This window comes from Ranitomeya imitator, chromosome 3 (genome assembly GCF_032444005.1).
Source record: "Ranitomeya imitator isolate aRanImi1 chromosome 3, aRanImi1.pri, whole genome shotgun sequence".
Lineage (NCBI taxonomy): Eukaryota > Metazoa > Chordata > Amphibia > Anura > Dendrobatidae > Ranitomeya > Ranitomeya imitator.
Genome location: NC_091284.1, coordinates 547,457,983 through 547,722,934, shown reverse-complemented (window position 1 = coordinate 547,722,934; position 264,952 = coordinate 547,457,983). Strand labels below are relative to the sequence as shown.

The 264,952-nt window shown below is 44.3% G+C and overlaps 1 protein-coding gene across 2 annotated transcripts; it reads left to right on the top strand.

The window, feature by feature from the left end:
* The first annotated feature begins 22,301 nt into the window (after positions 1–22,301).
* Positions 22,302–170,399, top strand: LOC138672203 (cytokine receptor-like factor 2). Of its 2 annotated transcripts, XM_069760203.1 has the most exons (7): positions 22,302–22,399; positions 45,951–46,093; positions 117,840–118,029; positions 118,112–118,229; positions 126,120–126,204; positions 146,649–146,796; positions 169,537–170,399. In XM_069760203.1, exons 1-6 carry the CDS (start codon positions 22,336–22,338, stop codon positions 146,793–146,795), a joined length of 747 nt encoding a protein of 248 aa, XP_069616304.1. In that variant the 5' UTR covers positions 22,302–22,335; the 3' UTR covers position 146,796; positions 169,537–170,399. The 2 variants fall into 2 exon arrangements, with proteins under 2 accessions (XP_069616304.1, XP_069616305.1); XM_069760204.1 differs by lacking the exon at positions 146,649–146,796 and having other exon boundaries at positions 169,537–169,920.
* The last annotated feature ends 94,553 nt before the right edge of the window (positions 170,400–264,952 follow it).

Below are 264,952 nucleotides of genomic sequence, written 5' to 3'. Positions count from 1 at the left end.
CTCTATGGCTACAATATACAAGCATCGCCGACCCCCGATCATGTGACGGGGGTCGGCGATGACGTCATTTCCGGCCGCCCGGCCGGAAGCGGTAGTTAAATGCCGCTGTCTGCGTTTGACAGCGGCATTTAACTAGTTAATAGGTGCGGGCAGATCGCGATTCTGCCCGCACCTATTGCGGGCACATGTCAGCTGTTCAAAACAGCTGACATGTCCCGGCTTTGATGCGGGCTCACCGCGGAGCCCTGCATCAAAGCAGGGGAGCCGGCATCGGACGGTATAGTACGTCCGATGCCGGTAAGGGGTTAAAGTCAAGTCCCCTATTGTATGACGTTTATCAACAGAATTTGTTTTGGTTATGTGCGTGAGGTCTGCAGACAGCATAATTTCAACCCAACAAAATGACAGAGCTTAATATGGTGGGCTTTCTAACTTTTTGCAACTGAAAAAAAAAAAAAAAAAATTATATATATATATATATATATATATATATATATATATATATATATATATACTAGATGGTGGCCCGATTCTATCGCATCGCGTATTCTAGAATGTGCATGTCCACGTAGTATATTGCACAGCCCACGTAGTATATTGCCCAGTCACGTAGTATATTGCCCAGCCACGTAGTATATTGCCCAGCCACGTAGTATATTGCCCAGCCACGTAGTATATTGCCCAGTCACGTAGTATATTGTCCAGTCATGTAGTATATTGCCCAGACACGTAGTATACAGCACAGAGCCACGTAGTATATTGCCCAGCCACGTAGTATATTGCCCAGTCACGTAGTATATTGCCCAGTCACGTAGTGTATAACACTGCCCACGCAGTATACTACAGTGGCCATGTTATATATATATATATATATATATATATATATATATATATATATATAGCACAGCCCACATGCCGGGAACGGAAGATGGCGGCAGGCGCGAGCGGATCGTCGGACAATGGAGGGTGAGTATAGCAGGTTTTTTTTTTTTTAATTATTTTTAACATTACATTTTTTTTACTATTGATGCCGCATAAGCAGCATCAATAGTAAAAAGTTGGGGACGCACAGGGTTAATAGCAGCGGTAACGGAGTGCATTACCCGCGGCATAACGTGGTCCATTACCGCAGGCATTAACCCTGTGTGAGCGGTGACTGGAGGGGAGTATACGAGCGCCGGGCACTGACTGCGTGGAGTAAGGAGCGGCCATTTTCTTCTGGACTGTGCCCGTCACTGATTGGTTGTGGCTGTTTTGCCGCGACCAATCAGCGACTTGGATTTCCATGACAGAGAGAGGCCGCGACCAATGAATATCCATGACAGACAGACAGACAGACAGACATACTGAAGTGACCCTTAGACAATTATATAGTAGATATATATATATATATTTTAATGTGCGTTAGGTATGCAGAAAGTTTCATATTACCACAGCACTAAATGTCAAGGTGGGATAAGCAGGCTGTTTCACATTTAGCTAATGAAAAAATATTATTTAGAATGCTATAATCATGCATGGAGCACAAGTTGTAAATTTGGCTATCATGAGCATCGAGTCAGATATACTGTGTGAATTGGACTTCAGTGACATCATTAGTGATTTTGCAGCACGAAAATCAGGGAAAGTGCCTGGATTGTAAAAAATGAATGATTTTACCTGAATTACTCTGCGTAAATAATTTCTGTAAATAAACTTACGTTTGTTTCATTTTGTGTTTTTGCATTACATATTGCAACACCTTGAAAAATGGGCCTCCCTCCAAAATGGGCCCCGGGCCACCCACCTCTTAAATCCGGCCCTGCTCCTGCGCCCTGATTGGCTAGCCGCAATGTGCACATATACTGTAAAGTTAGGAAAAAAACAAACAAACAAAAAAGTTTACAAGAACGCCATGCCTCTGAGCTCTGCAAACCCCCTCCCCTCATCAAACACATGCAAAACACTCATAATACACCATTATCGTTGCAAAAGTGCTGAAAATACTTTTGTGGCAACGCTAATATTTTGCTGCACTTTTTACCGAATGTTATTGTTTTTATAAAATTTTGCTTGTTTTTCTGGTCACGATTCCGTAAGTGCCACATTTGTGCCGAATTTATGTTCGGCGATCATTTTCTGAACAAATTCGCTCATCACTACTTGTGATGAGACGTAAATTCCATAGGCCAAGTATCATACACTATTATCTGAATTATTGACTCCTCTTGAAGGTTGAATTGATATTTGTAAATTGATGAATGGTTGTTATTTACCTCTTATATCAGCTCCTAAAGTTTATTATACTGTTATCTCTGCAAAACAGAGATGCAAGGTCACTGAACAATGACTTGCAAAGATTGAAGGATAAGTTATAAATAATCAAACAATGTAAGTTAACCTCATCATCCTTTCACCTGTGAATAATGGGTTCAAGAACAGTTGTGAACTATAAAAAGGATATGCCTCTGTAACAAGGTAACCAAGAGATCCAAAGAGCCAGAGAACCATATACACTTTACAAAACCACAGCCGGGAACACTTTACAGGATAGCTGCCAAATCACGGCTCCATCAACAAGGACACAGATTTGACATTCTGCAGGATGCCAGCTTACGGGACCACAGCCCCAGCTGAAGGAATACAGATCTGCTCCATTGACCATCACTGCGTCGCATGGATACGTTTGAGAGCCTGGCTCAATAGAGATGTTCAAGAAAGCCAGGTTGTGACCCTCTGATCACAGGTCTTGTATCTCAATGAACTGTCAACTTCCTAAGCTTGTCATTACCTTCCCTCTGTGTGTGCCAGTGGTGGGGGTAGTCAGCCTGGAAGCTCTGAAATCACAGGTGATCTTATCCCGGCGTGTCAGTAGAAGAGTAAGACTCTGCAATTTTACGCTATCTTGGGTATTTTGCTGGCACTGTTTTATATGTTATTTGACTGTGTTGTGGTTCAATAAAGTACTGCCACACTGTTTTACCCTCACACTGTGTTTTCTGAGTAGCATTACACCCATGTTAAAAGTAGAGTGAGCATTCTATGGGATGAACTCTGGTCCATTCAGTTTCAGCTAGTGGACTAGAGCACCCACTGACACCCCGTGTCTCCACTCTTATTTGCAATTCTTCTATGGTGGGGTGTGGCAGTAGGAATAGTCTATGACAGGCATCAAAAAAGGGCTTACTGTTTTTTAAATTCTGAGCCTTGCTGCAGTTTTTTTCCATGCACTTATTGACCTATTCATGTTTTATACAGTGTTCTGTGCTAAGAAATTAATCAAAGCAGGCAAAATTAACTGATTTGATGTCACAGTTTCTCTCTAGCATCTGTATGTAAGAAGTAGAGGTGAGAGATTATGCACTACTGGAGCTGAAATTACCACTTCTTAACTCTCCAGTGCTTTGTTTACATCTATTTCTGGGTGCTTCTTGAAGTATGTTTGGGGTAATTGTCCTGCTGGAAAACCCATGATCTGCTATGATGCAAACCCAGCTTTCTGACCAAGAGCACTACAGGGCCAGAGGCAGTGAAACAACCCCAAAATATCTTTGAATCTCCCCCGTATTTGACTGTAATTACTGTGTATTTTTATTTGTAGGCCTCATTCAATTTACAGTAAACATTAGAATTATGTGCTTTACCAAACACTCTATCTTGGTCTCATCTGTTCACAATGAAAATTGGTGAAATATTACAATCCAGCCATGGCCGACGCTGCAATATCATCGGCCATGGTTGGAAGCCCTGATTTGCCCCCGAAACCGCCACCGATCCACCGCCCCGTCCTCCGTCCTGTTCTCTGCTCCCCTCTGTCCTCCTGTCCGTTCCCCCCGTGCTCCAATCCCACCCCCCAAACTTACCGAACTCCGGTGTCCCTGCCGGTGTCCGTCCATCTTCTGCATGGGCGCTGCCATCTTCCAAAACGGCCAGCAGATTCGTTCATTCATTTTGATCAGTGTGATAGATCATATCACAGTGATCAAAATAAAAAAAAATTAAATAAACCCCAACTTTATCACCCCCATAGGTAGGGAACATAATAAAATAAAGAAAATATATTTATTTTTATTTTTCCACTGGGGTTAGGGTTAGAACTAGGGTTAGGGTTGGGGTTAGAACTAGGATTAGAACTAGAGTTAGGGTTGCAATTAGGGTTAGGGTTGCAATTAGGCTTAAGGTTACGGTTAGAATTAGGGCTAGGGTTAGAATTAGGCTATGTACATATGGTGCGGATTTGGCTGCGGATCCGCAGCGGAATGGCCGCTGCGGATTCGTAGCAGTTTTCCATCACGTTTACAGTACCATGTAAACCTATGGAACACCAAATCCACTGTGCCCATGGTGCGGAAAATACCGCGCAGAAACGCTGCATTGTATTTTCCGCAGCATGTCAATTCTTTGTGCGGATTCCGCAGTGTTTTACACCTGTTCCTGTATAGGAATCCACTGGTGAAATCCACACAAAAAATACTGTAAATCCGCGGTAAATCCGCAGGTAAAACGCAGTGCATTTTACCTCCGGATTTTTCAAAAGCAGTGCGGAAAAATCTGCACACTAATCCGCAACGTGGGCACATAGCTTTATAGTTGGAATTAGAGTTGGGTTGGAATTAGGGTTAGGGTTGGAATTAGGGATAAGATTAGGGTTTGGGGTGTGTTGGGGTTAGGGTTAGGCTTGTGGTTAGGGTTATGGTTGGGATTAGGGTTAGGGGTGTGTTGGGGTTAGGGTTGTGGTTAGGGGTGTATTGGGGTTAGGGTTGTGATTAGGGTCATGGTTAGAGTTGGGATTAGTGTTAGGGATGTGTTGGAGTTAGTGTTGTAGTTAGAATTGAGGGGTTTCCACTGTTTAGGCACATCAGGGGTCTCCAAACGCGACATGGCGCCACTATTGATTCCAGCCAATCTTGCGCTCAAAAAGTCAATTGGTGCTCTCTCCCTTCCGAACCCCGACGTGTGCCCAAATAGTGGTTTACCTCCACACATGGGGTATCGGCGTACTCAGGACAAACTGGAAAACAACTTTTGGGGTCCAATTTCTCCTGTTACCCTTGTGAAAATAAAAAATTGCGGGCTAAAAAAATCATTTTTGAGGAAAGAAAAATTATTTTTTTATTTTCACGGCTCTGCGTTATAAACCTCTGTGAAGCACTTGGGGGTTGAAAGTGCTCACCACACATCTAGATAAGTTCCTTGGGGGGTCTAGTTTCCAAAATGGGGTCACTTGTGGGGGAGCTCTAATGTTTACGCAGACACGGGCTCTCCAAACGCGACATGGTGTCCGCTAATGATTGGAGCTAATTTTCTATTCAAAAAGTCAAATGGCGCTCCTTCCGTTCAGAGCCCTGCCGTGCGCCCAAACAGTGGTTTACCCCATATATGAGGTATTGGTGTACTCAGGAGAAATTGCCCAACAAATTTTAGGATCCATTTTATCCTGTTGCCCATGTGAAAATTAAAAAATTGAACCTAAAATAACATTTTTGTGAAAAAAAAGTACTTTTGCATTTTTACGGAACAATTTGTGAAGCATCTCTGGGTTTAAATTGCTCACTATGCATCTAGAAAAGTTCCTTGGGGGGTTTAGTTTCCAAAATGGGGTCACTTGTGGGGGATCTCCATTGTTTAGGCACACAGAGGCTCTCCAAGTGCGACATGGTGTCCGCTAACGATTGGAGCTAATTTTTCATTAAAAAAGTCAAATGGCGCTCCTTCACTTCTGAGCCTTGCCATGTGCCCAAACAGTGGTTTACCCCCACATGTGAGGTATTGGTGTACTCAGGAGAAATTGCCCAACAAATTTTAGGATCCATTTTATCCTGTTGCCCATGTGAAAATGAAAAAATTGAGGCTAAAAGAACTTTTTTGTGAAAAAAGTACTTTTTCATTTTTACGGATCAATTTGTGAAGCACCTGGGGGTTTAAAGTGCTCACTATGCATCTAGATAAGTTCCTTGCGGGGGTCTAGTTTCCAAAATGGGGTCACTTGTGGGGGAGCTTTAATATTTAGGCACACAGGGGCTCTCCAAACGCGACATGGTGTCCGCTAAAAATTGGAGCCAATTTTTCATTCAAAAAGTCAAATGGCGCTCCTTCCCTTCCGAGTCCTGTCGTGCACCCAAACAATGGTTCCCCCCACATATGGGGAATCGCCATACTCAGGACATTGTCCAGTTTCTCCTTTTACCCTTGGTAAAAAAAAATTGTGCTAAAAGATCATTTTTGTGACTAAAAAGTTAAATGTTAATTTTTTCCTCCCATGTTGCTTCCGCTGCTGTGAAACACCTGAAGGGTTAATAAACTTCTTGAATGTGGTTTTGGGCACCTTCAGGGGTGCAGTTTTTAGAATAGTGTCACTTTTGGGTATTTTCAGCCATATAGACCCCTCAAACTGACTTCAAATGTGAGGTGTTCTCTAAAAAGAAATGGTTTTGTAAATTTTGCTGTAAAAATGAGAAATGGCTGGCCAAATTTTAACCCTTATATCTTCCTAGCAAAAAAAATGTTGCTTCCAAAATTGTGCTGATATAAAGTAGACATGTGGGTAATTAATTATTTTGTGTCACATAACTCTCTGGTTTAACAGAATAAAAATTCAAAATTTGAAAATTGTGAAATTTTCTAAATTTTTGCCAAATTTCCATTTTTTTCACAAATAAATGCAAAAATTATCAACCTAAATTTATCACTAACAGCCCAATATGTCACGAAAAAACATTCTCAGAATCGCTACGATCCGTTGAATCGTTCCTGAGTTATTACCTTATAAAGGGACACTGCTCAGAATTGCAAAAAATGGCCAGGTCATTAAGGTCAAAATAGGCTGGGTCATGAAGGGGTTAAAAATACAATACAGTTGCTACAGAACTGGCACATCACATTTGATGCACCAATTTTGTCACCCGGTCTCAGTTCTTCCCAATTGTCCTTGTGAGGAGGCAATGGGGGTAATGAGATTAGGGATTGATGTCAGCAGCTGGCGCTGACACCAAACTCTGGAGTTAGTAATGTAAATGTGTCAGTCAGACACCTCTATTACTAACCATGTAAGTAAAAATCAATAAACGCACACACAAAAGTACTTTATCTTACCAAAAAAACACAGACTCCAATCTATTTCCCCAAAAAAATCTCATGCCGGTTCGTCGTAGTCCAGTGGATCCGCCGTAATCCACATCGATGTCCCATGACAAACACCTTCCAAAATTCCCTCATACGGCGTCCTGTTCAGAGAACGGGCTTCATAGGCTATCACACTATCACACACTGTAGTATCTCGCAGCGCTCGATTACAGCCGGCAGTGTCTGTGACCGGCAGACATTGTTTCATCACAGACATTGTTTCACACACTTTCACACAGTGTCTGTGACCGATGGTAACCTTTCTGATGTCACAGCTCCGGCTCTCGCACTACCCTCAGCATGAGAACCAGCAACGGCTGCTACAGCATATCAAGCTTTGTTCTGTGAATGTGGCTTCATATGCTGTGGACATCGGAGTGGTGATTGTGGTGCTGTGGACTACATCAGACCTGTGCAGAACCTTTACTTTCTAATAAATGGTAAATGAGGGGAATTCTTGAGGGAGTGTTGTTTTAAATAAAGAACTTTTGTGTATGAGTATTTGTTTTTAAATAACTCTAAAAAAATCACGCAATAAATTGTGGGGTCCAGTTTCAACTATTAATCCTTGTGTAACTGTCAAATTTGCAGCAAGTAAAATAATTACATTTTTACCACTAAAATATTATGTTTCCACGTACCAATGCTATAAAATTCTGTATGGTACCTCTGAGGTAAAAATACTCACTACCCACCTTTTATCCTAAGTCATATTGCACGACTCGTTAAAGGGTTGATTGTGACTTGCAGGATCGCTACTTCCAACAGGTTGGGCTATAGAGTTTAAGTCCTCTTTTTCTCAGAAGAGGCAATTTGCATACACACCTATAGGAATTTTTCAAGAGAAGTTTCCAATATGGGGTTACGTCTGAGGGTTTCTACTCATCTGGCACTTGAGGGGCTCGGCTAATTAATCCCACAATCTATTCAAGTGCATTCTAAAAATCAAGTAGCACTCTTTCCCATCCGATCTCTGCCGTGTGCTCAAGCAGTAGTGTGCAACCACATATGGGGTACTTTCATGTTCGATTAAATCAGCATAATAAATTACGGAGTCCATTTTCTCCTACTACCCCTGCTGTAAATGATAAATTTAGTGCTAAAGCAGTATTGTGGAAAAGAAAGTGTTTTTTGGTTTTCACATGTGAATGCTATAAAGTTACATGATTCACCTACAGGTTAAAAATGTACAGTTCACCAATAAATTAAAGGTACCGTCACACTAAGCGACGCTGCAGCGATACCGACAACGATCCGGATCGCTGCAGCGTCGCTGTTTGGTCGCTGGAGAGCTGTCACACAGACCGCTCTCCAGCGACCAACGATGCCGGTAACCAGGGTAAACATCGGGTAACTAAGCGCAGGGCCGCGCTTAGTAACCCGATGTTTACCCTGGTTACCATCCTAAAAGTAAAAAAAACAAACAGTACATACTTACCTACAGCCGTCTGTCCTCCAGCGCTGTGCTCTGCACTCCTCCTGTACTGTCTGTGTGAGCACAGCGGCCGGAAAGCAGAGCGGTGACGTCACCGCTCTGCTTTCCGGCTGACCGACGCTCACAGTCAGTGCAGGAGGAGAGCAGAGCACAGCACTGGAGGACAGACGGCTGTAGGTAAGTATGTAGTGTTTGTTTTTTTTACTTTTAGGATGGTAACCAGGGTAAACATCGGGTTACTAAGAGCGGCCCTGCGCTTAGTTACCCGATGTTTACCCTGGTTACCAGTGAAGACATCGCTGAATCGGTGTCACACACGCCGATTCAGCGATGTCTGCGGGGAGTCCAGCGACCAAATAAAGTTCTGGACTTTCTTCCCCGACCAGCGACAGCACAGCAGGGGCCTGATCGCTGCTGCCTGTCACACTGGACGATATCGCTAGCGAGGACGCTGCAACGTCAAGGATCGCTAGCGATATCGTCTAGTGTGACGGTACCTTTATTCCTTAAGGCATCCGGTTTCCAAAATGGGGTCACTTGTTGGGAGTTTCTGCTGGTTTTGGCATGTTGGGGGCTCTGAAAATGCAACATGGCATTCACAATGTATTCCAGACGTTTTTATGCTTCAAAAATCAAATAGCTCTTTCTTTTCCAAGCCCTGCCATTTGCCCAAACAGCAGTTTTTGAACATATATGGAGAATACTGACGTTCGGGAGAAATTGCATAACAAACTATTATCCATTGTGAAAATTACAAATTTGGGGCTAAAACAACATTGTAGAGAAAAACAAAATGTTAGTTTTGTTTTCACATTCACATTTTAAAAATGTCTGTGAATTACCTAAAAATTAACCTGAACACACCCCTAGATTCATTCCTTGATAGCTCTACTTTCCAAAATGGGGTTTCTGCTGGTTTGGTACCTCAGGGACTCCATAATCTATTCCAGCCAAATTTACATTCCAAATAGCAAATTACGCCTCTTCCCTTCAGAGCCCTGCCGTGTGTCCAAACAGAACTTTTGACTACATGTGCAAAGAAAAGTGGCTAACAATTTGTTTGGTCCACTTTTTTCTGTTACCTCTTGAAAAAGTGAAACATTTGGGCTAAAGCAACAGCTTTGTGAAAATTATTAAAACTTTCAATTTGACGACTTAATGTTAATAAATACTGTGTAGTACGTGTGGGTTCAAAATGCTCACAATACCCCTGGATAAAATCCTTTAGTGGTGTAGTTTCCAAACTTGGATCATTTGTTGAGTGTTTCTGCTATTTAGTTGGGCTAAAGCAACATTTTGGATGAAAAATTATAATTTTTTTTTTAATTTCACTTTGCATTAATTCCTGTGTAGCACCTGAGCGGTTAAAAAGTTCCCGACAGCAGTGTTGAAGTATTTGAGGGGTGCAGTTTTTACAATGGTATTACTTTGGGGGAGTTTCCAATATACTGGACCTGCAAAGTCTATTAAAATCTGAATAGGTACTTAAAGAAACCTAAATTTCTTGAAAAATGAGAAATTGCTGATAAACTTTTTACTGTTCTAACATCCTAACAAAATAAAATGATGTTTGAAACATAATGCAGTGAAATAGACATATGGTAAGTGTTAATTATTAATTATTTTGCACAGCATGATTAACTGGTTCAAGTATATAGCAATTGCACATTTTTCAAAATTTTAGCTAAAAATCTGATATTTTCTGAAATAAACTTAAATGATATCGACCTAAATAACCACTAACATATAGTACAATGCGTAACTAAAACAATCTCAGAATCACTGGGATACGTTGAAGCATTCCAAAGTTATTATTACATAAAGTAACACTGGTCAGATTTAAATAATTTGGCCTGGTCATTAAGGTTAAACTTAGCTCAGGGGGTTACAACTGGTGTGTACTGTATATTGCCAGTATTTATAAATCGGTCCCCTACTATGTTAAGGTGACTTAACCCCTTTACCCCCAAGGGTGGTTTGCACGTTAATGACCAGGCCAATTTTTACAATTCTGACCACTGTCCCTTTATGAGGTTATAACTCTGGAACGCTTCAACAGATCCCAGTGATTCTGACATTGTTTTCTCATGACATATTGTACTTCATGATAGTGGTAAAATTTCTTTGATATTACCTGCGTTTATTTTCGCAATTTTCCAACTTTTAATTTTTATGCAATTAAATCACAGAGATATGTCATACAGAATACTTAATAAGTAACATTTCCCACATGTCTACTTTACATCAGCACAATTTTGGAACCAAACTTTTTTTGGTTAGGGGGTTATAAGGGTTAAAAGTTGACCAGCAATTTCTCATTTTTACAACACCATTTTATTTTAGGGACCACATCTCATTTGAAGTCATTTAGAGGGGTCTATATGATAGAAAATACCCAAGTTTCACACCATTCTAAAAACTACACCCCTCAAGGTGCTCAAAACCAGATTCAAGAAGTTTATTAACCCTTCAGGTGTTTCACAGGAATTTTTGGAATGTTTAAATAAAAATGAACATTTAACTTTTTTTCACAAAAAAATTTACTTCAGCTCCAATTTGTTTTATTTTACCAAGGGTAACAGGAGAAAATGGATGCCAAAAGTTGTTGTACAATTTGTCCTGAGTACACCGATACACCATATGTGGGGGTAAACCACTGTTTGGGCGCATGACAGAGCTCGGAAGCGAAGGAGCACCATTTGACTTTTCAATGACAGGAATTGAGATGGGACGCCATGTTGCGTTTGGAGAGCCACTGATGTGCGTAAACATTGAAACCCCCCACAAGTGACACCATTTTGGAAAGTAGACCCCCTAAGCAACTTATCTAGAGGTGTGGTGAGCACTTTGACCCACCAAATGCTTCACAGAAGTTTAGAATGCAGAACCGTAAAAATAAAAAATCATATTTTTTCACAAAAATTATCTTTTCGCCCCCAATATTTTATTTTGCCAAGGGTAAGAGAAGAAATTGGACCCCAAAAGTTGTTGTACAATTTGTCCTGAGTACGTTGATACCCCATATGTGGGGATAAAGCACTGTTTGGGCGCATGGGAGAGCTCGGAAGGGAAGGATCGCCGTTTGACTTTTCAATGCAAAATTGACAGAAATTGAAATGGGACGCTGTGCTGCTCAGTTTATTATGATAGACTTTCAGCCATACATGGACCTTTTTGTAGTGCTAATAAGCCTGGTTCTATCATTTGTTATACTTTGCTGCCATCTACTGGCCGTTTGCTATATCACTGTAATATTTGTTATGAAATTTTCCCACAACACCTTTCTGTCTTTAGCTCCTCCTATCTTTTTCCTTCTCTTCCTGTTTTGTACTCCGTGCCATCTTGGATCCCACATGTGCTGCAGAGCTGGAGAAAGGATTCTCTTGTTACCTCTAACCTGAAGCTTCTATTATCTCTATCTGGTGATTCTGTAACAGCTCTAACCTACAGTCCTCACTCTCACCAAGGTACTGTAAATAAACCTGTTGAACATATCACTGCATCATCCTTCCGGATCACCACGCGCGGCTGATAGAGACTGGTGGCACAGGTTGGCGAGTAACGCTACCTGCCATTGTTTATATAGTGATTTGTGATCACATCCCTCAGACACATCTCATCCACATATATCGGTGGCAGAATAGTAACAAGAGACCTAAGTCAACAGTGTCTGTGTGCATATGCATTGTCTGCTAGCAAGTCTTAACCGTCCGCCATCTTATCTAAAACATGTCCACAAAGGGCACCATGGACCCATCTGCAAGTGAAGCACATCATGTTCCCGACACCATAGATGCTGCAGGAGCAGAGTCCACACTTACTGCAGAGCAGGACGTACGACCCAAACGTGTAACCAAGCCGACACAAAGGGCCAGAGAGAACTTTGAGACTACTAGAGACGAGTTCCATGATAACCTAGAACATTTATGGGGCAGAGTTGATCACTATTTAGCAGCTCTTCCACGCTATCACAGTGACGCTGCAGGTTTAACCGCCACATTAAAGAGTTTATCTGCCGCCTATGATCGCTACCAGAGACTGTCTGCAAAGTTCATCACATTCCTGAGTAACTGTGACATGGAAGATGCCCATGCAGAAGTAACTGAAAGGGAAACTCTTCTCCAAGAAAAGACCTCATTAGTATGAGATGCCCAGGATAAAGCAGAACTCCGCATCGCTCACCTCCAAGAGGTTAGGTCACATCGCACAACATCGACCAAAATCACAGCTCGGTCTTCCAGATCATCTCACTCCAGGAAATCAACATTGTCTGACAAGCTACTGGAGATCCGTGCAGCTGCAGAGGAAGCTAGGGTAAAAAGCTCCTTTGCTAAAAGGGAGGCTGAAGTGGAAGTGGAAGCTCAAAGAAATGAGATGGAAGCTCAAAGGAAATTAAAAATACTCCAAGCAGAAAAGGAAGAAGCAACAGCCCTTGCTAAACTGAAGGTCCTTGAACAAGCACTGGGACAAGATGATAATCCGGACTGTCTTATTCCAGAAGAAATGGAAGACGCAGCTGATCGAACTTCAGACTACGTGCTAAGACATGCAACATCTGCACCAGCACCACCTCCAGTTTCTAACACGGATGCGCCCGCAAGTCAAGAAATGTCGCCACCTACTGCGGACAAGGTAACTTCCAGCCAAGACTCACAATTTAGGCCACAGCCAGCAGAACCTATAGAGACTAAACCGCAGTTTAACCCTTATGCCGCATCATTTCGTCCTGATTTGTCGCAGTCATATAAGCCAGAGAACTTACATTCCCTATGGATACCACAAGTTCATCCTGCAACAATGACCGAGAGATCGGACATGTCTGACTTCGCCAGATACATGATTCGCCGGGAGTTAATAAACATTAGTCTCTCAAAGTTTGATGATCGTGCTGAGAATTATAGAGCCTGGAAATCCACCTTTCAAGCTGTGATCCAAGACCTTAATCTCACCGGCAAGGAACAACTGGATTTGCTTGTTAACTGGCTAGGCCCTGAATCAGCAGAGCGCATAAAGACAATAAGGGCAGTTCATGTGGACTATTCAGATGCAGGTCTTATTGCAGCCTGGGAGAGACTGGAACAAACCTATGGCAGCTCAGAAGCTATAGAATGTGCCTTATTTAAAAGACTGCAAACCTTCCCAAAGATAACTAACAAGGACAATAGAAAACTTCAAGATCTGAGCGACCTGCTAAAGGAAATAGAATTGGCAAAATTAGACCCACGTCTCTCAGGACTGAGCTACCTAGATATTGCTCATGGCGTTAATCCAATAGTGTCCAAGTTGCCACACGGCATGCAGGATAAATGGGCAGACCACGGCTCACGGTATAAAAGGCAGTATAATGTGTCCTTTCCCCCCTTTTCATATTTTTCCAGGTTCATCAGTGACCAAGCTCGAAAGAAGAATGATCCCAGCTTCGACTTCACTGAGCCTACTCCACCAGCATCATCATCATCTACAAGGTATGATAACATTGCCAAACGTAGAGATTCAAGGAACACAGTATCTGTGAGAAAGACTGACGTTCCACTTACTACACCTGCCTTCACTAAGACAAATAATGTTGCTCCTAAAGTCATGGACAGTAACCGTATGTGCCCTATCCACAAAAGGCCTCACCCACTTAAAGAATGCCGTGGATTCAGAGCAAGGACTTTGCAGGAGCGTAAAGATACCCTCAAGGAGCTTGGGATATGTTATAAGTGTTGCACCTCCTCAGACCACCTCGCTAAGGAGTGTAAGGCCGCCATTAAGTGCACTGAATGCAGCAGTGATAAACACGTCACAGCCATGCATCCCACGCCAGCTCCATACAACTCACAACCTTCTGCAGCATCTAACCCTGCTCAAAAGCATGGCGGGTAGCCACAGGTCCCTGACCCAACTGCAACCGCTGTTTCCTCCTCATGTACTGAGGTATGTGGAGAAGGGACTGATCCTAAATGCTGTGCCAAGGTATGTCTGATAAAGGTCTATCCAGAAGGACAACCCGACAAGGCCTCCAAAATGTATGCCATAATAGATGAGCAAAGTAACCGATCTCTAGCAAGGCCCAAATTCTTTGAGATCTTCAACATAAAGGGACAAATGACTCCATACACCCTCAACACCTGCTCTGGTCGTATTGAGACTTCTGGCAGGAGAGCCTCTGGGTACATAGTCTCTTCAATCAAGGGAAACGTGCATATACCTTTGCCAACCCTAATTGAATGTGACCAGATACCTGATAACAGGGAGGAGATTCCCACTCCGGAAGCCGCACTTTATCATCGCCACTTGAGGCACCTGACTAATGAAATTCCTCCTCTGGACATGAATGCTGATATTCTAATCCTACTCGGAAGGGACATTCTGAAGGTCCACAAGGTACGCCAACAATGCAACGGCCCAGATGATGCTCCATACGCCCAAAGACTCGACCTAGGCTGGGTAATCGTGGGCGATGTATGTCTGGATAGGAGTCACAAGGCATCCGAAGTCAACGCCTGTAAAACGTATGTGCTCCAAAATGGTCGCGCAACTCACTTTAAGCCATGCCTTCATCACTACGAAGTGAAAGAGAGGTTCTCTGATTCCGTCCAGGAGCCTGACATCATTCCCACTCCCTACGGTGATGACTTAGGGAGAACAGTGTTTCACACAACAAAAGATGACAGCAAAGTTGCCTTATCCATAGAAGACAAGGAGTTTCTTAAAATCATGGACAGTGGATTCTTCAAAAATGAATCTGACCGCTGGGTTGCTCCCTTACCCTTCAAGGCTTCAAGGACCAGGCTTCCTAACAACAGAGAACAGGCCTTATCTAGATTCATCTCACTGCAGAGAACATTAAGGAACAAGCCTGAAATGAAGGAACATTTCATAGCTTTTATGGACAAGATATTTCGCAATGATCACGCAGAGCCAGCTCCACCATTGCAAGCTGATGAAGAATGCTGGTATCTACCTTCCTTTGGAGTGTATCATCCAAGAAAGCCGAAACAAATCAGGGTGGTGTTCGATTCAAGCGCCAAACATGACGGCGTATCTCTGAATGACGTTCTCCTCACTGGTCCGAACCTGACTAATAACCTGGTGGGAGTGCTCATGAGATTCAGAAAGGAACCGGTCGCCATTACCGCCGACATCGAACAAATGTTCCATTGTTTCATCGTGCAACAAGATCACAGAAATTATCTCCGTTTTCTATGGCACCGAGACAACGACACCAACAAGGAAACGATCGAATACCACATGAAGGTGCACGTTTTCGGAAACAGTCCTTCTCCTGCAGTCGCCACCTACGGCCTACGTAGGACCGCCTCCGATGGTGCAGCAGAGTTCAGGAAGGATGCTCAACAGTTCATTGAAAAGGACTTCTACGTGGACGACGGTCTTAAATCCCTTCCTACAGTGGAGGAAGCCATAGATCTGCTCCAACGGACACAAGGTATGCTTTCTAAAGCTCATTTAAGATTGCATAAAATTGCCTCCAATAGTGCTGTTGTCATGAAGGCCTTTCACCCTAATGATCATGCCGCAGAATTTAGGGACTTGAACCTAGGCTCAGACAATCCACCAGTACAGAGAAGTCTAGGCCTGAGGTGGAACTTGCTAAATGGCTCCTTCAGCTTTCAGGTTAGTGGTGCAGAAAAACCATTTACTAAGCGTGGGGTTCTGTCAGTGGTGAACAGTCTATATGATCCACTTGGGTTTGTCGCACCCCTGACTATACAAGGCAAGCTCCTGCTGAGACAACTCTCAGAGTACATTAAGGACTGGGATATACCACTCCCTGCAGACAAACAACTAAAGTGGAAGTCATGGAGAGAATCTCTTTGCGCCTTGGATAAGATCCACATACCACGTTGTTACACTCCAGCATCCCTAACTACAAGTCAAAGGAAGGAGATTCATGTATTCGCTGATGCCTCCACTGAAGCTATTGCCGCTGTCGCTTACTTGAAGGTTGTAGACTCTAACAATGAAGCCCATGTTGGATTTCTGTTTGGAAAGGCTAAACTGGCTCCTAAACCCGAGCACACCATACCCAGACTCGAGCTCTGTGGGGCTGTACTAGCCATAGAGATTGCAGACTTCATACAGAGCGAACTAGCTATTCACGTGGATGACATAAGATTCTACACAGACAGTAAGGTAGTTCTGGGCTACATATACAACCAGACGAAACGCTTCTACGTCTATGTCAGTAACCGAGTGGAAAGGATCAGGAAATCCTCCAAACCCCAGCAATGGCAGCACGTCCCATCCCATCTTAACCCTGCGGACCTTGCTACTAGACCAGTGTCTATTGGTGCCTTCGCAAGCTCTTCTTGGTTGACAGGACCGGAGTTCCTTCACGAACAGTGAAAAGAGACTGCCGTTGAAGACAGCTTCAGCCTTGAGGATCCAGATGTCGACCCAGAGATCCGTCCTGATGTCAGCACCTTCATCACCAAACTCAAGGAGGAGGTTGGCTTGGACTGTCGGCGTTTTGATCGCTTCTCAAGATGGACGAGGCTGGTTCGTGCCATTGCAAGGTTAGTACACATTGTACAATGCTATCGCAATAAGGACAGTAACACTGATTGTCACGGTTGGCATATCTGCCATAAGCCTCTCTCTGCAGAAGACATTGCTCTGAGTGAACTCATTGTGATATGCAATGTGCAGCAGAATGTTTTTCACAAGGAACTGGAATCTATGCTGATGGACTCAAATCTTTCAAGACTCACTCACGAGACCTTGACCACTTTCTTAGCAGAAGTCTCTGCTATAGTAAACTCAAGACCTCTTGTACCCATATCTACGGATCCAGAATCTCCTACAATTCTCACTCCGGCAACTCTCCTCACCCAGAAACTTGGAACTGTTCTTAACCCGCCTGAAGACTCTGTGTCCGGTAACAAATATCAGAGACGGTGGAAATATGTGCAACATCTGGCTAATTGTTTCTGGAATAGATGGAAGAAGGAGTACCTGACACTTCTCCAAAAACGAAGAAAATGGCAACACGTAAAGCCAAATTTACAAGTAGGAGATATTATCCTCATGAAAGACCAGAAGGAGGAAAGAAGCACATGGCCTATGGGACTTATCTCTAAAACCTTTCCAAGTGACGATGGCAAGGTACGCAAGGTAGAAGTGACAGTTACTAAGCAAGGTGACCCCAAAACTTTCATTAGGCCTATATCAGAGATTATCTTACTCATACCGGTTGAGGATTGATTATCCATCCAATCAGTAGGAACTCTTTCAAGGAACTTCAACCTTTGGATTACAAATGGGTTGGAGACAGTTTGGCCTAGCGCGGCTTCTCCAATCCGAAGATGGGTTATCCTTTGGATTACTTCAAGAAATCGTTCTAGACTTGTTATTCAATATGTTATTGTTGCATTGCATGCGTTGTTTTTATCTTACAGGTTGAGGTATCCCTCCATGCACTTCTGGTGAACACTCCCAATTCGAGACTTATGGTATAGTGAAATCCAAGGATTTCAGACGGGGAGTGTGCTGCTCACTTTATTATGATAGACTTTCAGCCATACATGGACCTTTTTGTAGTGCTGATAAGCCTGGTTCTATCATTTGTTATACTTTGCTGCCATCTACTGGCCGTTTGCTATATCACTGTAATATTTGTTATGGAATTTTCCCACAACATCTTTCTGTCTTTAGCTCCTCCTATCTTTTTCCTTCTCTTCCTGTTTTGTACTCCGTGCCATCTTGGATCCCACATGTGCTGCAGAGCTGGAGAAAGGATTCTCTTGTTACCTCTAACCTGAAGCTTCTATTATCTCTATCTGGTGATTCTGTAACAGCTCTAACCTACAGTCCTCACTCTCACCAAGGTACTGTAAATAAACCTGTTGAACATATCACTGCATCATCCTTCCGGATCACCACACGCGGCTGATAGAGACTGGTGGCACAGGTTGGCGAGTAACGCTACCTGCCATTGTTTATATAGCGATTTGTGATCACATCCCTCAGACACATCTCATCCACATATATCGGTGGCAGAATAGACGCCATGTTGCATTTGGAGAGCCACTGATGTGCCTAAACATTGAAACCCCCCACAATTGACACCATTTTGGAAAGCAGACCCCTTAAGGAACTTATCTAGATGTGTGGTGAGCACTTTGACCCACCAAGGGCTTCACAGAAGTTTATAATGCAGAGCCGTAAAAATAAAACAAACAATATTTCCCACAAAAATTTTTTTTTAGCCCTCAGTTTTGTATTTTCCTGAGGGTAACAGGAAAAATTGGACCCCAAAAGTTGTTGTCCAATTTGTCCTGAGTAGGCTGATACCCCACTTGTGGGGGGGACTACCGTTTGGGTGCATGGGAGGGCTCAGAAGGGAAGGAGCGCCATTTGGAATGCAGACTTAGATGGAATGGCCTGCAGGCATCACATTGCGTTTGCAGAGCCCCTAATGTACCTAAACAGTAGAAACCCCCCAAAAGTGACACCATTTTGGAAACTAGACCCCCTAAGGAACTCATCAAGATGTGTTGTGAGAGCTTTGAACCCCGAAGTGTTTCACTACAGTTTATAACGCAGAGCCGTGCAAATAAAAAATACTTTTTTTTCCACAAAAATTATTTTTTAGCCAACAGTTTTGTATTTTCCAAGGGTAACAGGAGAAATTGAACCCTAAATGTTGTTGTCCAATTTGTCCTGAGTACGTTGATACCCGATATGTGGGGGGAAACCACTGTTTGAGCGCATGGCAGAGCTCAGAAGGGAAGGAGCATCATTTGGAACGCAGACTTGGATTGGTCTGCAGGCGTCACGTTGCATTTGCAGAGCCCCTGATGTACCTAAACAGTAGAAACCCCCCACAAGTGACCCCATATTGGAAATTAGACCCCCCGAGGAACTTATCTAGATGTGTTGTGAGAACTTTGAACCCCCAAGTGCTTTTTTTTCCCACAAAAATTATTTTTTAGCCCCCAGTTTTGTATTTTTCCAAGGGTAACAGGAGAAATTGGACCCCAAAAGTTGTTGTCCAATTTGTCCTGAGTACGCTGATACCCCATATATTGGGGTAAACCCCTGTTTGGGCACACAGGAGAGCTCAGAAGGGAAGGAGCACTGTTTTACTTTTTCAATGCAGAATTGGCTGGAATTGAGATCGGACACCATGTCGCGTTTGGAGAGCCCCTGATGTGCCTAAACAGTGGAACCCCCCCAATTATAACTGAAACCCTAATCCAAACACACCCCTAACCCTAATCCCAATGGTAACCCTAACCACACCTCTAACCCAGACACACCCTTAACCCTAATCCCAACCCTATTCCCAACCGTAAATGTAATCCAAACCCTAACCCTAACTTTAGCCCCAACCCTAACTGTAGCCTTAACCCTAGCCCCAACCGTAACCCTAGCCCTAACCCTAACCCTAGCCTTAACCCTAGCCCTAACCCTAACCCTAACTGTAGCCCTAACCCTAACGGGAAAATGGAAATAAATACATTTTTTTAATTTTTTAATTTTTCCTTAACTAAGGGGGTGATGAAGGGGGGTTTGATTTACTTTTCTAGTGTGTTATTTAGCAGATTTTTATGATTGGCAGCCCTCACACCCTCAAAGACGCTTTTTATTGCAAAAAATATTTTTTGAGTTACCACATTTTGAGAGCTATAATTTTTCCATATTTGAGTGAGTAATAATTATTATTATTTATTATTATAGCGCCATTTATTCCATGGCGCTTTACATGTGAGGAGGGGTATACATAATAAAACAAGTACAATAATCTTGAACAATACAAGTCACAACTGGTACAGGAGGAGAGAGGACCCTGCCCGCGAGGGCTCACAATCTACAAGTAATGTTAGGTCTTGTTTTTTGCGGGACAAGTTGATATTTTTATTGGTAACATTTTCGGGCACGTAACATTTTTGATCGCTTTTTATTCTGATTTTTGTGAGGCAGAATGACCAAAAACCAGCTATTCGTGAATTTCTTTTTGGGGAGGCGTTTACACCGTTCCACGTTTGGTAAAATTGATAAAGCAGTTTTATTCTTCGGGTCAGTACGATTACAGCGATATCTCATTTATATAATTTTTTTATGTTTTGGCGCGTTTATACGATAAAAACTATTTTATAGAAAAAATAATTATTTTGGCATCGCTTTTTTCTGAGGACTATAACTTTTATTTTTTCACTGATGATGCTGTATGGCAGCTCGTTTTTTGTGGGACAAGATGACGCTTTCAGCGGTACCATGGTTATTTATATTTGTCTTTTTGATTGCGTGTTATTCCACTTTTTGTCCGGCAGTATGATAATAAAGCGTTGTTTTTTGCCTCGTTTTTTTTTTTCCTTACGGTGTTTACTGAAGGGGTTAACAGTGGGACAGTTTTATAGGTTGGGTCGGTACGGACATGGTGATACTAAATATGTGTACTTTTATTGTTTTTTTTTTTATTTAGATAAAGAAATCTATGGGAATAATATTTTTTTTTCTTTATTTAGGAATCTTTTTTTTTTTTTTTTTACACACATGTGGAATTTTTTTTTCTTACTTTTTTACTTTGTCCCAGGGGGGACATCACAGATCGCTGATCTGACAGTTTGCACAGCACTCTGTCAGATCAGCGATCTGACTTACAGCACTGCAGGCTTACCAAGCGCTTCCTCTGAGCAGGCACTTGGTAAGCCACCTCCCTCCCTGCAGGACCCGGATGCCGCAGCCATCTTGGATCCGGGCCTGCTGCAAGGAGGAGAGGTAAGAGACCCTCACATCGCGTTGCTGCAGGGGTCTCAAGGAAGCCGTCAGGGAGCCCCCTCCATGCGCGATGCTTCCCTATACCGCCGGCACACCGCAATCATGTTTGATCGTGGTGTGCCGGGGGTTAATGTGCGGGGGGCGGTCCGTGACCGCTTCTGGCACATAGTGCCGGATGTCAGCTGCAATAGGCAGCTGACATCCGGCGGCGATCGGCTGCGCTTCCCCCGTGAGCGCGGCCGATCGCGTATGACGTACTATCCCGTCGGTGGTCATACGGGCCCACCCCACCTCGACGGGATAGTACATCATATGTCAAAAAGGGGTATTCCCAATCCAAGATCATATCCCAATACTACTACTACTACTATAGGTGTAGTAATAATAATAGCACATACCTCGAATCAGAAATGTAGTATACATTGTTTTGATTCGCTGTTAATTTCCTCATGTGCAGGCATTGCAGGACCTTAGGTATCCATGTTACCACCACTTATATAGTGATAGTTACCTAGCTGCTAGTGGTCATAACCATGGATACCTAAGGTCCTACAGTGCCTGCACATGAGGCAAAAGACATAGAGAATCAGAAAAACTACTACATTTCTAATTAGAGGTATTTGCTGATATTATTATTACAGCTTCTACATATTGGGATATAATCTTGGAGCTTAGAATACTCCTTTAACTACTTGAGGTCCCCGATGTACCATTAGGTCAGTTTGTGGGAAAGGATTCACTAAAACACTAATTCACTATAGGATATGGTCTAAATGAAATATTTATTCATAGTAATCAACACCAAGACAAAGTAAATGCTGGTAAAATATAGTTTTGTGATTTTTTTTAATCTTTATCTCTGCACTGTTACAAGTTTGAAACCTTTTAACTTTACAAAAAATTTAGATTACAATTTGATCCAGAGCTTTGTATCAAACTGTTGTACAGTTCTTTCCTGTTGTCACTTCCTCAGGCTCTTTCCTCATCGTTAAAGATCATTTTCCCAGTAACTGTGAGCTGCAGAATCTGATTTACGTGTTACACATCAACATTTTAATTTGCATAGAACGATGTTGTTCCTCCTCCTCTTCTGCTTTGCTTTGCCTTTTCAGACTGAGCAAACTAACTTTAAAGGTGAGTAAAGTATTACAAATGTTTGTGAAATCCTTAGAATTTCATGTGTTTTAGAATATTTCTAAAATAAATTACCACACTTGGTTAAAATGTGGCTGTCATTTAGACTACATATGTTACATGTTAAGTGTATCACTTTAAAGTTACTTTTAAATATTGAAGCATGTAGAGTATTTGACTCTGGAACAAATAATAGCATCACTACAATGATTAGTTGTATTCCTTTAACCATTATTACCTTTATGAGTCTTGAAAATGAGCCTTGGAAAGGTTTTCAGTAGGAGCCCTTATTGGAAATTATGTTTTGTTTATATACAAAATAAAATCTTGTTATAGTGAACTAACATGCCACTAATTACACATATGCCAATCGACCCTCTATAGTTTAGTTTTCTGGACAATGATAAATAGCAACCATTTTTTTCATAAATCATTAGTGCAACAGAGATAAGGAACTTTTAAATATATCTCAGTAGAGAAAAGTGCCTCTTATCTCTCTTATGAAAGACTTCTTTTCTCCCTGCACTGATCATTTACTTTAAATAACTGCTCAAATCTGTCTACAAATTTGTCTTCAGGGAAGGGTCAAATTACACCTTCTGCCTTTAAAAGTCTATTGAGAGGGAAGGGAGTAGGTGGAGGAAAAAAAACTGCCAAGATCTCTAGAAAAGAAAGATGATAAAAATGTGGAATAAAAGTTATGGGTGGAAATAGTGTTATTTTTCATGTACAGGGGATATAAAAAGTCAATACACCCCTGTTAAAATGCTAATGTCATGTAAAAAAATATCATATGAAAAATCAATTCAGAACTTTTTCTGCCTTTAAAGTCACCCATAATCTGTGCAATTCAATTGAAAAATAAACTGAAATCTTTTCAGATGGAAAAAGAAAACTAAAAAACAAAAATAATATAGTTGCATAAATATACCTTTAAAATAATACATTTCTTTTTTAATTTATGTCTGTATTAAATCTTTTTGCATAAGAGTCTATCAGCATGGCACATTTAGAATTGGCAATCTTTGCCAAGTCTTTCTTGCAGTAGCTCTCCAAATCTATCAGATTGTGAGGGCATCTCCTGTGCACAGTCCTCTTTAGGTCAAGCCACAGATTTTCAATTGTATTCAGATCTAAGTGCTGGTTGGGCCATTCCAAAACTTTGAACTTCTGTGATTTGTAGTTATGTTTCATGCAAGTGACTCACATGGAAGTAAGCACTCTCCTATTCACTGCATAAGCTGCATAAACCACTCTGGTCCTCCCAATGTATAACCATCTCATTGAGCAGCCTTTCCAAACACTTCCAGCAATGATGCATCTACTGGTGTTGGAGAGCCTCCACCTGACTATAGGGAAGTGTGGCCAGACTCTGCAAGAATTTATAACAACTGTGTGCTGCAGATTTTGGGTTCCCTGGCATATCCCCTGCCAGCAATGCTTATATCAGGCAGCTCCTCACTTCACTCCTTGCCTCAGTTTGCAGTTTGCCTCTTATTCCCTGTCATGGTGTTTCACTGTTTTGGCTCTTTTGTTAGCGACTTAGCTTGTCTTCTCGTTTTGTCTGATCTCTGTGCTTCTGGCTCCGGCTTTGTATTTTGAACTTGTGCTGCCTGCCCCCATCTCGGACTTCCTTACCATGTCTCAGTCTTCATCCTCCGTGCCTCATATTCATGTCTTGACCGGGAGGTCAGCTGCTGGAGGTCCGGGCACTGCCCTGGAGTGACACCAGGTGACTACCCTAATACCCAAGTCTATCCTTACCATCAGAGGTTTTAGCGAAGACCATGTTAGGGCTGGCGGAAAGCACTGAGTAAATATAGAGATAGTATAGGTGCGTTGACAGCCCGGGGTCCACCGTGCAGGAGTGGAACCTGCTGCTAGTAAATGGCGGCACTATATGGTGATATTGACACGGTTTCCGTCATCCGGTCTGTATAGAAGCGAACTCTGCTGCTTCACAGAGTCGCCGGGATTAAAGATAACGCTATGCTGCGCCCACGGTTGCAAGGATGCCTAGTCATCCTGCCTAGCAGAAACAAAATGTTGCAGATATGTGGCCAAGGTCTGGTTTGCCCTCTCTACCAACCCATTCATCTCAGGATGGTATGCTGAAGAGGGATTCAGCTTGATGCTGAGTAGACAACAGAGCTCTCTCCAGAACCGAGACGCAAACTGGGGACCCGGTCACTGACAATTTTGTCCAGCATACCGTGAAGGCAGAAAATGTGTTTAATAAACAACGCTGCCAAGGCCCTGCAGAAGGTAGCCGTGGAAGAGGCACCAAGTGCACCATTTTAGAAAAATGGTCGGCGATTACCCAAATGATGGTGCAGCCACGAAACTTGGGTAAGCCCACCACAAAGTCCATCCCGACCATCTCCCAGGGCCTGTCTGCAACCGGCAGGGGATAAAGTAAATCAGCTGGCTGTTGTCTAGGAGACTTATTCTTGGCGCAGGAGACACACGCCCGAATATAGTCTCCAATGTCACGGGCCATATGCGGCCACCAGTATGTCCTCACCAGAAGCTCAGATGTCCTTTTGGTCCCAAAGTGTCCACCCACCCTGGACGAGTGAGCCCAAGAAAGAACCTCCGGTCACAAATTTGATGGCACAAAAGTCTTGCCTGGGGGCACAGACTCTAGCAAAACCGGAGGCATGGTCCTCAGGCTCTCAGAAGAGACAATAAGCCAAGATTCCTCCTCCTCCTCTGCTGATGACACTACGGAGCGGAAGAGAGCGTTGGCACAAATATTCTTCTCCCTGGAGAGAAAATGGAGGGTGAAATGGAACCGGGAGAAGAACAGGGACAATCTGGCCTGGCGAGAATTTAGCCGCTGGGCAGTCTGTAAATAGACCAAATTCTTGTAAACTTGGAAGAGAAAGCAAGCCCCCTCCCGGAGGTGTCTCCACTTCGAGAAAGCCAACTTCGTGGCTAGCAAATCCCTGTCCCCAATGGAATAATTCCTCTCTTCTGGTGTAAAGGTCTTGGAGAAGAAGAAGCAAGGATGCTTCCGACATTGAGCACCCTTCTGCAAGAGGACTGCTCCAGCACCGACGGAAGAAGCATCCACCTCCATAATAAAAGTTTTACCAACATCAGGGCAATGTAAAATGGGAGTGTGTTGTGAGTTCCGTTCTGGAGCTCCCTCCTGTGGTTGCTAATGGTATGTTTGCGAGTTCTGCCCTTGGGCTCCTTCTGGTGGTTTCGGGTGGAACTGCTGCTCCGTTAGGTAGCTGTAGCAGCTGCCTTCACTAATCGCCTTGCCTGGGTTTGTATTTAAACCTGCTCTGGGCTTTAGTCCATGCCTGCTGTCAATGTTCTTGGTTGGATTTGATTCTTCCCTTGGATTTCTCATATGGCCAGTCCTTGTCTGAAAAGATAAGTTTTGCTAGTTTGTTTGTCTATTTGTTTGGACTCTATTGCTTTGCATTTTGTCTCTTTTGTCCAGCTTGTCACTATGTCTTATTTAGGCTAGCTGGAAGCTCTGGGAAAGCAGATTTGCCCCTCCACACCGTGAGTCGGTGTGGAGTTCATTTTTGTAAACTCTGCGTGGATTTTGTAGTTTTTAATACTGACCGCACAGTATCCTTTGCTCTCTGTCTATCTAGTTTAGTATTGGCCTCCCCTTTGCTGAATTCTAATTTCATTTCTGTGTTCGTCATTTCCCTCTCCTTTCACAGTCAATATTTGTGGGGGGCTATCTTTCCTTTTGGGGGTTTCTCTGAGGCAAGATAGCTTTCTATTTCCTTCTTTAGGGGTAGTTATATCTTAGGCTGTGACAAGGTGTCTAGGGAGTGTCAGGAACATCCCACGGCTATTTCTAGTTGTGTTGTTAGGATTAGGGACTGCGGTCAGTAGAGATACCACCTTCTCAGAGCTCGTTCCATGTTGCGTTTTAGCCACCAGGTCATTTCAGTGTGGCCTCTTAACCACCAGGTCATAACAGGAGTGCTAGCGAAGTGTGACTTAATTTTAGAGAAAGGCTTTGGAAACCTCCTCTGACCACAATTTGGGATTTGCTCCCTTTTTGATGAGGGCAACCAAGGGAGCTACCAAAGTTGAGAAGTGGGGAATGAACTGGCGATAGTAATTAATGAACCCCATAAAGCGCTGCACCGCTTTGAGAGAATGGGGTTCCTGCCAATCCATCACAGCCTGTAGCTTGGCAGGATCCATAGCAAATCCCTGGGAGGAGATGATATAGCCAAGGAATGGCAAGAACTCCTGCTCAAACACACACTTCTCCAACTTGGCGTAGAGGCAGTTTGGCTGTAGGAGGTCGAAGACTTTGCACACATTTCTCCGGTGGGAGTCTATATCTGGAGAGTAGATGAGAATATCATCCAAATAGACTACAACTGAGGTGGAGAGCATATCCCGGAAGATATCATTCACAAAGTCTTGGAAAACGGCAGGGGGATTACAAAGCCCGAAGGGCATCACCAGGTATTCATAGTGCCCATCCCTGGTGTTAAATGCCATCTTCCATTCGTCCCCCTCACGGATACGAATCAGGTTGTAAGCACCCCGTAGATCTAGTTTAGTAAATACCTTCACTCCTCGCAACCTGTCGAATAGCTATGATATCAAAGGCAGAGGGTATTTATTCTTAACAGTGATGGCATTAAGACCCCTGTAATCAATGCATGGATGTAGTTCTCCGTTCTTCTTCTGCACGAAGAAGAACCCTGCCCCTGCAGGTGACAATGACTTCCTAATGAATCCTCTTGCCAGATCCTCCTGGATGTATTGGGACATCACCTCCTTCTCCGGGAGAGACAGTGGATAGATTCGACCCCAGGGAGGCTCTGCACCAGGCAAGAGGTCAATAGGACAGTCATAGGGGCGGTGGGGCAGAAGGGTCTCCGCATCCCTCTTGGAGAATACATCCGCATAGGACCAGTAGTGCTTGGGGAGAGAAGAAAGATCTGAGGGCACATCAGTAGTAGCAACCTGAATGCACTCCCTCTGACATCTGCCTTCACAAGATTCACTCCATCCCAAAATTCTCCCTAAGGACCACTCTATAATGGGGAGTGATAACGTAACCAGCATATCCCTTGCAGGATCTCCTCTATTCCTTCGGGGATGACAAGGAGGGAAATAATCTCCTGATGAGATGGAGACATAGATAATGTAAATGGGATGATCTGGTGTGTTATTTGTGAGGGCAGTGTCGACCCATTCACCACTTGTACAGTCACTGACTTGGCGAGCTTCACCAAGGTTATTGCGTGACGTTGGGCGAAGGCTGAGGACATAAAATTCCCCTCCGCCCCAGAATCCACACAAAGCTCAACTGTAAGAATGGAGGGGCCTAAGGTGATTGTCCCCTTAAAGGACAGTTTTGAGGAAAACGCCACTGTCTAGTAAACCTCCTCCTATGGTTACTAGACATGGTCGTTTCCCGACCGCTGGGGACATTTCTTGGCATAATGTCATATCTGCTGGCAGACATTACAGACCACGGGAAGATACAGACCAAGGTATCTCAAGCGGACTGGGACTTAGGTCCTGCTCAAGATACCTCCATGGCCTGAAGGTAGGTGAAGTGGTGAAGGTAGGAGCCAACTGGAACCTCTGCCTACATTGGGTTCTCTCCAACCGTCGTTCGTTAAAACGAAGGTCGATGTGGGTGGAAATAGTTATAAGCTCCTCCAGTGTGGTAGGAATCTCCCTGGTGGGCAAGGTGTCCTTCACATAGTCAGCCAGTCTGTTATGATCCGGTGACCTTGGAGCCGCATGGAACTTTCTCTGGAGTTGGTGGAAACTATACTGACCGCAAACCCTAAACTTATCACCGCAACTAGAAGTAGCCGTGGGGTGTGCCTAACAAATCCTAGACACCTCGACACAGCCGGAGGACTAAATACCCCTATAGATTAAAATAGGAAAACTACCTTGCCTCAGAGCAGAACCCCAAAGGATAGGCAGCCCCCAACAAGTATTGACTGTGAGTAGTAGAGGAAAACACACACACAGGCAGGAAACAGGATTTAGCAAAAGAGGCCACTCTAGCTAAAATAGGAAAGGATAGGATAGAATACTAAGCGGTCAGTATTAAAACCCATCCAAAAATATCCACAGCAGAAAATACAAAAAACTCTACAATCTAACTAAACATGTGGAGCGTATATCTGCAACTCCAGAGAATCCAGCAAGACAGAGAAAAACACTGACTCAATCTAAGCTGAACAAGAGAAAACAAATGAATAGCACAGAATTATTAAGCACACAGCATGTGTGCCACAGAAACAAAAACCAGACACTTATTTTTGCTGAAATGGCAGCAAGGCTGGAGGAAAAAGACAAAGATCCAAAACCTCCCAGAACCATGGACAACTGGCAAGGACTAATGAATCCTGCACACCTAAATATCCCAGTAAGAACTGCAATCAGCAGATACACCTGGCCAGGACTGCGACTCAGGGACAACTGCATTCCCACCTACAACCACTGGAGGGAACCCAAAAGCAGAATTCACAACAGTACCCCCCCTTGAGGAGGGGTCACCGAACCCTCACCAGGGCCCCCAGGACGATCAGGATGAGCCAGATGAAAGGCACGGACCAAATCAGCAGCATGGACATCAGAGGCAAAAACCCAAGAATTATCCTCCTGGCCATAACCCTTCCATTTGACAAGGTACTGAAGCCTTCGCCTCAAAAAACGAGAATCCAAAATCTTCTCAACCACATACTCCAACACTCCATCAACCAACACAGGGGCCGGAGGATCAACAGAGGGAACAACGGGCACCAAATATTTCCGCAATAAAGATCTATGGAAGACATTATGGATAGCAAAAGAGGCCGGAAGCGCCAAATGGAAAGACACCGGATTAATAATCTCAGAAATCTTATAAGGACCAATAAACCGAGGCTTAAACTTAGGGGAAGAAACCTTCATAGGAACATGACGGGAAGACAACCAGACCAGATCCCCAACCCGAAGTCGGGAACCAACACACCGACGATGGTTAGCAAAACGTTGAGCCTCCTCCTGAGACAACACCAAATTGTCCACCACATGAGCCCAAATCTGCTGCAACCTGTCAACCACAGAATCCACACCAGGACAGTCAGAAGGCTCAACCTGCCCAGAAGAAAAACGAGGATGAAAACCAAAATTACAAAAGAAAGGCGAAACCAAAGTAGCCGAACTAGCCCGATTATTAAGGGCAAACTCGGCCAATGGCAAGAAGGCCACCCAATCATCCTGATCAGCAGACACAAAGCATCTCAAATAAGTCTCCAAAGTCTGATTAGTTCGCTCGATCTGGCCATTTGTCTGAGGATGAAATGCAGAGGAAAAAGACAAATCAATGCCCAGCCTAGCACAAAAGGCCCGCCAAAACCTAGAAACAAACTGGGAACCTCTGTCGGACACAATATTCTCCGGAATACCATGCAAATGAACCACATGCTGAAAAAACAACGGAACCAAATCTGAAGAGGAAGGCAATTTAGGCAAAGGCACCAAATGAACCATCTTAGAGAACCGGTCACAAACAACCCAGATAACAGACATCTTCTGGGAAACCGGAAGATCGGAAATAAAATCCATAGAAATATGCGTCCAGGGCCTCTCAGGGACTGGCAATGGCACAAGAAACACACTAGCACGGGAACAAGAAGGCTTGGCCCGCGCACAAGTCCCACAGGACTGCACAAAAGAACGCACATCACGTGACAAAGAAGGCCACCAAAAGGACCTACCAACCAAATCTCTGGTACCAAAAATACCAACCAACACAGAACAGTGAACCTCAGAAATCACTCTACTAGTCCATCTGTCAGGAACAAACAGTTTCCCTACAGGACAGCAATCAGGTCTGTCAGCCTGAAATTCCTGAAGAACCCGTCGTAAATCAGGGGAAATGGCAGAAAGGACCACCCCTTCTTTCAGAATGCCGACCGGTTCAAGGACCTCAGGAGAATCAGGCAAAAAACTCTTAGAGAGGGCATCAGCCTTAATATTCTTAGAACCCGGAAGATACGAAACTACGAAATTAAACAGGAAAAAAACAAGGACCATCGAGCCTGTCTAGGATTCAGCCGTTTGGCAGACTCGAGGTAAATCAGATTCTTATGATCGGTCAAGACCACAATACGGTGCTTAGCTCCCTCAAGCCAATGTCGCCACTCCTCAAACGCCCACTTCATAGCCAACAACTCCCGATTGCCGACATCATAATTGCATTCAGCAGGCGAAAACTTACGAGAAAAGAAGGCACACGGTTTCATCAAGGAACCAACAGGATCCCTCTGAGACAAAACGGCCCCTGCCCCAATCTCAGAAGCGTCAATCTCAACCTGAAACGGAAGAGAAACATCCAGTTGGCGCAACACCGGAGCAGAAGTAAATCAGCGTTTAAGCTCCTGAAAGGCAGAGACAGCCGCAGAGGACCAATTCGCCACATCAGCGCCTTTCTTCGTCAAGTTGGTCAAGGGTTTAACCATGCTAGAGAAATTAGCAATGAAACGGCGATAAAAATTAGCAAAACCCAAAAATTTCTGAAGGCTCTTCACGGATGAGGGTTGAATCCAATCATGAATGGCCTGAACCTTAGCCGGATCCATCTCCATAGTTGAGGGAGAAAAAATGAAGCCCAAAAAAGAAACCTTCTGCACCCCAAAGAGACACTTAGACCCCTTCACAAACAAAGCATTGTCACGAAGGATCTGAAACACCATCCTGACCTGTTGCACATGAGACTCCCAATGATCGGAAAAAATCAAAATATCGTCCAAATATACAATCAAGAATGTATCAAGATAAGTCCAGAAGATATCATGCATGAAGGACTGAAAAACAGATGGAGCATTAGTGAGCCCGAATGGCATCACAAGATATTCAAAATGACCTTCGGGCGTATTAAACGCAGTTTTCCATTCATCACCCTGCTTAATACGAACAAGATTATATGCCCCCGAAGGTCAATCTTAGTAAACCAACTAGCCCCCTTAATCCTAGCAAACAAATCAGAAAGCAAAGGTAAAGGGTATTGAAACTTGACCGTGATCTTATTCAAGAGGCGATAATCAATACAGGGTCTCATGGAGCCATCCTTCTTAGCAACAAAAAAAAATCCCGCTCCCAACGGTGAAGAAGATGGCCGAATATGCCCTTTCGCCAAAGACTCCTTAATATAATTCCGCATGGCGGTATGTTCAGGCACAGACAGGTTGAAAAGTCGGCCTTTAGGAAACTTACAGCCTGGAATCAAGTCAATAGCACAATCACAGTCCCTGTGCGGTGGAAGGGAACTGAACTTGGGCTCATCGAATACATCCTGAAAATCAGACAAAAACTTAGGAATTTCAGAAGAGGAAGAAGAGGAGATTGACATCAAAGGAACATCATTATGAATCCCCTGACAACCCCAACTAGTCACAGACATAGACTTCCAGTCCAACACAGGATTATGTACCTGCAACCACGGAAAACCCAGCATGATAGCATCATGCAAATTATGCAACACCAGAAATCGACAATCTTCCTGATGGGCTGGCACCATGCGCATGGTCACCTGTGTCCAAAACTGGGGCTTATTTTTAGCCAAAGGTGTAGCATCAACGCCCCTTTTAAAGGAATAGGGTTCTGCAAAGGCTGCAAGGAAAAAACACAACGACTGGCAAATTCAAAGTCCATTAAGTTCAAGGCGGCACCTGAATCCACAAACGCCAAGATAGAAAATGATGACAATGAGCAGATCAAGGACACAGATAACAGAAATTTAGGTTGTACAGTACTGATGGTAAATGAACTAGCGATCCTCTTTGTCCGCTTAGGGCAGACTGAAATGACATGAGAAGCATCGCCACAATAATAACACAACCTATTCTGACATCTGAAACCTTGTCGTTCCGTTCTAGACAGAATCCTATCACACTGCATTGGCTCACGAATCTGCTCTGAGGACAACGCCACAGCGCGCACAGTTCTGCGCTCCCGCAAGCGCCGGTCAATCTGAATGGCCAGAGACATAGAATCACTCAGACCAAAAGGCGTGGGAAACTGTTATGAATTCTGTTATCGAACTCCCTCCTGTGGTCATGAGTGGTACTTCGGCGAGTTCTGTCCATGGACTCCCTCTGGTGGCTGTGAGTGGAGCTGCTGCTTCTGAGGTTCCTTCCACAGGTGACGTAGTTTAGTCTTTGGCTGGCTGCTCTATTTAACTCCACTCAGATCGTTACTCCATGCCAGCTGTCAATGTTCTTGTACTGGTTCAGTTCGCTCTTGGATCTGTCGGGTGTCCTGTCTACTCCAGCAGAAGCTAAGTCCCTGCTAGTTTATTATTTGTTCTTTCTTTTCTTGTCCAGCTTGCTATCATGATTTTGCTTTGCTAGCTGGAAGCTCTGAGATGCAGAGTGGCATCTCCGCACCGTGAGTCGGTGCGGAGGTCTTTTTGCACACTCTGCGTGGTCTTTTTGTAATTTTTTGTACTGACCGCAAAGATACCTTTCCTATCCTCAGTCTGTTTAGTAAGTCTGGCCTCCCTTTGCTGAAACCTGTTTCATTTCTGTGTTTGTGACTTTCATCTTAACTCACAGTCAATATATGTGGGGGGCTTCCTTTTTCCTTTGGGTAATTTCTCTGAGGCAAGGTAGGCTTTATTTTCTATCTCTAGGGCTAGTTAGCTCTTAGGCTGTGAAGAGGCGTCTAGGGAGAGTCAGGAACGCTCCACGGCTATTTCTAGTGTGTGTGATAGGATTAGGGGTTGCGGTCAGCAGAGCTCCCACTTCCCAGAGCTTGTCCTTTGTTGGTTTAACCATCAGGTCTTTTCGGGTGCTCCTAACCACCAGGTCATAACAGGAAACCCCACCATAACATCTTTAACGGATTCAGAAAGACCCTTTCTGAAAATTGCCGCCAAAGCATCATCATTCCATTTAGTCAACACAGACCATTTTCTAAATTTCTGACAATACAATTCTGCCGCCTCTTGACCCTGAGACAGGGCCAACAAGGTCTTCTCCGCTTGATCCAGAGAATTAGGTTCATCATATAATAATCCAAAAGCCTGAAAAAAGAGTCTACATTAAGCAAAGCCGGATTCCCAGATTCCAGGGAAAATGCCCAATCCTGTGGATTGCCACGAAGCAGGGAGATGACGATTTTAACCTGCTGAATGGAATCACCAGAGGATCGAGGTCTCAGAGCAAAAAACAGTTTACAGTTGTTTTTAAAACTCAAAAATTTTGACCTGTCACCAAAAAACAAATCAGGAGTAGGAATCTTCGGCTCTAAAACAGGAGTCTGAACAATATAATCAGAAATACCCTGTACCCTAGCAGCAAGCTGGTCTACACGAGAAGCTAATTCCTGAATATCCATGCTAGCACAAGACTCCTCAGCCACCCAGAGAAAAAAAGAGGGAAGAGAAGAGACAAAAAAATGGCTCAACACCTTTCTTCCTTTCTTCTGAGATGCATTTAACTCATTATTGGCCAGTTGTACTGTTATGATCCGGTGACCTTGGAGCCGAATGTAACTTTCTCTGGAGTTGGTGGAAACTATACTGACCACAAAACCTAAACTTATCACCGCAACTAGAAGTAGCCGTGGGGTGTGCCTAACAAATCCTAGACACCTCGACACAGCCGGAGGACTAAATACCCCTATAGATGAAAATAGGAAAACTACCTTGCCTCAGAGCAGAACCCCAAAGGATAGGCAGCCCCCCACAAATATTGACTGTGAGTAGTAGAGGAAAAGACACATACAGGCAGGAAACAGGATTTAGCAAAAGAGGCCACTCTAGCTAAAATAGGAAAGGATAGGATAGAATACTAATCGGTCAGTATTAAAACCCTTCCAAAAATATCCACAGCAGAAAATACAAAAAACTCTACAATCTAACTAAAGATGTGGAGCGTATATCTGCAACTCCAGAGAATCCAGCAAGACAGAGAAAAACACTGACTCAATCTAAGCTGGACAAGAGAAAACAAATGAATAGCACAGAATTATTAAGCACACAGCATGTGTGCCACAGAAACAAAAACCAGACACTTATCTTTGCTGAAATGGCAGCAAGGCTGGAGGAACCAGACAAAGATCCAAAACCTCACAGAACCATGGACAACTGGCAAGGACTAATGAATCCTGCACACCTAAATATCCCAGTCAGAACTGCAATCAGCAGATACACCTGGCCAGGACTGCGACTCAGGGACAACTGCATTCCCACCTACAACCACTGGAGGGAACCCAAAAGCAGAATTCACAACACCAGTCCCTTCTAAAATACGGGGATAAGAACTTTATCTGGCCACTCCAGCTCAGAAGCCAAAGTCCGGAAGTGAATTGACTGACCTTCCTCCATTGCGGTGTGCCCGTTCCGCTGCGATCCTCCTCTCCTGTTTCGTCCCACCTACATACAGATAATTTGCCCTGATAAAGGCCTTATGAGCCGAAACGTTGGCATTTTGTATGTTCGGTTGTGACTTAATTAAATATAATTTTGCTTGGACTACCTTTGAGTACTCAGATTTATCTATCTGGATTTACTTACGTTATTTTTCTGAGAACTCCGTATTAATTCATAATAGATCCCCCTGATCTTTTTCCAGTGTAAAAAATACAAGCCACCTCAGCACACAAAACAAACCCGCTCAAAAAATATTAATTATAAATGCGGAGGACACGAGAGCAAATAGGTGTATTAAAAGTAGAAAATTTATTAACACACTGTAAATATTATAATAGACAAAAAACACATACTATATGCAGGAACAACACACACCCGGTTCTGGACTCCCCATCGTGTGCCTATAGGTGAGCACCCTTATAACCTCAGGATTACTAAACACTAGATTATGGGTTACTGTGAGGCATATGGGTGCGGGTAGGCTGCCCTAATGGGACTTGCTTATAGCAGGTGTACTGTTTACTTTGGATATGGCAGCTACCCAGCTTAGCATTCAGTGTGGAGTCCTTGGTGCTCTTATGTGTTGTTCCTGCATATAGTATGTGTTTTTTGTCTATTATAATATTTACAATGTGTTAATAAATTTTCTACTTTTAATACACCTATTTGCTCTCGTGTCCTCCGCATTTATAATAAATTGATACTAACGCATGTCCGTGCGGCCATGCAACCCTTTTATAGAGGAAGCTCTCCAGGACCTTCCTAGTGGTCCAATAGGAACTGCTTCAGGACCTGAGCATGTGACCCCCGACCTCCAATGAGAGGACGTCCCTTGGGCTTGCTCAGTAGAGGAAAAGCAGGACTTAGTCCCAGGAGCATCTGCTCACCGCAAAACAGTGCTGGTTACAAAGGCTGAGCCTGGAAGACCAGCAGTAAACAAGCGCAGAGTTTCTGCCTGAGCCAGATGCTGGGACCGACGTCTCTGCTGGGCAGGTTCCACTGCGGCTGGAGAAGAATGGGAGACCGCAGCAGAGGTTGCTCGAGATTCCCCCTGTGCAGCGGTGGGAACTCGATGCCTAACAGACCATATAGTAACTTAGTCATGCCCTTCTAGGGTAAGCCTGTCCAGTGGCACTGTGGGTCAGCACCCACCGTCGTCATAGTGTGCGTAGGGTTGTTGTCATGCTGGAAAGTTAAATTCCTCTTCATCTTCAGCATTTTAGCAAAGACCTTTAAAGTTTTGTTGCAAAATTAATTGATATTTTTGAAATGGTTCATAATTTTCTATATATCTGATTCTGCGCTCACAGCATTGCAACATCTCATTCTCTCATGGTTTTCAGCCTGAATGGTCACATCATGCTACCATCCAGGTTGTAAACCACATATTGCAGACATGGATTATGGCGTGGGTATTGCTAATCATTACTTTGGACAGGTGAGGGATATGGTTGTCTTTATTTTTGTTTGTTTTTACAGGAGACAAGGGCTTCAATGAAATGGGCGTAAGGTAAGTATAACTTTGATTTTTATTTCAAATAAAGGACTTTATTCTGGCTTTGTCTTTTTTCAATACTACTATGGGTTAGTAATGGATAGACGTCGTATAGACGCCTCTCCATTACTAACCAGTTGGCTTGATGTCACGTGACAATATAAAGGTGGCATCAATCTCACAAATATTACCCAACTTGCCACCACCACAGGGCAAGTGGAAAGAGCGAAGCTAAGTGCCAGATTTGCCACATCTTATGAGGGCTGATGTTCGTAGTCTAGGCTATTAATATCAATCCACACCTGTCTCTTTAGCCTTTGCTAGTTTGAATTTATAGGGGGGCCTAGGTAATTTTTTTCTAGAGTCCTGTCATGAAATATGTAATGACTCCACAGGGGGTTGGTCAGTGAAAGGCATGGCACACACAATGGGATGGTAAAGGGGTGAGGAAGGCCCTACTGATAGCAAAATGAGGAATGGTCACCTGCTGCTCAAACCTGAGCTTCACCCTGCACTTCCCTATTGCCCTAAGTGGGTCCTTCCCCCCATCACCATTAGGAACCTCATTGCACTGGCTGGCAAGCGGAGTTAGCCTCACCACTGCAGACAGTAGGACACAGGGGACAGTGACAAACGTGAGATTGATGAGGTAATAACACAACTTAACTTCCTCTGCTGTAAAGCACCACACAGCAGAATAAAGGCACTAGGATTATGAACTCACAAAACCAGCTGATACACCACAGCAGCCAGCAAGCTCCAAACTCTAGGCTTGGTCGCTGTAGATTGCTATATCACCAGCAGTCAGCTGATGCTTCAGGTGACCATTTAAAGGATGGTGGGAGTGGTCACCACCCACATCAGCTGATCTAGCAACTCTGTTGATACAACAGATTGCCAGCGAAGGAAACTGATATTAACCCCTGCTGGTCCTGAAAGGAAAAAAGCTACATTTAACTCATAGTGAAACTAGAGCTGCCATGAATCCAAAAATGGATCATGACATGTCCCCTGTAAATTCACCAGGAAAGACTAAGCAAACAGCTGCAAGCTGTTATTAATAGCCTGGGAATGTTACGGGGTATTGCCCTTGTCCTGGATTATTAACAGCAGCTCCCAGCCATTGGCTTTCCTCTGCTGGTTATGAAAATTGCACGGGAGCCATGTCATTTTTTTTAATATAATTCCTTATTTAACACAGGAGGGAGACATCTGCTGCTGAATCCAACTCCCATCAATGTCTCCTGGTCATGCTCATCTTAGCGTGAGCAGAAGACAATGATGATAGCTGCTTCCAGCAGCCGGCCAGCACCAGGGAACAGCGCGAGCTGTACTGCTTGTTTCCAGACACCAGTACATGTCACACTGATGACACACGAATGTCATCCATGTGTCATCAGTGTGCAGCATGTATTTTGTCCGTGATGCGCAAAACAATTGACATGTTTGCAGGTTTTCTACACAGACCCATGGTCCGTGTGAGAAACCTGACATGTGCCCACCACCATTGAATATTATGGGTGTGCTTATGTTCGTGCTTGTGGTACTTAAAAAAACGAACCTCATACAGACATAAAAATTGGACGTGTGAAGGAGGCCTTATCCTGCAGTATATCACTCCTTTCAGCTCCTATATTCACCCCCCATCCTATAGTATACAGTATATCTTTTCTAAGGCCCATATAGAGAGGTCCATCCTGCAGTATATTACTTCTTTGAACCTCTTATACACTGTCCCACCCTGTAGTATGTCACTCATTTCAGCACCTATATAAAGCCCCATCCTGGAGTATATTACTCCATCATTCCCATTATATAAAGCACCATACTGCAGTACCTACAGTGGGTACGGAAAGTATTCATGCCCCTTTAAATTTTTCACTTTTTTTTCATTGCAGCCATTTGGTAAATTCAAAAAAGTTCATTGTTTTCTCATTGATGTACACTCTCAACCCCATCTTGACTGAAAAAAAAACAGAAATGTAGAAATTTTTGCGAATTTATTAAAAAGGAAAAACTGAATTATCACATGGTCATAAGTATTCAGGCCTTTTGCTCAGTACTGCTTCTCACGCCCCTGAAAGAAGCAGAGGGTGAAACGCGCGTCAGGGCACCGGAGGAGAACATCCTTTAAACCTTTTGTTCACTGTCCTTTTATTGATTCAGTGATTTTGGGTAAGGTAATATCTTGGGCTTATTATTATGCACCTGTATGGACGAGCTTTGACTATGGGATGATTTTAGCTCTCACACTAGTACGGATTCGTTCTATGGTTATTGGGATGCTGTTTGGCACCTTTTATGCCTTCTTTTGATACATGTGCTTTAGTTGTGATTATTGCTATATATTTAACATTGTTGAATATACTGGTTAAGTATCGTTAGTTTTAACTTTTACTTTCCTTTTCCCATGCATAGTGGATTATTTGATCTATATGTGTAAGGTTCTTATTGGATGTTCCCCTCTGATTTGGGGTATTTTTTCATGTTAAATATTGAAGTGGTATTTTTGGATCTTTTATACAATATTAATAAATTTTATATTTTAAATTATTTCTTGATTGGTGGGCTTCATTGAGTCAGCGACTTAATTGCTGCTGCTTTGGTTGTATATGATTATGGAAGTACCAATGTTCTCTACAGTTTAAGACATTTTTAGTGATTATTGTACTTATATAGATCTAAACAGCCCCTCAGTCCCATCACCACATTCCCCCAATTGGTCCAGATTCAAAGAGAATGTGGAGTCTGGAAATAACCCGCAGAAACCAATATGCATATAGATTGGAAAACAAGCATAAAGAGCATATCAGGGAAAAGGAATATGCAAAACAAAAAGTGCCAATAAATTTATTTAAAAAGGGGCATGTACTAATAAAATTCGTATATGAGCTAGATAATTTAATAAAACTGTTAAAACAAACTTTAATAATAAAAACAAAGCGGGAAATGTCCGCTAAATACAAAAAATATATGTATAAAAAAGACAAAAATATATGTATCTAACCTCTAAGGGCAAAATTAATAACTCTAAAGAACTCCATACTGGATTGGAGAATCTACAGAACATATAGGCCCTTCAAGGCGATAAAATGGATTTAAATATATCAATGCTTACAGATACCATGGGTAATTCCATGTCTTATATCTAATAAGGGGAAATTCAATAGGAGGGAAAAAAAACTTCCACAATCTTGGTCATCATTGTTACATTAGAAGGGAAATAGTTCCAGTCCATAATTCAGACCCTTTGGGGCCAGACAATTTAAAGAAAATATCCATTCGGATTCAGCACTAACATAGCTTCTATGAGGTTGCCCTCTCTGAAATTTTGTTGGATTTTTTGGATTCCCAAAAAACGAACACCTATTGTGCACTTATTGTGTCTCTCAAAAAAATGCTGTGAGAGGCCCACATATCCTTTTTTGATGTTTAAAAGGTGTTCCTTAATGCGTACCATAAGTCGCCTTTTGGTTCGGCCTACTTACAACTTTTTACATGGACACTCAATTAGATAAATAACTTTGGTAGTATAGCAAGTGATGCTTTCCTTGATACTGAATGTAAATGTACCCTCAGAGTCAGTAAATGTAGATTGTCTATAAAGGCACGGATGATTGACCTCGTGGAGACCAAAACATCCAACACCGCGGAGACACCATCACGTGTTTCTCAACGCAGTGATCCAGAACACTGCCCCCAAATATGCAAATGCAAGTAGAGGAGCTGCGGAGACACCATCACGTGTTTCTCAACGCAGGCAGTGAATAGCCAGGCCTTTCACCGGGAAGGAACAACCAAAGGAAGGGCAGCATCCAATAAAGGAAAACATCCAATAAAGGAAAACCACCTATGCCAAGCATGGTATCCATCCACAGACAGCTGTTTCGGGGTTTTTGCCCCTCATCAGTGTGGAGTAGGAAACTGGCTATCAGGAGCAGTGCCTAGTAGAAAGTCTATAAAGGCACGGATGATTGACCTCGTGGAGACTAAAACATCCAACACCGCGGAGACACCATCACGTGTTTCTCAACGCAGTGATCCAGAACACTGCCCCCAAATATACAAATGCAAGTAGAGGAGCTGCGGAGACACCATCACGTGTTTCTCAACGCAGGCAGTGAATAGCCAGGCCTTTCACCGGGAAGGAACAACCAAGGGAAGGGCAGCATCCAATAAAGGAAAACATCCAATAAAGGAAAACCACCTATGCCAAGCATGGTATCCATCCACAGACAGCTGTTTGGGGCAGTGTTCTGGATCACTGCGTTGAGAAACACGTGATGGTGTCTCCGCGGTGTTGGGTGTTTTGATCTCCACGAGGTCAATCATCCGTGCCTTTATAGACTTTCTACTAGGCACTGCTCCTGATAGCCAGTTTCCTACTCCACACTGATGAGGGGCAAAAACCCCGAAACAGCTGTCTGTGGATGGATACCATGCTTGGCATAGGTGGTTTTCCTTTATTGGATGTTTTCCTTTATTGGATGCTGCCCTTCCCTTGGTTGTTCCTTCCCAGTGAAAGGCCTGGCTATTCACTGCCTGCGTTGAGAAACACGTGATGGTGTCTCCGCAGCTCCTCTACTAGTAAATGTAGATTGACAGGATCTATTTGAAGATGTGTTTATGCAACAATAGCAAGTGCCGCATGGTGTGAATCCAGCCACCGATTCATTAAGTGTGCCAACTTTTGCTTATGAGTTTTAATTGTTGGAGCCACCAAACTGCCCAAGGGTCAGGCCTTTCTGTATATAAACCTGGGGACAGATGGTAAGTACTCTCCAATGATCTTGTCTCTCTGCAAAGTGGCACAATGTTTTAGTATAATGGACCTGAATTTATTATGGCCAGCATGAAATTGTGTAATAAATGGCAGTTGCTGAATCTGATCCTGGATACTACTATTGGTTGGGTTAGTGCTTTTTATTTTATGTATTAGGAGCTCTCTTGGGGTAGCTCCCACCTCATACTTTGCTTGTTCTAATAATGTACTAGGGTATCCTTTATCCAGGAATTGTTGCTTCAAAACCCCAGCCTCCTTATTGTAATCATCCGGGGTAATGCAATTTCGTCTTACATTCATATATTGACCTCTAGGGATATTCGTGAGCCATACAGGCAAGTGACAGCTGGATATATGAATAAAGCTGTTAGAATCCACTTCCTTTTGATAACATTTGGTAAGAAGGTTACTTCCTTCAATATAGACATTGAGGTCCAGAAAGTTGACGCTTGTGGTGCTAATCGTTGGCGTAAATTCTAAACCAAAATTATTCTTATTTAGACTGGCGACAAATAGGTCTAGGTCGTGCTTTGGTCAGTCCCAGATGAAAAAAATATCATCAATGAATCAACGCCATAGGACTAGACCTGTGCGTAGATTCCTAGATACATAGAAATGAGAACCCTCCCACTTGGTACAAACAGGTTAGCGTAGCTAGGGGCGAAAAATGTCCCCATAGCAGTGCCCCATGTTTGTAAATAAAACTCCCCTTCATACATGAAATAGTTGTAGTGCAAAATAAAATTAATGCATTCTTCAACAAATGTGACCTGGGTCTCTGTATAGATTCCTGATGCATGGAGAAATTGGCCTGCAATCTGGCAAGCCATCCTTTGATCTATCACCGTATATAGGGACTTTATGTCTAAAGTACCTAAAATATAACTGGGTTCCCATTTCAATTTTTCTAAAACTTGTAGGATGTGGCCTGTATCTTTTAGGCACGCTGGTATAAGTGGCATGCGTTTTTGTAAATGCATGTCCACATAACTTGATAGATTAGCCGTGAAGCTATTTATACCAGAGATAATGGGCCTCCCTGGGGGGCATGCCATATTTTTGTGCATGTTGCGAATATGGTAAAAAATGGCCAAACTGGGGTCTTTATTTACTACAAAATCATACTCTTTTTTGTTTAAAATTCCTAACGCTTTGCCTTTGAGGCACAAAGCATTTAGTTTTCTAACATAGCCTTGCGTGGGATCACTTTTAAGTTTTTTTTTATATGTGATCCCATCACTGAGGAGTCAAGTGGATTCTTCACGGTATATAGTGTGGTCCTTTACCACAATACCTCCTCCTTTGTCTGCCGGGCGGACTAAGATATTGTTATTTTGTTGTATGTCTTTAATAGCTTTCCTTTCTTGTTGATTTAAGTTATATGGAGTGTACCTAGTTTGTCTCTTCTGTATTTTTCTAATACCCTCAGTAACTAGTCTGTCAAAAGTGACAAACACCTCGGATTGCTCCTGAACTGGATTAAAAGTAGATGGTCTGGCCAATGAAGTATGAGCATAATTACCAGGTTCTTGGTCGAGCTTATTTGTTGAAAGTTTCTCCTTTTTGAAAAAGTATTTCTTTATAGCTAGATTCCTTAAATACTTTTTCATACTAATGAATGTAGTCCATGTAAAAAGAAGAAAGTATGACGGCACCAGGATAGGTGGTTTTAGATGGCCTTCAAGTGAGCAATTTACTGAAACAATCAAAGTCTCTCATGGCATTCGGACGAACGGTGGAATACAATCGCGCTGTGGTGCTCTACCAAAAAGTAATTGGTATTGAACATCCAAAGAAAAAAGAATAGGTGGAACTCACCAAGTGATGCATTAAAAATCCTTTATTCTTCCATATATCGGAGTAAGGACATGCCTTTCGGGCTGCAGGTAAATTGAGAGGGTGCAGGGAGTGAACCGGACGACGGCCGTTTCACGCACGATGATAGTTCTAAGTAATCCCCCTATATTTGTGTTTATGGACCTTTTTGGAGTGGATGTACCCATGGTATCTGTAAGCATGGATATATTTATATCCATTTTATCACCTTGAAGGGCCTATATGTTCTGTAGATTCTCCAATCCAGTAGGGAGCTCTTTGGCGTTATTAATTTTGCCCTTAGAGGTTAGATACATATATTTTTGTCTTTTTTATACATATATTTTTTGTATTTAGCAGACATTTCCCGCTTTGTTTTTATTATTAAAGTTTGTTTTAACAGTTTTATTAAATTATCTAACTCAAATTTTTATTAGTACATACCCCTTTTTAAATAAATTATTTATTGGCACTTTTTGTTTTGCATATACCTTTTCCCTGATATGCTCATTTTACTGGTTCTCCAATGCATATGCATATGGGTTTCTGCGGGTTATTTCCAGACTCCACCGTCTCTTCTCTTTGCTTCTCTTTGCTATGCGCCGCAGGACTGGCGCATAGCAAATGTGGTGCCAATATTCAAAAAGGGCTCTAAAAATGAACCTGGAAATTATAGGCCAGTAAGTCTAACCTCTATTGTTGGTAAAATATTTGAAGGGTTTCTGAAGGATGTTATTCTGGATTATCTCAATGAGAATAACTGTTTAACTCCATATCAGCATGGGTTTATGAGAAATCGCTCCTGTCAAACCAATCTAATCAGTTTTTATGAAGAGGTAAGCTATAGGCTGGACCACGGTGAGTCATTGGACGTGGTATATCTCGATTTTTCCAAAGCGTTTGATACCGTGCTGCACAAGAGGTTGGTACACAAAATGAGAATGCTTGGTCTGGGGGAAAATGTGTGTAAATGGGTTAGTAACTGGCTTAGTGATAGAAAGCAGAGGGTGGTTATAAATGCTATAGTCTCTAACTGGGTCGCTGTGACCAGTGGGGTACCGCAGGGGTCGGTTTTGGGACCTGTTCTCTTCAACATATTCATTAATGATCTGGTAGAAGGTTTACACAGTAAAATATCGATATTTGCAGATGATACAAAACTATGTAAAGCAGTTAATACAAGAGAAGATAGTATTCTGCTACAGATGGATCTGGATAAGTTGGAAACTTGGGCTGAAAGGTGGCAGATGAGGTTTAACAACGATAAAATGTAAGGTTATACACATGGGAAGAAGGAATCAATATCACCATTACACACTGAACGGGAAACCACTGGGTAAATCTGACAGGGAGAAGGACTTGGGGATCCTAGTTAATGATAAACTTACCTGGAGCAGCCAGTGCCAGGCAGCAGCTGCCAAGGCAAACAGGATCATGGGGTGCATTAAGAGAGGTCTGGATACACATGATGAGAGCATTATACTGCCTCTGTACAAATCCCTAGTTAGACCGCACATGGAGTACTGTGTCCAGTTTTGGGCACCGGTGCTCAGGAAGGATATAATGGAACTAGAGAGAGTACAAAGGAGGGCAACAAAATTAATAAAGGGGATGGGAGAACTACAATACCCAGATAGATTAGCGAAATTAGGATTATTTAGTCTAGAAAAAAGACGACTGAGGGGCGATCTAATAACCATGTATAAGTATATAAGGGGACAATACAAATATCTCGCTGAGGATCTGTTTACACCAAGGAAGGTGACGGGCACAAGGGGGCATTCTTTGCGTCTGGAGGAGAGAAGGTTTTTCCACCAACATAGAAGAGGATTCTTTACTGTTAGGGCGGTAAGAATCTGGAATTGCTTGCCTGAGGAGGTGGTGATGGCGAACTCAGTCGAGGGGTTCAAGAGAGGCCTGGATGTCTTCCTGGAGCAGAACAATATTGTATCATACAATTATTAGGTTCTGTAGAAGGACGTAGATCTGGGGATTTATTATGATGGAATATAGGCTGAACTGGATGGACAAATGTCTTTTTTCGGCCTTACTAACTATGTTACTATGTTTGAATCTGGAGCAATTGGGGGAATGTGGTGATGGGACTGAGGGGCTGTTTAGATCTATATAAGGCTGGGTGCTCCAAGTATGCATGACAGGAAACCTGACAGCTGTCCATACATCCAGAGCCCTGTGCATCTACTACACCCCAGGAACCTGGTGAGTTAGATCGGAGCTACTGTTGCAGGACACCATAAAGTGCCGTGCTGGCTCGTACTGTATGTCTATATTGCATGCGCACTACATGTAATTGGGCATATCTATAAATTTACAAACGTGTCTACATTTCTTTTTTTTTTTTCAGTCAAGATGGGGTACAGAGTGTACATTAATGAGAATTTTTTTTTTTAATTTACCAAGTGGCTGAAATGAAACAAATAGTGAAAAATGTAAAAGTGTCTGAATATTTTCCATACCCACTGTATATCGCCATCATGCAGTACAATTTTTGGAGCAGCTACATTCTAGGCACAGCCCAGACTAGAGCTATGCTGGCAGCAAGCAAGCTGACTGTGCTGCGCATGTTCGACCATGAGCACTGGAGCTACAGCAGGATGATTCTGTTGGCAACTGGAGGGTAAATAGAGTCTTTAGAGGCGTTCTTTGCAGGAGATATGTGATAAATGGGGCAGATTTGATACTAAGTTATTTTGGCACAAATTAATAAATATATGGGTACACAATTTAAGACCACATTGTGATTAACCGTTTAACGTAAGCTCAGGCAAGCTTCACGTAAGTGGCTTCTGCAGTCATGTGAACCATAATGGCATGGTGGAATATTTCTAAAAGTAAGTGCATACATTTTTTGGCACTTGTAAGTGATTTTTAGGGTTATCTTATGTTAATGCAAATGGAGATTGCTATTTTGCTTGAACTACTTGAACTACTTTTACATTGTTTTCTTTTTTTAATTGTTTTTACCTCTCAAAACTTCTTTGAATGCATGTTTCATATATATCTAAACCTATGTATAAAAAAACAACTAATTGATGTTTGTATATTCATAATTCAGGTCCCCCAAAGGATATAACTTTAATACGGCAAGATAAAGACATGGTGATTCAATCTTCAGATGTTCAGTACATATATAACATTAGTAGAGATTGCTTTAAAGTTGTTATGCAGCTGAAAACCAACAAAGAAATGCAATGGCAGGTCAGTAGTAGGTTTCATATTCTTGATAGAAAAAACAATATAAAGAAGATTGTCCAATCTAGTTACGAACATCTGTATTATCAGGGCTTTTTGAAACCCTGTTTTTTTATGTTCATCATTGCTGTAGATACTTCTGGCATCGCACGATTAACTAGGCAATATATTAGAGGAACTTGCACTTTTGGTGAGAGATATGGCTATAGTCATCATCATCATCATTGGATTTACTCTGTGATTCTATTACATCTTATTATCATAATGTCACATTTTGCTAATAAAGGGGGCTCTAGTTATATGGGCTAATTTTGTTGTCTTTTGTAATTTAGTTGAAGAAAATTCAGTATGCTCATAATTTATTATCATTATATACTTTGTGCGTTGTCTCATGAAAATAATCTTTACCCATATTCTGTATCATGGGAGAGGGGTGTTCTTATAATAGATAGTGAGTAGGGTTGAGCGAAACGGGTCGTTCATTTTCAAAAGTCGCCGACTTTTGGCAAAGTCGGGTTTCATGAAACCCGATCCGACCCCTGTGCGGGGTCGGCCATGCGGTACGCGACTTTCGCGCCAAAGTCGCGTTTCAATGACGCGAAAAGCGCCATTTCTCAGCCAATGAAGGTAAACGCAGAGTGTGGGCAGCGTGATGACATAGGTCCTGGTCCCCACCATCTTAGAGAAGGGCATTGCAGTGATTGGCTTGCTGTCCGCGGCGTCACAGGGGCTATAAAGGGGCGTTCCCGCCGACCGCCATGTTACTGCTGCTGATCTGAGCTTAGGGAGAGGTTGCTGCCGCTTCGTCAGAAGCAGGGATAGCGTTAGGCAGGGTCCATTAACCACCAAACCGCTTGTGCTGTAGCGATTTCCACTGCCCAACACCACCTTCGGTGTGCAGGGACAGTGGAAGCTACATTTTTTTTTTTCCCCTCAGCGCTGTAGCTCATTGGGCTGCCCTAGAAGGCTCCCTGATAGCTGCATTGCTGTGTGTACGCCGCTGTGCAAACCAACTGCTTTTTTCAAAGCACAAATCCTCTTGTTCCTTCCTTTCTGCACAGCTATCTTTTTTGTTTGTACACACTTTTTATTTAATTTGTGCATCAGTCCACTCCTTATTGCTGCCTGCCATACCTGGCTGAGATTACTGCAGGGAGATAGTAATTGAAGGACACTCCCTGTTTTTTTTTTTTTTTTTTTGTGGGAGATTAAGATTGACATTTCTGCTAGAGTGCCATCCCTGTCTGTGTCATCTCTCACTCAGTGGGCCATAGAAAGCCTATTTATTTTTTTGCTTGATTTGGGTTATAAAATCTACCTGAAAAAATCACTACATCAATCAGTGGGAGAAAAATATTGGCCTCAGGGCTTGTGTGCCACTCTTGACTCCTATGTGCATCATCACTCACTCAGTGGGCCATAGAAAGCCTATTTATTTTTTTGCTTGATTTTGGTTCTAAAATCTACCTGAAAAAATCACTACATCAATCAGTGGGAGAAAAATATTGGCCTCAGGGCTTGTGTGCCACTCCTGACTCCTGTGTGCATCATCACTCACTCAGTGGGCCATAGAAAGCCCATTTTTTTTTTTTTTGCTTTATTTGGGTTCTAAATTCTACCTGAAAAAATCAATAAATCAATCAGTGGGAGATTAATATTGGCCTTTGGGCTTGTGTGCCAGTCCTAAGCGTGCCATCTCTCTCTCTCAGATAGTGGGCCATAGAAAGCCTATTTATTTTTTATTTTTTTTAATGGGTTTATAAATTTTCTCTGGAAAAAAAAAAAAAAAGTGGGAGATTAATATTGGCCTCTGGGCTTGTGTGCCAGTCCTGAGCGTGCCATCTCTCTCACAAATAGTGGGCCATAGAAAGCCTATTTATTTATTTTTTTTTGGTTTTATAAATTCTCCCTTAAAAAAAAAGGGAGATTAATATTGGCCTTTGGGCTTGTGTGCCAGTCCTAAGCGTGCCATCTCTCTCTCTCAGATAGTGGGCCATAGAAAGCCTATTTATTTTTTTTATTTTTTAATGGGTTTATAAATTTTCCCTGGAAAAAAAAAAAAAAGTGGGAGATTAATATTGGCCTCTGGGCTTGTGTGCCAGTCCTGAGCGTGCCATCTCTCTCACAAATAGTGGGCCATAGAAAGCCTATTTATTTATTTTTTTTTGGTTTTATAAATTCTCCCTTAAAAAAAAGGGAGATTAATATTGGCCTTTGGGCTTGTGTGCCAGTCCTAAGCGTGCCATCTCTCTCTGTCTCTCAGATAGTGGGCCATAGAAAGCCTATTTATTATTTTTTTTATTGTGTTTATAAATTTTCCCTGGAACAAAAAAAAAAAAGTGGGAGATAAATATTGGCCTCTGGGCTTGTGTGCCACTCCTGACTCCTGTGTGCGTCATCTCTCACTCAGTGGGCCATAGAAAGCCTTTTTTTGTTTTATTTGTTTTCTAAATTCTCCCTGAAAAAATAATTTTATTTTATTTGGTTTCTAAATTCTTCCTGAAAAAATCATTTTATTCTATTATTTTTTTTTCCTAAAGTCTCCCTTAAAAAAAAAAAAAAATCAAATCAGTGGGAGATTAATATTTACATTTGTGCTTCAGTGACAGTCCTGCGTGTGTGGCATCTCTCTCATTTGTTGCCACCAACAACAGAGTGTGTAATATTGTGCCTGATTTTCGTTGTGGTCTCACTCACCTGTAAAGGGGTAGCTAAATCATACTGAAGTTATAGCTCACCGTGTAATTTGTGTGACAGCAACAAATACCGTTAGTTTGTTTACGTTTTTAAAACAATGAGGAAGTATGGTGGAAGAGGTCGTGGCCGGGGGCGTTCATTGTCAGCTGGTAATGAGGGTAGTGGTAGTGGTGGAGCATCAGCTGGTCGTGGGAAAAAAAATATTGCACCTAAGTCTGGAGCTGTGGAGCCAGGTTCGTCGTCTGGCTACACAAGGCCTCGAACGCTCCCTTTTCTGGGAGTAGGAAAACCGCTTTTAAAGCCGGAGCAGCAAGATCAAGTTTTGGCTTATCTTGCTGACTCAGCCTCTAGCTCTTTTGCCTCCTCTCGTGAAACTGGTAAATGTCAAAGCAGCGCGTCGTTAGTGGATGTTCACGGTCAGGGACAAGTCGCTTCCTTGTCCTCTTCAGCAAAAACAACAACAGAGAAGAATGCAGCAGGCGACACAACGGGTTACTCCATGGAGCTCTTTACACATACCGTCCCTGGCTTAGAAAGTGAAGCAGTTAACAGTCCATGCCCATTACAAGTTGAATCTGACATGGAGTGCACTGATGCACAGCCACAGCCAGACTACTATGCTGGTCCTTTGACTCAGACCACAACATTGCCCTCGCAGGGTGCTGATCAAGAATCAGACCCTGATGAGACTATGTTGCCCCATCACGAACGCTATACCACCGACCGACACGGTGACACAGACGAAGTTGCACACGAGCTACAAGAAGAGGTAATAGATGACCCAGTTCTTGACCCCGATTGGCAGCCATTGGGGGAACAGGGTGCAGGTGGCAGCAGTTCTGAAGCGGAGGAGGAGGGGCCGCAGCAGGCATCAACATCGCAACAGGTTCCATCTGCCGGGCCCGTATCTTGCCCAAAACGCGTGGCAAAGCCAAAACCTGTTGGAGGACAGTGTGGCCATCCGGTTAAAGCTCAGTCTGCAATGCCTGAAAAGGTATCCGATGCTAGAAAGAGTGCAGTCTGGCATTTTTTTAAACAACATCCAATTGATCAGCGCAAAGTCATCTGTCAAAAATGTTCAACTACCTTAAGCAGAGGACAGAATCTGAAAAGTCTCAATACAAGTTGCATGCATAGACATTTAACCACCATGCATTTGCAAGCCTGGACTAACTACCAAACGTCCCTTAAGGTTGTAGCACCCTCGGCCAATGAAGCTAGTCAGCAACGCAACATCCCTTCCGGCAGTGTAGGGCCACCATTTTCCGCACCACCTGCAGTATCTGTGCAGGTTTCTTTGCCAGGCCAAAGCAGTCAGGGTCAGGGAATCACCAGTTTCGTAGTAGGAAACACTGCATTTAGGGCACCGGTGGCAACAATACCATCTCCCACCGTCTCTCAGTCTGCCATGTCCACCGGCACCCCCGCTAGTTCCACGATCTCCAGCTCTCCAGTCCAGCTCACCCTACATGAGACTATGGTTAGAAAAAGGAAGTACTTAGCCTCGCATCCGCGTACACAGGGTTTGAATGCACACATAGCTAGACTAATCTCGTTAGAGATGATGCCCTACCGGTTAGTTGAAAGCGAAGCTTTCAAAGCCCTGATGGACTACGCTGTACCACGCTACGAGCTACCCAGTCGACACTTTTTTTCCAGAAAAGCCATCCCAGCCCTTCACCAGCATGTTAAAGAGCGCATCGTCCATGCACTCAGGCAATCTGTGAGCACAAAGGTGCACCTGACAACAGATGCATGGACCAGTAGGCATGGCCAGGGACGTTACGTGTCCATCACGGCACACTGGGTAAATGTGGTGGATGCAGGGTCCACAGGGGACAGCAAGTTTGGGACAGTTCTGCCTAGCCCACGGTCTAGGAAACAATTGGCTGTAGCCGTTCGCACCCCCTCCTCCTCCTCTTCGTCCTCCTGCAGAAGCGAGAGCTCGTCCACAGACCGCAGTCGCACAACCACTCCATCCGCAGCTGCCACTGTTGCACACCAGGTCTCCCATTATGGGGCAGCTACTGGCAAACGTCAGCAGGCTGTATTGGCTATGAAGTGTTTGGGCGACAACAGACACACCGCGGAAGTTCTGTCCGAGTTCTTGCAGAAAGAAACGCAGTCGTGGCTGGGCACTGTAGATCTTGAGGCAGGCAAGGTAGTGAGTGATAACGGAAGGAATTTCATGGCTGCCATCTCCCTTTCCTAACTGAAACACATTCCTTGCCTGGCTCACACCTTAAACCTGGTGGTGCAGTGCTTCCTGAAAAGTTATCCGGGGTTATCCGACCTGCTCCTCAAAGTGCGTGGACTTTGCTCACAAATCCGCCGTTCGCCCGTACACTCCAGCCGTATGCAGACCTATCAGCGTTCTTTGAACCTTCCCCAGCATCGACCAAATCATAGACGTTGCAACAAGGTGGAACTCAACACTGCACATGCTTCAGAGACTGTGTGAACAGAGGCGGGCTGTTATGTTTTTGTGGGAGGATACACATACACGGGCAGGCAGTAGGATGGCAGACATGGAGTTGTCAGGTGTGCAGTGGTCGAAGATTCAAGACATGTGCCAAGTCCTTCAGTGTTTTGAGGAATGCACACGGCTGGTTAGTGCAGACAACGCCATAATAAGCATGAGCATCCCCCTAATGCGTCTGCTGATGCAAAGTTTGACGCACATAAAGAATCAGGCGTCTGCAGCTGAGGAAGAGGAAAGCCTTGATGACAGTCAGCCATTGTCTGGCCAGGGCAGTGTACAGGACGAGGTAGCGGGCGAAGAGGAGGAGGAGGACGAGGAGGATGATGGGGATGATTATATTTTTAATGAGGAAGCTTTTCCGGGGCCACTGGAAATTGGTGGCGCGGCAAGGCCGGGTTCTGGTTTTTGGAGGGACACAAGTGACGTGGATTTGCCTGAAACTGCCCCTCAACCAAGCACAACCGCAGATTTGAGAACTGGAACTTTGGCCCACATGGCGGATTATGCCTTACGTATCCTCAAAAGGGACACACGCATAACTAAAATGATGAATGATGACGATTACTGGTTGGCCTGCCTCCTTGATCCTCGCTATAAAGGCAAATTGCAAAATATAATGCCACATGAGAACTTGGAACTAATATTAGCAACCAAACAATCAACTCTTGTTGACCGTTTGCTTCTGGCATTCCCTGCACACAGCGCCCGTGATCGTTCTCACACGAGCTGCAGGGGCCAGCAGACCAGAGGAGTTAGAGGGGCAGAAATCAGAAGTGGCGTTGGCCAGAGGGGTTTTCTGACCAGGTTGTGGAGTGATTTTGCTATGACCGCAGACAGGACAGGTACTGCAGCATCAATTCAAAGTGACAGGAGACAACATTTGTCCAGTATGGTTACAAACTATTTTTCATCCCTTATCGATGTTCTCCCTCAACCGTCATTCCCATTTGATTACTGGGCATCAAAATTAGACACCTGGCCAGAATTGGCAGAATATGCATTGCAGGAGCTTGCTTGCCCGGCAGCTAGTGTCCTATCAGAAAGAGTATTCAGTGCTGCAGGTTCAATACTAACAGAAAAAAGGACTCGTCTGGCTACCCAAAATGTAGATGATCTAACCTTCATTAAAATGAACCACAACTGGATTTCGAAATCTTTTGCCCCACCTTGCCCGGCTGACACCTAGCTTTCCTATGAAAAGGTCTTGCCTGTGGACTATTCTGAATGCCTTTTCCAATCTCGTAATTTTCTGCACCTGATTGTCCAGCATACGACATGTTTACACCTCACTAAATGGCCAAACTCCCCACACGGGGCCGTGGTATCGACACTTGGCGACAGCACCCGTGAGAGTGCAGTTTGTCTGAAGAGGTGGGTGAGCCCGCTTTTGGTCGACGGCACTGCCACTGGGTCCCTCCTAGTACAATAAAGTGTCTCTGGCGGTGGTGGTGCGCACCCAACGTCAGACACACCGTTGTAATATGAGGGGCCCTGGGCCTGTACCGCCGGCCACAAGACAGTTTCCCCCCACCCCAGCTCAAACAGTGCTCTACCACTTGCAAAATTATCTCACAGCTCCACCAATGTTTAGTCTATGCGCTGACATCCTTCAATGCCTGCCACTGACAATACCATTGTATTGACATTTTTGTTATGTTAGGCCTTCGATGCCTGTCTGTGGTCACTCCTTCCACTAGGCCTCCACTGACCACACCACTGCTGCCCGTGTACCCCTGTAACCAATTTAAAATTGCCTACAGCCATGTGTTATTATTTTAGGCCTTCGATGCCTGTCTGCGGTCACTCCTTCCACTAGGCCTCCACTGACCACACCACTGCTGCCCGTGTACCCCTGGAACCAATTTAAAATTGCCTACAGCCATGTGTTATTATTTTAGGCCTTCGCTGCCTGTCTGCGGTCACTCCTTCCACTAGGCCTCCACTGACCACACCACTGCTGCCCGTGTACCCCTGTAACCAATTTAAAATTGCCTACAGCCATGTGTTATTATTTTAGGCCTTCGATGCCTGTCTGCGGTGACTCCTTCCACTAGGCCTCCACTGACCACACCACTGCTGCCCGTGTACCCCTGGAACCAATTTAAAATTGCCTACAGCCATGTGTTATTATTTTAGGCCTTCGATGCCTGTCTGCGGTCACTCCTTCCACTAGGCCTCCACTGACCACACCACTGCTGCCCGTGTACCCCTGGAACCAACATCAGAAAATATAAAAATAAGTATTTTGCTTATAAAAAAGAAAATACTGGAGAGATATCAAATGCAGACATTTTAACATTAAAAACAAAACACATACAACAAAAATCTGGTACAGTACTAAAAATGGCCACCAGCTACAATAACTTTCTCCTGCAAGTAGTTAACTGAAAGGTTTTTTCAATTTTAAACACAGATATGGCATCCACCGAGTGTTGTCCTGTCACGTCTTCTTTATATTATTGCCAAGAAGATGCAAAACAATGAAAATAATAAAATCATTATTTACCAAAAAAATAGAGTAAGTCAAAACCACATTGCAAATAAACATTCATTACAAATAAAGAAGCAGGGCGCGTCCGAGGGTGAGTATATACCTAATAAGAATATAATCACCCTCGGACGCGCCCTGCTTCTTTCCGACAGCCTTCCTTCCTAAGAATCAGCCCTTCCGTGGTGTAGAGAGAGGGTTTGTTACACTCCAAGGTGTTCCCCAGGTTTCCTTTCCTGAGCTTCGATCTTCCGGCTCTCGTTTAGTAGTTATTGGAAACTACGCTGCATTAGGCCTACAAATTGGGTATGGGGTGTAGAGAGATGGTGTGTTACACTCCAAGGTGTTCCCCAGGTTTCCTCTCCATTGCTTCGATCTTCCGGCTCTCGTTTAGTAGTTGTTGGAAACTACGCTGCATTAGGCCTACAAATTGGGTATGGGGTGTAGAGAGATGGTGTGTTACACTCCAAGGTGTTCCCCAGGTTTCCTCTCCATTGCTTCGATCTTCCGGCTCTCGTTTAGTAGTTGTTGGAAACTACGCTGCATTAGGCCTACAAATTGGGTATGGGGTGTAGAGAGATGGTGTGTTACACTCCAAGGTGTTCCCCAGGTTTCCTCTCCATTGCTTCGATCTTCCGGCTCTCGTTTAGTAGTTGTTGGAAACTACGCTGCATTAGGCCTACAAATTGGGTATGGGGTGTAGAGAGATGGTGTGTTCCACTGTAGAGAGATGGTGTGTTCCACTCCAAGGTGTTCCCCAGGTTTCCTCGCCAATGCTTCGATCATCATGCTCTCGTTTAGTAGTTGTTGGAAACTACGCTGCATTAGACCTACAAATTGGGTATGGGGTGTAGAGAGATGGTGTGTTCCACTCCAAGGTGTTCTCCAGGTTGCCTTTCCTGAACTTCTATCTTCAGGCTCTCATTAAATTGTGGTTAAACGGAACAACTGCATTTGGCGTACTAGTTGGTTTGGGGCCTACTATCGGTGTCTGCCGCTCCTTGCTGTTCTCCTGGTTTCCTGTCCTGAAATTCCGTTTTCAGGCGCTCGTTAAGTAGTTGTTAATGTTAGACTGCATTTGGCCTACTAGTTGGGTTGGGGCCTACTATCGGTGTCTGCCACTCCTTGCTGTTCTCCTCCACTGAACAAAGCTGTGCCGCCTGTTTACTACTGTTGCCAATTTTGAACTGCATTTCGACTACTTACTGATTTGGGCCTACTCTCTGTGTCAGCCTCTCATTCCAGTTGTCCTCCACTGCAATGCCCCCTGATTAGTCCTGTGTTACCAATTTTGAACTGCATTTAGCCCACTTTATTCTTTGGGCCTATATCTGTGTTTCCTCCTCATCCTGCCCATTGCCCAGCCAGTGATAGATGAGTCTGCTGGTACATTGACCCATAACGCAACATTTCCCGTGCACGCTACACTGCAAGATTGTGACCCTGCTGAAAGTCAGGTCCCCCTTCCCGCATACCATACCACCTTACACGGGGACAAACAGGAAGGTGCAGATGAAAGTGCAGGTTCCTTCATCAGGTGGGGGGAGGAATACTAGTTGGCGACGTCACTGGCACAGGGCCTCTCATGGTACGCAAAAGTGTTGCTGCCGGTGGGAGGCGCCCCCGCCGTGCAAACACACCGCTGTACTTTGAGGGGCCCTGTGCCAGTGCCAATGCCAACGAGTGGGCCCCCCCTGCTTGCTCAGGTTCACAGCACTTGCAAAGTTGAAATACTTACCTCTCCCTGCTCCACTGCCGTGACGTGGTCCAGATTTCCTGGGCCCACTAATTACTTGAACCAGCCCTACCCACCACAACTTTAGCCAAATGACCCCCAATTTCAAATGCCTTCCAATTATTATAAGGTAAATTACGCTTGACAAGCTTCATTAAGAAGAATGGATGGTTTTGACATTAAAATGGGCACTCTAGGTGTTTTCCTGGCCCCCACTCACTGCCGACTATGCTGCCCCATTGACTTGCATTGGGTTTCGTGTTTCGGTCGATCCCGACTTTACGTCATAATCGGCCGATTTCACTCGACCCAACTTTTGAGATAGTCGGGTTTCGCGAAACCCGGCTCGACTCTAAAAAGGTCAAGGTCGCTCAACTCTAGTAGTAAGTGTTCAAAGTGGATGGGGTTGAGCTACAATATGGGACTATTGAAAATATTGTAGACAATGCCAGTGGCTTCACACATCAGATATTAAAATCCAAAGTACGTGTAAGAGGAATTGATGCTGCATGAGGTGCTTCGTGTGTGAGGTGCATGATGTGACATAAGTAAGGAAAGATTGCTCTCTGCTGGTGGGACTAAACCAGGCAGAACCAATTGGCACCAGAACAATTGCGAGTTTTTGTGTGGGACCAGGTCCTTGCATGACAGAGTTCATGGATATTAAAGCCCTGAGCGCAAAATCGCAGAGAGCTTTGAAGCCAAGAGAGAGAGTAAAGGTACCGTCACATTAAGCGACACTGCAGCGATATAGACAACGATGCCGATCGCTGCAGCGTCGCTGTTTGGTCGCTGGAGAGCTGTCACACAGACAGCTCTCCAGCGACAAACGATGCCGAAGTCCCCGGGTAACCAGGGTAAACATCGGGTTTCTAAGCGCAGGGCCGCGCTTAGTAAAACGATGTTTACCCTGGTTACCATTGTAAATGTAAAAAAAAAACACTACATACTTACATTCCTGTCGCTTCCCCCGGCCTCAGCTTCCCTGCACTGTGTAAGCGCTGGCCGGCCCGGAAAACAGAGCAGTGACATCACCGCTGTGCTCTGCTTTACGGCCGGCCAGCGCTGACACTGGGGGACGCAGGGAAGTTGACGCTGAAGGACGTGACAGGAATGTAAGTATGTAGTGTTTTTGTTTTTACTTTTACAATGGTAACCAGGGTAAACATCGGGTTACTAAGCGCGGCCCTGCGCTTAGTAACCCGATGTTTACCCTGGTTACCAGTGAAGACATCGCTGAATCGGCGTCACACACGCTCTCACACACGATCTCCCAGCAGGGGCCTGATCGTTGGTCGCTGTCACACACAACGATTTCGTTAACGATATCGTTGCTACGTCACAAAAAGCAACGATATCGTTAACGATATCGTTATGTGTGACGGTACCTTAAGGTGCAGATTTGCACAGTGACAGGCCACAGTAGAAACCATGTGCCAGCAGGGTGCTGGAAGCTTACGGACTGTATCCAGACGAAACCAAATCAGATACAGAGCCCCGACTATGCCAGTCAAGACCCAAGGGCCTGATCTACCCTGGTCAAGACACTGAGTCCAGACTGTTCCAGTAAAAGTTGGAATTGCTGACCTGCGCCAGTCAAGATACTGAACACTGTTGATGCCAGTCAAGATACGGAGCCCAGCCTCCTCTCCTCAGATCCGGAAGATAACTGTCATTTGTCAAGCATCGAATACCCCTGAGGAGACCCCACCCAAAAATGTACATCTGCGGTTACCGAAAGACGTTACAAGTGAGCCAGGCTGTTGCTTCCAGCAATAACATTTGGTACAGGGGTCGACCTGGCTTAGGACAACTGGTGGGATGGACGGTTTGTGTACAGTCTGCTGCATTTCAGTCTCCATGGGTGACCCGCAGGCGTCTGTGGATGCATTTCTAGAAATCCCATCCATTATGCTGTAACAGCTGGCCACTGCGGTTTTGATGCTGCATAAATAAACAGCGTCAAACCCGCAGCAACTCTGGATTGTGGGCACAAAACCTTACAGATACTCTTCAGCAGTACAATCCTACATGAGAATTAATTCAAATGGTGGTGCCAACGAAGGGAGTGGGATAATTTGTCATCTCTCTGTCACTCCTGACTTTGTGCTAATTTAACTTAATTATTTTATACTTGGTGGCCAGGACCTAGAGTATTTTGTGACTGTTAGAAAAAAATATTTTTTTCTCAATATGTTTTTTCCTTTTTATTAAATGCATACACCGGAAAAGTTACCAACAAATACATTTAATTAAATGCTGTGATGGGTGCCAATTGCAATCCATTGTAAAAAAAACCCCCACATACCTTGGGGTATACAATTTTTTACTGGATGCCACTAGGGGCAATTATGTGTGGCCTAAATCAGCATGACAGTCAATGCCATTGAGTGACTTCAGCTTTTATACATTGTAGTAAGAAGATCACTTCTGCAGATGTAAGCAGGTACAAGGATGTAGTAATGCAGGGATGCAGAGTAAAGGTACCGTCACACATAGCGACGCTGCAGCGATACCGACAACGATCCGGATCGCTGCAGCGTCGCTGTTTGGTCGCTGGAGAGCTGTCACACAGACAGCTCTCCAGCGACCAACGATCCCGAGGTCCCCGGTAACCAGGGTAAACATCGGGTAACTAAGCGCAGGGCCGCGCTTAGTAACCCGATGTTTACCCTGGTTACCATCCTAAAAAGTAAAAAAACAAACGCTACATACTTACCTACCGCTGTCTGTCCTCGGCGCTCTGCTTCTCTGGTCTGGCTGTGAGCGCCGGGCAGCCAGAAAGCAGAGCGGTGACGTCACCGCTCTGCTTTCCGGCTGACCGACGCTCACAGCCAGAGCAGGAGGAGAGCAGAGCACAGCGCTGGAGGACAGACGGCTGTAGGTAAGTATGTACTGTTTGTTTTTTTACTTTTAGGATGGTAACCAGGGTAAACATCGGGTTACTAAGCGCGGCCCTGCGCTTAGTTACCCGATGTTTACCCTGGTTACCAGCAAAGACATCGCTGAATCGGTGTCACACACGCCGATTCAGCGATGTCTACGGGGAGTCCAGCGACGAAATAAAGTTCTGGACTTTCTTCCCCGACCAGCGATCTCCCAGCAGGGGCCTGATCGCTGCTGCCTGTCACACTGGACGATATCGCTAGCGAGGACGCTGCAACGTCACGGATCGCTAGCGATATCGTCTAGTGTGACAGTACCTTTAGGCTTAACAAGAGTGCGGTTTAATTTACAGCAGTAAACTCCTCACAGGGAGAAAACAGAGGGATAACAGAGAGGTAACAGGGAGAGTGAAAGCAGGTAAAAACAGTATAATTGCGATACAACACAACAGTCTTGCTATCAAACTCAACTTATCATGACTCCGCTGTCCTTTAGTCACATGCGGTCCGATGGGTGGTGAAATGCGGAGGCCGACACTGCATCTTCAGGCTTCCCCGCCCAACACACGGTCCTGCTTCTGCCGTTGAGCCCCTAGTCCATTAATCTTCAGAGCCGAAGTGTGAAGCTCTGCACAAGTCTCTACTGGGCATGTGCTCCACGGCACACCGCTGGATACACACCCCATGATACTGCTCCTGGTGCTCGTTCCTCAGAGCACCCACACCGCGCTGCTTCTCTCGGCGCCTGACTCTCTACATGCTCAGTGCTACTCAGGAGCCCTCGCTGAACCCCTCCCGAGTCTCTGCTCCATGCTTCATCTCACTTTGTAGAGCACAGTTGGCCCCTGCCCTCTCCTTCCTCCAGCAGTAACTCTCTGGCTTTTCCCGCGCCATACTCTCTCTCATCCCCCTGCTTACCATGCCCCTTCACTCCAGGTCATGGGTCCTGTCCAGCTCCCATTTTCTTCCCCCCTGCAACACTGGACGCAGCCTCAGCAGTTCCGGACCCAGTATTACACAGGTACCCACAGCCCGGTATTCCTCCTTACACAGACCTGAAGAGAAAGACCAGCAGGAAGAAATAGAGAGGTGGCACTAGAGCAGCAGGGACCTGGGACAGATATGTATTGATTATTCTGTTATTTTTCAGGTATTACCAGCCTAGGATCCAGTTTTGTTCGATAACAGACTATCCATCTAAGCTTTTTTTATTAAAGGCTTATCAAACAATTTTTAGAGTAGCCACAAGTCAGAGAATCAATTTATATAGTAAAATAACATACACTCATCTGGTAAATTGACTGCCGCTCCTGCACCTCTATTCCAATACTAGTGATGGTCTTTGCGAATTGTCCTGTAATGACCACATGTCATGATGTAGTGTAGTGATGAGCAGATTTGATTTGAATTTACCAAATCAAGATTTTACTTGGAAATTCAATTTGCAAAAGAAATGTATCCGCTGCAAATTGAATGTCCTTTATTATGCTCTGGGGTTTGGAGAGACGCAAGGGCATAATGTAAGATCAAGAAAAAAAACAACTAATACTCACCACTCACCTTTGCTGCTTACACTCACCCATGCAGCTCTTAATATCTACTTACTGCCATTGCAGGCTCTATCTTCAAGCTAGACCATGCACAGTGTAAAATTGCAGTGAAATTGTGATGTTATTACATGCACTGCCACCTTAAACATGTACACTAAGTCAAGACTACCAGTCTAGCGTGAAGATGCAGCATGCGGCGGCGATAAGAGGATTCGCCGAGGACTATACAGGGGAGAGCGAGCAGTGTAGGTGGCTGGAGCAGTGAATTGCATTAGTTTCATTCTTTTTTTAACCCTTTTTTCTGGCTCTATACGGTCTTACAAAATGGTGACCAGCCACCCATCATTTTGCCGAATTTGCGCAGAGAGAAGTGAAAAATAATTTTCACTCTGGAGGTTAATGTTGTTGAAATTTGAATAGAATTAATTTCTACTCAATTTAATTTCATGACTACCAGAATTTTTACAAAACCTGGCAGAACCACAGGAGTAGCTCCATAGGAACAACAGGGGATTTGATGAGCATAAGTTACTTCATTATTTTAATGTACTCTCTGCTTTGTGGTCATTTTACCCAAAAGTTCCAGTCCCTTTTGATTGTGCTTGCATACAAGGCTGAAATGCAGAAAGTTATATCTTTTTTTGTCTATACTATTTTACCTTTATCTTAACCTTTTATCTAAAATGTGGCAACTCTGTGGTTTTCCTTTATAGCAGCTTTTGTTTAATAATCCAATTCTAGATATTACATCAGCATCTTAGAAACTTCCCAGCAGCTGGCCATTCTTACTAAACATGGAAAAATCATTGATGACATTATCACTTTTGCATCAGTATTTTCTCAGTGCTCAGCGGTGCCACATGGTGCTCTCTACAGAGATTTACAAAACTTAATCTCAGATATTGCAGTCACCAATTTAAACAGTACTGATGCCCATAGTGACCAATTAGATGAAAGCTGTCAATTCTAGTCCACACTGTAACATCAGCTGGCAAAAATAACATAAAGAATAAATGGAGATTTGTATCTCCTTATTTTTCCATTTTTGAGGATTAACATTTTGTTGCTATAATATACATAACACAAATAAATATGTTCATCTAGGGTTTATAATAAGTATATGCGCATAGGACTGCAAAGATCCTTAGGGGATTTAATTAAAAAAACAGTGGTGTCAAAATCTGTATATTTGTTAGGCCTATTTTGATAGAGATTTGCAGTGGTTTTCTATCAATGCACTGCAAAGTATGAAATCTATGGTGAAAATTGAGGTGACATGGATTACAGTCAGTACTAGTGATGAGCGAACGTGTTCGCCACTACAGTGCCTTGCAAAAGTATTTGGCTCCCTGGAACTTTTCAACCTTTTCCCACATATCATACTTCGAACATAAAGATACCAAATGTAAATTTTAGGTGAAGAATCAACAACAAGTGGAACACAATAGTTAAGTTGAACAAAATTTATTGGTTATTTGAAATTTTTGTGGAAAATCAAAAAATGAAAAGTGGGGCTTGCAATATTATTCGACCCCTTTAACTTAATAGTTTGTTGCGCCACCTTTTTGCTGCGATTACAGCTGCAAGTCGTTTGGGGTATGTCTCTATCAGTTTTGTACGTCAAGAGACTGGAATTCTTGCCCATTCTTCCTTGGCAAACAGCTCGAGCTCAGTGAGGTTTGATGGAGATCGTATGTGAACAGCAGTTTTCAGCTCTTGCCACAGACTCTCGATTGGATTGAGGTCTGGACTTTGACTTGGTCATTCTAACACCTGGATACATTTATTTGTGAACCATTCCATTGTAGATTTTGCTTTATGTTTGGGATCATTGTCTTGTTGGAAGACAAATCCCCGTCCCAGTCTCAGGTCTTTTGCAGACTCCAACAGGTTTTCTTCAAGAATGGTCCTGTATTTGGCTCCATCCATCTTCCCATCAATTTTAGCCATCTTCCCTGTCCCTGTTGAAGAAAAGCAGGCCCAAACCATGATGCTGCCACCACCATGTTTGACAGTGGGGATGGTGTGTTCAGGGTGATGAGCTGTGTTGCCTTTACGCCAAACATATTGTTTGGCATTGTTGCCAAAAAGTTCTTTTGGTTTCATCTGACCAGAGCACCTTCTTCCACATGTTTGGTTAGTCTCCCTGGTGGCTTGTTGCAAACTTTAAGCAACATTTTTTTATGGATATCTTTGAGAAATGGCTTTCTTCTGGCCACTCGTCCATAAAGGCCAGATTTGTGCAGTGTATGACTGATTGTTGTCCTATGGACAGACTGTCCCACCTCAGCTGTAGATCTCTGCAGCTCATCCAGAGTGATCATGGGCCTCTTTCTGCATCTCTGATCAGTCTTCTCCTTGTTTGAGATGAAAGTTTAGATGGATGGCCGGGTTTTGGTAGATTTGCAGTGGTATGATACCCCTTCCATTTCAATATGATCGCTTGCACAGTGCTCTGTTATGGACCTGGTGGTTAGGAGCACCCGAAAAGACCTGATGGTTAAACTAACAAAGGACAAGCTCTGGGAAGTGGGAGCTCTGCTGACCGCAACCCCTAATCCTATCACACACACTAGAAATAGCCGTGGAGCGTTCCTGACTCTCCCTAGACGCCTCTTCACAGCCTAAGAGCTAACTAGCCCTAGAGATAGAAAATAAAGCCTACCTTGCCTCAGAGAAATTCCCCAAAGGAAAAGGAAGCCCCCCACATATATTGACTGTGAGTTAAGATGAAAGTCACAAACACAGAAATGAAACAGGTTTCAGCAAAGGGAGGCCAGACTTACTAAATAGACTGAGGATAGGAAAGGTATCTTTGCGGTCAGCACAAAAAACTACAAAAAGACCACGCAGAGTGTGCAAAAAGACCTCCGCACCGACTCACGGTGCGGAGGTGCAACTCTGCATCCCAGAGCTTCCAGCAAGCATGGCAAAATCATGATAGCAAGCTGGACAAGAAAACAATGAACAAATAATAAACTAGCAGGGACTTAGCTTCTGCTGGAGTAGACAGGTCACCAGAAAGATCCAAGACCGAACTGAACCAGTACAAGAACATTGACAGCTGGCATGGAGTAACGATCTGAGTGGAGTTAAATAGAACAGCCAGCCAAAGAATAAACTGAGACACCTGTGGAAGGAACCTCAGAAGCAGCAGCTCCACTCACAGCCACCAGAGGGAGTCCATGGACAGAACTCGCCGAAGTACCATTCAAGACCACAGGAGGGAGTTCGATAACAGAATTCACAACAGTACCCCCCCTTGAGGAGGGGTCACCGAACCCTCACCAGAGCCCCCAGGTCGATTAGGGCGAGCCAAATGAAAGGCACGAACTAGATCGGCAGCATGAACATCAGAGGCAAAAACCCAGGAATTATCTTCCTAACCATAACCCTTCCACTTGACCAGGTACTGGAGTTTCCGTCTCGAAATACGAGAATCCAAAATCTTCTCCACCACATACTCCAACTCCCCCTCGACCAACACCGGGGCAGGAGGATCAACGGAGGGAACCATAGGCGCCACGTATCTCCGCAACAACGACCTATGGAACACATTATGGATGGCAAAAGAAGCTGGAAGGGCCAAACGAAATGACACAGGATTGAGAACTTCAGAAATCTTATACGGACCAATGAAACGAGGCTTAAACTTAGGAGAGGAAACCTTCATAGGAACATAACGAGACGACAACCAAACCAAATCCCCAACACGAAGTCGGGGACCAACACAGCGCCGGTGGTTAGCGAAACGTTGAGTCTTCTCCTGGGACAATGTCAAATTGTCCACCACATGAGTCCAAATCTGCTGCAACCTGTCCACCACAGTATCCACACCAGGACAGTCCGAAGGCTCAACCTGCCCTGAAGAGAAACGAGGATGAAAACCAGAATTACAGAAAAACGGCGAGCTGGCCCGATTATTAAGGGCGAACTCGGCCAAAGGCAAGAAGGACACCCAATCATCCTGATCAGCAGAAACAAAGCATCTCAGATATGTTTCCAAAGTCTGATTAGTTCTTTCGGTTTGGCCATTTGTCTGAGGATGGAAAGCCGAAGAAAAAGACAAATCAATGCCCATCTTAGCACAAAAGGACCGCCAAAACCTCGAAACAAACTGGGAACCTCTGTCCGAGACGATGTTCTCCGGAATGCCATGCAAACGAACCATATGTTGGAAAAACAATGGCACCAAATCAGAGGAAGAAGGCAATTTAGACAAGGGTACCAAATGGACCATCTTAGAGAAGCGATCACAAACCACCCAAATGACCGACATCCTCTGAGAGACAGGGAGATCTGAAATAAAATCCATGGAAATATGCGTCCAGGGCCTCTTCGGGACTGGCAAGGGCAAAAGCAACCCACTGGCACGAGAACAGCAGGGCTTAGCCCGAGCACAAGTCCCACAGGACTGCACAAAAGAACGCACATCCCGTGACAAAGAAGGCCACCAAAAGGATCTAGCCACCAAATCTCTGGTACCAAAGATTCCAGGATGACCAGCCAACACCGAACAATGAACCTCAGAGATAACTTTACTAGTCCATCTATCAGGGACAAACAGTTTCTCCGCTGGACAACGGTCAGGTCTATCAGCCTGAAACTTCTGCAGCACCCGCCGCAAATCAGGGGAGATGGCAGACAAAATTACCCCCTCTTTGAGAATACCCGCCGGCTCAGGAACACCCGGAGAGTCAGGCACAAAACTCCTTGACAGGGCATCAGCCTTCACATTCTTAGAGCCCGGGAGGTACGAAACCACAAAATCAAAACGGGAGAAAAACAGCGACCATCGAGCCTGTCTAGGATTCAACCGTTTGGCAGACTCGAGATAAGTCAAATTCTTGTGATCCGTCAAAACCACCACGCGATGCTTAGCTCCTTCAAGCCAATGTCGCCACTCCTCGAATGCCCACTTCATGGCCAACAACTCTCGATTGCCAACATCATAATTGCGCTCAGCAGGCGAGAACTTTCTAGAAAAGAAGGCACATGGTTTCATCACCGAGCCATCAGAACTTCTTTGCGACAAAACAGCCCCTGCTCCAATCTCAGAAGCATCAACCTCGACCTGAAACGGGAGTGAAACATCTGGCTGACACAACACAGGGGCAGAAGAAAAACGATGCTTCAACTCCTGAAAAGCCTCTACAGCCGCAGAAGACCAATTGACCACATCAGCACCTTTCTTGGTCAAATCAGTCAACGGTTTAGCAACACTAGAAAAATTAGCGATGAAGCGCCGGTAAAAATTAGCAAAGCCCAGGAACTTCTGCAGGCTCTTCACAGATGTCGGCTGAGTCCAATCATAAATGGCCTGAACTTTAACAGGGTCCATCTCAATAGTAGAAGGGGAAAAAATGAAACCCAAAAATGAAACCTTCTGAACTCCAAAGAGACACTTTGACCCCTTCACAAACAAGGAATTCGCACGAAGGACCTGGAACACCATTCTGACCTGCTTTAAATGAGACTCCCAATCATCCGAAAAGACCAAAATATCATCCAAATACACAATCATGAATCTATCCAGGTACTCTCGGAAGATGTCATGCATAATGGACTGAAATACAGATGGAGCATTAGAAAGCCCGAATGGCATAACCAGGTACTCAAAATGGCCCTCGGGCGTATTAAATGCTGTTTTCCATTCATCGCCCTGTTTAATTCGCACAAGATTATACGCCCCTCAAAGATCTATCTTGGTGAACCAACTAGCCCCCTTAATCCGAGCAAACAAATCAGACAGCAGCGGCAAAGGGTACTGAGATTTGACTGTGATCTTATTAAGAAGGCGGTAATCAATACAAGGTCTCAAAGAACCATCCTTCTTGGCCACAAAAAAGAACCCTGCTCCCAACGGTGATGACGACGGGCGAATATGACCTTTCTCCAAGGATTCCTTTATATAACTCCGCATAGCGGCATGCTCTGGCACAGATAAATTGAACATTCGGCCCTTAGGAAACTTACTACCAGGAATCAAATTAATAGCACAATCGCAATCCCTATGGGGAGGTAGGGCACTGGATTTGGGCTCATCAAATACATCCCGGTAATCCGACAGAAATTCAGGGACTTCAGAAGGAGCGGAAGGCGAAATTGACACCAATGGAACATCACCATGTACCCCTTGAAAACCCCAGCTGGACACAGACATAGATTTCCAATCCAAAACTGGATTATGGACCTGTAGCCATGGCAACCCCAAAACGACCACATCATGCAGATTATGCAACACCAAAAAGCGAATATCCTCCTGATGTGCAGGAGCCATGCACATGGTCAAATGAGTCCAGTACTGAGGCTTATTCTTGGCCAAAGGCGTAGCATCAATTCCTCTCAATGGAATAGGATACTGCAAGGGCTCCAAGAAAAAACCACAGTGCTTGGCAAACTCCAAGTCCATCAAATTCAGGGCAGCGCCTGAATCCACAAATGCCATAACAGAATAGCACGACAAAGAGCAAATCAGAGTAACGGACAAAAGAAATTTAGACTGTACCGTACCAATGGTGGCAGACCTAGCGAACCGCTTAGTGCGCTTAGGACAATCGGAGATAGCATGAGTGGAATCACCACAGTAAAAACACAGCCCATTCCGACGTCTGTGTTCTTGCCGTTCAGCTCTGGTCAAAGTCCTATCACATTGCATAGGCTCAGGCCTATGCTCAGAGAATACCGCCAAATGGTGCACAGCTTTGCGCTCCCGCAAGCGCTGATCGATCTGAATGGCCAAGGACATAGACTCATTCAGACCAGCAGGCGTGGGAAATCCCACCATGACATCCTTAAGGGTTTCAGAAAGACCCTTTCTGAAAATTGCCGCCAGGGCACACTCATTCCACTGAGTAAGCACAGACCACTTTCTAAACTTCTGACAATATACCTCCGCCTCATCCTGATCCTGACGCAAAGCCAGCAAGATTTTCTCTGCCTGATCCACTGAATTTGGTTCATCATAAAGCAATCCAAGCGCCAGAAAAAAACGCATCTACATCACGCAATGCAGGATCTCCTGGCGCAAGGGAAAATGCCCAGTCTTGAGGGTCACCACGCAACAAAGAAATAATGATTTTTACTTGTTGAACGGGGTCACCAGAGGAGCGGGGTTTCAAAGCAAGAAACAGTTTACAATTATTTTTGAAATTCAGGAACCTAGATCTATCCCCAGAAAACAAATCAGGAATAGGAATTCTAGGCTCTAACATCGGATTCTGAACCACAAAATCTTGAATGTTTTGTACCCTTGCAGTGAGATGATCCACACAAGAGGACAGACCTTGAATGTCCATATCTACACCTGTGTCCTGAACCACCCAAAGGTTAAGGGGAAAAGAAAGACAAAACACGCTGCAGAGAAAAAAAAATGGTCTCAGAACTTCTCTTATCCCTCTATTGAGATGCATTAATACTTTGGGCCAGCTGTACTGTTATGGACCTGGTGGTTAGGAGCACCCGAAAAGACCTGATGGTTAAACTAACAAAGGACAAGCTCTGGGAAGTGGGAGCTCTGCTGACCGCAACCCCTAATCCTATCACACACACTAGAAATAGCCGTGGAGCGTTCCTGACTCTCCCTAGACGCCTCTTCACAGCCTAAGAGCTAACTAGCCCTAGAGATAGAAAATAAAGCCTACCTTGCCTCAGAGAAATTCCCCAAAGGAAAAGGAAGCCCCCCACATATATTGACTGTGAGTTAAGATGAAAGTCACAAACACAGAAATGAAACAGGTTTCAGCAAAGGGAGGCCAGACTTACTAAACAGACTGAGGATAGGAAAGGTATCTTTGCGGTCAGCACAAAAAACTACAAAAAGACCACGCAGAGTGTGCAAAAAGACCTCCGCACCGACTCACGGTGCGGAGGTGCCACTCTGCATCCCAGAGCTTGCAGCTAGCACGGCAAAATAATGATAGCAAGCTGGACAAGAAAACAATGAACAAATAATAAACTAGCAGGGACTTAGCTTCTGCTGGAGTAGACAGGTCACCAGAAAGATCCAAGACCGAACTGAACCAGTACAAGAACATTGACAGCTGGCATGGAGTAACGATCTGAGTGGAGTTAAATAGAACAGCCAGCCAAAGAATAAACTGAGACACCTGTGGAAGGAACCTCAGAAGCAGAAGCTCCACTCACAGCCACCAGAGGGAGTCCATGGACAGAAATCGCCGAAGTACCATTCAAGACCACAGGAGGGAGTTCGATAACAGAATTCACAACAGTGCTCCTTCGGATGTTTAAAGTTTTGGAAATCATTTTGGATCCAAATCCAGCTTTAAACTTCTCCACAACAGTATCACGGACCTGCCTGTTGTGTTCCTTGGTCTTCATGATGCTCTCTGTGGTTCAAACACCCTGAGACTATCACCGAGCAGGTGCATTTATACGGAAACTTAATTGCACACAGCTGGATTATATTTCTCATTATTAGGCATTTAGGACAACATTGGATCATTCAGAGATCCACAATGAACTTCTGGAGTGAGTTGAGGGGCTGAATATTATTGTAAGCCCCACTTTTCATTTTTTGATTTTCCACAAAAATTTAAAATAACCAATAAATTTTGTTCAACTTCATAATTGTGTTCCACTTGTTGTTGATCCTTCACCAAAAATTTACATTTATGGTTGAAGCATGATATGTGGGAAAAGGTACTTGTTACTCACCCAAGTATCACGGTACTTAGTGCACTCGGTGAGCACCAAGCATTTCCAGGATTATTCGGCGGGAGCTTGGGTCTCCGCCCTGCATTTTTGGCAGTCTTTAGAGCACCAATCAACATGCAGGGATTGTCTGCCATACACTGTAATGCCACAGCCATCTTTGTTGTGGTATTACAGTGATTGGCTGGCCGCACAGCGTCATCAGGTCTATAAGAGACCTGACGCTGCCCTGCTTGGCGCATTCAGCTCTGGACTCAGCTAGTGTAGGGAGAGCTGCTGCTGAGATTGGGTCAGATTTGTGCTTTTATTAGTTAGTGTGGGTCTACTGTTGTTCAATCCACAAATCCAGCTAAACCAACAGTCCTTTTAAGGGCTAATTACGGAGTATATAGATTGCAGTTCTAGGTAGGCCGGGAAGTCTATGTGCAAATATCCATATCAGTGCAAGGCCTGTAGGCACTGTATGTGAGTATATAGATCTCACTGCATATATCAAAAGGGTCCATTATTGTCTGGTACTGCCTATTATATATATATACCTAGCTGCAGGTATCTGTGGCTAGGAATAATTTTATTTGCACCCGAATCCTGCTAACTTTATTACAAAGCAATCCAGAGCTGCCTTTTTTCTATATTTATTTGCTTTTTCACACTGCAGACTACAGCCAGACCATCATAATACAACAGCATGAAAATCCAGCAATTTAAAACGGTTTTGTCCGTCCCAGGCATCACTTCTGAGTGCGCAGAAAATTCTGGCCTTTTTTGTGGTACTGTAGAATTTTTTGGAGTGTCTTACAACATTTTTGGACACCATTTTGCTGGCAAAAAAATATTTAGCTGCCCAAAAAATATTTAGCTACAGTTCATATATTTATCACTGTGTTTTGTACACCACACGCATCGCATATCATTGCGCTAAATATTTTACAATTTTACAATTTTCACAGAATTTGGAAGCGATATGTACAGACGTTTTGGCTCTACCAGAGCCTTACTCATTGAATCGCTTTTCCACAGTAAAGAGCTGATTGAGCAAGGCGCGGGAGCGCCGCTTACCCCAACTACCATATCAGGCTATCATATAACTGCTGGGCCACCACCTACATACAGTATATGAGCACCATCACAGCCATAGCCTTATCTGGGCACTGTGGGATTTCTACCCTATCCGCTTCATCTCACTCTTTACTGTGGAAAAGCGATACAATGAGTTCTCATTAGAGTGTGCGGTGAAAGTACACTTAATAGCCTACTTATTGACACAGTTTTGTTGGGCCAAAAAAAATACATGCAAAATATTGAACAGTCTGGTATCACTGTCAGACACCTGATCTATTTGTGGCCTGAAAATTGTGGCAATTCAGGCCTACTTTCCACTGTATTTGCTGTCTGTTACCCTAGATCTGTACACTATTTTGGGGTAAAAAAAAATACAGGCCACATATTGAACACTCTGTTATCTCCGTCAGACGCCTGGACTATCTGTGCTCTACAAATAGTTGCTTTTCAGGCCTACATTACACTTTTTTTTGCTGTCTGCTACCCTAGGTCTATACACTATTTTGGGGTAAAAAATACAAAAATACAGGCCATATAGTGAACAGTCTGGTAGTTCTGTGACACGCCTCTTCTTTCTGTGGGATACAAAGTGTGCTTTTGAGGTTTCCACTCATCTTTTTTTTTCCTGTGTGTTACCCTAGCTCTAAACAGTATTTTGGGTTAAAAAAAAAATGAAAAAATACAGGCCACATATTGAACAGTCTAGTATCGCTGTCAGACGCCTGATCTATTTGTGGCCTTCAAATTGTGGCAATTCAGGCCTACATTCCACTGTATTTGTTGTCTGTTACCCTAGTTCTGTACACTATTTTGGGTTAAAAAAATACAGGCCACATATTAAACAGTCTGTTATCTCCGTCAGACACCTGGTCTATCTGTGCTCTACAAATAGTTGCTTTTCAGGCCTACATTTCACTTTTTTTGCTGTCTGCTACCCTAGGTCTATACACTATTTTAGGGTAAAAAATACAAAAATACAGGCCACATGTTGAACAGTCTGGTATCTCTGTGACACGCCTCATCTATCTATGGGTTACAAAGTGTGCTTTTGAGGCTTCCATTCTCCTTTTTTGCTGTGTGTTACCCTAACTCTAAACACTATTTTGGGGTAAAAAATTAAAAAATACAGGCCATATATTGAACAGTGTGGTATCTCCGTGACTTTGCTCATGTATCTGTGGGCTCCAAATTTGGCCATTTCATGCCTACATTAAAATGTTTTGGTTGTGTGGTTTTGATGGAGCTTTTCTTTTGCCAAAGAAACTAAATAAGATCAAGCCGCACACACAATGTAAAAATAGTAAATATTACAATTATTTTGACAAATGAGTTACCTTACCACCAACTGCACCAAGCAGCTTTACTTTTATAACATGTGAGGCAGTGACCTGTGTCATATGTGAGGGTCACTATGTGTCTCCCAGGATGTGCTGAAAAGGGTATTAGATTCGCTGGAGAAACTTGTGTTCACAGCAGGATGCCTGTGAGTCACAAGGCATAATAAAAGTAAGCTTGAATCTGGTGAAGCTACTTTGACCAAGTAGTTGGTCAGGCAATCCCTGTATTGGCTGTTATTTTTTAAACCGACTGTAGGAAAGTAATGAGGTCCGGTTTGTTTCATCCAGTCCAGATCTTACTAGTGGCCTATGGCCAAAGAATCTAGTGTAGAGGCCAAAAAACCCTACAGGAGTGTTTGGGGTGTGTCGGTGTTGGTCTGGGAAGCAGACCAAACAGGAGGCTTCTGCAGAGCTCTTTATGTGGGAGGCAACACAGAGCCAGCAGAGCCTAAAGTCTGGCACCTCAGTGTACACGGCGGTGCCGTCGCTAGCGACAGCGGTCCAGGACTGTATTTGATTTTTTCACAGCTGTGATCCGGAGGATACAGCCTTCTGTGCACTGTGTGAGGTTTTTTTTTTTGGACATAAAAACACGTATTCTTTTGTACTTGCTTGGGACACTGCCTCACCACTGCACAGCTGTACTACAAACATTATATTCTGAAGGCTTGTGAGGAAGATGATTAATATGAAGCCAATAGGTCGGAATTCTTATCAAGAAAATGATGTTACAGAAGTCAGAACACACAACCTATCTGTGTGGCAAGGATTTACCACCTCAGTTTTGAAGTATGAGACTAGTATCATCTTGTAGATTGATGTGACCCACTAAGTACTTCAAAGTGAAACTGTTCTGGGTGCAATTTACAATTTGCACTTGAAAAGTGGATCAAATGCCTTCTATGATGCTTGCATAAAAGAAATGATTAGACAGATATGTAAGGAGGAAGACCAGGCTACAGGTACCTGTGCTTCGCCTAGTCCTGAACTCTCGAGGCTGCGTCTCCTATTTCCCAGGGGGAAAGAATAGGGACTGGACAGGCCCCATGACCCAGGAATGGCAGAGTGAGGCGCTGTGTGCCCAGTGACTGCCTGAGAGCGAGGCGCCATGCGCTCCATGACCGTGAGTACAGCGCACATGCGCAGTAGAGAGAGCCAGTTCATGCCACGTATCCAGCTTGGATACCCAATAATTATAAGGCACAGAGAAATGACAGAGGATGATGGTACGGTCAGCAAGGTACTCCCTCAGCATCTTCCCAAACTTTGCACTCCTTGTGAGAGTACCCTGCACCACAAGTCCTGGGCGATGGGAGAGTCTGGGAAAACTCTCCCAGAACTTTGCCAATGTTCTACTGCCTCTGCTGGATTGGAGTTGTGTTTCTCTCACCTGTACTCCTTGGTTGGCCAACGAACTGTGACCTCTGCAACAAGCATTTTAAGATAGGAATTTTTTAAATAATTCTGCTAGAACTAGGGCCCTCTGGTAGTGCAACATTTTAGTACACCAGTCTGCCTCTGGACTAAGAGATATAAAGTTCTCCGATTACCATGGGTCTAGAAGTGTCACCAATTAGTATTGCCTGTCTGTCATCCAAAATTTTGAGAACGTGAGGGTCATGGGAAATGCAGTGTAACATAAAGTCAGCCAACTGCGTCCCAGACTGCTAACAGTCAAGACATCCATGACATTACCAAGAGAACGACTGACCATGCTGTCCTCCTCCTCCTCGTCCTCAGAACTCCATGACTTTCGACTAACCTTTGTACTATCATTGTAAATACATCATTGTAAATACACCCCTGTAGTTTGTATCTCCACCACCTTATTGTAGATTGTAAGCTGTCATGAACAGGGTCGTTTTATTTTGGTTTAATTATTGTATTATTGATATTGTTGTTACTTAGGACTTTTGTGTTTGAAACTGTTAAACTGTGAATATGTTGGCGCTATATAAATGACTATAAATATTATTATTAGAACACAGAGAAGCAGGATGGTGATGCTAATTATGCCGTCATTGCTGCTCACCATCTTGGTGGATTCCTTAAAGTCTTGGAGGATGGTACATATGTCTGACATCCATGTCCACTCCTGAGATCTTATGTGTGAAGTCAGAATTGAATACCGACAGCCTTGTTGATGCTGGCAGTCACCAACTGCCCACTTCTGCTCACAAATCCTTTCCAACATCTGTAGTGTAGAGTTCCAATGTGTGGGGACATCACACAGCAGTCAGTGAGCCAGAAGCTGCAAATGCTGCTGAAGCACGGCAAGGGCAGATGAAGCTCTAGCTGTCTTTCAAAAATGGGCACGCAGGGTGTCGTACTTTCTGTAGCAGATCTGGCAGCTCTGGGTCGCTTTTCTGAAAACGTTGAGCAATGAGGTTAAGCACATGGGCCAGGCATGGTATGTTTGTGAGCTCGCCTCACCTCAGAGCTGCCACCAGGTTCTGGCCATTGTCACACACGACCATGCCTGGCTGTTGGTTCAGCAGTGTCAGCCGCAGATTGGCCTGCTCTTTCAGAGCTGTCCACAACTCTCCAGTTTGTCACCTAAATTTATTACCTGCAGCACAGCCTGTTGCAGCTTGGCTGATGCAGTGCTGCAGTGCTTCCAGCTTGTGACTGATGTATTCATTTCGGACATAAAGGCTGAAGAGGAAAGAGGTGCAGGAGTTGTAGACTGTGGGCAAGCTTCATTGATGTAGGGCCCGCAATCCTGGTTGTCGAAAGGACGTGTTACATCTCAATGTTCCACTGGGTCCCAGTTTCCACTATGTTAACCCAGTGTGCAATCAGTGAGATGTACCATTCACGCCCACAGTCACTTGTCCACGTGTCTGTGGTTAGGTGGACTTTCCCAGTAACAGCATGGTTGGGCGCCCGGGTAATGTATTGTAACACGTGCTTGTGTAATTCCGGGACGGCACACCCGGAAAAATAGTGGTGGCAGGGGACAGAGTACCTGGTGACGGCAGCCAAAATCATGTTGCAGAAAGCTTCTGCTTCCACGAGCCTAATAGGCAACATTTGGAGCTCCAGCAGACAAGAAATGTGTCAATTTAGTAGTGTGGCCTGTGGTGCGTTGGCTGTGTATTTCCGCTTGCGTTCAAAGAACTTGCTAGGGCAAGGACGTGGATGTGCTTCTTGTTGGTGGTAGTTGAGTTTGTGTGCGACGACAGATGCAGGGCAGGAGGCATCTTCGCATGCACGAAGGACAGGAGATTGGCTTGCACGAACACCAGCGGAAGAAGCAGTGGTATCACCCGCAGACACTGTTCCTGGAGCCTGTTGTTTGGCCCACAAAGTCATGTACTTTGCAGCCATGTGCCTGATCCTGCTGGTGGCAGTCAGGCTGGTAGTTTTGCTACCCCTGCTGATGCGGGCATGGCCGTGATGCAAATGGCATTTCTGGGGTTAGCGACAGAGTCTTTTAAAAGCAACAAGACTGTTACGGGGACATTTAGTGTCTCCCTCTCCCACATCACCGCTTCACCTCAACCCCTGTCTTTCGGTGTTCCCCAAAGCTTAGTTCTAGGACCCCTACTCTTCTCAATCTACACCTTCGGTCTGGGACAGCTCATGTAATGGCATAAATTGCAATATCATGACACGCAGATATACCTATCTGCACCTAACATCACCTCCTTACTGACCAAAATCACACGTTTTCCTGCTATTTCATACGTCTTTTCTGCTCGCTTTCAAAAAGTGGACATGGACAAACCGGAACACTTCATCTTTCAACCATCTCATGCTGAGTTGACATGAGAGCTGTGTATGCATCATTCGGTACCACTTTAGTAAGAGGGAAAGTTTCCCTAAGAGAAAATGAATTTACAGACATTCACAACCTTTTTGGCACATTGTTGGTAGCTGTGAACTTCATCTTCTTGGTGGTGATGTGGTAAAGTTCCAAGTCAACATCAATGCCATCATCGTCCATATCTTGTAAAGAAGAAATATGTTGTTTTCCAGGTTCATGGTTAACTAACTTTATTGGCATTCCTTTATCAGCGTTCGTTACACCGGAACCAAAAGTTTTCGGCTGTGACATTTGGATATTCTTGTATGGGTGAAGAAGATGAAGAACCTTGTGCCACAGATGTCTTGATAGTTATGGCCGGTGCACTCCTATTTAAACACATTTTTCCCGACCATCCATCGCTTTGTGTGTTTTTCCTCATACACTGATCTGCTTTCTAGAATTCAGCATCCCACAAGCGAGTCGCACTTTGCCCTTTATACAGACATGTGCGTCTTTGACAACCTATTTCTTATGGCCATGTTTTATGCTGAGCTTCAGACGCGCCTTGGTTACACCGATCTTATGATGGCCATGAAGCACATTCTGGTAATTGGTGGTGGGTAAACGACTAATCATTGTCGGCTGGATCCTGTATCTCACACCTCCCATAGCCACCGCTGTTATTAATCCTGTATGTTACCATTCCTGCTGTCACCATGCCCCTTTTCCGGATCACTTAATGCAATAACTCTTCCGCCATATTTTTGCGAAAACCATGCACCTTCCCAGCAGCAACTGTGTAGGTAACCACGTTATTGTTTTCAAGGGTGTTTATGATGACCGTAAAAGAAAAGTTTACACACTATGTTGATGTGTACCCCCCAGGGGGAAAGGTTTGTCAGCCCATAGGCATTCCAAGTATAGGAGGCCCACTCCTTTGTAATGGGACAGTTTCATTTATGAGGCCCTCCTCCACGTTTCTTCCAAGGGGGGATTGGGGTGCGTGCAAATTTGGGTCAAGGCAACGCTTGACTTCAATGCATTACCTAACAGTATGGCAGCAACAAATGAAAAATAATGGGAACTTTGGTTTCATGTGGCCATCCAGGACGTCTGTTCCAATGGGTATTGGGGTGCCTGTTACTTTGGTGCAGGGCAGGCCTTGCATTCAATGCTTAAGCAAGCAGTATGGGAGTACAAAATGAATAATGTGAAGTGAGTTTTCCTGTGGCCACCCAGTACCTGGGTTCAAAGGGTTATAGGGATGCATGTAACTTTGGTGCAGGGCATGCCTTGCATTCAATGCATAAGCAAACAGTATGGAAGACACACTTTCTTCTAATGGGAACACTTTTGTCATGTAGCCCTCAAGTACGTCTGCTGAAAGGGTTATTGGGGTGCATGTAAATTTGTTGCAGGGCAGGCCTTGCATTCAATGCATAAGCAAACAGTATGGGAGACACACTTTCTTCTAATGAGAACAATTTTTGTCATGTGGCCCTCAAGTACGTCTGCTGAAAGGGTTATTGGGGTGCATGTAACTTTGGGGCAGGGCAGGCCTTGCATTCAATGCAACATTTTTTCAGAAGGCCCTCCTGTATGTCTCGTTAAAGAGGTATTGGGGTGCGTCCTAATTGTTGGCAGCCCAGCCTCTCAATGCATAACAGTATAGGATACCCACTATTTAATAATGGCCCTTTAAGAATATTAATGCCGCCTGATGCCCCTCTAAAAATAGACTCTGTGACTTTAAGAGTCCCTCCTTCATAAATGAAGCAAGATGTGTCTGCTTATGTGTCACAAACCACATGGCCAGCTAGGGTTGTTACATGTTACAATGACATTTCCCAGTGAATGCATTTGTATTGGTTGAAAGCAATGCTAAAGTTGAAAAACACATTAAAACGCTGCATGTGAACATATCCCAAGTGGTGGAGGAACATTTTTGTTTGGGGTTCATTATTTTGCCTTATACGCAAGTAATTACCCTGGAAAGGATGTTTCTTAACTTGTGTTGAGCGATACCTTCCGATATTGGGAAATATCGGATCGCATTGGATCGGACAGATACCAAAAAAATATCGGGTATCGCCGATACCGATAACGGAAACCAATGCAAGTCAATGGGACACAAATATCGGAATGAAAATAAGCCCTTTCTTTCCTTTGTACATCCAGTTCCAAAGGGGGAAAGAGTGTGGGCGGTGCGTGGGCGGAGACTGCGTGTCTGTGTGTGGGTGGGGTCTGTGCGGGCCTCTCGAGGGTCTGTGCAGGCTACTGGGGGTCTGTGCGGGCTGCCAGGGGTCCGTGTGGGCCTCTCGGGGGTTGTGTGTGTGTGCAGGCACCGTCCGATGGGACTACAAGTCCCAGCGGGCTATGCCTGCTACAATGACAGTGATTGACACATTAGCCAATGATGGGACAGTAGTAGTCTCATCATGTGTTGAATGTAAAAACCTCCCACAAACATACATGCTACATACTACATACAACATACTACATACATACAACATGCATACATACAGTACATACTACATACATACATGGATACTACATACAGTACAGACCAAAAGTTTGGACACACCTTCTCATTTAAAGATTTTTCTGTATTTTCATGACTATGAAAATTGTAAATTCACACTGAAGGCATCAAAGCTATGAATTAACACATGTGGAATTATAAACCTGACAAAAAAGTGTGAAACAACTGAAAATATGTCTTATATTCTAGGTTCTTCAAAGTAGCCACCTTTTGCTTTGATGACTGCTTTGCACACTCTTGGCATTCTCTTGATGAGCTTCAAGAGATAGTCACCAGGAATGGTCTTCCAACAATCTTGAAGGAGTTCCCAGAGATGCTTAGCACTCGTTGGCCCTTTTGCCTTCACTCTGCGGTCCAGCTCACCAAAAAACCATCTCGATTGGGTTCAGGTCTGGTGAAGCACCCCATCACTCTACTTTGTTGGTCAAATAGCCCTTACACAGCCTGGAGGTGTGTTTGGGGTCATTGTCCTGTTGAAAAACAAATGATGGTCTAACTAAACGCAAACCGGATGGAATAACAAGCCGCTGCAAGATCCTGTAGTAGCTATGCTGGTTCAGTATGCCTTCAATTTTGAATAAATCCCCAACAGTGTCACCAGCAAAGCACCCCACACATCACACCTCCTCCTCCATGCTTCACGGTGGGAACCAGGCCTGTAGAGTCCATCCGTTCACCTTTTCTGCGTTGCACAAAGACACAGTGGTTGGAACCAAAGATCTCAAATGTCATGCCGTTGCTGTCGCCGCCTCTCCCCACTGCAGCTCGCCGGGTGCGCGCGCGTCGCATTCAGCTCTGCGCGTGCGCACATCTGATTCCTCTGTTGGCGCTCTTTCTTGTCCTCTCCGTCATCCTGGAGGACTGTAACCCGGAAGTAGCTCCCATGCTGCTATGTAAACTGCTTCCTGCTGCTTCTCTGTGCCTGATGTTCATTTGTGTTTACAAGTGCTTCTGGTCACCTGTGGTCTCTGTGCGTTCCTAGCTCTCTGACTTTGGGTCTCCTCGTCCCTCTTCAGTGCTTGCTTGTTTCCTGTGTTCCTGCCTTGTTCCTTCAGTTCCTTTTCCTCTGCGGTACCTGCCCGGCTCCTATATCTTTTCCTTGCTCCCGTCAGCCTCAGTGTCTCCATATTGTCCTGCCAGCCTCCGTGCCTCCGTAGCGTTCCCATCTTCTCCCTTGTCTCAGTAGTTCCTTTCTGTTCCCTCTTTCCCTTTGTGCCTGCTGTGTACCCATCTGATCTCAGTCGACCCTCCAGCTTCTGTGGCGATAGTCCCTCACGGGCCTGCCCCTAACTCTCCCTGTATAGGGGGTGGTCCACCTGGTCAGCTCGTCCGAGAGGGGTTCGTCATCACGGTCCAGTGGGTCCACTCTCCGTTTTTCACTGTTTGAATCTACATGCTCTAATAGGACTGCACTCGGGTGACATCCGAGTGCAGCCAGATTCTTACAGCGTCACAATAACATCAGGCCATGGACCCCGCTGGAGTCTCCGCCACTCAAAAGGAGTTACTCTTTTTGCGTGAAAACCAGACTAGGATCATGTCATTTTTAAAGAATATGGAGTCTCGCCTAGCGGCTTTACAGCCTTCTGATCCTGGTATTGCTCCGCAGTTGGTTGCCCTTCAGCAGGAGCTAGGTCAACAACGGGACACTCAGTCCCATATTTTGAATTTTATGGCCTCCATTAATGATCGGCTTCTCTCCCTCCAGAATGTGGCCTGTTTCCACTCCTGTCTCTGCGCCACAATCCTCGCCCCGACTTGCTAGACCTCCTCGGTATAGTGGGGATCCTAAAGCGTGCCGCGGCTTTCTTAATCAATGCCAGTTGCATTTTGAATTGTCTCCGCTACTTTATCCTACCGACCGAGCTAAGGTTGCTTTTATAGTATCCCATTTGGAGGGTGAGGCTTTGGCGTGGGTTAATCCCCTCTGGGAGCATGATGATCCTTTGGTCTCCCAACTCAATCCGTTCCTGGATACCTTCCGTAAGGTTTTTGATGAACCTGGTCGTCTGGTCTCTACCACTGAGACCCTCTTTAACCTTTACCAGGGTACTCTCTCAGTAGCCCAGTACGCCATCCGTTTCCGGACTCTGTCCTCAGACCTTGGGTGGAATAATGAGGCTTTGGTTGGAGCGTTTTGGCGTGGTTTGTCTTCACGGATTAAGGATGAGTTGGCGGGACAGGACACTCCCACCTCTTTGGATGATCTTATCTCCTTGGCTATACGCATTGATCTGCGCTTTCAGGAGCGCACTCGTGAGCTTGCCAGAGAGAGGAGACCTCTTCGCCAGACCACTGTTGCTCGAGGGACTTCTTTTTCTCAAGCAGCCCCGGTGGCTTCTTCATCTTCTCCTGAACCCATGCAGGTCGATCGCCTTAAGTCTTCTGAGCAACGCCGCAAGGAGAGACTCGCACAAGGTCTTTGTTTTTACTGCGGCAGTGCCTCTCATCTCTTACGCGCTTGTCCTCAGAAGCCGGGAAACGCATCTGCCTAGGACAGGTAAGAGAGGCCTTCCTAGGTGGTTATGATTCCTCTCTGCCTCTGGTTTTGTCTGTTATTCTACATTTAGGTTCCCGTCACTTTTCCCTGGAGGCTTATGTTGATTCAGGAGCGGCTGGGAACTTTGTTCAGCTCGAGGTTGTTAACAGGCTTGGGATACCTGTTAGACCCTTGGAGACTCCTAGACAAATAGCTTCCGTCGATGGTCAGCCTTTGCGGGAGACCGTCAACTTGGTTACGGAGGAGGTCGAACTTCAGATTGGAGCTCTTCATCGTGAGAAACTGGCCTTTTATGTTTTACCTTCTTTGTCTCATTCTTTCCTTTTGGGTCTTCCTTGGTTGAGAGATCACGAACCCACGCTGGACTGGCGTACTGGAGATGTTCTACGGTGGGGACAGTCTTGTCTGAACAGGTGTCTGCTTCCCGTCAAGCCTGCGTCCTCCTCTCGGTCTGCTTCGGAATCCGTGGGAATTCCTCCAGCCTATTGCGCTTTCTCGGACGTCTTTAACAAGAAGGAAGCGGAGATTTTGCCGCCGCACCGCTCTTATGACAGCCCGATAGACCTTGTTCCTGGTTCTACTCCACCTAGGGGTCGTATTTACCCATTGTCTCCTACCGAGACTCAAGCCATGTCCGAATATATTCAAGAGAATCTGGCCAGAGGCTTCATTCGAAAGTCTTCCTCACCTGCAGGAGCTGTGTTCTTCTTCGTTAAAAAGAAGGACGGTTCTCTTCGCCCATGTATAGACTACCGGGGTCTCAACACCATCACGATCAAAAACAAGTACCCACTTCCTCTCATACCAGAACTCTTTGATCGTCTACGTGGAGCACGAATCTTTACCAAATTGGATCTCAGAGGAGCTTATAATTTGATCCGTATCTGTTCTGGTGACGAGTGGAAGACTGCGTTTAATACCAGAGATGGTCATTATGAATATTTGGTTATGCCATTTGGTTTATGCAATGCACCCTCAGTCTTCCAGGAGTTCGTAAATTATGTTTTTCGGGATCTACTTTACACCTGTGTTGTAGTGTACTTGGACGATATCCTTGTGTTCTCTCCAGATCTGTCTACTCACAGAAGAGATGTACGGCAAGTACTTCAGCGTTTGAGAGAGAATCGGCTGTACGCAAAACTGGAAAAATGTGTCTTCGAACAGTCATCTCTACCCTTCTTGGGTTTCATCATTTCCGACGCTGGTTTGTGTATGGATCCGGGAAAAGTTTCTGCCGTGCTCAACTGGCCGCGTCCTCTTGGAGTGAAAGCAATTCAGCGATTTATTGGATTTGCTAACTACTATCGGCAGTTTATACCTCACTTTTCCTCTCTTTCAGCTCCAATCTCCTCCATGATTCGGAAGGGTGCCAATTCTCATCTGTGGTCATCTGAGGCCGAAGAGGCTTTCCGGTCCATCAAGCAAGCCTTTGCCTCAGCTCCTATTCTTCATCGTCCAGTGGCCAATAAACCCTTCATCCCTGAAGTAGATGCTTCTGCAATTGGAGCTGGAGCTGTGCTCTCGCAGAAATCCTCTTCTGGTCGTCTTGTGCCCTGTGGTTTTTTCTCAAAGATCTTCTCCTCCTCAGAAAAAAATTATTCCATTGGTGATAAAGAACTTTTGGCAATCAGGTTGGCATTAGAGGAGTGGCGGTACCTCTTAGAAGGGGCTTTACATCGTTTTATAATCTACAGCGATCACAAGAATCTGGCGTATATTCATTCTGCGCAAAGACTTAATCCTCGGCAGGCCAGGTGGGCCTTGTTTTTCACCAGGTTTGACTTCGAACTTCGTTTCTTGCCAGGAAATAAAAACTCCAAAGCCGACGCTCTGTCTAGGTCATTCCAGGTGGTGGATTTGGAGCACGAGCCTGCACACATCATTGATCCTGCCAGAGTCATCACAGTTGCTCCAGTCTCTCTCACTTCGTTCCCTACGGGTAAGACCTTTGTCGCTGAAGGGAACAGGAGACGTGTCTTACTTTGGGGTCACGCCTCCAAACTGGCTGGACATGTTGGTTTCAAAAAAACCTTTCGTTTGATCTCTCGTTTTTACTGGTGGCCAACTTTGTCTAAGGATGTCCAAAGTTTTGTCGCCTCTTGTCCTTCCTGTGCCAAGAATAAGATTCCCAGGCAACTACCTTCTGGGCTTTTACATCCTTTGCCAGTACCTTCCACTCCGTGGCAACATTTATCTATGGATTTCATCACTGATCTGCCTCATTCTTCTGGTTCCACCGTCATCTTCGTGGTCAAGGACCGTTTCTCCAAGATGGCTCATTTCATCGCTCTCCCAGGTTTACCTTCTGCTCCCGAATTGGCAAAGATTTTTGTTCACCATATTTTTCGTCTTCATGGTCTTCCTTTACATATTGTTTCTGACCGAGGTGTTCAATTCACCGCCCGCTTCTGGAGATCCCTCTGAAAATCTATGAACATTTCGCTTGATTTTTCTTCGTCCTACCATCCACAGTCCAATGGCCAGGTGGAACGTACTAATCAGACCTTGGTAACTTATCTCCGTCATTTTTCCAATTCTCATCAGAATGATTGGTCTGACTTACTGCCATGGGCTGAGTTTTCTTACAATAACCATCCCAGCGAAGCCACTAACAAATCTCCATTTTTTATCATCTACGGTCAACATCCTGGTCTTCCTCTCCCGATTCCTCCAGTCTCTACTGTACCAGCGGCTGATCTTCTGTCTAGAGAGTTCTCCAGGGTCTGGCAGGAGACCAAGTCCGCCCTTGAGTTAGCTCAAGTTAGGATGAAGAGACATGCGGACAAAAGACGTCTTGATTCTCCTATATTCCATCCTGGGGACAAGGTTTGGGTTTCTTCTAAATGTATCCATCTCAAAATCCCTTCACATAAGCTGGGTCCTCGCTATATCGGTCCATTCGAAGTTTTGTCTCGTATTAATGGCGTTTCTTACAAACTTAAGTTGCCTGCCTCTCTGCGTATTTCTAATTCTTTTCATGTGTCTCTCCTTAAACCTGTAGTTTTTAATCAGTTTCATTCTTCTAACCTTTGTTCTCCTTCGCCTGTTTCCGAGGATGATGTCTTTGAAGTTAGGGACATTTTAGCCATGAAAAAACTTAGAGGGAGAACTTTGTTTTTGGTTGACTGGAAGGGTTTTGGTCCTGAGGAGAGGTCCTGGGAGCCTCGAGAGAACATTCGGGCTCCTCGTATTTTGTCCCGGTTTCTTTCTAGTCTTAAAAAGGAGGGGCGTAAAGATGGGGGTACTGTCATGCCGTTGCTGCCGCCTCCTCTCCCCACTGCAGCTCGCCGGGTGCGCGCGTCGCATTCAGCTCTGCGCGTGCGCACATCTGATTCCTCTGTTGGCGCTCTTTCCTGTCCTCTCCGTCATCCTGGAGGACAGTAACCCGGAAGTAGCTCCCATGCTGCTATGTAAACTGCTTCCTGCTGCTTCTCTGTGCCTGATGTTCATTTGTGTTTACAAGTGCTTCTGGTCACCTGTGGTCTCTGTGCGTTGCTAGCTCTCTGACTTTGGGTCTCCTCCTCCCTCTTCAGTGCCTGCCTGTTTCCTGTGTTCCTGCCTTGTTCCTTCAGTTCCTTTTCCTCTGTGGTACCTGCCCGGCTCCTATATCTTTTCCTTGCTCCTGTCAGCCTCAGTGTCTCCATATTGTCCTGCCAGCCTCCGTGCCTCCGTAGCGTTCCCATCTTCTCCCTTGTCTCAGTAGTTCCTTTCTGTTCCCTCTTTCCCTTTGTGCCTGCTGTGTACCCATCTGATCTCAGTCGACCCTCCAGCTTCCGTGGCGATAGTCCCTCACGGGCCTGCCCCTAACTCTCCCTGTATAGGGGGCGGTCCACCTGGTCAGCTCGTCCGAGAGGGGTTCGTCATCACGGTCCAGTGGGTCCACTCTCCGTTTTTCACTGTTTGAATCTACATGCTCTAATAGGACTGCACTCGGGTGACATCCGAGTGCAGCCAGATTCTTACAGCGTCACATCAAATTTGGACTCATAAGACCAAAGCATAGATTTCCACTGGTCTAATGTCTAATGTCCATTCCTTGTGTTCTTTAGCCCAAACAAGTCTCTTCTGTTTGTAGCCTGTCCTTAGCAGTGGTTTCCTAGCAGCTATTTTACCATGAAGGCCTGCTGCACAAAGTCTCCTCTGAACAGTTGTTGTAGAGATGTGTCTGCTGCTAGAACTCTGTGTGGCATTGACCTGGTCTCTAATCTGAGCTGCTGTTAACCTGCGATTTCTGCGGCTGGTGACTCGGATAAACTTATCCTCAGACGCAGAGGTGACTCTTGGTCTTCCTTTCCTGGGGCGGTCCTCATGTGAGCCAGTTTCTTTGTAGTGCTTGATGGTTTTGCAACTGCACTTGGGGACACTTTCAAAGTTTTCCCAATTTTTGGGACTGACTGACCTTCATTTCTTAAAGTAATGATGGCCACTCGTTTTGCTTTACTTAGCTGTCTTTTTCTTGCCATAATACAAATGTGTATCCACCAGACTTCTGCTCAACACAACTGATGGTCCCAACCCCATTTATAAGGCAAGAAATCCCACTTATTAAACCTGACAGGGACACCTGTGAAGTGAAAACCATTTCCGGTGACCACCTCTTGAAGCTCATCAAGAGAATGCCAAGAGTGTGCAAAGCAGTCATCAAAGCAAAAGGTGGCTGCTTTGAAGAACCTAGAATATAAGACATATTTTCAGTTGTTTCACACTTTTTTGTTAAGTATATAATTCCACATGTGTTAATTCATAGTTTTGATGCCTTCTGTGTGATTTTACAGTTTTCATAGTCATGAAAATACAGAAAAATCTTTAAATGAGAAGGTGTGTCCAAACTTTTGGACTGTACTGTACAACATACATACTTCATACATACAACATACTACATACATAGTACATACATACAACATACTGCATACATACATACTACATACATACCTACATACAATACATTCGTACATTACATACAATACATTCATACATTACATACAATACATACAGACAGACATACAGTACATATAACAGATTATATACTCACCATCACTTGTCACTTTGTTCCTCCAAGCCAGTGTCATCTGTAAAAAATATGAAAATAACAAACAAACAATATACTCCCTGATCTGCAGAAATCCACGAGTGTCCCACGACAATCTCCCGTGGAGAACGGCAGCATCAGCTGATGTGACGACACTCTAGGGGCTCCAGGAATACAATGATGGGAGGAAGGTATCCTTCCGCCTTGTATTCCTCTGCCGCTGTAAAAAAGTAGTCCCTAGTCTCACTTTTGGCATTGCTGTGTGAGAAATTTCCCACGCACCAAATGCCATAAAGTGAGACTCTGAACTACAGTAACCTCTCAGTGATACACTGCAGGAGCCATTGTCTCCTGTCAGTGTGTCATTGAAGGTCCTATAGAGCAGTGACGTCACCCGATGTCACTGTTCTATAGGGGAGATCATCATGGGACACTCGTCATTAATTGGACTACGGCGGACTGGTAGTATACGGTGTATTAATTTACGTTTTTTGCAGGCGCTGAAGTATGGTAAGTATGGTTAAATGAAGAATATTAAAATACTTTTTTCTGGCTGTGTCTTTATTTTTTTTTTAACTCTTTCACTACACTAGGATTAATAATGGATAGGCGTCTTATTAACGCCTCTTCATTATTAACCCGGCTTAATGTCACCTTACAATATCAAGGTGACATTAACCCCTTATTACCTCATATCCCACCGCTACATAGGAGTGGGAAGAGAGGGGCTAAGTGCTGCCATTTCTGGGGCGGCTGCGGACTGGTATTTGTAGCCGGGGGGGGGGCAATATCCATGGCCCCTCTCTAGACTATGAATATCAGCCCGCAGCTGTCTGTCTTTCTGGCTATAAAATATAGGGGGACCCCATGTCATTTTTTGGGGGGTCCCCCTATTATAATAGCCAGTAAAGGCTATGCAGACAGCTGCGGGCTGATATTCATAGCCTGGGAGGGGCCATGGTATTACCCCCTTCCCAGGCAACAAATATTGGCCCCCGGCTTTCAGCTTTCCCCCTCTGGTGCAGAAAATTATGCTCATTAAGGCCTCTTTCACACTTGAGTCGGGCCGGATTGCGCCTGATGGCCACACGTTTCATCCGTTTTTTGCCGGATCCGTCAAAAAAGCTATTTCCGCCGGACGGAAAACACATACAGAGGAATGGTTTTTCTGTCCGGGGAAAAAACACACAGCGACAGATCTGGCAAAAAACGTATGAAACGTGTGGCCATTAGGCGCAATCCGGCGCTAATACAACTCTATGAGAAAAAAACGGATTCAGTGGAAAAAAACAGATCCTTTTTTTCAAAACTTGCCGGATTGTGCCTGACGGCAAAAACCTGATGTGTGAAAGCAGCCAGATATATGGATAGATACATCTATGTATCTATATATACAGTATATCTATCTATAAATATATCTATAGATAGATATATCCATAGGTATATAATAGAAAGGACGATGTTTCTAAGGCTACTTTCACATTTGAGTTTTTAGCAATTCGTTGTAATCCGTCGTTTTGGGAAAAAAACGAATCCTGCAAATGTTCTCGCAGGATGCGTTTTTTACCCATAGACTTGTGTTAGCGACGGATGGCCACACATCGCGTCCGTCGTGCAATGGATCCGTCGTGTTTTGGTGGACCGCCGGCATGAAAAAACGTTCACGTGAACGTTTTTTGTTCGTCGCATCCGCCATTTTCTGCCACGCATGCACGGCCGAAACTCCACCCCCTCCTCCCCAGATTTCAGAATTGGCAGCAGATGCATTGAAAACTGCATCCGCTGCCCACGTCATGCACAAATCTCGCAACGTGCGTCGGACCCGTACTGACGCAAGTGTGAAAGAGGCCTTAATGAGCGTTTAATTTAAAAAAAAATGGAAAAAAACGGTGTGGGTTCCCGTGCAATTTTCTGCATCAGAGGGGGAAATCTGACGGCCGGGGGCCAATATTTGTAGCCTGGTGTCACGATAATGCAGCAAAAACTATAGCTGAGGGATTTTTGCACATCTGGCCATGGTCCTGAAAGCACATGGCAGCTGTGACCCCTCTCTCTCTCCCTGAATACAACAAACCTGCCCTATGGCAGACACTGGGTAACTTGAAGCTAGTGTGTGAGCAGGGTGTGGCTTTAAACTGCAGGTGAACAATCCTGCAAAGCCACCTGTTGTCCCTCCCTTCTCAGTCAGGAATTTCTTTTGTCTCCAGAGTCTAATAGCATAAATATCATTAACCAGCCCTTTAGTGATGTTACGAGACTGCAGTTTATAAGTCTCTACACTTAACCCAGCCTTCAGTCTTGCCTGAGGAGCTGTACTATGCACTGGGACATCTGGGCTCTGCCTGCCAGCATGGTTTTGCCTGAAATGACCTGAACACATGTAAGTGTTAATTTCTCATTTAACCCCCGTTATTTTGCAATTACCTTGTACATATTTTCAATTATCTCTTATTGTAACATCCTTGTAATATTTTTTATAAACACTGCCTGTTCTTTTACGGAGTAAAATATCTAAAATACTAGTTTTGTTCTCCTGCTCTAAAATGTACCCTAAGTCTTCCGAAGGGAATTACTCTACGGTTTTGGGTTAGCTTCGGACCCATTAATCGAAGCTGGTGGCAGCACACCTTGTTCTGTGCCTTTGGGAGTTGTTGTAGCGACAGTGGCGTTGATAATTATTGTTCCTGCCTGAGTGGGAGTACATAGCAGGCAGCCTTTCTGGCGACTAATTACCCTAGGTGCAGTACCTAATCTGACCTGAGGGTAAGGGGGCGCCAGAGAGCTGCAAGTTTTCAGCAGAACTGTAAAGTGGGATATACATAAATCCCTGCAGTTTGTGTTATATTGCAGAGCAGTGGGATCACTAAAATAAGCCCCTGCTGTAAACTGATGGGCCAATAACCTTGTGTGTGTTTTCATCCCATTGTAGCCATGGAGAGATAACTAAGATAAGCCCCCCTGCACATGTGATAGCCGTCTGTTGGCCTAAAGTCATCCCGATCCGTGACATAGGGGTAACAGTCACAGTGTGAATCGTGACACCTGGGAAGGGGGTAATACCCATGGCCCCTCCCAGGCTATGAATATCAGCCCGCAGCTGTCAGCGTAGCCTTTATTGGCTATTAAAATAGGGGGACCCCCCAAAAATGATGTGGGGTCCCCCTATATTTTATAGCCAGAAAGGCTACGCAGACAGCTGCGGGCTGATATTCATAGCCTAGTGAGGGGCCATGGATATTGGCCCCCTGGCTACAAATACCAGTCCGCAGCCACCCCAGAAATGGCGCATCTGTAAGATGCGCCAATTCTGGCACTTAGCCCCTCTCTTCCCACTCCCGTGTAGTGGTGGGATATGGGCTAATAAGGGGTTAATGTCACCCTATTGTAAGGTGACATTAAGGCGGGTTAATAATGGGGAGGCGTCAATAAGCCGCCTATCCATTATTAATTCTAGTGTAGTGAAAGAGTAAAAAAAATAGACACAGCCAGAAAAAAGTATTTTAATATTCTTTATTTAACCATACTTACCATACTTCAGCGCCTGCAAAAAACGTAAATTAATAAACTGTATACTACCAGTCTGCCGTAGTCCAATTAATGAAGAGTGTCCCACGATGATCTCCCCTATAGAACAGTGACATCGGATGACGTCACTGCTCTATAGGACCTTCAGTGACACACTGACAGGAGACAATGGCTCCTGCAGTGTATCACTGAGAGGTTAATAATAATATAATAATAATAATAATAATTTTATTTATATAGCGCCAACATATTCCGCAGCGCTTTACAAATTATAGAGGGGACTTGTACAGACAATAAACATTACAGCATAACAGAAATACAGTTCAAAACAGATAGCAGGAGGAGTGAGGGCCCTGCTCGCAAGCTTACAAACTATGGGGAAAAGGGGAGACACGAGAGGTGGATGGTAACAATTGCTTTAGTTATTCGGACCAGCTATAGTGTAAGGCTCAGGTGTTCATGTAAAGCTGCATGAACCAGTTACCTGCCTAAGTATGTAGCAGTACAGACACAGAGGGCTAATACTGCATAAAGTGTATGAGAACATGATGCGAGGAACCTTTTTTTTTTTTTTTTTATTATAAATAGGCCACACAGGGATCGTTAGGTTAATGCATTGAGGCGGTAGGCCAGTCTGAACAAATGAGTTTTTAGGGCACGCTTAAAACTGTGGGGATTGGGGATTAATCGTATTAACCTAGGTAGTGCATTCCAAAGAATCGGCGCAGCACGTGTAAAGTCTTGGAGACGGGAGTGGGAGGTTCTGATTATTGAGGATGCTAACCTGAGGTCATTAGCGGAGCGGAGGGCACGGGTAGGGTGGTAGACTGATACCAGGGAGGAGATGTAGGGTGGTGCTGAGCCATGGAGTGCTTTGTGGATGAGGGTAGTAGTTTTGTACTGGATTCTGCAGTGGATGGGTAGCCAGTGTAATGACTGGCACAGGGTAGAGGCATCGGTGTAACGGTTGGTGAGGAATATGATCCTGGCTGCAGCATTCAGGACAGATTGGAGCGGGGAGAGTTTTGCAAGAGGGAGACCGATTAGTAGAGAGTTACAATAGTCCAGACGAGAATGAATAAGTGAAACAGTCAGAGTTTTTGCAGAGTCGAAATTAAGAAAAGGGCGAATTCTAGAAATGTTTTTGAGATGCAGGTAAGAAGAGCGAGCCAGTGATCGGATGTAGGGGGTGAATGAAAGGTCAGAATCAAGGATGACCCCAAGGCAGCGGGCATGTTGCTTTGGAGTAATGGTGGAACCGCACACGGAGATGGCAATGTCAGGCAAAGGTAGGTTAGTAGAGGGAGAGAACACGAGGAGTTCAGTTTTTGACAGGTTTAGTTTCAGATAGAGGGAGGACATGATGTTAGAGACAGCGGTAAGACAATCACTGGTGTTTTCTAAAAAGGTCGGTGTGATATCGGGAGCAGAAGTGTATAATTGGGTGTCGTCAGCATAGAGATGGTACTGGAAACCAAATCTACTGATTGTTTGTCCAATAGGGGCAGTATACAACGAGAAGAGTAGGGGGCCTAGGACTGATCCTTGAGGAACCCCAACAGTAAGGGGAAGGTGAGAGGAGGAGGAACCAGCAAAACATACAGTGAAGGATCGGTCAGAGAGATAGGAGGAGAACCAGGAGAGAACGGTGTCCTTGAGGCCGATGGAGCGGAGCATAGTGAGGAGGAGCTGATGATCCACAGTGTCAAATGCTGCAGAGAGATCCAAGAGAATTAGCATGGAGTAGTGACCATTAGATTTAGCTGTTAGTAGGTCATTAGAGACTTTAATGAGGGCAGTTTCAGTAGAGTGTAAAGAGCGGAAGCCAGATTGAAGAGGGTCGAGAAGAGAGTTATCTGAGAGATAGCGGGTAAGACGGGAGTGGACCAGGCGTTCGAGGAGTTTAGAGATGAAGGGAAGATTAGAGACAGGTCTATAATTAGCGGCACAGTTTTGATCGAGGGATGGTTTTTTAAGTAATGGATGTATGATGGCATGCTTAAATGAGGAGGGAAAAATACCGGAAGTGAGGGAAAGGTTGAATATTTTTGTTAGGTGAGAGGTGATAGCCGGGGAAAGGGACTGGAGGAGATGTGACGGAATGGGGTCACTGGTGCAAGTGGTCGGGCGCGAAGATGCAAGGAGCCTGCTTACTTCTTCTTCTGTAACTGCTTCAAAGTCAGAGAGTGAACTAGATGCAGTGGGGGAGGGAGGACAGTGCATGGTATGAAGAGATTGGGAGATGATTTCCTGTCGAATGTGGTCAATTTTTTCTTTGAAGTAATTGGCCAGATCGTCAGCACGGAGATCCGTGGTTGGGGCCTGCTCTCTTGGGTTGAGTAGGGACTGGAACGTGTCAAAGAGACGTTTAGGGTTATTGGACAGGGAGGTGATGAGGGTGTTGAAGTAGGTTTGTTTGGAGAGGTGAAGGGCAGAATTGTATGTCTTTAGCATGAACTTATAATGGATGAAATCTTCGGGTAGATTAGATTTTCTCCACAGACGTTCTGCGCACCTGGAGCACCGCTGCAGGAAACGTGTTTGCAGCGTGTGCCACGGTTGTTGCCGTCTGTGCCGAGTTGTTTTATGTATAGGAGGAGCAGCTTCATCCAGAGCACTTTGCAGGGTTTCATTGTAATGCTTCAATGCAGAATCAGGACATGAGATGGAGGAAATAGGGGCCAATGAGGACTGCAAGTTCATCATAAGTTTCTGGGTGTTAATGGCCTGTATGTTTCTATAAGTGTGGAAAGTGGGGGTGACCTGAGCGGGATGGCAGTTCTTGATAGAGAATGAAAGAAGGTTGTGGTCAGAGAGCGGGAGAGGGGAGTTTGTGAAGTCATCCACTGAGCAAAGTCGGGAGAAGACCAAGTCAAGGGAGTTTCCATCTTCATGTGTTGGAGAGTTAGTATGCTGCGAGAGGCCAAAAGAGGAGGATAGAGATAAAAGGTGAGAAGCAGATGGGGAGAGGGGAGAGGCAATGGGGATGTTGAAATCACCCATGATAAGGGTGGGGGTTACTATAGTTCAGAGTCTCACTTTATGGCATTTGCTGTGTGGGAAATTTCTCACACAGCAATGCCAAAAGTGAGACTAGGGACTATTTTTTTACAGCAGCGGAGGAATACAATGCGGAAGGATACCTTCCTCTCATCATTTTAATCCTGGAGCCCCTAGAGAGCGGTCGCATCAGCTGATGCTGCCGTTCTCCACGGGAGATCGTCGTGGGACACTCGTGGATTTCTGAGGATCAAGGAGTATATTGTTTGTTTGTTATTTTCATATTTTTTACAGATGACACTGGCTTCGGGGAACAAAGTGACAAGTGATGGTGAGTATGTAATCTATGTTATATGTACTGTATGTCTATATGTTTGTATTCTATTTAATGTATGAATGTATTGTATGTAGTATGTATGTTGTATGTATGTAGTATATATGTAGTATGTTGTATGTATGTATGTATGTACTATGTATGTAGTATGTATGTGGTTTGTATGTAGTATGTATGCTGTCTGAATGTAGTATGTATGTTGTATGGATGTAGTATGTTGTATGTAGTATGTATGTTTGTGGTTTTTTTTTTACATTCAACACATTAGCTGGATGATGGGACTACTACTGTCCCATCATTGGCTAATGTGTCAATCATTGTCATTGTAGCATGCATAGCCCGATGGGACTTGTAGTCCCATCAGACGATGCCTGCACACACACACAACCCCCGAGAGGCCTGCACAGACCCCCGGCAGCCCACACAGACCCCCGGCAGGCCCGTACAGAGCCCCGGTAGGCCCGTACAGACCTCCAGCAGCCCGTACAGACCCCCGGCAGACCCACACAGACCTCCCACGGTCACGCACAGACCCCACCTGCACACACAGATATGCAGTCTCCGCCCACGCACCGCCCACACTTCATTATAGTGCATCATTGCACTAAAGGAACTTCTGATTCCGGTATTCAATATCGTAAAAGTATCGGAACTCTGATACAGCGAATATCGTCCGATACCTGATATTTGCAGTATTGGAATGCTCAACACTATTCTTAACATATTTCCCAGCGGTTTGTATGTTTTTTTGGTGCACCTGTAAAAATGGAGTGAAACTCTGACAACGTTGCTTACAGCTGTGACATAGGAGTCAGAAATGCTTCCAGGGGCATTTGCCATGATGTTCTCATGTCATTTGAGCAGTGTTTTCATCATTTTCAGACATTTTAGACCTTAAAAGGACCCCCGGGGGGATTCATGGTAAAAATGCTCGGGTTTCCCACAGACTTACATTGGGCTTGTTGTTCTGTTCGAGTACCTGAGTATTACCAATTGCTCGACCCGAGCAACGAGCAACAAGTCATCACATGACTCTGTCGACCAAAATATGGAAAAATTATAGCTCTCAAAATGTGGTAACGCAAAAAATATTTTTTGCAATAAAAAGCGTCTTTCAGTGTGTGACGGCTGCCAATCATAAAAATCCGCTAAAAAATCCACTATAAAAGTAAATCAAACCCCCTTCATCACCCCCTTAGTTAGGGAAAAATTAAAAAAATATATTTATTTCCATTTTCCCATTAGGGCTAGGGTTAGGGCTAGGGTTAGGGCTAGGGTTAGGGTTAGGGCTAGGGTAAGGGTTAGGGTTAGGGCTAGGGTTAGGGCTAGGGTTAGGGTTAGTGTTAGGGCTAGGGTAAGGGTTAGGGCTAGGGTTAGGGTTAGGGCTAGGGTTAGGGCTAGGGCTAGGGTAAGGGCTAGGGTTAGGGCTAGGGTTAGGGCTAGGGTTAGGGCTAGGGTTAGGGCTAGGGCTAGGGCTAGGGTTATGGCTAGGGCTAGGGTTAGGGTTAGGGCTAGGGTTAGGGCTAGGGTTAGGGTTGGGGCTAAAGTTACGGTTAGGGTTTAGATTACATTTACAGTTGGGAATAGGGTTGGGATTAGGGTTAGGGGTGTGGTTAGGGTTACTGTTGGGATTAGGGTTAGGGGTGTGTTTGGATTAGGGTTTCAGTTATAATTGGGGGGTTTCCACAGTTTGGGCACATCAGGGGCTCTCCAAACGCGACATGGCATCCGATCTCAATTCCAGCCAATTCTGCGTTGAAAAAGTAAAACAGTGCTTCTTCCCTTCCGAGCTCTCCCGTGCGCCCAAACAGGGGTTTACCCCAACATATGCAGTATCAGCGTACTCAGGACAAGTAGGACAACAACTTTTGTGGTCCAATTTCTCCTGTTACCCTTGGGAAAATACATAACTGGGGGCTAAAAAATAATTTTTTGGGGAAAGTTTTTTTTTTCCACGGCTCTGTGTTACAAACTGTAGTGAAACACTTGGGAGTTCAAAGCTCTCACAACATATCTAGATAAGTTCCTTACGGGGTCTAGTTTCCAAAATGGTGTCACTTGTGGGGGTGTCTACTGTTTAGGTACATTAGGGGCTCTGCAAACGCAATGTGACGCCTGCAGACCTTTCCATCTAAGTCTGCATTCCAAATGGAGCTCCTTCCATTCCGAGCCCTCCCATGCACCCAAACGGTGGTTCCCCCACACATATGGGGTATCAGCGCACTCAGGACAAATTGGACAACAAATTTTAAAGGTCAAATTTCTCCTGTTACCCTCGGGAAAATATAAAACTGGGGGCTAATAAATAATTTTTGTGGGAAAAAATTTTTGTTTTATTTTTACGGCTCTGCATTATAAACTTCTGTGAAGCCCTTGGTGGGGCAAAGCGCTCACCACACATCTAGATAAGTTTCTTAGGGGGTCTACTTTCCAAAATGGTGTCACTTGTGGGGGGTTTCTACTGTTTAGGTACATTAGGGGCTCTGCAAACGCAATGTGACACCTGCAGACCATTCCATCTAAGTCTGCATTCCAAATGGCGCTCCTTCCCTTCCGAGCCCTCCCATGCGCCCAAACAGTGGTTCCCCCCACATATGGTGTATCATCGCACTCAGGACAAATTGGGCAACAAATTTTAGGCTCCAATTTCTTCTCTTACCCTTGGGAAAATAAAAAATTGGGGGCAAAAAGATAATTTTGTGAAAAAATATGATTTTTTATTTTTACAGTTCTGCATTATAAACTTCTGTGAAGCACTTGGTGGGTCAAAGTGCTCACCACACCTCTAGATAAATTCCTTAGGGGGTCTACTTTTCAAAATGGTGTCACTTGTGGGGGGTTTCAATGTTTAGGCACATCAGGGGCTCTCCAAACGCAACATGGTGTCCCATCTCGATTCCAGTCAATTTTGCATTGAAAAGTCAAATGGCGCTCCTTCACTTCCGAGCTCTGTCATGCGCCCAAACAGTAGTTTACCCCCACATATGGGGTATCGATGTACTCAGGACAAATTGTAAAACAACTTTTGGGGTCCATTTTCTCCTGTTACCCTTGGTAAAATAAAACAAATTGGAGCTGAAATAAATTTTTTATGAAAAAAAGTTAAATGTTCATTTTTATTTAAACATTCCAAAATTTCCTGTGAAGCACCAGAAGGGTTAATAAACTTCTTGAATATGGTTTTGAGCACCTTGAGGGGTGCAGTTTTTAGAATGGTGTCACACTTGGGTATTTTCTATCATATAGACCCCTCAAAATCACTTCAAATGAGATGTGGTCCCTAAAAAACAAATGGTGTTGTAAAAATGAGAAATTGCTGGTCAACTTTTATCCCTTATAACTCCCTAACAAAAATTTTGGTTCCAAAATTGTGCTGATGTAAAGTAGACATGTGGGAAATGTTACTTATTAAGTATTTTGTGTGACATATCTTTGTGATTTAATTGCATAAAAATTCAAAGTTGGAAAATTGCGAAATTTTCACCAAATTTCCGTTTTTTTCACAAATAAACGCTGGTACTATCAAAGAATTTTTACCACTATCATGAAGTACAATATGTCATGAGAAAACAAAGTCAGAATCACTGGGATCCATTGAAGCGTTCCAGAGTTATAACCTCATAAAGGGACAGTGGTCAGAATTGTAAAAATTGGCACGGTCATTAATGTGCAAACCACCCTTGGGGGTAAAGGGGTTAATAACGAGTGTCCCATGACAATCTCACGTGCAGAACAGTCACATCGGGAGATGTGACTGCTCTAACTGACTCCCGGTGATATAGTGACAGGATATATCCCCCCACAGTGTATCACTTCGCCGCAGTCAGAGGTCACCGGAGTTCGTGCTGTCACTTGTGGCACCGCTGTGTGAGAAAATTCTCACACAGTGGCTGTACCGTAAGTTCAGGGAGTGAACTGACAAAGTAATGAGTGAAATGCACATTGGTGTGTGGGGTGGCGGTGCCAGCACATGCAGCATGAACTCTGGTCAGTATAGTTTATTTCTTGTCACCTAATGGTCAAATCACTTCTGATATGAAATTCGTATACTTTCTTTATTGATAATGTTTTTGTGTGACCATGATGATTATTGATGACTAGGGTTGAGCGAAACGGATCGTTCATTTTCATAAGTCGCTGACTTTTGGCAAAGTCGGGTTTCATGAAACCCGACCCGATACCTGTGTGGGGTCAGCCATGCGTTCCGCGACTTTCGCGCCAAAGTCGCGTTTCAATTATGCGAAAAGCACCATTTCTCAGCCAATGAAGGTGGACTGTTGTGAATTCTGTTATCGAACTCCCTCCTGTGGTCATGAATGGTACTTCGGCGAGTTCTGTCCATGGACTCCCTCTGGTGGCTGTGAGTGGAGCTGCTGCTTCTGAGGTTCCTTACACAGGTGACGTGGTTTATCCTTTGGCTGGCTGCTCTATTTAACTCCACCCAAATCGTTACTCCATGCCAGCTGTCAATGTTCCTGCATTGGTTCAGTTCGCTCTTGGATCTTTCTGGTGACCTGTCTACTCCAGCAGAAGCTAAGTCCCTGCTAGTTATTATTTGTTCATTGTTTCCTTGTCCAGTTGGACATCATGATTTTGCCTTGCTAGCTGGAAGCTCTGGGATGCAGAGTGGCATCTCCGCACCGTTAGTCGGTGCGGAGGTCTTTTTGCACACTCTGCGTGGTCTTTTGTAGTTTTTTGTGCTGACCGCAAAGATACCTTTCCTATCCTCTGTCTGTTTAGTAAGTCTGGCCTCCCTTTGCTGAAACCTGTTTCATTTCTGCATTTGTGACTTTCATCTTTACTCACAGTCAATATATGTGGGGGGCTGCTTTTTCCTTTGGGGAATTTCTCTGAGGCAAGGTAGGCTTTATTTTCTATCTCTAGGGCTAGTTAGCTCTTAGGCTGTGAAGAGGCGTCTAGGGAGTGTCAGGAACGCTCCACGGCTATTTCTAGTTGTTGTGATAGGATTAGGGGTTGCGGTCAGCAGAGCTCCCACATCCCAGAGCTTGTCCTGTGTGAGTTTAACTATCAGGTCGTTCCGGGTGCTCCTAACCACCAGGTCCATAACAGTGGACGCAGAGTGTGGGCAGCGTGATGACATAGGTCTCAGTCCCCACCATCTTAGAGAAGGGCATTGCAGTGATTGGCTTGCTTTCTGCGGAGTCACAGGGGCTATAAAGGGGCGTTCCCGCCGACTGCCATCTTACTGCTGCTGATCTGAGCATAGGGAGAGGTTGCTGCCGCTTCGTCAGAAGCAGGGATAGCGTTAGGCAAGGTACATTAACCCCAAAACCGCTTGTGCTGTAGCGATTTCCACTGTCCAACACCACCTTTTGTTTGCAGGGACAGTGGAAGCAACATTTTTTTTTCCTCAGCGCTGTAGCTCATTGGGCTGCCCAAGAAGGCTCCCTGATAGCTGCATTGCTGTGTGTACGCCGCTGTGCAAACCAACTGCTTTTTTCAAAGCACAAATCCTGTTGTTCCTTCATTTCTGCACAGCTTTCTTGTTTGTTTGTCCACACTTTTGATTTAATTTGTGCAGCAGTTCACTCCTTGTTATTGCTGCCTGCCATACCTTGCTGAGATTACTGCAGGGAGATAGTAATTGTAGGACAGTCCCTTTTTTTTTTTTTTTTCGTTACATCTCTTCAAGCCACTTTCTGCCACAGAAAATATACTCTAATACAGTGGCCCACATTTATTCACTAGTCTCCCTGAATAAAAAAAAAAAAAGGGTGCAGATTAAAATTGGCAAATCTGCATCAGTGGCAGTCCTGTGTGTGGCATCTGTGTCTCATTTTCTGGCACAGAAAACATACAGTCTAAGGCCGGCGTCACACTTGCGAGTTTTACGGACGTAAGAGCGCAGAAACTACGTCCGTAAAACTCGCAAAAAATACGGCACAATTATTCTCTATGCCCCTGCTCCTGTCTGCCGTATTTTACTGATCAGTATTATACGGCTTTCTACGGCCGTAGAAAATCGCAGCATGCTGCGTTTGTCACCGTATTGCGCAAATAAAACGCCAATGAAAGTCTATGGAAGCCCCAAAAATACGGATTACACATGGACCAGCAGTGGGACTTGCGAGAAATACGCAGCGCTGTTACAGAGGAAAGCCGGTAATTCAGTGCGGTGTACAGTAAAATCACACTGACAGCTTACAGTAGAATAGGTAGAATAAATGTGTACACATAGAATAGGTATATATATATATATATATATGTGTCAGTGAGACACATATATGTATATATTCTTACTTCATACAGCCGCGATATAGCAAAAAGCCGGTAATTCAATTACCGGCTTTTGCTTTCTCCTTCCTAAAACGCCCTCTGCTGGTTGTCCCTAGATCATGAGAACTTTCCTAGAAAGCTCCCAGGCTCGAGTTCATATGAGGACAACCATTCTCCGGGGTTTTGCAGCAAGGAACAGCGCTGCATTAGCAGAGCTCCTTGCTGCAAAATATTTTAACCCCTTCAGATGGATTTACATTGTGGGACTTTACAGATCTTCGGAAGGTATGCATATTGTTGTTTTTTTGTTTTTTTTTGTTACAGATCGAGGGTTTTAAGTGAGTGGATTGAGCGTAGAATAAAATATTACAACAACCTTTGTGATTTTTTCATTAAAATACTTTTTAATAATGTGTTTGTGTATTTTTTAACCCTTTACTACTATTGGATTAATAATGGATAGGTGTCATAATTGACGCCTCTCCATTATTAATTTGGCATAATGTCACCTTACAATAGCAAGGTGGCATTAACCCTTCATTACCCCATATCCCACCGCTACACGGGAATGGGAAGAAAGTGGCCAAGTGCCAGAATAGGCGCATCTTCCAGATGTGCCTTTTCTGGGGTGGCTGGGGGCAGATGTTTTTAGCCAGGGGGGCCAATAACCGTGGACCCTCTCCAGGCTATTAATATCTGCCCTCAGTCACTGGCTTTACTACTCTGGCGGAGAAAATTGCGCGGTAGCCCATGCCAATTTTTTCCGCCATTTAACCCTTTAATTTAATAGCTAGAAAGGCCAAATTTTGCATATACACACTACTAACATTAGTAGTGTGGAATATGCAAAAAAAATGGGGGTATGACATGGTTTACTGTATGTAAACCATGTCTCAAATCATGTCGGGTCTAGGAAGGAGATAGCAAAAGCCGGCAATTGAATTACCGGCTTTTAAGCTATCTAGCGCTGGAATAAATATTAATATATATATATATAGACAGTATATATATATATATATATATATATATATATTTTTTTTTTTTTTTTTTGACACATTGATCCCTTGTATAGCCGTATATTGGTTTTGCAAGCCTGCGAGAAAAACACGCAGTACGGATGCCATACGGATTACATACGGAGGATGCCATGCGCAAAAAACGCTGACACACCCTGCCTACGGAGGAGCTACGGACCACTATTTTGGGGACTTTTCAGCGTATTACGGCCGTAATATACGGACCGTATTGTCTTACGCTGAGTGTGACTCCAGCCTAACAGTTGGCCTGATTTCTTGCCAATTCTCCCAGAAATAAAAAAAAAAAAAATAGTGGGAGATTAATATTGGCATTTGTGCTTGAGTGCCAGTCGTGTGTGCCATCTCTCTCAAATTGTGGGGCACAGAAAGCCTAGTGTCTATAATACTGTTTTTTTGTTTTGTTTTTTAATTCTCCCTGAAAAAAAAAATTAGTGGGAGATTAATATTGGCATTTGTGCTTGAATGCCAGTCGTGTGTGCCATCTCTCTCAAATTGTGGGGCACAGAAAGCCTAGTGTCTATAATACTGTTATTTTTTTTGTTTTTTAATTCTCCCTTAAAAAAAAATAGTGGGAGATTAAGATTGGCATTTGTGCTTGAGTGACAGTCCTGCGTGTGTGGCATCTCTCATTTTGTGCCACAGAAAACCTAGTGTGTAACATTGTGCCTGATTTTCCTTGCAGTCTCACCCACCTATAAAGGGATATCTAAATTCTACAGAAGTTAGAGTTCACCTTGTAAGTTGTTTTACAGTAACAAATACTGTTACTTTGGTTACGTTTTGCAAACAATGAGGAAGTCTGGTGGAATGGTAGTGGTGGTGGAGCATCAGGTGGTCGTGGGAAAAGCAATATAGCACCTAAGTCTCGAGTTGTGGAGCCAGGTTCGTCGTCTGGCTACACAAGGCCTCGAACGCTCCCTTTTCTGGGAGTAGGAAAACCGCTTTTAAAGCCGGAGCAGCAAGAACAAGTTTTGGCTTTCCTTGCTGACTCAGCCTCTAGCTCTTTTGCCTCCTCTTCTGAAACTGGTAAATGTAAAAGCAGCGCGTCGTTAGTGGATGTTCACGGTCAGGGACAAGTCGCTTCCTTGTCCTCTTTAGCAAAAACAACAACAGAGAAGGATGCGTCAGGCGACACAACGGGTTACTCCATGGAGCTCTTTACACATACCGTTCCTGGGTTAGAAAGTGAAACAGTTAACAGGCCATGCCCATTAGAAGTTGAATCGGACATGGAGTGCACAGATGCACAGCCACAGCCAGATTACTATGCTGTTCCTTTGACTCAGACCAGAACATTGCCCTCGCAGTGTACTGATCCAGAATCAGACCCTGATGAGACTATGGTGCCCCGTCACGAACGCTATACCACCGGCTTACATGGCGACACAGACGAAGTTGCACATGAGATAAAAGAGGAGGTCATAGATGACCAAGTTGTTGACCCCGATTGGCAGCAATTGGGGGAACAGGGTGCAGGCGGCAGTAGTTCTGAAGCGGAGGAGGAGGGGCCGCAGCAGGCATCAACATCGCAACAGGTTCCATCTGGTGGGCCCGTATCTGGCCCAAAACGCGTGGCAAAGCCAAAACCAGTTGGAGGACAGCGTGGCCATCTGGTTAAAGAAGCTCAGTCTGCAATGCCTGAAAAGGTATCCGATGGAAGAAAGAGTGCAGTCTGGCATTTTTTTAAACAACATCCAAATGATCAGCGCAAAGTCATCTGTCAAAAATGTTCAACTACCTTAAGCAGAGGTCAGAATCTGAAATGTCTAAATACAAGTTGCATGCATAGACATTTAACCACCATGCATTTGCAAGCCTGGACTAACTACCGAACGTCCCTTAAGGTTGTAGCACCCTCGGCCAATGAAGCTAGTCAGCAACGCTACATCCCTTCCGTCACTGTAAGGCCACCATTTCCCGCACCACCTGCAGTAAATGTGCAGATTCCGTCGCCAGTCCTAAGCAGTCAGGGAATCACCAGTTTCGTAGTAGGAAACACTGCATGTAGGGCACCGGCAAGAATACCGTCTCCAACCGTCTCTCAGTCTGCCATGTCCACCGGCCCCCCTGCTAGTTCCACGATCTCCAGCTCTCCAGTCCAGCTCACCCTACACGAGACTCTCGTTAGAAAAAGGAAGTACTCATCCTCGCATCCGCGTACACAGGGTTTGAACACCCACATTGCTAGACTAATCTCGTTAGAGATGATGCCCTACCGGTTAGTTGAAAGCGAAGCTTTCAAAGCCTTGATGGACTACGCTGTACCACGGTACGAGCTACCCAGTCGACACTTCTTTTCGAGAAAAGCCATCCCAGCCCTCCAACAGCATGTTAAAGAGCACATCGTCCATGCACTCAGGCAATCTGTGAGTACAAAGGTGCATCTGACAACAGATGCATGGACCAGTAGGCATGGCCAGGGATGTTACGTGTCCATCACGGCTCACTGGGTGAATGTGGTGGATGCAGGGTCCACAGGGGACAGCAATATTGGGACAGTTCTGCCTAGCCCACGGTCTAGGAAACAGTTGGCTGTAGCCGTTCGCCCCCCTCCTCCTCCTCATCCTCCTGCAGAAGTGAGAGCTCGTCCACAGACCGCAGTCACACAACCACTCCATCCGCAGCTGCCACTGTTGCACACCAGGTGTCCCATTATGGGGCAGCTACTGGCAAGCGTCAGCAGGCTGTATTGGCAATGAAGTGTTTGGGCGACAACAGACACACCGCGGAAGTTCTGTCCGAGTTCTTGCAGAAAGAAACGCAGTCATGGCTGGGCACTGTACATCTTGAGGCAGGCAAGGTAGTGAGTGATAACGGAAGGAATTTCATGGCTGCCATAGCCCTTTCCCAACTGAAACACATTCCTTGCCTGGCTCACACCTTAAACCTGGTGGTGCAGTGCTTCCTGAAAAGTTATCCGGGGTTATCCGACCTGCTCCTCAAAGTGCGCAGACTTTGCTCACATATCCGCCGTTCGCCCGTACACTCCAGCTGTATGCAGAACTATCAGCGGTCTTTGAACCTTCCCCAGCATCGCCTAACCATCGACGTTGCAACAAGGTGGAACTCAACACTGCACATGCTTCAGAGACTGTGCAAACAGAGGCGTTCTGTTATGTATTTGTGGGAGGATACACATACACGGGCAGGCAGTTGGATGGCAGACATGGAGTTGTCAGGTGTGCAGTGGTTGAAGGTACAAGACATGTGTCAAGTCCTTCAGTGTTTTGTGGAATGCACACGGCTGGTTAGTGCAGACAACGCCATAATAAGCATGAGCATCCCCCTAATGCGTCTGCTGATGCAAAGTTTCACGCACATAAAGGAGCAGGCGTCTGCAGCAGAGCAAGAGGAAAGCCTTGATGACAGTCAGCCATTGTCTGGTCAGGGCAGTGTATAGGACGAGGTAGCGGGCGAACAGGAGGAGGAGGAGGATGATGGGGATGAGTATTTTTTTAATGAGGAAGCTTCTCCGGGGCCAATGGAAATTGGTGGCGTGGCAAGGCCGGGTTCTGTTTTTTTGAGGGACACAAGTGACGTAGATTTGCCTGTAACTGCCCCTCAACCCGGCACAACCGCAGATTTGACAACTGGAACTTTGGCCCACATGGCGGATTATGCCTTACGTATCCTCAAAAGGGACCCACGCATTATTAAAATGATGACCGATGACGATTACTGGTTGGCCTGCCTCCTTGATCCTCGCTATAAAGGCAAATTGCAAAATATTATGCCACAAGAGAACCTGGAACAAATATTAGCAACCAAACAATCAACTCTTGTTGACCGTTTGATTCAGACATTCCCAGCACATAGCGCCGGTGATGGTTCTCACACGAGCTGCAGGGGGCAGCAGACCAGAGGTGTTAGAGGTGCACAAATTAGAAGTGGCGTTGGACAGAGGGGTTTTCTGACCAGGTTGTGGAGTGATTTTGCTATGACCGCAGACAGCACAGGTACTGCAGCATCAATTCAAAGTGACAGGAGACAACATTTGTCCAGTATGGTTACTAACTATTTTTCATCCCTTATCGATGTTCTCCCTCAACCGTCATTCCCATTTGATTACTGGGCATCCAAATTAGACACCTGGCCAGAATTGGCAGAATATGCATTGCAGGAGCTTGCTTGCCCAGCAGCTAGTGTGCTATCAGAAAGAATATTCAGTGCTGCTGGTTCAATATTAACCGAATAAAGGACTCGTCTGGCTACCCAAAATGTTGATGATCTAACCTTCATTAAAATGAACCACTCCTGGATTTCGAGTTATTTTGCACCACCTTTCCCGGCTGACACCTAGCTTTCCTATGAAAAGGTCTTGCTTGTGGACTGGTCTGACTGAGTTTTCCAATCTCGTAATTTGCAGCAGCTATTTGTCCAGCATACGACATGTTTACACCTCCCTAAATGGGCAAACTTTCCCCACAGGGCCGTGGTCTCGCCACTTGGCGCAAGCACCCGTGAGAGTGCCGTTTGTCTGAATAGGTGGGTGTGCACGCTTTTGGTCGACGGCACTGCCACTAGGTCCCTCATAATGCAATAAAGTGTCTCTGGTGGTGGTGGCGCGCAACCAACGTCAGACACACCGTTGTAACATGAGGGGCCCTGGGCCTGTACCGCCGGCCACAAGACAGTTCCCCCCAGCTCAAATTGTGCTCTACGATTTGCAAAATTATCTCTCACAGCTCCACCAATGTTTAGTCTATGCGCTGACATCCTTCTATGCCTGGCACTGACAATACCAATGTGTTGACATGTATGATGCTACTTAAAATAGTCAGGGGCAGTGTCCTATATTTACACCAGTAAATACTTAGCGCCAAATTAGCAGGTCTGAAACTCAGCAGAGGAGCACACCCCTGTACCTAAGTATGCCACCCTTTTGTTTTTTGGTTTTGTTGTATTGCGAGACATTAACATCTATTTATTTTTTGGGAGTACTAACTGTCAGACACTCTTACAATCGGCCTCCGCTGACAACACCAATGCTGCCTGTGTACCCCTACAAGATAATTCCAAGTGCATAGAGCCCACTTTTGTTATGTTAGGTCTACTAAGTCTTTCTGCGGTCCATAATAGAAATTGTCCTTCACTGACCACACCACTGCTGCCCGTGTACCCCTGGAACCTATTTTAAAGTGCCTAGAGCCTACTTTTCTTATGTTAGGCCTACTAAGCCTGTCTGCGGTCCCTCCTTCCAATAGTCCTCCACTGACCAGACCAATGCTGGCCGTGTACCCCTGGAACCTATTTTAAATTGCATAGAGCATCCTTTTTTTAATTGTAGGCGTACTAGGTCTGTCTGCGGTCCATAATTGAAATTGTCCTCCACTGACCAGACCAATGCTGGCCGTGTACCCCTGGAACCTAGTTGAAAGTGCATAGAGCCTACTTTTTTTCTTTATTTTATATTTATAAAGCCCAGATGAACTACGCTGTACCACGGTACGAGCTACCCAGTCGACACTTCTTTTGCGAGAAAAGCCATCCAAGCCCTCCACCAGCATGTAAAAGTCCGCATTGTCCATGCACTCAGGCAATCTAAGAGTAGAAAGGTGCACCTGACAACAGACGCATGGACCAGTAGGCCTCTGAAAAAAGCTGAGCATCAATTGTCTGGTTTTCAGCCTATAGGAATTTGAAAACTGCATTGGGGCTACTACTTCGGTGGGGCCTACTAACGGTGTCTGCCGCTCCAAGGTGTTCTCCTGGTAGCATTTCCTGAGCTTCAATTTTCAGGCTCTCGTTGAAGAGTTTTTTAATTTAAAAACTGCAGTGGGCCTACTTGTTTGGTTGGGTTCTAGAAACGGTGTCTGCCGCTCCAAGGTGTTCTCCAGGTTGCCTTTCCTTAGCTTCAATTTTGAGTCTCTCGTTAAATTTTGTGATATAACAATGCATTTGGCCTACTTGTTTTGTTGGCCCTACTAACGGTGTCTGCCGCTCCTTGCTGTTCTCCACTGAACAAAGCAGTGCCGCCTGTTTACTTCTGTTACCAATTTTGAACTGCATTTATTATTATTATTATATTATTATACATTTTTATAGCGCCATTTATTCCATGGAGCTTTACATGTGAATACGGGGCAAATATAGACAAATACAGTAAACATGAGCAGATAACAAGGCACACGAGTACATAAGGAGGGAGGACCCTGCCCGCGAGGGCTCACAGTCTGCAGGGGGTGGGTGAGGATACACTAGGAGAGGGGACAGCTGGCTGTGCGGCTGTTCAGTAGGTTGAGGATCACTGCAGGCTGTAGGCTTGTCGGAAGAGATGAGTCTTCAGGTTCTTTTTGAAGGTTTCTATGGTAGGCGCAAGTCTGATGTGTTGGGGTAGAGAGTTCCAGAGTATGGGGGAAGCACGGGAGAAGTCTTGGATGCGGTTATGGGAAGAAGAGATGAGAGGGGAGTAGAGAAGGAGGTCTTGGGAGGATCGGAGGTCGCGTGTAGGTAGGTACCGGGAGACCAAGTCACAGATGTATGGAGGAGACAGGTTGTGGATGGCTTTGTATGTCAGTGTGAGGGTTTTGAACTGGAGTCTCTGGGCGATAGGAAGCCAGTGAAGGGCTTGACACAGGGGAGAGGCTGGGGAATAGCGGGGGGACAGGTGGATTAGTCGGGCAGCAGAGTGTAGGATGGATTGGAGTGGTGCCAGAGTGCTAGAGGGGAGTCCAGAGAGTAGGAGGTTGCAGTAGTCGAGGCGGGAGATGATAAGGGCATGCACTAGCGTTTTTGCAGTGTTGCGGTCAAGGAAAGCACGGATCCGGGAAATATTTTTGAGTTTGAGACGACAGGAGGAGGCAAGGGCTTGGATATGTGGCTTGAAAGAGAGGGCAGAGTCGAGGATCACCCCGAGGCACCGGGCATGTGGGACTGGGGATAGTGAGCAGCCATTGACATTGATGGATAGGTCTGGTGGAGGGGTAGAGTGAGATGGGGGAAAGATGATGAATTCTGTTTTGTCCATGTTCAGTTGTAGAAAGCGAGCAGAAAAGAAGGCTGAAATGGCAGACAGACAGTGCGGGATTTTGGTAAGCAAGGAGGAGAGGTCAGGTCCGGAGAGGTAGATCTGCGTGTCGTCAGCATAGAGATGGTACTGCATACCGTGGGATTCTATGAGCTGTCCCAGGCCGAAAGTGTAGATGGAGAAGAGTAGGGGTCCTAGAACAGAGCCTTGAGGAACACTGACTGACAAGGGGCGAAGTGAGGAGGTGGTGTGGGGGAGGGAGACACTGAATGTTAGGTCTGTCAGATATGACGAGATCCAGGAAAGGGCCAAGTCTGTGATGCCAAGGGATGAGAGGATTTGTAGCAAAAGGGAGTGGTCTACAGTGTCAAAGGCAGAAGACAAGTCCAGGAGAAGGAGGACAGAGTAGTGTCGCTTGCTCCTGGCAGTTAGTAGGTCATTGGTGACTTTAGTTAGGGCAGTTTCAGTTGAGTGATGGGAACGGAAGCCTGATTGTAACCGATCAAAGAGGGAGCAGGAGGAGAAGTGGGAGGACAGTTCAAGATGGACGTGTTGCTCCAGCAATTTGGAGGCATAAGGGAGAAGAGATATTGGGCGATAGCTAGACACAGAGGATGGGTCGAGGGAGGGCTTTTTGAGGATGGGTGTGATCTTGGCATGCTTGAAGGATGAGGGAAAGACACCTGTTGTGAGTGAGAGGTTGAAGAGGTGCGTTAGGGTTGGGATGAAGACCGTGGAAAGGTTAGGGATGAGGTGGGATGGGAGCGGGTCAAGCGTGCAGGTGGTGAGGTGTGATCTTGACAGGAGGGTGGAGAGCTGATCTTCTGTCATGGTGGAGAAGCTGGTTTTGGAGGAGCAGGGTTGAGCAGCTAAGAGGGGCAGTGGGCGCTGTGGGCCAAAGCTTTCTCTGATCGTATCGATCTTCTGTTTAAAGAAAGAGGCGAAGTCATCAGCAGAAATGAGGGGGGAGGGAGGAGGTGCGGGGGGACGGAGTAGAGAGTTGAAAGTGTTGAAAAGCTGTTTAGGGTTGTGGGACAGGGAGGATATGAGGGATGAGAAGTAAGTTTGTTTTGCGGCAGTGAGCGCAGACTTGAAGCTGGCGAGGGACTGCTTGTATGCAGTGAAGTGGTCGGCAGAGTGGGATCGCTTCCATCTCCGCTCAGCAGTCCTGGAAGCCCGTCTCAATTCTTTGGTCAGGCTGGTCAGCCAGGGCTGCCTGTTAATTGTACGAGTTTTACTATGCATGAGTGGGGCGGCCGAATCGAGTGTTGTTGTTATTGTGGTGTTATAAAAAGTGGCAGCAGCATCTGTGTCATGAAGGGAAGCTATGTCTGTGAGAGGGAGAAGGGACTCAGAGAGTGATTGTAAGTTGAGATGTTTGAGATTTCTGCGAGGGTGAGTGAGTTTGTGGAGTGGGGGTTGCACACTAGGAGAGGAGAGGGACGAGAATGTCAGTAGGTTGTGGTCAGACAGGGGGAGGGGTGTGTTAGTGAGGTTAGTAAGGGAGCAGAGGCGGGTGAAGATGAGGTCCAGCGTGTGGCCATCTTTGTGAGTGGCCTCAGAGGACCATTGAGCGAGGCCAAAGGAGGCAGTCAGTGATAAAAGTTTAGAGGTAGCTGAGGTGAAAGTGTCAATGGGGACATTGAAATCACCCATGATGATAGTGGGGATGTCAACAGAGAGGAAATGAAGTAGCCAGGTGGTGAAGTGGTCGAGAAAGGTGGAGATGGCTAGTTCTGGGGGGCGGTAGATGACAGCCAGCTGGAGGTTGGAGGGGGAATAGATGCGGACAGAGTGCACCTCAAACGAGGGAAGAGTAGTGGAGGGTGGTAGCGGGATTGGAGTGAAGGAGCAGGTGTCGGACAGGAGCAAGCCAACTCCTCCACCGCGTTTGTTGCTGGGGCGAGGGGTGTGAGAGAGGTGGAATCCGCCATAGGAGAGCGCAGCTGGAGAGGCCGAGTCAGAGGGGGTGAGCCAGGTTTCAGTGAGGCCGAGGAAGGAGAGTTTGTTGGTGATGAAGAGGTCATGGATAAATGGCAGTTTGTTGCAGATGGAGCGTGCGTTCCATAGTGCTCCAAGTAGGGGGAGCTGGGGAGTGGGGGCTGGATGAATGGGTATGAGGTTGTCGTGGTTGGGAAAACGTGCGGAGGATCGTGGCAGGGGGTTAGAAACGAGTGTGGGGATGAATTGGGGAGGGCCGGGATTTGGGGATATGTCACCAGCAATGAGGAGTAACAGACAGATCATTAGAAGGTGGGAGCAGGATAGGACATGATGCGGCCGTGTGTGTCTGGATAAAAAGGATTGTATGTGGAGGAACAGTTCTGAGGAGAAGGTGAGATGGCTGGGGAGTATGGAGGAAGAAATGACTAGTTCCTTACTAGGAGGAGGGATTGCAGGAGATTGTAAGAAGGAAAGTAGTATGGGGGTGAAAGAGAAAAGAAACCGAAACATTGTAGTGGTCGGTGTTCTGTTACCTTCCAGTCAATTCCAGTCCAATTCAGTCTAATTCAGAATCATAATTAAAAAGATGTAATTCAGTCTAATTCAGAATCATAATTAAAAAGATGTAATTTAAAAGATGGAAGTTAAAAGATGATTTGCAGCAGACTGAGTCTATAGCAGACTCCTGCATGTGAATATATCCCCAGTTAAGGGCAATCAGGTGTGAATGAGGGGGTGGCTGGGTATGGGAGACCAGATGTAGAGAGTTAAGCAAAGGTCATAAAGTGAGGGAGGGGTAAGACTGACCACTCAAAGAGATGCCAGGATCACACAATGAGATACATGAAAACAGGTCATGGAAAACAAGCTGATAGGTAAGAAAGCATACTAAAAGGATTATATGTGCTGCACCAAGACACTCAGATCCAGGGGAAGCATAGAAAAGCCAGTGCAATATACAGAGACATTCGGGAGCCAGGGAGAGCTGGGTAAAGTCAGTGCATACCATGGAAAATCAATGCAGTATACAGAGACATTTGGGAGCCAGGGAGAGCTGGGTAAAGTCAGTGCATACCATGGAAAATCAATGCAGTATACAGAGACATTCGGGAGCCAGGGAGAGCTGGGTAAAGTCAGTGCATACCATGGAAAATCAATGCAGTATACAGAGACATTCGGGAGCCAGGGAGAGCTGGGTAAAGTCAGTGCATACCATGGAAAATCAATGCAGTATACAGAGACTACTTACTGATTTGGCCCTACTCACTGTGTAAGCCTCTCATTACAGTTGTACTCCACTGAACAAAGCAATGCCCCCTGGTTAGTCCTGTTACCAATTTTGAACTGCATTTAGCCCACTTTATTATTTGGGCCTATATCTGTGTTTCCTCCTCATCCTGCCCATTGCCCAGCCAGTGATAGATGAGTCTGCTGGTACATTGCCCCAGAGACCACTACATTCCCCTTGCACGCGACACAGCCAGAATCTGACCCTGCTGAAATTCAGGTTCCCCTTCCCACATACTATACCACCTTACAAGGGGACAAAGAGGAAGGTGAAGATGAAAGTGCAAGTTCCATCATCAGGTGGGGGGGGCATACTCGTTGGCGACGTCACTGGCACAGGGCCCCTCATAGTACACAAAAGTGTCGCTGCCGGTGTGAGGCGCCCCCGCCATGCAAACACAGCGCCGTACTTTGAGGGGCCCTGTGCCAGTGCCAATGAGTGGGCCCCCCTTGCTTGCTCAGGATCACAGCACTTGCAAAGTTTAAATACTTACCTCGCCCTGCTCCACTGCCGTGACGTGGTCCAGATTTCCTGGGCCCACAAAATACTTGAACCAGCCCTACCCCCAACAACTTTAGCCAAATGACTCCCAATTTCCATTGCATAACTATTATTGTAAGGGAAATTAAGATTGAATATGTCCTGTCTCTGTCACTCCTACAGAGACATACACAGTGTGAAAAATGGAACGATCTCACCTCTGGACTTCTTATCTTGTAGCGTTAAGACCACTCATATCCGCAGCGTCTTGGGAGGGGGGGGTCCACTGTTTTGACCACACATGTACCCGTCCACGCTGTCCGGAATAGCATTTAACCCCAAAAACACATTTTTCCCTACGCGTTTCGTTTGCTATAAACTCATCAGGGGAAACCGATGTATAGTCCCTCCACCTCCGTGGGGGACTTTCAACCTAGGGGTATGTTAGTCATCGCTGTATGGCGGCGTTCTTATCACTTAAATAGCCCGCCCTGTATTGTCTGGGACTGGGCTGTATAACGTCATTTCCTGTGCGCCCCCTTGGAGCGCAAATCTTGGACCGCACGTGTCACTTCCGGTGACGCGCGCAGGTCAGTTACTATGGCAGCACACTGCCCATTACAAACCACAGGTCTTATGGCGTCTAGTAGCGCTGTGCGCTTCACTTTCGGTGGAGCGCAGCTGTCCGGTTGCTATAGCAGCGCGACGCCCGACCGTAACCTCAGGTCCAGGCGACCCTGTTATCTGCTAGCGTTTGGAGTCCCGGAGTAGCGCTGAGTTAGGCTGTATGAAAACCCCTCTGCAAGGTTCGCAAAAAGGAGAAGTGTAATCATCCTTTCCCAGGTGCTAAACATGCCAATTATAGCATGCCACACTTTTTCAGGGAATTGGGATCAAATGCTACTACAATGCGAGACAAGGTGGATCTTTCGTCTGAAAACACAAACACCAGGAGGCTTAAATGAGATCTTGACATACAGATGCTTTCTGGATAGTTAAAGATATGCAGATTGATTCTTTTCTTCCTTCCCCCCCCCTTTTGTCTCTTTTCACTAGGGTCTGTTAGGACCATTAATAGGGACAGCCGTCGCGGAATGGGGGCGCCAATCTTGCGTTTCTATCCTAGGGTGCCAACCTCCATTGTTAGGTAGGCCATGGAGGATAGGAGCTTGGTTACGGTGATTGGGTGGACACATGACACTATCCCTCTCCCTGATTTTTTCCTGTGCACCATTCCTGTCATTAATCTCTGCCCCGAACCCCCCATCTCTCCTTTGGGTCCCGCCCAGGTTTTTCTAAGTATGTTATTAAACTAGTCCTTCCCGGTCCTTTATTGGGACCCCTTTATTTAGGTAGGATGGCCTTTGACAAATGATTTGGTCTCTTTCTTGCCCCCCGATGTAGGTGTCCTCCCCCCCTTTTTGGGATTCAGCCAGCACGTGCCCACGGGTAAGATCCTCCCTTCCAAGAGAAGGTTATGGTAGGATCGATGGTACTGAGTTGAGAAGTGGTCCGGTATGAAAAAGTGTGGCATGCTATAATTGGCATGTTTAGCACCTGGGAAAGGATGATTACACTTCTCCTTTTTGCGACGCTGCAGAGGGGTTTTCATACAACCTAATGCTGCGCTACTCCGGGACTCCAAACGCTAGCAGATAGCAGGGTCGCCTGGACCTGAGGTTACGGTTGGGCGTTGCGCTGCTATAGCAACCGGACAGGTGCGCTCCACCGAAAGTGAAGCGCTCGGCGCTACTAGACGCCATAAGACCTGTGGTTTGTAATGGGCAGTGTGCTGCCATAGTAACTGACCTGCGCGCATCACCGGAAGTGACGCGTGCGGTCCAAGATTTGCGCTCCAAGGGGGCGCACAGGAAATGACGTTATACAGCCCAGTCCCAGACAATACAGGGCGGGCTATTTAAGTGATAAGAACGCCGCCATACAGCGATGACTAACATACCCCTAGGTTGAGGGTCCCCCACGGAGGTGGAGGGACTATACATCGGTTTCCCCTGATGAGTTTATAGCAAACGAAACGCGTAGGGAAAAATGTGTTTGGTGTTTTGGGGTTAAATGATATTCCGGACAGCGTGGACGGGTACATGTGTGGTCAAAACAGTGAACCCCCCCCCCTCCCAAGACGCTGCGGATATGAGTGGTCTTACCGCTACAAGATAAGAAGTCCAGAGGTGAGATCGTTCCATTTTTTCACACTGTGTATGTCTCTGTAGGAGTGACAGAGACAGGACATATGCGTTCTTACTGCATTCCCACGACATTGATGGGAACACATTATATGCAGTGCGAATATATTACTTATACACGCTATATGCTCCCCTGTTAGGAGTTGTTTCTCTTCCCTTTGCAGACTGACACTGAGGCGTCTATGTGGACAGTCTTAGGGATTTGGTGATTTGTTGATTCCCCATATATATGGGAATTTGTTTTGTGAGTCCTTTGTGTCTGTTTTTATGTGGCTGATTATACCACTTTTAGTATTACCTAATAAAAGTTAATTTTTAGATATTAGTCACACCCTGCTTTTATACATATTTTTTGACTGGTGACACACCGCTGCTTTCGAAATTAAGATTGACAAGCTTTATTAAGAAGAATGGATGTTTTTGCCATTATAATGGGCACTCTAGGTGTTTTCCTGGCCCCCACTCACTGCCGACTATGCTGCCCCATTGACTTGCATTGGGTTTCATGTTTCGGTCGATCCCGACTTTACGACATAATCGGCCGATTTCACTCGACCCGACTTTTGAGATAGTCGGGTTTTGCAAAACCCGACTCGACTCTAAAAAAGTCAAGGTCGCTCAACCCTATTGATGACTACTGATTATACCTCCGGTGTGGGTTTCTGGGACAGCAGGGAAGCAGAATCAAAATGAATATCATTAGATAGCACATATGCACTGCACTTTATATTGATTCAAACTATCGGCTCTGCTTCTCTGTACTCCCGGGGCCTCATTTTGTGGGAATCCAATTCTCCATATTCATATTTTGCTGTATGTGCTGACCTGCTCCCCTCTGTTTTTCTGTTTCCTTTTCTTTTTATTATGTCTTGTCGATTAATTTTTAATATCTCGTATTTTGATATCTACATTTAACTAAATAAAATGGAATATATTGAGTGGTTTTTGGGGGTTTATTTTTTCAAGTAGTTTTTTTGGTTTCAAATACTTGGGTAAATAACTTGTCCAAGACCAAATTTACTTTAATTCTGCACTGCAACCATAGCTATATCTGTGACTGCAATTCCCACCAGCGGCCTTAATATGCTTCCATGCGCATCCTAGGGATACATATCGACCCTCGCATATGATCCTCCTGACTGACTCTTTCTCTCTCTCTATATATAAAATATTTACATATATATATATATATATATATATATATATATCAACTTATATTCAACTAATCCAGGTTCCCCAACCATCATGATCTCTGCCTCCTCTTCTACCTTGCAGTGGGCGCTGTGATGTACCATTCAGTGATATCATTGTACCACCTTATGTCCCTGGGGGTCACAATGCATTTTTTTTCAAACTGTGCCCCCTTTAGGTAGGCAAGAAGTAGAGCCCTAGGTGGGTGCCTACCTGTCGTCTGACCCTGCTGTTTACACCGTCTCAGACATCTTTGATGAAACATGAAACTTATTATCATACTTGCTGAAGAGCCTGGCGTTGCCCGGGCATAGTAACTAACTGTGGCTAGTTATAACAAATTATAATGATTATATTGCATATAAAAACATTTCACATCATAAATTCAACACTACAGATTTGCAACACAAATTAACTAAATGATTGCTCAAGTATTGATATTATTTTATTTTCAACTCATTCAAGAGCCTTTTGATAAACAACATTTTTGGTTTTTCCTTCCGGTGCAAAGATGTACAGATTTTTGGCAGTTTCAACTCTTGAACATGTCCCTGTTGAACATAGCAATGCTCACTTACACAGCATTTTTCTGCAGCACAGATTTTCTCCTTTAGGCTATATTCACACTTTGCGGATTTTGCTGCGGATCCGCAGCGGATTTGACCGCTGCGGATCCGCAGCAGTTTCCCATGAGTTTACATTTCAATGTAAACCTATGGGAAACAAAAAACGCTGTGCACATGCTGCAGAAAAATCCGCGCGGAAACGCTGCGGATTACATTCCGCAGCATGTCACTTCTTTTCTGCGGATTTTCAGCTGCTCCAATAGAAAACTGCAGTTGAAAATCCGCAGAAGAAAACGCAGTAAAAACCGCGATAAATCCGCAGTAAAAACCGCGATGGGTTTTCACTGCGGATTTTGCAATTCCGCTGCGGAAAAATCCGCAGTGGAATCTGCAAAGTGTGCACATAGCCTTATAGTCGCCTCCTCCGGCTGCACCTCACACTCCTCTTCCATATACAATTGGAAATACTTGATCCCGAGAGAAATTGCACTAATTGCAATACAGTGTATCGTATACACAGCCTACTTCTTCTGCAGCGCCACACTTTTCTCCTTTAGACCTCATTCACACGTTATCTGGTCAGTATTTTTAACTCAGTATTTGTAAGCTAAAACATGGAGTAAAACAATCAGAGGAAAAGTGTATTAGGAACACGCCACCACTTCTGTATTTTTCTCCCGCTCATGGTTTTGGCTTATAAATACTGAGGTAAAATACTGACCAAATACTGAACGTGTGAATGTGGCCTTAATCACAGCCTCCATCTGCAGCACCTCTTCTCTATACACAGCCTCCTAATTTTTTTTTTAATTCTGTGGAAGCATGGTTGAAAAGCAATGTTGACTTTCATATGTTCATTTTCAAAGATTTTTTTTAATTTTTACTTTTGTCAGATTCAAGTTATTTCTGTGACTATTGTGGGTTTTTCTGTCATTAAGTGAGGAGTACCAACAATTGTGACCACGTGTGTATACTCTAAAAAATAACAACAAACTAAATTATTTAGGTCTTTCATCATACTAACATACAAATATGTTACGTTTACGCTGCTAGGTTTAGATAGGGGCGGGACAGGTCTCATGAATTTTTTGGAACTCTGGGAGAACCGTTACTCAGGGCGACCATGTATTGCAGCTTCCTCAGGCACAAGATGGATCCACTAGCTTACACGGATACAATTGATAGGGTCCCCATGAACAGATGAACAGTGTAGTTTAATGTCACAGCACATTCAGTACAATTCAAGTCTCTTAAGCACAGGCTTCATAAACAGTACAGCTGCTTCTTAGAGGCATATTGACTAACAGTCTATTTTGATAGCACAGTTCAGCACAGATCAAGACTCTTTACAAAAGCACAGCAGTATACAGCATTCCTCCCAGCACAGTGTAATGGAGGAGGGGGGAGGGTTTGCTGAGGGAGATTAACTCTGTGACACAATTTCTTCCAATAACTATCTTCCTGCACCTGACAGACTTTCTCAACTAGCAGTACAGGGATTAGCTCAGCTCCACTTTGTAATGGAATCCTGTGTCCCTATGGTTTACTTGCCTGAATGTTTGTGAGACAGATCACAGACACACACCACTGATCCCTTAAGGTACTGTCACACTAAGCGACGCTGCAGCGATACCGACAACGATCCGGATCGCTGCAGCATCGCTGTTTGGTCGCTGGAGAGCTGTCACACAGACAGCTCTCCAGCGACCAACGATCCCGAAGTCCCCGGGTAACCAGGGTAAACATCGGGTTACTAAGCGCAGGGCCGCGCTTAGTAACCCGATGTTTACCATGGTTACCATCGTTAAAGTAAAAAAAACAACCACTACATACTTACCTACCGCTGTCTGTCCCCGGCGCTCTGCTTCTCTGCCCTGTGTAAGCACAGCGGCCGGAAAGCAGAGCGGTGACGTCACCGCTCTGCTTTCCGGCTGCCCGGCGCTCACAGCCAGTACAGAGAAGCACAGCGCCGGGGACAGACAGCGGTAGGTAAGTATGTAGTGGTTGTTTTTTTTACTTTAACGATGGTAACCAGGGTAAACATCGGGTTACTAAGCGCGGCCCTGCGCTTAGTAACCCGATGTTTACCCTGGTTACCAGCGAAGACATCGCTGAATCGGCATCACACACGCCGATTCAGCGATGTCAGCGGGAGAGCCAGCGACGAAATAAAGTCCTGGCCTTTCTGCCCCGACCAACGATATCACAGCAGGGGCCTAATCGCTGCTGCGTGTCACAGTGGACGATATCGCTAGCCAGGACGCTGCAATGTCACGGATCGCTAGCGATATCATCCAGTGTGACGGTACCTTTAGGCTGTTGCCAGAACAGTAAACAAGTTCTCCACAGCCCCATGGGGCTCTAACCACTCCCTGTCTCCTGTGACTGTGTTAACTCCTCTAGTTGCTGGATGCTTTTGAAGCAACAGCAGTTAGCATTATTTCTGCATGTCACAAATAGATATGAAATAAAAAGGGAAAAAAAATTGTAAGTAAAAAAAGATATCCCTGAAAATTTCATCTTGTTTTGCAAATTGCAATCTTTCGCACAGCTCTGTCAGCGGAAAAATAAAATAGCGCACTAGAACTATTGCAAAAAATAGTTTTAGTGTGTGAAAGAAGCAATACTTAAAAAAATATAAATCTGTAATTCCTGACCTGAAGAATAAATCTGTCTTATCACTTATGTCGCACGATGAACGGTGTAAAAAAAATTTTTTTTTACAATAGAAGCAATTTTTTTGTTCATTTTGCCTACCAAAAACCAGTACACCAGTACAAGGCTTGGTTAATTTTCATTGTTCAACCTTGGAGTACAAATCCAAGACATACTTTTTGCAGAAAAATTGTAATTGACCGTGTTTTTGTGAATGCCTAAACAGATGGGACACCAATGGAACACAGGGCAGACAGAATCCAAAGTGATTCAATCTGCCTCATTATAGTGAGTGGTTCCATTGTGGGCTTAGTTATTTTAAGGATTTAGACAGAAACCCCAATGTAAGCACTTGGCGTAGAACAAAGGATAAATGTGAACCGAACCTTTTACTGAAAACAATTGAAAAATGTTATGTACTACAAAATGTTACCAATAAAAACTTAAAATCAATCAACAGAAAAGCAAACCCATCTCAGGTCCATCATCTGTCAAGGGAAAAATAGTGTGCTTCCACATTACTGGCAGCACAAATGCTCTGGAAAAGTGACATGACTCGCCCTCACCCCACTCCAAATAAAAGAATCCAGTGGAATCTGTGCTCCCAAATTGAAATTTCCCGCTTCCTGCTGAGCCCCACAGTGTATCCAGCCTGCAGATAGTATAAAGCTGGCATAATTACAATTTTCACTCTGCAACATCAAGTCCATTCCATTTTCTGTAAAACAGTCGTGAGACCAAAGTAGTTACATCATTGATGAATTCAATGTGGGGTGTAATTCCCAAAATATTGGCCATTCTACTTAAATGCATATATTTTGACCTAAGAATCATTTTTGTGGTACCATTACAAATTTTGTACGGTTTTGCTTTTATAGACTTTTTTGTTTCACTGCAGATTCAACCTTTATGTAGTCTGTAGCCATAAATCAGGAACTCAGAAAAAGACAGATAAAAAACAGTTTAAAACCTTGTTATTAGAATTTAATTCTATGACAGACTGTAAAGGAAAGCAAACTTTTCAGGCTAATGACTAGTGATGAGCGAGTGTGCTCCGATAATGTGTTATCCGAACATGCTCATGTGTTATCCAAGCATCTTGGGCCTGCTTGGATAATAATTTTGAGTCACTGCGGCTGCTGTTTTACGGGGGTAGACAATGGCAACACATGCTGCATTGCCTAACAAACAGGCAATCCCTGCATGTGTTGCGACTGCCTTCCAAAGGAAAACAGCAGCTGCAGGGACTCGAAAATATTATGCTAGTACAGCCAAGGTACTCGGATAACACGAGGGCATGCTTGGATAACAGCTTATCCAAGCACATTTGCTGATCACTACTAATGACCTAAAAAAGTCATGAAGCTGAACTGTCAGTCTTCAGGAGTGCACCTTCTCCAAGCAATCAAGAAGCCGGGAGGCTGGGGAGTGGTGTACTTCTGGAGAAAGAAGATTTAAATAACGCTTTAATATATACATGCTACCTATTTAAATTCATTCATGCGTCCGTAATACGCTGCTTTGCATGTCAATAGTTTTGTACTTTTTGTACACATTTTAATCACAATATATTGTTGCTTCACCCATTGCTAGAAAAGTTCGACATCTTCAGAATGTTCCGAAATGGGCTCATTATTGCACTGCAAGTTTTCCAATCCAAACTTGGATCCAGAGAAGTGTTTCCATGCGCAGTTGAAGTTTGAAACAGATATAGACTGTACAATTTATTTATATGAAAGTGAGTGGAGCAATAGTATCTTCATAAAGAACGTCACTTTAGTAGGTATGAAACGTCATATCTGTACCATTGCGTCTAGTTCATTCTGAATATATACAACGTTTATAATTTCTTTCCTCTTCACTAGAATCATGTGAACCCACAGTGTTTGAAGTGCAAGACTCGCGCTTCTTCATCATTTTATTTTCCGCAGTGTCCACACTGATCATATTTGTTATAGTCTTTCTCAGGTGTAATATGGAAAGGTATGTGAATTTATAATCACTAGTAGAATAAAGATATAGTTTGTAAATATCTTATAAGGTGGATCTTGCTATTACTCATATTCACTCTGGATAGAAGCAGTCCATGATGATGATTTTTTATTTAAAAAATAATTTTGTACTATATTTTTATATTTGTCTAGTTATTGTTCATCATTCTCATTAAGTATATTTTACAAGCTGACTTAAATACAATACTTGCACTATACCTGTTACTTGTACAATGCGTGAGAAAATTACTTTTCAGTCATATGTAAATTTGGGAAATATAGTGCACTCTTGACATGGTTAAATGTTATGTGCACCATTACACCGTTACTCCTCCTCATTTGCCTATTGAGGCCTTCCCCTTCTTCTAATTGACAGTGCTCACTTTCTAGAGAGAGCACTGCCTTAGTTCATCCGGCGAGCATGCACATGCACACTGCCTATGCCCAGCCATGCATGTACACAGTGGTCGGGCGAGTTCTCCTCTTTGTCTTCTTTCTGCTAATGCTGCTGGCTACACTAATGCCTCTCTGAAGCTGCTGGCTACATTTCCATGTGTATTTGTGCAGCGAGCGGCATCAGGAGAAAGAAGACAGGGAGGAGAATGGCCCATCCAGTGTGCACTCACATGGCTGGCAACAGGTAGAGTGCATATGCACACACTGTGATAGCATTCAGACAGTGCTCGCTCTAGGGAATGAACACTGTCAATTAGGAGCAGGGGAAAGCCCAATATGCAAATGAGGAGGTGCAAAAGTGCACCAAACTCTTGACCACACCAAAATTGCTCTGAAGCCTCCTCATTTGCAAACAAATTAAAAATTATTTTCTCAGGCACTGTATTAGAAGCAAGTATAGTGCTATATATGGTATTTATAAGGGATAAATTGCCTACAACACTTTATAGCTCATGTATTTAGCTGTGTTATTAGAGCCTCTTTCACACGTCCGTGTATCCAGTATGTGTGGTCACAGTTTTCACACGAACCGGAGACACTTAGACATATAGACCCACTGTCTGTGCACATGGCAGTGTGTTTCCACAGACAGTATGTATGTGGGTAAAACATGCTGACAAGTCAGTTTTTAACCATCAGCACGGGTCACAAAATGTCTTGCTCACGTTTACACGCATGACACACATGGATGTCATCCATGTGACATGCAGCGGCACCAGAGAAGATGCGGTACAGTAAGTGCAATTCCCCAGTGCCGGGTGCTGAAGACGGCTGTCATCATCCTCCCCTGTCCTGAAGAGATTTATGTAACTAGAATGAACACTCATTTCCATCAGATGATACTGACATGAGACAATGAGAAATAGAACAAGATGGGGAAAATCAAAAACTTGACTTGAATGAAGCTAAAGCTGTTGATGTGCTGAGTGAAGACTATGTTGAAAGTGAAGATTAAAAATTGAAGAAACACCCCAAAACAACAATGGGATGGAGAAGGCCACATTCACTGTAACTAGTGAAGAGTAGAGGGTCAGAGCAGTTCAGTTGAAGAGTGTCTGGCAGCGCATTAGTGGAAGAGGATGACCTATGCACACTGGAAGTGAATGGTGAGTCAGTGTCTGTGGCCATTTTCTCAAGACTCAAGTCCAGAGAGAAAAATTTAAAAACAGTGGGACTCTTACACAGGTAAAACCTATGTACCAAGTGCAAAGGCTGCCAAAAATTAGAAGGAGATACTGCAATACCCCCCTGGAATACACATATGGGAGGACCTCAAAAAGCATTTTTTTTCCCATTACTAAGGAGTGGGACTCCTAGACTGGTAAAGCGCATGCACTATGTGCAAGAGCTTCCAGAAATTAGGAGGCAATACAATACACCCTGGAAGACATGGAGATGAGGGTCTCAGGAAACATTTTTTTACCATTTGGAAGGAGTGGGACTCCTAGGCTGGAAAAGCCTTTGCAGTAGGTGCAAGGGATGAAAAAAATTTACTCCTGGAGAATATATATATAACCGGTTACGGCCATTATCTCACATGACCATGCCTGGTTGTAGGTTCAGCGGTGAGAGCCCCAGATCTGTCTGGTCTGTTAGACCTTTCAACAACTCTGCGGCAGTGTGCTGTTTGTCACCTGAAGAAATGAGTTTCAGCAGAGCCTGTTGCTTCTTCACGAGGCAGTGATGCAGGACTTCCAGCTTGTGACTGATATGGATAACAATTCGAAAATGGAGGATTGTGAGGAATAGGTGGTACAAGACCTAGTGTAGGAGATGGTGGAAACCCTGATGGAACTTGATCCATCAATTCTTAGTGCTGATAGCATATGTGCTGTCCCAGGGTACGACTCGTTCCCGGCTTCCACTAAGTTCACCCAGTGTGCCGTGAGGGAAAAGTAACATCCCTTGCCACAAGCACTTGTTCACGTGTTGGAGGTTAAGTGGACCTTCTCAGAAACTGCATTAGTCAGGGCATGGGTGATGTTATGGCACACGTGCTTGTGTAAGGTGCGGATGGCACAATGGGAGAAATAATAGCGGTTGGGGAATGAGAACGGTGGGATGGCCACTGCCATAAGGTTGCAGAAAGTCTCAGTGTCCACAAGTCTAAATGGCAACATTTCCGCAGCGAGCAGTCTGGAAATGTGGCTCTTTAGTGTCTGGGCCTCTGGGTGGGTGGATGTGTATTAACGCTTGTGTTCCAAGGCCCAGGGTAGGGACAGTAGAACGCTGCACTGGGACAAGGAAGTGGATGTGGCTGTTGGTGGTGCTTGCGAATGTCCAACAACAAGTGCAGGGCAGGAGGCATCAGCCGCATCCTAAACAGGAGATTGGCAAGCTTGTAGGACATGGGAAGAGGCAGTGGTGTCTCTCAAAGACATTGATTGTTGACCCAGGCGTCTGACCCACCTATTTGGTGCTTGGATGACATGTGGTTGAGCATGCTCGTGTTGGTCAGGCTGGTAGTGGTCAGGCCTTTGATGATCTTGGTATGTCACAGGTTGCAAATGACCGTTTTCCTGTCATCCGCATTTTCTGTAAAAAAGCACCAGACTGGGGACACTTAACCCTTGTCCTGGGATTTTGCCATGTGTGGATGCTCAGAGGCATAGTTGCCTGCCTTCTCCCTCTGGTCACCCCACTGCCTCTGCCTGCATTTTGCGGTGCTGCAGATCCCTCCATCTCTGTGTTGCTGGACTCACTCTGCATGGCACTTTCCCAGATTGTGTGAGTAACTTCATTGTCCGCCACCTCTGAACTCTGGTCCTGACTTGTTGACTTTGCAATATCACTTGTTGGCAACTGTGTCTCATCATCTTCCACCTTTTGAGACACTAATTGCAGTCCCCCATCATCTTTTACTGACGGTGGTTGCTCAAATATTTGGGCATCACTACACATGAGATCCTGATGACCCGTTTGAAACATGCTGAGCGAGAGGCCAGAAGAAGCAGTAAAAGGAAATGCAAACACTCAGAGTGACTAAGTGTGGGATCACTTGTCTCCTGGGAATTGCCATAATATTAGGAAAGAAGATCAGAGTAGGAATTATGTGGTCCAGACTCTTGGCTAGTGAGACTGAAGACAGGGTGGTGCTGGGAAACAGACTGGAAGCATTATCTGCAAGCCAACAGAACACTTGTTCGCACTATTCTAGTTTCCAGATTGGTGTCCGTGTACCCCTGCAAAGTGTAACAGGAAGCTCTCGTGGATGAGCATGTTTACTATGCTTCTGTAGCAGGCATACTTTCACTTGACCCATGGCCTCGGCCTCAGCGTGCACCATGAGCAGCACAACATGTCCATTTCTAATCTCTTACCGCAAGCCTTGCGCATATTAAATTATATATGCAGCCAAAATCGGTATTATTATATGGACCATAATAGATTACATGTAGGTCTGATAAGAATTTTTGGTATTAGATTTCAGCAGCAAGGACTGTAAGGCAATATTGACTCTGCCTAGAGGAATCTAATGTTGCTTTTCCCTTCTCCAGTAACTATTCCTACGCTAAATGCAGATAAGAGAGGTAATAGCATAGATATAGGCCTGATAAGAAGTTTTTATATTAGGTTTCAGCGGCAAGGACTGTAAGGCAATATAAACCTTGACTGTAGGCCTGTAATGCACTACTATCCCTTATCCAACAACTCTCCCTACTCTGTTTCCGGGATATAGTGTTGCAAACATCGCGTCACTGGGTCTTATATAGACTCAATGACGAGATGCAGCCGGCCAGTCACAGTAATGCCAGTAGCCAACATGGCTACAGTATTACCGGAAATGGTAGGCAATCCCCACGTTTAGTGGCTGAAAAAAAGCTGTGAAACATATGGGGCGGGGGGACTCAAGCATGTGCACGAGCACCAGGGATACTCAATCGAGTACTGAGCTTGCCGAGGAATCCTGGTGCCCAATCAAATATCGAGCAATGATGAGCACACTCGCTCCACCCACACTAAATATAATTAATATTTATTAAAGGGATTAAATATATTCTTGTCTGCATACTATGGTTCTAGAGGCTTTAATAGCAGAGCAACTGGGGGTCAATTCATTTAGCAACATATTTTTAACTAAATATATTCTTTAAATTGGCTGTCTCTGTGCTCATGATATTCTTACTTTTATTACTCCTTGTTTTTTCCTTTGAAATGAATAGAAGGCTATAATAAGCCATGTCTTTTCTGCCCAAGCATATATAAATGTATTTTTACTTTATATACAGGCGCTTCTCACAAAATTGTGATATCATCAAAAAGTTAATTTATTTCAGTTCTTCAATACAAAAAGTTAATCTCTTATATTATATAGAGTCATTATAAACAGAGTGATCTATTTCAAGCAGTTATTTCTGTTAATGTTGATGATTATGGCTTACAGCCAATGAAAACCCAAAAGTCATTATGTCAGTAAATTAGAATAATTAAGAAAAAACACCTGCAAATGCTTCCTAAACATTTAAAAAGGTACCATAGTCTGTTTCAGAAGGCTCCACAATCATGGGGAAGATTGCTGTCTTGACAGATGTCATTGACACACTCTACAAGGAGAGAAAGCCACAAAAGGTCATTGATAAAGAAGCTGGCTGTTCACAGAGTGCTGTATCCAAGCATATTAATGGAACGTTGAGTGGAAGGAAAAAGTGTGGTGGAAAAAGATGCACAAGCAACGAGGATAACTGCAGCCTTGGACATGAGCTACAAGTGTCGCATTCCTTGTGTCAAGCCACTCATGACCAATAGACAATGCCAGAAGCGTCTTATCTGGGTCATGGAGAAAAAAAACTGGACTGTTGTTCAGTGGTCCAAGGTGTTGTTTTCAGATGAAAGTAAATTTTACATTTAATTTGGAAATCAAGGTCCCAGAGTCTGGAGGAAGAGTAAAGAGGCACACAATGCATGCTGCTTGAGGGGTAGTGTGAAGTTTCCACAATCAGTGATGGTTTCACGAGCCAAGTCATCTGCTGGTGTAGGTCCTCTGTGTTTTATCAAGACCAAAGTCAGCGCAGCCGTCTACCAGGAAATTTAGAGCACTTCATGCTTCCCTCTGCCGCTTTTTGGAGATGGAAATTTCATTCTCCAGCAGGACTTGGCACCTGTCCACTCTTCCAAAAGTACCAATACCTGGATTAGAAACTACAGTATCACTGTGCATGATCTGCCAGCTATTGTCAAGAGGAAGATGAGAGACACCAGGCCCAACAATGCAGACAAGCTGAAGGATGCTATCAAAGCAACCTAGGCTTCCATAACACCTCAGCAGTGCTACAGGCTGATCGCCTCCATGCCACGCTGCATTGATGCAGTAATTGATGCAAAAGAAGCCCCGACCAAGTATTGAGTGCATTTACTGAATATACATTTCAGTAGGACAACATTTTGGATTTTAAAATATTTTTTCAAGCTGGTGTTATAATGTATTCTAATTTACTGAGATAATGACTTTTGGTTTTCATTGGCCGTAAGACATAATCATCAACATTAACAGAAATAAATAATTGAAATAGATCACTCTGTTTGTAATGAGTGTATATAATATATGAGTTTCACTTTTTGTATTGAAGATCTGAAATAAATTAACTTTTTGATGATATTCTAATTTTGTGAGAAGCACCTGTAGAAAATCTTGTGCTGTCAATGAGAGAGAAATCAAGCTATACAGAGGTGAATGGATTAATATACACAAAAATGGTGTAAAATGTCAAGAAATGAGGAAGTGAAAAAGACACTTTGACTCTAGGCTTCAAGACATAGACAAAATTGAAATAGACAAAATTGAATTAGCCATTTTTTAACGTGCTACTTTTTTTTATAAACTGTGTCAGGACCTCAAACACTAAATTTTAAAAATGTATTTATATTTAAATTGTACAGACATTGATGATCCATAATAATAAACCACTGAGGCCACCAACATAGGAAGGTGCTGAATATGGTTTCCAACCACATAGCCAGGACACAATGGGCCTTTTTAGCAACGAATGTTGGCAGATTTAAAACCACAGCTCCCACAGACAATATTGTGCACTCTCTAGTTCATGCCACACTCTCCTCTCAGCCCACCCAATCTGCTCAAGTTATAATCTACCTTCACCACAAAGCCTGAATGCCGACACAATACTACAGGTACGACCAGAGGCTTACAATTGCATACAATGACTGCCTGTTCACAGGAATCATCATTATCGGCCTTAAAGTTGCAGCATGTGTATAAAAAACATTGTAATGGCATACTGCACATAACAAAATAGCAATGCAACATTGGCATGTAACACATCAAGCTAGTAGTGTCCAGGTAAGTGACTGGTATTTATTTTTCTCACTTATACAGCGCCATTAATTCCACAGCGCTTTACAGACATTATCAGCACTGTCCCTATTGGGGCTCACAGTATGTCTTTTTGAGTTTGGGAGCAAAACTCATGCAAACACATGGGGAATGTACAAACTCCTTGTAGATTTTGTCCTTGGTGGGATTTGAACCCAGGACCTCAGCGCTGCGATGCTAACCACTGAGCCACCGTTCTGCATATATATATGAACTATTGTGTTTACACGCTGCCATGGAAATGGTGATCCAGTTCCTGCTGTCACTGGAGCAATGGTTTGTACAACTGCCTTACAAACTCCTTTACCCTGCAGTGGTGACAGGCAAAAACCGTGAATACACACCATAATAATACAGAACAACTCAATAGAAGGAAATGAAAAGCAAGGGACTAATACAATTGCACAGGAAAGGAGCCAAGGTCAATAGTAAGGGTACTTTATAGTTTAAATAGGGGGGAGGGGTAGCACTACCCTATTACAAACACATGCTAAGAAGTTGAATATATTAGGTAGGAAGTAAACAGTCATTTCCTGTCTAGTGAGGAAACGAAAAAATGAACAAATATAAGAATCTGGGTGATTCTCAAAAGGGCCTTGTTTTGAAGGCTACGTAACAGTGTCAGAAGATCTGTAAAATTGCACATCTTGTAGGATATTCCCAGGATCTACTGGTTAGTCCCTACCAAAGTGGTACTAGAACAGACAGCCATTAACTGGGTCACCAGTGCCCAAGACATATTAATATGCATTAGGAGCAAAAGCTAGCCCAAAACTCTGTTTCCACATAAGAGCTAACGTACAAAAAAATGTACGAATATGGCAGGAAGGTGTCACAACATACAGTATATGGCATTGCTAGGTGGTCTTAATGTTATGACTATATGGTACAGTAAATCTTAGTTTTACCATTCTTTAGTATCATCCTTAAATAGTACTGAATAGTTTTCTCCATGACATCAGAGATAACACTTAAATACACTACAAAGACAGGAAATCACAGTTTCATTAAAGATTGCACCCATGTCTGGGATAGATAAAAGCTGAAGTGGTTTTCATAATGATTTGTCTGTGTCTGTGGGTGTTCTTTCCACAGAATAAAGAGCTGCATATTTCCAAGAGTACCTGATCCAAAGAATTCATTTCATAACTTATTTGATGGTCACAATGGATACTTTCAGGTAACTATCTACATTATAATTCTGAACTCTAGCTAAACTAAGTCAAATATTTGGATTGTTCCAGGCAATTCAGTATTAAAGAAGGGTGTCACCTCAGAGCTTGCAGCCAGGTAAAGCCCCCGTCTCACACAGCGAGATCGCTAGCGAGATCGCTGCTGAGTCACAAGATTTGTGACGCAACAGCGACCTCAGTAGCGATCTCGCTATGTGTGACACGTAGCAGCGACCAGGCCCCTGCTGTGAGATCGCTGGTCGTGTCGGAATGGCATGGACCATTTTTTGATCGTTGAGGTCCCGCTGGGTAGCACACATCGCTGTGTTTGACACCTTACCAACGACCTCATGACAGGATGTCCCTCATTGAGGTCTGTTAATCGTCATGAAATAGCTGCTATGTGACATCGTTGTACAGGTCGCTACAGGTCGCCGCATCGCTGCTGCGTCGTTGAGGAGATCTCACAGTTTGACATCTCACCAGCGACCACATAGCGACGCAGCAACGATCCCTGACAGGTCGTATCGTTGTCGGGATCGCTTTAGCGTCGCTATGTGTGACGGGGCCTTAAAACCACTGTGCGATCGCCGGTTTACCCTTCTCTTTACCTAATTTTATCCTTATCAATGTACAACTCTGTTACAGCTTTTCTCCTAAACTTAGATGGTGACTCTCCATCCTTCCACTCATTCTTAACATCTCCTCACTACATACAGCCAGTGGCATAACTAAAATCAGATGGGCCCAGGTGCAAAATTTAGATCTGGCCCCTTCCCTCTCCCCCACATGTTGGTCAGATGTATGGGCCCTTGTAGCATTTCAAATCCTATCAGGAGATAGGAGTTGCCCCCCTCCCCATTATGTAGCAATGTCTCCAATAACGTTCTCCTTCATGGGATATCTGTCCCCCATCCTGGGCCCATCCTAGTATACAAACTAGGCTATTGTGGTTCCAGGGGTGCGGATCACTTCTTCTCTTTCATTGCGGTGGATTTATCTATTTGTTGGATCCAGTACGCTCAACGAACACTTAGCCTCATACAGGTGTGTTGCTACACGTATATCATTGTCACTCGCATACTCTATCTCCCATTCTCCCACTGAAGATGTTTTAAGTGTTTTTTCTTCTTCAATAAAGCATGGATTTTCAAGACTGGTGAGTGCCACCTCTGCTTTCTACACATTGGGACTTATAGTACTGTATTTTTCTTGGTGAGCATCCGACGTCTCAGGTTATATGCCTGCAGCAGTATTAAACACCGATCTGACAAACTAGGCTATTGTGGTTCCAGCGGTGCGGATAACTTCTTCTCTTTCATTGCCATCCTAGTATATACAACGGGATGTAAAAATTTTGAGCACACCTGGTCAAAATTACTGCTATTGTGAGTCAGCAAGTTGAATATGAAATGATCTCTAAAAGGCCTAGAGTTAAATATGACACATTTCCTTTGTATTTTAGGCAAAAAGAAATATATATATATATATATATATATATATATATATATATATATACAGTGGGGCAAAAAAGTATTTAGTCAGTCAGCAATAGTGCAAGTTCCACCACTTAAAAAGATGAGAGGCGTCTGTAATTTACATCATAGGTAGACCTCAACTATGGGAGACAAACTGAGAAAAAAAAATCCAGAAAATCACATTGTCTGTTTTTTTATCATTTTTTTTGCATATTATGGTGGAAAATAAGTATTTGGTCAGAAACAAACAATCAAGATTTCTGGCTCTCACAGACCTGTAACTTCTTCTTTAAGAGTCTCCTCTTTCCTCCACTCATTACCTGTAGTAATGGCACCTGTTTAAACTTGTTATCAGTATAAAAAGACACCTGTGCACACCCTCAAACAGTCTGACTCCAAACTCCACTATGGTGAAGACCAAAGAGCTGTCAAAGGACACCAGAAACAAAATTGTAGCCCTGCACCAGGCTGGGAAGACTGAATCTGCAATAGCCAACCAGCTTGGAGTGAAGAAATCAACAGTGGGAGCAATAATTAGAAAATGGAAGACATACAAGACCACTGATAATCTCCCTCGATCTGGGGCTCCATGCAAAATCCCACCCCGTGGGGTCAGAATGATCACAAGAACGGTGAGCAAAAATCCCAGAACCACGCGGGGGGACCTAGTGAATGAACTGCAGTGCAGAGAGCTGGGACCAATGTAACAAGGCCTACCATAAGTAACACACTACGCCACCATGGACTCAGATCCTGCAGTGCCAGACGTGTCCCACTGCTTAAGCCAGTACATGTCCGGGCCCGTCTGAAGTTTGCTAGAGAGCATTTGGATGATCCAGAGGAGTTTTGGGAGAATGTCCTATGGTCTGATGAAACCAAACTGGAACTGTTTGGTAGAAACACAACTTGTCGTGTTTGGAGGAAAAAGAATACTGAGTTGCATCCATCAAACACCATACCTACTGTAAAGCATGGTGGTGGAAACATCATGCTTTGGGGCTGTTTCTCTGCAAAGGGGCCAGGACGAATGATCCGGGTACATGAAAGAATGAATGGGGCCATGTATTGTGAGATTTTGAGTGCAAACCTCCTTCCATCAGCAAGGGCATTGAAGATGAAACGTGGCTGGGTCTTTCAACATGACAATGATCCAAAGCACACCGCCAGGGCAACGAAGGAGTGGCTTCGTAAGAAGCATTTCAAGGTCCTGGAGTGGCCTAGCCAGTCTCCAGATCTCAACCCTATAGAAAACCTTTGGAGGGAGTTGAAAGTCCGTGTTGCCAAGCGAAAAGCCAAAAACATCACTGCTCTAGAGGAGATCTGCATGGAGGAATGGGCCAACATACCAACAACAGTGTGTGGCAACCTTGTGAAGACTTACAGAAAACGTTTGACCTCTGTCATTGCCAACAAAGGATATATTACAAAGTATTGAGATGAAATTTTGTTTCTGACCAAATACTTATTTTCCACCATAATAAGCAAATAAAATGTTAAAAAAACAGACAATGTGATTTTCTGGATTTTTTTTTCTCAGTTTGTCTCCTATAGTTGAGGTCTACCTATGATGTAAATTACAGACGCCTCTCATCTTTTTAAGTGGTGGAACTTGCACTATTGCTGACTGACTAAATACTTTTTTGCCCCACTGTATATATACATATGTATATATATATATACAGTATATATTCATCTTTTATATTTTAAAGGTTACAAAAAAGAAAATTGACCACTTGGGCACTCTGTTTGGTTAGTATCTTTCCCTTTTGAAAGTAACACAGCTTGTAAACACTTTTTATAGCCAGACAAGAGTCTTTCATTTCTTGTCTGAGGGATTTTTATCCATTCTTCCTTGGAAAATTCTTCCAGTTCTGTGAGATTCCTTAGTCATCTTTGCATGCACTGCTATTTTTAAGTTTAGCCACATATTTTTAATGATGTTCAGATCAGAGGACTGTGAGGGCCATTGTAAAACATTCAACTTGTGCCTTTTGAAGTAGTCTATTGTGGGTTTTGACGTGTGTTTATGATCATTACCCATTTGTAGAAACCGTCCTCTTTTCAACTTCAGCTTTTTTACAGATGGAGTTATGTTTGCATAAAGAATTTGTTGACATTTCATTAAATTAATTCTTCCCTCTACCCGTGAAATGTTCTCAGTGCCATTGGCTGCGACACAACCCAAAGCATGATTGATCCACTCCCATGCTTAATGGTTGGTGAGATGTTCTTTTCTTGAAATTCTATGCCCTTTTTTTTCTACTCATACAGTACCTTTGATCATTTTGGCCAGGGAGTTCTGTTTTAACCTCATCAGTCCACAGTACTTGTTTCCAAAATGAATCATGCTTGTTTTAGTTGTTCTTTTGAAAACTTCTGATGCTAAATTTTATAGTGAGGATGCAGAAAAGGTTTTCTTCTGATGACACTTCCATGAAGGCCATATTTGTGCAGGTGTCTCTGAAGAATAGAAAAATGTAACACAACTCCTGAGTCTGCTCAGTCTTTCTGAAGTTCTTTTGCAATTTTGCATGGGTTCTGATTTGCCTCTCTAGCAATCCTACGAGCAGCGCTCAGGGAAATTTTGTTTGGTCTTTCAGACCTTATCTTGACCTCCACTGTTCCCATTAACTGCCAATTCTTAATTACATTTTGAACTGAGGAAATCACATTGTTATCTTCCTATAGCTTTCTCTTGCTTTGTGGGCCTCCACCATAATTTTCAGAGTGCCAAGCAGCTATTTGGAAGAACCCATGTCTGCTGTTTTTTGGCACAAGGTTAGATGAGGCTGGGCTTAAAAACCTGGAAAATTGCATCACCTGGCCTTTCCTAACGATAATAGTGAACAAGCCATAATTCTAACAGGCTAACTAAGGTCTGAAACCTTGGTCAAAGTTATCTGAGCAAACAAATCTGCAAGAGTGCCCAAACTTTTGCATCTGCCCATTTTCCTTTGCATAATTTTTAAAATGTAAAAATTTTCAATATATATTTTTTTTCCTAAAATGCAAAGGAAAGGTGTCATATTTAAATTTGGTCCTTTTAGAGGTAATTTTATCTTCAACTTGCTGAACTGTTTACAATAACAGTAATTTTAAGCAGGGGTGCCCAAACTATCCACAAACGGAGAAAACATGGAACAGTGGTGAACCTTCCCAGGAGTGGCGAGCCGACCAAAATTATGAGTGTTAATTAACACTCATAATTTTGGTCGGCTCGCCACTCCTGGGAAGGTTCACCACTGTTCCATGTTTTCTCCGTTTGTGGATAGTTTGGGCACCCCTGCTTAAAATTACTGTTATTGTAAACAGTTCAGTGTTAACTACGAGTGTTAATTAAAATTACGAGTGGTATTAAGAGTGTAGCGACAACTCATCCATCACAAAAGACCCCACAACAACATTAAAAGAAATGCAGGCCTCAATTGCCTCAGTTAAGGTCAGTTTTCATGACTCCACAATAAGAAAAAGAGTCTGGACAAAAATGACCTGCATGGCAGAGTTCCAAGATGAAAACCACTGCTGAGCAATAAGAACATAAAGGCTTGTCTCAGTTTTGCCAGAAAGCATGTTAATGATCCCTAACTTTTGAGAGAATACTCTGTGGACAGAAAAACTTTTTGGAAGGTATACAGTTGTGCTCAAAAGTTTACATATCCTGGCAGAATTTTTGTTTTCTTGGCCTTTTTTTAGAGAATATGAATGATAGCACCAAAACGTTTTCTCCTCTCATGGTTAGTGGTTGGGTGAAAGCATTTATTGGCAAACTACTACTGCGTTTTATCTTTTTAAAACATAATGAAAACTCAAAACATCCAAATGACCCTGATCAAAAGTTCACATACCCTGGTGATTTTGGCCTGATAACATGCACAGAAGTTGACACAAATGGGTTTGAATGGCTCCTAAAGGTAACATCCTTACCTGTGACCTGTTTGCTTGTAATCAGTGTGTGTGCATAAAAGCTGAGTTAGTTTCTGGGATCCAGACAGACTCTTGCATCTCTCATCCAGCCACTGACATTTCTGGATTGTGAGTCATGGGGAAAGCAAAAGAATTCTCAATCGAGCTACAGGAAAAGGTAGTTGAACTGTATAAAACAGGAAAGGGAAACAAAAGATATCCAAAGAATTGATGATGCCAGTAAGCAGAGTTCAAGCTGTGATTAACAAATGGAAAATCAGGGGCTCTGTAAAAACAAAAGCATGGTCAGGTAGACCAACAAAAATATCATCCACAACTGCCAGGAAAATTGTTCGGGATGCAAAGAAAAACCCACAAATAACATCAGCTAAATTACAGGACTCTCTGAAAACTAGCGGTGTGGCTCTTGCAAGATGAACAATAAGGAGGCACTTGAAGAAAAATGGGCTGCATAGTCGAGTCGCCAGAAGAAAGTCTTTACTGCGCAATTGCCATAAAGTATCTCGCCTACAATATGCAAAACAGCACAAAGACAAAACTCAAAACTTCTGGAACAATGTAATATGGAGTAATGAGACCAAAATTGAACTTTTTGGCCACAACCATAAATGTTACATTTGGAGAGACGTCAACAAGGCCTATGATGAAAAGAACACCATTCCTACTGTAAAGAACGGAGGTGGATCGCTGATGTTTTGGGGATGTGTGAGCTACAAAGGCACAGTAATCTTAGTCAAAGTTGATGGAAAGATGAATGTAGCAGGTTATCACCAAATACTGGACATAAATTTGCACTCATCAGCCCGAAAGCTGCACATGGTACGTACTTGGACATTCCAACATGACAACAATCCAAAACACAAGGCCAAGTTGACCTGTCATTGACTACAGCAGAATGAAGGGGTTCTGGAGTGACCATCTCATTCTCCTGACCTCAATATCATTGAGCCACTCTCGGGAGAGCTCAAGCACGCAGTTCATGCTAGACAGCCCAGGAATTTACAGGAACTGGAGGCTTTTTGCCAAGAAGAGTGGGCAGCTTTACCATCTGAGAATATAAAGAACCTCATCCACAACTACCATAAAAGACATCAAGCTGTCATTGATGTTATAGAGAGCAATACAAGGTATTAAGTAATGGGGTATGTGAACTTTTCATGGTCATGGTTTCAAATGATCATGGTCATTTGGATGTTTTGGGTTGTCATTATGATTTAAAAAGAGAAAACACAGTAGTTTGACAATAAATAGCTTCACCCAACCACTAACCATGAGTGGAGAAAAAGTTTTGGTGTTATCATTCATATTCTCTGAAAAAAGGCCAAGAAAACAAAAATTCTGCCAGGATATGTAAACTTTTGAGCACAACTGTATGTCTCATTACATCTGGCGTAGAAGTAACACAGCATTTCAGAAAAGGAACATCATACCAACAGTAAAATATGGTGGTGATAGTGTGATGGTCTGCAGCTGTTTTCCTGCTTCTGGACCTGGAAGACTTACTGTGGTAAATGGAGCCATGAATTCTGCTTTCTACCAAAAAATCCCGAAGGAGAATGTCTGGCAAGTAGATATGAGCGAATGTCTTCGGCTCCCTCCTTAGAAGCTATAGCACTTACCGAAGAAGGTGCAGCAGGAACCCAGATACCTGGAGCGCTCTGGTAATCAGGTGTCCGGCGCCACAGCTGCATGTGTCGCGGCTGTGCGACAGTCACAACACACAGGCTCTCCATGCATATGACACAACTGCAACATGTGCACTGCGGCGCCCGACTCCTGATTATCAAAGCACTCCAGGTAACTGGATGCTGCTGCAGCTTCTTTGGTAAGCGCTATAGCTTGCCAAATAAAGCTGAAGCTGAAGATATTCGCTCATCTGTACCAGCAATCTGTTCATAACCTCAAGCCTATGCACACTCGGGTTATGTTGCAAAACAATTATCCAAAACACACCAGTAAGCCACCTATGAATGGCTTAAGAAAAACAAAATTAAGACTTTTGAGTGGCCTAGTCAAAGTCCTGATCTTATTCTGATTAAGATGCTGTGGCATGACCTTGAAAAGGCAGTTTATGCTTGGAAATCCTCCAATGTGGCTGAATTACAACAATGCTGCAAAGATTAGTGGGACAAAATGACTCCAGAGCATGGAAAAAGACTCATTGCCAGTTAGCGCAAACAGTTGATTGCAATGGTTGCTGTCAAGAGTGGCCCAACCAGTTTTTAGGTTTATAGGGCAAACACTTTTTCACACAGGTCCCTGTAGGTTTGAATATCTTTTTCCCTAAAAAAAACCTGCATTTTGTGTTTACTTGTATTATCTTTGTCAAATATTTAAATTTGGTGATCTAAAACATTTAAGTGTGAAAGCATGTAAAAGAATAGCAAATCAGGAAGAGTGCATATACTTTTTGACACAACCGTATGTCCTCAATTCAGGTATATATGTTCCCCATCCTAGTTCCATGCTGGTATTTATGACCTCCATCTTGATATACTGTACACTGCTCAAAAAATAAAGGAAACACCAAAATCTCCCATCCTAGATATCACTGAATTAAATATTCCAATTGTAAATCTTTATTCATTACATAGTGGAAAGTCTTGAGAACAATAAAACCTAAAAATTATCAACGTAAATCACAACTAATATCCCACGGAGGTCTGGAGTTGGAATGATGCTCAAAATCAAAGTGGAAAATAAAGTTACAGGCTTCAGTGGAAATGCCTCCCTAGAACACCTGGGCATGCTCCTGATGAGGTGGTGGATGGTCTCCTGAGGGATCTCCTCCCAGACCTGGACTAAAGCATCCGCTAACTCCTGGACAGTCTGTGGTGCAATGTGACTTTGGTGGATGGTGCGAGACATGATGTCTCAGATGTGTTCAATCAGATTCAGGTCTGGGGAATGGGCGGGTCAGTCCATAGCTTCAATGCTTTCATCTTGCAGGAACTGCTGACACACTCCAGCCACATGAGGTCTGGCATTGTCCTGCATTAGGAGAAACCCAGGGCCAACCACACCAGCATATGGTCTCACAAGGGGTCTGAGGATCTCATCTCAGTACCTAATGGCAGTCAGGCTACCTCTGGCGAGCACATGGAGGACTGTGCGGTCCTCCAAGAAATGCCAACCTACACAATTACTGACCCACTGCCAAACCATTCATGCTGAAGGATGTTGCAGGCAGCAGATCGCTCTCCACGGCATCTCCAGACTCTGTCACGTCTGTCACATGTGCTCCGTGTGAACTTGCTTTCATCTGTGAAGAGCACAGGGCACCAGGGGCGAATTTGCCAATCCTGGTGTTCTGTGGCAAATGCCAAGCATCCTGCTCGGTGTTGGGCTGTGAGCACAAGCCCATCTGTGGATGTTGGGCACTCAGACCATCCTCATAGTCAGGTTCTAACCGTTTGTGCTGACACATTCACATTTGTGGCCTGCTGGAGTTCATTTTGCAGGGCTCCGGCAGTGCTCCTCCTATTCTCCCTTGCACAAAGGCTGAGGTAGCGGTCCTCCAGCTGGGTTGTTACCCTCCTATGGCCCCCTCCACATCTCCTGGTGTACTGGCCTGTCTCCTGGTAGCGCCTCCTGACTCTGGACACTACGCTGACAGACACAGCAAACCTTCTTGCCGCAGCTCGCATTGATGTGCCATCCTGGATGAGCTGTACTACCTGAGCCACTTGTGTGAGTTGTAGAGTCCGTCTCATGCTACCACGAGTGTGAAAGTGCAACCAACATTCAAAAGTGACGAAAACATCAGCCAGAAAGCATTGGTACTGATATGTGGTCTGTGGTCCCCACCTGCAGAACCACTCCTTTATTGAGTGTGTCTTGATAATTGTCAGTAATTTCCATCTGTTGTCTATTCAATTTGCACAGCAGCATGTGAAATTGATTGTCAAACAGTGTTGCTTCCTAAGTGGACAGTTTGATTTCACAGAAGTTTGATTTACTTGGAGTTATATTCTGTTGTTTGTTGTGAATTCTGTTTTCGGGCTCCCTCCTGTGGTCATGAATGGTACTTCGGCTGGTTCTGTCCATGGACTTTCTCTGAAGCCTGTGGGTGTTTCTGAGTTTCCTTCTACAGGTGACGAGGCTAATTCGTTAGTGGGCTGCTCTATTTAACTCCACTTGGATCCTTGTCCGATGCCAGCTGTCAATGTTGTAGCATTGGTCTAGTACGCTCCTGGATCTTCCTGGTTACCTGTTTCCTCCAGCAGAAGCTAAGTTTTGCTTTGCTTTTTTCTTGTTTGCTATTTTTTCTATCCAGCATGCTTATGTGAATTGTGCCTTGCTTGCTGGAAGCTCTGGGACGCAGAGGGGCGCCTCCGTTCCGTTAGTCGGTGTGGAAGGTATTTTTCCCTGCACTCTCTGTGTGGCTTTTGTAGGGTTTTTTGCTGACTGCAAAGTGACCTTTCCTATCTTCTGTCTGTTTAGTAAGTCGGGCCTCTCTTTGCTAAATCTATTTCATCTGTGTGTTTGTGATTTCATCTTACTCACAGTCAATATATGTGGGGGGCTGCCTTTTCCTTTGGGGAATTTTCTCTGAGGCAAGATAGGCTTATTTTTCCTATCTCTAGGGCTAGCTAGTTCTGAGGCTGTGACGAGGCGCCTAGGTCATGATAGGAGCGCTCCACGGCTATTTCTAGTGTGCGTGATAGGATTAAGGATTGCGGTCAGCAGAGGTTTCACTTCCCAGAGCTTGTCCTGTATTAATGTGCTATCAGGTCTTTTCTGGTGCTCTAACTACCTGGTCCACTATTTGTCCTAACCACCAGATCATAACAGTACAGCTGGCCAAAAGTATTGATGCATCTCAATAGAGGGATAAGTGAAGCTCTGAGACCATTTTTTTTTCTTTGCAGCGTGTTCTGTCTCAATTATCCCCTTTACCTCTGGGTGGTTCAGAACACAGGTGTGGACATGGGCATTCAAGGTCTGTCCTCTTGGATGGATAATCTCACTACAAGGGTACAAAACATGCAAGATTTTGTGGTTCAGAATCCGATGTCAGAGCCTAAGATTCCAATTCCTGATTTATTTTTTGGTGATAGATCTAAGTTTTTGAATTTCAAAAATAATTGTAAATTGTTTCTAGCTTTGAAACCTCGCTCCTCAGGTGATCCTGCTCAACAAGTAAGGATCATTATTTCTTTGTTACGTAGTGACCCTCAAGACTGGGCATTTTCCCTTGCGCCAGGAGATCCGGCATTGCGTGATGGGGATGCGTTTTTCCTGGCGCTCGGATTGCTTTATGACGAACCTAATTCAGTGGATCAGGCAGAGAAAATCTTGCTGGCTCTGTGTCAGGGTCAGGATGAAGCAGAGATATATTGTCAGAAGTTTAGAAAGTGGTCTGTGCTCACTCAGTGGAATGAATGTGCCCTGGCAGCAATCTTCAGAAAGGGTCTCTCTGAAGCCCTTAAAGATGTCATGGTGGGATTTCCTATGCCTGCTGGTCTGAATGAGTCTATGTCTTTGGCTATTCAGATCGATCGGCGCTTGCGTGAGCGTAAAACTGTGCACCATTTGGCGGTACTATCTGAGCATGGGCCTGAGCCTAGGCAGTGTGATAGGACTTTGACCAGAGCTGAACGGCAGGAACACAGACGTCGGAATGGGCTGTGTTTTTACTGTGGTGATTCCACTCATGCTATCTCCGATTGTCCTAAGCGCAATAAGCGGTTCGCTAGGTCTGCCACAATTGGTACGGTACAGTCAAAATTTCTATTGTCCGTTACTCTGATTTGTTCTTTGTCTTCCTACTCTGTTATGGCATTTGTGGATTCAGGCGCTGCCCTGAATTTGATGGACTTGGAGTATGCTAGGCGTTGTGGTTTTTTCTTGGAGCCCTTGCAGCATCCTATTCCATTGAGAGGAATTGATGCTACGCCTTTGGCCAAGAATAAGCCTCAGTACTGGACCCAATTGACCATGTGCATGGCTCCTGCACATCAGGAGGATATTCGTTTTTTGGTGTTACATAATCTGCATGATGTGGTCGTTTTAGGGTTACCATGGCTACAGGTCCATAATCCAGTATTGGACTGGAAATCTATGTCTGTGTCCAGCTGGGGTTGCCAGGGGGTACATGGTGATGTTCCATTTTTGTCAATTTCGTCTTCTACTCCTTCTGAGGTTCCGGAGTTTTTGTCGGATTATCAGGATGTATTTGATGAGCCCAAAGCCAGTGCCCTACCTCCTCATAGGGATTGCGATTGTGCAATTAGTTTGATTCCTGGTAGTAAGTTTCCTAAGGGCCGATTATTCAATTTATCTGTGCCAGAGCACGCCGCTATACGGATTTATATAAAGGAATCCTTGGAGAAAGGCCATATTCGCCCATCGTCATCACCGTTGGGAGCAGGTTTCTTTTTTGTGGCCAAGAAGGATGGTTCTTTGAGACCTTGTATTGATTACCGCCTTCTTAATAAAATTACTGTCAAATTTCAGTATCCTTTGCCGTTGCTGTCTGACTTGTTTGCTCGTATTAAAGGGGCTAGTTGGTTTACCAAGATAGACCTTCGAGGGGCGTATAATCTTGTGCGTATGAAACGGGGCGATGAATGGAAAACAGCATTTAATATGCCCGAGGGCCATTTTGAGTACCTGGTGATGCCATTCGGGCTTTCCAATGCTCCATCAGTATTTCAGTCCTTTATGCATGACATCTTCCGAGAGTACCTGGATAAATTCCTGATTGTGTATTTGGATGATATTTTGGTCTTTTCGGATGATTGGGAGTCTCATGTGAAGCAGGTCAGAATGGTGTTCCAGGTCCTTCGTGCTAATTCCTTGTTTGTGAAGAGGTCAAAGTGTCTTTTTGGAGTTCAGAAGGTTTCATTTTTGGTGTTCATTTTTTCCCCTTCTACTGTTGAGATGGACCCTGTTAAAGTCAAGGCCATTCATGATTGGACTCAGCCGACATCTGTGAAGAGCCTGCAAAAGTTCCTGAGCTTTGCTAATTTTTATCGTCGCTTCATCGCTAATTTTTCTAGTGTTGCTAAACCATTGACTGATTTGACCAAGAAGGGTGCTGATGTGGTCAATTGGTCTTCTGCGGCCGTGGATGCTTTTCAGGAATTGAAGCGTCGTTTTTCTTCTGCCCCTGTGTTGTGCCAGCCAGATGTTTCGCTCCCGTTTCAGGTTGAGGTTGATGCCTCTGAGATTGGAGCAGGGGCTGTTTTGTCGCAAAGAAGTTCTGATGGCTCGGGAATGAAGCCATGTGCTTTCTTTTCTAGAAAGTTTTCGCCTGCTGAGCGCAATTATGATGTTGGTAATCGTGAATTGTTGGCCATGAAGTGGGCATTCGAGGAGTGGCGTCATTGGCTGGAAGGAGCCAAGCATCGCGTGGTGGTCTTGACAGATCACAAAAATTTGACTTATCTTGAGTCTGCCAAACAATTGAATCCGAGACAGGCTCGATGGGCGTTATTTTTCTCCCGTTTTGATTTTGTGGTTTTGTACCTTCCGGGCTCTAAGAATGTGAATGCTGATGCCCTGTCAAGAAGTTTTGTGCCTGACTCTCCGGGTGTTTCTGAGCCGGCAGGTATTCTCAAAGAGGGGATAATTTTGTCTGCCATCTCCCCTGATTTGCGGCGGGTGATGCAAAAATTTCAGGCTGATAGACCTGACCGTTGCCCAGCAGAGAAACTGTTTGTCCCTGATAAATGGACTAGCAGAGTTATCTCTGAGCTTCATTGTTCGGTGTTGGCTGGGCATCCTGGAATCTTTGGTACCAGAGATTTGGTGGCTAGATCCTTTTGGTGGCCTTCTTTGTCACGGGATGTGCGTTCTTTTGTGCAGTCCTGTGGGACTTGTGCTCGGGCTAAGCCCTGCTGTTCTCGTGCTAGTGGGTTGCTTTTGCCCTTGCCGGTCCCGAAGAGGCCCTGGACGCATATTTCTATGGATTTTATTTTGGATCTCCCCGTCTCTCAAAAGATGTCGGTCATTTGGGTGGTTTGTGATCGCTTTTCTAAAATGGTCCATTTGGTACCCTTGTCTAAATTGCCTTCCTCCTCTGATTTGGTGCCATTGTTTTTCCAGCATGTGGTTCGTTTACATGGCATTCCGGAGAACATCGTTTCGGACAGAGGTTCTCAGTTTGTTTCGAGGTTTTGGCGATCCTTTTGTGCTAGGATGGGCATTGATCTGTCTTTTTCCTCGGCTTTCCATCCTCAGACAAATGGCCAAACTGAACGAACTAATCAGATGTTGGAAACATATCTGAGATGCTTTGTTTCTGCTGATCAGGATGATTGGGTGTCCTTTTTGCCGTTGGCTGAGTTTGCCCTTAATAATCGGGCCAGCTCGGCTACTTTGGTTTCGCCGTTTTTCTGCAATTCTGGTTTCCATCCTCGTTTCTCTTCAGGGCAGGTTGAGTCTTCTGACTGTCCTGGTGTAGATACTGTGGTTAATAGGTTGCAGCAGATTTGGACTCATGTGGTGGACAATTTGACATTGTCCCAGGAGAAGGCTCAACGTTTCTCTAACCGCCGGCGCTGTGTGGGTCCCCGACTTCGTGTTGGGGATTTAGTTTGGTTGTCGTCTCGTTATGTTCCTATGAAGGTTTCCTCTCCTAAGTTTAAGCCTCGTTTCATTGGTCCGTATAAAATTTCTGAGTTTATCAATCCTGTGTCATTTCGTTTGGCCCTTCCAGTTTCTTTTGCCATCCATAATGTGTTCCATAGGTCGTTGTTGCGGAGATATGTGGCGCCTGTGGTTCCATCCGTTGACCCTACTGCTCCGGTGTTGGTTGAGGGGGAGTTGGAGTATGTGGTGGAGAAGATTTTGGATTCTCGTATTTCGAGACGGAAACTCCAGTACTTGGTCAAGTGGAAGGGTTATGCTCAGGAGGATAATTCCTGGGTTTTTGCCTCTGATGTTCATGCGGCCGATCTGGTTCGTGCCTTTCATTTGGCTCATCCTGGTCGGCCTGGGGGCTCTCGTGAGGGTTCGGTGACCCCTCCTCAAGGGGGGGGGTACTGTTGTGAATTCTGTTTTCGGGCTCCCTCCTGTGGTCATGAATGGTACTTCGGCTGGTTCTGTCCATGGACTTTCTCTGATGCCTCTGGGTGTTTCTGAGTTTCCTTCTACAGGTGACGAGGCTAATTCGTTAGTGTGCTGCTCTATTTAACTCCACTTGGATCCTTGTCCGATGCCAGCTGTCAATGTTGTATATTGGTCTAGTTCGCTCCTGGATCTTCCTGGTTACCTGTTTCCTCCAGCAGAAGCTAAGTTTTGCTTTGCTTTTTTCTTGTTTGCTATTTTTTCTGTCCAGCATGCTTATGTGAATTGTGCCTTGCTTGCTGGAAGCTCTGGGAGGCAGAGGGGCGCCTCCGCTCCGTTAGTCGGTGTGGAAGGTATTTTTCCCTGCACTCTCTGTGTGGCTTTTGTAGGGTTTTTTGCTGACTGCAAAGTGACCTTTCCTATCTTCTGTCTGTTTAGTAAGTCGGGCCTCTCTTTGCTAAATCTATTTCATCTCTGTGTTTGTGATTTCATCTTACTCACAGTCAATATATGTGGGGGGCTGCCTTTTCCTTTGGGGAATTTTCTCTGAGGCAAGATAGGCTTATTTTTCCTATCTCTAGGGCTAGCTAGTTCTGAGGCTGTGACGAGGCGCCTAGGTCATGATAGGAGCGCTCCACGGCTATTTCTAGTGTGCGTGATAGGATTAGGGATTGCGGTCAGCAGAGGTTCCACTTCCCAGAGCTTGTCCTGTATTAATGTGCTATCAGGTCTTTTCTGGTGCTCTAACTACCTGGTCCACTATTTGTCCTAACCACCAGATCATAACAGTTGTTTAAGTGTTACCTTTATTTTTTTGAGCAGTATACATCTTCCCCATCCTGTTATATTTAAATATTTTCCCCATCCTCGTGTATATGTTCCCCATCCTGGTACATATGTTCCCCATCCTGGTGTACATGGTCCTTCTTCTGGGCCCATCCTGGTATATATGTTCCCCATCCTGGTATATATGTCCCTTTTCCTAAGATCCATCGTGGTATATATGTCCCTTATCCTGGGCCTCATCATGGTATATACTGTATATATCCTCTAATTCTGGTATGTATGTCCCAAATCTTCTTCCCAATCCTGGTATATATTCCCTTCATCCTAGGCCCATCCTTGTATACATATATATCCCACATCCTGGTAAATGTCCCCCATACTGCCTCTATTATTTAATGCATTTAAAAAAAATAAAAGATTATACTCACCTTCAATCTGCTCCCCTGCAGTGCGGAGTCCTTTTCTAAAGCCAGCAGCTGACTTCTCCATGCAAGCAACGGGAGTACATGACGTCACTGCCAAGCACTCCCAGTTATGTGCGCACTGACATCAGCTACTGGCCTCTGATTAAGTCAACACAGACTCGGCAGTAAAAAGAGACTACCATTCTCACTATAGCTGGAAATCCTGGAAACGGAACCAGCATCTATCACTCATTTATGGCATATACCGTATTTTTCGGACTATAAGGCGCACTGGACCTTAAGACACACCTAGGTTTTAGAGGAGGAAATTAGAAAAAAAATTGAAGCAAAAAATGTGGTCAATTCTGTTCTTAACTGCATCCCTATCCTGGTATATATGGTCCCCTCATCTCCATCCTGGTATGCATGGCCCCCTCATCCCTATTCTGGTATACATGACCACAGGGTCGGACTGGCCCACCAAAGACCTGGAGAATTCTCCGGTGGGCCCAGGCACTGACACCTGCTGGCATACAGGACAAGCAGTTGCCTAGGGCCCCCGCTGCTCTTCGGGCCCCCAGCCAATGGCATGTCGCTAACAGCGGCATACCATGCAGCTGCTATTGGGGCCCCCGGTGCCAGTGGAGCAGCAGCTGGTGACAGGAGGTAGAAGGCGGCTGCGCAGCTAAAGCCTGTCCCCGCTGCTAAAGAGACATGAATATTCACCCTTTCTCAAGCCCCCATGTGCAGGGGAGGGGTGAAAATTCATTTAGCTTTAATAGCAGGCAGTGTTAGCCACAACAGCCTGCTAACACTGCTCGCTATCAGCGCCGGCAGACCAGGGCCCCCGTTCCTCCTAGGACCTCCCAGCCCCCATGGCCGCTATGAAGCAGTAAGTCAGGGTGGCCCGGTGCCAGTACCATCCCCCAATGCATGCCGCATTCAACTGTATCGGCATCATAGATGCCAATACAGTTGAAAGCAATAATGGAGGAGAGAGCATCAGATGACACTCCCTCTCCCATCATTCCACTCTGCCGCTGACATAGTCAGTGCGCGATTACGTCACTTCATCGCGCACCCGCTGTGTGTGCCGGGCAGAAACAGTGCAGCTCCTGACACGGGCAGAATCAGAATCAGCGAGGTGGAAAGGTGAGTATTGTATTTGTTTATATAAATATATAGATATATCAATCAGTGAGTCGTGGTTGCATTATACCCTATGAGGGGGGCAACATTATACCCTATGAGATAGGCTGCATTATACCCTTTGAAGGGGGCAGCATTATACCCTATGAGAAGGCAGCAGTATACCCTATGATGGGGCAGCATTAAACCCTATGAGAGGAGCAGCATTTTACCCTATGAGGGGGAAGCATTTTACCCTATGAGGGGGTAGCATTACACTCTATGAGGGGGTTGCATTATACCCTATGAGGGGGCAGCATTATACCCTATGAGGGTGGCAGCATTATACCCTTTGAGGAGAGTGCATTATACCCTATGAGGGGAAGCATTTTACCCAATGAAGGGGCAGCATTATACCCTAAGAGGGGGGCAGCATTTTACCCTATGAGGGGGTAGCATTATACTCTATAAAGGGGGTGTATTATATCCTATGAGGGGGCAGCATTATACCCTATGAGGGGGGCAGCATTATACCCTATGAGGGGAGTACATTATACCCTATGAGGGAGCAGCATTATACCCTATGAGGGGCAGCATTTTACCCTATGAAGGGGCAGCATCAGGGATTTAACTACAGCAGGTGCAGTGGTTGCAATCACACCCGGACCCTGGAGCCTAGGGGGCCCTAAAAGTCCCTTTGGCCTAGAGAAAAAGACTATTGCTATTAAAGATTTAAAATATTTGGGGGCCCCATTGCAGCTTTCACATTGGGCCTATGAGTTTCAAGTTACGCCACTGGGCAGCATTATTCCCTATGAGGGGGCAGCATTATACTCTATGAGGGGGCTGCATTATATTCTGTGGGGGTTACATTATATTCTGTGGGAGCTACATTATACTATATGGGGGCTGCATTATACTATATTAGGGGGCTGCATTATACTCTTAGGGGGATACATTATATTCTGTGGTGGACTGCATTATACTATACGAAGGGGACTGTATTATATTATGTGGGGGTTACATTATATTCTGTGGGAGCTACACTGTATTCTGGGGGCTACGCTATACTATATGAGGGAGGCTGCACTATACTATATTAGGGGTGAGAGGACGTGGGAGCTGGGACCTTTTGCATGCTGCACATTATTGGTACTTCACCTTTTTATTCTATTCTGTTATATTCACTTTAACATGACTTTGACATAACTTCAATCACATGTTCATCATTTTTTGGTCATAACACAGAGTTGTCTTTATCCTTGTGAGATCTTTTCAATTCAGTATATGTGTTTACAGTTGCACTATGCACTTTATGATTTATTTATGCATGAATTGATATAAACTAGTGTCACTTTATATATAGACTTTTCTTTTGAGAGTCATTTTAGCTCCATTTTTTTACTATAAGGAAGTACTCTATGGGCATATCATTTATAATTGTTTTTGTGATTGCATGCTCCTGCCCCTTCTCTATTATTTCTGTTGTTTGAATATTCTATTCTTTTATGTACAATTACAATAAAGATGTATTTTAAACTTTACATTTTTTGCATTTTACCGTTTTTTTTTTTCATTTAAATTGGTTTTGAGGATGTGCATATAAATTATATTAGGGGGCTGCATTATACTCTTAGAGGGTTAGATTATATTCTGTGGGGGACTGCATTATACTCTATGCAGGAGCTATATTATATTTTATGGAGGGGCTGCATTATACACTATGAGGGGACCGCATTATAACTTATAAGGGGGTTGCATTATATTCTGAGGGGGCTACATTATATTCTGTGGGGGCTGCATTATACAATATCAGGCTGGCTGCATTATACCCTATAAAGGGGCTGCATTATATTCTTAGGGTGCTACTTTATATTCTATGAGGGGGCTACATTATATTCTATGAGGGGCTACATTATATTCTATGAGGGGGCTACTTTATATTATATGAGGGGGCAACCCCGACTTCTGCTACATAATTACATATTACCTTATATTATACCCGGATATAAGCACATTTTACCACACAATTGGTGGTCTTGTATTTATTTCTATGTAGCTGCATAGTGGGCCCCAAGAATGATTTTCTCTGGTGGGTCCAAGGTGCTCCAGTCTGACGCTGCATGACCCCCTCATCCCTATACTGGTAAGCATGGCCTTCTCATCCCTATCCTGGTGTACATGGCCCCCTCATCCCTATTCTGGTAGGCATTTCCTCCTTATCCCTAGCCTGGTAGGCTTGGTCCCCCTCATCCCTATCCTGGTATGCAGGGCCCCATCCTTATCCTGGTATGATTGGCCTCCATTCCCATACTGCTATGCATGACCCCCTCATCCCTATACTGGTATACAGGGCCCCGATCTCTGTCCTGGTATGCATGGTCCCATCTTTATCCTGGAATGATTGGCCCCCATCCTCATCCTGGTATGCATGGCCCCATCCTTATACTGGCATGATTGGCCTCCATTCCCATTCTGGTATGCATGACCCCCTCATCCCTATCCTAGTATGCAGTGCCCCAATCTCCATCCTGGTATGCATGGCCCCATCCTTATCCTGGAATGATTGGCCCCATCCTCATCCTGGTATGCATAGACCCCATCAGAAACAATAAAGCAAAACATAAACCATTATACTTACCTTCCCTGCACTCCCTCGCAGTGTCTTGTTCTGATGCCAGCAGCTGCTTTATGCTTTTAAGCAGCGCATGGCAGGGACATCATGTGCTGCTTACAAGCTGAGGACAGCTTCTGGAATACTCACTGGTCTCGAACTGGGATTATGTTCTTGGAGAGCAGTGAATATCAATTGCTCTTTAGTAGCGAGCACAGTGTTAGCTGTAGCCTCCAGCTTCCTGCAGCTTCCTGGCTTTCACTCATGCTGCTACTAAAGGGAATGAATATTCACTGCATTCTATGCCTATGAGAGTGGAGAGGAGTGAATATTCATTCCCTTATGTAGCTGGGACATGCATACACCGGACAGTTGCAGGAAGCCGGTTCCTGAGGCTAACAGCGTGTGCGCTATTAAAGAGCATTGAATATTCACTTCCCTCCACACCCATGGGCATGGAATGAAGTGAATATTCATTTCTCTTTAGCAGTGGGCACAGGAGTTAGCTGCAGCCGCTGGTTCCTGCCCCCCGTGACCCGCTGCTCCGCCGCTGCCGCTCCACCACCTCCCCACCACAGTCAGAGCAGGTACATCCGGACTACAAGACGCAACTCTCATTTTCCTCCACATTTTTGGAGAAAAATAGTGTGTCTTATAGTCCGAAAAATACCATAGGGACTTTATATATGCCCTAAATGTACTAGACGGCAATGATAATTTAATGCTTGTATCAAGAAAATTTGTGCATCCCTCTTTATAGGGTTAAGTTTTAATATTTTCTTTTTATTCTATCCTAATTCTTGATGTGTAATGAATACTTGATATGACTTTGATACAGAGTCAGGAGAAGGAACAGGCAGGGTAGACACCTGTTTAGGGCACTACCTCCTGCTTACACAAGGGGGTGCACTTTTTATAAAAAAAACCTGACATTACTGCATGCCTGTGGCCGCTGGCACCCTCCTCCATTATTCAACATACTCTGACAGTGAATCACTGACACCACTCACCGTGTTCACCACTTGCACTCCAGCAATCGCTCCCTCCCTAAAATCAGATGTACTGTCGTCTATCATACATGAATACACTCTCTTATTTTTAAGCACACCATGTGGGGATGCGTTGTAGAAGCACAGAGAAGAGAGAAGTCTGGAGAAACGAGTTGCGGTTGTGAAAGGTCATCATTTTTGCATATTGACAAGATGGAGACAAAAAAAGAGAATTACTCCAATCAAAACTGTCATCTGTAAGGTACCGGGATGTAAATGTTTATTTGTGATACTGACTATGTCTCATCAGTACTGTGGTTTCTGTATGGTCCACAGCCTGATAAGACTGTGGAGACCTGTGTGTCGTAACCAGTGCCTTCCCCCCTCCCTCCAATCCCGTAATGAAATCACTGACAGTCCTAGGTGGGTTGAACAGGTCGGTCACAGTTTATTAATTACATAAGCAGAGAAAAGACAATTACATTTCATAACAGGCGGCTCGCGCTAAGTTCCTGTCCATGATTGAGTTGGCCCAACGAGCGGTTACGAACCTTTGCTCTCATCTGCTTCTTCCTCTGTGACTTAGTAACGTTAGCAATGGTTAGTTACCATATTTTCCAGCGTATAAGGTTACTTTTTAACCCCTGAAAATCTTCTGAAAAGTCGGGGGTCGTCTTATACTCTGGGTACGGCATGTGCAGAGCTCTGAGGTCGCCGCATATGGTGCAGGGAGCAGTCCCCAATGGTTCCCAGGGTCTGGAGGAGACTCTCTTTCAGGCCCTGAGATCCATATTCATGTAAAAAAAAGAATAAAAATATAAAATAGGGATATACTTACCTTCTGACCGCACCCAGAGTTCTCCCGACTCTCAATGGTGCAGGCGGTGGCTTCCGTTCCCTGGGATGTATTGCGCGAAGGACCTGAGATGATGTCGCGGTCCTATGTAATGAATAAAGATTTGCAACTGAAATATTTCATTCAGTGATATCTAGGATGTGGTATTTTAGTGTTCCCTTTATTTTTTTGAGCAGTGTATTTAACTCCTTAGTGACGGAGCCAATTTGCAGTTTAAAGGGAACCTTTCACCCCTAAAATGGAAGATGAGCTAAGCCCATCGGCATCAGGGGATTATCTACAGCATTACAGAATGCTGTAGATAAGCCCCCGATGTAACCTGAGAGATGACAAAAGAGTTTAGATTATACTCACCCAGGGGCGGTCCCGCTGCGATTCTGGTCCGATGGGTGTCGTGGTCCGATCCGGGGCCTCCCATCTTCTTACGATGACGTCCTTTTCTTGTCTTCATGCTGCGGCTCCGGCTCAGGCGTAATTTGTCTGCCCTGTCAAGGGCAGAGCAAAGTACTGCAGTGCGCAGGCGCTGGGAAAGGTTAGAGAGGCCCGGCGCCTGCGCACTGCAGTACTTTGCTCTGCCCTCAACAGGGCAGACAAAGTATGCCTGTGATGGAGCCACAACGTGAAGACAAGAAGAGGACATCATCCTATGAAGATGGGAGGCCTCGGACCGGACCGTGACGCCCATCAAACCGAACCGCCCTCCCAGGTGAGTATAATCTAACCTCTTTTTCTTATCTTTCAGGATACATCGGGGGCTTATCTACAGCATTCCAGAATGCTGTAGATAAGCCCCTGATGCTGGTGGGCTTAGCTCATCTTCCATTTTGGGGGTGACAGGTTCCCTTTAATGACCAGGCCAATTTTTACAATCCTGATCACTGTCACTTTATGAGATTATAACTCTTGAACGCTTTAACGGATCCCACTGAGATTATTTTTTGTGACATATTGTACTTCATGTTAGTGGTAAAATTTCTTCGATATTACTTGCTAGCTTGCTAGTTATGAAAAAAATGGAAATATGGCAAAAATTTTGCAATTTTCAAGCTTTGAATTTTTATGCCCTTATATGAGAGAGATATATGTCACACAAAATAGTTAATAAATAACATTTCCCACATGTCTACTTTACTTTAGCACAATTTTGGAAACAAAATTTTTTTTTTTTAGGAAGTTATAAAGGTTAAATTTGACTAGCGATTTCTCATTTTTACAACAAAATTCACAAAACCATTTTTTTAGGGACCATCTCACATTTAAAGTCGCTTTGAGGGGTGTAAATGACAGAAAATACCCAAAAGTGACACCATTCTAAAAACTGCACCCCTCAAGGTGCTCAAAACCTCATTCAAGAAGTTTATTAACCCTTTACGTGCTTCACAGGAACTGAAGCAATGTGGAAGGAAAAAAAGTGCCGTTTGGCTTTTTCAGTGCAGAATTGGCTGGAATTGAGATCGGAAGCCATGTCGCGTTTGGAGAGCCCCTGATGTGACACCATTTTGGAAACTAGACCCCTTGAGGAACTTATCTAGATGTGTGATGAGCACATTGATTCCTCAAGTGCTTCATAGATGTTTATAACGTAGAGCCATAAAAATAAAAAAATTGATTTTTTCCACAAAAATGATATTTTCTCCCACAATTTTTTATTTTCACAAGGGTAACAGGAGAAATTAGACCCCAAAGTTGTTGTGCAATTTGTCCTGAGTATGCCAATACAACATATGTGTGGGTAAACCACTGTTTGGGCGCACGGCATAGCTCAGAAGGGAAGGAGTGCAGTTTGACTTTTTCAATGCAGAAAGGCAGGAATTGAGATCGGACGCCATGTCGCTTTTGGAGATTCCCTGATGTGCCTAAAAAGTGGAAACCCCCCACAAGTGACACCATTTTGGAAACTAGGCCCCCCAAGGAGCTTATGCAGATGTGTGGTGAGCACTATGAATCCCCAAGTGCTTCACAGAAGTTTATAACGTAGAGCCATAAAAATAAAAAAAATGATTTTTTTCCACAAAAATGATCTTTTCACCCCCAAATTTTTACTTTCACAATGATAACAGGAGAAATTGGACCACCAAAGTTGTTGAGCAATTTGTCCTGAGTACTCTGATACCCCATATGTGGGGGGGGGGGGTACTGTTTGGGTGCATGGCAGAGCTCGGAAGGGAAAGAGCTCCGTTTTGGAATGCAGACTTTGATAGAATCGTCTGCGGGCGTCATACTGCATTTGTACAGCCCCTGATAGACATGGGGGCCCTGATAGACAGTCTGGATAAACATGGGAGGCCAGGCTGGAGACACATGGGAGACAGGATCGATACACATGGTTGGCCAGGATGGATTTATGGGGGGGTTGGGGCTGGACTGTCACGCCTCCCGCACCTGGTCTTTTACATACTCACCTGTCCCGACACGCTGCTGCTGCCGCTTCTTCTGGGTCTTCTTCTGGCTTCCGGCATGTGTGTTCGGCTCTGCGCATCCCCGGAGTGTCCTCGCGCCACCTGCTTCCTCGCTGGATTCTGGTTCTTGGCGGCTGCGCGTGCGCACTTCTTCTCCCTGCTCTGACCATGCACGCATACTCCCACTGGCTGGTCGTCGTTCGTGATCCTGGAGGTTACCTGACCCGGAAGTTCTTCGCCATTCGCCCTATATCAGGTAGCCTCTCCCTCTGCTCCATGCCTGATTGTCATTTGCCTTCATTTGTCCCAGGTCTCCTCTTTGCTCTGTATTACCTGTACACTGACACTATATACATAGGTCCTGTGTACAATGTTGCCGGTGATCACTGTTTTATCATGCCCCTTGGAAGAAGCAACTGCGAAACGATGCTCATCGGGCGGTGGGGGGAGCTTCATCAGCTATTCACTTTTTGTGCACAGATCCTCTGCGCTTTCATTCATTCCGGCTTCAAAGCAGGCAACATACCATATGAATGATACTTACTTTTCTTGGACTGTGTCCTTTCCACTCCCTTCCTTGTTGAAGGCAGTATTGTTTAGTGTTGTAACCACTTTCCAGCATTAAATAGCAAGGTAATTGCATTGCTAGATACATACTTACTGGCCTTTCTCCAAAGGGAGTTCAGAAATTCGTGACACTTTGATCCAAATTTCCTTTTTCCGTTTTTGAAGCGTTCTTTACTGTGCACTGTATATATTTGTATATTTATTTATGACTATATTACAGTCAAAACTATCCATGTGTACTTATTAAAACTGCTTAACCTCCCCCTATAATTGGAGGTCCCCCTTTACGTCTATTTTTTATTATTACCCCACTTTTAATTATATTTATCAATAAAAATGTACTATTTTAATTGTACCTTTTTGCTTCTTTTCTTTTATGGCACCATACCATAATTGATTATGTTGTCAAATATAGAGGTACTGTGTATAATGTCACTGGTGGTAATAACAGTGTTGTTAGTATTGTGGTTTGTATTCATGATCAGTATTGTAGTATTCGGTCACTATGTGGTGGTCATTTGTTGTCTGGTCACGGTGTGGCAGTATTTCTCCTTGTATGTGGTATTTTATAGTCCCTATATGCTGGTAATTGTTATGATCTGGTGGTTTAGGAGCAACATGGGACGAGCTCTGAAGGAAGTGGTACCTGTACTGACCGCAGTCCCTAAGCTCATCACAACACTAGAAGTAGCCGTGGGATGCTCCTAACACTCCCTAGACACCTCGTCACAGCCTGAGAACTAACTACCCCTAAAGATAGAAACAGGAAAACTATCTTGCCTCAGAGAAAATCCCCAAAGGATAGATAGCCCCCCACAAGTAATGACTGTGAGTGGAGAGGGAAAATACATACATAGAATGAAACCAGGATGAGCACAGGAGGCCAGTCTAGCTAGATAGATAGGACAGGATGGAATACTGTGCAGTCAGTATAAAACACTACAAAAAATCCACACAGAGTTTACAAAAATCTCCACACCTGACTAATAGGTGTGGAGGGTAAATCTGCTTCCCAGAGCTTCCAGCATCACTGAATTAATTCATACTGACAAGCTGGACAAACATAGAAAGCACAGAACGGATAAGTCCACAACCTGTGGACAGAAAAGAGCAAGCAAGGACTTAGCTTAGCTGAACTGGTCAGCATAACAGGGAAATCCAAAGAGATGTGAATCCAACCAGGAACCATTGACAAGTGGCACAAGCTGAAGGAAAGAGCCAGGCTAAATAGCCAAGCAGAATAGACAATCAATGGAAGCAGCTGCAGACAGCTAAATCCAAGGAGCAGCCACTCCACTTAAAACCACCGGAGGGAGCCCAAGAGCAGAACGCACAAAAGTGCCACTTACAACCACCGGAGGGAGCCCAAGAGCGGAATTCACAACAGGTAATATGTCATATTTTTTGGTCACTATGCGGTTGTAATATGTGGTCTGGTCATGGTTTGGTTGTATTTCTTCCCTGTATGTGGTAGTACTGGTCTTGGTATAGGGGATTGTGCTGTGTATGGTGGTCATTTGTTCTCTCTGATATTAATTAGGAGAAGATTCTTTATTTCAATTAGAGATTAAATACTTGGAGCACAGTGGCAGAGATGCACTTACAGAATGAGGATAGGTGATTACTTTCTTTCACAAGAAAACCCCTGTAATACCACATACAAGGAGAAATACTGCCACACTGTGACCAGACCACAAATTACTTTTAATTATTTATCAATAAAAATGTACTATTTTAATTGTACCCTTTTGTGCTTCTTTTCTTTGATGGCACCATACCATAATTGATTATGTTGTCAAATATAGAGGTACTGTGTATAATGTCACTTATCCTATAAGTGATAACGTATTGATTGGTGGGGGTCTGACTACTTGGACCCATTCATCAAAATGTGGAACTTTTTATCTCTATTAGTCTGGAGCAGCATGTCCGACTTGACCACTGATCCATTCATTCCCTTGGTGGCTGCACTTGTTTTTTTTCTAAAAGCCCCAAAGAGAATGAATGGAGCTGCGGTCAGATATCCCACCTGCCGCTCCATTTCAAAATGTGGATAAGTGTCTTGTCAACGATAAAACTTCCTCATTCTTCCCATCAGTGTAGCTTCTAATGGTTGGACCTAAGCAATCACATATCCTGTGGAGCCCATGAATCAGTGATAACTTGCTTTAGCCAAAGAACCCCATTAATGTAAACTATCGTAATTATACATCCCAGTTATGGGGGCGCAGAGTAGATGTACAGGAGCAGCCTGTGTTTTACAGTTGATGCTCCACTATAATGGGGATAACAACTGACAGATATTTGCATATAGCTGTAGCCTGGGCCCTTAGAGTCCATTCCCCTGGTGGGCCTCAGACACCCCAGTTCGACCCTGGAGACCAGTGCCACACCCCAAATGACATTACTGTTGTCTCCTTTTTTTTTTAAATTCCATATTTATGGCAAGTGACAGATACTCTGTAATGGCAGTAGAATATAGTCTCATCTTCGGCTCCAAACGTTTACTTTCCTTTATGCACCTACTTTAGTATCATAGGGAATTCCTTGCAATCAGTTCAATGAAAAGAGCAAGAAGGAACTGGACTATTCGGAATTTTTATCACTTGATATCAATAAGAATCTAAAAGAAGTAACTAACGTTAAACTTATTTGTGCCACTGCCAATAATAAATCTCTACCATGGTTATAATAATTAATTCATAAAATTGTTGGAGGAGATAATTAGGGACTGAGGGTTAGATGACTTTTAAAGAGTTAGAGGATCGCTATAGAGTTAAGTCTTCTTTTTCTCTGAAGAGGCAATTTGCATAGGATTGAAGTAGAAATAAGATAAAATCAAAATAATATGCTTATGCTTGTAATAACATTCACTTTCACATATGCACAAAATGGATGCTTATCTATGGAAAGTTTCTGTTGAACTATTGTATAAAGAATTTCTCACGGTCATATTCAAGACAAAGTTTCATTACAAGATGTTAACGGATGTACTGGCCTTTTTATGAACTCACAAATTATTTACTCAAAATGACCAGTTTCTTCAAATTCTTGCTGACTATGGTAAAATTATTACATGTATACATTTTTCTAACTTACCCCCTTAAGAAGGGAGCTGCTTTGAAGGTTAATGACTGAGCCTCTATTTTAAAATCTGACCAGTGTCACCAACATCGGACTGGAGCACTTTGGGCCCACCAGAGAAAATCATTCTTAGGCTGCCGTCACACTAGCAGTATTTGGTCAGTATTTTACATCAGTATTTGTAAGCCAAACCCAGGAGTGGGTGATAAATGCAGAAGCGGTGCATATGTTTCTATTATACTTTTCCTCTAATTGTTCTACTCCTGGTTTTGGCTTGTAAATACTGATGTAAAATACTGACCAAATACTGCTAGTGTGACGGCAGCCTTAGGGCCCACTATGTAGCTGCACAGAAATAAATACAGGGCCACCGATTGTGCTAGTAAAACGCGCTAATATCAGGGTATAATATAAGCTAGTACACATCTTAATGATATTACAGGGGTTGGTGTAGCCCCCTCATAGAATATAATGTAGCCCCCTCATAAAATATAATGTATCCCCCTCATAGAATATAAAGTAGCCCCTTCATAGAATATAATGCAGCCCTCATATAGTATAATTCAGCCCTCTCATAGAATATAATCTAGTCCCCTCATATATAATGTAGCCCCCTCATAGAATATAATGCAGCCCTCATATAGTATAATGCAGCCCCCTCATAGAATATAATGTATTCCCCTTCATAGAATATAATGCTGCCCCCTCATAGGGTATAATGTAGCCAGCCTCATATAGTATAATGCAGCCCCCCCCACAGAAAATAATGTAGCCTCCTCAACGTATAATGCAAACCCCTCATAAGGTATTATGCAGCCCCCCATAGAATATAAAGTAGCCCCCCTCATACGGTATAATTCTGCCTCCTCATAGGGTATAATGCAGCCCCCTCATAGGGTAATATGCAGCCCCCCTCATAGGGTAACATGCTGCCCCCTCATAGGGTATCATGCTGCCCCCCTATAGGGTATAATGCAGTCCCCATCATATGGTGTAATGCAGCCCCCTGAAAGGGTATAATGCTGCCCCCCACATAGCGTATAATGCTGCCCCCCTCATAGGGTGTAATACAACCCCCTCATAGGGTATAATGTAGCCCCCCTCATAGGGTAACATGCTGCCGCCTCATAGGGTATCATGCTGCCCCCCTATAGGGTATAATGCAGTCCCCATCATATGGTGTAATCAGCCCCCTGAAAGGGTATAATGCAGCCCCCCTCATAGTGTATAATGCTGCCCCCCTCATAGAGTATAATGCTACCACCCTCATATGGTATAAAGCTTCCCCCCTCATATTATTATTATTATTATTTATTTATATAGCACCATTAATTCCATGGTGCTGTACATGAAAAAGGGGTTACATATAGAGTTATAGATATCGTTTACAGTAAACAAATTTACAGTGACAGACTGGTACAGAGGGGAGAGGACCCTGTCCTTGCGGACTTACATTCTATGGATAATGCATCCAGGACTCACTGATACATATACATATATATATATATATAACACAATACTCAACTCTCCTCCTCGTTCCCATGCTGATTCTGGCTCTGCTACGATATCAGCAGCTGCACTCACTGCCATCTGCCCGGCACACAGCGGGTACGCAATGAAGTGACGTCATCACGCACCTGCTGTGTCAAAGGCAGAGGGAAATGATGGGAGAGTCATCTGACCCTCTCTCCTCCATTGTTGCTTTTAACTGTATCGGCATGTTTGATGGGGGAGTGGGGAAGAGTAAATATTCATCTTTCTTTAGCAGCGGGGACAGGCTTTAGCCACAGCAGCCGGCTGCTGCTCTGCTGTCACCGGGGCCCACATAGCAGCTGCATGGTGTGTCGCTGTTAGCACCACACCACTGGCTTGGGCCCCTTTGGAGCAGTGGGGGGCCCTAGGTAGCTTCTGGCCCTGTATGCCAGCATGTGTCAGTGCTTGGGCCCACCAGAGAATACTCCGGTTCTCCAGTGGCTAGTCTGACCCTGAGTGTCACTGTATCTGGTAATAACTCTGGAACGCTTCAATGGATCCCGATGGTTTTGAGATTATTATTTTTTGTGACATATTTTACTTCATTATAAGGATATAGTTTGTTCGATATGACTTGTGTTTATTTGTGAAAATATCGGAAATTTGGCAAAAATTTAGAAAATTCCATTTTTTTAATTCTTATGCCCTTAAGTCAGAGAGTTATGTCACACAAAATAATTAATAAATAACATTTACCACATGTCTGCTTCACATCAGCACAATTTTTGAAACATATTTTTTCAGTAGGAGGTGGACACGGGTCTTTTACTAGACCCATATGTACCTAAGTGTTCGTTGTTTCTTTTCAGATAGATCTTCTACCCTTACCTCTGGAAGGATACAGTGTGAACGGTCACAACTGTACTCCCACGGAGAGACTATGAGTACAGCGCATACTGCCACCCCATATCCTCATATGTCTGGCCGGCGGGACTCTAACCCCTGACACAGAAGAGTGTTTAGGTGATCCAAACATTGGGCCTGGCCCCTGTCTCCTACCCACTCGCCCATCAGAGCTTGTCGGTTTTTGGTGGCATGGATGTCCCACATTCCCAAGAGACTCAGACGTCCGATGAAAGTCTGGATGGAGAGGTACATCTCCCTTTCTTCTTTCTCTGTCAGTAGCCCAGAGGTGTCAGGGGAGAAGATCCAAACAAGAAAGAATATAAAGAAGAAGAAAAGAGCAGAAGGATGAAGATAATGATAAAGATTGAGGAAAATGACAGAAGAATATGGATGAGTGTTACTACCCCCTATCCCCCTAGTCGTTTATTGTTAGAGGGTTTGTTGTTAGAGAGGCCCTCTTTTATTCAGTCGCTCTATACCGGGGCCTTCTTTTTAGATATAGGTGGTTTTTACTCGGACTCCCATGACAGCACGACGAGAGAGGGGATCCGCCCATTAGGAACAGGAAACCTACAGATACAAAAGGGCGGTACCTCTCCCTTGCCTCAGTTGGTTTCCTGTTCCTGAGGGGACGGGTGCCTACAGAAGGAGCCCAGGCCGGCCGGCCGATTACGGTAGCGGGGGGGTCTCCTACCTCGGCCGGTGCGGAGATCCCTGGAGACGCCACGGTGGTCCTTGCTGGATTGCACGTCGGTGGCGTTCGCAGCAGGGAGCGGAGTCCGGAGGATTTCCTGCATCCAGCAGCGTCGGCGCAGGTAAGTATTTCCCATTGGTGGCGCAGCGGTGCGGCATGGCTGCGGGTGCCAGGCTCAGATGTGTGGAGTGAGCTCCAGAGCGCTGCCGCTCCATCCCCGGCGTCCTGCACCGCTCTCAGCGCGTTCTGGAGCGTTTCCGGGTGCGGTGACATGGGGGGGCGGAGTTTGGTAGCCGCTTCCGGGTCGCCGGACGTCTGCGCATGCGCGGTCAGTCCAAGATGGCGGCGCCCATCGCATCTGGATGCCGGTTCGTCCGCCAGCCTTCCTGCCCTCCCTGCTGTGTCCGGAGCCAATAGGGATCACGCTGGCCCATCTGCTGACCGGATCCAAGGGGGATTTAAGCGGGTTACAATGTTAGAACCCTGCTTTTGGTCGCAATTCGTCATGGAGAGTGGTGGTGAGCAGCAGCAGCAGCAGCTGTCAGACGAGGTGCGTCAGAAGCCCAAGAAAGATAGAGGCGACCAGCCCAGTCGCAAAAGCTCATCCGAACAGGGATCCAGAGCTTCGACTAGGAAAGAACCCCCTCGGATTCCGGTACTTGACTTTGGCGCACGGGTAAGTGATCTATGTGAAAGTTCACTCTGTGACGCGGGCCCCTTATACTTTATCTTTTCAGGGGAAGAAGAGTACAGCTAAGTCAAAACATAAGGAGTGTGCCCTCTGTGGAGTCCCCTTACCCGACTCTTGTTTGAAAAAGTTATGTGCCCCCTGTATACAACAGACGGTGAGGTCTACAGGAGTGGTTGGGTGGAAGTGACTTTAGGTCAGATAGTGGTTATCACCTATATTGTCCTCCCCTAGGTAGCAGAAGAGTCAGTGAGTACGGCAAACTTAAAGGAAATGATCCGGCTAGAAGTAAGGGAGTCATTGCGATCCCTATCCCAAGCGGAAGGCTCGAAGCATAGGACACCTCTGGACTCTAATTCGTCAGAAGAGGAAAGAGAAGAAAGTGCCTATCTCTCTAGTCCTTTCTCCTCTTCATCAGATGAGGAGTCTGGACGATTTTGTCTACCCTTGGATAAGATTGACAGGGTGGTCAAATCAGTTAGAGGCACGATGGGTATAGAGGAACCCAAACCACAGCCCTCAAAGCAGGAGTTGATGTTTAGTGGATTAGATCGTAAAAAACATAGATCTTTTCCGGTAAATGAGAAGATCCAAGAATTGATCCTCCGAGAATGGAAAAAAAACGGAGAAAAAGGGGGCCTTACCGCCAGCTTTAAAACGCAGGTATCCCTTTGATGATCCGGTTGTGGATACATGGGATAAAGCCCCTAAGTTGGACGCGGCAGTAGCAAAAGCGTCAAAGAAAGCCTCATTACCCTTTGAGGATATGGGGTCCCTAAAAGATCCTCTAGACAGGAAGGCGGATATTTTCCTTAAAGGTACCTGGGAGATGGCGGCAGGATCCCTCAGACCAGCCGTGGCCGCAACATGCACAGCCAGGTCATTAATGGTCTGGCTAGATCAATTAGAGTCTCAACTTAAGGACGGTGCATCCAGAGATTCTATTCTGAAAGCGCTACTGACAATTCAGAATGCTGCGGCGTTCCTATCGGACGCATCTGTGGACTCTGTCAGAATGGCGGCTAGAGCGGCAGGACTATCTAACGCGGCTCACAGAGCCCTATGGTTAAAGTGCTGGTCAGGTGACATTCAGTCGAGAACTAAACTCTGCGCCATTCCGTGCGAGGGACAGTATCTCTTTGGTCCAACGCTGGATGAATTGCTGGAAAAGGCAGGCAATGACAAAAAGAAGTTTCCCAGCCTGTACTCGGCATCCTACCGCCGACCCTTCAATCGAAGAAGGTTTGGTCGCGGGAAGAAACGCGGGTCCTCTCCCACTAGAGAAAGTTTCAGATGGGAAGACAGACGCGGTAGAGGTACGGGCTACATGTTTCGCCGTTCCTCAAAGGATCAAAAAAACCGGACCAATGACTAGCGATCCCTGTGGGGGGTAGACTGTCAGCAATCTCCTCAGCGTGGCTTGACATTACGAACAGTAGATGGGTTAGAGGCATTGTTACCAAAGGTCTAAGGCTGGACTTCAATCATTGGCCTCGAGATAAATTCAAATTAACCCCTTTTCGTTCCTCCCCCCTGGAGCAAGCAGCTCTAGAAGTAGAAGTCATGAACTTATGCGCTAAAAACGTATTGGTGGAAATCCCAGAATCAGAAAGAGGAAGAGGATTTTATTCTCCTCTTTTTCTGATCAAAAAGCCAGATGGATCTTTTAGAACGATCATTAATCTAAAATGTCTTAATGAGTTCCTGGTTAATGAATCCTTCAAAATGGAAACAATTAATTCAGCAATAAAAATGTTGTTTAATCACTGTTTCATGGTAGTTGTAGATCTTAAAGACGCATACTATCATGTTCCAATACATGAAGATTTCCATAGGTTCCTGAGAGTAGCTGTGTCAATGGGGGGTAGCATTCGCCATTTCCAGTTCAGAGCTCTCCCCTTTGGCTTATCAGCGGCTCCTAGGGTGTTCACAAAACTAGTGGCCGAGGTCATGGCGCACTTGCGAGAGTCCGACATCCTGATCATTCCCTACTTGGATGACTTTCTTATAGTAGGGAGCTCAGCAGACCATTGCCTGTCCCAGCTAGAAACAGCCACATCCAGACTGGAGCGTCTGGGGTGGATCATAAATTATGAGAAATCTCGTTTACAGCCTCAAAAAATACAAAGATTCTTAGGACTGTTATTAAACTCAGAACTCCAACAGTGTTGTCTTCCACCCGACAAACCATTACATATCCAGCAACAGGTGTCTAAGGCAATCGATAAACCATCCATGACCCTTAGACAGGCTATGTCACTATTGGGTTCCTTAACCTCTTGCATTCCCGCTGTCCATTGGGCCCAATTCCACACCAGACCGTTACAAGCCGAGGTGCTGGTTAATGATAGAATCTTACAGGGGTCTCTGCAGAGTCAGGTTACCTTAGGTCCAAAAGCACTCACGTCTCTTAGGTGGTGGCTAGTCAGTGAAAACTTATCGGCGGGAGTTCCCTGGGTGTCACAGGTAACACGTGTTGTAACAACAGATGCTAGCCCTTCGGGTAGGGGAGCACACATGGATGACATGATGGTTCAGGGTCTATGGCCCCCTCCCCTAACATCAGCCTCCTCCAACCAGAAAGAGTTAATGGCAGTAGAGCTTTCAGTGAAAAAATTCCTCATATATCTGCAGGGTCATCATGTCAAGATCCTATCGGACAACCAGGTGGCAGTCGCATACATAAATCATCAGGGTGGAACTCATTCCGAGTCACTGATGAGAGTGGCGGATCGTCTGTTCCAGACAGCGGAAAATCACTTCTTATCCCTAACCGCTCTACACATAAGAGGAAAAGAAAACGTCAAAGCGGACTTTCTAAGCCGCAACACCTTGAGGCAAGGGGAGTGGTCCCTAAACGATTGCGTGTTCGATCAGATTGTCCACAAATGGGGACATCCAGAAGTAGATTTATTTGCTACCAGGGACAACCGGAAGACAACAAAATTCTGTTCCCTAAATTCCAGGGAGAATCCTCTGGCGGTAGACGCTTTTCTGATCAATTGGGATTTTCAGCTGGCGTATGCATTTCCTCCACTAGGCCTATTACCCTTAGTAGTCAGGAAGATAAGAGAAGATCGAGCCAGAGTTATATTGATTGCCCCATTCTGGCCCAGAAGGGCCTGGTTCACTTGGCTCAGGACCATGTCAGTGGAGGATCCCTGGGTGCTTCCGGAGATTCCGGATTTGCTCTACCAGGGTCCGATCAGTCATCCGCAAGTAAAGAACCTTCATTTAACGGCATGGATTTTGAAAGGGCGTTACTGAAAAACAAGGGGTTCTCCCCGAGTTTAATTGAAACCCTTATGAAAAGTAGGAAGCAAATAACCACAACAATCTACGCTAGGACCTGGCGAAAGTTTCTGGCCTCTTCTGATTTCAATTTAGAAGAAGGAATACCTGTAAAACAAATTTTAGAATTCCTGCAAAAAGGCTTAGAGTTAGGTCTATCCACTAGTACTCTAAAGGTACAGGTCTCGGCCCTAGGGGCTCTATTCTCCTGTAACATCGCCAATAATTACTGGATCTCAAGGTTCATTAAGGCATCTAGTAGGTCTAGACCCATACATAAAGATAGATCTATGCCTTGGGATCTCAACTTAGTCCTATCAGCATTGACTAAAGAGCCGTTTGAACCTTTACAATCAGCTTCAATTAAGGCCTTATCCCTTAAGACAGCTTTTCTGGTAGCAATTACATCTGCCCGTAGAGTAGGAGACATACAAGCTCTCTCCAGGGTTTCCCCTTATACAGAGTTTCTACCAGACAGAGTAATCCTCAGACCGGACCCAGCCTATTTACCAAAAGTATCATCACGGTTTCACAGGTCACAAGAGATAATTTTACCATCCTTCCTCCCTAATCCTGCTAACCCTAAGGAAGAACTACTCCATACATTAGACGTTAGGAGATGCCTGCTAGAATACATCTCTGTTACTGACACATGGAAGAAAGATGATGCATTATTTTTATCTTTCCAAAATCCTAGAAAGGGACTCAGGGTATCAAAATACACGCTAGCAAAGTGGATTAGGGAGGCTATCTCTTTGGCTTATACTGCAGGTGGGGGTCCGGCTCCGCAGAATCTGAGGGCGCATTCCATCAGGGCCATGGCTACATCCTGGGCGGAAAAATCTGGAGTATCAATCGACCAGATATGTAAGGCGGCCACATGGTCATCCCCGTCCACCTTCTTTAAACACTATAGGTTGGATTTGGGGGCTTCCTCTGATCTCACATTCGGGTTAAGGGTGCTACAAGCCATAGTCCCTCCCTAAGGTACCTTACATCTCTGTAATTCTCTCGTCGTGCTGTCATGGGAGTCCGAGTAAAGCATTAAGCTACTTACTGGTAGCGGCATTTCTCGGAGGCCCATGACAGCACCCTTAGTTCCCTCCCTATTCACGTGGGGGTTGCACTTCCTATAGATGTATATATCTCACATATGATACCCAGTTCCAAATATATGGCTGAAAATTTGTATATAATCTGTATATAATCTGTATATAGTGTATATTTTTTGTGCCACTAACCGCGGTAGTCCTCTCAAGACTCTGAAATACAACTGAGGCAAGGGAGAGGTACCGCCCTTTTGTATCTGTAGGTTTCCTGTTCCTAATGGGCGGATCCCCTCTCTCATCGTGCTGTCATGGGCCTCCGAGAAATGCCGCTACCAGTAAGTAGCTTAATGCTTTCATCTATAGGGGGCCTGTTTCCCCCTGAATTCTGGGTTTCCCTTCATTCTAGATTACCTGACAGGCAGTCCGAGCCTCTGTGCTGCCCTCCCCTGTCTCCGGGGCCTCAGTTTTAAATTTAGTCCCCGACTTCAAGTGCAGCCTAACTTCAGCAGTTAGCTCCACCCCCTTCTCTGACTATTCGGGCTGGCTTTATTCCCGCCCGTCGATAGCACACCCACTCCAGCTATTTCTGGCAGTTAGCTCCACCCCTTCACCTTGAACATGCAGGGTTCCCGGGCATCGCTGTCTGTCTCCCTCCTCTTGTTCTCCTCCACAATTATCCAGCATTCCTGGTTGTCTCCTGGAGCCCTCTACAGTGCTGAAGGACCTGCATCTTCCTGTGAGGAGCTCTGATCTGCAGACTGACACTCTCCTTTGCAGTCTCCTTTGTCCCCTAACCACCTGTCACCTATTAGTGGGTCTGCTTCTCATCATGCCTAATCCTAAAGGAGAGCTCTAGCGCCCTTATGCCTCTTCTTATTCATCCTCTTCTCTTGTCAGACACTTTGTTTGCACTTCCTGTAAATGTAAACTCCCTTCAGGTCAGTCCTCTCCTCTCTGTCAGGACTGCAGCAGCCCCCCTGTGCCCGCTACCCAGGAGTCCCCTACTGCCCCAGGAGAGAGTGGTGCTCCCATCCCAGTGTGGGCTACCTCTCTGTCGCAGTCGGTCATTAACCTCACCATGGTTTCGCAGTCCCAGGTGTCTGTCCTTGACAGATTTTCCTTTCCTACCTCCGCTGTTACTAGCAGATCGCAGGAGTCTCCAGTGGTGCCTACCTTCAGGAACCTTAGTAGATCTAGGCAGGAGCGTCATTCTAGTCCTTCCTCCTGCTCCCTATCTGCTGATGTACATTTTTTTTCAGTCCTCTTCCCTGGAATCTGCCATGGCAGTTTCGGATGTACTGTCCAAAGATTACGCAGACCCGGACTCTCACCCGGCCTCTAATAGAAGAGACAAGGTCCAGAGCCTCATTGTGGCAGTCAACCACACCTTTAACATTAAGGATACCGCTATGGAACCCGCAGAGCATTCGGTTTCATTTAGATGGTTGAGACCAGCTCCTAAGGTCTTTGCCCCTGATAGAGAATTTGAGGAGGTACTTTCCAGGGAACGGGAAAACCCGACCAGCCACTTCCACAGAGGGAAGCGCCTCTGCATCCTATATCCCTTCTCTTCTGAGCTCACTGCTAACTGGACCACTTCTCCGACTGTGGACCCTCCAGTTTCCAGACTATCCACCAATACAGTCCTCCCTCTTCCGGATGGAACATCTTTCAAGGACACCAATGACAGACTCATAGAGTCCTTTGCAAGGTCAGCTTTTGAAGCGGCTACCTCTTTATTGTGCCTTGACTTTGCCTCCACCTGGGTGGCAAAGTCCATAACGTTATGGGCTATTCAGCTCCGTCAGGGCATTCTTTCTGGAGCCTGAATGGAGGAATTGGCCGATCTTACTGAACAAATTGCTCATGCAGGAAAGTACATGGCGTCCTCCTCCCTGGACTCTGCTGCATGTGCAGCTCAGGCATCCAGCAATATAGTGGCCATCCAGAGGACCATTTGGCTTAAAGCATAGTAGACAGACTTATACTTTCAAAGAAGTCCCTTACCAATTTGCCTTTGCAGGGCTCTCGTCTGTTTGGTTCCAAGTTGGACCAAAATATTAAGGAGGCGACCGGAAGGACGAGTTCGCTATTTCCTCAGGCCAAGCCTCGCCGTTCTCCTTCGTCAAGTAATTTTCGATACTTCCAACGTTTCCCTTCAATGGAGGAGTTGGACCACCAAGAAAAGCCACGGACTCGCCAGGATAGGAAAAAGGTTTCCTTTAAATCCTCCTCCAGGCATTTCCATGATGTGAGGGGTAGATCCACCAGAACCAGTCCTGGTAGATTTTCCTCCATGTGACTCGTCATGGATCCAAGATTACTGAACGGAGGAGCCCGTCTTTTTCTTCTCAGGATAGAGTCTCTTTGTTCCGTAATTATTTCATGGAACCGCAGGTGTCTTTTTGGTTCTATTGAAGTCTTTATCCATGTCCTTATGTCTTCAGGGCTTCAGAGTTTCATGCATTTTGCAACAGGCAGGTCCTTTTTCAATTTGTCTCCTTCCCTTTCAGGCTCTCGACCACTCCCAGAGTCTTTGCTGAAGCTGTGACAGTAGTTTTTGTACGTTTGGCGGATCACACATTCAGTACTCTTCCCGGGCCTCTTAAACTTTCTCATCAGGCCTCTACCCATCATTCTTGTTTTCCCTCCTTTTCGTTTGGCTCGGACTCATCCTTCATAGCATTCTCTCATCAGGTTACCTGGTCAGGGCGACGTGCGTCTATCCGGCTAAGGCTGCCCCCCTGCCTTTTCAGAACACGAACTCGTGCGTATAGAGGTCCTCCAGCATCCAGGTAAACGATTGCTCGCCTTACGGACAGCAATTGGAGGTTTACCAAATCAGAGCAGAGCACCTTTCCTGGGTTTAAGGCACACTCTACCAGGGCAGTGGTGCCTCCTGGCGGTACTCATAGGACCTCTGCCCTGCAGCTCTGCAGAGTGATAATAGGTCCTCCATCAACATGTTCGCACATTTTTCAGGGTCCATGAAAACACTTCGGCGAATGCCAGTTTAGGAAGAAAGACTTTGCAGGCAGCAGTGGTGACTTCTCTGACCTGAATGGAGTTTTTCTGCTGTTCCCCAACCTTGGGGATTGCTTTGGGATGTCCCATAGTTTCCTGTATCCCCCAATGAAGTGACAGAGAAAACAGGATTTTTTGGCTACTCACCGTAAAATCTGTTTCTCAGAGCCTTCATTGGGGACATAGCACCCTCCCAAGTTTAATAGCTCTGTTTACTGTATTGTATTGTTACAGTTTGTGTTTGTTTTGTTTTTCTTTCTCTTTTATTTGTTGATTCTCCTACTGCTTTCTCACTAACTGAATATCCTTGTGCCGGTCAGTGGGGTGTACACTGCAGAGAAGGAGCTAACTTTTTTTTATTTGCATAGTGTCAGCCTCCTAGTGGCAGCAGCATATATCCATGGTTTCCTGTGTCCCCAATGAAGGCTCCGAGAAACATATTTTACAGAGAGTAGCCAAAAAATCCTGTTTTTGCATCGCCATATTTTGAGAGCTATAATTTTCCATATTTCTACTAACAGAGTTATGTGAGGGCTTGTTTTTGACGGGATGAGTTAATGTTTATATTGGTGCTATTTTCGGGCACATGACTTTTTTTCATCACTATGTATTCTGATTTTGTGATGCAGAATGATCAATACCCAGCAATTCAGGATTTTTTTTTTAATGAGGGGGGTTTATGCTTTTTTTGCATATGGTAAAAGTGATAAGGCAGCTTTATTCTTTGGGTAAGTACGATTACAGGGATACCACATTTATGTCTTTTTTATGTTTTTTCGATTTTACATAATAAAAACTTTTATAGAAAAAATTATTATTTTTGCATCGCTGTATGCTGAGAGCTGTGAATTTTACATTTTTCCACTGATGAAGCTGTGTGTTGGCTTGTGTTTTGCAGGACAAGATGATGTTTTCAGATACCATTTTTATTTACATTCGTCTTTTTGATCGTGCTTTGTTCCACTTTTTTCCAGCGTTATGACGAAAAAGCGTAGTTTGCCACTTTTTTTTTATGGTGGTCACTAAAGTGGTTAGCATAATAAAAGAGGGGGAGAAGCCAGCGCTGCTTATGGTCAGAACGCAATACACATACACATATGTGCACATGCACATATTGATTCCTAACTGTATTTCAAAATGAGACATTTAGCAAACAATTGATCAATTCTTTGAGCCACCCTGCCACGTCACGGCATTCTCATAATGGGGCAATCCTACTCTACGATTTTTATATTCGCTGTGCCATTATGGCCTCCTAAATGTATTAAAAAGAAGACCACGAAGCTTCAGGTACAGTTTGCATTTAACATGGTCTTGCTTTAAATCTGCTACCATGTAGTCATATAATATACACCAGACCACAAAAACACCTCATAAGTTCAAGGGTGCCAAGATGTAAATCACCAGTTCAGTGCACAAAAGATGGAGAAATCCAAAAGAACCAAGTTTTATTAAAAAATATTTACTTTATTCAAACATAGTAACAATACAAAGTATATAAACATGCTGGAGATAACAGGGCAATGACAAAGATTCACCAAAAAAGGTGGCACGGCAGTACCCAACAGGCATTCAGCATCTAATATGAGAAGAATGTAAATCCGATAGTCAGCTCAGAAAGTGCCAGTGCATTGTGCACAAATTCATAACAACATACAGTACAGACCAAAAGTTTGGACACACCTTCTTATTTAAAGATTTTTCTGTATTTTCATGACTATGAAAATTGTAAATTCACACGGAAGGCATCAAAACTATGAATTAACACATATGGAATTATATACTTAACAAAAAAGTGCGAAAAAACTGAAAATATGTCTTATATTCTAGGTTCTTCAAAGTAGCCACCTTTTGCTTTAAATGAGAAGGTGTGTCCAAACTTTTGGTCTGAACTGTATATTGTTATGAATTTTGGCACAATGCACTGGCACTTTCTGAGCTGACTATCGGATTTACATTCTTCTCATATTAGATGCTGAATGCCTGTTGGGTACTGCCGTGCCACCTTTTTTTGGTGAATCTTTGTCATTGCCCTGTTATCTCCAGCATGTTTTTATACTTTGTACTGTTACTATGCTTGAATAAAGTAAATATTTTTAAATAAAACTTGGTTCTTTTGGTGCCCTCTCTCTTTATAGGATTTCTCTATCTTTTATGCACTGAACTGGTGATTTACATCTTGGCACCCCTGAAGTTATATTTGAGATGTTTTTGTGATCTGGTGTATATTATATGACTACAAGGTAGCAGATTTATTAGTCCTATAGTGATAATCTCCTGTTGAAAAACCCATGACTTTATCAAAACTACAGCCAGTAGCTCAGAAAGTGACATATTACTGGATACAGGGTCTCTGTCCCTTCATCATTTTGCTCTCAGATTAGTTGGCAAAAAACTAGCAACAAATTCACTTTAAAATATCAGGTTTTTATCATGTAAAAAAATCATGCCAAGAAGAATCATATCAGAACATTTTCCACCTTTAATGTCATTCATAAGTATAATTTAATTGAAAAACAAACTGAAATCCTTTTGTATGGAAATAGAAAAATAAAGAACTAATATATAATGTGGTTGTATAAATACACATACCCTTAAAATTATATGTTTTAGAAGTACGGTTTTAATGTATGACAGCATTTAATTTTTTTTGGGTAGGAGTCTATATATAAGCATGGCACGTCTAGAACACAGTCTTCTCCAGGAAGGTTCAGGTTCGGCACCCCGAACATCAGGTGATTGCCACACTGCCATCTGCATGACAGTGCGAGAAACGCCGGTGGCTCTGATGACAGTGCAAGAAACACCGGTGGCTCTGATCGGCGTTAAGATCATTACTGCCTTTCAGAGAGCTGTAGTTAGGATGCTGATAGATGACAGCGTGAGCCAACAGCTCCTGATGTGTCTAGTGCTGAGCTCCCACGAGAAAGTTTACCAGAGTTCAAACCTGCTGAACCCCAGTGACCTCACGTATGGCACCACCCACTGCATGAGAAAGTTCTCACACAGCGGTGCCATAAGTGAGGTCAACGGATTTCAGCTATGACACTCCTGTCTGTGTGTTGTGGCTGGCAGGGAGAGTGGTTGCATCACTGATGTGACCATTATTCAAATCATCCTGATCGCCATGTGACAGCATGGATTAACTTCACATCGGACAGGTGAAAAATATGGTTGTTTATTATTTTTCTTTTTTTACAGGGGACTTGGGCATTGGTGGATTAGGCGTAAGGTGAGTATTTTTGTTATTATTTTCTGTTGTTTTATAGGGGATAAGGGCTTCAATAGAATAGGCGTAAGGTGAGTATAATTTTGTTTTTTATTTTTTAAAAAATGTGTAAAGCACGGTGATCATTTTTATTTCAAATAAAGGATTTTATTCATGCGGTGCACTTATTTCCAAACATCCTATGGGGTTAGTAATGGGGGCGTCTTCTAGACGTCTCTCCATTACTATCGTGTGGGTTTGATGTCACTTGACAATACAAAGGTGACATCAGCCCCACAAATATTGTTCCACTTGCCACAGGAAGGACAAGTGGGAAGAGTGAGGCTAAGTGCCAGAATTAAACTTCTAAAGATTTTTCAGCAAATGGCTCTCTAGTTAAAATACACTTTTAATTGAGCCTGAGCCAATTATATAAGTTAGGCCTATTGTATGTAAGGTGCACAGGGCTGTAGTTATGGTTGAGGGGCTTTAGCTCTGCCTGAACAATCCCTTTTCCTCACTGGCATCCCTGCCTGGGATAATCTGTCTGGCTTCACCAGTCCAGTGCGTCTCCCTCATGCATTTCCCCATCTGGCTTCCACTTGTTGGAAAGGAATAAGGCACACGTCTCAGTGTCTAGTTCGGGCCATAGGTCCCAGCCATTACAGGAATGTCCGCTGAAAACAGCTGCTGATTTTTTCATACTTCCAAATAGTCTGTACTTCTAGTGCCCTCCAGCAAGCTGGCCTTGAACGCCTGCTAGCACTTTATCTATCTTAAATCTAACCTCCAACTCTAGACTCACTGCACTAACCGGAAGTGCTTCCTTTCTTAACTGACCTATTCCCCTTCCTTGGTTGGGCTGGTCCTATGAACCCTATCCTTTACCTGTTGCCCTAAATTTAATCCTGTACTTTCACTATACACTATACATACATTGCATTATACATTACTGGCAATACATTACATTAACCACTCACATTAGTGCCTATAAAATTCTACGCAGTTCCACATATTTATACATACACTAAAATACAAAAAATCACACACTTTGTACATACACTGTTTTGAGAGAAAAGGAAATCTTACAGGTACCTCTCTAACATGAAGGAAAATAACCGCATCAGTTCGTATAATCTTATCTATGTATTATTTCTAACTTTCCACATAGACATTAAGATATCCTTGATAGAGATAAAGTTAGTTATTTTACACACCTCAATTCTGTACACTCTGTCTTTTAATATACTTGTGTTATATGCTGGTGAAACACTTCTGGAATCAAACGCCAAGACAAGCATGAGTGGGAAACATCAAGATTGTAATTAATGCCCTTTCGAGTAAGTTAAAATAATAGGCGTAATGAGTATGAATAGTCTGTGGATCATCGTTCACAGAAGCTGCAGAACGGAGCATGTCAAGCAATGCCGAAAATTATATGTATTCTGGAATAGGGCCAAGTCTTTGTTCTCATTTCTACAGTGACATCATGATTAGCCATGAATGCTATAGTCCTGTAAAAAAATACTGGGAGCAGTTGTGTTAAAGCAGCACTGGAGCTGCAAGGGATAAGTAAGGCTTTATTTTGCACAGTGAAAGCCTTTGAATTAATAAATTATACTTCAAAACCCCCTGTAATATGGTTGGGATTTAAAACAGTTGAGAACACAATGCATAATATAGAATGGTAACAAATAATTTCAACACTGGCTACCTTAATTGGCCATTCTTTTATTTGTTTTTTTTTTCTTATTTGTGAATAGGAATGGGTGAAGACAGCAGCCAGCGACCCTCATCAAGAGGTTGTAGATTGTGTCATGGATGAGCAGAACGATGAGCCAATATCAACATATCTAATGGAAAATAAGTTTGTCATACCAGTATATCAACCTGTTATCGAGGAACAAGAGGACAATGTTACACCTGTATCTCTACAGGAGGAAGCTTCGAATCTTTGCATAGCGAATATAAACTTTACATTGAATGAAAGCATGTATGTAATGCTGTAGTAAACTGGTTATTTGGTTTAGATATACCACTTCATTTTGAGGAAATATTGAAACGGTTGCATGTGCCAGACAATACATTATTATATACAGCATGCTATGAAACATGATGAGCTAAAAGGATGGACATGCCCTATGGATCTGGTGCGATTGACAAGGTCTCGAGATACCCATTTATTCCAATGGATGCAATGTAATTCTTTGAAAATTAGTGTTTAGATGGACATCCAAGCCATTGGTTTGTGGCGAAGAATGTGAAATCAAACCAATAGTGAAACTCTACAATTTAATTCTGCAAATAAATATATATATATATATAGCAAAATGTACATTAAAACCTGTTTTACAACATCTCATAATGATCTGCTCTTCATCAAAGAGTTTCAGGAACATTGTGCTGCATTTAATAACTAGAATGTTCTGTTAACATGCAGTCACGAGAATGCTTCACATTATCTGACTAGATTGAATTTATTGCTGCCATATTTTCAATATATTATTTAACATTTGCTGTGTGTTTGCTTTGTGCTTATTAAGAGAAACATTTGTTTTCAATAGATTAAGAAAAGCCATTTTTGTGATCAAATAAGAATAAAGATGGCAAGATGTTTGATTGACTTTAATGAGTTTTAGTAACAGATATGTTCCTAAATTGGGGGTTCAAAGAAAATCACAACATACCAAAACCCTTACATATAAATTCTTTAGGCGAAAGGAATTGTTCAAGGCTTCCCTGACATTCAGTTTATGCAAGATGGGAATATTTGCTTTTTCATCTCCCAAAAAGTACGAATAATTATACAGAAAATATCTGGTATCCTTAGAACAAGTCCTTATTTTTTATTTATCTTAAGGGAGTATTCCCATAATTGCATTGGTGGCTCAGTGTAGTTCATGTATTTACATTTTTTTTTAGTTACATAAAATTTTATTATGTGTATTATTTTCTAGTCCTCACATCCTTAAATGGCCCATTTAGATGAGTCAATAATCAGGGCAACAATCATTCATAGGAACACGTGTTCTGATCATCGGCCTGGCTAAACAGACTTGCAATTAGTGACGAGCGAATTTGTTCCGAAAACAATCATCAAACATAAATTCATCATGAATATGGCACATTAGGATTTGTGATCCGAAACACAAGCAAAATTTTATAAAACTGGTAAAAATCAGTAGCATTCGGTAATAAGTGCGGGAAAATATTTGCGTTGCCACAAAAGTATTTTCATCACTTTTGCAACAATAATGGTGGTGTATCATGAGCATTTTGCATGTGTTTGATGAGAGGGGGTTTGCAGAGCTTATAGGCATGGCATTCTTGTAAACTTTTTTTTCCATAACTTTATGTGTTCACATTGCGGCTAGCCAATCAGGGCGCAGGAAACATCCACAATGTCCTGACACCACGGCTTGTGTAATTGGCTGCTGAAATCACATGTCCCTCTCCATATAAAGAGCGGACATCTTGTTTTAGCACCATTTTGACACTTTGCAGCACAGAGAGCCTGCTCCTGACGCTGGCACTGTTAGCAGCAAGATTTGAGCTAGTTAGATAGGCGGTTGTATATCAGTCACATAGTATAGCTAGCTAGTAGTGATGAGTGAGCACTAAAATGCTCGGGTGCTCATTGCTCGGGTCGAGCAAATTGGAATACTTGGGTACTCGACCCGAGCAATGAACCCACAGTAAGTCTATGAGAAACCCGAGTATTTTTACAGCGATCCCCCAGTGGTCCTTTTAAGGTCTAAAAACATCTGAAAACTCTGAACCCGAGCCTGTACAGCAGTTCATTGAAAAAGTCAGATATCACTAAGACTGATAGGAAAAAAATTCTTCGTCTGATAAGTGAGAACCGTTTGGTAGATTATATGGAGGGAGGTTAATGAATCCATGAGAGGCTACACATATTTCTCACCAGTCTACAAGTCATACTCTCGAATTGACCTTCAATTAACTGCGGCGAATTCTCTTCCAAATGTCTAATATTCGCGCCATGTCCCATCGTCGTGGTCTGACCACGACGCTGTCCTGTCCATTTTTAAATTTAACATTATTACATCCAACCTTTTTGGGTGGCGGTTAAACGAATCTCTACTTACTGACCCTATGATATCCTCACAAATCATGGAGGAACTAAAACTTTTTTTTCAATCTAATGTTATTGAAGATTCCTCCCCTGGGAATATATGGTTGGCCCATAAAAAATATATCACTGGTTCTCTAATTAAATTAGCATCTGTCAAGAAAAAAACAGATCTGAACTCCAAGGTAGGCTGGAAAGTAAACTATCGAAGCTAGAACAGGCGAACTAATTATCTACGTCACGGTTTTTAATTAAACAGATACACGACACTAAAATGCAGTTGAATTCTGTTCTTACTACCAAAACTGAAAGAGCCTTGGCCTGGACGCGAGCCACCTTTTATAGGCAGACAAATAAACGTTCTCGAATGCTAGCCCGTCAACTAAGATTAAAAGAATTTACAAACACTATACCCTCTATTAGAGAAGCCTCAGGTCACGTGTCGGCTCACCCAGAGGCCATCTATAAGGCATTTAATGAATATTATCAGAAGCTGTACTCATCCCCACAAACCCCTTCTCCACATCTTTTACAATCCTTTTTACAGGATTTACCCCTCCCTAAAATTGCTGAACCCATGTCACAATAACTCCAATCAGACATTCTAGATGAAGAAATCGACCTTGTAGTCAAAAAGCTTAAAACTGGTAAAGCCCCTGGGCCTGATGGCCTTACGGCTCTTTATTATAAGAAATTCAGCGGCCTTCTTAAACCCCACATCATAAACTTTTGCAATGCCCTTTTAAACGGCTCCCAGATGCCTCCTGAATTCTATGTAGCTCATGTGACGGTCAACCCCAAACTAAAAAGAGACCACCTACTAGTTAAAAAATATAGACCCATTTTATTATTGAACGTTGATCTCAAAATATTCACGTCAATTATCACTGATAGACTTAATAAGATACTCCCCTCACTAATACATCCAGACCAAGTGGGCTTTATACCCATGAGGCAAGGCCCGGACAACATAAGAAGAAAGCTAAATGTCATCCACTCAGCAAACCTCTCCCAAAAATCTCTTATTAAGCTAGCTTTTGACATCGAAAAAGCTTCCGATACGGTTTCTTGGTCCTACCTTTTCTGGGTCTTGACTAAATTCGGCTTTCCCCAAAAATTAACCTCATGCCTTCAGTTACTATACGACAACCTGACTGCTTACCTTAAACTCCCATCTACTAAACCTACTCCTATAACTATACAATGAGGAACACGACAAGGATGCCCATTATCACCAGCATTATTTGCCTTAGCCATGGAGCCGCTAGCCGAAACTATACGAAATAACCCCAACATATTAGGACCCACTGATCTTGGTGAGAAATACAAAGCCTGCCTTTTCGCTGACGATCTCCTCCTAGCTCTCACCAATCCTCACACTACCCTCCCTAACCTATTTTCCCTTCTTCACCGCTTTGAAATAATATCGGGTCTCAAAATCAATGTCGATAAGTCGGAAGCATTATTTATCAACACCCCCAGGGAGGTCCAAGATGGCTTAGTGCCTCAATTTGGTTTCACTAGAAAGGAACATTTCTTGACGTACCTTGGGATCAATCTCACATCTAACAAATCATCCTTTTTAAATGGAATTTTTCTCTTTTAATTAGAAATTTCCAGGCGGATGTGACCAGATGGTCCTCCATGACACTATCTTGGTTGGGTCGGCTACACGCTATAAAGATGATATCCCTCCCGTGTTTTTTATATCTATTTCGCTCCCTCCCTATTGCAATTCCGTCAAAATTTTCTGAAATATTCAAGCACTTATTTCTAAGTTTATATGGAATGGAAAGAAACCAAGGATCAAACAAAACATTTTGTTTTTGTATAGAAAAATAGGAGGACTATCTCTACCCAATTTTGCGTTATACTTTAAATCTGCCCAAATAGCCCAGCTGGCCAAAGTTAGCTCTAACAGCAATAGTCCCAGATGGGTACACTTAGAATCTTATTTTTTACGTCCATATTCACTATCCGGCTTGCTGTGGACCACTGAAAAACAACCGCGTAACATTTCTGCTACTGCCCCCTTTTCTGCTCATTCATTAATCCTATGGAGGAAAGAGAGATTCAAGCATGGGCTGCAATCCAAATCTTCTCCACTCACTTCCTTATTCCATAACCCAATGTTTCTGCCAGGTCTAGATTCTCCGCTCTTTTCTTGGTGGATTTTGAGAGGTATCACTACACTGAAGCATCTCTGCTCCCCATTTAACATACTACTCACTAGGCAAGAATATATTCAGGTACACAAACCACCGTTTAGAGAAGCCTTGCGCATAAATCAAGTCTTCCATTTTGCTAAACAAGTCTTATCCCACAAGACCCCATTCTCTATGACTAGGTTTGAGCGTAAATGTAGTAATGACCCTATGGGGAGAGGAATAATATCTCTGATATATTCTACTATTAATACACCACGAACAGGGGGAAAATTAAAATATATGTTACAGTGGGAGAAAGACCTGGGACTTGCCATGTCTATGGAGGCATGGCATACGTGCTGTGACACGCTATCAAAAGGCAGCCATTAGGCTTCCTTAGCAGAAACGTTGATTAAAGTCCTTCACAGAACATACCATGTTTCCCGACAAGACTCCATGCTATTTATTTACACATATCCGACAATTGTTTTAGAGGCTGCAATGCTCCTGGTGACATGGAGCACATATGGTGGAGCTGCCCAGTTGCTGTGACTCTATAGCATGGGGTTAAGGCGATAGTGGAACGAATCTTTAGTAAGACAATTCATTTAGATCCCACAGTTTTCTTGCTGGGGGCAAAATACCATGGATTCTCTAATAATCTCCACAAATTGGTGACTATTATTTGTATGGTGGCTAAAATCCACATTGCTGCTAAATGGAAAACCCCGTCGCTCTCTATTTCGGCAGTCAGGGATAAAGTAAATACGATTTTATTATATGAACGTATTCAAGCAACTAGGAATGATGAGTGGAATACCTTTTTCCAAATTTGGAACCCCTGGCTTGATCTCGACCCCAACGCTCTTTTGACTCAAGCTCTCACGCTTTCCCCGTAACAGGTTACTCATAAGTGGAATGATGTTAACTTGGAAGCTACTCTCTCAAAGGAATGGAATGAACTTCTCTGTAGACTTACCCCTGACTCTTTGATAACCCCCTGGATCTAAGCTCTATGTAACCTGGCATAAAAGTGTTTGCTTAAAATACCGGCTTGCCTGATTTATGATTATGATGTATAATTTTGCCTTTTAGAAAGCGATCACTGATTGTTTTGTAAAAAGTGCTAGGGCTCCCTACCCTGATGTTTCTACCCCTTGTACGTGATGTCTTTGCAGTCCTATATGTTTGTTTTTTTCCCCGGTAAAGTTGAGTCTTTCATATAACACCTGCTGTATTTCTTAATCATAAATTTTTTTCTTTTCTGTATGGAAGATGGTATATGTTACGTTAAAATTTCAAATAAAATTTAGTTTGAAACTAAAAACATCTGAAAATGATGGAAACACTGCTGAAATGACACAGTGACACAGGAAGCCACTGAGTGTGGCGACACGCGTCGGGTCAGCGTACCCCCTGTCTCCACTCCCCAGGTGGTCCTGAGTGTGTCCAGCAGCCCTTGGCTCTATTTTACATGCCGTGATTGAGCTTTGGTCATCTAGCCCCAGAGGCTTTGGTAACTGTGTGTATGCCTCTTCAGCATGGGAGTCTCTGCAGCTTTGGCACATTGAGTCTCGTACTTACTCTGCTAATAGATTTATTAGTCTTTGAACCTGATTGTGCCCTCAGCTGGGCTGGTTATCTGCACCTCCATATGTATCTTTATTCATTTCTATGGCAATTGGGGTTCATGTCTAGATGACTCTTTTTTTTTTTTTATGTGTTTGCACCATGGATACTGCCTTCACTATAACATGGTGCATCTAGGCATTGTGGATCTCCTTACAAGTCATTATGACATATGCTGAATGTGGTAGCTACATGACTATTTGTGTACTTGCCATTTAGCTCTCTTTTTCAATATATTATTTTTTGTATGATAAAATAAGGTGCTGTTCACATAGACATCACACTCGGTAATAGTTAGGATTTTCTTTATATTTGTCATCTATTGATACTGGGGAGTTGGTTCATACAGGGGGATGGCTCTATTTTGGGCCTAAGTGTACCATGTATAGGTCACATGGATGACCAATGTTTTAAATGTTTTTAATGTGTGCTCTATGTGGTTTTCTGTGTCCGTTTATACACTTTTGAATAAAATTTGCCTTTTTTTACTTGATCCGTGCCTCCGGTGATCCCCGATTTTTGGTCTATTTCTTTCTCTTCTTTTTTGAAATGGTTCATATTATATAGACCTGGTTGGATCCCTTGGAATCTGTGGTGCCCCCTCTCTTTCTTATCAAGGAACATCATGGGGATCACCCCTGGAAGCATTTCTGACTCCTAGGTCCGAGCTGTAAGCAATGTTGTCAGAGTTTCACGCCATTTTTGCAGGTGCACCAAAAAAAGCATACAAAAACGAAACCAAAATGGATTTTGCTGGAAAATATGTTAAGGTACATCCTTTCTAGGGTAATGACTTGTAGATAAGGCAAAATAATTAATCCCAGACAAAAATGTTCCTCCACCACTTGGGCTATGTTCACACGCAGCGTTTTTGATGCCTTTTTCAACTTTAACATTGCTTTCAACCAATACAAATGCATTCACTGGGAAATGTCATTATAACATTTAACAACCCTAGCTGGTCATGTGGTGTCTGACACATAAGGGGACACATCTTGTTTCATTTCTGAAGGAGGGACTCTTAAAGTCACAAAGCCTATTTTTAGAGAGGCATCAGGCGGCATTAATATTCTTAAAGGGACATTATTAAACATTGGGTCTCCTATGTTGTTATTGCCTATGCAGTGAGTAGCTGGACTGCCAAGAATTACAACGCACCCCAATACCCCTTTCACGAGAGGTACAGGAGGGCCTCCTGAAAAAAAGTTGCATTGAATGCAAGGCCTGCCCTGCTATCAAGTCATATGCACCCCAATAAGCCTTTGAACCCAGGTACTGGATGGACACAGGAAAACCCACTTCACATTCTTCAGTTCGTCCTGCCATACTGTTTCCTTACACATTGAATGCAAGGGCCGCCTTGATCCAAATTTGCACACAACACAATCCCCCTTGGAAGAAGGAGGAGGAGGGCCTCATAAAAAAAATTCCCATTACAAAGGAGCGGGTCTCCTAGACTCGTAATGCCCATACACTAAGTGCATGGGCTGACAAACATTTCCTCATGGGGGGTACATTTAAAAAAAATATTTATGGGGATCATAGACACCCTTGCCCAAAAATGGAATGGCTGTAGCAGTAGAGAACACATTAAGACTGGTGATCTAGTGGTGGAGAATGAGGAGACATTGCTGAAGGCTGCATTCAAAACTAGGCCCAATGAAAAGGAGTGTGTCTCCTAGATTTGTAATGCCCATACACGCAGTGCATGGGCTGACAAACATTTCCCCAAGGGGGATAAATTTAAAAAAAATATACTTTGGGCATCATAGACACCCTTACCAAAAATTGGACTGACTTTAGCAGCACAGAACACGTTAAGCCTGGTGATCTAGTGGTGGAGAATGAGGAGACATAAAGATAAATCATACTGAAATCAAACAAATAAATAAAGGATGAGAATCCACCTATGAAAGTAAATAACAAAAGGAAGGGGCAAACACAGGTTCATATATATGATGCCAGAATGTGTCCAACGAGATATGTTTGTCCCTAGCAACAGCTCAGAGACAGGGATATACATAAAAATTTAATATAATAGTATTTCAATATTTTCATATTATAGAGGTATACCCAAGGTCTTAAAAAGACAGTCCAGAGATATTAAAACTGGAAAATATAAGAGCAAATGGGAAAAATATACGTACATCTCAATTTGATGACAGTTCTCCCTGGGGGAGTTTATTTTGGTTTCTAATTAGTAATGGGCATCATAAAAACACTCTTGCACAAAAATTGAGTGACTTTTGCATCACGGAATACGTTCACCCTGGTGTTGTACTGGTTGTGTATGATGAGGATGAGGATAAGGAGGAGGATAACACCAAACAGAGAAAAGAAAATCAGGAAGCGGATACCCATGCCTGGTTGGGAAGAGGTGCATGACAATACACCTCCACAAAAAAGATAGTGTATTAGAGGTTATGTTTTGCTGCTTTTACTTGGTGGTGAATAGAAGTCTTGCACAATCCAGCCCTTGTCCAGTTTTATAAGAGTCAGCCTGTCAGCATTTTCAGTTGACAGGTGGATGCACTTATCTGTCATAATTCCACCAGAGGCTCTAAAAACCAGCTCTGAAAGAACGCTAGCAGCAGGGCAGGCCAGGACATCCAAGGCATAGAGAGCCAGTTCATGCCACATGTCCAGCTTGGATACCAAATAATTAAAAGGCACAGAGGAATCACTGAGGACGTTTGAACGATCTGCAAGGTACTCCCTCAGCATCTTCCCCAACATTGCACTTCTTGTGACAGCACCCCTTGCCTTGCCTCTGTGCCGGCACGATGGGAGGGTCTGAGAAAACTGTCCCAGAACTTTGCCATTGTTCCCCTGCCTGAGCTGGATTGTACTTCTGTCTCTCTCGCCTGGACTCCTTGGTTGTACAACAAGCTCTAATGTCTGCTGCCCACAAGCACTTGTCCACGTGTCCATGGTTAGGTAGACTTTCCCAGTAACAGCATTGTTGAGGGCACAGGTAATGTTGTGGGACACATGCTGGTGTAATGCCGGAACGGCACACTGGGAGAAATAGTGGCGACTGGGGATCAAGTACCTTGGGATGGCCACCGCCATAAGGTTGCAGAAAGCTTCCATCTCAACGAGCCTAAAAGGCAACATTTCGAGCGCAAGCAGAAGAGAAATGTTAAAATTTAGTACTGTGTCCTGTGGGGAGTTGGCTGGGTATTTTGGCTTGCTTTCCAGTGACTGGGGTATAGATAATTGAAGGCTGTGCTGGGACAACAATGTGCACGGGCTTGATGATGGTGCTGCTTGACTGTGGGCAACAACAGGTGCAGGGTAGAGGCATCTTCACATGCATGGTGGACTGGTGATTGGCTTGTATGCAAAACAGTGGAAGAAGCAGTAGTGTCACCTACAGACAGTGTTCCTGGAGCCTGGGGTTCAGCCCACAAAGTCAGGTGCTTTGCTGCCATGTGCCTGATCATGCTGGTGGGGGTCAGGCTGGTAGATTTGCTACCCCTGCTGATGCGGGCATTGCAGGTGGTGCAAATGGCCTGTTTAGGGGTTATCGGCAGAGTCTTTAAAAAATTACCAGATCTAACAGTTGTAATGGAAACTTCCGTCATGTTGGTGTTACAGGGAACGGATGCACGCCTGCTGTCTGTGGCCACCACACTGCTTCCTCCTGCCTGTTGGGGTGATATGCCTCCTTCCCCATGTGTGCTGCTGTTCTCACTCTGCATGTTCTCCTGTCAGGTTGGGTCAGTCACAATGTCATCCAACACCTCATCTTCAACATCCGCACCCTGCTCCTCCTCCTGACTTTCTGGCAGTTTTGTCTCATCATCATCCACCTCTTGTAACACTTTCCCACCATTGCCTTCGTGTGACCGTGGCTGTTGAAAGCTTTGAGCATCAATTACATGCGATCTCATCTGGCCCCACTTCAAGCTGACCGGCCGAGAGTCTGGAATCTTTAAAGGGAAAACTGAACAGCTCTTCGGATTATCCAAATGTGGGATCAGTTGTCTCATGGCACTCGGCATGGTGTGAGGAAGGAGGATCAGGGTGGTCCACACTCACGGCTACTCATACTTGACTGTGCGGAAGACATGGTGGTGTGGTGCTGGCAAAGTGATTGGAAGCATTATCTGCTATCCAACCAACAACCATTTCACACTGCTCTGGCTTCAATAGTGGTGTGCTGCGGTCCCCTAGAAACAGGGCCTGGAAGGTCGAGCGAGAAGATGTGGGTTTTTCTTGTGGCCGACTTTCAGCTTGGCCACGGCCTCGTCCTCTGCATGCACCATCAACATCACGTCCACTTCCCCGTCCCTTGCCCCTTGCCTTGCCCATGTTAAATGGACTACTGTACTATTTCAAAAGCTCAATACAAATGTATTTATTTGAAGCAAAATTATATGTGATCAGTATGCCTGCGAAGCTACGATTTTTCCACCACAGGTACACCAGGCCTCAGCCTGACATAACAGACTGTAAAAATAATTTTTGTGTTTTTTATAAAATTAGGAAAAAAATTAAAAATGAGTAGAACAAGGCTAGCAGACAGAACTATGCAACTTATGCCTGCGAAGCTATGATTTTTCCACCACAGATACACCAGGCCTCAGCCTGACATAACAGACTGTATAAATAATTATTTTTTTTGTGAAATTTGGAAAAAAATAAAAATGAGTAGAACAAGGCTAGCAGACAGAACTATGCAACATATGCCTGTGAAGCTACATTTTCCACCACAGATACACCATGCCTCAGCCTGACATAACAGACTGTATATAATTTTTTTGCGTTTTGTGAATTTTTGAAAAAAAAAAAAAGAGTGGAACAAGGCTAGCAGACAGAACTATGCAACTTATGCCTGCAAAGCTACGATTTTACCACCACAGATACACCAGGCCTCAGCCTGACATAAAAGAGTGTATAAATAATTTTTTTATTTTTTGTGAATTTTTGAAAAAAAAAAAAGAGTAGAACAAGGCTAGCAGATAGAACTATGTTACGTATGCCTGCGAAGCTATGATTTTTCCACCACAGATACACCAGGTCTCAGTCTGACATAACAGACTGTATAATTTTTTTTACTGTTTGTGAAATTTTGAAAAAAGAAAAAATGAGTAGAACAAGGCTAGCACACAGAACTATGCTACGCATGCCTGCGAAGCTACAATTTTTCCAGCACAGATACACCAGGCCTCAGCCTGACATAACAGACTGTATAAATAATTTTTCTGTAGAAGTTTGACACTTAGAGGCTTGGTTGCTTCCAGAAGATGATGCAGGTCATTTCTTTTCTAATGACTCCACACATAGTGTAGCATTAAAATCGTAGCTGTCAATATCAACTGAAAGTATGTGAAGATTATTGCTTGTCTTTTCTCCTCCCAATGGTAAAGGAAGTGTCCACTTTAATCATTGGGGAGGCTTTAATCTCAGTCTGGTAACAAGGAGCTTTTTGTGAAATTAGGAAAAAAATAAAAAATGAGTAGAACAAGGCTAGCAGACAGAACTATGCAACTTATGCCTGCGAAGCTATGATTTTTCCACCACAGATACACCAGGCCTCAGCCTGACATAACAGACTGTGTAAATAATTTTTTTGTTTTTTGTGAAATTAGGAAAAAATAAAAAATGAGTAGAATAAGGTTAGCAGACCGAACTATGCAACATATACCTGCGAAGCTACATTTTCCACGACAGATACACCAGGCCTCAGCCTAAAATAACAGACTGTATAAATAATTTTTTTGCGTTTTGTGAATTTTTGAAAAAAAAAAAGAGTGGAACAAGGCTAGCAGACAGAACTATGCAACTTATGCCTGCAAAGCTACGATTTTTCCACCACAGATACACCAGGCCTCAGCCTGACATAAAAGAGTGTATAAATAATTTTTTTATTTTTTGTGAATTTTTGAAAAAAAAAAAGAGTAGAACAAGGCTAGCCGATAGAACTATGTTATGTATGCCTGCGAAGCTACGATTTTTCCACCACAGATAATAATAATCTTTATTTTTATATAGCGCTAACATATTCCGCAGCGCTTTACAGTTTTGCACACATTCTCATCGCTGTCCCCGTTGGGGCTCACAATCTACATTCCCTAACAGTATGTCTTTGGAGTGTGAGAGGAAACCGGAGTATCCGGAGGAAACCCACGCAAACACGGGGAGAACATACAAACTCTTTGCAGAGGTTGTCCTTGCTGGGATTTGAACCCAGGACTCCAGCGCTGCAAGGCTGCAGTGCTAACCACTGAGCCACCGTGATACACCAGGTCTCAGTCTGACATAACAGACTGTATAATTTTTTTTCCTGTTGTTTGTGAAATTTTGAAAAAAGAAAAAATGAGTAGAACAAGGCTAGCACACAGAACTATGCAACTTATGCATGCAAAGCTACGATTTTTCCACCACAGATACACCAGGCCTCAGCCTGACATAACAGACTGTATACATTTTTTGGGGGCTTTTGGTGAATTTTTGAAAAAATAAGAAATGAGTGAAACAAGGCTAGTAGACAGAACTATGAAACTTATGCCTGCGAAGCTACGATTTTTCCACCTCAGATGCACCAGCCATCAGCCTGAGATAACAGATTGATCTAAATGTGGCCTTGATTTTTTTGGGCACAAGTAAATTGTGTCAACAAATTGGCTGTGACACAAAAAAATGAAAAAAATTTTTGGCGTACTCACATCTGATGCCTGGGACAAAAAAAAATTCTTAGATTTGCACGCTCTTCGATTACAATAACCTGGCTGTAGTCTGCAGCGTGACCAAGCAAATAAATGTAGCGAATTTGAAGCTGCGGATCTGCAGCAGTTTTCAATGCACTGTACAGTATCACCTAACCATATGGAAAACAAAATCCGCAGTGCACATGCTGGGAAAAAACCATGCGGAAACTCAGCGGTGTTTTCCGCAGCATGTCAATTCTTTGTGTGGATTCTGCAGCGGTTTACGCCTGCTTCTCAAAAGGAATCTGCAAGTGTAAAACCGCAGGTGGAATCCGCACAAAAACCGCGTTTATTCCCCGGGTAATCCGCAGTGCGGTTTACCTGCGGATTTTGCAAAAACAGTGTGGAAAAATCCACACACCAATCTGCAACGTGTGCACTAGGGTGCCAAGGAAAAATTGGTAAGTCTTAGGCTACTTTCACACATGAGGTTTTCAGTGTCAGGCTAAATCCGGCGAATGTTGGAAAAACTGGATCCGGCGCAGATTGTTAAAAACTGATGCGACGAATCCATTTTTTTGACGGATCCGGCTAGAATATCTAGATTATTGGATAAAAAAAAAAAAAAATTGGAGCATGCTCAGTTTAAAAAACTGGATCAGGCCGCCGGATCCGCCTTTTTTCGGGTCCGGCACCTTCCGGCTCCCATAGGCTTCCATTCTAGCAAACAGCCGGAAGCGCCGGATCCGACGCTTCAGGCTTTTTTGCCGGAGACAAAAAACGTTGCGATGGAGGGTTTCTCAAGAAACTGGAAGCGGCAGATTTGCCGGATCCTGCGAAAACTGGATGAAACGCAATGTCATCCGATGCTATTCGGCACTAATACAAGTCTATGGGAAAAAAACCCGATTCAGCGACAACATTCGCCTGATCCGGTTTTTTGAAAATTAGCCGGATTTAGCGTGACACTGAAAACCTGATGTGTGAAAGTAGCCTTACCCCTCAAATTTGTTCCTTTTGGCATAAGGATTCAAATCACCATGTAAAATATGTTGACATTAAGTTTAGATTTACCGCTTGCTCAAGGCATGTGAATTAATCCATGTTTCCCATTTTCCACAATATTGTACACACAATAAACACTCAGTTTGTCATCATATCTTTAACTGGATATACTATTTATAACTCAAAAAACATAGAATGGCAGTAAGCATTCTATTACAGTAAAATATGCATTACACAATTATGTACATTGTACATGTATCAGTACTTAGTAGCAGTGTAGCAGTCAGTTCAGTTTTTCACGTAAATATAAATAATCTGATCGGTAAATGGCATAACATACCATACATAACGTGGGATATGCATGACGATAAATACTAAACAAACACTTAAAACTGCAATATGATGTGCCAACAGGGGTGGATTAAGGGTAGCCAGGGCCCCGGGCTGTTCAGACACTGTGTGCCCCCCTGGTCATGTGACGGGGGTCATGTGACGGGGGTCATGATATACCTGAACCAGATTATTCCAGAAAATGGCCGGGCCCTACTCTACTGTGACCTATTAAATATTTGTTAAAATATGCAATACAATTTAGGTATATTTTGATTTATTTTTAAATTTTTAAAATGACCAATATTACATACAAGGAACAAATACCACCACACCATGACCAGACCACAAATTACAACCACAGTGATCGAATAATATCACATACAAGGAACAAACACCAATGCACCATGTCAAGACCACATATTACCACCACTTGGTGACCAAATAGCACATACAAGGGACAAATACCGCAACACCATTTCCAGACCACATATTACCACCACATAGTGACTGAATACTACCATACTGATCAGTAATAAAAAAACACACAATACTATCACCATAAGTGCCAGTATTCACAGGAGATCTGTACTTAGTATGCAGTGTCTGTGTACAGGTAATAAAGTGATCACCGGTGGTATTATACACAGGAGATCTGTATATACTGTAATGTATAGGTAATACAGTGATCACTGGTGACATTGTACACAGGACCTCTGTATATAGTATACAGTGTATAGTGTCAGTGTATAGGTAACAATGACTCACCAGTGACGTCTCTAGGTGAAGTCCTTCATCTTTCATCCAGCACAGACCCCCATCATTTCTTCCAGCCAGGACTCATTTCTGCAGGAAATTATTATTATTATTTATTTATATAGCACCATTAATTCCATGGTGCTGTACATGAGAAAGGGGTTACATAAAGAATTATAGATATCGTTTACAGGAAATAACACAGTTATCTTGAGCTCCGCTTGCAGAACACATTACTTAATTTTTCACAACTTCTATATTACACCACATGAAGAAAAAAAGGCGATATAGTGTCACTCTACACAGTAACAGGACCGCCCCCCCATTTAAAACAGTATACTCAAAAAATAAAATAAATACATCACTGCAGTAATAATATCCCTTAATTAGCCCCTATGGCAATAATATTCCCCACCCTGGCCCCGTTTATCTCATTCCTGGCTCCAGCCATATGTTCTCGCATCCTGCCCTTATGAGTATCCATTCTACCCCATATGATCGCCCCATCCTGCCCCATCTGTCTCCATCGTATCCATCCTGCCCCATGATCCAATCCTGCCCCATGTCTTTCATTGTGCCCCGTGTCTCCAATCATGCCCAGTATCTACATTCTGCCCAGGCCTCCAGTCCTGCCCCCAGTGTGTCCAGCAATCTGCCCCACTGTGTCCAGCATATTACCCCCAGTATGTCCAGCATTGCCCCCAGACAGTGTGTCCAGCAATCTGCCCCAGTGTGTCCAGCATATTACCCCCAGTGTGTCCAGCATATTACCCCCAGTATGTCCAACATATTGCCGCAGTGTCCAGCAATCTGCCCCAGTTTGTCCAGCATATTACCCCCAGTGTATCCAGCAATCTGCCCCAGTATGTCCAGCATTGCCCCCAGACAGTGTATCCAGCAATCTGCCCCAGTATCTGACTCCAGCATATTGCCCCCAGTGTGTCCAGCATTGCCCCAGTGTGTCCAGCATTGCTCCCAGACAGTGTGTCCAGCAATCTGCTCCAGTATGTCCAGCAATCTGCCCCAGTGTGTCCAGCAATCTGCCCCAGTATGTCCAGCAATCTGCCCCAGTGTGTCCAGCATTACCCCCAGACAGTATGTCCAGCAGTCTGCCCCAGTGTGTCCAGCATTGCCCCAGTGTGTCCAGCATTGCCCCCAGACAGTGTGTCCAGCAATCTGCCCCACTGTCTTTCATTGTGCCCCGTGTCTCCAATCATGCCCAGTATCTACATTCTGCCCAGGCCTCCAGTCCTGCCCCCAGTGTGTCCAGCAATCTGCCCCACTGTGTCCAGCATATTACCCCCAGTATGTCCAGCATTGCCCCCAGACAGTGTGTCCAGCAATCTGCCCCAGTGTGTCCAGCATATTACCCCCAGTGTGTCCAGCATATTACCCCCAGTATGTCCAACATATTGCCGCAGTGTCCAGCAATCTGCCCCAGTTTGTCCAGCATATTACCCCCAGTGTGTCCAGCAATCTGCCCCAGTATGTCCAGCATTGCCCCCAGACAGTGTGTCCAGCAATCTGCCCCAGTATCTGACTCCAGCATATTGCCCCCAGTGTGTCCAGCATTGCCCCAGTGTGTCCAGCATTGCTCCCAGACAGTGTGTCCAGCAATCTGCTCCAGTATGTCCAGCAATCTGCCCCAGTGTGTCCAGCAATCTGCCCCAGTATGTGCAGCAATCTGCCCCAGTGTGTCCAGCATTACCCCCAGACAGTATGTCCAGCAGTCTGCCCCAGTGTGTCCAGCATTGCCCCAGTGTGTCCAGCATTGCCCCCAGACAGTGTGTCCAGCAATCTGCCCCACTGTCTCCAGCATTGCCCCCAGTATGTCCAGCAATCATCTGCCCCAGTGTGTCCTCCAGCATATTGCCCCCAGACAGTGTCCAGCATTCTTGCCCGCCCGGGCCCCCGGATTGCTGTTAGCAAAAAAAAAAACCAGTTCTCCTCACCTGACCTGTGCTCCAGGCGGCAGTATGTCCAGCATTGCCCCCAGACAGTGTGTCCAGCATATTGCCCCAGTGTGTCCAGCATAGCCCCCAGACAGTGTGTTCAGCAATCTGCCCCAGTGTGTCCAGCAATCTGCCCCAGTATGTCCAGCAATCTGCCCCAGTGTGTCCAGCATTACCCCCAGACAGTATGTCCAGCAGTCTGCCCCAGTGTGTCCAGCATTGCCCCAGTGTGTCCAGCATTGCTCCCAGACAGTGTGTCCAGCAATATGCTCCAGTATGTCCAGCATATTGCCCCAGTGTGTCTAGCATTGCCCCCAGACAGTGTGTCCAGCAATCTGCCCCAGTGTGTCCAGCATTGCCCTCAGTGAGTCCAGCAATCTGCCCCAGTGTGTCCAGCAATCTGCCCCAGTGTGTCCAGCATTGCCCCCAGACAGTGTGTCCAGCAATCTGCCCCAGTGTCTGACTCCAGCATATTGCCCCCAGTGTGTCCAGCAATTTGCCCCAGTGTGTCCAGCATTGCCCCAGACAGTGTGTCCAGCAATCTTCCCCAGTGTGTCCAGCATATTACCCCCAGTGTGTCCATCATATTACCCCCAGTGTGTCCAGCATATTACCCCCAGTATGTCCAGCATATTGCCCTAGTGTCCAGCAATCTGCCCCAGTGTTTCCAGCATAATACCCCCAGTGTGTCCAGCAATCTGCCCCAGTATGTCGAGCATTGCCCCCAGACAGTGTGTCCAGCATATTGCCCCAGTGTGTCCAGCATAGCCCCCAGACAGTGTGTTCAGCAATCTGCCCCAGTGTGTCCAGCAATCTGCCCCAGTATGTCCAGCAATCTGCCCCAGTGTGTCCAGCATTACCCCCAGACAGTATGTCCAGCAGTCTGCCCCAGTGTGTCCAGCATTGCCCCAGTGTGTCCAGCATTGCCCCCAGACAGTGTGTCCAGCAATCTGCCCCACTGTCTCCAGCATTGCCCCCAGTGTGTCCAGCAATCATCTGCCCCAGTGTGTCCTCCAGCATATTGCCCCCAGACAGTGTCCAGCATTCTTGCCCGCCCGGGCCCCCGGATTGCTGTTAGCAAAAAAAAAACGAGTTCTCCTCACCTGACCTGTGCTCCAGGCGGCGAGCTCCCTCCAGCAGCGCTCACTTGCCAGCGACTGACAATGACATCAGACGCCGGCGACATGTGCGCTGCGCCTGCGGCTGACTTCAGCTGCCAGCCTCCAATTGGCTAGCGTCTGTGGTTAACTATTGATGTGCGGGTGAAACTGCCGCAGCGTCGGTAAGGTCTTGGTTAGCAGATGAGACGGGGCCCAGTGTGTCCAGCATTGCCCCCAGACAGTGTGTCCAGCAATCTGCCCCAGTGTCTGACTCCAGCATATTGCCCCCAGTGTGTCCAGCAATCTGCCCCAGTATGTCCAGCATTGCCCCCAGACAGTGTGTCCAGCAATCTGCCCCAGTGTGTCCAGCATATTACCCCCAGTGTGTCCAGCATATTACCCCCAGTGTGTCCAGCATATTACCCCCAGTATGTCCAGCATATTGCCCCAGTGTCCAGCAATCTGCCCCAGTGTATCCAGCATATTACCCCCAGTGTGTCCAGCAATCTGCCCCAGTATGTCCAGCATTGCCCCCAGACAGTGGGTCCAGCATATTGCCCCAGTGTGTCCAGCAATCTGCCCCAGTATGTCCAGCAATCTGCCCCAGTGTGTCCAGCATTGCCCCCAGACAGTATGTCCAGCAATCTGCCCCAGTGTGTCCAGCAATCTGCCCCAGTATGTCGAGCATTGCCCCCAGACAGTGTGTCCAGCATATTGCCCCAGTGTGTCCAGCATAGCCCCCAGACAGTGTGTTCAGCAATCTGCCCCAGTGTGTCCAGCAATCTGCCCCAGTATGTCCAGCAATCTGCCCCAGTGTGTCCAGCATTACCCCCAGACAGTATGTCCAGCAGTCTGCCCCAGTGTGTCCAGCATTGCCCCAGTGTGTCCAGCATTGCCCCCAGACAGTGTGTCCAGCAATCTGCCCCACTGTCTCCAGCATTGCCCCCAGTGTGTCCAGCAATCATCTGCCCCAGTGTGTCCTCCAGCATATTGCCCCCAGACATTGTCCAGCATTCTTGCCCGCCCGGGCCCCCGGATTGCTGTTAGCAAAAAAAAAACGAGTTCTCCTCACCTGACCTGTGCTCCAGGCGGCGAGCTCCCTCCAGCAGCGCTCACTTGCCAGCGACTGACAATGACATCAGACGCCGGCGACATGTGCGCTGCGCCTGCGGCTGACTTCAGCTGCCAGCCTCCAATTGGCTAGCGTCTGTGGTTAACTATTGATGTGCGGGTGAAACTGCCGCAGCGTCGGTAAGGTCTTGGTTAGCAGATGAGACGGGGCCCAGTGTGTCCAGCATTGCCCCCAGACAGTGTGTCCAGCATATTGCCCCAGTGTGTCCAGCATAGCCCCCAGACAGTGTGTTCAGCAATCTGCCCCAGTGTGTCCAGCAATCTGCCCCAGTATGTCCAGCAATCTGCCCCAGTGTGTCCAGCATTACCCCCAGACAGTATGTCCAGCAGTCTGCCCCAGTGTGTCCAGCATTGCCCCAGTGTGTCCAGCATTGCTCCCAGACAGTGTGTCCAGCAATATGCTCCAGTATGTCCAGCATATTGCCCCAGTGTGTCTAGCATTGCCCCCAGACAGTGTGTCCAGCAATCTGCCCCAGTGTGTCCAGCATTGCCCTCAGTGAGTCCAGCAATCTGCCCCAGTGTGTCCAGCAATCTGCCCCAGTGTGTCCAGCATTGCCCCCAGACAGTGTGTCCAGCAATCTGCCCCAGTGTCTGACTCCAGCATATTGCCCCCAGTGTGTCCAGCAATTTGCCCCAGTGTGTCCAGCATTGCCCCAGACAGTGTGTCCAGCAATCTTCCCCAGTGTGTCCAGCATATTACCCCCAGTGTGTCCATCATATTACCCCCAGTGTGTCCAGCATATTACCCCCAGTATGTCCAGCATATTGCCCTAGTGTCCAGCAATCTGCCCCAGTGTTTCCAGCATAATACCCCCAGTGTGTCCAGCAATCTGCCCCAGTATGTCGAGCATTGCCCCCAGACAGTGTGTCCAGCATATTGCCCCAGTGTGTCCAGCATAGCCCCCAGACAGTGTGTTCAGCAATCTGCCCCAGTGTGTCCAGCAATCTGCCCCAGTATGTCCAGCAATCTGCCCCAGTGTGTCCAGCATTACCCCCAGACAGTATGTCCAGCAGTCTGCCCCAGTGTGTCCAGCATTGCCCCAGTGTGTCCAGCATTGCCCCCAGACAGTGTGTCCAGCAATCTGCCCCACTGTCTCCAGCATTGCCCCCAGTGTGTCCAGCAATCATCTGCCCCAGTGTGTCCTCCAGCATATTGCCCCCAGACAGTGTCCAGCATTCTTGCCCGCCCGGGCCCCCGGATTGCTGTTAGCAAAAAAAAAACGAGTTCTCCTCACCTGACCTGTGCTCCAGGCGGCGAGCTCCCTCCAGCAGCGCTCACTTGCCAGCGACTGACAATGACATCAGACGCCGGCGACATGTGCGCTGCGCCTGCGGCTGACTTCAGCTGCCAGCCTCCAATTGGCTAGCGTCTGTGGTTAACTATTGATGTGCGGGTGAAACTGCCGCAGCGTCGGTAAGGTCTTGGTTAGCAGATGAGACGGGGCCCAGTGTGTCCAGCATTGCCCCCAGACAGTGTGTCCAGCAATCTGCCCCAGTGTCTGACTCCAGCATATTGCCCCCAGTGTGTCCAGCAATCTGCCCCAGTATGTCCAGCATTGCCCCCAGACAGTGTGTCCAGCAATCTGCCCCAGTGTGTCCAGCATATTACCCCCAGTGTGTCCAGCATATTACCCCCAGTGTGTCCAGCATATTACCCCCAGTATGTCCAGCATATTGCCCCAGTGTCCAGCAATCTGCCCCAGTGTATCCAGCATATTACCCCCAGTGTGTCCAGCAATCTGCCCCAGTATGTCCAGCATTGCCCCCAGACAGTGGGTCCAGCATATTGCCCCAGTGTGTCCAGCAATCTGCCCCAGTATGTCCAGCAATCTGCCCCAGTGTGTCCAGCATTGCCCCCAGACAGTATGTCCAGCAATCTGCCCCAGTGTGTCCAGCAATCTGCCCCAGTATGTCGAGCATTGCCCCCAGACAGTGTGTCCAGCATATTGCCCCAGTGTGTCCAGCATAGCCCCCAGACAGTGTGTTCAGCAATCTGCCCCAGTGTGTCCAGCAATCTGCCCCAGTATGTCCAGCAATCTGCCCCAGTGTGTCCAGCATTACCCCCAGACAGTATGTCCAGCAGTCTGCCCCAGTGTGTCCAGCATTGCCCCAGTGTGTCCAGCATTGCCCCCAGACAGTGTGTCCAGCAATCTGCCCCACTGTCTCCAGCATTGCCCCCAGTGTGTCCAGCAATCATCTGCCCCAGTGTGTCCTCCAGCATATTGCCCCCAGACATTGTCCAGCATTCTTGCCCGCCCGGGCCCCCGGATTGCTGTTAGCAAAAAAAAAACGAGTTCTCCTCACCTGACCTGTGCTCCAGGCGGCGAGCTCCCTCCAGCAGCGCTCACTTGCCAGCGACTGACAATGACATCAGACGCCGGCGACATGTGCGCTGCGCCTGCGGCTGACTTCAGCTGCCAGCCTCCAATTGGCTAGCGTCTGTGGTTAACTATTGATGTGCGGGTGAAACTGCCGCAGCGTCGGTAAGGTCTTGGTTAGCAGATGAGACGGGGCCCAGTGTGTCCAGCATTGCCCCCAGACAGTGTGTCCAGCAATCTGCCCCAGTGTCTGACTCCAGCATATTGCCCCCAGTGTGTCCAGCAATCTGCCCCAGTATGTCCAGCATTGCCCCCAGACAGTGTGTCCAGCAATCTGCCCCAGTGTGTCCAGCATATTACCCCCAGTGTGTCCAGCATATTACCCCCAGTGTGTCCAGCATATTACCCCCAGTATGTCCAGCATATTGCCCCAGTGTCCAGCAATCTGCCCCAGTGTATCCAGCATATTACCCCCAGTGTGTCCAGCAATCTGCCCCAGTATGTCCAGCATTGCCCCCAGACAGTGGGTCCAGCATATTGCCCCAGTGTGTCCAGCAATCTGCCCCAGTATGTCCAGCAATCTGCCCCAGTGTGTCCAGCATTGCCCCCAGACAGTATGTCCAGCAATCTGCCCCAGTGTGTCCAGCATTGCCCCAGTGTGTCCAGCAATCTGCCCCAGTGTGTCCAGCATTGCCCCCAGACAGTGTGTCCAGCAATCTGCCCAACTGTCTCCAGCATTGCCCCCAGTGTGTCCAGCAATCATCTGCCCCAGTGTGTCCTCCAGCATATTGCCCCCAGACAGTGTCCAGCATTCTTGCCCGCCCGGACCCCCGGATTGCTGTTAGCAAAAAAAAAACAAGTTCTCCTCACCTGACCTGCGCTCCAGGCGGCGAGCTCCCTCCAGCAGCGTGCACTCGCCAGCGACTGACAATGACATCAGACGCCGGCGACGTGTGCGCTGCGCCTGCGGCCGACTTCAGCTGCCAGCCTCCAATTGGCTAGCGGCTGTTTTTAACTATTGCCGTGCGGCTGAAACTGCCGCAGTGTCGGTAGGGGCTTGGTGAGCAGATGAGATGGGGCCCGAAGCAAGCCCCCTCTGCCCACTGGGCCCATACGCCAGTCAGGGCAGTAATGCCCTGATGGCGGCGGGCAATCTGAGCAGTAGCCCAGGGCCCCCCACACCACTGGGCCCTGGGCTACCGCCCAGATTAACCCTCTTATAATCCACCCCTGTGTGCCATTGAGCAACCAGTAAATAATAACTAATCTTCAAAAAAAGAAAATGATAAAATATCTATGACCAAAAAGGAACAAAATTAGGAGGTAAGACCTTCAAAAACTTGCTACTTAATTTTTACCATGCATTTCCTTGGCACCCTAGTGTGCACATAGCCTAAGGGGGCTATGGATTGCTTTTGAATAAAAGGAGCAGGTATGAGGTGAAAAAAAAAATTGCCACAGAAATCTGCAGCTAGGTACAGGGCCTTGCGAAAGTATTTGGCCCCCTGGAACTTTTCAACCTTACTTGAAAAGCACTTACATGCTTTTGACTTACGTGCTTCAAACATAAAGATACCAAATGTAAATTTTTGGTGCAGCATCAACAACAAGTGGAGTAGAACGAACTTTATTGGTTATTTAAATTTTTGTGGAAATTCAAAAACTGAAAAGTGGAGCATGCAATATTATTTGGCCCCTTTAACTTAATACTTTGTTGCGCCACCTTTTGCTGCGATTACAGCTGCATGTCACTTGGGGTATGTATCCGTTTTGTACATCGAGAGACTGAAATTCTTGCCCATTCTTCCTTGGCAAACAGCTCGAGTTCAGTGAGGTTTGATGGAGATCGTTTGTGGATAGCAGTTTTCAGCTCTTTTCCACAGAAAAGCAGGCCCAAACCATGATGCTGCCACCACCATGTTTTACAGTGGGGATGGTGTGTTCAGGGTAAAGAGCTTTGTTGCCTTTAAGCCAAACATATCGTTTGCATTGTTGCCAAAAAGTTCGATTTTGGTTTCATCTGACCAGATCCCTTTCTTCCACGTTTGGTGTGTCTCCCAGGTGGCTTTTTGCAAACTTTAAACAAAACTTTTTATGGATATCATTTTGTATCCAAATCTGTCTTTAACCCCTTAGTGACAGCCAATTTGGTACTTAATGGCCGAGCCAATTTTTACAATTCTGACCACTGTCACTTTATGAAGTTATAACTCTGGAACACTTTAATGGATCCCGCTGATTCTGAGAATGTTTTTTGATGACATATTATACTTCATGTTAGTGGTAACATTTCTTTGATATTATTTGCGATTATTTATGAAAAAAACAGAAATATGGCAAAAAAAATTTAAAATTTTACAATTTTCAAACTTTGTATTTTTATGCCCTTAAATCAGAGAGATATGTCATGAAAAATAGTTAATAAATAACATTTCCCACATGTCTACTTTACATCAGCACAATTTTGGAACCAAATTTTTTTTTTTAGAGAGCTATAAGGGTTAAAAGTTGACCAGCAATTTCTCATTTTTACAACACCATTTTTTTTTAGGGACTACATCCCATTTGAAGTCATTTTGAGGGGTCTATATGATGGAAAATAACCAAGTGTGACACCATTCTAAAAACTACACCCCTCAAGGTGCTAAAAAACCACATTCAAGAAGTTTATTAACCCTTTACGTGCTTCACAGGAACTGAAAAAATGTGGAAGGAAAAGATGAACATTTAACTTTTTTTTGCAAACATTTTATTTCAGAATAATTTTTTTTATTTTCACAAGTGTAAAAACAGAAATTTAACCACAAAATTTGTTGTACAATTTCTCCTGAATACGCCGATACCCCATATGTGGGGGTAAACCACTGTTTTGGCGCACCGCAGAGCTTGGAAGTGAAGGAGCGTCGTTTGACTTTTTCAATGCAGAATGGGCTGGAATTGAGATTGGATGCCATGTCACGTTTAGAGAGCCCCTGATGTGCCTAAACAGTGGAAACCCCCCACAAGTGACACCATTTTGGAAACTAGACCCCTTAAGGAACTTATCTAGATGTGTGGTGAGCACTTTCAACCCCCAAGTGCTTCACAGAAGTTAATAACGTAGAGACGTGAAAACAAAAAATCGCATTTTTTCTACAAAAATGATTTTTTTGCCCCAAAATTTTTATTTTGACAAGGGTAACAGTAGAAATTAGGCCACAAAAGCTTTTGTGCAATTTCTCCTGAGTACGTAGAAACCCCATATGTGGGGGTAAACCACTGTTTGGGCGCACCGTAGAGCTTGGAAGAGAAGGAGTGCTGTTTTACTTTTTCAATGTAGAATTGGCTGGAATTGAGATCGGACGCCATGTCGCGTTTGGAGAGCCCCTGATGTGCCTAAACAGTAGAAACCCCCCACAAGTGACCCCATTTTGGAAACTAGACCCCCCATGGAACTTACCTAGATGTGTGGTGAGAACTTTGAATGCCCAAGTGTTTCACAGAAGTTTATAATAGAGTCGTGAAAATAAAAAATATATTTTTTTTCCACAAAAAAGATTTTTTAGCCCTCAAGTTTTTATTTTCACAAGGGTAACAAGAGAAATTGGACCCCAAAAGTTGTTGTCCAATTTGTCCTGAGTATGCTGGTACCCCATATGTGGGGGCAAACCACTGTTTGGGCGCACGGCAGAGCTCGGACGGGAAGGAGCGCCATTTTGGATTGCAGACTTTGATAGAATGGTCTGCGGGCATAATGTTAGGTTTGCAGAGCCCCTGATGTACCTAAACAGTAGAAACCCCCTACAAGTGACCCCATTTTGGAAACTAGACCCCCCAAGGAACTTATCTAGATATGTGGTGAGAACTTTGAATGCCCAAGTGCTTCACAGAAGTTTATAATGCAGAGTCGTGAAAATAAAAAATATTTTTTTTTCGACAAAAAAGATTTTTTAGCTCCCAAGTTTTTATTTTCACAAGAGTAACAGGAGAAATTGGACCCCAAATGTTGTTGTCCAATTAATCCCCAGTACGTTGACGCCCCATATGTGGGGGTAAACCACTGTTTGGGCGCATGGCAGAGCTCAGAAGGGAGGGAGCACCATTTGACTTTTTGAGCGCAAAATTGGCTGTCGTGTTTGGAGCCCCCCAGATGTACCTACACAGTGGAAACCCCCCAATTCTAACTCCAACCCTAACCCCAACACACCCCTAACCCTAATTCCAACCCAATCCATAATCCTAATCACAACCCTAACGATAATCAAAACCCTAACCCCAAAACAACCCTAATCTCAACCCTAACCCTAATCAAAACCATAAATCCAACACACCACTAATCCTAATCTCAACCCTATCCTCAAATCTAACACTAATCCCAATACACCCCTAACCCTAATCCCAACCCTAACCTTAACCCTAATCCCAAACCTAACCCTAATCCCAAACGTAACCCTAATGCCAACCCTAACCCTAATACCAACCCTAATCCAAACCCTAACCCTAATCCCAACTCTAATCCTAACTTTAGCCACAACCCTAGCCCTAACTTTAGCCCCAATCCTAACCCTAGCCCTAACTCTAATGTTAGCCCCAACCCTAACCCTAATTTTAGCCCCAACCCTAGCCCTAACCCTAACTTTAGCTCTAACGAAATAATGAAAAAAGGCTAAAAAAGCCGAAGTCAACTCACCAAGCAGACCATCAGATGCGGAGCACGGAATCCGTCCAGACCAAGACGTCCTGCAACAGCAACTCCAAACACCGAAAATATTCCAGCTCCAGCAAGATGGGTAAAAAAGTCTTTATTTCTAACACCATGAAGATATAAAAATTCCTTACATCAGGTAGACCAATGTTATGACCTGGTGGTTAGGAGCACCCGACCTGATAGTTAAACTCATACAGGACAAGCTCTGGGATGTGGGAGCTCTGCTGACCGCAAGCCCTAATCCTATCGCACACACTAGAAATAGCCGTGGAGCGCTCCTGACGCTCCCTATGCGCCTCGTCACAGCCTAAGGACTAGCTAGCCCTAGAGATAGAAAATAAAGCCTACCTTGCCTCAGAGAAATTCCCCAAAGGAATAGGCAGCCCCCCACATATAATGACTGTGAGTAAAGATGAAAGTCACAAACGCAGAAATGAAACAGGTTTCAGCAAAGGGAGGCCAAACTTACTAAATAGACAGAGGATAGGAAAGGTAACTTTGCGATCAGCACAAAAACCTAAAAAAGACCACGCAGAGTGTGCAAAACAGACCTCCGCACCGACTCACGGTGCGGAGGGGCCACTCTGCATCCCAGAGCTTCCAGCTAGCAAGACAAAATCATGATAACCAGCTGGACAAGAAAACAGAGAACAAATAATGACTATCAGGAACTTAGCTTCTGCAGGAGAAGGCAGGTCACCAGAAAGATCCAGGAGCGAACTGAACCAATGCAAAAAACATTGACAGCTGGCATGGAGTAACAATCTGAGAGGAGTTAAATAGAGCAGCCAACCAAAGGATAAACCACGTCACCTGTGTAAGGAACCTCAGTAGCAGCAGCTTCACTCATAGCCACCAGAGCCACAGAACTCGCCGAAGTACCATTCACGACCACAGGAGGGAGCTCGACAACAGAATTCACAACAGTACCCCCCCCTTGAGGAGGGGTCACCGAACCCTCACCAGAGCCCCCAGGCTGATCAGGATGAGCCAAATGAAAGGCACGAACAAGATCGGCAGCATGAACATCAGAGGCAAAAACCCAGGAATTATCTTCCTGACCATAACCCTTCCACTTGACCAGGTACTGGAGTTTCCGTCTCAAAACATGAGAATCCAAAATCTTCTCCACCACATACTCCAACTCCCCCTCGACCAACACCGGGGCAGGAGAATCAACGGAGGGAACCATAGGCGCCACGTATCTCTGCAACAACGGCCTATGGAACACATTATGGATGGCAAGAGAAGCTGGAAGGTCCAAACGAAATGACACAGGATTAAGAACTTCAGAAATCTTATATGGCCCAATGAAATGAGGCTTAAACTTAGGAGAGGAAACCTTCATAGGAACGTGACGAGATGACAACCAAACCAAATCCCCAACACGAAGTCGGGGACCAACACAACGCCGGCGGTTAGCGAAACGTTGAGCCTTCTCCTGGGACAATGTCAAATTGTTCACCACATGAGTCCAAATCTGCTGCAACCTGTCCACCACCGCATCCACACCAGGACAGTCTGAAGGCTCAACCTGCCCTGAAGAGAAACGAGGATGGAAACCAGAATTACAGAAAAAAGGAGAAACTAAAGTAGCCGAGCTGTCCCGATTATTAAGGGCGAACTCAGCCAAAGGCAAGAAGGACACCCAATCATCCTGATCAGCAGAAACAAAGCATCACAGATATGTCTCCAAAGTCTGATTAGTTCGTTCGGTTTGGCCATTAGTCTGAGGATGGAAAGCTGAAGAAAAAGACAAATCAATGCCCATCTTAGCGCAAAAAGATCGCCAAAACCTCGAAACAAACTGGGATCCTCTGTCCGAGACGATGTTCTCTGGAATGCCATGCAAACGAACCACATGCTGGAAAAACAATGGCACCAAATCAGAGGAGGAAGGCACTTTAGATAAGGGTACCAAATGGACCATCTTAGAGAAGCGATCACAAACCACCCAAATGACCGACATCTTTTGAGAAACAGGGAGATCAGAAATAAAATCCATGGAAATATGCGTCCAGGGCCTCTTCGGGATCGGCAAGGGCAAAAGCAACCCACTGGCACGAGAACAGCAGGGCTTAGCCCGAGCACAAGTCCCACAGGACTGCACAAAAGAACACACATCCCGTGACAAAGAAGGCCACCAAAAGGATCTAGCCACCAAATCTCTGGTACCAAAGATTCCAGGATGACCAGCTAACAATGAACAATGAATCTCAGAGATAACTCTACTAGTCCATCTATCAGGGACAAACAGTTTCTCCGTAGGACAACGGTCAGGTCTATCAGCCTGAAACTTTTGCAGCACATGCCACAAATCAGGGGAAATGGCAGACAAAATTACCCCTTCTTTAAGAATACCCGCCGGCTCCGGAACACCCGGAGAGTCAGGCACAAATCTCCTCTACAGGGCGTCAGCCTTCACATTCTTAGATCCCGGAAGGTATGAAACCACAAAATCAAAACGGGAGAAAAAGAGCGACCATCAAGCCTGTCTAGGATTCAACCGTTTGGCAGACTCGAGATAAGTCAAATTCTTGTGATCCGTCAAGACCACCACGCGATGTTTAGCTCCTTCAAGCCAATGTCGCCACTCCTCGAATGCCCACTTCATGGCCAACAACTCCCGATTGCCCACATCATAATTGCGCTCAGCAGGTGAGAATTTTCTAGAAAAGAAGGCACAGGGTTTCATCACCGAGCCATCAGAACTTCTTTGCGACAAAACAGCCCCTGCTCCAATTTCAGAAGCATCAACCTCAACCTGAAAAGGGAGCGAAACATCTGGCTGGCACAACACAGGGGCAGAAGCAAAACGACGCTTCAACTCCTGAAAAGCCTCTACAGCCACAGAGGACCAATTGACCACATCAGAACCTTTCTTGGTCAAATCAGTCAACGGTTTAGCAATACTGGAAAAATTAGCGATGAAGCAACGATAAAAATTAGCAAAGCCCAGGAACTTCTGCAAGTTCTTCACAGATGTCGGTTGAGTCCAATCGTAAATGGCCTGAACTTTAACAGGGTCCATCTCGATAGTAGAAGGGGAAAAAATGAAACCCAAAAATAAAACCTTCTGAACTCCAAAGAGACACTTTGACTCCTTCACAAACAAGGAATTCGCACGAAGGACCTGGAACACCATTCTGACCTGCTTCACATGAGACTCCCAATCATCCGAAAAGACCAAAATGTCATCCAAATATACAATCATGAATCTATCCAGGTACTCTTGGAAGATGTCATGCATAAAGGACTGAAACACAGATGGAGCATTAGAAAGCCCGAATGGCATAACCAGGTACTCAAAATGGCCCTCGGGCGTATTAAATGCCGTTTTCCATTCATCACCCTGTTTAATTCGCACAAGATTATACGCACCACGAAGATCTATCTTGGTGAACCAACTAGCCCCCTTAATCCGAGCAAATAAATCAGACAGCAGCGGCAAAGGATACTGAAATTTGACTGTGATCTTATTAAGAAGGCGGTAATCAATACAAGGTCTCAAAGAACCATCCTTCTTGGCCACAAAAAAGAACCCTGCTCCCAATGGTGACGACGACGGACGAATATGACCCTTCTCCAAGGATTCCTTTATATAACTCAGCATAGCGGCGTGCTCTGGCACAGATAAATTAAACAGACGGCCCTTAGGAAACTTACTACCAGGAATCAAATTAATAGCACAGTCGCAATCCCTATGAGGAGGTAGGGCACCAGATTTGGGCTCTTCAAATACATCCCGGTAATCTGATAAAAACTCAGGGACTTCAGAAGGAGTGGAAGGCGAAATTGACAGCAATGGAACATCACCATGTACCCCCTGACAACCCCAGCTGGACACAGACATAGATTTCCAATCCAACACTGGATTATGGACCTGTAGCCATGGCAACCCCAAAACGACCACATCATGCAGATTATGCAACACCAAAAAGCGAATATCCTCCTGTTGTGCAGGAGCCATGCACATGGTCAATTGAGTCTAGTACTGAGGCTTATTCTTGGCCAAAGGCGTAGCATCAATTCCTCTCAATGGAATAGGATACTGCAAGGGCTCCAAGAAAAAACCACAGTGCTTGGCAAACTCCAAGTCCATCAAATTCAGGGCAGCACCTGAATCCACAAATGCCATTACAGAATAGGACGACAGAGAGCAAATCAGAGTAACGGAGAAAAGAAATTTAGACTGTACTGTACCAATGGTGGCAGACCTAGCGAACCGCTTAGTGCGCTTAGGACAATCGGAGATAGCATGAGTGGATTCACCACAGTAAAAACACAGCCCATTCCGACGTCTGTGTTCGTGCCGTTCAGCTCTGGTCAAAGTCCTATCACACTGCATAGGCTCTGGCCTATGCTCAGAGAATACCGCCAGATGGTCCACAGCTTTGCGCTCACACATGCGCCGATCGATCTGAATGGCCAAGGACATAGACTCATTCAGACCAGCAGGCGTGGGAAATCCCACCATGACATCCTTAAGGGCTTCAGAAAGACCCTTTCTGAAAATTGCCGCCAGGGCACACTCATTCCACTGAGTAAGCACAGACCACTTTCTAAACTTCTGACAGTACACCTCCGCTTCATCCTGACCCTGACACAAAGCCAGCAAGATTTTCTCTGCCTGATCCACTGAATTTGGTTCATCATAAAGCAATCCAAGCGCCAGAAAAAGCGCATCAACATCACGCAATGCAGGATTTTCTGGCGCAAGGGAAAATGCCCAGTCTTGAGGGTCACCACGCAACAAAGAAATTATGATTTTTACTTGTTGAACGGGGTCACCAGAGGAGCGGGGTTTCAAAGCTAGAAACAGTTTACAATTATTTTTGAAATTCAAGAACCTAGATCTATCCCCAGAAAACAAATCAGGAATAGGAATTCTAGGCTCTAACATAGGATTCTGAACCACAAAATCTTGAATGTTTTGTACCCTTGCAGTGAGATGATCCAGACAAGAGGACAGACCCTGAATGTCCATATCTACCCCTGTGTCCTGAACCACCCAAAGGTCTAGGGGAAAAGAAAGACAAAACACAGTGCAAAGAAAAAAAAATGGTCTCAGAAGTTCTCTTATCCCTCTATTGAGATGCATTAATACTTTGGGCCAGATGTACTGTTATGACCTGGTGGTTAGGAGCACCCGACCTGATAGTTAAACTCATACAGGACAAGCTCTGGGATGTGGGAGCTCTGCTGACCGCAAGCCCTAATCCTATCGCACACACTAGAAATAGCCGTGGAGCGCTCCTGACGCTCCCTATGCGCCTCGTCACAGCCTAAGGACTAGCTAGCCCTAGAGATAGAAAATAAAGCCTACCTTGCCTCAGAGAAATTCCCCAAAGGAATAGGCAGCCCCCCACATATAATGACTGTGAGTAAAGATGAAAGTCACAAACGCAGAAATGAAACAGGTTTCAGCAAAGGGAGGCCAGACTTACTAAATAGACAGAGGATAGGAAAGGTAACTTTGCGATCAGCACAAAAACCTAAAAAAGACCACGCAGAGTGTGCAAAAAAGACCTCCGCACCGACTCACGGTGCAGAGGGGCCACTCTGCATCCCAGAGCTTCCAGCTAGCAAGACAAAATCATGATAACCAGCTGGACAAGAAAACAGAGAACAAATAATGACTATCAGGAACTTAGCTTCTGCAGGAGAAGGCAGGTCACCAGAGAGATCCAGGAGCGAACTGAACCAATGCAAAAAACATTGACAGCTGGCATGGAGTTACGATCTGAGAGGAGTTAAATAGAGCAGCCAACCAAAGGATAAACCACGTCACCTGTGTAAGGAACCTCAGAAGCAGCAGCTTCACTCATAGCCACCAGAGGGAGCCCATAGACAGAACTCGCCGAAGTACCATTCACGACCACAGGAGGGAGTTCGACAACAGAATTCACAACAGACCAAACAGGTGATAGTGTGAATACGGCTACGCGTTTCGACCAATATAGGTCTTACTCATGCCTGTGTGGTTCCAGGACTGAACGCCATAATATAGTAGAATCAGATCTGGGGACATACCCTCATGTATCACATGATTAAATCGTAAGGTCCTGGAGCCACATTTATTCCAAATGCTTTAAAAGAAAATATACAAACCACATTTAAAACATTAAATATAATGATACAAAATTTCATTTCTTTTGTTCCTACCTCTAGGGAAGCGGGTATCAAGATTATACATACATATACATACATATACAATTTTATATTCTTTAGTGTTTTCTGAATTATGAAAAACGCTGCCTAGCTGTATATGTGCACAAGTGCTAGAAGCAGGAGTGCCACATCTAAAGAAGCCTTTACATTCAAGCCAAGTGTTGGATCTGGCTGTGGATGGAACAGAGCTTGGAGCAATTAAATCACCGATGGTTTGTGCCCTTCTAGCAACCACATTAACTCCATTTTTTAGTATATCACAGAGGATATTATCCTCATATAAAATGGGTAGCCTTTTATTAATAATCCCTCTAATTTGGTTGAATTGGGAAGAAAATTGCAGGCATACATATGGCTTTCTATCATATTTTTTTCTTTTTAGATCTTTCATCATAATAGGCACCAACAAATTGTCTCTATGTTTGTTATTCACTATTTTTATGGCTCTGTCTATACTCCAATTGGGGTATTTGTGACTCTTTAGCTTTTTTCTAAGTCGCCCAAATTCTTCTATTTCATCCTGATCCCTACTACAGTTTCGTTTTTGCCTAGTAAACTCCCCTACAGGTATGGATTTGATCGTGTGAGCAGGATGACCACTGTCCGCATGCAATATAGTGTTTCCACTAATTGGTTTGACATATGTTTTGCTTACAATGGATTCTCCCACATAACCAGATAATTCCAAATCTAAAAAAGAAATGCTACACTGATCATGCACAAAAGTGAATTTGATACCACAGTCATTGAGATTAATGTATTCCACAAATCCCGGTATGGCAGATACATCACCCTCCCAAATGATGAGGGTGTCATCTATGTATCTGCCATACCAGGAGATGTGTTCAACAAAAGGATTATCAGCAGAATACAAATATCTCTGTTCCCAATATGCCATTGTTAAGTTAGCCAGAGATGGCGAGTATTTAGCCCCCATTGGGACTCCCGACTTCTGAATATACATTGCATTGTCAAAAGAAAATATATTATTCTGCATGAGAAACTGTAAAACCTGCAATGCATAATTAATCAAATCATCCGAATATTGACCACAATATTTAAGATGAAAATCCACAGCTTTCATTGCTACATCGTGAGGAATACTCGTATATAAAGATACGACGTCACAACTTAACCAGCTGTATTCTCATTTCCATGATCGATTAGAAAGTGTTTTCAAAACTGCCTTAGAGTCTTTAATGTATCCTTGCATTTTCATAACCAGAGGTTGTAGCAATGCGTCCATCCATTAACATAGATACTCCAACATGGAGCCAATTCCTGATACGATTGGGCGCATTGCTGGTAACCCATTACCTTTATGCATTTTAAGGGAGACCATACATAATTGGCAGTTTTGGGAACTCCACATACAAATAGTCCGCTTGTTTTTTATCAATCACAGCCAGGCTGACCCCCTCCTTAATCAGCTCAGCAATCTTGGCATTAATTTCTCTAGTTGGATTTCTTTTAAGTCTCTCATAGGTAATTGCATCAGACAGAAGTTCATTCATTTTGGCTTTGTAGTCTTTTTCATCCATTACTACTATTAAGCCACCTTTGTCACTTTTCTTGATTACAATGTTCTTTATGGATTTCAACTCATTTAAAGCTTTTCGCTGTCTGAATGACAAGTTCCTATGAGATTTATTAGTTTCGGTTTCCTGGAGTGTTTTCAAATCCCTTTCGATCACTTCTTGGAATTTTTCCATGCACTCAACTCTTGTTTGTAATTGATAAAAAAACGGATTCTTTGTTTTGAACTTCTCAGCTGTATTAGAAAGACTTTCTCTTCCTTCCTCATGTTGTTCACTAGATAATTTTATAAGACAATTAAGTGTCACCTGTTCTCTAAAGTCTAAGTTTTCAAACTCATTAATCACGGGAACAGCAACAGGATCGAGTATAACAGCTTGATCATTGAAAAAATGTTTTTTAATAGTTAAGTTTCTTATAAATTTATTTACATCCAAAATGGTCATAAATAGTTTAAAGTCAGAATCAGGCACAAAATTCAGACCAAGCGCCAATACATCCAATTGATCTTGCGATAAAGGCTGGGAGGACAGGTTGACCACATTACTTATCTTTGTTACTTGTACTTCTTCTGATAACGGGTCATTACTCCTGGCAGATTTTTTGTGTTTCATCCCCCCCGTCTTTTCCGTTTTTTTTATGTTTTTCCATATTTTTTTCTATTTTCCGTGATGTTACTTGCTATTGAAATGTCCGATGTACTCGTATTTGTATCTGAAGAGTCCAGTTCTGTGGATGAAAAATTAACTTGTGGTCTGGTGGTTGTTTTTTGACGGGCTCGGCTATTTTTTAGAATAGATCTAGGTGATTTGAAGGATTCGTTTTTTTTATCCATTACAAACAAGAGTTGAGTGCATGGAAAAATTCCAAGAAGTGATTGAAAGGGATTTGAAAACACTCCAGGAAACCGAAACTAATAAATCTCATAGGAACTTGTCATTCAGACAGCGAAAAGCTTTAAATGAGTTGAAATCCATAAAGAACATTGTAATCAAGAAAAGTGACAAAGGTGGCTTACTAGTAGTAATGGATGAAAAAGACTACAAAGCCAAAATGAATGAACTTCTGTCTGATGCAATTACCTATGAGAGACTTAAAAGAAATCCAACTAGAGAAATTAATGCCAAGATTGCTGAGCTGATTAAGAAGGGGGTCAGCCTGGCTGTGATTGATAAAAAACAAGCGGACTATTTGTATGTGGAGTTCCCAAAACTGCCAATTATGTATGGTCTCCCAAAAATGCATAAAGGTAATGGGTTACCAGCAATGCGCCCAATCATATCAGGAATTGGCTCCATGTTGGAGCATCTGTGTGAATGGATGGACGCATTGCTACAACCTCTGGTTATGAAAATGCAAGGATACATTAAAGACTCTAAGGCAGTTTTGAAAACACTTTCTAATCGATCATGGAAATGAGAATACAGCTGGTTAAGTTGTGACGTCGTATCTTTATATACGAGTATTCCTCACGATGTAGCAATGAAAGCTGTGGATTTTCATCTTAAATATTGTGGTCAATATTCGGATGATTTGATTAATTATGCACTGCAGGTTTTACAGTTTCTCATGCAGAATAATATTTTTTCTTTTGACAATGCAATGTATATCCAGAAGTCGGGAGTCCCAATGGGGGCTAAATACTCGCCATCTCTGGCTAACTTAACAATGGCATATTGGGAACAGAGATATTTGTATTCTGCTGATAATCCTTTTGTTGAACACATCTCCTGGTATGGCAGATACATAGATGACACCCTCATCATTTGGGAGGGTGATGTATCTGCCATACCGAGATTTGTGGAATACATTAATCTCAATGACTGTGGTATCAAATTCACTTTTGTGCATGATCAGTGTAGGATTTCTTTTTTAGATTTGGAATTATCTAGTTATGTGGGAGAATCCATTGTAAGCAAAACATATGTCAAACCAATTAGTGGAAACACTATATTGCATGCGGACAGTGGTCATCCTGCTCACACGATCAAATCCATACCTGTAGGGGAGTTTACTAGGCAAAAACGAAACTGTAGTAGGGAACAGGATAAAATAGAAGAATTTGGGGGACTTAGAAAAAAACTAAAGAGTCGCAAATACCCCAATTGGAGTATAGACAGAGCCATAAAAATAGTGAATAATAAACATAGAGACAATTTGTTGGTGCCTATTAATGATGAAAGATCTAAAAAGAAAAAATATGATAGAAAGCCATATGTATGCCTGCAATTTTCTTCCCAATTCAACCAAATTAGAGGGATTATTAATAAAAGGCTACCCATTTTATATGAGGACTAGCCGAAGAGCCCGGCGTTGCCTGGGCATAGTAAATATCTGTTTTTAGCTATAGCACCTCACGTCTCTTATTTTCCCATCACGCCTCTCATTTTCCCAATCACATCTTTCATTTTCCCCCTCACATCTCTCATTTTCTCCCTCACACCTCTCATTTTCTCCCTCACTCCTCTCATTCCCCCCTAACACTTGTCATTTCAACATCACATCTGTCATTTTCTGATCACTCCACTATTTTTCCTCACTCCTCTCATTTTCCACTCACACCTTTTCATTTTCACCTCACACCTCTCATTTTCACCTCATCACCTCAGTATATATATGTTTGTCATCTCCCTTATATATAGTATACATCTGTATGTCATCTCCTGTATATAGTATATACCTGTATGTCATCTCCCCTGTATATAGTATATACCTGCTGTGTGTCATCTGCCCTATATATAGTATATACCTGAATGTCATCTCTTTCTATATATAGTATATACCTGTATGTCATCTCCTCCTGTATATAGTATATACCTGTGTGTCATCTCCCCTGTATATAGTATATATCTGTGTGTCATCTCCTCCTGTATATAGTATATACCTGCATGTCATCTTCTATATATAGCATATATATGTATGTCATCACCTCCTGTATATAGTATATACCTGTAGGTCATCTGCTCCTGTATATAGTATATACCTGTGTGTCATCTCTTCCTGTATATAGTATATACCTGTATGTCATCTCCTCCTGTATATATATGTACCTGTATGTCATCTCCTCCTCTATATAGTATATACCTGTGTGTCATCTCTCCTGTAGATAGTATATATCTGTGTGTCATCTCCCCTGTATATAGTATATACCTGTGTGTCATCTCCTCTTGTATTAGACCTTGTTAACACGTTATTTGCTCAGTATTTTTACCTCAGTATTTGTAAGCTAAATTGGCAGCCTGATAAATCCCCATGTGACTGACAGCTGCTGTATTTCCTATATGGTACATTTGTTGATCTTGTAGTTTGTCTGCTTATTAATGAGATTTTTTATTTTTGAAGGATAATACCAGACTCTTGTGTGTTTTAGGGTGAGTTTCATATGTCAAGTTGTGTGTTGAGTTGCGTGTGGCGACATGCATGTAGCGACTTTTGTGAGATGAGTTTTGTGTGACGATATGCGTGTAGCAACTTTTTGTGTGTCGAGTTGCATGTGACAGGTTAGTGTAGCAAGTTGTGTGCAGCAAGTTTTGCACATGGCGAGTTTTGTGCATGGCGAGTTTTGTGCATGGCGAGTTTTATGTGTGGTGCCTTTTGAGTATGTGCAAGTTTTGTGTGAGGCAACTTTTGCATGTGTTGCAACTTTTGTGCATGTGGCAATTTTTCCGCGTGTGCAAGTTTTGCGTGTGGCGAATTTTCCATGAGGTGAGTTTTGCACTTGTGGCGAGTTTTGCGTGGGCCTAGTTTTTGCATGTGGCGAGTTTTGCGGGTGGCGAGTTCTGAGCAGCGACTTTTGTGTTTCGACTTTTATGTGGCAAGGTTGGTGTATGTGTGGTGAAATGTGTGCTGAGGGTGGTATATGTGTTCAAGCACGTGGTAGTGTGTGGCGCATTTGTGTGTATGTTCATATCCCCGTGTGTGGTGAGTATCCCATGTCGGGGCCTCACCTCGCTCTCACTCTTTAAGTCCCCCTTGTTCACATCTGGCAGCTGTCAATTTGCCTCCATCACTTTTCCTTTCACTTTTCCCCATTATGTAGATAGGGGCAAAATTGTTTGGTGAATTGGAAAGCGCAGGGTTAAAATTTCACATCACAACGTAGCCTATGACGCTCTCAGGGTCCAGACGTGTGACTGTGCAAAATTTTGTGTCTGTAGCTGCGACGCCTCCAACACTTTTCCTTTCACTTTTCCCCATTATGTAGATAGGGGCAAAATTGTTTGGTGAATTGGAATGGGCGGGGTTAAAATTTCACCTCACAACATAGCCTATGACGCTCTAAGGGTCCAGACGTGTGACTGTGCAAAATTTAGTGGCTGTAGCTGCTACGGTGCAGATGCCAATCCCGGACATACATACACACACATACACACATACACATATACACACATACACACATTCAGCTTTATATATTAGATAATATCCTCTGTGATATACTAAAAAATGAAGTTAATGTGGTTGCTAGAAGGGCACAAACCATCGGTGATTTAATTGCTCCAAACTCTGTTCCATCCACAGCCAGATCCAACACTTGGCTTGAATGTAAAGGCTTCTTTAGATGTGGCACTCCTGCTTCTAGCACTTGTGCACATATACAGCTAGGCAGCGTTTTTCATAATTCAGAAAACACTAAAGAATATAAAATTAATAGTTTTATGAACGTAGTTTATAAAATAGATAGTACATTATGCCATATTTCCTACATAGGATGTACTACACGTAAATTAAAAACACGTGCAACTGAACATATTAGAGATGCTACTTGTTCTAATATAGCAAATAGAAAGGTTTCCATGGTATCGAAGCATTTTCACATACAACATAACGGGGATATTACGGCATTGAGAGTGCACGGCATTGATATAGTTCATATATCATACCGTGGAGGTGATATAAAAAGACGCCTGCTCACTAAAGAGGCGTTCTGGATGTATAATCTTGATACCCGCTTCCCTAGAGGTATGAACAAAAGAAATGAAATTTTGTATCATTATATTTAATGTTTTAAATGTGGTTTGTATATTTTCTTTTAAAGCATTTGGAATATATGTGGCTTCAGGACCTTACGATTTAATCATGTGATACATGGGGGTGTGTCCCCAGATCTGATTCTACTATATTATGGCGTTCAGTCCTGGAACCACACAGGCATGAGTAAGACCTATATTGGTCGAAACGCGTAGCCGTATTCACACTATCACCTATTTGGTCTACCTGATGTAAGGAATTTTTATATCTTCATGGTGTTAGAAATGAAGACTTTTTTACCCATCTTGATGGAACTGGAATATTTTCGGTGTTTGGAGTTGCTTTAGCCTTAACCCTAACCCTAAATTTAGCCCCAACCCTAACCCTAACACTAGCCCTAACTTTAGCCCCAACCCTAACCCTAGCCCTAAGGCTACTTTCACACTTGTGTCGTGTGGCATCCGTCACAATCCGTCGTTTTGGACCAAAACGGATCCTGCAAATGTACCCGCAGGATGCCTTTTTTGCCCATAGACTTGTATTGCCGACGAATGGCAACACGTCACGTCCGTCGTGCACTGGATCCGTTGTGTTTTGGCGGACCGTCGTCACAAAAAAAGTTCAATGTAACCTTCTTTTTGTACGCCGCGTCCGCCATTTCTGCGCATGCATGGCCATAACTCTGCCCCCTCCTCCCCAGGACATAGACTGGGCAGCGGATGCGTTCAAAAACTGCATCTGCTGCCCACGTTGTGCACAATTTTCACAACGTGCGTTGGTACGCCGGGCCGACGCATTGCGACGGCCCCGTACCAACGCAAGTGTGAAAGATGCCTAACCCTAGCCCTAACACTAGCCCTAACCCTAACCCTAAATTTAGCCTCAACCCTAACCCTAATTTTAGCCTCAACTCCTCTCTCCTGCCGGCTGGCAGATGGCGGCCGCACTGCGCATGCGCCTGCCATTTTCTTTCCTGATGAAGAAGCCGGCGGGCAGGAGGGGACGCAGGAGGTCCCAGGGACATCGGTAAGTATGATAGGGTCCCAAAATCCCCCTATTTCTCTGTCCTCTGATATGCGATCACATCAGAGGACAGAGAATGACAGATCGCTTTTTTTTTGTGACCGCCGGTAAACAGTTAATTACCGGCGATCGAGAAACAGGGGTCAGTAAAAACGGACCCCGATCATGTTCTTTGGGGTCTCGGCTACCCCCGGCAGCCGACACCCCAAAGATCCTCCCGTTGCCATTGCACATGCGCCCGCCTTGTGCAGGCGTGTACTATGGAGGACAGAGAATGAACTTCAATCCGATATTGCGGCCAGCATGCAGCCAGCGGGTAAGGAAAGGGTGAATCAAACACCCAAAAACTCCGCCCATATGACCAAAAACATGTCCCGCCAAATTCAGGTGACAGGTTCTCTTTAAAAGCATGGAGTCCCAGTATGGACTGGCCTTTCAGAACTTAAGTGCTCAGATGGCGACACAAGTGGCCTTATCCCCTGGGCAATCGCAGGCAGCGAGTCCACCTAAGCTGCCACCATTCAGATACAATAGCGATCATGACAAATTTTGTGGTTTTACAAATCAGTGTATGTTGTATTTTGATGTGCATGCTGATCGCTTTCACACCGATTTATCTAAGGTGCTATGCATCATCATATTATTGACATCACGAGTACTCGCCTGGGTAAATCCGTTGATCGAGTCACGTGATCCATGTCTAAATGTATTGGATGATTTTTTTGCTGCTATGACATTAATATTTGATGACCTTAACCACCGCACCTTTGCTGAGACTGTCTTACTGTCTTTATGCCAGGGTCAACGTTCAGTTATTGAATATGCCACTAATTTTAGAAGGCTAGCTGTGGATACTAATTGGGATTGTTATGCACAATTACCTATTTTCAGGAGAGGTCTGTCTAGCGCTTTAAAGGATGAGCTAGCTCATTCTGAGTCACAACAAGAGCTAGAAACATTTATTCAACATTGTGTACGCATAGACATTTGCCTTACTGAGCATAGAAAGGAGAAATTGGCGGTATTTAATAGTATGTCTAACTTTTCCCTTTCTCCAAAAGAACCTGCAGTTAAAACAACTTGGAAGACAGACGTTGTGCCTATGCAGATTCACTCAGTGCAGAGGCATGAAAGTAATGAACGCCAGGAGAGCCACCTCCAGGAAAGTCTATCCTTCTATTGCAGCCAATCTGAACACTTCCTATCCAACTGTCCCAAGTGGCCTAACAAGGTGTGAGCGGCTGTAGGGGAATATGATAACGGTGACGATGAGTCAGATGTCTCTGAATTTAGCCTAACGTTGAATGCGGTATTCCATTCTCTCTCTCTGACTACTCCTTCCAGGATGCAGGAGGAGAAGAACTCTCACTATTCACTCCCTATTAAGATCTTATGTTCTGGACAGTGGATCTCTAGCGCAGCCATGGTCGACTCTGGCACAGGGGGTGATTTTATGGATATTGCATTTGCCAAGGAACATGTTATAGAGATTCAGCATAGAGACTCTACAATTGCCATGGAGATGGTGGATAAGTCACCTTTAATCTCTGGGCCTGTTGATCAGGAGACTGTATCTCTTGCCATTTTGTTAGAGTCAGACCATCAGGAGCAGCTATCTTTTTTATTAATCTCTTCTCCTCATTTTCCTGTAATTGTAGGCATTCCCTGGCTGAATTCACAGAATCCAACGATCAACTGAGAGACCATGGAAATTACATTTCCAATAAGGAGTCATTCAGCATTAACGGAAACTGTTCCAAAGTCCCTTGATTCGGAACCTCCTTACCTTCTGTGTATAAGGAATTCTCTGACATCTGTGATAAGAAGAAAGCAAATCAGCTTCCCCCATATAGACATTATGATTGCCCTAACGAAGTGCTTACAGGAGCAGCTACTCCTTTCAGTAATGTATATCCATTGGTGGCTCCTGAGCTCCAAGCTTTGAAGGAATATATTGATGAAAATTTGGCCAAGGGCTTTATACTCTTTATCCTTACTGGCAGGGGCACCTATCTTTTTGTAAAGAAGAAGGATGGGACTCTAAGACCCTGTATCGACTATCGGGAACTCAATAAGGTGACCATCCGGAATCGGTATCCCTTGCCTTTGATCCCAGACTTGTTGAAAAGAATCCATCATGCCAAGGCATTTTCTAAATTGGATCTTCACAGGGCATATAATCTGATACGTATCCGTCCCAGTGATGAATGGAAAACGGCATTATCGGTATGGACATTTTGAGTACTTGATGATGCCTTTTGGGCTGTGCAATGCCCCTGCAACTTTTCAACATCTTGCCAATTATATTTTAAGAGATTTAATGGACCAGTTTGTCTTAATATATCTGGATGACATTCTAATGTTTTCTGACTCTTTACAGGAACATCAAGAACACGTTAAATTGGTTTTGAAGCATTTACAAGAAAACCATCTTTATATCAAGCCAGAGAAGTGAGATTCAGCACACTGCGATACAATTCTTAGGTTATGTCATCTCTCCCCAGGGGCTAAACATGGAATCCAGAAAGATTCAAGCAATCCTTGATTTACCGATGCCTAAAAATGTTAAGGAAGTTCAACGCTTTATCGGCTTTGCAAATTTTATAGATACTTCATTCGAAATTTTTCAGAGATTGCCCATCCCATCACTTCTCTGCCTTAGAAGGAAAGATCCTTTAAGTGGTCTTCACAGGCTCAGGAAGCTTTTGATTGGTTTATGTCATGTTTCACTTCAGCTCCGCTTTTGATTCTTCCGGACCCTGCACTTCCTTTCATCGTGGAGGTGGACACTTCTGATTGGGCATTGGGAGCCATTCTCTCTCAAAGAACTGGAGAAAAGGCTCTGCCACATCCTTTTGCTTTCTTTTCCCGTAGACTTACCCCTGCAAGAAGGAACTCTGATGTGGGAAACAAGGAACTTCTGGGGATTATTGTGGCCTTTAAGGAATGGAGACACCATCTGCAAGGGTCCGCACAACAGATCATAGTGGTGTCTGATCATAGCAATTTAAGGTACCGTCACACTAGATGATATCGCTAGCGATCCGTGACGTTGAAGCGTCCTGGCTAACGATATCGTCCAGTGTGACAGGCAGCAGCGATCAGGCCCCTGCTGTGATATCGCTGGTCGGGGAAGAAAGTCCAGAACTTTGTTTCGTCGCTGGATCTCCCGCAGACATCGCTGAATCGGCGTGTGTGACGCCGATTCAGCGATGTCTTCGCTGGTAACCAGGGTAAACATCGGGTTACTAAGCGCAGGGCCGTGCTTAGTAACCCGATGTTTACCCTGGTTACCATCGTTAAAGTAAAAAAATCAACCACTACATACTTACCTACCGCTGTCTGTCCCCGGCGCTGTGCTTTCCTGCACTCACTGTGAGCACAGCGGCCGGAAAGCAGAGCGGTGACGTCACCGCTCTGCTTTCCGGCTGCCCGGCGCTCACAGCCAGAGCAGAGAAGCAGAGCGCCGGGGACAGACAGCGGTAGGTAAGTATGTAGTGGTTGTTTTTTTTACTTTAACGATGGTAACCAGGGTAAACATCGGGTTACTAAGTTCGGCCCTGTGCTTAGTAACCCGATGTTTACCCTGGTTACCGGCATCATTGGTCGCTGGAGAGCTGTCTGTGTGACAGCTCTCCAGCGACCAAACAGCGACGCTGCAGCGATCCGGATCGTTGTCGGTATCGCTGCAGCGCCGCTTAGTGTGACAGTACCTTTAGAATTCCTCAGATCTGCTAAATGTCTGTCTCCACGTCAGGCTCAGTGCAACTCATTTTTAAACCAATTTAATTTTGTTATTTTGTACCATCCAGGTTCTTGTAATGGAAAAGCTAATGCTTTGTCCTGTATCCATCCTGTGGATTCCGTACCTGGATCTCCGCCCAAGACCATTTTATAGTAATGTACTACGGAGGACAGAGAATCAACTTCAATCCAATATTGCAGCCAGCATGCAGCCAGCGGGTAAGGAAAGGGTGAATCAAACACCCGAAAACCCCGCCTCTATGGCTGAAAATTGTTCCCTCCAATTTCAGGTGACAGAGTCCCTTTAAAGAATCATTAACTTCAGATCAGGAATGTTACAAGAGATTGGCTGATAGATTCCTTAAGCTGGCACCCATGTTCAAGGTAGGAGACTCAGTGTGATTATCCACTAAGAATCTAAGACTGAACGTTCCTTCACAGATACTGGGACAGAAGTTCATCTGTCCTTTCAAGATCAGAGGTATCGTGAGTTCTGTTGCCTGTCGTCTAAAGCTACCAAGGACTATGAAGGTACACCCAGTATTTCATGTCTCTCTATTGAAGCCTGTCTCTCCTAATAGATTCCAGGGATGCATTGTGCCCCCTTCACAACCCATACTGGTAGATGGGCAAGAACAATTCTTGGTGGAGGAAACACGGGTATTACATACCTGGTAATGTGTTTTTTCATGAGACATGACGGCACCACGAGAAAGGGGATTTGCCCATCAAGGACAGGAAACCTTCAAGATAAAAGGGGCGGCTCCTCTCTCCACATCAGTTGTTTTACAGAGTACGAGAGGAACTCCGCCAGTTAGTGTACACATAAATAATACATCCTATACGGTTCTATTCACCGACACCCGAGGGAATGTATAATACAAATAATGCTAATAATGCACCCGACTAATGATGTGATCAAAAGGGTGGGAATATAAGGGTGCCGTCATGTCTCATGAAAAAACACATTACCAGGTATGTAATACCCGTGTTTTTCCATCATACATGACGGCACCACGAGAGAGTTACAGAGATTTGTATTCTCTTTTAGGGAGGGATCACTGCTTGTAACACTCTTCTCCCAAATGTGAGATCAGAGGTAGCAGATAGGTCTAGCCTATAATGTTTAAAAAATGTAGACCGAGAGGACCAAGTGGCCGCCTTACAGATTTGGTCGATGGTAGCATCTGCTCTCTCCGCCCACGACGTTGCCATGGCCCTCGTGGAGTTGGCTTTCAGACCCTGTGGAACAACCCTGCCTGCACTACTATACGCTAGAATAATGTCCTCTGTCACCCATCTAGCGATAGTTTGTTTTGAGGCTTTAAGGCCTTTCCTTGACCCCTGGAATGAAACAAATAAAGCCCTCTGTTTCCTCCAGGATCTTGTCATTTCTAAATACTGTAAGATACATCTCCTGACATCTAGGCAATGGAGTCTCTCCTCTTTTTTGTTACTACGATTGGGACAGAAAGAGGCTAGGGTTATATCCTCAGCCCTATGGAATTTCGATGCCACTTTGGGGAGATATGCCGGATCTAATTTTAATACAACCCTATCGTCCATAATTTGTGTGTAAAGGAGGTCAGCTGACAACGCGTGTAAATCCCCAACCCTACGGGCTGATGTAAGTGCCACTAACAAAGCTGTTTTTAATGTTAGTACCTTATCTGAAGTTGTATTTAATGGCTCAAAGGGGCTTTCTGTCAGAGCTGTCAACACTAAATTTAGATCCTATGGTGGAGGAGTAGGGGATGGAACAGAGTCAGCTCTACTACAGGCTCGGACAAACCTCATCACCCACCTATTGCTTGCCAGGTCACAGTTGAATAAGGCTGCTAAAGCTGAAATGTGTACTTTGAGGGTACTAACAGCTAATCCCAGATCTAAGCCCTTTTGCAGGAACTCCAGTATTGCCCCTATCGGGACCTCCCCTTCCCGTATTGGCCCTGAGCTGGACAGGAATTTTTTCCATATTCTCCCATAGATCTTGGTCGTTACTGGTTTTCTGCTACTGAGCAAGGTGGATATTAAACCAGCTGAGAACCCTTCTTTCTCTAACAATGACCGTTCAAATGCTAGGCTGTCAAATGTAGCCCGGAATTCTGTGGGTGGTTGAAGGTACCCTGTGTTAGAAGGTCCTGGTCTTCCGGGAGTACCCACGGGTCCGTCACTGACATCACTCTCAGCCAGTAAAACCATGGTCTTTTCGGCCAGAAGGGAGCTATTACAATCACTCTGGCCTTGTCCTCCCTGATCTTCTTCAGAACTGCTGGGATTAGACATATCAGTGGGAAGGCATACAAGAGACCTGACGTCCATTCTATACTGAAGGCGTCTACTGCCAACGGTCTGTCTGCTGGGTTCAGGGAGCAGAATGTTTGAACTTTTTTGTTGGCTTTTGAGGCAAAGAGGTCTAGGCTGGGTCTTCCCCACATGTGCACTATCCATTGAAAAATTGACTTTTTTAGGGACCATTCCCCTTGCCTTAAGTGGTTCCTGCTCAAAAAGTCTGCCTTTATATTGTCCACCTCTCGAATATGCAGGGCCGATAATGAGAGGAAATGCCTTTCGGCTAGAGTCATAAGTCTTTCGGTTATGTGCATCAGTGACCGAGAACGGGTGCCCCCTGGTGGTTCACATATGCGACCACTGTTCGGTTGCCCGATAGGACTCTCACATGATGCCCTGCCAAGTGTGGAAGTAATCTCTTTAGCGCTCTTTCGATTGCCAGGAGTTCCCACTCGTTTGAGGATAGATTTTTCTACTCTTGAGCCCAGGGGTCTTGGACCCATAGTGTGCCTGAGTGAGCTCCCCACCCCCATGGACTGGCATCCGTTGTGATCACTTTGGAGGCTGTGTATGTCCAGGGAACTCCTCTAAGAGAGGACTCTATGTGAATGAGCATTGTGCTTCATATTTGTGCCATTTACTTATGCATTTGTATAAACATAACATGTTATATTTACTGTGCACTGTCTTATGTTGTACTTATCTGCACTGTCAATGTACCTTTTAACTCCTAATTACCTTGTATATACATACAATGGGGAAAAAAGTATTTAGTCAACCACCAATTGTGCAAGATCTCCCACTTAAAAAGATGTGAGAGGCCTGTAATTGATATCGTAGGTAGAACACAACTATGAGCGTCAAAATGAGAAAACAAATCCAGAAAATCACCTTGTCTGACTTGGCAAGATTTATTTTGCAAGTTATGGTGGAAAATAAGTATTTGGTCACATAAAAATATGCAAGATTTTTGGCTCTCACAGTGCTGTAACTTCTTCTTTAAGAGGCTCCTCTGTCCTCCACTCATCACCTGTAGTAATGGCACCTGTTTGAACTTGTTATCAGTATAAAAGACACCTGTCCACAACCTCAAACAGTCACACTCCAAATTCCACTATGGTGAAGACAAAAGACCTGTTGAAGGACACCAGAAACAAAATTGGAGCCCTGCACCAGGCTGGGAAGACTGAATCTGCAATAAGCAAACAGCTTGGTGTGATGAAATCAACTGTGGGAGCAATAATGAGAAAATGGAAGGCATTCAAGACCACTGATAATCTCCCTTGATCTGGGGCTGCACGCAAGATCTCACCTTGTGGGGTCAAAATGATTCCACGAACGGTGAGCAAAAATCCCAGAACCACACAGGGGGAACTAGTGACTGACCTTCATAGAGCTGGGACAACCATAATAAAAGCTACCATCAGTAACACACATTACGCCGCCAGGGATTCAGATCCTGTAGTGCCAGACATGTCCCCCTGCTTAAGCCAGTACATGTCAGGGCCCGTCTGAGGTTTATTAGAGAGCATTTGGATTATCCAGAAGACTATTGGGAGAATGCCATATGGTCTGATTAAACAAAAGTAGTACTGTTTGGTAGAAACAAGACTCATCGTGTTTGGAGGAGACAGAATGCCGAGTTGCATTCCAAGAACACCATACCTACTGTGAAGCATGGGGGTGGCAACATTATGTTTAGCAGCTGTTTCTCTGCAAAGGGACCAAGACGACTGATCTGTGTGCATGAAAGAATGAGTGGGGCCAATTGTGGGATTTTTGTGCAAACCTCCTGCCATCAGCAAGAGCATTGAAGATGAAAAGTGGATGAGTCTTTCAGCATGATAATGATCCCAAGCACACCACCTGGGCAATGACGGAGTAGCTTCATAAGAAGCATATGAAGGTCCTGGAGTGGCCTAGTTAGTTTCCAGATCTCAACCCCATAGAAAACCTTTGGAGTGAGTTGAAAGTCCGTGTTGCCCAGAAACAGGCCCAAAACATCACTGCTCTAGAGGAGATCTGCATGGAGGAATGGGCCAACATAACACCAACAGTGTGTGCCAACCTTGTGAAGACTTACAGAAAACGTATGTTAGGGCTAGCGGAACGCACCAAATAATAAGACAGATAGAGTATGGTGCGTTCGCAGCCCGGGGTCCACCGTGCAGAGATGGAACCTGCTGCCAAGTAAAGACGGACTATATGGCGGTACTCATAAGTATACACACGTGGGTTAAACTTCACCCAGCGTGAAGGAAGCGATCCTGTTGCGTCACAGGACCGCGGTACCGCACATAGAGCGCGAGCAAGTAGTCAGCGAACTCAACCCCAACTAGGATTGAAGTCCAATTAGACCCTTGCTGGCACAACACCGCAACTGGGTGTGTAAGGAAACTATATAACAATATTAAGGCACAAGAGTGCATGCGGTGCCGCACTGACGAACGCCACTAACCACCCAGGCTTGGGTAAGGAAAGCACAGAGGAAGTGCACGGCGCCCTACTGGCGGTCACAGCAACTGGACGCTGTAATGTGTGATTCGTGCTGTAGGATAAGTCGGGCGCTAGATAGCAACCATACGCCTTCCGCGAACAGACATTCAATAGGGTAGGGGTATCCAAGGACGACTTGCACTCACAACATACACACATTAACAATTGTACACTAGCGCATGGCCGTGCGGTCATGCGCAGTTTATATAGTTGCAACACAGGAAGTGGCCACAGAAACTTTGCCCTTCCAAGACCTGCCAAGAGGACCAATGGAATGTGCTGCAGAGCCTGAGCACATGACCCTCGATCTCCAACGGGAGATCTTGCCCTGGGCATGCTCAGTGTGTGCAGACAAGGACTTAGTCCCAGAGAAGTCCGCTCGCTGCTGACCAGCACTGGCTTTAATGGCAGAAGCTGAAGAAGCAGCAGTAACTCTCTGTACAGAGTGAGACTGAGCAAGACGCTGGGACCGACGTCCCTGCTGAGCAGACTCCACTGCGGCTGGATAAGAATGGGAGACCGCAGCGGAGATGGCTCGAGATGGTGTGCACAGGGGGTGTGCAGAAGCGGGAACTTGAGACCTAACAACGTATAACCTCTGTCATTGCCAACAAAGGATATATAACAAAATATTGAGATCAAATACTTATTTTCCACCATAACTTGCAAAATAAATCTTGCCAAATCAGACAAGGTGATTTTCTGGATTTGTTTTCTCATTTTGACTCTCATAATTGTGGTCTACCTTTGATGTAAATTACAGGCCTCTCTAATCTTTTTAAGTGGGAAAATTTGCACAATTGGTGGCTGACTAAATACTTTTTTCCCCATTGTATATGGCTTCCTCTCCTGCTGTGGATGTCACCTCTCTCCTACTGTTGTGTCCACCTACCTGCTTTTTATTATTTTACATAATAAATATTGTTCAAATTTCCATTATTTTGGGGCTTAAGACCTTTTTTCCTTTATTTGACATTATGATGGGCCCACTGCTCCCCCGTTTACATAGTATAATGGCCGCATGGTAGGCCCCCAAACTTTATGAAGGCCTCCACATTAGCTCCTATAGTATACAGTGGTCTCCACGTTGTATGCTGCCTCTTGACAGTATTCCCTACAATATGGGGACCCCCGTACTTTGATGTCCCCCTTAGTCCCACCACGCATTTTAATTAAAATAAAAAACATCATATACTTACCTAATCCTGGATCTTGATGAGTCCACCTGCAAAGCGCAGAAGCACGCACTTGACATTAGAGTCCAGGCACAGAAAAATTACATCACCTCTCCAGGACTCTAACTTCTTGTGCGTGCGTCAGCACTTCTGTCCCAGCATCCACCTGCCATTCTATAGACCACAGACATAAAGCAACCTGCAGTCAAAAGAACAGAACATGGTAGTGCAGTGAAATCATGTCTCCTGCTCTACCGTGTAGCTCACACATATTTTGGTGTGTGGTGCACACCAATATAGTTAATTAAGGATAATAGTTCCGGAAGGGGTCTTCTGAGTGCAGGGCCTGGGGAAACCGCCTCCTCTGCCCCCAAGTAAATTCTTACATGACCCAGGCCTGGCAGGTGAAGCTGACACAATGGAAAACAAATCAGTAGGTTACTATCACTTTAACAGGAAGTACATGCTTTATATTGTTTACTTCATCTAATTCAGCTATAAATGTGGACTATACTAGCAGGCCACCCTTCAGGCAACAAGGCAAACAGACTTCAGTGTAGTTTCTATTAACCAGCAGAGGTATTACTAGACCCTGAGTAAAGGCACAGCACTAGTATTCTCATTGGCTGTTGTCCCAGCAAACTCTACAAAGCTTACCACTCATTCTACACATCAAATACACAAAAATATCAGAGTGAGCCTTCTCCTAGAATAATAATCTGTCACTAAATATATAATATAAAAAATCACAATCAGGGGATAATCTCAGTTTCAGGTGATGGTTTAGGAGAGATTCTTATAAAAGATGGCCAGAAAATGCAAACAAAATAGGGTCCAACTACCATAATTCTCTATCTCTTCATCTTCTTCTTCCTCTCTTTTAGAGAACGTTGAATTCATGCCCTATAATGCGAGGGACAGAATATTGTCACATTTGAACCCATAAGGGTTTATGTGAATATTCTCCATAAAGGAGTTACCAGTGGGGTCAGCTTATTTATTCTCTCACAGAGACTAAACAAATGGTCTTGAGCTCTGGACTATCCATTGCTAGATATTAATCTATTGTTAACCCCTTTCTGACATTAGACGTACTATCCCGTCGAGGTGGTATGGGCCCGTATGACCACCGATGGGATAGCACGTCTAACGCAATCAGCCGCACTCACAGGTGGACCGTAGCCGATCGTGGCCGGGTGTCAGCTGACTATCACGGACCACTCCTGGCACATTAACCCCCAGAATGCTGCGATCATGTTTGATCGCAGTGTTCTGGGGGTAAATGTGCCAGGAGCGGTATAGGGATGCATAGGGAAGAATCGCGCAGGGAGGGCGCTCCCTGTGTGCTTCCCTGAGACCTGCGGAGCAACGCAATGTGATCGCGTTGCTCCGAGCGTCTCCTCCGACCTCCTCCCTGCAGGCCCCGGATCCAAGATGGCCACGTGGCTCCTTCTGGGTCCTGAAGGGAGGTGGCTTGCAAGCACCTGCTCAGAGCAGGCATCAGCAAGCCTCCGGCAGTGCCTGTCAGATCGCTGATCAGCGATCTGAGACTATACTGTGTAAAAAAAAAATCCTAAATAAATAAATAAAAAAAATATTGTTCCAATAAATACATTTCTTTATGTAAATAATAATAATAAAAAAAATAAAAGTACACATATTTAGTATCGCCGCGTCCGTAACGACCCGACCTATAAAACTGTCCCACTAGTTAACCCCTTCAGTGAACACCGTAAAAAAAATAACTAAGCAAAAAACAACGCTTTATCATCATACCGCATAACAAAAAGTGGAATAACACGCGATCAAAAAGACGGATATAAATAAACATTGTACAGCCGAAAATGTCATCTTGTCCCACAAAAAACGAGCCACCAAAAAGCATCATCAGTGAAAAAATAAATAAGTTATAGCCCTCAGAATAAAGCGAAGCAAAAATAATTATTTTTTTCTATAAAATAGTTTTCATTTTTATTGTATAAAAGCACCAAAACTATAAATATAACTGCTTTATCAATTTTACCAAACGCAGAACAATATAAACGCCCCCCAAAAGAAATTCACGAATTGCTGGTTTTTGTTCATTTTGCCTAACAAAAATCGGAATAAACAGTATCAAAAAATGTAATGTGTCCGAAAATTATACCAATAAAAACGTCAACTTGTCCCGCAAAAAACAAGACCTCACATGACTCTGTGGACTAAAATATGGAAAATTATATCTCTCGGAATCTGGTAACGCAAAAAATATTTTTTGCAATAATAAGCATCTTTTAGTGTGTGACAGCTGCCAATCATAAAACCCCGACATAAAAACCTGCAATAAAAACCCGCTATAAATAGTAAATCAAACCCCCCATTATCACTGCCTTAGTTAGGGAAAAATAATAAAATAAAAAAATGTATTTATTTCCATTTTCCCATTAGGGATAGGGTTGGGGCTAAAGTTAGGGTTGGGGCTAGAGTTGGGGTTAGGGTTTGGATTTAGTTTACGGTTGGGTTAGGGGTGTGTCAGGGGTATGGTTAGGGTTGGGATTAGGGTTAGGGGTGTGTTGGGGTTAGGGGTGTGTTGTAGTTGGGATTAGAGTTAGGGGTGTGTTTGGGTTAGGGGTGTGGTTAGGGTTGGGATTAGGCTTAGGGGTGTGTTGGGGTTAGGGTTGGAGTTAGACTTGGGAGGTTTCCACTGTTTAGGCACACCAGGGGCTGTGCATGACGTCCTATTTCAATTCATACAATTCTGCGTTGAAAAAGTTAAATGATGCTCCTTCCCTTTCAAGTTTGCCTTGTGCCCAAACAGTGGTTTACCCCCACATATGTGGTATCAGCGTACTCAGGACAAATTGGACAATAACTTTTGAGGTCCAATTTCTTCTGTTACCCATGGGAAAATACAAAACTGGGGGATAAAAAATAATTTTTGTGGAAAAAAAATATTTTTTATTTTTACAGCTCTGCATAATAAACTTTAGTGAAACACTTTGGGGTTCAAAATGCTCACCACATATCAAGATAATTTCCTTGGGGGGTCTAGTTTCCAAAATGGGGTCACTTGTGGGGGGTTTCTACTGTTAAGGTACATCAGGGGCTCTGCAAATGCAACATGACGCCAACAGACCATTCCATCAAAGTCTGCATTCCAAAACGCCACTTCTTCCCTTCCGAGCTCTGCCATGTGCCCAAACAGTAGTTTTCTCCCACATATGGGGTATCAGCATACTCAGGGCAAATTGCACAACAACATTTGGCGTCCAATTTCTCCAGATACTCTTGGGAAAATACAAAATTGGGGGCTAAAAGATCCACAAAAATTATTTTTTAATTTTCACGTCTCTACATTATAAACTTCTGTGAAGCACTTGGGGGTTCAAAATGCTCACCACACATCTAGATAGGTTCCTTATGGGGTCTAGTTTCCAAAATGGTGTCACTTGTAGGGGATTTCAATGTTTAGGCACATCAGGTGCTCTCCAAACGACACATGGCGTCCTATCTCAATTCCAGCCAATTTTGCATTGAAAATTCAAATGGAGCTTCTTCCCTTCTGAGCTCTGCCATGCACCCAAACATTGGTTTACCCCCACATATGGGGTATCATCATACTCAGGACAAGTTGAACAACAACGTTTCCAATCCAATTTCTCCTGTTTCCCTTGGGAAAATAAAAAATTGGGGGAAAAAATAATTTTTGTGAAAAAATAAGATTTTTTATCTTTAAGGCTCTACATTATAAACTTCTGTGAAGCACTTGGGGGATCAAAGTGCTCAGCACATATCTAGATAGGTTCACTTAGGGGGTCTAGTTTCCAAAATGGTGTCACTTGTAGGGGATTTAATTGTTTAGGCACATCAGGGGCTCTCCAAACGAGACATGGCATCCTCTCAATTCCAGCCAATTTTGCATTGAAAATTCAAATTGCGCTTCTTCCCTTCTGAGCTCTGCCAGGCACCCATACCCCCACATATGGGGTATCATTGTACTCAGGACAAGTTGAGGGTTCAAAGTGCTCACCACACATCTAGATAAGTTCCTTAGGGGGTCTACGTTCCAAAATGGTGTCACTTTTGTGGGGTTTCCACTGTTTTGGCACGTCAGGGGCTCTCCAAACGCGACATGGTGTCCTATCTCAATCCAGCTAATTTTGCATTGAAAGTCAAATGGCGCTCCTTCCCCTCCGAGCTCTACCATGCGTCCAAACAGTGGTGTACCCCCACATATGGGGTATTGGCATACTCAGGACAAATTGTACAACAACTTTTGGGGTCCAATTTCTCCTGTTACCCTTGGTAAAATAAAACAAATTAGATCAGAAGTTAATTATTTGTGTAAAAAAGTAAAATGTTCATTTCTTTTAAACATTACAAAAATTCCTGTGAAACACCTGAAGGGTTAATAAACTTCTTGAATGTGGTTTTGAGCATTTTGAGGGGTTCCGTTTTTAGAATGGTGTCACACTTGGGTATTTTCTATCATATAGACCCCTCAAAGTGACTTCAAATGTGATGTTGTGGTCCCTAACAAAAAAAAATTTTGGTTCCAAAATTGTGCTGATGTAAAGTAGACATGTGGGAAATGTTATTAAGTATTTTGTATGACATATCTGTTTGATTTAAGGGTATGAAAATTCAAAGTTGGAAAATTGCGTAATTTTCACATTTTTTGCCAAATTTCTATTTTTTTTCACAAATAAACTCAAGTAATGTCAAGGAAATTTTACCACTAACATGATGTACAATATGTCACGAGAAAATGATGTCAGAATCACCAGGATCGGTTGAAGCGTTACAGAGTTATAACGTCATAAACGGACAGTGGTCAGAATTGTAAAAATTGGCCCGGTCGTTAACATGCAAACCACCCTTGGGGGTAAAGGGGTTAAGGACGTTAAAATGGTGAAAATTCTTTGCTGTAAATAATAAACCGAAATGCAAAGAATTAGGCATTTCCGTGGATGACCTTCAAGATATGATGCTCAGAGAGGAACTCAGAGAGGCATTGGAGAAGGTCCTTTATCTCACCTTAAATTAAATAGTGTCAGGATGCCAAGTCCTGGGGATTTTCACAATATTGACATTTTTTCTAAACTGGTATTTGATGTTAATCTTCAAGATTAACCCCTTCCTGACCTATGACACAGAGTACGCATCATGAAAGTCGATGCCAATCCGTTCTGTGATGCATATGCTGTGTGACAGAATGATCGCGTTCCTGCGGGTTGAGTGACCGGGGTTAATGAAAGGTCACCTGACCTGCAGGTACAGGGGGACCTATACTTGACCCCAGGGGGGTGGCTTTGCCCTCCCATGGCTACGATCTGATTGGCTGTTGAAAGTGAAACAGACAATCAGAGCAATTGTAATATTTCACCAATGAAACTTGGTGAAGTATTAGGCCGGCGTCACACTAGCGAGTTTTACGGATGTATGAGCGCATAAAATACGTCCGTTAAACACGCATTACACACGGCCCAATTATTCTCTATGCCCCAGCTCCTATCTGCCGTATTTTACTGATCCATATTATACGGCTTTCTACGGCCGTAGAAAATCGCAGCATGCTGCGTTTGTAACCGTATTGTGCAAAAAAATCGCCAATGAAAGTCTATGGAAGGCAGAAAAATACGGATTACACACGGACCAGCAGTGTGACTTGCGAGAAATACGCAGCGGTGTTAGAGAGAAAAGCCGGCAATTCACACTGACAGCTTACAATAGAATAGGTAGAATAAATGTGTACACATAGAATAGGTATATATATATATATATATGTAATTGAGACACATATATGTATATATAATAATATTTCATACAGCGCTAGATAGTTTAACAGCCGGTAATTCAATTGACGGCTTTTGCTATCTCCTTCCAAAACCCGACATGATATGTGACATGGTTTACATACAGTAAACCATGCCATATTCCCTTTTTTTTGCATTTTCCACACTACTAATGTTAGTAGTGTGTATGTGCAAAATTTGGGCGTTCTAGCTATTAAATTTAAGGGTTAAATGGTGGAAAAAATTGGCGTGGGCTCCCGCGCAATTTTCTCCGCCAGAGTAGTAAAGCCAGTGACAGAGGGCAGATATTAATAGCCTGGAGAGGGTCCATGGTTACTGCCCCCCCCCCCGGTTGAAAACATCTGCCCCCAGACACCCCAGAAAAGGCACATCTGGAAGATGCGCCTATTCTGGCACTTGGCCATTCTCTTCTCTTCCCTTGAAGTTACCTTCATTTGTGGTGATGCGCCCTCTGCTGGTTGTCCTCATATGAACTCGAGCCTGGGAACTTTTCTGATTTTTTCCCACGCTCGAAGGACATCCAGCAGAGGGCACCTCACCGCGAATGAAGGTAACTACAGGTCATTGACCTAGTTTCCATTAATTCGCTGGGGTTTTACAGTCAGGAGCATAGCTGCATTATAGCAGAGCTCCTGGCTGTAAAAAAAATTTAACCCCTTCAGATGGATTTACATCGTGGGATGTGACAGATCCTCGGAAGGTATGGATATTGTTGGTTTATTATTTTTTCTTTGTCACAGAGCGAGGGTCTTCAGGTGGATTACCAGAATAATAAAATATTAAAACAACCTGTGTTTTTATTTCATTAAAAGACTTTTTAATAATGTGTTTGTGTTTTTTTTAACCATTTCAGACTATTGGATTAATAATGGATAGGTGTCATAATTGACGCTTCTCCATTATTAATCTGGCTTAATGTCACCTTACAATAGCAAGGTAACATTAACCCTTCATTACCCCATATCCCACCGCTACACGGAAATGGGAAGAGAGTGGCCAAGTGCCAGAATAGGCGCATCTTCCAGATGTGCCTTTTCTGGAGTGGCTGGGGGCAGATGTTTTTAGCCAGGGGGGGCCAATAACGGTGGACCCTCTTCAGGCTATTAATATCTGCCCTCAGTCACTGGCTTTACTACTCTGGCAGAGAAAATTGCACGGGAGCCCACGCCAATTTTTTCCGGCATTTAACCCTTTAATTTAATAGCTAGAACGCCCAAATTTTGCACATACACACTACTAACATTAGTAGTGGGGAATATGCAAAAAAAATGGGAATATGAGATGGTTTACTGTATGTAAACCATGTCTCATATCATGTCGGGTTTTGGAAGGAGATAGCAAAAGCCGGCAATTGAATTACCGGCTTTTAAGCTATCTCGCGCTGGATGAAATTTTAATATATATATATGTGTCTCACTAACACGACGTTTCGGCTCGCACTGAGCCTTTCTCAAGCAATGGGTGGTAACAAATTGTGTCCTTATATACATATAACCTTCAATCATTTACATAATAGATAGCCATACAAATGCTTACAGTTATTGTGATAAATTTGCATCATACTTCAAAAAACGCTCCATGTGTTATCTCAGTGTATAAAGTGCATTGTGCTAAGGTGCTATAGACTTCTCTTATTTCCACATACCCCCTAAATCACTAGTTTCAAAGCTGTTTATATTATATTCCCTGATATATATATAATGATTCATAACCTCTGATATTGATAAAACATAGCGCTTACCCCGCTGGACAGATGAAGTCACATGGAGGACTGTATATCCACTGAATTCGGCGTTCCCTATGTCTTACTCCGCATGACACAGCCTCCCATACCCACGTGATGTAGAACCGGCCAGTGAGATTACAGGTGCTCATTACTTCTGCCTGCGCATGCGCATGGGGGCTATGTCCGCCCCACACCTCCATCTTAGTTGTGGCAGCGTCGACCTCTATATTATACAAATGTGCTCTCTCATAAGTATACCTCCACGTTTTTGTATTATATTATTTTGTCTACAGATACTGAATGGGTCATAACTATACTCCACTTTCAGCTAGCAGGACGGCACCTTATTCAGGCTGTCTCCCGCTGCCGGTGGGCCTCTACCTTGACCTGTGACCTTCTCAGATCGCACAGTCTCCGTAGTAGGACCCGCATCAGTGTACTCAATTATTTTGCCCAGTATCTCTGAAAGAAAGAGACTTGCTTCTGATGCATATAAATGTAGTGCTATTTCATATTTATTAAATAAAATTAAGTATAGATAATCTCAACTGGCCAGCAAACCAACTTCAAGTAAATATGGGAGAAATATTTTAAGACTAACATATATACAGAATTTAAAGTATCTTGATAACTATGTCCTCCTCTGTGAACTTCCAATCCATCATCAGCGGGGCAAGGACCTTTTTGCTGGGAGTGGAGTTACATCTAAAAAAATACAAACACAGCATTTATTAAAATAGGAGCAGTAGAACAGTCTTCATTCTGCATGTTCCATATTAGCAACTGGAGTATATACATCTAATTCACATAGGCATTTCCCTTTAAGGTAGGACCATTTGTGGATGAATTTTGAACTCTACATTTAAGCCTTTCGGCTTTAGTGTGTCTAACTCATAGATCCAACGGAGTTCTAATTTTTTTAAAAGACACATTCTATCCCCCCCTCTTCTTTGGGCTGGAACTCTATCTATTATTCTGAATTTTAGATCTTTTTCCGTTTGATTAAAATCTAAAAAATGTTTCGAAACTGGTAGATCTTGTCTTTTTTTCCTTATTGAGTGACGGTGATTATTTAAGCGGGTTTTGAATTCGCATGTTGTTTCCCCAACATACCATAATTTACAAGGACATTCTAGTAAATATATGACATAGTCTGAATTACACGTAAGATATTCCCGAATGCCTACCAAATATTAAGGAATTTAGGGAACCCCCACTTTTCTCGTACCGCAGAAATAAAAATCTTGGAAATTACATGGTAAAATCAGATATTGGTTCCTTTAAAAACATTGCCCAACCCACAATTACAGGTAATAAACAACATGGCTGTTTCCCATGTCTATCATGTGTAAATTGTAAACACATACTGAAGGGATCTAGTTTTGAACATCCAGTTACGAATAAACAATATACAATTCGGGAATATCTTACGTGTAATTCAGACTATGTCATATATTTACTAGAATGTCCTTGTAAATTATGGTATGTTGGGGAAACGACATGCGAATTCAAAACCCGCTTAAATAATCACCGTCACTCAATAAGGAAAAAAAAGACAAGATCTACCAGTTTCGAAACATTTTTTAGATTTTAATCAAACGGAAAAAGATCTAAAATTCAGAATAATAGATAGAGTTCCAGCCCAAAGAAGAGGGGGGGATAGAATGTGTCTTTTAAAAAAATTAGAACTCCGTTGGATCTATGAGTTAGACACACTAAAGCCGAAAGGCTTAAATGTAGAGTTCAAAATTCATCCACAAATGGTCCTACCTTAAAGGGAAATGCCTATGTGAATTAGATGTATACACTCCAGTTGCTAATATGGAACATGCAGAATGAAGACTGTTCTACTGATCCTATTTTAATAAATGTTGTGTTTGTATTTTTTTAGATGTAACTCCACTCCCAGCAAAAAGGTCCTTGCCCCGCTGATGATGGATTGGAAGTTCACAGAGGAGGACATAGTTATCAAGATACTTTAAATTCTGTATATATGTTAGTCTTAAAATATTTCTCCCATATTTACTTGAAGTTGGTTTGCTGGCCAGTTGAGATTATCTATACATGGTTTAATAAATATGAAATAGCACTACATTTATATGCATCAGAAGCAAGTCTCTTTCTTTCAGAGATACTGGGCAAAATAATTGAGTACACTGATGTGGGTCCTACTACGGAGACTGTGCGATCTGAGAAGGTCACAGGTCAAGGTAGAGGCCCACCGGCAGCGGGAGACAGCCTGAATAAGGTGCCGTCCTGCTAGCTGACAGTGGAGTATAGTTATGACCCAATCAGTATCTGTAGACAAAATAATATAATACAAAAATGTGGAGGTATACTTATGAGAGAGCACATTTGTATAATATAGAGGTCGGCGCTGCCACAACTAAGATGGAGGTGTGGGGCGGACATAGCCCCTATGCGCATGCGCAGGCAGAAGTAATGAGCACCTGTAATCTCACTGGCCGGTTCTACATCACGTGGGTATGGGAGGCTGTGTCATGCGCAGTAAGACATAGGGAACGCCGAATTCAGTGGATATACAGTCCTCCATGTGACTTCATCTGTCCAGCGGGGTAAGCGTTATGTTTTATCAATATCAGAGGTTATGAATCATTATATATATATCAGGGAATATAATATAAACAGCTTTGAAACTAGTGATTTATGGGGTATGTGGAAGTAAGAGAAGTCTATAGCACCTTAGCACAATGCACTTTATACACTGGGATAACACATGGAGCGTTTTTTGAAGTATGATACAAATTTATCACAATAACTGTAAGCATTTGTATGGCTATCTATTATGTAAATGATTGAAGGTTATATGTATATAAGGACACAATTTGTTACCACCTATTGCTTGAGAAAGGCTCAGTGCGAGCCGAAACGTCGCGAGATGTGGGTCTGAAATAAACCTCACAGCTTTTTCACCTTTACAAACCATTGGAGTGCTGCCTTCCTTTTCTGTTTGGCATATTATGTGGATGGACATGTGGACGGTCTTATCCAGGAGGCCTGGCACCCACTGGTGAGCATTGTGCTGCCCTCATTTTTTCTTATTTATCGTTGTCCGGAGTAGCGTGCACAATTGCATAGAAACATTACTTTATAAACAACGATTTTTACTCTGAAGCCATTTTTGTTGTTCTATGGAGGAAGGAGCCATGGAACATGGAGTGTTTAAATATACATCTGAGGATGAGGAGCGTATCCTTGGTGGACTTAACGGTGAAGCAATTTTTCTTAAAACACCATCTATATCTGAACTCAAACGCAAGTATGAAAGTGATACTAAACGCATGATTAATCTACAGCTGCATATGGTAACCTTGGGCCAATATTATAAAGAAGGGAAAATCCCTAGGGGTTTGAGGTCAAACATATGCCCAAACCTTTTCCAAGGGAATACTATATATTGTGCACGCTTTGTCATGTTGTCTAATAAATATGCCATGGACACTATTTTGTTAAATATTGAGCATTTACAAGAAGAGAGTAAGAAATTGCAACAAAATACGGAAGGAGTTGAACAAAAAATCAAAGCATTAATAACGATAGAAGAATGGAATATTTTTAAAGAAAAGGTGGACAAAGAAAGTATAAAATTGCGTAATGAATTGGAAGAAATTAAAAGAAAAAAATGGAATAGAGACTTGGAGGATTATGAAGCTGGACATATTTATTCATGGCAGAGAGAAAGTAATAAACCCATGTGGAAGAAGAAAGGTGGACATGGAAAGAACCGATATAATGTTAACAATGTGGGACATGTTTTTAACAATGATTTTTCTTATAGACCAGGAAAAAACAATAGAAGGACCATCAAACATAAGAGGAGAGGAGGCAAGCGGCATCACCGGGAACAAAAGAAAACCGGAAAAAAACAGACTCCAGCCACAGAGACAGGCGGCCAACAAGAAACGGGATCAGACCTCGTAGTTAACATCTCTGAAAAGGTACTTACTTCGGGACAGATTTCTATCCTCAGCAAAGGACTATCATTCTCTCCATGCTCACATACCAATTGGTTCAATTTACAAATGGACCTGGAGAGATTTTTTAGATCTATAAAACTGAAAGAGTGGTTCCAAGATAAAAACATCACAAATATAGAAGATAATAGTGAGTTCAATTCAAAATCCATGGGGCTTAGGAAATGCAGTGAGTTTACACCAACTGTAAATTCTGCTGTTATTAATGCCTTTGAAAAGGTGGTAAGAGGGGAGATAGAGGAACTGAGGATTGGGGCTATAAGTGAATTCAAACACCCAAACATTACAGTGGAGGAATCTAAGGCATTAAAGGAGCTTGTCCATGATGGCGACATCATCATTAAACCCGCAGATAAGGGTGGTGCTGTCGTCATCATGGACAGGCATAAATATATCGCAGAGATTGAGGGCCAACTAAGGGATGATAAAGTATATCATAAATTAGAATGTGATCCGAAATTTAATATCATGGCTGAAATTAAGAAGTGTCTAGAAGAAGCAGTAAAAAAGAATGTAATAGACCAAGAGCTTATGGACTATTTATACATAGAATTCCCGAGAACACCTGTAATATATACGACCCCAAAAATCCACAAAACACTGAAGGACCCCCCTGGACGACCCATAGTGTCAGGGGTGGACTCAGTGTTTAGTAGGATGGGAACATTCCTTGATAAGATCCTTAACCCGATTGCCAAAAAAAGCAAATCTTACATCCAAGATACAACAGAGTTTTTGAAAAAACTAGAAGACGTAAAATTAGAGGGGGAGGTGATTTTGGCATCTTATGATGTCATTTCACTTTATACATCAATTGAACACCAGACGGGATTAAAAGCAGTAGAAAAGAAACTGAATACAACAGAAGTATCTATGGAAGGAAAGGAATTTGTATTAAAATTATTGGAAATTATTTTGGGGCGGAGCTATTTTCTTTTTGGGGATACGTTTTATTCACAACAACGCGGTACAGCAATGGGGGCCAGTATGGCCCCCGCTTATGCAAATCTTGTAATTAGCGTCCTGGAGGAGGATCTCGTCTATGTGTCCCACCACTTCCGGCATGTGCTGGTGTGGTGGCGATACATAGACGACATCTTCCTCCTATGGACAGGAACAGAAAAAGAGCTTGAGTATTTCCATGAGTACCTAAACACGATAGATAGAACCATAAAATTTACATTAATCTCTTCAAGGTCAAGTATACAGTTCCTAGATGTCTTGGTAAGACAGGATAATGGGGAGCTTATTCACAACCCTATTTGTTAAAGAAACGGATAAAAATAATCTCCTAATGTTTAGTAGCCAACATCCTCGCACTACGGTGAGGTCAATACCCCTCAGCCAAATGCTGAGGGTACATAGAATAGTAAAAGAAGAAAATGAGATAGAGGGAATAGTGGATAATTTGGTAAAAAAATTTTTACACAGAGGATACCCGAAGGAGTTACTTAACATAGTGAAACACAGAACTCTCAATAAAAATAGAAGAGAACTAATTGAGAAAAATACAGAGAAAAAAACGTTGAGTAGAATCCCATGCATAATGACATATACAGAAGAGAGCGGACTAATCTCGGAGGTGATTAGGAAACATTGGGGTATGTTGGGCAAATGCCTACCAAATATTAAGGAATTTAGGGAACCCCCACTTTTCTCGTACCGCAGAAATAAAAATCTTGGAAATTACATGGTAAAATCAGATATTGGTTCCTTTAAAAACATTGCCCAACCCACAATTACAGGTAATAAACAACATGGCTGTTTCCCATGTCTATCATGTGTAAATTGTAAACACATACTGAAGGGATCTAGTTTTGAACATCCAGTTACGAATAAACAATATACAATTCGGGAATATCTTACGTGTAATTCAGACTATGTCATATATTTACTAGAATGTCCTTGTAAATTATGGTATGTTGGGGAAACGACATGCGAATTCAAAACCCGCTTAAATAATCACCGTCACTCAATAAGGAAAAAAAGACAAGATCTACCAATTTCGAAACATTTTTTAGATTTTAATCAAACGGAAAAAGATCTAAAATTCAGAATAATAGATAGAGTTCCAGCCCAAAGAAGAGGGGGGGATAGAATGTGTCTTTTAAAAAAATTAGAACTCCGTTGGATCTATGAGTTAGACACACTAAAGCCGAAAGGCTTAAATGTAGAGTTCAAAATTCATCCACATATGGTCCTACCTTAAAGGGAAATGCCTATGTGAATTAGATGTATACACTCCAGTTGCTAATATGGAACATGCAGAATGAAGACTGTTCTTCTGCTCCTATTTTAATAAATGTTGTGTTTGTATTTTTTTAGATGTAACTCCACTCCCAGCAAAAAGGTCCTTGCCCCGCTGATGATGGATTGGAAGTTCACAGAGGAGGACATAGTTATCAAGATACTTTAAATTCTGTATATATGTTAGTCTTAAAATATTTCTCCCATATTTACTTGAAGTTGGTTTGCTGGCCAGTTGAGATTATCTATACATGGTTTAATAAATATGAAATAGCACTACATTTATATGCATCAGAAGCAAGTCTCTTTCTTTCAGAGATACTGGGCAAAATAATTGAGTACACTGATGTGGGTCCTACTACAGAGACTGTGCGATCTGAGAAGGTCACAGGTCAAGGTAGAGGCCCACGGGCAGCGGGAGACAGCCTGAATAAGGTGCCGTCCTGCTAGCTGAAAGTGGAGTATAGTTATGACCCAATCAGTATCTGTAGACAAAATAATATAATACAAAAACGTGGAGGTATACTTATGAGAGAGCACATTTGTATAATATAGAGGTCGGCGCTGCCACAACTAAGATGGAGGTGTGGGGCGGACATAGCCCCTATGCGCATGCGCAGGCAGAAGTAATGAGCACTAGGGTTGAGCGAAACGGGTCGAACATTTTCAAAAGTCGCCGACTTTTGGCGAAGTCGAGTTTCATGAAACCCGATCCGACCCCTGTGCGTGGTCGGCCATGCGGTACGCGACTTTCGCGCCAAAGTCGCGTTTCAATGACGCGAAAAGCGCCATTTCTCAGCCAATAAAGGTAAACGCAGAGTGTGGGCAGCGTGATGACTTAGGTCCTGGTCCCCACCATCTTAGAGAAGGGCATTGCAGTGATTGGCTTGCTGTCTGCGGCGTCACAGGGGCTATAAAGGGGAGTTCCCGCCGACCGCCATGTTACTGCTGCTGATCTGAGCTTAGGGAGAGGTTGCTGCCGCTTCGTCAGAAGCAGGGATAGCGTTAGGCAGGGTCCATTAACCACAAAACCGCTTGTGCTGTAGCGATTTCCACTGCCCAACACCACCTTCGGTGTGCAGGGACAGTGGAAGCTCCTTTTTTTTTTTTTTTTTTCCTCAGCGCTGTAGCTCATTGGGCTGCCCTAGAAGGCTCCCTGATAGCTGCATTGCTGTGTGTACGCCGCTGTGCAAACCAACTGCTTTTTTCAAAGCACAAATCCTCTTGTTCGTTCCTTTCTGCACAGCTATCTTGTTTGTTTGTCCACACTTTTTATTTAATTTGTGCATCAGTCCACTCCTTATTGCTGCCTGCCATACCTGGCTGAGATTACTGCAGGGAGATAGTAATTGAAGGACAGTTCCTTTTTTTTTTTTTTTTTTTTTTTGTGGGAGATTAAGATTGACATTTCTGCTAGAGTGCCATCTCTGTCTGTGTCATCTCTCACTCAGTGGGCCATAGAAAGCCTATTTATTTTTTTGCTTGATTTGGGTTCCAAAATCTACCAGAAAAAATCACAACATCAATCAGTGGGAGAAAAATATTGGCCTCAGGGCTTGTGTGCCACTCCTTACTCCTGTGTGTGCCATCTCTCACTCAGTGGGCCATAGAAAGCCTATTAATTTTTTTGCTTGATTTGGGTTCTAAATTCTACCTGAAAAAAATCAATAAATCAATCAGTGGGAGATTAATATTGGCCTTTGGGCTTGTGTGCCAGTCCTAAGCGTGCCATCTCTCTCTCTCTCAGATAGTGGGCCATAGAAAGCCTATTTTTTTATTATTTTATTGGGTTTATAAATTTTCCCTGGAAAAAAAAAAAAAGTGGGAGATTAATATTGGCCTCTGGGCTTGTGTGCCAGTCCTGAGCGTGCCATCTCTCTCACAAATAGTGGGCCATAGAAAACCTATTTATTTTTTTGGTTGATTTGGGTTCATAATTCTACCTGAAAAAATCAATCAATCAATCAGTGGGAGATTAATATTGGCCTTTGGGCTTGTGTGCCAGTCCTAAGCGTGCCATCTCTCTCTCTCAGATAGTGGGCCATAGAAAGCCAATTTATTATAATTTTTTTTATTGGGTTTATAAATTTTCCCTGGAAAAAAAAAAAAAGTGGGAGATTAATATTGGCCTCTGGGCTTGTGTGCCAGTCCTGAGCGTGCCATCTCTGTCACAAATAGTGGGCCATAGAAAGCCTATTAATTTTTTTGCTTGATTTGGGTTCCAAAATCTACCAAAAAAAATCACTAAATCAATCAATGGGTGATTAATATTGGCCTCTGGGCTTGTGTGCCACTCCTGACTCCTGTGTGCGTCATCTGTCACTCAGTGGGCCCTAGAAAGCCTATTTTTTGTTTTATTTGTTTTCTAAATTCTCCCTGAAAAAATCATTTTATTTTCTTTGGTTTCTAAATTATTCCTGAAAAAAATTATTTTTTTTGTATTTTTTTTTCTCTAAAGTCTCCCTGAAAAAAAAAAAAAAAAAAAAAATCTGTGGGAGATTCATATTGCCCCTTCTGCTTGTGTGCCAGTCTTGACTCCTGGGTGTGCCATCTCTCTCTCTCTCCCCAATTGTGGGCCATAGAAAGCCTATTAATTTTTTTGCTTGATTTGGGTTCCAAAATCTACCAAAAAAAATAACTAAATCAATCAGTGGGAGATTAATATTGGCCTCTGGGCTTGTGTGCCACTCCTGACTCCTGAGTGCGTCATCTGTCACTCAGTGGGCCATAGAAAGCCTTTTTTTTTTTTCCCTAAATTCTCCCTGAAACAATCATTTCATTTTATTTGTTTTATAAATTCTTCTGTAAAAAATAATTTTTTTTAAATTTTTTTTTTTTCTGAAGTCTCCCTTTTAAAAAAAACAAACACAAATCAGTGGGAGATAAATATTTACATTTGCGCTTCAGTGACAGTCCTGCGTGTGTGCCATCTCATTTGTTGCCAACAACAACAGAGTGTGTAACATTGTGGCTGATTTTCGTTGTGGTCTCACCCACCTGTAAAGGGGTAGCTAAATCATACTGAAGTTATAGCTCACCGTGTAAGTTGTGTGACAGCAACAAATACCGTTCGTTTGGTAACATTTTTAAAACAATGAGGAAGTCTGGTGGAAGAGGTCGTGGCCGGGGGCGTTCATTGTCAGCTGGTAATGAGGGTAGTGGTAGTGGTGGAGCATCAGGTGGTCGTGGGAAAAAAAATATTGCACCTAAGTCTGGAGCTGTGGAGCCAGGTTCGTCGTCTGGCTACACAAGGCCTCGAACCCTCCCTTTTCTGGGAGTAGGAAAACCGCTTTTAAAGCCGGAGCATCAAGAGCAAGTTTTGGCTTATCTTGCTGACTCAGCCTCTAGCTCTTTTGCCTCCTCTCGTGAAACTGGTAAAAGTAAAAGCAGCGCGTCGTTAGTGGATGTTCACGGTCAGGGACAAGTCGCTTCCTTGTCCTCTTTAGCAAAAACAACAACAGAGAAGGATGCGTCAGACGACACAACGGGTTACTCCATGGAGCTCTTTACACATACCGTTCCTGGGTTAGAAAGTGAAACAGTTAACAGGCCATGCCCATTAGAAGTTGAATCTGACATGGAGTGCACTGATGCACAGCCACAGCCAGACTACTATGCTGGTCCTTTGACTCAGACCACAACATTGCCCTCACAGGGTGCTGATCAAGAATCAGACCCTGATGAGACTATGTTGCCCCATCACGAACGCTATACCACCGACCAACACGGTGACACAGACGAAGTTGCACACGAGCTACAAGAAGAGGTAATAGATGACCCAGTTCTTGACCCCGATTGGCAGCCATTGGGGGAACAGGGTGCAGGCGGCAGCAGTTCTGAAGCGGAGGAGGAGGGGCCGCAGCAGGCATCAACATCGCAACAGGTTCCATCTGCCGGGCCCGTATCTTGGCCAAAACGCGTGGCAAAGTCAAAACCTGTTGGAGGACAGCGTGGCCATCCGGTTAAAGCTCAGTCTGCAATGCCTGAAAAGGTATCCGATGCTAGAAAGAGTGCAGTCTGGCATTTTTTTAAACAACATCCAATTGATCAGCACAAAGTAATCTGTCAAAAATGTTCAACTACCTTAAGCAGAGGGCAGAATCTGAAAAGTCTCAATACAAGTTGCATGCATAGACATTTAACCACCATGCATTTGCAAGCTTGGACTAACTACCAAACGTCCCTTAAGGTTGTAGCACCCTCGGCCAATGAAGCTACTCATCAACGCAACATCCCTTCCGGCAGTGTAGGGCCACCATTTTCTGCACCACCTGCAGTATCTGTGCAGGTTTCTTTGCCAGGCCAAAGCAGTCAGGGTCAGGGAATCTCCAGTTTCGTAGTAGGAAACACTGCATCTAGGGCACCGGCGGCAACAATACCATCTCCCACCGTCTCTCAGTCTGCCATGTCCACCGGCACCCCCGCTAGTTCCACGATCTCCAGCTCTCCAGTCCAGCTCACCCTACATGAGACTATGGTTAGAAAAAGGAAGTACTTAGCCTTGCATCCGCGTACACAGGGTTTGAACGCCCACATAGCTAGACTAATCTCGTTAGAGATGATGCCCTACCGGTTAGTTGAAAGCGAAGCTTTCAAAGACCTGATGGACTACGCTGTACCACGCTACGAGCTACCCAGTCGACACTTTTTTTCCAGAAAAGCCATCCCAGCCCTCCACCAGCATGTTAAAGAGCGCATCGTCCATGCACTCAGGCAATCTGTGAGCACAAAGGTGCACCTGACAACAGATGCATGGACCAGTAGGCATGGCCAGGGACGTTACGTGTCCATCACGGCACACTGGGTAAATGTGGTGGATTCAGGGTCCACAGGGGACAGCAAGTTTGGGACAGTTCTGCCTAGCCCACGGTCTAGGAAACAGTTGGCTGTAGCCGTTCGCACCCCCTCCTCCTCCTCCTCCTCCTCCTCGTCCTCCTGCAGAAGCGAGAGCTCGTCCACAGACCGCAGTCGCACAACCACTCCATCCGCAGCTGCCACTGTTGCACACCAGGTCTCCCATTATGGGGCAGCTACTGGCAAACGTCAGCAGGCTGTATTGGCTATGAAGTGTTTGGGCGACAACAGACACACCGCGGAAGTTCTGTCCGAGTTCTTGCAGCAAGAAACGCAGTCGTGGCTGGGCACTGTAGATCTTGAGGCAGGCAAGGTAGTGAGTGATAACGGAAGGAATTTCATGGCTGCCATCTCCCTTTCCCAACTGAAACACATTCCTTGCCTGGCTCACACCTTAAACCTGGTGGTGCAGTGCTTCCTGAAAAGTTATCCGGGGTTATCCGACCTGCTCCTCAAAGTGCGTGGACTTTGCGCACATATCCGCCGTTCGCCTGTACACTCCAGCCGTATGCAGACCTATCAGCGTTCTTTGAACCTTCCCCAGCATCGCCTAATCATAGACGTTGTTACAAGGTGGAACTCAACACTGCACATGCTTCAGAGACTGTGCGAACAGAGGCGGGCTGTTATGTTTTTGTGGGAGGATACACATACACGGGCAGGCAGTAGGATGGCAGACATGGAGTTGTCAGGTGTGCAGTGGTCGAAGATTCAAGACATGTGTCAAGTCCTTCAGTGTTTTGAGGAATGCACACGGCTGGTTAGTGCAGACAACGCCATAATAAGCATGAGCATCCCCCTAATGTGTCTGCTGATGCAAAGTTTGACGCACATAAAGGATCAGGCGTCTGCACCAGAGGAAGAGGAAAGCCTTGATGACAGTCAGCCATTGTCTGGTCAGGGCAGTGTACAGGACGAGGTAGCGGGCGAAGAGGAGGTGGAGGATGAGGAGGATGATGGGGATGAGTATATTTTTAATGAGGAAGCTTTCCCGGGGTCATTGGAAATTGGTGGCGTGGCAAGGGCGGGTTCTGGTTTTTTGAGGGACACAAGTGACGTAGATTTGCCTGCAACTGCCCCTCAACCAAGCACAACCGCAGATTTGACAACTGGAACTTTGGCCCACATGGCGGATTATGCCTTGCGTATCCTCAAAAGGGACACATGCATTACAAAAATGATGAACGATGACGATTACTGGTTGGCCTGCCTCCTTGATCCTCGCTATAAAGGCAAATTGCAAAATATTATGCCACATGAGAACTTGGAACTAATATTAGCAACAAAACAATCAACTCTTGTTGACCGTTTGCTTCTGGCATTCCCTGCACACAGCGCCCGTGATCGTTCTCACACGAGCTCCAGGGACCAGCAGACCAGAGGTGTTAGAGGGGCAGAAATCAGAAGTGGCGTTGGCCAGAGGGGTTTTCTGACCAGGTTGTGGAGTGATTTTGCTATGACCGCAGACAGGACAGGTACTGCAGCATCAATTCAAAGTGACAGGAGACAACATTTGTCCAGTATGGTTACAAACTATTTTTCATCCCTTATCGACGTTCTCCCTCAACCGTCATTCCCATTTGATTACTGGGCATCCAAATTAGACACCTGGCCAGAATTGGCAGAATATGCATTGCAGGAGCTTGCTTGCCCGGCAGCTAGTGTCCTATCAGAAAGAGTATTCAGTGCTGCAGGTTCAATACTAACTGAAAAAAGGACTCGTCTGGCTACCCAAAATGTAGATGATCTAACCTTCATTAAAATGAACCACAACTGGATTTCGAAATCTTTTGCCCCACCTTGCCCGGCTGACACCTAACTTTCCTATGAAAAGGTCTTGCCTGTGGACTCTTCTGAATGACTTTTCCAATCTCGTAATTTTCTGCACCTGATTGTCCAGCATACGACATGTTTACTCCTAACAAAATGGCCAAACTCCCCACATGGGGCCGTGGTATCGCCACTTTGCGCCAGCACCCGTGAGAGTGCTGTTTGTCTGAAGAGGTGGGTGTGCCCGCTTTTGGTCGACGGCACTGCCACTGGGTCCCTCATAGTACAATAAAGTGTCTCTGGCGGTGGTGGTGCGCACCCAACGTCAGACACACCATTGTAATATGAGGGGCCCTGGGCCTGTACCGCCGGCCACAAGACAGTTCCCCCCCCCAGCTCAAACAGTGCTCTACCACTAGCAAAATTATCTCTCACAGCTTCACCAATGTTTAGTCTATGCGCTGACATCCTTCAATGCCTGGCACTGACAATACCATTGTTTTGACATTTTTGTTATGTTAGGACTTCGAAGCCTGTCCGTTCTTTCTACAACTACTACACTGACCAGGCCACTGCTGGCCGTGTTCCCCTGGAACCAATTTAAACTTGCCTACAGCCAGCCCAATTTTGTTATGTTAGGCCTTCTTAGCCTGTCTGCCGTCACTCCTTCCACTTGACTTCCACTGACCAGACCACTGTTGCCCGTGTACCCCTGGAACCAATTTTAAATTGCCAACAGCCAAATGTTATTATGTTAGGCCTTTGATGCCTGTCTGCCGTCACTCCTTCCACTAGACTTCCACTGACCAGACCACTGTTGCCCGTGTACCCCTGGAACCAATTTTAAATTGCCAACAGCCCAATGTTATGATGTTAGGCCTTTGATGCCTGTCTGCCGTCACTCCTTCCACTAGGCCTCCACTGACCTGTCTACTGCTGCCCGTGTTCCCATGGAACCAATTGTAAATTGCCTACAGCCAGCCCATTTTATTACGTTAGGCCTTCGAAGCCTGTCTGCGGTCCCTCCTTCCACTAGGCCTCCACTTACCTGTCTACTGCTGCCCGTGTTCCCCTGGAACCAATTTTAAATTGCCTACAGGCAGCCCAATTTATTATGTTAGGCCTTCGAAGCCTGTCTGCGGGCCCTCCTTCCACTAGGCCTCCACTTACCTGTCTACTGCTGCCCGTGTTCCCCTGGAACCAATTTTAAATTGCCTACAGCCAGCCCATTTTATTATGTTAGGCCTTCGAAGCCTGTCTGCGGTCCCTCCTTCCACTAGGCCTCCACTGACCTGTCTACTGCTGCCCGTGTTCCCCTGGAACCAATTTTAAATTGCCTACAGCCAGCCCATTTTATTATGTTAGGCCTTCGAAGCCTGTCTGCGGTCCCTCCTTCCACTAGGCCTCCACTTACCTGTCTACTGCTGCCCGTGTTCCCCTGGAACCAATTTTAAATTGCCTACAGGCAGCCCAATTTATTATGTTAGGCCTTCGAAGCCTGTCTGCGGTCCCTCCTTCCACTAGGCCTCCACTGACCTGTCTACTGCTGCCCGTGTTCCCCTGGAACCAATTTTAAACTGCCTACAGGCAGCCCAATTTATTATGTTAGGGCTTCGAAGCCTGTCTGCGGTCCCTCCTTCCACTAGGCCTCCACTGACCTGTCTACTGCTGCCCGTGTTCCCCTGGAACCAATTTTAAACTGCCTACAGGCAGCCCAATTTATTATGTTAGGGCTTCGAAGCCTGTCTGCGGTCCCTCCTTCCACTAGGCCTACACTGACCTGTCTACTGCTGCCCGTGTACCCCTTGAACCAACATCATAAAATAAAAAAAAAAGTATTTTGCTTATAAAAAAAAAAATACTGGTGAGATATCAAATGCAGACATTTTAACATTAAAAACAAACACACAACTAAAATCTGGTACAGTACTAAAAATGGCCACCAGCTACAATTACTTTATCCTGCAAGTATTTAACTGAAAGGTTTTTTAAATTGAAAACACAGATATGGCATCCACCGAGTGTTGTCCTGTCGCGTCTTCTTTATATTATTGCCGAGAAGATGCAAAACAATGAAAATAATAAAATCATTAATTACCAAAATAATAGAGAAAGTCAACACCACATTGCAAATAAACATTCATTCCAAATAAAGAAGCAGGGCGCGTCCGAGGGTGAGTATATACCTAATAAGAATATAATCACCCTCGGACGCGCAATGCTTATTTCCAACAGCCTTCCTTCCTAAGAATCAGCCCTTCCGTGGTGTAGAGAGACGTTGTGTTACACTTCAAGGTGTTCCCCAGGTTGTCTTTCCTGAGCTTCGATCTTCCGGCTCTCGTTTAGTAGTTCTTGGAAACTACACTGCATTAGGCCTTCAAATTGGGTATGGGGTGTAGAGAGAGGGTGTGTTACACTCCAAGGTGTTCCCCAGGTTGCCTTTCCTGAGCTTCGATCTTCCGGCTCTCGTTTAGTAGTTGTTGGAAACTACGCTGCATTAGGCCTACAAATTGGGTATGGGGTGTAGAGAGAGGGTTTGTTACACTCCAAGGTGTTCCCCAGGTTGCCTTTCCTGAGCTTCGATCTTCCGGCTCTCGTTTAGTAGTTGTTGGAAACTACGCTGCATTAGGCCTTCAAATTGGGTATGGGGTGTAGAGAGAGGGTGTGTTACACTCCAAGGTGTTCCCCAGGTTGCCTTTCCTGAGCTTCGATCTTCCGGCTCTCGTTTAGTAGTTCTTGGAAACTACACTGCATTAGGCCTTCAAATTGGGTATGGGGTGTAGAGAGAGGGTGTGTTACACTCCAAGGTGTTCCCCAGGTTGCCTTTCCTGAGCTTCGATCTTCCGGCTCTCGTTTAGTAGTTCTTGGAAACTACACTGCATTAGGCCTACAAATTGGGTATGGGGTGGAGAGAGATGGTGTGTTACACTCCAAGGTGTTCCCCAGGTTTCCTTGCCATTGCTTTGGTCTTCCGACTCTCGTTTAGTAGTTGTAGAAAAGTACACTGCATTAGGCCTACAAAATGGGTATGGGGTGGAGAGAGATGGTGTGTTACACTCCAAGGTGTTCCCCAGGTTGCCTTTCCTGAGCTTCTATCTTCAGGCTCTCATTAAATTGTGGTTAAATGGAACAACTGCATTTGGCGTACTAGTTGGTTTGGGGCCTACTATCGGTGTCTGCCACTCCTTGCTGTTCTCCTGGTTTCCTGTCCTGAAATTCCATTTTCAGGCTCTCGTTAAGTAGTTGTTAATGTTAGACTGCATTTGGCCTACTAGTTGGGTTGGGGCCTACTATCGGTGTCTGCCACTCCTTGCTGTTCTCCTCCACTGAACAAAGCTGTGCCGCCTGTTTACTACGGTTGCCAATTTTGAACTGCATTTCGACTACTTACTGATTTGGCCCTACTCTCTGTGTCAGCCTCTCATTCCAGTTGTCCTCCACTGCAATGCCCCCTGGTTATTCCTGTGTTACCAATTTTTAACTGCATTTAGCCCACTTTATTCTTTGGGCCTATATCTGTGTTTCCACTTCATCGTGCCCATTGCCCAGCCAGTGATAGATGAGTCTGCTGGTACATTGACCCATAACGCAACATTCCCCGTGCATGCTACACAACAACATTGTGACCCTGCTGAAAGTCAGGTTGCTCTTCCCGCATACCATACCACCTTATACGGGGACAAAGAGGAAGGTGCAGATGAAAGTGCAGGTTCCTTCATCAGGTGGGGGGAGGAATACTAGTTGGCGACGTCACTGGCACAGGGCCTCTCATAGTACGCAAAAGTGTTGCTGCCGGTGGGAGGCGCCCCCGCCGTGCAAACACACCGCTGTACTTTGAGGGGCCCTGTGCCAGTGCCAATGCCAACAAGTGGGCCCCCCCTGCTTGCTCAGGATCACAGCACTTGCAAAGTTGAAATACTTACCTCTCCCTGCTCCACTGCCGTGACGTGGTCCAGATTTCCTGGGCCCACTAATTACTTGAACCAGCCCTACCCCACACAACTTTAGCCAAATGACCCCCAATTTCAAATGCCTTCCAATTATTATAAGGTAAATTACGCTTGACAAGCTTCATTAAGAAGAATGGATGGTTTTGACATTAAAATGGGCACTCTAGGTGTTTTCCTGGCCCCCACTCACTGCCGACTATGCTGCCCCATTGACTTGCATTGGGTTTCGTGTTTCGGTCGATCCCGACTTTTCGCCATAATCGGCCGATTTCACTCGACCCGACTTTTGAGATAGTCGGGTTTCGCGAAACCCGGCTCGACTCTAAAAAGGTCAAGGTCGCTCAACTCTAATGAGCACCTGTAATCTCACTGGCCGGTTCTACATCACGTGGGTATGGGAGGCTGTGTCATGCGCAGTAAGACATAGGGAATGCCAAATTCAGTGGATATACAGTCCTCGATGTGACTTCATCTGTCCAGCGGGGTAAGCGCTATGTTTTTTCAATATCAGAGGTTATGAATCATTATATATATATATATCAGGGAATATAATATAAACAGCTTTGAAACTAGTGATTTAGGGGGTATGTGGAAGTAAGAGAAGTCTATAGCACCTTAGCACAATGCACTTTATACACTGGGATAACACATGGAGCGTTTTTTGAAGTATGATGCAAATTTATCACAATAACTGTAAGCATTTGTATGGCTATCTATTATGTAAATGATTGAAGGTTATATGTATATAAGGACACAATTTGTTACCACCCATTGCTTGAGAAAGGCTCAGTGCGAGCCAAAACGTCGCGAGTAGTGTTGAGCATTCCGATACCGCAAGTATCGGGTATCGGCCGATACTTGCGGTATCGGAATTCCGATACCGAGATCCGATATTTTTGTGATATCGGGTATCGGTATCGGAAGTGTAAAATAAAGAATTAAAATAAAAAATATTGTTATATTCACCTCTCCGGCGGCCCCTGGACATCAGCGGGAGGATCCGGCGTCCGGCACGGCTTCTTTCTTCAAAATGCGCGCCTTCAGGACCTGTGGAATGACGTCCCGGCTTCTGATTGGTCGCGTGCCGCCCATGTGACCGCCACGCGACCAATCAGAAGCCGCGACGTCATTCCTCAGCTAAAGTCCTAGAATGAGCGCCTTCTAGGACCTGAGGAATGACGTCGCGGCTTCTGATTGGTCGCGTGGCGGTCACATGGGCGGCACGCGACCAATCAGAAGCCGGGACGTCATTCCACAGGTCCTGAAGGCGCGCATTTTGAAGAAAGAAGCCGTGCCGGACGCCGGATCCTCCCGCTGATGTCCAGGGGCCGCCGGAGAGGTGAATATAACAATATTTTTTATTTTAATTCTTTATTTTACACTTTAATATGGATCCCAGGGCCTGAAGGAGAGTTTCCTCTCCTTCAGACCCTGGGATCCATGAGGATACATTCCGATACTTGATGTCCCATTGACTTGTATTGGTATCGGATATCGGTATCGGCGATATCCGATATTTTTCGGGTATCGGCCGATACTATCCGATACCGATACTTTCAAGTATCGGACGGTATCGCTCAACACTAGTCGCGAGATGTGGGTCTGAAATAAACCTCACAGCTTTTTCACCTTTACAAACCATTGGAGTGCTGCCTTTTTTTTCTGTTTGGCATATTATGTGGATGGACATGTGGACGGTCTTATCCAGGAGGCCTGGCACCCACTGGTGAGCATTGTGCTGCCCTCATTTTTTCATATATATATATATATATATATATATATATATATATATATATATATATATATATATATATATATATATATATATATAGACAGTACATATGTTTTTATTATTTTTTGAGCATATGGATCCCTTGTATATCCGTATGTCGGTTTTGCAAGCCTGCGAGAAAATCTCACAGTATGGATGCCATACGGATTACATACGGAGGATGCCATGCGCAAAATACGCTGACACACCCTGCCTACGGAGGAGATACGGACCACTATTTTGGGGTCTTTTCTGCGTATTACGGCCGTAAATTACGGACCGTATTTTTATACGCTGAGTGTGACGCCGGCCTTACAATCCAGCCATGGCCGATGCTGCAATATCATCGGCCACGGCTGGAGACCGCGATCTGCCCCCACCACCGACTGATGGCAGCAATCTGCTGGCGCCATCAGAGTCAAAACAAAAGAAAGTCAAAGCCGCACCTTTTTCTTTATAGATTGAAGGTCTCAGCGAACACAGAACGCTGTATACTGTGCTTGATAAAGGTCTGTTTACCGAAACATTGCCACAGGAGGCAGAATAAAAGTAAGCTCTTATTTTTTCACCATCCATTGTGGCGCTGTCTTTTTGTTCTTTGTGGTCCTGCTGGCGCCATCAGTCTTTCCTCCCCTCCGTCCTCTCCTCCGCTGCCCCATGGTCCGATCCCATCCAGTACCGCCCAAGTCCCAGTGTCCCTCCCGGTGTACATCCGTCTTCTCCATGGGCACTGCCATTTTCCTGCTGAATCTGCTGGCTGGCAGATTCATTCATTCATTCCAGGTACATTTTGATCACTGTGATAGGGTCTATCACCGTGATCAAAATAAAAAACATAGTAAATGACCCCCCCTTTTATCATCCCTATAGGTAGAGAAAATAATGAAATAAAAAATATATATTTATTTATGTTATTCCACTAGGGTTAGGGTTAGAATTAGGTTTAGGGTTAGAATTAGAGTTAGGGTTGGAATTAGAGTTAGAGTTGGGATTAGGGTTAGAGTTGGGATTAGGGTTAGGGTTAGGGTTGGAATTAGGGTTAGGGTTGCAATTAAGGTTAAGATTAGGGTTAGGGGTGTGTTGGGGTTAAGGATAGGCTTGTGGTTAGGGATATGGTTAGGGTTGGGATTAAGGTTAAGGGTGTGTTGGGGTTAGGGTTGTGGTTAGGGTTATGGTTAGGGTTGGGATTAGGGTTAGGGGTGTGTTGGGGGTAGGGTTGTGGTTAGGGGTGTGTTGGGGTTAGTGTTGACGTTAGAATTGACGGGTTTCCACTCTTTAGGCACATCAGGGGGTCTCCAAATGTGACATGGTGCCACCATTGATTCCAGCCAATCTTGCATTCAAAAAGTCAAATGGTGCTTCCTCCCTTCCGAGCCCTGACGTGTGCCCAAACAGTGGTTTACCCAAACATATGGGGCATCAGCATATTCAGGACAAATTGCTCAACAACTTTGGGAGTCTAATTTATCCTGTTAGCCTAGGGAAAATAATAAATTGGGGGCTAAAAAATTATTTTTGTAGAAAGAAATAATTTTTTGTTTTACGGCTCTGCGTTATAAAATTCTGTAAATCACTTGGTGGTTCAAGTGCTCACCACACATCTAGATAAGTTCCTTGAGGGGTCTAGTTTCCAAAATGGGGTCTTTTTGGGGGGTTTCTACTGTTTAGGCACATCAGGTGCTCTCCAAACATAACATGACGTCCGCAGACAATTCCATCAAAGTCTGCATTTCAAAACATCACTACTTCCCTTAGAGCCCTGACGTGTGCCCAAACAGTGGTTCCCCCCACATATTGGATATCAGCGTACTCAGGAAAAACTGGACAACTGTTTTTGGGGTCCAATTTCTCCTGTTACCCTTGTGAAAATAAAAATTGCAGGCTAAAAAAAATGATTTTTTGAAGAAAAAAAATGATTTTTTATTTTCACAGCTATGAGTTACAAACTTCTGTGAAGCACTTGGGGGTTCAAAGTGCTCACCACACATCTAGATAAGTTCCTTAGGGCTCTAGTTTCCAAAATGGGGTCACTTGTGGGGGGTTTCTACTGTTTAGGCACATCAGGGGCTCTCCAAACATAGCATGACGCCTGGAGACCATTCCATCAAAGTCTGCATTTCAAAACATCACTACTTCCCTTCGAGCCCCGGCGTGTGCCCAAGCAGTGATTACCCCCACGTATTGGATATCAGCGTATTCAAGAAAAATTGGACAACAACTTTTGGCATCCAATTTCTCCTGTTACCCTTGTGAAAATTAAAAATTGCGGGCTAAAAAATCATTTTTTGAGGAAAAAAAATGATTTTTTATTTTCACAGCTCTGAGTTATAAACTTCTGTGAAGCACTTGAGGGTTCAAAGTGCTCACCACACATCTAGATAAGCTCCCTGGGGGGTATAGTTTCCAAAATGGGGTCACTTGTGGGGGAGCTCCAATGTTTAGGCACACAGGGGCTCTCCATACGCGACATGGTGTCCGCTAACGATTTTTAGCTAATTTTCTATTAAAAAAGTCAAATGACGCTCCTTCCCTTCCGAGCCCGGCCGTGCGCCCAAACAGTGGTTTAGCCCCACATATGAGGTATCAGTGTACTCAGAAAAAATTGCCCAACAAATTTTGGGATCCATTTTATCCTGTTGGCTATGTGAAAATGAGAAAATTGAGGCTAAATAAAATTTTTGTGAAAAAAAAGTACTTTTTTCATTTTATGGATCAATTTGTGAAGCACCTTGGGATTCAAAGTGCTCACTATGCATCCAGATAAGTTCCTTGGGGGGTTCTAATTTCCAAAATGGCGTCACTTGTTTGGGAGCTTCAAAGTTTAGGCACACATGGGTTCTCCATACACGACATGGTGTCCGCTAATGATTGGAGCTAATTTTCCATTCAAAAAGTCAAATGGCGCTCCTTCCCTTCCGAGCCCTGCCATGAGCCCAAACAGTAGTTCCCCCCACATATGGGGTTTCAGCATACTCAGGACAAATTGGACAACAATTTTTGGGGTCCACTTTCTCCTTCTACCCTTGGGAAAATAAAAAAAATTGTTGCTGAAAGATCATTTTTGTGACTAAAAAGTAAAATGTTCATTTTTCCTTCCATGTTGCTTCTGCTGCTGTGAAGCACATGAAGGGTTAATAAACTTCTCGAATGTGGTTTTGATCATCTTGAGGGGTGCAGTTTTTTAGAATGGTGTCACTTTTGGGTATTTCCCGCCATACTGTATAGACCCCTCAAAGTGACTTCAAATGTGAGGTGGTCCCTAAAAAAATGGTTTTGCAAATTTAGTTGTAAAAATGACAAATTGCGGGTCAACTTTTAACCCTTATAACTTCCTAACCAAAACAAATTTTGTTTACAAAATTTGTGCTGATGTAAAGTAGACATGTGGGAAATGTTATTTATTAACTATTTTGTGTCACATAACTCTCTGGTTTAACAGAATAAAAATTCAAAACTTGAAAATGGCAAAATTTTCATTTTTCCCCACCAAAAACGCAAAAATCGCTAGGATCCGTTGAAGCATTCCTGAGTTATTACCTAATAAATGAGTAAAGTAAATAAGGCAGCACACTGCAGCGCTAGAACATACAAACTTGAAATATGAAATTTGAACTGCATTACTGCACTAGAAATATGAAAAATGAGAGCGTTTAGCGCATAAAAATAGCCAATTTTATGTGTACCTGGTAGCCCCTTTACGGCATCTCTCTTATACCAGGTCCTACGCTTGCCTTACCTCGCTGAGAATAAACGTCTCCATCTGAATGGGTACATGTGAAACCTCTTCCTAGACTAAAAATTCTCTCTCTCTATGGAGGGGTATTGGACCTGCTGCAATTAAAACACCTGTAGGCTAGGAGGCGGAGTGCACGATCAGAAGGCTAGAGAATACATTTCAAAAACCTGACCTGCACATCCAAACATAGACTCAGTGTGAACAGGTGCTGAACCTAGAGTCGCCAACTCGTATATAGTTAAGTAAATAAGGCAGCACACTGCAGCGCTAGAACATACAAACTTGAAATACGAAATTATACGGACATGCAGGTCAGGTTTTTGAAATGTATTCTCTAGCCTTCTGATCGTGCACTCCGCCTCCTAGCCTACAGGTGTTTTAATTACAGCAGGTCCAATACCCCTCCATAGAGAGAGAGAATTTTTAGTCTAGGAAGAGGTTTCACATGTACCCATTCAGATGGAGACGTTTATTCTCAGCGAGGTAAGGCAAGCGTAGGACCTGGTATAAGAGAGATGCCGTAAAGGGGCTACCAGGTACACATAAAATTGGCCATTTTTATGCGCTAAACGCTCTCATTTTTCATATTTCTAGTGCAGTAATGCAGTTCAAATTTCGTATTTCAAGTTTGTATGTTCTAGCGCTGCAGTGTGCTGCCTTATTTACTTAACTATATATGAGTTGGCGACTCTAGGTTCAGCACCTGTTCACACTGAGTCTATGTTTGGATGTGCAGGTCAGGTTTTTGGAAAGTATTTTCTAGCCTTCTGATCGTGCACTCCGCCTCCTAGCCTACAGGTGTTTTAATTACAGCAAGTCCAATACCCCTCCATAGAGAGAGAGAATTTTTAGTCTAGGAAGAGGTTTCACATGTACCCATTCAGATGGAGACGTTTATTCTCAGCGAGGTAAGGCAATCATAGGACCTGGTATAAGAGAGATGCCGTAAAGGGGCTACCAGGTACGCATAAAATTGGCCATTTTTATGCGCTAAACGCTCTCATTTTTCATATTTCTAGTGCAGTAATGCAGTTCAAATTTCGTATTTCAAGTTTGTATGTTCTAGCGCTGCAGTGTGCTGCCTTATTTACTTAACTATATACGAGTTGGCGACTCTAGGTTCAGCACCTGTTCACACTGAGTCTATGTTTGGATGTGCAGGTCAGGTTTTTGAAATGTATTCTCTAGCCTTCTGATCGTGCACTCCGCCTCCTAGCCTACAGGTGTTTTAATTACAGCAGGTCCAATACCCCTCCATAGAGAGAGAGAATTTTTAGTCTAGGAAGAGGTTTCACATGTACCCATTCAGATGGAGACGTTTATTCTCAGCGAGGTAAGGCAAGCGTAGGACCTGGTATAAGAGAGATGCCGTAAAGGGGCTACCAGGTACACATAAAATTGGCCATTTTTATGCGCTAAACGCTCTCATTTTTCATATTTCTAGTGCAGTAATGCAGTTCAAATTTCGTATTTCAAGTTTGTATGTTCTAGCGCTGCAGTGTGCTGCCTTATTTACTTAACTATATATGAGTTGGCGACTCTAGGTTCAGCACCTGTTCACACTGAGTCTATGTTTGGATGTGCAGGTCAGGTTTTTGGAAAGTATTTTCTAGCCTTCTGATCGTGCACTCCGCCTCCTAGCCTACAGGTGTTTTAATTACAGCAAGTCCAATACCCCTCCATAGAGAGAGAGAATTTTTAGTCTAGGAAGAGGTTTCACATGTACCCATTCAGATGGAGACGTTTATTCTCAGCGAGGTAAGGCAATCATAGGACCTGGTATAAGAGAGATGCCGTAAAGGGGCTACCAGGTACGCATAAAATTGGCCATTTTTATGCGCTAAACGCTCTCATTTTTCATATTTCTAGTGCAGTAATGCAGTTCAAATTTCGTATTTCAAGTTTGTATGTTCTAGCGCTGCAGTGTGCTGCCTTATTTACTTAACTATATACGAGTTGGCGACTCTAGGTTCAGCACCTGTTCACACTGAGTCTATGTTTGGATGTGCAGGTCAGGTTTTTGAAATGTATTCTCTAGCCTTCTGATCGTGCACTCCGCCTCCTAGCCTACAGGTGTTTTAATTACAGCAGGTCCAATACCTGTTGTGAATTCTGTGGTCAAGCTCCCTCCTGTGGTCATGAGTGGTACTTCGGCTGGTTCTGTCTATGAGCTTCCTCTGGTGGATGTGAGTGGGGCTGCGGCTTCTGACTTTCCTTCCTCAGGTGACGAGGTTAAGTCGTTAGGTGCTGCTCTATTTAACTCCACCTAGTTCTTTGTTCCTGGCCTCCAGTCAATGTTCCAGTATTGGTCTTGCTTTCTCCTGGATCGTTCTTGTGGCCTGTCTGCCCTGCATAAGCTAAGTTTTGCTTGTGTTGCTTTTGTTTGCTATATTTTCTGTCCAGCTTGCTATATTGGTTTTTCTTGCTTGCTGGAAGCTCTGAGACGCAGAGGGAGCACCTCCGTACCGTTAGTCGGTGCGGAGGGTCTTTTTGCCCCCTCTGCGTGGTTGTTTGTAGGTTTTTGTGTTTACCGCAAAGCTATCTTTCCTATCCTCGGTCTATTCAGTAAGTCGGGCCTCACTTTGCTAAAATCTATTTCATCTCTGTGTTTGTATTTTCATCTTAACTCACAGTCATTATATGTGGGGGCTGCCTTTTCCTTTGGGGAATTTCTCTGAGGCAAGGTAGGCATATTTTTCTGTCTTCAGGGCTAGCTAGTTTCTCAGGCTGTGCCGAGTTGCATTGGGAGCGTTAGGCGCAATCCACGGCTACCTCTAGTGTGGTATGATAGGATTAGGGATTGCGGTCAGCAGAGTTCCCACGTCTCAGAGCTCGTCCTATGTTAGTAACTATCAGGTCACTTTGTGTGCTCTTAACCACTAGGTCCATTGTGGTTCTGAATCACCTGTTCATAACAAATACCCCTCCATAGAGAGAGAGAATTTTTAGTCTAGGAAGAGGTTTCACATGTACCCATTCAGATGGAGACGTTTATTCTCAGCGAGGTAAGGCAAGCGTAGGACCTGGTATAAGAGAGATGCCGTAAAGGGGCTACCAGGTACACATAAAATTGGCCATTTTTATGCGCTAAACGCTCTCATTTTTCATATTTCTAGTGCAGTAATGCAGTTCAAATTTCGTATTTCAAGTTTGTATGTTCTAGCGCTGCAGTGTGCTGCCTTATTTACTGAACTATATACGAGTTGGCGACTCTAGGTTCAGCACCTGTTCACACTGAGTCTATGTTTGGATGTGCAGGTCAGGTTTTTGAAATGTATTCTCTAGCCTTCTGATCATGCACTCCGCCTCCTAGCCTACAGGTCTTTTAATTACAGCAGGTCCAATACCCCTCCATAGAGAGAGAATTTTTAGTCTAGGAAAAAGGTTTCACATGTACCCATTCAGATGGAGACGTTTATTCTCAGCGAGGTGAGGCAAGCGTAGGACCTGGTATAAGAGAGTAGAGTTGAGCGACCTTGACCTTTTTAGAGTCGAGCCGGGTTTCGCGAAACCCGACTATCTCAAAAGTCGGGTCGAGTGAAATCGGCCGATTATGGCGAAAAGTCGGGATCGACCGAAACACGAAACCCAATGCAAGTCAATGGGGCAGCATAGTCGGCAGTGAGTGGGGGCCAGGAAAACACCTAGAGTGCCCATTTTAATGTCAAAACCATCCATTCTTCTTAATGAAGCTTGTCAAGCGTAATTTACCTTATAATAATTGGAAGGCATTTGAAATTGGGGGTCATTTGGCTAAAGTTGTGTGGGGTAGGGCTGGTTCAAGTAATTAGTGGGCCCAGGAAATCTGGACCACGTCACGGCAGTGGAGCAGGGAGAGGTAAGTATTTCAACTTTGCAAGTGCTGTGATCCTGAGCAAGCAGGGGGGGCCCACTTGTTGGCATTGGCACTGGCACAGGGCCCCTCAAAGTACAGCGGTGTGTTTGCACGGCGAGGGCGCCTCCCACCGGCAGCAACACTTTTGCGTACTATGAGAGGCCCTGTGCCAGTGACGTCGCCAACTAGTATTCCTCCCCCCACCTGATGAAGGAACCTGCACTTTCATCTGCACCTTCCTCTTTGTCCCCGTGTAAGGTGGTATGGTATGCGGGAAGAGCAACCTGACTTTCAGCAGGGTCACAATGTTGTTGTGTAGCATGCACGGGGAATGTTGCGTTATGGGTCAATGTACCAGCAGACTCATCTATCACTGGCTGGGCAATGGGCACGATGAAGTGGAAACACAGATATAGGCCCAAAGAATAAAGTGGGCTAAATGCAGTTCAAAATTGATAACACAGGAATAACCAGGGGGCATTGCAGTGGAGGACAACTGGAATGAGAGGCTGACACAGAGAGTAGGGCCAAATCAGTAAGTAGTCGAAATGCAGTTCAAAATTGGCAACCGTAGTAAACAGGCGGCACAGCTTTGTTCAGTGGAGGAGAACAGCAAGGAGTGGCAGACACCGATAGTAGGCCCCAACCCAACTAGTAGGCCAAATGCAGTCTAACATTAACAACTACTTAACGAGAGCCTGAAAATGGAATTTCAGGACAGGAAACCAGGAGAACAGCAAGGAGTGGCAGACACCGATAGTAGGCCCCAAACCAACTAGTACGCCAAATGCAGTTGTTCCATTTAACCACAATTTAATGAGAGCCTGAAGATAGAAGCTCAGGAAAGGCAACCTGGGGAACACCTTGGAGTGTAACACACCATCTCTCTCCACCCCATACCCAATTTGTAGGCCTAATGCAGTGTAGTTTCCAAGAACTACTAAACGAGAGCCGGAAGATCGAAGCTCAGGAAAGGCAACCTGGGGAACACCTTGGAGTGTAATACACCCTCTCTCTACACCCCATACCCAATTTGAAGGCCTAATGCAGTGTAGTTTCCAAGAACTACTAAACCAGAGCCGGAAGATCGAAGCTCAGGAAAGGCAACCTGGGGAACACCTTGGAGTGTAACACACCCTCTCTCTACACCCCATACCCAATTTGAAGGCCTAATGCAGCGTAGTTTCCAACAACTACTAAACGAGAGCCGGAAGATCGAAGCTCAGGAAAGGCAACCTGGGGAACACCTTGGAGTGTAACAAACCCTCTCTCTACACCCCATACCCAATTTGTAGGCCTAATGCAGCGTAGTTTCCGACAACTACTAAATGAGAGCATGAAGATCGAAGCTCAGGAAAGGCAACCTGGGGAACACCTTGGAGTGTAACACACCCTCTCTCTACACCCCATACCCAATTTGAAGGCCTAATGCAGTGTAGTTTCCAAGAACTACTAAACGAGAGCCGGAAGATCGAAGCTCAGGAAAGGCAACCTGGGGAACACCTTGGAGTGTAACACAACGTCTCTCTACACCACGGAAGGGCTGATTCTTAGGAAGGAAGGCTGTTGGAAATAAGCATTGCGCGTCCGAGGGTGATTATATTCTTATTAGGTATATACTCACCCTCGGACGCGCCCTGCTTCTTTATTTGGAATGAATGTTTATTTGCAATGTGGTGTTGACTTTCTCTATTATTTTGGTAATTAATGATTTTATTATTTTCATTGTTTTGCATCTTCTCGGCAATAATATAAAGAAGACGCGACAGGACAACACTCGGTGGATGCCATATCTGTGTTTTCAATTTAAAAAACCTTTCAGTTAAATACTTGCAGGATAAAGTAATTGTAGCTGGTGGCCATTTTTAGTACTGTACCAGATTTTAGTTGTGTGTTTGTTTTTAATGTTAAAATGTCTGCATTTGATATCTCACCAGTATTTTTTTTTTTATAAGCAAAATACTTTTTATTTTATTTTATGATGTTGGTTCAAGGGGTACACGGGCAGCAGTAGACAGGTCAGTGTAGGCCTAGTGGAAGGAGGGACCGCAGACAGGCTTCGAAGCCCTAACATAATAAATTGGGCTGCCTGTAGGCAGTTTAAAATTGGTTCCAGGGGAACACGGGCAGCAGTAGACAGGTCAGTGGAGGCCTAGTGGAAGGAGGGACCGCAGACAGGCTTCGAAGCCCTAACATAATAAATTGGGCTGCCTGTAGGCAATTTAAAATTGGTTCCAGGGGAACACGGGCAGCAGTAGACAGGTAAGTGGAAGCCTAGTGGAAGGAGGGACCGCAGACAGGCTTCGAAGGCCTAACATAATAAAATGGGCTGGCTGTAGGCAATTTAAAATTGGTTCCAGGGGAACACGGGCAGCAGTAGACAGGTAAGTGGAGGCCTAGTGGAAGGAGGGACCGCAGACAGGCTTCGAAGGCCTAACATAATAAATTGGGCTGCCTGTAGGCAATTTAAAATTGGTTCCAGGGGAACACGGGCAGCAGTAGACAGGTAAGTGGAGGCCTAGTGGAAGGAGAGACCGCAGACAGGCTTCGAAGGCCTAACGTAATAAAATGGGCTGGCTGTAGGCAATTTACAATTGGTTCCATGGGAACACGGGCAGCAGTAGACAGGTCAGTGGAGGCCTAGTGGAAGGAGTGACGGCAGACAGGCATCAAAGGCCTAACATCATAACATTGGGCTGTTGGCAATTTAAAATTGGTTTCAGGGGTACACGGGCAACAGTGGTCTGGTCAGTGGAAGTCTAGTGGAAGGAGTGACGGCAGACAGGCATCAAAGGCCTAACATAATAACATTTGGCTGTTGGCAATTTAAAATTGGTTCCAGGGGTACACGGGCAACAGTGGTCTGGTCAGTGGAAGTCTAGTGGAAGCAGTGACGGCAGACAGGCTAAGAAGGCCTAACATAACAAAATTGGGCTGGCTGTAGGCAAGTTTAAATTGGTTCCAGGGGAACACGGCCAGCAGTGGCCTGGTCAGTGTAGTAGTTGTAGAAAGAACGGACAGGCTTCGAAGGCCTAACATAACAAAAATGTCAAAACAATGGTATTGTCAGTGCCAGGCATTGAAGGATGTCAGCGCATAGACTAAACATTGGTGAAGCTGTGAGAGATAATTTTGCTAGTGGTAGAGCACTGTTTGAGCTGGGGGGGGGGAACTGTCTTGTGGCCGGCGGTACAGGCCCAGGGCCCCTCATATTACAATGGTGTGTCTGACGTTGGGTGCGCACCACCACCGCCAGAGACACTTTATTGTACTATGAGGGACCCAGTGGCAGTGCCGTCGACCAAAAGCGGGCACACCCACCTCTTCAGACAAACAGCACTCTCACGGGTGCTGGCGCAAAGTGGCGATACCACGGCCCCGTGTGGGGAGTTTGGCCATTTTGTTAGGAGTAAACATGTCGTATGCTGGACAATCAGGTGCAGAAAATTACGAGATTGGAAAAGTCATTCAGAAGAGTCCACAGGCAAGACCTTTTCATAGGAAAGTTAGGTGTCAGCCGGGCAAGGTGGGGCAAAAGATTTCGAAATCCAGTTGTGGTTCATTTTAATGAAGGTTAGATCATCTACATTTTGGGTAGCCAGACGAGTCCTTTTTTCAGTTAGTATTGAACCTGCAGCACTGAATACTCTTTCTGATAGGACACTAGCTGCCGGGCAAGCAAGCTCCTGCAATGCATATTCTGCCAATTCTGGCCAGGTGTCTAATTTGGATGCCCAGTAATCAAATGGGAATGACGGTTGAGGGAGAACGTCGATAAGGGATGAAAAATAGTTTGTAACCATACTGGACAAATGTTGTCTCCTGTCACTTTGAATTGATGCTGCAGTACCTGTCCTGTCTGCGGTCATAGCAAAATCACTCCACAACCTGGTCAGAAAACCCCTCTGGCCAATGCCACTTCTGATTTCTGCCCCTCTAACACCTCTGGTCTGCTGGTCCCTGGAGCTTGTGTGAGAACGATCACGGGCGCTGTGTGCAGGGAATGCCAGAAGCAAACGGTCAACAAGAGTTGATTGTTTTGTTGCTAATATTAGTTCCAAGTTCTCATGTGGCATAATATTTTGCAATTTGCCTTTATAGCGAGGATCAAGGAGGCAGGCCAACCAGTAATCGTCATCGTTCATCATTTTTGTAATGCGTGTGTCCCTTTTGAGGATACGCAAGGCATAATCCGCCATGTGGGCCAAAGTTCCAGTTGTCAAATCTGCGGTTGTGTTTGGTTGAGGGGCAGTTGCAGGCAAATCTACGTCACTTGTGTCCCTCAAAAAACCAGAACCCGCCCTTGCCACGCCACCAATTTCCAATGACCCCGGGAAAGCTTCCTCATTAAAAATATACTCATCCCCATCATCCTCCTCATCCTCCACCTCCTCTTCGCCCGCTACCTCGTCCTGTACACTGCCCTGACCAGACAATGGCTGACTGTCATCAAGGCTTTCCTCTTCCTCTGGTGCAGACGCCTGATCCTTTATGTGCGTCAAACTTTGCATCAGCAGACACATTAGGGGGATGCTCATGCTTATTATGGCGTTGTCTGCACTAACCAGCCGTGTGCATTCCTCAAAACACTGAAGGACTTGACACATGTCTTGAATCTTCGACCACTGCACACCTGACAACTCCATGTCTGCCATCCTACTGCCTGCCCGTGTTTGTGTATCCTCCCACAAAAACATAACAGCCCGCCTCTGTTCGCACAGTCTCTGAAGCATGTGCAGTGTTGAGTTCCACCTTGTAACAACGTCTATGATTAGGCGATGCTGGGGAAGGTTCAAAGAACGCTGATAGGTCTGCATACGGCTGGAGTGTACAGGCGAACGGCGGATATGTGCGCAAAGTCCACGGACTTTGAGGAGCAGGTCGGATAACGCCGGATAACTTTTCAGGAAGCACTGCACCACCAGGTTTAAGGTGTGAGCCAGGCAAGGAATGTGTTTCAGTTGGGAAAGGGAGATGGCAGCCATGAAATTCCTTCCGTTATCACTCACTACCTTGCCTGCCTCAAGATCTACAGTGCCCAGCCACGACTGCGTTTCTTGCTGCAAGAACTCGGACAGAACTTCCGCGGTGTGTCTGTTGTCGCCCAAACACTTCATAGCCAATACAGCCTGCTGACGTTTGCCAGTAGCTGCCCCATAATGGGAGACCTGGTGTGCAACAGTGGCAGCTGCGGATGGAGTGGTTGTGCGACTGCGGTCTGTGGACGAGCTCTCGCTTCTGCAGGAGGACGAGGAGGAGGAGGAGGGGGTGCGAACGGCTACAGCCAACTGTTTCCTAGACCGTGGGCTAGGCAGAACTGTCCCAAACTTGCTGTCCCCTGTGGACCCTGAATCCACCACATTTACCCAGTGTGCCGTGATGGACACGTAACGTCCCTGGCCATGCCTACTGGTCCATGCATCTGTTGTCAGGTGCACCTTTGTGCTCACAGATTGCCTGAGTGCATGGACGATGCGCTCTTTAACATGCTGGTGGAGGGCTGGGATGGCTTTTCTGGAAAAAAAGTGTCGACTGGGTAGCTCGTAGCGTGGTACAGCGTAGTCCATCAGGTCTTTGAAAGCTTCGCTTTCAACTAACCGGTAGGGCATCATCTCTAACGAGATTAGTCTAGCTATGTGGGCGTTCAAACCCTGTGTACGCTGATGCGAGGCTAAGTACTTCCTTTTTCTAACCATAGTCTCATGTAGGGTGAGCTGGACTGGAGAGCTGGAGATCGTGGAACTAGTGGGGGTGCCGGTGGACATGGCAGACTGAGAGACGGTGGGAGATGGTATTGTTGCCGCCGGTGCCCTAGATGCAGTGTTTCCTACTACGAAACTGGAGATTCCCTGACCTTGACTGCTTTGGCCTGGCAAAGAAACCTGCACAGATACTGCAGGTGGTGCAGAAAATGGTGGCCCTACACTGCCGGAAGGGATGTTGCGTTGATGAGTAGCTTCATTGGCCGAGGGTGCTACAACCTTAAGGGACGTTTGGTAGTTAGTCCAAGCTTGCAAATGCATGGTGGTTAAATGTCTATGCATGCAACTTGTATTGAGACTTTTCAGATTCTGCCCTCTGCTTAAGGTAGTTGAACATTTTTGACAGATTACTTTGTGCTGATCAATTGGATGTTGTTTAAAAAAATGCCAGACTGCACTCTTTCTAGCATCGGATACCTTTTCAGGCATTGCAGACTGAGCTTTAACCGGATGGCCACGCTGTCCTCCAACAGGTTTTGACTTTGCCACGCGTTTTGGCCAAGATACGGGCCCGGCAGATGGAACCTGTTGCGATGTTGATGCCTGCTGCGGCCCCTCCTCCTCCGCTTCAGAACTGCTGCCGCCTGCACCCTGTTCCCCCAATGGCTGCCAATCGGGGTCAAGAACTGGGTCATCTATTACCTCTTCTTGTAGCTCGTGTGCAACTTCGTCTGTGTCACCGTGTCGGTCGGTGGTATAGCGTTCGTGATGGGGCAACATAGTCTCATCAGGGTCTGATTCTTGATCAGCACCCTGCGAGGGCAATGTTGTGGTCTGAGTCAAAGGACCAGCATAGTAGTCTGGCTGTGGCTGTGCATCAGTGCACTCCATGTCAGATTCAACTTGTAATGGGCATGGACTGTTAACTGCTTCACTTTCTAAGCCAGGGACGGTATGTGTAAAGAGCTCCATGGAGTAACCCGTTGTGTCGCCTGCTGCATTCTTCTCTGTTGTTGTTTTTGCTGAAGAGGACAAGGAAGCGACTTGTCCCTGACCGTGAACATCCACTAACGACGCGCTGCTTTTACTTTTACCAGTTTCACGAGAGGAGGCAAAAGAGCTAGAGGCTGAGTCAGCAAGATAAGCCAAAACTTGCTCTTGATGCTCCGGCTTTAAAAGCGGTTTTCCTACTCCCAGAAAAGGGAGGGTTCGAGGCCTTGTGTAGCCAGACGACGAACCTGGCTCCACAGCTCCAGACTTAGGTGCAATATTTTTTTTCCCACGACCACCTGATGCTCCACCACTACCACTACCCTCATTACCAGCTGACAATGAACGCCCCCGGCCACGACCTCTTCCACCAGACTTCCTCATTGTTTTAAAAACGTTACCAAACGAACGGTATTTGTTGCTGTCACACAACTTACACGGTGAGCTATAACTTCAGTATGATTTAGCTACCCCTTTACAGGTGGGTGAGACCACAACGAAAATCAGCCACAATGTTACACACTCTGTTGTTGTTGGCAACAAATGAGATGGCACACACGCAGGATTGTCACTGAAGCGCAAATGTAAATATTTATCTCCCACTGATTTGTGTTTGTTTTTTTTAAAAGGGAGACTTCAGAAAAAAAAAAAATTAAAAAAAAATTATTTTTTAAGGAAGAATTTATAAAACAAATAAAATGAAATGATTGTTTCAGGGAGAATTTAGGAAAAAAAAAAAGGCTTTGTAGGGCCCACTGAGTGAGAGAGGACGCACACAGGAGTCAGGAGTGGCACACAAGCCCAGAGGCCAATATTAATCTCCCACCGATTGATTTAGTTATTTTTTTTGGTAGATTTTGGAACCCAAAATCAAGCAAAAAAATTAATAGGCTTTCTATGGCCCACAATTGGGGAGAGAGAGAGAGAGATGGCACACCCAGGAGTCAAGACTGGCACACAAGCAGAAGGGGCAATATGAATCTCCCACAGATTTTTTTTTTTTTTTTCAGGGAGACTTGAGAGAAAAAAAAATACAAAAAAAATGATTTTTTTCAGGAATAATTTAGAAACCAAAGAAAATAAAATGATTGTTTCAGGGAGAATTTAGAAAACAAATAAAACAAAAAATAGGCTTTCTAGGGCCCACTGAGTGACAGATGACGCACACAGGAGTCAGGAGTGGCACACAAGCCCAGAGGCCAATATTAATCTCCCACTGATTGATTTAGTTATTTTTTTTGGTAGATTTTGGAACCCAAATCAAGCAAAAAAATTAATAGGCTTTCTATGGCCCACTATTTGTGAGAGAGATGGCACGCTCAGGACTGGCACACAAGCCCAGAGGCCAATATTAATCTCCCACTTTTTTTTTTTTCCAGGGAAAATTTATAAACCCAATAAAATAATAAAAAAATAGGCTTTCTATGGCCCACTATCTGAGAGAGAGAGAGATGGCATGCTTAGGACTGGCACACAAGCCCAAAGGCCAATATTAATCTCCCACTGATTGATTTATTGATTTTTTCAGGTAGAATTTAGAACCCAAATCAAGCAAAAAAATTAATAGGCTTTCTATGGCCCACTGAGTGAGAGATGGCACACACAGGAGTAAGGAGTGGCACACAAGCCCTGAGGCCAATATTTTTCTCCCACTGATTGATGTTGTGATTTTTTCTGGTAGATTTTGGAACCCAAATCAAGCAAAAAAATAAATAGGCTTTCTATGGCCCACTGAGTGAGAGATGACACAGACAGAGATGGCACTCTAGCAGAAATGTCAATCTTAATCTCCCACAAAAAAAAAAAAAAAGGAACTGTCCTTCAATTACTATCTCCCTGCAGTAATCTCAGCCAGGTATGGCAGGCAGCAATAAGGAGTGGACTGATGCACAAATTAAATAAAACGTGTGGACAAACAAACAAGATAGCTGTGCAGAAAGGAACGAACAAGAGGATTTGTGCTTTGAAAAAAGCAGTTGGTTTGCACAGCGGCGTACACACAGCAATGCAGCTATCAGGGAGCCTTCTAGGGCAGCCCAATGAGCTACAGCGCTGAGGAAAAAAAAAAAAAAAAAGGAGCTTCCACTGTCCCTGCACACCGAAGGTGGTGTTGGGCAGTGGAAATCGCTACAGCACAAGCGGTTTTGTGGTTAATGGACCCTGCCTAACGCTATCCCTGCTTCTGACGAAGCGGCAGCAACCTCTCCCTAAGCTCAGATCAGCAGCAGTAACATGGCGGTCGGCGGGAACTCCCCTTTATAGCCCCTGTGACGCCGCAGACAGCAAGCCAATCACTGCAATGCCCTTCTCTAAGATGGTGGGGACCAGGACCTATGTCATCACGCTGCCCACACTCTGCGTTTACCTTCATTGGCTGAGAAATGGCGCTTTTCGCGTCATTGAAACGCGACTTTGGCGCGAAAGTCGCGTACCGCATGGCCGACCACGCACAGGGGTCGGATCGGGTTTCATGAAACTCGACTTCGCCAAAAGTCGGCGACTTTTGAAAATGTTCGACCCGTTTCGCTCAACCCTATAAGAGAGATGCCGTAAAGGGGCTACCAGGTACACATAAAATTGGCCATTTTTATGCGCTAAACGCTCTCATTTTTCATATTTCTAGTGCAGTAATGCAGTTCAAATTTCGTATTTCAAGTTTGCATGTTCTAGCGCTGCAGTGTGCTGCCTTATTTACTTAACTATATACGAGTTGGCGACTCTAGGTTCAGCACCTGTTCACACTGAGTCTATGTTTGGATGTGCAGGTCAGGTTTTTGAAATGTATTACCTCATAAATGGACACATGTCAGAATTGCAAAAAATGGCCAGGTCATTAAGGTCAAAATAGGCTGGGTCATGAAGGGGTTTACCCCAAGAGTGTCTGTACATATGCTAATGTGTTGTATACAAAGTACATGAAAGAAAGCTCTCTCCAAATTAGAGAGCATCCTTAATATTGCAATATAACCCTCAAGGGGGAAATATTGTAATAATGGATAATGAAAAATATCTTTCTATGTGTCAATAGATTTTGTCAGATAAAGCCACGTATGAATTTTTTCGGAAGGACCCAACTGTGGAATTATTTGCTGGTCTGTTGAATATCTTAACAGAAGCCTCTCATGCATGTCGTATTTCAAAAAACAAGTTTGACTTCCTATTTTCTAAACATTCAAGGTTAGACATTTTTTATGCTCTACCAACAATCCAAAAAGAGTACAGCCCTTTAAAGGGAAACACAATAGTCTCTTGTATGGATGCCCTATGTCAAAGTTCTAGTATCTATCTTGATCAATTGCTTTGTAATTTTTCTTTGCAATTTTGTCACTGCTCTACAATCATATCTGAGACACACTACAGATCTATTGACTAAACTTGAATGTATTATAGTGGATGAGTGCACTATTTTAGGTTTTGGGATGTTGAATACTATCTCCAAACTTGATGGACATACCTTATACCTTACAATAGATTCCTCATGAAACTCTTTGAATTTATCCTTTGTCATAACTATTTTTATTTCAAAGGGAAATATTACCACCAGCTATGGGGAGCCCATGTGCACCATTTTACGACAATTTCCTCCTGAGCTGGTTGTCTTCCGGGATGAGGGTGTCGTCTGGTACCCCGGGATCCTCTTCTGAGGTTGCCATACTCATTCCATGAGCAGGAGATGGATGAAGCATATTTTCAATCATTTGTTACTCAATTCAATTCCAACAATGTGGATCTTAACTTTACCTGTGAAGTAGGAGTTCAGATATTCAGATCCAGGAAAGAAGCCTTGTTTTATATGTCCCTGTCCTGGTATATATGTCCCCAATGCTGAGGCTCTGTATTGTATTTATGTCCCCAATCCTGGTATATGTCCCCTATATCTTGGGCCGTATTCTGGTATATCTGCCCCCATCCTGGTATATACAGTGGGTACAGAAAGTATTCAGACCCCTTTAAATTTTTCACTCCTTGTTTCATTGCAACCATTTGGTAAATTCAAAAAAGTTCATTTTTTTCACATTAATGTAGACTCTGTACCCCATCTTGACTGAAAAAAAGAGAAATGTAGAATTTCTTAGCAAACAGTAGAATGATGTGCTTCCCCAAAAAGCCCTTTCTAAGTCTCATCTGTCCACAAGATGATTTCTCAAAAGTATTTTTATTTAACTCACATAAATTTCTAGGTTTTTCATGCCTCTATGTCAGCAGTGGGGTCCTCCTAATGGGTCTCCTGCCATAACGTTTCATTTCATTCAAATGTCGATGGATAGTTTGCACTGACACTGATGCACCCTGAGCCTGCAGGACAGCTGGAATTTCTTTAGAACTTGATTGGGGCTACTTATCCACCATCCGCACTATCCTGCGTTGCAACCTTTCATCATTTCTTCTCTGCCGTTCACATATCGGGAGATTAGCTACAGTAGAATTGGTAGTAAACTTCCTTATTATGTAGCAGGCACACAATGCAAAGATTGAGTCAACTTCTCTCCTTTTTTATCTGGTTTCAGGAGTGAGTTTCATATCGCCCACACCTGTTACTTGCCACAGGTGAGTTTCAACAAGCATCACATGCTTGAAACAAAATTTTTTACCCACATTTTTGGAAAGGTGCGAACAGTTGTGTTCCTCCAATTTTGGAGGTTTTGTGAGAAATTATGTCCAATTTTCTTTTTTTTCTCAGTTTTTTTTTGTGTTGCACCAATACACGCAAAGGAAGTAAGCATATATATAACTAGGCGTGTAATTGCAATAATTTTCCTGGGAGAAATGCTTCACATTCTGGAACAATTTCAAGGGTGCCAACACTTTTGGTCATGTACTGTATTTGTAGAGAATAAGGGACCATATCACAGGACCAAATTCAGGAGAACAGTAAATTTTACACCAGGTAAAGAATTGAAATCACATATTTATGGCAAGGGACAGGTTCTCTTTAAGTAAAATGTGAGAAATTAAAGTATTTTTAACTTAAAATTTTTTATCATGAAATCACCCCACAGTATTATTTGTTTCTTCAACTATACAGGTTGCTTTATATCGCTATCCAGAAATCATAATGTAATCTACTATATTTTAGTACATCTTTGCAGTAAACAGTAATTGTTTGTACACGACTTTGTTTTATTCTGCATCTTCTATAGGACAATAAATAAAGAAATATCCATAGGCAAATAGGTAAAGAAAATGTGAATGGCAACATGTAATATTTTACGTTTTTCTTTAGCTCATTGACTTATTGGACGAAAGTAGCAAGAAGTCCAATGTGCATAAAACCTTATCTAACATATCTTCTGCTGCCTTCTGTATGTAGCTGTTCTCTGATTTATCTACTATGCTATCTACCACACTTAATCACATAGCGGTTTCCCTTTAATTTATGTAATACTGATGTACAACGTTCTATTAATGTGAAATCTGATCAAAACATACATCACTACACTTTTGGTGTCACGCACGTCCTTCAGATGTATTCGTCAGCAAAATGACACTTCTTTTTAAAAAGCAAAACTCTATCATCTAAATAGGTGAATAAGAAAAGATTTAAACTGTTCACAAGGTAAAAATGTCTATAATTTGTACACATACCATACTTTTATGG

Coding starts and splice junctions, on each gene's coding strand:
- LOC138672203 (XM_069760204.1), top strand. CDS start 22,336: ATGTTGTTCCTCCTCCTCTTCTGCTTTGCTTTGCCTTTTCAGACTGAG. Junction 22,400..45,950: donor TGAGCAAACTAACTTTAAAG/GTGAGTAAAGTA, acceptor TTCATAATTCAG/GTCCCCCAAAGGATATAACT. Junction 126,205..169,536: donor GTCACAATGGATACTTTCAG/GTAACTATCTAC, acceptor ATTTGTGAATAG/GAATGGGTGAAGACAGCAGC.